The sequence below is a fragment of the Lithobates pipiens genome, unplaced genomic scaffold (assembly GCF_037356315.1).
Source record: "Lithobates pipiens isolate NorthernLeopardFrog02 unplaced genomic scaffold, aLitPip1_a1.2 Scaffold_8, whole genome shotgun sequence".
In the NCBI taxonomy this organism is placed as follows: domain Eukaryota; kingdom Metazoa; phylum Chordata; class Amphibia; order Anura; family Ranidae; genus Lithobates; species Lithobates pipiens.
The window spans coordinates 441,328,831-441,577,654 of NW_027507903.1; the positions used below are offsets into that span (position 1 = coordinate 441,328,831).

At 44.5% G+C, this 248,824-nt stretch overlaps 2 protein-coding genes across 2 annotated transcripts; one reads left to right on the forward strand and one right to left on the reverse strand.

Annotated features, from left to right (window-relative positions):
* The first annotated feature begins 82,475 nt into the window (after positions 1–82,475).
* CCDC69 (coiled-coil domain containing 69) lies at positions 82,476–171,501 on the forward strand. The gene is made up of 9 exons (XM_077468329.1): positions 82,476–82,700; positions 125,792–125,849; positions 126,283–126,431; positions 143,338–143,425; positions 144,737–144,810; positions 148,378–148,479; positions 163,682–163,801; positions 167,330–167,427; positions 169,356–171,501. The coding sequence occupies exons 1-9, from the start codon at positions 82,653–82,655 to the stop codon at positions 169,525–169,527; spliced, it is 909 nt and encodes a 302-aa protein (XP_077324455.1). The 5' UTR covers positions 82,476–82,652; the 3' UTR covers positions 169,528–171,501.
* A 14,832-nt stretch (positions 171,502–186,333) lies between these two features.
* LOC143960053 (platelet-derived growth factor receptor-like protein) lies at positions 186,334–223,931 on the reverse strand. The gene is made up of 6 exons (XM_077468330.1): positions 223,776–223,931; positions 214,674–214,983; positions 208,870–209,021; positions 204,568–204,861; positions 199,728–199,867; positions 186,334–186,772 (listed from the first exon to the last, which is right to left on the reverse strand). Exons 1-6 carry the CDS (start codon positions 223,822–223,824, stop codon positions 186,551–186,553), a joined length of 1,167 nt encoding a protein of 388 aa, XP_077324456.1. The 5' UTR covers positions 223,825–223,931; the 3' UTR covers positions 186,334–186,550.
* Positions 223,932–248,824: the final 24,893 nt, after the last annotated feature.

Sequence of the window (248,824 nt, forward strand, 5' to 3'; positions counted from 1 at the left end):
ATACAGTGCAAGTAAGTATAACGTCTTTTTATTTTTGGACCAAAAAAATGCTGCCTTTAACTACTTCCCATCCGGGCAATGTATATATACAGCTGGGTGGGAGCTCTCTCCTTCTGACTGGACGTTCAGGAACGTCCTTCAGAAGGAGGGGGATTGCGCATGCGTGCCCGCGCTGCGGCGAGACCCTGATGCGCTCCTGTCACCCAGACATGGCTCATCTCGGATTGGCAGGAGAGCTCTGTGATCGGCCCTCCTGATCACATGACGGCCGTGTCCAATCACAGCCATCATGTGATGTAAACAAACAGCCGCTTGCTATGCAATCGGCTCTCCTCTCCTCACACGGAAGTCGTTGCTGAGAAGAGGAGAGCGGATCGCTGCAGCCGGCTGGTGATCAGTGAGTATGAGCTGTTTTTTACAGCTTTTTACTCTCTGATCAGTAAACAGTAACTAGACTGACAGTCTAGTGTAAAACACACATGTAATCAAAACACACATGTCCCCAAATAATAAAAACACATGTCCCCCACATATGTCCGACTGAAATCACATGTCCCAATGATTATCTGCACACATATGTCCGTGATCACCTGCAGGTATCTGTACATGATCATTTGCGTACATATGTCCGTGATCACACAAACCAATTATTATACACTTAGAATTTTTTTACCAAAAACATGTAGCAGAATACATTTTGGCTTAAATGTATGACAAAATTCGATTTTATTGGATTTCTTTTAAAATAGAAGAAAATAAATAAATAATAAATAAAAAATGGAGTCATAAATAAATACCACCAAAATAAAGCTCTAATTGTGCAAACAAAATGATAAAAATTTAATTTGGGTATATCGTAGCATGACTGGCAATTGTCATTGAAAGTGCGAGAGCGCTGAAAGCTGAAAATTGGTCTGGGAAGGAAGGGGGCGAAAGTGCCCGGTATTGTAGTGGTTAATAACACTTTAATCTCTTCCATGTTGTTTAAGTAAATATTGAAATGATACTGGTCTTTGACAGAATTTGTCTTTTTCTTTATCATTTCTTTCATGCCAAAAAAAAAAAAAAAAGCTGGGTTTTAAGAGTGTCTTCTCCTAGGATCAACATTTCATATATAAAAACTGTACATGTAATGAAGATATAAAACCACGAGGAGGTTGATGCGATTTCTTTGAGAGTAGTGGCTGCCATTCCCCTATCCAAGCACAATAAGGAATGACACCTACAGTACAGTATATTTGGCAAACATCTTCTTTGTTGCTAATACTGGCTTAATTATGCAATACAACATAATTCTGCTGCCATCTAGTGCTCAGTTTGCAGAACACAACCCACTTCCACCATCTAATGCAGCATTTCTGAAACTCTTTAAAGAGGAAATCCAGTCTCCCCTGAAAAATTAAACGTCAGCAGCTACACATACTCTAGCAGTTGACCTTTAATATAAGGACACTTATCTGTCCAGGGGTCCAGCGCTGTCCTCACCTGAGCCAAATCTTAAAGCAGAAGTCCGCCGCCCAAAAAAAAAAAAAAAATGAAAAGGCAGAAGCTACACATACTGGCTTTTAATAATAGAACACTTACCTGCCCTGGAGTCCAGCGATGTTGGCACTGCAGCTGATGTTTCCATCAGCTGTCGGGTGCTTCCGCCGGCATTGCGGGTAAGGGAGCCCAGCAGTGTAGTCTTGCGGCTTCACGCCGGGTACCCTACTGCGCATGCGCGAGGCCCCACTCCTCTCTCCTACTGGTCCGGTGACAGGGAAAGGAGGAGGGAGGAAGAGGGAGCCCCGTGGTGACGTCATGGGCCATGGTTCGGACTCCTGGATGTGGGAACAGGATACCTGTGAAAGACAGGTATCCTGCCCCCCCCCCCCCCCCCAAAGGTGCCGATTGTGGCACCGAACTGGAAGAGCAGACAAATGAGCAGGAGTTATACTTTTGGGTGGAACTCTGCTTTAACTAAGGTACATTGGCAGTGTAGTCTTGAAGTGCCAAATGGTAAAGAGAAGGGGGGAGAAGGAAAACAAGTGGAACTTCCCCTTTTGGGTGAAGTTCTGCTTTAATATGAAGGAACCCTTGCTTTCCGGTCTTAGGGAACCCCTGCTAAAAGTTACTATACCGATAGCTCACATAACTTAAGTGTGATCAGTGGGAAGAATCCCCCTCTTACAGATAGTAAACATGATCACTGGTGGGAACTTTTCTCATGCTCAATTTGCAGAACACAGCATTAAACAGAAAAATAACGGGTATGGGTATGGTGTGGAGGTAATAATTAAATCAAAAAGCATTTTAACAACCCATGAATAGCACAGTAGGGCCTTCTTAGAGAAGTGGGCATTCACATGTCACATTCCATCACATATCCCAAAGTAAGAGGATACCTCATTGTAGGATAGTGGGCGAAACCATGCATATAACTAATTTATTCACCTATGTTCAACTGTATATTCAGAACTGCTGGTGTTCAGTGCATATAAAGAATACGGTCCATTTCACACAGGCACCTCCCTGGAACAGATTCCGCTTGCTCAGCGGGGCATCACTCTGCTGATCCCCAGGTGGATGACATGTCCTGTCTGCTCTGCTGTGCAGAATGGACACCGACACAGTCTATGTGCAAAATTGGGTGGAAACGGACCTCCTGTTAATTTTCATCCGATCCACCAAACGGTTGGAAAAAAGGACCACCATACTTCTGGATTTTGTGGGCAGGATCCAATCATATGGTGGCGGGTGTCAGCGGACATGTGTCCTCTGACATCCATGACTCCATAGAGGAGATTGCAAGGTCAGATCAGGTCCACCTGAAAAATTGACAGGCAGACCTGATTGGAAAGCCCCTGTGAAAGGACCTTTATATTATAGAGCCCTATTTTCCAAACTGCTTATTGCTGTTATAGACTTGTTGGTCAGTATCAGTGCAGTGCATGGAAACCAAGGGTTTTCTCGAGTAGGCTTGAAAATAATGGTGGCCACACAAAATATTGATACTTTGGGTCCAATTTGGACATTTTCACTTAGGGGTGTAATAATTTTTGTTGCCAGCGGTTTAGACATTAAGGATGCGCTTCCCGTCATGCCATTTCCGCATCCCAGCTTCCGGTTTCTCTCCTAGCCCGAGTGGAACACATGCCAGCTTGGACGTGAGCCCAGTGGTGAACAGCTCTTCTATCGTAATTCATGCAAACTATCCTCAGTGCCAGGCTAAGACACTATGGAATGTCTTCCTGTTTCCTTATGAGATCATTTGGAGGAGACGAGGACATAGGCTTCATCCATTAACTAAGGGTTCCAAATGCCGCGTACACACAAGCGAATTGTCCGGCGTACTTAGTCCGCCGAAACGCATTTTACCGGACAGTTCGATCGTGTGTGGGCTTCAGCGGACTTTTCCAGTGTAAAGTCCGGCAGACTTAGAAAGTATTTTTGCAGTCCAATCTTTCCGTCGGACTTGGGTTTCAGCGGACAATACGTTCGTCAGTGTGCTAGTCCAGCGGACTAAGAATGATGCATGCTCAGAAGCAAGTACGAAAAGGAAGCTATTGGCTACTGGCTAGTGAACTTCCTTTTTCTAGTCCCGTCGTACGTGCTATACGTCATCGCGCTAGCAAACGCCGGACTTTCTGTGTGTCCGTGTGTGGCCAAGTCCGTTCGGTAGAAAGTCCGCCAGACTATCCGCCAGATTGTTTGCCGGACTAAGTACGCTGGAGAATTCACTTGTGTGTACGCGGCATAACAGTATTTCCCTACAGCGCATTAGACCATCTTTTTAAGTAAAGAGGTTATAGCCACCCGGTGAGCAGCTTTCATATCTGAGCACTTCTGGTGTTGTTTTATGTTATACAGTGAAGGATTTCCTTCCTGCCATCAAGATTTTAGTCACCATTCATTTTCACTATGGACATTTTCACTGTTAGATTTTTTTTAACAAAAAATATATATATCTTTTTTTGCATATTTATTGTTGCACTTTATATTTTAATTGATTTATTCATATACGTTTATAGCATTTTTTCAGATAGGTATTAATTACCTTATTTGCACTTTTTTTGCACGTCACTTTATTCCATGTCATATGGTATTTGAGATAAGGGACATATTATTATTACACAGCGCCCCTTATCACCCATTTTTCAAATTGCACAGTGTTTTTTCATTGTTTTGGGGAGCAGTTATATATATATATATATTTTAGGATTGTTTCACAAATTATTGTTTGGCACAAGGTTCCTCTTTTTCATTATTAATGGCTGTGTTGAGTTATTTTGAGGGGACAGCAAATTTACACTGTTATACAAGCTGTACACTCATTACTTTACATTGTAGCAAAGTGTAATTTATTCAGTGTTGTCACATGAAAAGATATAATAAAATAGTTACAAAAATATGAGGGGTGTACTCACTTTTGTCAGATACTGTATAGCATATATATATATATATATATATATATATATATATATATATACGCACAGTGGATATTTGAAGGAATAAATAATAAATTATAGTCGAAAGGAGAACTCCAGGCAGGACAGATATCAGCTGTAGTTGAACATCTCTAGTCTATTGCGTTCATCTTTACATTTGAGCTTTAGAAGTTCTTGCAATTTATTTTCAGACTTTGCTCAGAGAAGCTATTTTGATTTGCAGTTGCTGATTTGCGGTGTGCTCCCTGTAGGTTCAGACTACACAACCGACACCGGCTAAGCTTGAATAAAGGCAAGCAAAAAGCTTTGTCTTTCAAGCAGGCCTTTCTCTTCTCTTTCTCTATCATACAGGTGTAGCATAAGGGTAAAAAATATAAGTAATTACATTTTGCGCACACCTTGAGTTGTTTGCTAAAGAAAAAAAAATGGAGGATACCAGTGCTGGCTTCTCCATTCTGAAAATGTTAGTTGCTTGGCTGCACTGTTGACCATTTTGCTTTATCACATTGGGTTGACTTGGAACAAGTGTGCTGATAAGGTTAGTGACAGTACACATCTAGGTCTAGGTCTAAGCCCCCGTTCACACCTATGCGAATTAGATGCGGCTTACAACGTATCCAATTCACAAGACATTTTAAACTAAGTTAATTTGAATGAGGCAAGTTCACATATGTGCGTTGCATTCGCACTGAGCATTGCACAAAAATCGTGTGCGTTTTTTGGTCATTGCTGTGCGAATTACAAGGCCATTATCTGCTATGGGCACACATCTGATTCGCAGCTGTGTTGCAGTGTGAACAGAAATTATCTCCCCTCCTCCTACACCCCCCCCCCCCCCCCTCTTCCAGTTCCTCCCCTGTCTGTTTTGTGGTGATGACCGGAGAGAAAGCATGGCAAAAAAAGGGGCGAAAAGTGGCATCAAAGGTCAAAGAATCTGTGGATTGTGAGGAGCTGATCAGACTTGTGAGGGAGAAACCAATGATTTATGACACCCGGCATCCTAAATATAAGGACAACGTTCTTAAAAAACATGCTTGGCTGGAAATTGCCAGAAACATCTTGCCAGAGTGGAGCATGTGCTCATCCCAAGTTCAGGCTGACAAATGTAAGTTGTTTTTGCCCTTTCACTACCTGTAGATGCTGTCCTGTTGTTTCTTTATGTTGTCCATTTTTATGAATTCTAGTATTATTTTACTAGACAATAGTGTGCGTTCACCTACAAATCCATACCAGGCCACATGCTCTCAACATTAGGCACGTAACGGCGTCATCCAGTGACGGAGGAGTCCCTAAATTAAGAATCTTAGATTCGCTTTAGTTTGCAAAATAATATACAACACAAATGTGAACAACATTATTTTTATTTGAAAAAATCAAAATGACCTAAAAAAACATTTTTTTACAGAACCCTTTAATTTTGTTAAGGCCCTGATAATATGATGCAAACAAATACACACTTTTTATGATTATATAGAATTCATCTGCCAAGGCACCTTCCCAGCTGGGGACATAAAGAATTTTTGGAATTCACCACGAATATGTGTACCAGTAGTGGTGCCCCTAGTAACATTGCACTGTGCCGCCTCCATGTTATGGCTCATGGAATCCTCAAATAGATATCCATCTCATTCACACACATAGCTGTGCAGTGCACAGGCTGCTTTAACAGCACTGATAGCATGGTCAATACTGAGGTTTATTAAAGTATGCAAGAATCTCCACTTATTGCATAGTATACCAAATGAACATTCTACTACTCGTCGTGCCCTGTGAAGCCTATAATTGAACACTCTTTTTTCTGTTGTCAGAGAGCGACTTGAAAAAAAGGCCTGAGCATGTGCTCTGAAAGTGCAAACGCTTCATCTCCTACAAATACATGTGGGAAGGAAGGCTCTGTTCCAGGCAGGGGAAAATGATTGGGCAAGTCTAGTGTATTCTCACGCAGCATGCAGCCAAATGAGGAATGTGAAACTACAATAGAATCCGAGCTGCTGCCATAAGAACTCACATCAATATAAATAAATTTATAATTGGCGTCTGCCACTGCCATTAATACCAACGAAAAAAAAATTCTTATAATTAAAATATTGGCTCCCACTAGCTGGAGGCTTGAGGATGCGGATGTGCTTCCCATCTATGGCTCCCAGACAGTTGGGGAAGTTGCAACGCTCCCAGAATAGCTCCACTATCTTCAACCATTCGTGTTTTTTTTTTTTGGCTTCTTCATAACCAAATCCTTCAGTTCTTCCCATATGAATAGGCAGGTTTCATTAACAATGCCACTAATGGTTGACTTCCCAACCTTAAGTTCATAGTGCAAACTTCCAAAAGAATTTCCTGTTGCTAGGTACCTAAAAGCAAACATAAATAAAACTATACATTTTTATGTTTTTCAGTGCACTACTTACAGACAAGGTGGTGTAGCATGTGTCATGCGTGATGCTTATCGAAAATATATACGTCCCCTCAAAGAAGCAAGGAGTGGCTCGGGAGCAGCCCCTAGGGTACCCTATATGTTTGCCATGGACTTAGATTTTCTGCAACCCATTGTGGAGATGAGGGAGTAAGTTTTCATCTATATCTATGTATCTGCTAACCTCTTAACTTTGATTATGCCTAGTTAAGTTCCACTCTTTATTTTTGAAAAACAGGACAGAAGGTGGTTGGGAGGAACAAGATGTTATGGAGGACCAACCAGAGGCTCAACCGGAGGACCAAGCCCAGATTGAATTTCAAGAAGGCACGGAGGATTTATCACAAATCCAAAGCTCTTCCAATCTTTTGGAAACAAATCCAGATGAACAATCTGCAGTGGCAGATGCTATCCCTGGGCCCTCCTCTGCTCCTGCAGACATTGTTCTGCCAGCCAAAGTGCCACGGAGGCGAGCATCTCAATCCCAACCTGACATAAGTGAGCGCCTACTTGAAATGTTGAAAACCATGTCTGAAAAGGTGGATTCTTTTTTATGTCTGGATACTATACTGGCGCTCAGTTTTGTCCCTCTAATTAAAAAGGTACCACCAGAGTGCTACTTTGAAATGCGAAACACTATTGAACAAGTGCTGCACTCCTTCTCACAGCCATATGTGCCACCACCAAGACCTCCCGTTAACTACCCCAGATACGTCCACTACCCTGAACAACAACACCAACCTTACCCCTATAATCCCCCATCCTATCCTTCTAGTTTTGAAAAGGCAATCTCCAGATATGAAGTGCCACACAGTAACATTCCCTATACCATCCCATCCCCAATTCCTTCAATCAGCCCCCCCCCCCCCCCAAATCCTGGTATGTATGTGTCAAGTCAACATGGTGAGGCTAGGCCTGCTCCCAGCACTGCCAGTGATGACCCAGCTTCCGCCAGTCACTACTCCAATGAGCCCCATTTCCACAAAACATATCACAATCTATGATTGTCAAGATATGAAGACATATGTAACACATATCTGTATATAACCCATGATTAATGATGTCTGTCCAAGGTTGAGGACCAAGAGGACACCTTTTTGGTTAACTATGTTGAAGAGGCCTACTTGAGTGACATTTTGTTTTTTCTTCTATGTTAATTTATGATGGCTACATGAGCAAATGTTATATATATATATATATATATATATATATATATATATATATATATATATATATATTGGATACTTGAATAAATCCTTATTTAACCTACTTACTTAACCCTAATGGTAACCCTATCATCACTGTCAATGGCATTCACATGGAAGAATGGGTGTAGATAATGCGGGACTGATGCTATCAGTCAGTGTTGTAGATTGGTGGGATGTGGGCAGAGGGAAAGAATTTGTTTCCAGAAGTCCATACCCAGTTAGGAAAAAAGTGGTGATGAGCCCTGTTATGGGCTTGGGCTGCTACCTCGGTGTGCGTCCTTGCGGTTGACTCCGCGTGTAATGTAGAAGAAATGAGGATAAAGGAGCACCTGGAGATCAAAGAGGTAATTCATTTGTATTTTATTTGAAGTTTCAGCAATAAAGAGGCCAACGCGTTTCAAGGGACTAGAGACTCCCCTTCATCAGGGCAGCTAGTAAAAATAGTTGTGGAATGATCCTGTCGGAGGGTGCCTTTGGCACATGGATCTGGACAGTTAGAAGTCCTCAGCACTGGCTGTGTGTTCAAAGTTTGCTGCCTCTGAAAACTTTTTTAAATAAACAGTATTGCGCAGAAAGAATGTCAGAAAGAATGGTAAAACTGCAGGCAGGGCACTGAACAAAGCACTAGGGACAAACTGAGGTCAAATGATTTGATACTAGTAATGTAATCCAATAAGATTACACTGTATTGTGTATGTGTTGTGTTTTATACTTTTTGAAATTGCCATCAGGTTCTGCCCCATGCATCGCAATGCTTGCAGGGAACGGAACCTGGGACACACAGCATCGGGCGGAGGATCACAGCGGGAGTACATCACGGGATCCTGGGGACAAGGTAAGTAACCTCTTCCTGGATCCTGCCATGCAATCCCAATGGCTCGGGGTTACTGCTAATGGTACTGAAATTTAACCCGAAGACACACTCTGGGCGGTTAACACACCCTTAAATATATATTTTTTTTTTTCTTATTGCAAGCAGGGTAAGTACTGGAATTTCATGTGATATTAGCTTCATTCAACATTCGTACCTGACCTCACAAATGCGCTTCTGGAAGAATGGTCAAACATTCCCATAGACACGCTCCTAAGCCTTATGGACAGCAGTCACAGAAGAGTTGAAGCTGTTATAGCTGCAAAGGGTGGGCCAACCCAATATTGAACCCTACAGACTAAGACTGGGATGCCATTAAAGTTCATGTGTGTGTAAAAGCAGGCGTCACAATACTTTTGACAAGATGGTGTATATTACAGCACCTAATTATATATATATATATATATATATTACATTTTCTCTTAGCCTCCCTGCAGAGTCTTACTAATACCCGTTGACCCTGCCAGTGAAGTCCACCTAATGCAGCTTCCTATAATGGTGTGGCAACAATGCTGCACTGCTCCTCAAAGCAGAGTTCCCACTCTCATGTAGGCTGTGCTTGCTTGGACTACAGTGGGATGAAAAAATGTTACAAGGGGTATTGCTATCAGCATTGTCATGGTTGATTCAGAAGCCTGCAGCTTGTCAATCAGCCGCTGGCCACACCTAGTACTGCCCACTGCTTTCTGGACTGACAGCACCGCCTCTGTTACTGTGTGCCACAGTAGCTGTAGTGGGGGGGGGGGGGGGGGGGGGTATGGGAGACACAAGTTTATGAGGATTTGGCGAAGACAAAGGAAGTTTTTATGTTCATTCGTAGTATCTGCATTTGGTAGTCGTTTAGACGGTCATACAGAAGTCTTTAGCACAAAGAATCTTATATTTACTTTGTAAACTACTGGTCCCATCAATCCACCATGTAATAAACAAAGACAGACATGATTAAAGTCTATTGGATATTGGTCGTTGGATTAAAGTGGTTGTACACCCTCACATATACCTAGTGAAATGACTGACCTCAGGTGATTCACAGAGATTAAACAAATCCTCCTATGTAAGTTGTACCTGTAATATTCTCTTCTCTACATTCATTCAAAGTCCTGAATTTATAAAACTTGTCTGAGTTGTCAGAAAAAAAGGAGCTGAAATTACACACTGCAGTGAGTAGAGCTTTGAGAACTGATTGGAGGGAACAGACACACCCCCTTCACACAGCACAGAAACAGAACTGGGGCTGTCAATCAGCTGGAGGTCCCTCCCCTGTTGTCTTTTTTCTCTTGGTGTCAGGAAAACGTGTCAGAAGTGGCTGATGCTCATAGCAAAGGAACGAAACAGCAGACAGAAATGACACTTATGCCACGTACACACGATCGGACTTTCCGGCAGACTTGTTCCGGCACACCGGAATCTATCGGACAATTCGATCGTGTGTGGGCTCCAGCGGACTTTTTTTTCCTAAAAGGGCGACGGACCTAGAAATAAAACATGTTTCAAATCTATCCGACGGACTAAAAATCAGGAAAACCGTTCGTCTGTATGCTAGTCCGACGGACCAAATACGACTCAAGGGCAGCTATTGGTTACTGGCTATTGAACTTCCATGTTTAGTTCCGTTTACGTCATAACATTCAAAACAAAGGGACTTTTGAACGGATTTAGTCCGGTCGTGTGTGGCTAAGTCCATCGGACCTCCGCCGAAAGTCCGTCGGGAGGACCGTCGGACCTAGTCCGTCAAAGTCTGGTCGTGTGTACGCGGCATTAGAGTTCCCGAGACAAGTGCACACTATAGAGGGTAGCTGCCGGCTACCCGCGATCACGTTCTCGAGTGCCAGCATGGGGATTTGTGTGTGTAAACACACAAATACCTGTTCTGTCAGGGGAGAAGAGACATACAACGGTATGACTCCTACACCAGTCAGTCCTATCCCCATACAGTTAGAAACACTAACGAGGGAACCCCTTAATCGCCCCCTAGTGTTAACCCCTTCCCTGCCAGTGACATTTTGTCACTCAGCTGTTGGCTAATTGCCAGCTTCTATTTCTCCAGTGACTCGGCTGTTGATATCCTGCTCGTCAGTCCTGCCTACTTAAGCCGTCCAGCCCAGATGATCTCTGCCTTTGCCTTGGTCAACATCACAGAGACTCCTGTGTTCCTGTTAAAGATTTGCTTGGCTGACATTCCTTCTGGCTCCAGATCCTGCTTGCTGTTCCACTATCTTGTTCCCTGGCTTCCTGACTTTCTGGCTTGTCTTACTATCCGTTCCGGTTACCGAAATTTGGCTATATTTTGACTACGTTTGTTCTATTTACTTTTATTATTAAACTAGTATGATTTAACTGTACTTCTGTTTCGGTCTGATTCATGGTTTCTGACACATTTACACAGTAATCAGTGCATTTTTATAGCTCTGATCATTGTATAAATGTCAATGGTCCCAAAAATGTGTCAAAAGTGTCCGATCTGTCCACCGCAATGTCGCAGTCCCAATTCAAATCGCAGATCGCCACCATTACTAGTAAAAAAAATAAAAATGCCATAAATCTAGCCCCTATTTTGTAGACGCTATAACTTTTGTGCAAACCAATCAATATATTATTATTGTGATTTTTTTATTAACAAAAATATGTAGAATAATACATATCTGCCTAAACTACATATCTGCCTAAACTGATGAATACGATTGTTTTTTGCTTTTTTAAATTGTGGCTATATATATTATAAAAAAATCTAAACCTTTTTTTTTTTTCAAAATTGTCACAATTTTTTTTGTTTATAACGCAAAAAATAAAAACCGCAGAGGTGATCAAATACCACCAAAAGAGAGCTCTATTTGTGGAAAAAAAAGGACTCAAATTTAGTTTGGGTACAGTATCAATGACTGCGCAATTGTCAGTTAAATCGACGCAGTGCCAAATTGTAAAAAGTGCTCTGGTCGGGAAGGGGGTAAATTCTTCCGGGGCTGAATCGGTTAATATAGAACAGTCCAACCTGTGTGACAACATGGCTGCCACCATTAAATAAAAGGAAAGACATGAAGCAAAGCATGGTAGATTGATGGGACTAGTAGTTTACAAAGTAAATATAAGATTCTTTGTAAACATGAAGCGTGTTATTCAAATGACGTTTGCGTTTTGGGGTGCCGTTAACAATATTTTGGTACCCGGGGAAACACAGATGGAACGTACCTTTCCTGCACCACATTCTTGTGTGACCCGCCACTAAAGGTGCCAATCTCCCAGGTCACCCACAATGCTCACTGGTACCTTCTGGAAGCAATATTGATGTGAAGGTGGGTGGAAGTAACCTGTGAGTGCTGCAGGGGACATAGGAGGTAGACAATTCAGTCTTCCTGCAGACTTCGGAGGACAAGCATCAGGATAATAGATATTTTCTCTACTTTTTTTTTTAGGTACCAACCTTATTTTTAACTTTATACTGGAGCTGTTTCAGGAAGGAAAGTGGTAGATCAATCAGCCGATTAATCCTAGCAATTGTCTTTACAGCAGAATAAAACTTTATTTTTTCTTATGGAAAAATAGTGTGATTGTGAAACAATAAAACCTCTATCCTAGGAAATCAGTCAAATTTCACAATTTGTTATGACAATTTGTTCTTCTGTGCTGTGATGATTTATTATTGTGTAAAGAGTCGTGGCTGGATTCAGAAAAGTTAATGTAACTAAAGAATTTGCAAATATGCCAAGCATGAGCTGGACCCAGGACCACAGTACTGCAAGGACAGCATGCAGCTGTAAATCATACTCTGTTTGGTAAAATTTATGTTGGCATTCACAATGTATTCATGCTGTTTTCCTCAAACCATCTGGCTGTCATGATCTTTCTTTAGTTTCACTTAAAGTGGTTCTGAAGCCTGGACATTTTTTACCTTAATGTATTCCGTGCATTAAAGTAAACATATTCCAGTGTTTGTTTTGCCCCCTTAGCCCCCCCCCCCCTTTATACTTACCTGTTCTCGATCCAACACTGTGCCGATCTGCAACAGCTTATCTCCACTCTGACTTCTCACAGGAGACTCGGCAGCAGAGGGAGCCATTGGCTTCTGCTGATGTCAGTCAAATCCTGTGAACGAAGAGCGGGAGGTGGGACTGAGCCGCACTGTGTGTGACCATAGACGCACATAGCCCAGCTCGGGAGCGAGCCCGCAGGTGCGTTCCCATAGGAAGCAGCTTCTTATGGTGGAGTACTGAGAACAGGAGTAGCCTAGTGCAGTGGTTCTCAACCTCAGTCATCGAGTACCCCCAACAGGCCATGTGTGCAGGTTTTCCTTTATCTTGCACAGGTGTTTTAAATCAGAGTCAATAGCTTGGTATTTTGGACAGCTATTTTATTTAAGAGAAATTCCCAAAGCATGGCCTGTTGGGGGTACTTGAGGGCTGAGGTTGAGAACCACTGGCCTACAGTGCCAGCAGGGGACCCTAGAAGAGGAGGTTTGGGACCACTCTGTGCAATATTATAATATCTGTGCCAGCCAAATGGGCCGGGGCTTAAGTAGTTAAAGAAGAATTATACAAAAAAAAGATTAGTTAAACCCTCAAGTGCTTTTTTTTTTTACCAATACTATTCCTTTATATTGTCTTTTAAAATTGCAAATGCAGCAATTTAGAAATTGGATGAAAGGTTTATCACCAGGAATCAGTTTTTGAAAGATAAAAAGTGCATTTTATATACAACTATATAGATCAGACCTAAATGGGGGCAAATGAGGAGGAAGGAGGGACAGAGGGACTTTGTTCCAAATCAGGGACAGTCCCTCCAAATTAGGGACAGTTGGGAGCTATGACAGTGCAAAGAATTATACACAGTAATGTACTCCTTTTCATCGGTTCCTATAAAGTGCAGTGCTGTAGCAATTCCAATGAACATAAAGTGCAATGTGCAAACCCGCATCAAACCGTGCTCTTAAAGGGCAATATGCAACAAAGCCCTCCCAATGCATATAAATATATGTGTAATCTTCTGTAAACTTTGCTTCAATTAATTTGTGCCACACTCTCCATTTCCAACTGTAAGTACTGTTTGCCCAGTAAATGATTCCAGCTACACCAACCACTCACCATTTATTACAGACCTCTTATAGGTTAGGTAGGTCAAAATTCACTATTGTTAGTCTCCTTATGAATTCTCCATGTTCCACAACATCAAGGAAGAGAAAGGACAAAACAGATCTCACAGCTTAATATAATTTATTAAAAACATTAAACACATCCATCATTTCACTCACTAGTTAAGGTGCTGTAGAAGATAGCGTGTGTTATGTTAGCCAGGAGCCACCGCTACACCAACATCACCCTGAGTATCAGCGTGTGTTTCAATAAGTGAAAGTGACATCAGCAAGGAACCCACCCAGCACGTTTCGTCATAAAAAAAAGGGATGCTGTTAGGAACGATGGTGGTCGTTCCATGCTAACACAACAAACACTATCTACAGATGCTAGCTGCAGCACATTATTAGTCTCACAAAGTATTTGCATTTTGGAAGGCATGCTCAAAGGATCTAAACAGCACAAAAACGTACAGTATATCTTATACAGAGATGCCAAGAAAAAGCAATTTTAGAGTTGTGTATACAGTATGCTGTCAGCTGATCAATGAATTGACACAAGTAAAAAAAAACGTTATTAAAAAAAAGACATATCTTTATTTTTGTGCACATCTCTCACTCCACACATCCTGGATCACTTCCACTCACATCGATCATTCCTTTCATCTGTAATTCATAGGGTTGTCCATTCACACACATATGGCCCACGAATTGTCTGCTGGTTGCTATCGCCCTTTTGGCGACCGCAGTGCCCAGAGATGAGACCTTTCGATGCTGCACTGCCGCTGCGCAGATGCAGATTTAGGTTCAATATGCAACCTGATATTTTCCATTGTTTATGCTTCTGATGAGCGGCTATAAGGCTGCGAAACGCGTCAAGCTTTACATTTTACTACCATTCTACCATGGACTAATTTATATTCTCTACAGTTTTATCCATGTCTATAATCATTCAGTATATAAATTATGCTTAATCCTTTTTATTTTTAATTTTCATGTATTTTCTTTTTGTCTTGTTTCCCCTCGTCTCATTTTTCTGTTATATTTAGTTTTGTTTTTAATTTACATATGTTTGTAATAAATGTATCCATTGCCTGTTCTACAACTGTTTCACTGATTGTGGACTACTATGTAACTTATGTTGTAAATGATCAAATGCTTTTGGAGGTTATATACTCATTTACTTGTATGTTAGATTATAAAACATGAATAAACAGTATTTACCAGTCACTTGACTTCCTTTTGTGCTGCTGTGTGCTTCATATAAAGTCCAACCACTTGCTCTCAATTTTAATCAATGATAGGGATGGAGGCAGTTACCCCTTTGGTTCCTGCTTCATTTAAAGTCCCACAATTCCTTTTCTTCTCGTTATATTTAAAGAGAGCGGTTCCTTGATGCCCTTTGCTTGCTTTTATCCAGCCCTTGGGGCCCGATTTCATCACCCACATCAACAATGGGGCAAAATTTCTCCCAATGACACCAATGATAGGGCACAATTCCTATCAATGACACCAACAAAGGGGCAAGCAGAAGCAAATTGAATGATGTTGGGTGGAAGACAAGTGACATCTAATGGAATAAAGTAAGCACTGTTGGGGACAGCTCTTGCAGAGCTGTTTATTTTTAAATTTCAACTTTACCTGGGACATTTTGGAAAATGTTGTGTTAAACTAGAGTTGGGCTTTAAACTAGTTCTAAACAGAAATTTAGTGGCTGATTGTGTCCTTGTTAAAGAGATCACCCCTTACTTTCTCTTTTGTGTGACACCAGCCACTTAGCCCTTGTACACGCGGTCAGAGATTCAGACGGAATGTGTCCGATCAGACCGTTTTGTCGGATATTCCGACTTGCGTGGTCTACATGAGACTGTTTCCGTCGGAATATCCGACGGACCAAGTTTTCCAACTTGTTGGTAAAATTTTAAGACAAAATGCTCCGATCGGACATACTCCGATCATGTGTAGAGAATTCCGATCGGACAAAGTGCCACGCATGCTCAGATCAAATTCCTACACCAAAGCTATTGGCTACTAGCATGAACGTAGTCCCGTCGTAACGAAATAACGTCATCACGTCGGATTTTCCAACAACTTTGTCCGACCGTGTGTATGCAACAGTTTCGGACAAAATCCGTCAGACAAAGTCCGACGGACAAAATCCGATGGATTTGGTTGTCGGAATCTCCGACCATGTGTACAAGGGCTAAGACACAAAGTAAATAGACATTTCCACGTTATGTATAAGGAGAGCAATACCATGCTGAAAGAGGTTCTAACCCTGGGCCATATTATGAAATTACTGTAAAATTGTACAGTATGTGTCACCAGCATAAAAGTTTTGAAATTTTACAGACTTTTTCTGTGAAGGCTCATAAGCTGGTGGCAATGTCAGGGCTATCTATGCACTATAGTACTTTGAAGTCCCTCTCCCACACACCAATGAGGTATGACAACTGTTTACTGTTATCAGTCTCCTCTTATGGATTAGAGAAGGGATAAAAATAACTTCTTTCCATAGAAATCGCTACTCAGACTCTGATCTTCTAATGTCCTTGGCAAATGTGAGCTCTGATGCCTAATACTAGTATACATACACAGTGTGTCTTTGGTCAGTTTGACATTGCTGTTATAAAACACAGTTTCCTGTAGGCTGATATCTGTCTGCTGTTCACAAAGTCCACAGAAAAACAATGCTGTACTAAAGAGAATCTCCCTCACCTAAATACATGGTAAAACTTCTGCTTAACAGAAAACTCCAGGCATTTTATAGTTCTTAGTTATAAGTATGGTATATGAGAATGTGTACAGTTCACATGACCTCCATTAAAAAAAAAAGTGTTTGTTACAGGTAGGTATAGGTACTTTGAAGCAGAGGTACCAAAGAAAGTACACAACAGAACCTATCCTTTAAAGTAAGCTTTTATCCAAAAAGAAATAAAAACTTAAAATACAATAGAACTCTAATGCCCCGCACACACAATCAGACATTGATCAGACATTCCATGGATTTTTTCCAACGGATGTTGGCTCAAACTTGTCTTGCATACACACGGTCACACACAGTTGGTTGGAAATTGCAACCGACAAGAACACGGTGACGTACAACACGTACGATCAGCTGAGAAAAATTAAGTTCAATAGCCAGAGCGGCTCTTCTGCTTGATTCCAAGCATGCGTGGAACTTTGTGCGTCAGAATTGTGTGCACACGATCAGAATTTCCAACAAGGGATTTTGTTGTCAGAAAATTTGAGAACCAGATTTCAAATTTTGTGCGACAGAAATTCCAATGGAAATTTTCCGAAGGAGCCTACACACGGTTGGAATTTCTGACAAAGAGCTCCAATCAAACATTTTCCGTCTGAAAATTCGACTGTGTGTACGGGGCATAAGGTTGTTCAAATCCACTCCAGTGGAGGTTCAAAGAGAATTTCTATAGCCTTAGGTATAAGAGACCACCAAGTTGCATTTACAGTACATAGGGTGGAGCTTACCGGCTTGGGACAGACAAGTTTAGGACTGGTTGGAGGGTTGTGTGTAGGTGGAAGTGGGGGTGTGATGAACTTATAGGATATAGAAGAAGGGAACAAAGAGAAAAAAAGAAGAGAGGCAAAAAAAAAGAGGAAGGGATGTAGGGTAAGGAGGAAGGGGGTGAGAGGGAAATGGAAGTAGTACACAGGGGGATCCATATTTTAGACGTCCGAGATTTACACATTTGGTCAAGAATGATCAAAGGTTGAGGGCAACTAGTGTGTTACTCAGGGCCAAATATCTTATGGAACTTAGGCAGTCCATTAGATAGTATTACAGTCAATTGTTCATAAAACAAACATTGACGCATATGAGATTTGAATTTACTGATGGGGATACTAAATGTTTTCTAAGCCTTGGCCAGGGCCTGCTTCACGGCCGTAAAGGCTTGATTTAAGTTGAAAATGGTAATTACCACATTAACTCTTACTGCTTCTTGTAGTGCTTGTGTGAGCACAAAGTGATCTTAAGAACCAGGAGAAATCAGGGGAAAGTAGGCACTGCCATCTTTTATAGAAAGGGGCAGCTTCCTTTACAAAGGTTTCCTTCCCATTTGGGGAAACATTGGAAAAGCTGGAGCATGTTGCTCACATTTGGAGAAAAAAAAATCAACTATATTTATTGGATGTAGATACAAGGTTAATTCTACTAGAAAGCGATTTTTGATTGTATAGTTACAACTAGGCAGGCTATCATTTTTTTATATGTCTTTGCTGTGGACAAGCTACCTAAATTATGCGGGAAATGCTGAAAATCCCCCACTTAAGGCTGGGAGACGGTGAAAGCTAGACTGCTGTCATTATACTGTGTATAGATGATAAAAATATACAGTATGTGGATGAAAGAGATAAATCTGCTCATTACAAACACAGACTCGCTTTTGTGCTTAGTGGAAATGTACAGCTGCTATGCTACTCTGCTTCTCTCTCAAGAGTATGTCTAGCCACAGAGAGAACACATTTTCTTCTGATCCAATGAAGATTCGTATCATGACAACACTCAAAAAGGAAACAATTGCTATTTGGAAATCAGGTTATATTCCTTGCATTTCTTTGGCATTCCAATTGTTCAAGCAATGTAGCTTAATGTCACAACTGTTGCACTGTCTACCATTATGTGCAATCATTTCTCTACAGTGGTGGTCTCCAAACTGCAACCCGTGAGCCAGATGCAGTCTTTCGTTTGCTCTAATCTGGCCCTTGAGCAATATTCCTCTCACTGATACACCTTTGCTTCCACCGCCCACACCAACAATAGGGCACTATTCCTTCTACTAACACTAACAATGTGGCATAATTCTACCCACTGCTATAAACAATTGGGATTATTCCTCCCACTTACACCAACGATGGGACACTATTCCTTCTACTGACACCAACGATGGGACACTATTCCCTCTACTGACACTAATGATGGTGCATAATTATTCCCTCTGATATAAACAATTAGGCACTATTCCACCCACTCACACCAACAATATGGCACTATTCCCTTTACTGGACACTTATGATGGGACAACATTTTTCCATCAGATATAAACAACTAGGCACTATTCCTCCCACTGACATCAACGATAGGGCACTATTGCCTCTACTGACACTAATGATGGGACATAATTCTTCCCACTGATATAAACACGTGGGCACTATTTCTCCAACTGACACCAACAATAGAGCACAATTCTCTCTACTGACACTAATGATGGGACATAATTCTTCCCACTGATATAAACACGTGGGCATTATTTCTCCAACTGACACCAACAATAGAGCACTATTCTCTCTACTGACACTAATGATGGGACAACATTTTTCCCTCAGTTATAAACAACTAGGCACTATTCCTCCCACTGACATCAACAATAGGGCACTATTGCCTCTACTGACACTAATGATGGGACATAATTCTTCACACTGATATAAACAATGGGGCTCTATTCCTCCCACTGACACCAATGATGGGGCACTATTCCTCCTCTTACTGACCACAGGCACTATGTCATTTTTTTCTACTTCCACTGACCACCAAGCCTGATACATTGTCTATTCCCATTGATGCTGGGGCATATTCTACTCCCTCTGCACATAGTCAGCCCCCCCCCCCCCCCCCTAACATCAACAGGTCTGTAAACTGGTCCTTTATTTAGAATGGTTGGAGGCCCCTGCTCTACATAAAAAGTACTTATTATTTTAAGAGTCCCACTGATTAATCTTCATCATAATTTGCAAAGAAACATTCTTAACATTCTGCCCATGACCATGCTTTGGGGCAGGTGTCATCTGATTAAAATAACAGGAAATATATTAGAACCTGAAGTCATATATGCACAGAAGTTGCCATTGACGACCATCAAACATTTTTCCTTGCTTGGCTGTTTCTGGCTTTAATAATTTTAGTCATTGGCATACAGCAAGCTGCAAGTAAAGGATCAGTGCAAGTATTTCACAGGCCATATCAGGCTCCACAATCGCATGCTAGCTCGGCTTGTCTCAACCAAAGACATTAATTGTACCAGCAACAGAAATGTCACACACCGATATGTAAAAAAAGATTTTTCCTTTATTAAAACAGCCAGCAGGAAGAAGTTCGATTCATGTTTTCCTTTCGACACAGTGCGTTTCACTTTGACAGAGTGATGTGCCTGCCACAAAGCATGTCAGAATAGACTGCTGGCTATTTTAATAAAGGAAGAATATCATTTTGCATCTCAGTTTGCAGTATTCTTATTGCTACAATTTTAGAAGAAGTACAGTTAGACTTTGCCAATTTGTTGGAAGCCAGTGACACAAGTATTCATTCCAGTGGGTCAGGATGACAGCCAGGCCATTGTCATTTTCAGAAGAAGTTAGACTCTGTGTTTCCTTTAAAGCTAAAGTATAGCCAAAAACATTTTTTTGTATATTTGCACAGTAAAAATTAGTCACCTTCAATGATGTGTGCCCCATGTGTGCTGGCTGCTGCAGCAATTTTTTAAAACGTTTACTTTTATTCAGCTTGTTGGATGTCAACATTTGTTACTAAGACTTACAGTTCTGGCTCTAGTACAGATATCACAGGAGGTCACTTGCTTAGCACCTCCTCCATTCATAAAAAATATTGCGTTCATTTCACTGAATGCAAAGAGTTCTCTGAATAGAGGAGGTGCGAAAGAATTCCACAAGCCCCCCTCGTTCAATCACAGGATGCCTTCTATTCAGATATAAGATTGCAAGACTTTTTATGAACAGAGGAGATGTCAAATGAGCAAACCTCCTATGGTATCTTTTCTTCAGCCGGAGCTACAACTCTCAGTGCTGGATGTTCTGTGCCATTTGAAGACTGCGGGTAAGAGTTTTAACAAGCAAAGCAGTAGCCAGGGATGGGGCACACGAGCTAGCAGGAAAAACTAATTCTCTTATTTTCTATGGGATTCACATTCAACTGTTGGTCATTACAGAATGGCACAATCATAAAACAAAGTAAATCAGCAAGTGAACAAATGAAATTACCCCTGTTCAAAAGTATGCATACTCTTAGGCCACGTACACACGCGGGGACTGTTCGCTCAACTTTGTCCGTCAAACAGTTTCAGCGGACAGTCCGCTCAAAATTAGCATGGACGGACTTGCCCACACACGACGAACGAACAGTCCGCTGAAACCGTGCGCGATGACGTGAACGGCACGTACGACGGGACGAAAAATACGACGTCCTATACACTGCAATGCAAACTTCGGCGTGTAAATCCTTTCTGAGCATGCGCGGAACTTAGTTTGACTAACAAGCCTACACACGAGGGGACTGTTCGCTGAAACAGAGTTTCAGCGGACAGTTTTTCGGAATTTCCGAAAAACTTTGTTCAGCAGACTGTCCGCTGAAACTGTCCGCTGAAAGCCCACACACGAGCGGACTGTCCGCCGAAACACTGTTCAGCGGACAAAGTTGAGCGAACAGTCCCCGCGTGTGTACGCGGCCTTAGTTCTTAAAGCCGAGTTCCACCCAAAAGTGGAACTTCTGCTTTAAGCACTCCTCCCCCCTGACATACCACATTTCGCATGTCATTTTTTTTTGGGGGGGGGGGGGGGGAATGGGTACTTAGTTTAGAGTGGGACTTCCTGTCAGACTTCCTTCTTCCTGCTCTTGGCCGCCTAGGCGACTCCTCTTCTCCCCTAGGCCCCTCCCTGCCAGCAATCTTCTGGGACACATGACAGGTCCCAGAATATTGCCTGGCCACTAGCAGAGCGCAGCGTGACTCTTGCATGCACAGTGTGTGCCCGGCCGTGAAGCCGAGAGTAGGGGGAGAGGAGCGAGGCTTCGGGTGGCCACATCACTGGACAGTGGTACAGGTGAGTGTCTGTTTATTAAAAGTCAGCAGCTAAATTTTTTGTAGTTGCTGACTTTTGATAAACTAAACAATGTGTGGAACTCCGCTTTAATACTGTGTATTGCCCCCTTTTAGCATCAGTGACAGCGTACAGTCTTTTGTAATAACTGTCTATGAGGCTCCAAATTCTTGCAGGTGGTGTGGCTGCCCATTCGTTTTGGCAAAATGCCTCCAGGTCATGCAATGTCTTTGGTCATTGTGCATGAACTGCACGTTTGAGTGGCTCAATGATATTAAGATCAAGAGACTGTGATGGCCACTCCAGAACCTTCACCTTTTTCTGCTGAAGGGTCAACTTGGCCTTGTGCTCAGGGACATTGTCATGCTGAAAAGTCCAAGAGCGCTGCATGCGGGAGAATGCAAATTGTCTGCCAGTATTTTCTGATAACATGCTGCATTTACATAGTTGCCAACATTGTAAAAAAAATATAGGGACACTTTTTTGTCTGTAGGCGGAGTCTTATTATAAATAGGAGTGGGGCATGCGTTTGCAGGCGTGGTATAGAAAAATGTGGCGTGCCGCTGCAAAAGTGGGCGTATTTTATGTGGAATAGTGGGTGTGGCTTAAATGGGCATGGCTCAAAGGCGGTGTGGTTAGAGTCTGAGATGAATGAGGGATGGAGGGAGAAAGAAAGGGGGAAAGAGAAAGAAAGGAGCTAAGGAGAGAGAAGGAAGGAAAGAAAGAAAGAGGGAGGGAAGGAGAGAGAAGGAAGGAAAGAGGAATGGAGGGACAGCAGCCCCAGATCCTACATCACAATAGAAATGTGTATTCCAGAGTTTAACAAATTAGCAGATATGGATACTCCAAACACCTGGTGTTAGCGCTTCAATAATAATCAGTGAGGCCCCTGAGCATGTCACCTGCCACCAGATGCCATCAGGTGCCCTCAGCAGAGTCCTTGCTTGCATCAGGTGCCCCCAGAAGAGTCTGTCTTTTCATCAGGTGCCCCCAGCAGAGTCCGTCCTTACATCAGGTGCCCCCAGCAGAGTCCGTCATTACATCAGGTGCCCCCAGCAGAGTCAATCCTTACATCAGATGAACCCAGCAGAGTCTATCCTTGCATTAGGTGCCCCCAGCAGAGTCCCTCCTTACATCAGGCACTCTCAGCGGAGTCCCTTCTTAAATCAGGTGTCCCCAGTGGAGTCCATCCTTAGATCAGGTGTCCCCAGCAGAGTCCCTCCTTACATCAGGCATTCCCAGCGGAGTATCTCCTTACATCAGGTGTCTCCAGTGGAGTCCTTCCTTACATAAAGCGTACCCAGCGGAGTCCCTCCTTACATCAGTTGTCCCACCATTGGAGCCCCATTGGAGGCCCCTTACATCAGGTGTCCCCCCATTGGAGCCCCCATTACATCAGGCATCCCCCCATTAGAGCCCACTTACATCAGGTGTCCCCCCATTGGAGCCCCCTTAATCAGGTGTCACCCTATTGGAGTCCCCCTTACATCAGTCGTCCCCCCATTGGAGCCCCCTTACATTAGGTATATCGGTGTCTCCACCACCATTACGGTTTCCCCGTTCCCCGAGGGGGAACGAAATAGAGGCAGAGCCTGCTGCATGGCTACAATAGAAATTAAGCTACGGCGACGCCCACCCCGTCCCTTTCCATAACAGGTCAGAGACGGACCAGCAGCTGGGCGAACTGGGGGGTGGATGGTGCCGCAGCTTAATATCTATTGTAGCCACCCGTTTTCTTCTTCTGGTCTTCTTAAAAATGGCAGCCGGCAGAGACATTGTCTCCGCTGGCCGCGGACCTCTAGCAGTGGTGGCAAAAAATCATGAAAAAACAGATTTCCCGGGACACAATAAAATCTGGAAAATTCGGGAAAGTTGGCAAGTATGCATTTATCTGCGAGTCTGTCACCTGAAGTATGCCATGCTATTCCCCACTCGTCTCCGTGTGGTCGGAGACGACCGCGTCCATTTTTTTGAGAACCCGGGAGCCGCTGTTGACTAGCTTGATCAAGTAAATCCTGCTAGAGCGGTAAGTATTGTACAGGCACCTGCTGTGAATTTCCCATACCTACCTTTATGGTGCTGCCCACGGCCCCTGTTTCTCAGTTTCTAGTTCACTGGGGGCACTGGATATGTGTTTTCTCTTCTCCTTTAGCCCCTGTTATGATGCATATGCTACTGTTTCGTTGCTCCAGTGCACCCCACATGTCAAAATTTTTGGCCAGCTAATTGATTGGGTTGCAAAGTTTTTCACATATGGAAATATATTTATTAATCGCTGGTGGACATGGAACAGCTCTGGGGTTAGACTTGCATCTCACTCGCCTACCACGGGTGATAGCCCCTCCAGGGCCTGACTGCACACAGTACTTTTAAGAGTATTTCTACTGGGACGCTCACTTTACAAGATTAATACCCCAGTCGGTGGCCCTGAAGCTGGCGCTTACCTTGGGATCTTATGTTTTTGGTTCTCAGTTTTGGGACTTATGCTTGCACAAGTTTGGGTATGTGTAGAGCTGGGAGGGTTTGGGTGTTATTTTTTTTATTTTTTGCTGGTGAACATTTTCCATAACTGTGTGTTATGTATAACAATACGTGTGCTGCTACTTGCTATTATGCTAAATACCTGGTGTATATTATTATGTACCTATTTGCCAATGCTTACTTTGGCGCCTTTGATCTACTTTAAGCTTGTACTATGGCTAGGTTGAAGTTTCTCACGTGGAATGTATGTGGCCTACGCGATAAACTGAAATGCACTGTTGCTCTGTCCTTTCTAAAGACACAACATGCAGACATTTTAGTTCTGCTCAAGACCCACATGGAGGGCTCCATGCAACACGTGCTGTGGCGGTCCTGGATTGGATGGGCATTTCATGCCACACACACATTCTACCCCAGGGGTGTCTCTGTGCTCGTTTCCAAATCAGTCAACTTTGGACAGTGGTGTCAGACCCCCAGGGAAGATATATTTTCTTACTTGCCAAGATAGCGGGTGATTTGTTACTAATAGGGATGAGCCGGACACCCCTGGTTCGGTTCGCATCAGAACTTTCGAACGGACCGCAAATTCGTACGAACGTTGGAACCCCATTGAAGTCTATGGGACGCGAATGTTCGAAATTAAAAGTGCTAATTTTAATGGCTAATATGCAAGATACTGTCCTAAAAAGGGTTTGGGGACCTGGCTCCTGCCTCAGGGGACATGGGTCAATGCCTAAAATGTTTTTAAAAATGGTCGTTTTGGCGGGAGCACTTATTTTAATGACGATTAAAGTGAAAAAAAAGTGAAATATTCCTTTAAATATTGTGCCTGGGGGGTGTCTATAGTATGCCTGTGAAATGCCACGTGTTTCCTGTGTTTAGAACAGCCCCTGCACAAAATGACATTTAACGGAAAAAAAGTCATTTAAAACTGCTTGCGTTTTTAATGTAATATCTGGTTCCGGCAATATAGATTAAAATCATTGAGAAAAATGGCATGGGTAGCCCTACCTGCCCATTACCAGCCCCTGTGGGTCTTGTATGGATATTAAGGGGAACCCCGTACCCATATTAAAAAAAGGAAATACGTGGGGCCCCCAGGCCCTATATACTCAGAACAGCAGTATACAGGCGGTGCAAACAAGACAGGGACTGTGTTGATTTGTTGTGTTAAGTAGAATCTGTGTGTAATTTTGAACTGGTACATTTTTAAAGTGTAGCTCCAGTCAAAAAATCTATTTTTAAGCTTTTTGGAAAACATAGGGAAGGGTTATCACCCCTGTATAATTTGTTTTGCCGTCCGTCTTTTTTCATCTCACTTCCTGTTGTCTCCTTCCGTTTGCAAGTAGGAGAAGTTTGTAAGTTGGATGTTTGAAAGTAGAGGCCTGCCCTATATGCTCTGCAGAAATGGCAGAACAAGGTGTTGGTGTTGCCACAACATTGTAAGCCCTCAAAGTGACTCTTGGTTTGGTGCTGGAGCGCCCTGCTGTGAATGATTATATCAAGAATTGTAATTACATGCCATTGTTGAACAGTGGTAGAAAAATTGGGCCTTTGGTGGTTCTGGTGCTGGTGCCACAACACTATATGTCCTCAAAGTTACTCTTGGTGGGCACAGGAACGGGCCCTGCTGTGAAATATTATATCAAGAATTGTAATTAGATGCCCCTGTTAAACAGGGGCTGAAAAATTAAGCCTTAGGCGCTGGTGCCATGACACTGCAATCTCTCCCATATACTCTAGTTGTGATGCAGGAATGAGCCCTGCTGCAAAGCATTGCATCAAAAATTGTAATTAAACGCCCCTGTTAAACAGGGGCTGAAAAATTGGGCCTTAGGCACTGGTGCTGGTGCCACGACACTGCAACCTCTCCCATATACTCTAGTTGTGGTGCAGGAATGAGCCCTGCTGCAAAGCATTGCATCAAAAATTGTAATTAAACGCCCCTGTTAAACAGGGGCTGAAAAATGGGGCCTTAGGCACTGGTGCTGGTGCCACGACACTGCAACCTCTCCCATATACTCTAGTTGTGGTGCAGGAATGAGCCCTGCTGCAAAGCATTGCATCAAAAATTGTAATTAAACGCCCCTGTTAAACAGGGGCTGAAAAATTGGGCCTTAGGCACTGGTGCTGGTGCCACAACACTGCAACCTCTCCCATATACTCTAGTTGTGGTGTAGGAATGAGCCCTGCTGCAAAGCATTGCATCAAATATTGTAATTAAACGCCCCTGTTAAACAGGGGCAGAAAAATTGGGCTGGTGGCATCACCCAGAACCAAAAATGTTCTTCCAAGATATCAGCGGAGGAGGAAGAGGATAAACAATCAACATAACAGGACAGTCACTCAGCATCAGCATAGGCAGTCTTGAAGGGATGTGATATTTCAAAAAAAATTATTCAGTTACATCAGCTTCAGGTGCTTGGTAGCTGTGGGTGATCCAAGACTGATTCATCTTGATGAAGGTCAGTCGATCAACTGAGTCGGTGTACAGGCGCACCCTGTGATCGGTAACAAAGCCACCAGCAGCACTGAAGGTGCGTTCCGAAAGAACGCTGGATGCAGGACAGGCCAGTAGCTCAATTGCATACTGTGCAAGCTCTGGCCAGTGATCCATCCTCAAGACCCAGTAAGCCAGAGGATTTTCGGTGGGAAAGGTGTCCAAGTCTGACCTTGCCCCTAGGTATTCCTGCACCATGTAAATCAGACGCTGGCGATGGTTGCTGGAACCGATCATACCTTGGGGTTGCGGACTAAAAAATTGTCTGAACGCATCAGTCAGACGGCCACCTTCTCCACCGCTCCTTATGACCGATGCCTCAGCAAACACGTTGTCCAGGACCAGGAGTTTTTAACCTCCCAGTCTCTGGGAACGCGTTGCACAGACCTTTCTGCAAGGCCTCCCGGAGATGTCTCATCCTCTGCTCCCTCTGCGACGGCAAGATAAGGTCGGCAACCTTACCTTTGTACCGTGGATCAAGGAGAGTAGCCAGCAAGTAATGGTCCCTCGAGGATCCTTCCGCAGGCTTTGCAGGATCAGGGAGGCCATGCAGCGTAGGTTAGCTGAGGCATTCGGTCCGGAGTCCTCTGGGTCACTAAGGACAACATGATCCGGCAGCAGCTACCTCCTCCCAGCCACATAAAAGTCCACAGGTTTCTTGGGACTGTAAATCATCCCTACAAGACTGCTGATGCTGAGTGTCAGCCTCCACCTCCATGCTGACACAATCATCTTCCTCCTCCTTCTCCTCCTCCTCCTCCTCCTCTCCCTGTGTGATGGGTGGGACAGCAGGAACACTGTCTGGATAAAGGGGGCCTTGAGAGGCAAGGAAGTCCTCCTCTTCCTGTCTCTGTTCTGCCTCAAGTGCCCTGTCCATTATTCCACGCAGAGTATGCTCCAACAGGTGGACAAGAGGTACAGTGTCACTGATGCATGCACTGTCACTGCTCACCATCCTTGTGGCCAGTGCATACATCCCTGATCATGCCCCACTGGCGTGGTGAGAGAAAACCGAGCTCCCCTGACCCTGTCCTGGTGCTGTAGTCGCACAGGTACTCATTGCTGGCCCTCTGCTGTGTGTGCAGCCGCTGCAGCATGGCCAACGTTGAGTTCCACTTGGTGGGCATGTCACATATAAGGCGGTTCTTGGGCAGGTTCAACTCCTTTTGGAGCTGAGCCAGCCGAGCACAGGCATTAAATGATCGGCGGAAATGCACACAGACTTTCCTGGCCTGCTTCAGGACATCTTGTAAGCCGGAGTACCTGCCTAAGAACCGCTGCACCACCAGGTTAAGGATGTGAGCCACACAGGGCACATGGGTCAGTTGTCCATGGCGGAGAGGAGGTTGGTGCCATTGTCGCAAACCACCATTCCTGGCTTAAGCTGGCGTGGTGTCAACCACCTCTCGGCCTGCCCCTGCAGAGCTGACAAAATATCTGCCCCAGTGTGGCTCCTGTCCCCCAAACAAACCAGCGCAAGCACAGCATGGCATCGTTTTGCCTGCGTACTTGCGTAGCCCCTGAAACGCCTACGGAGCACCGCTGGTTCTGAGGACAGAGCACTGGAAGAGGCCATGGAGGAAGAAGAAGAGGAGGGGGTGGAGGAGAGAGGTGTGTCACAACCAGTAGTAGCATTTTGGAAGCGTGGTGGCGGAACAACCTCCAACACTACTGCACCTTGTCCAGCATCCTTCCCAGCTGCCAGAAGAGTGACCCAATGGGCCGTGAAAGACAGGTAATGTCCCTGTCCATGCCTGCTGGACCATGAGTCAGCGGTAATATGCACCTTACCGCTGACCGCCCTGTCCAGCGAGGCAAGGACATTGCCTTCCACATGCCGGTAGAGAGCCGGAATCGCCTTCCGTGAGAAAAAGTGGCGTTTGGGGACCTGCCACTGAGGAACCGTACATTGTACAAACTCACGGAAGGGGGCCGAGTCTACCAACCGAAAAGGCAGCAGTTGAAGTGCTAGCAATTTAGCCAAGCTAGCATTCAACCGCTGGGCATGGGGATGGCTGGGAGTGAACTTCTTTCGACGGTCCAGCAGCTGGGGCAGGGAAATTTGCCTGCTATAATCGGACGTGGGTGTACTGCTAGCAGAGTGCCCGGAAGCACTTGGCTGTGACACACCTAATTCTACACCTTCATTCCTCTCAGAGCAGGTTTCAGAGAGGACTGAAGGTCTAGTGGGGTTGGAGATCCCAGCTGATGAGGAGCAAGGAGAGGTCCGCTTTGTTCTTTGGTGTGGGTCTTTGAGGTACGCTTGCCAACGAGCTGCATGGCAGGTCAACATATGTCTGATAAAGCATGTGGTGCCCAAGCGGCTGATGTTTTGGCCACGCGAGATACGCTTGAGACATATGTTGCAAATAGCAGCGGTGCGATCTAATGCACTCGTCTCAAAAAAGACCCACACCAAAGAACTTTTAGAATAACGCGCAGAGGCAGCGCCCTGCCCAGGTGGAGCTTTGCGGTGTGATTCAGTTGGTGTGCTGCCCCTAAGCTGGCCCCCGGAGGGCATCCTGCCTCGTTGGACATGTGCCTCCTCCTCTCTCCTACCAGGCACCCACATGGAGTCAGTGCCCCCATCATCCCCTCCCTCTTCATCGCTGGAGAAAACCTGGCAGTATGCTGCAGCTTGTGGAACATGACTGCCAGATTGCTGTCCTTCTTCAGCATCCCCTCTCTCTGCGCTCACGCTACTGCCTTCCTCTATCTGAGTATCATCATCAGAGCCTACAAGACACTGGGCATCCTCCTGGAGCATGTACCCAACACTGTGCTCAAAGAGTTCAGGGGACTCCTCAGGAGGACGTGGTGGGTCTAGGGAAGGAGTCACTGATGATGACATTGAGACGAGGGAAGACGATGCGTTGGCAGCTACTTTGCTAGTACCCTGAGCCTGGGTGAGAGAGGATGAGGAGGATGAAGAAGGCTTGGTCATCCACTCTACCAAGTCTTCGGCATGATGCGGCTCAACAGCTGCCGAAAAGGACAAGCGTGTCCCATGGCCACGTGCTGATGAGGACCATGCACCGCGTCCACGACCAGCACTGTTGTCTCTAGACACAGAGCCTGCTTGCCCTCTTTTATCAGTTCGCGCCTGTCTGCCTCTCCTTGTTGGCCTTCCAGACATGGTAATGGCCTGAAGGGAGATGGGAAAACCAGCAATTGGGTAGTGTATATTGTGCTGGAGGCACACAACACCCACTAACTCCTGCAGATGGCAGATGGCTCAATTAGAGAAAAGCTATATAGGTGGATATAATGGTGTATAGTGCGGTCAGGGCACGCAGACAACAGGCACAATCTCCTACAACTGACTGCAAGCTCTATTACAAAAGAGTAATATAGCTAGCTATATAGGTGGATATAACGGTGTATACTGCGGTCAGGGCAGGCAGACAATAGGCACAATCTCCTACAGCTGACTGCAAGCTCTATTACAAAAGAGCAATATAGCTAGCTATATAGGTGGATATAACGGTGTATACTGCGGTCAGGGCACGCAGACAACAGCCACAATCTCCTGCAGCTGACTGTGAGCTCTATTACAAAAGAGCAATATAGCTAGCTATATAGGTGGATGTAACGGTGTATACTGTGGTCAGGGCACGCAGACAACACCCACTGCAGACGAGCAAGAACGCAAAATCGGCCGATAACGAACGGTGTATACTGTGTTGAAGGTACACAGAGAACACCCACTAACTCCTACAGACGCCAACACACTACACAAGGCCGCAACGCTGGCCCCCAATACTATCAGACCACTCCCTGTTTTGGATAGAACTCTCCTCGTATACTGCCCCATCATCCTTGAATTGGAGATTGAATCCATTCTGGCTAACCATTCTCCCTAATAGTGACAGGTTGGCTTTGGAATGGACAATGGACAATTTTCTTCAATAACAACACAGATATGGCCTCTCCTTTAGTGATCTGGGATACCTTTAAGCAGTGGCGGCTGGTGCTCAACATTTTTGGGGGGGCGCAAACAAACTGAAAAATTCTGAAAAAAACCCCATCAATTGCAGCCTCAATGTGCCTATCAAAACAGCCACTGTGCCATCAAACACAGCCACTGTTCCATCAAACGCAGCCATTGTTCCATCAAACGCCACCACTATGCCCATCAAACGCTGCCAATGTGCCTTCAAATGCTGCCACTGTACCCATCAAATGCTGCCACTGTGCCAATTAAATGCTCCCACTGTGCCATCAAATGCTGCCACTGTGCCCATCAAATGCTGCCCCTGTGCCATAAAATGCTCCCACTGTGCCATCAAATGCTGCCACTGTGCCCATCAAATGCTGCCACTGTGCCAAATGCTGCAACTGTGCCCATCAAATGCTCCCACTGTGCCCATCGAATGCTGCCACTGCCCCCCCCCACCGTCTGCCCAGCACTTACCCTGTCTCTGTGGGGCAGCGGGTGATGGCGGCAGGCAGTGTCCTCCATGCTCCTCCATGCTCTCGATGTCTTCTCCCATCCTCTCCTATGATTGGACACCTGATAGGCGTCCAATCACAGCTCCTGTCATTTCAGCCATTCAGTGGACACGTAACAGTCCCAAGCACCTGATTGGCGGAGAGGTGGTTCAGTGTTAGGAAAGTGAATATTCATTCGTTTTTCTAACACAGCTGAGTGAACTGTGAGCGCCAAGCATGCTTGCTGTTTACTTTTTTTTGGCTCCTATTAGAGCCTATGGCTCTAATCAGGTTCTTCAAAAACACCCCCCGCCACTGTAATTGAGGCGCCCTGTGCAGAAAAGAGTCCAGGTGCCTGAATAGGGGGTGACAGTGGTGGCCATGGATAGATTCATGCAATGCATGAATCTATCTATTGGTGATAGAGGGGGTGGCTTGAGAGAGGGGGCGGCACACGTGTGCACTTATGGACGCACCCCCACTGCCTTTAAGAAACATGTTAGACTATTGCTTACTAAATCCATCTCTAGGTTCAAATTAAATTCTAAAGCTGATTATGTTCATGCCATGACTCAGTTGACGATGGACCATTACGCCTCCTTGCCGTCATCTGACTTCTTGGCACAATTGAAACTACAGACCAGGATAGTGGACCAGCTGTGTCGTGAATGGGCTAAACATAAGTTGTTTTTTAGCAAACAAAAGATCTTTGAGCAGGACGAGAGCCTGGGTAATTTACTGGCCTATCTGGCGCATCTGGACTCCAGACCCCCAGTGGTAATTACCTTACACTCAGACACGGCAGGGAACATCACAGACCCCACGGCTATCGCCAGGGAATTTGTGGACTTCTTCCAGGAAGTCTACACATCTAAAGTGCATTATCCCCCACAGGATCTCCTGAACCTTCTTGAGACACTGGATCTCCCCAAACTATCTACCGAACAGGTGGATTTGTTGGAGGCCTCGATCTCAGAAGATTACATTACCTTTGCTCTAGCTCAGTTTGCAAAGGTTAAAGCTCTTGGCTCCGACGGCCTGCCCATTGAATTCTATGTCCATTTTCTGATGTCCTGGTCCCTAGACTTCTGGCTCTCTATCGCTATCAAAGCCCCTTCCTGAATCTATGAGGGAAGCGATCATAGTCCTTATCCCTAAACTGGGTAAGGACCCCCATTGCGCAGAATCTTATAGGCCTATTTCCTTACTACAAACAGACATCAAACTTTTGGCCAAAATCATAGCTCTACGCTTAAACAAAGTTATTTTCTCATTGATACATTCAGATCAAATCGGCCTCCTGCCAGCAATAAACACAGCATTCAATACCAGTTGTCTCTTCATGAACCTTCAGGCCCCCCATAACCAAATCGGCTCTAGAGTGGTAGTTTCTCTTGATGCGGCCAAGGCATTTGACTCGGTTGAATGGCAGTACCTGTGGCAGTGTCTTTGCTGCTTTGGTTTCGACCCCAACTTTGTCAAATGGCTCACCATACTCTATGAATTGCCATTGGGAGTTATGGGCCACGTGGGACTAGTCAAAATTATACTTTTTGTGTATACTAAATTCTCTATGTACTATGGCACTCTCCGGTCTACATTCCACTTAGATACTTTTAAACTATGGACACTTTGCTACAATCTTTCATATGGGTGCCCAGTAGATCAGTTCCGGATTTTGGATCATATTACTTGGCTGCACAACTTTATCATATTGATAAGACTGACAAATGTAGATATCTGGCCTTGGCATGTCACTCAGCGGACTCACGAATTCCACATCCATTCTGCGATCTGCTGCGTGGCCTACATGGCTCATTGGTGCTCACAAACTGATCGGGCCTTATTTTTCAGCACAAGCAGATCTGGGATCTGGCAATGTCCGAGATGGTAACAACTAAGTTTCATATTAATACTCCCTTGTGGCACAACAAATTTCTCCCAGAACTCCTTCAGATACCCGATCCTACTATATGGATATCTAGGGGAGTTTACTTACTGACCCATGTTCTCATAAATGTAGCTGTTAGGTACCTGGTGGTGAGCCTGACTTGATGGAAGAAGACCTCTCTTACAGCTCTGGTTCAGGGACCACTGGAATGGAGACAGTGGACCCGTGAGCACAGCGGGGTAGGAGTGTCTGAGCTGGAAGCAGCGGCTGGATCCTCCGGAAACTGGAACTGCAGAGAAGATGATGGATCAGCAGTCAGTGGTCAGCAGACACAGGAGCAGCAGCGGCAGGACCAGGATGCAATACACTTGAAATGAGCAGAGGAATGGTCAGACAGACCGGGTCACAACAGATAAAGCAATTGGGTATGTCCAGCAGGCAAAAGCACACGCGCATTTGCCCATTTCATGCGGGCGAAACCCTGACAGTAGCACTCAAAACCTTTGATCAATTAACCACTTCAATACAGGGCACTTTCACCCCCTTCCTTCCCAGCCCAATTTTCAGCTTTCATCGCTCTAGCGCTTTCAGTGACAATTGCGCGGTCATGCTACACTGTACCCAAATGAAATTGTTATCATTTTGTTCGCACAAATAGAGCTTTATTTTGGTGTTATTTATTCACGACTCCGTTTTTTTTTTTTTTGCGATATACGTGCAAAAAAAGCGGAAATTTGGAAAAAAAACAATATTTTCTTTTTTCTATTTGAAAAGAAATCCAATAAAATCAAATTTTGTCATAAATTTAAGCCAAAATGTATTCTGCTACATGTTTTTGGTAAAAAAAATTCCGTTAAGTGTATAATAATTGGTTTGTGTGATCACGGACATATGTACGCAAATGATCATGTACATATGTGTGCAGGTGATCACGTACATATGTGTGCAGATAATCATTGGGACATGTGATTTTAGTGGGACATATGTGGGGGGACATGTTTTTATTATTAGGGACATGCGTTTTTATTATTTGGGGACATGTATGTTTTGGGGACATGTGTGTTTTGGGGACATATGTGGGGACTGTGTTTGTACTGTGTGGTGTGTTGTGTGTTTACACTACACTGATGATCAGTGAGTAAAAAGCTGTAAAAAGCAGCCCATACTCACTGATCATCAGCCGGCTGCAGCGTTCTGCTCTCCTCTCCTCAGCGGTGACTTCCGTGTGAGGAGAGGAGAGCCGATTGCCTAGCAATCGGCTGTTTGTTTACATCACATGACGGCCGTGATTGGACACGGCCGTCATGTGATCAGGAGGGCCAATCACAGAGCCCTCCTGCCGATCTGAGATGTGCCGTGTCCGGGTGACACGAGCACATCGGGATCGCGCCGCTGCGCGGGCACGCGCGCGCGCTATGCCGCTACTCCTGAAGGACGTTCCTGAACGTCCTATCAGGAGTAGACGGCTCCCACCCGGCCGTATATATGCATTGGCCGGGTGGGAAGTGGTTAAAGGCAGAATTTAACCTCCCCAACTATATGTTCTTCCATTTTCTCCAGGTACATCATGCCCTATATACCCAGTTCACGGGGCTCCTACCCCAACCTACCATCCCTGGATGCACTTGACATAATCTGTAGTAATGAACCACGTCAACTCATATCTATTTTTTACAACATGCTCATTACTTGAGCTGCCACTAAACTTGCCTAGACTATTAAGACTAAATGGGTTGATGATGTTGGGAAGTTGGATTATGAGGACTGGGGCGAGGCTCTGGAGACCTGCACTTTTGTATCCCCCAAAATGTCAGATTGGCTTACACAAGTCTACATAACACATAAGGCATACTTGACTCCACACTGGTTAGCCAATTTCTGTCCTTCACATAGTTCCATGTGCCCTAGATGTTTTATATCAATTGCCACCTTTGGCCATCTCTGGCATTGCCCCCGTCTTAGAGGATACTGGTCACAGATTCTCCAACTCTTACATGATCAGATGGGCTCACCGGTGTCCCTTGATCCTAAGCAATGCCTGTTGGGAATCTTTCCTGACACTGATATAGACAAACACACTCTCAGATTCCTCCATAAAACCTTGTTTGTAGCTAGAAAGATTATGGCTCAGAATTGGATCCAGGCTACGGCTCCTACAGTGGCTGCCTGGATTGCTGAAATTAATAATACCCTACCATACAAAAAGATTATTTACATCAATACAGGGTGTCTGGGCAAATATAATAAAATCTGGGACAGATGGCTCCAGTCCTCGTCAACCTGTGTCTCCTGAATCTGCAATATGCATTACTAGCTGATTGCAACTGGCCTTGTATAGTTTGTGTGCATTATATACATCATATGGGCTACACTGTAAATAGAAAACAATCATCGCCAGTATTGTTAACTTTTATTGGTTTATTTCTTTATGTATGCATATATTTGTTTTTCTTTATTGGGTTAAGTCTCTTTGATATGACTCGTAATGCTTGAATACCCTGTATACTTTTGCATGTTTTGCATGTTTTGTTTCCAAATCAAAAAAAAAGTATTGTTGTTTTGTGCTCCTTGAAACAACCACACCGTCTTTTTCCAGAGCAGCCTGTTTTTCTCCTGAGGTTACCTGTGGGTTTTTCTTTGTATACCAAACAATTCTTCTGGCAGTTGTGGCTGCAATCTTTAATGGACCGGCCGCCCCTGGTAAGATCCTTTTTACATGGAGCGGACTCTGTCAAGCAGAACCGCCTGCTCAATTGTGGATCTGTCTGCTGATCCCCGCTGAGCAGACGGATGACAGGTCCATGTCCGCTCCGCTGATGCAGAGTGGACACGTACACAGCTCGCTATTCTCTATGGGACTACCTGTCCAGTTCCATCGGATACCATCCAATCCGATCTGCCATCTGTTTTTAGCGTGCTGGATCGGATGCAGGCGGGTATAAATGGACACGTGCCCATTTACATCAGCCTCTCCATAGAGAACAATGGGTGGTCCGATTGGGCCCACTTGAAAAACAGACCTGTGTGAAAGGGGCCTAAGGCCTTGTTCACATAGCGCATACACAGGTGTTCCGTGCATCTCTGTGCAGTCAGTCCCATGATGTCATTTAGGATGTAGCACCTGCAGCAACAGAGCCGCTGCTCCCAATTTTACATCCATGTAGGTCCGCATGCATTTCCCTGAGCTCACACTGTCTGCGTTCGGGGTCATGCATGCACACTGACGTCAGATTGGGAACAGCAGCTATGCCTTGCACCCTATTGACATAAATGGGATTGCTTGTACGGGGATGCACGGAACACCTGTGCATCCCTGTGCAGGTAAACATGGCCCCCATGGGCGAACACTTTAGTATGCCACATGTGAACGATGCTTTAGTACTAATTTATCAGGAATTGTGTAAGTTACGTTGTGTTTATATGTGATATTAATGATTTCAGTGTATTTTTTATTCTACAGGTCATGTGCTTTTTGAAAATGTCTAGTTTGAGGGGTCTTTTCAAATTCTGAAAACTGTAAGTGAAAAATGGAAACCTCCGGATTTTTAGAGAAATTTTTGAGTATGTTCGATTTTCACTATTTTGCAAAAAGGTGCGATTTTTATATTGACAAATATTTATTTATTAACTCCATACAGATTAAGCTTTTATATTTAGTAGGGATTTAGCAGGAATTTTGTAAAATTAGCTGTGTTTTTTTCTGCTAATAATGATTTAAGCTATGAGTGAAAATAAAAAAACGAATTAAAAATTGCAAGGGCCTGGCAGCAAAACGGTTAATTGTCATTTTGTGTGTCACCTTGTGTGTCTGTACCAAGTCCAAACATTGTAAAGTTTTGATCAGGGCTATTTGGATGATTTCTGTTATCATTATGATTTAAAAAGGAGCCAAACAACTATGTGATAATAAAAGGGTAAATATACATTTCATGCCCCCCCCCCCCCCCCCATGCAATTTCACTCATTACAGCTCACTGATTAGTTGCTAGAGGTTACAGCAAATGATTTCTGCTCGTTAATTGGTTGTTAGAGATTACTGTACAGTAATACTGCTCACTGATTGGTTGCTAGAGGTTACAGCATATCATCTCCTCACTGCAGGGGGCATGATATACATATGAATGCCACCTTTATTTACATATCAATGCCGCTGGCCGCAGCTATTTACTTATGAATGTCGCCGCTATTCACATATGAATTCAGTTATTTACATGTAAACACAGGGTCTGCAGGTGAGTCATCTGTACACAACAATAGGGCAGAGCTGGGCAGCATTAGTACCAGCACTTCACCCTGAGAAATCATGACACAGCACAGGACTAAAACTTCAAAGGACAAGGGAATTTGAACTGGGATAGTTGGCAAGTATGAGGCAGCTGTTTTGGGCCCCACAACAATGACAGGGCCCAGGGCAGCTGCCTTTTTGCCCTGCCTATGCTTCAATTAAAGACAGTATTTTGGCTTGATCAGTCATATTTTCAATATCAATGCCAACATTTCACAATTTCTGCCAGAATGTGCAAACTTTTGAGCACAACTCAACAAGCCCTTGTACATACGGTCGGATATTCCGACGGAATGTGTCTGATCGGACCGTTTTGTCGGATACTCCGACTGTGTGTGATCTCCATCGGACTGTTTCCGTCGGAGTATCCGACGGACCAAGTTTTCCAACTTGTTGGTAAAATTTTCCAACAAAATGCTCCGATCGGACATACTCCGATCATGTGTAGAGAATTCCGATCGGACAAAGCGCCACGCATGCTCAGATCAAATTCCTACATCAAAGCTATTGGCTACTAGCCTGAACGTAGTCCCGTCGTAACGAAATAACGTCATCACGTCCTGAACGATCGGATTTCCCGACAACTTCGTCCGACCGTGTGTATACAACAGTTTCGGACAAAATCCGATGGATTTGGTTGTCGGAATGTCCGACCGTGTGTACAAGGGCTAAGAGGCCAGTGGATGATTCAGACCACCAACATTCACATATAACTCACCCATTTTTGGTGGACTGACCCATTAAGAAAAGGAGAAAAACAGGGTATGATTTTTTTAGCATACATACCATCAGCATTCTCTCCTTCCTACTTCGATTGCTAATTCCCTTCTACCGTGTGATTCAGCACTGTCCTCAACTTTAAAGTCTTTCTGTGCAGCCCATGCCTATGTTTCCTCTGTGATTGTGTTACAACAGGCTTAATTGACAAAACTTTAACCCAAGGATAACCATCCTTATTTTAGCCATGTGAGTGTAATTTTCAAATCTCATTGTACTAAAAATAATTCAAATAAAAAAATAAAAAAAAGGAGTCCTCTCCTATTGCAGTAGCTTTTTGGATTGAGCCATATGTATTTTATCAGTTTATATAACCCTGTCAAATTCGACAGCCCCTTACAGAGTACATAGGCCATTCCAGTAGTCTCTACCCTATAAAATATCCTAAAGATGAACATCCTATCGTAATTATAGTGCCCATTACATGGGCTTTTGCCTGTTAGAACTACTTTTCTATTCTAATCCAAAGGAATGCAAAGACGGATTGAAGCAGCTTAGTTCAGCTTAGAAGGAAGTCAATTGCAGGTCAAAAGGAGATCAGAAAGAACACTGAATTGACTCAAAAGCATTTCAAACACCAGCTAAATGCATCTGAATGCGTGCCCTGTTTGCCTACACAAGCCCATGGATGTAGGGCCAGTTTGGGTACAAAGATTTATTGTAATAGAATGTTCCTGAATTGGGAGAGGAAACCAAAGTAACTAGAACAAAATCCTTAAAAACAGGTAGAATATAGAAACTCCATGCATTTAAAAAAAAATAAAAATTAGTCCCCAAACAGTATTAAAAAATAAATAGGGAACTGTCCCCCACTGTTCTTCTTTTCCACCAAAAAATGACCTCAGTCTTCTGGGTTGAATGATGCCCAGCAAGACGTCATCACAAAGACTGGGTTTACTGAGAGTCTAGGGCAGTAATGGCAAACCTAGGCACCCCAGATGTTTTGGAACTACATTTCCCATGATGCTCAACTACACTGCAGAGTGCATGAGCATTATGGGAAAAATAGTTCCAAAACATCTGGGGTTCCAAAGTTCGCCATTACTGGTGTAGGGTATCATGGGCCCGCACCTTGAGGGCATATCTCCATGACACCCTGCCCTAACAGTGTATTGATCCAGAGAGCGGTGCTAAAGTCAGTGCTGACCTCGGCATCACCAAGGATCAATTAGCACTAGTTAGTGACAGACAACTGTGACGTGAACAAGTGTCCCCATTGTAAGATTTCCCTTCTATTCCAAGTGGCAAGCCAAAAATATAGCTTTATCCTCACTTTTATTCCTGATGAATTTGTGATTCGCACAGATAGGGAGATTGAATCTCCCTAGTGGGACAAGGCACAGGGGGTGATTTACTAAAGGCAAATACACTATGTACTTTGCAAAGTTGCAGTTGCTCCAGAGCTTAGTAAATGAGCGAAAGCTCTGCTGACTTCCTTGATCCAACCATGTGTAAGCAAAAAATATATTTTTTTTCATTTTCCTTGCACGTGATTGGGTACTTTTGCAAAGTGAAGCTTTACCCCATTTATTAAGCTCTGGCGCAACTTCACGCGCAGAGTCCAACTGCACTTTGCAAAGTGCCACAGTTTTTTTGCCCTTAGTAAATCAACCCTACAGTGTTTTCAAATCAGCCAAAAGTGCATGTTTGTGCTCAATACGGACAGAGTGAGGGTACTCAGTAGACAACCCCAGTGCTGGCCTAACATGATGAATTACCAATTACATGGGTGCACAGACCCCCACCTCCATGAAGAGGATGGTGTTGTGTGCCCAAGAAGTGCCCGGTGTTGTGTGCAGCCACGTGCAGCTAGCCTGTTAACAGCAGCAGCCTAAGAGACCCAGCAGCTGTATGGGTCTTCCCACACATGCCAGTGTTCACATCCCTACAGAGCCCAACGCACAGCTCTGAACGCATTATCCCTGCATACATTTTCTGGAGCTGACTTGGACTCTTGAAATACATAAAATACAATCAGTATAGGAGCCTTGCAAAATTGTTGCACTACGCAATAATACGGACATGGACAATCTATACTTACAACAGCTTCCCGCAGGCATGGTCACGGAGCTCGTGGCAGGCGTGCACCGCCGCCGGTGCGCAGTACGGTAGGAAATTCAAAGTAACGTATGGGTACGTTACTTTGCCCAGCCGCGCCATTCTGCCGACATATATGTGCTGACAGCGGTCGGCAAGTGGTTAAAGTAAGGTGTACATGGAAAGGGCATTCCACAGAACAATACATAGTTACATAGTTAGTTCAGCCAAAAAAAGATGAACACAATCCCATATACACAATCCGTCACCCACAGTTGATCCAGAGGAAGGTGAAAACCCCCAGAAAAGCATGCTCCAATTTGCTACAGCAGGGGAAAAAATTTCCTTCCATATCCCCCGAGAGGCAAACGGATTTTCCGTGGATCAACTTTACCTATAAATGTTAGTACCAAATTATATTATATACATTTAGGAAAGAATCTAGGCCTTTTTTAAAGCAATCTACTGAGCTTGCCAGAACCACCTCTGGAGGGAATGTATTCCACATTTTCACAGCTCTTACTGTGAAGAAACCTTTCCGTATTTGGAGATTAAATCTTTTTTCCTCTAGACGTTAAAGTGAATAACTCAACACCAAGTTCACTATATGGACCACTTATGCATTTGTACATTTTGATCATATCCCCCTTAATTGCCTCTTTTCAAGAGGGAATAGATTCAGTTCCTCTAATCTTTCCTCATAGCTTAGGTCCTCCATACCTCTTATCAGTTTGGTTGCCCTTATCCTTTTTTAGATAAATCCCCAACTCCTATTGCATCTAGTTCTCAATCTCGTAAGTTCCAACAACTTCTGCAACACTCTTTATTAGATACTTTAAATCAATCCTGCTAGAGGCCAATTTACTTTTTATTCTCATCCCCATAAATAATTTCCCCGTATTAATCACATTTTGATCTCAGTAGGCATGACCCCTGAAATTCTTTCTTCATCTATTATCCCTTTTACATGGACTGACCACTGTACTGTACTTTCAACTTTCACTTCTCTAATACCCAAAACAGAATATTCTACATGGTATATTAATGACTCAATCCTATCTCATCCATCACACTCTTCTGATCTAGAAATAGCCATAAAGATTACCTGGCCAATAATGAGACCCCTGATATATCCCCACTGACCCTATGGGAAGCTCATAAACCTGTTCTCCGTGGGGTTTGTATACACCAAGCCTCATTTCTTAAATAGATAAATGACAACTAAAACAAAAATTAGAAGCAGAATTTGATACATGCCACACAATCTTTTAATCCAGTCCTACCCCTTGACTAAATTACAGCTTGATAAAGCATGTTTAAACCTTGACCTTTTTTATCAGAATCTGTAGATAAAATGTTATGTAAATCTAAACATAAATATTATCTTAAAGCAAATAAACCACCAGACGGCACTCTTTTAGCACTTAAAAAACGAAATCGCCCTTTTAAGCCGATTCAACTGAAATTATCTCATGATACACTTACTAGTAATCCAGTAAAGATCCTCCACACCTTTCAAGAACATCTTACCCACTTATATAAAAAGGAAGGATCTTCTGATCCAAATTTAGCAGAATTATTTTTTTTCACAAATCAAACTTCCTACTACTCCCTTAGCCCAACACGATTGTCTTGAAAGCCCCATTACAGCTATAGAAAATAATTTAGCAATTACCGTATTTATCAGCGTATAACACGCACAGGCGTATAACATGCACATTCATTTTAAGAGGAAAGTTTCAGGAAAAAAAAAAAATTTTAAATAAGGAACTTTGAAGAAAAATAAGGGTCAGTGCCCATCTGCAGCCTCACTATTGCCATCAATGTAGCTTGACAAGAAATTTGTTGGTTCAAGAAATACTGAAATACTGACCCCACTAATGATTAGAAAATCTAACAAACTTTCTTAGAACAATCTTTTCCTAAGAATATTTATTTGAAATTCTACCCATCTATGGTGAGCTTAACTCTAGTCTAACAGAGCTCCCATCTTGGGACATATACAGTATATCAATGATTAAAATGAATAAGTTGTACCTGGAGGTAGCCCATTACTCAGTAAAGGGGCAGCGTTTCCATGTACAGACAAGAGTACAATGAGGGGAGTAGGAGAAGCCATGCTGCATCTGACGCCACTTACAGCAACCATTTACTTTGCTCCCATTACACAGGTGTTTCAGTTTCGATTTTGGGCTTCTATGGTGGCATAATATTATTCAGCGTTATTCATTGCTTTTATCGAAGAGTGTTTGCATTACATTGTGATCTGGGTCACTAACAGCATGGGACTCAAAGTAAACCTTTCCGGTGGCTGTGTTGGTACCTAGTAGGGCTGCAATAGAACTATTAGGAGCTGTCACATGACTGGTTGCCCTGAAAAATAAGGAGTTAGTTGAGGTGGACAGTCATATGACATGACATGGAAGGACTGGGTCATGAGCTTTGTTTCACCTATAATGATGACATTACAGTTAGGGTTGCACCGATACCAATACTAGTATCAGTATCGGCGCCAATACCGAGTATTTGCCCGAGTACTTGTAAGTCACTCACAGACGGCTGCAGCCATGTGCAGCCGTGTAGATCGGTGACCAGGCCATCAGAATCGTTAACAGAAGTGACAACCCGAGTCTCCGTCAGAGGCTGTACACGACAACGCCCATCTTGGTACACCCTGAACTCGGCCTCAGTAGCCTGCAGTCACAAGGTGGCAGTGGACAGCTTGTTACACCCAGCCCATATAGTTCACTAACTATATGGGCTGGGTGTAACAAGATGTCCGCTGCTGCATTCTGACTAGGCTTACTGAGGCTGAGTGCAGGCTGTATCAAGGTGGGCTCTTGTCATCACTTGTCGATTTTATTGTATCATGATCATTATGCCACCTATTAGTGCCCATAAGTGCCACCTATCAGTGCCGAATTCCCATAAGTGCCAGCCATCAGTACCACATATCAGTGCCCATCAGTAAGAGCCAGCAGTCAATGCCACCTATCAGTGCTGCAAATCAGTGCCACATACCAGTGCCACCTATCCATGCCCATAAGTGCCACCCATAAGTGCCAGCCATGAGTGCTGCATATCAGTGCCCATCAGTAAGTGCCAGCCATAATTACCGCATATGAGTATGCATCAGTCAGTGCCACCTGTCAGTGCTGCAAATCAGTGCCACATATCAGTGCCCATAAATGCCAGCCATGAGTGCCGCAAATCAGTGCCCATCAGTCAGTGCCATGCCACATATCCGTGCCACCTATCAGTGCCCATAAGTGCCAGCCATCAGTGCTCATCAGTCAGTGCCGCATATCGGTGCCACCTATCAGTGCCCATAAGTGCCGCCCATAAGTGCCAGCCATCAGTGCGGCATATCATTGCCCATCAGTAAGTGCCAACCATCATTGCTGCATATGAGTGTCCATCCATGAAAATTCTTTGAGTTTTTTACAAGTTTATGACAAGCAAATAAAACCGTTCTATTCTTTCATAATCTCTTGAGTTACAGTTCTTCATAATTATAAAGAAGATATCGTTAGTCTGTATTGTGCTTTGAAAACTGTCACTTGACATTAAAAAAGTATCGGTAATCGGCATCGACAAGTACTTTAAAAAAGTATCGATGACCGCCAGCCATCAGTGACCATCACCCGTCACAGTCCGTGGCCTGTCACGCCGTCATCACCTGCCACCCATCGCACAACCATCACCTGTCACACAGCAATCAGCGTCATGTCCAAAAGAGTATACACCAGTGAGGAGGCGTTCTAGATCCTCTCCATGACCAATGAGAGCAACGGGGAATTCTCATCAGGTTCCAATTCTGATTCTGATTCCAAATCAAATTCGGCATTTAACCCGAATAGTGAATCGGAAAATGATTCGGAGGAAGAATGGGTCCCTCCTAAAAGGGCAAGGCCCTCTGGAAACCAGGATTATATTCCCAGGCCCAGTACCAGAGCTTCTGCCAGCAATAGGCCCCAAGAACAAATTCCCAGGCCCAGTACCAGCGCTGCCGCCAGCGTTAGGCCCCGGGAACAAATGCCTAGTACCAGCTTTGCTTAAGGCGACGGGCCCCACCAACAAATGCCCAGACCCAGTACCAGTGCTGCCACATCACACCTGAGTATTAGCACAGGAAATTCCAATCCAACTACTGGAGTGTCACATCCCCCAAGAGCCTGGGCCTCTACATATATGGCAGATGGTCTTGCCAACCTACATGGCTGCCTTCCGACTGCCTTCCATCACCAATTATTCCCCCTTTCACAGCGTAGCCAGGTGTGCAGACCAACACCCAAAATTTCTCAGAGATCGATTTTGTTCATCTGTTTTTGCCCGACACATTTCTACAATTAGTTATGGACCGGACAAATTTATATGCCCAGCAGTATATTGCCAATAACCCCCAGTCATCATATGCCCGTCCCTTTGAGTGGAGAGATCTCAATTTGGAGGAGTTCAAAATTTTTATGGGCCTCACCCTGAACATGGGGATTACAAAAAAAATTAAGGACATGCCTATTGGTCCACCCACCCCATCCATCACATGCCCATTTATTCTGCTGAAATGTCCAGGTCCCGATACAAGAAGATAATGCGCTTTCTTGACTTCAGAGACAACACCCAGTGCCCTCCCCAGAATCATCCAAATTATGACAAGTTATATAAACTTTGCCCACTGATACATTTATTTTCCCAACAATTTGCAGAACTCTATGTCCCCAATCAAAATATATGTGTCGATGAGACCCTGGTACTCTTTTCAGGCCGGCTAGGAATAAAGCAATATATACCTAGCAAAAGGGCCAGATATGGAATAAAATTATACAAGCTGTGTGAGAGAGCCACAGGATATCTGTATGCGTTACGCATATATGAAGGAAGAGATTGTATGGAACCTGGCATACCCACTTCTGAACAAAGGATATCACATATACCTTGATAACTTTTTTACCAGCCTGCCCATTTTCAGACACTTATACCTTGCAAATACCCTGGCCTGCGGAACCTCCAAAAAAATAGGAAGGGCTTCCCACAATCACTAGCAAACAAAAAGCTGCGAAGGGGGGAAAGAGCATCACTGAGATGCAACGAAGTGCTGGCCTTGAGGTGGAAGGATAAAAGGGACGTGCACATGATGTCCACCATCCATGAGGACACTACAATTGAGGTTCAAAGAAGACGAGGTCTCATTGAAAAGCCAACGTGTGTCCAAGATTATAATCTCTACATGGGGGGGTGGATTTCAATGACAAATGATTCAGCCCTATTTGTCAATAAGGAGGTCCCGATTCTGGTACAAGAAAGTAGCAATCTATCTAATCCATTTGGCCATTTATAATTCCTACATAGTCTACACCAAATCCATGGAAAGCCCCGCTTCCTTCCTAAAATTCATCAAAGAAGTTGTCACTTCCCTCATCTATAACCAAAGACTCTCCCCCAGAAGACCTTCGCTCTGAGGCTGTTTTCCGACTTCGTGAGCGCAACTTCACCTTCAGCATTCCACCATCTGAAGCAGGACGAAGACGGCAAAAAAAATGTTGCATGTGCACCAAAAGAGGGTTTCGAAAAGATACCAGCTACCATTGTCCCCAGTGTCCCTCCCAACGTGGCCTTTGCATTGATGAATGCTTCCAACTTTATCATACATCCCGAAAAATATTAGCCCATATTTTTAACCATTTCCCCATTTTCATCATCTGTACTGACCATTTTTCATGCTTCCCCAAATAACCATGCCACTGCCTTCCACGTGAACTGACCCTGGCCTGTTTTTTGATTATACCTCTGCCTACTGTTTGGACTGCTTCTAAGTGAACTAACCCTGGCCTGTTTTGTGACTATGCCTTTGCCTACCGTTTGGATTGCTTCCACGTGAACTGACCCTGGCCTGTTTTATCAACTACGCTTATGCCTACCGCTTGGACTGCTTGCACGTCATCTGACCCTGGCCTGTTTTATGGACTATGCTTTTGCCTACCGCTTGGACTGACCTGTTGCCCTGCTACTGTAGTACACAGGGGTCTCACATATGTGAGGGGCTCCAGAATTGTTTTTCCGGATGGAGGAAACTATTTTTGTTTTCTCTGGTTTTCGGATTAGGGTCTGGAGTCTGGAGGCTTCATAGATATTTGGGTGGGTCGAAGCCTCTACCCCTGTGCCCCTGTGCACAGGTCTTACCTGATTGCAGCCCTCAGCCTGACGCTGACTTACTGCCACCATGCCTCTGCCTGCCGCATGAACGGACCACACCACTACCTGGACTATGCAAATAATTAGCTGTAGCAAGAGGCAGTATGTTTATGAAGGGCTGGAGAGTGGTACGATAATGAGTGTCTGCAGGTAACAGTGTACCAGGACCAATATTATGGCTGTGCTGGCTGTCTCTGCCTGGACAATTTCAATGGACTGCTGTGCTGACAATATCCTTGTGCTGACTATAGACAATATTCCTGCCGGCTGCCTGGATAATTACTATTGCTGTCGCTAAGCACATCCCTGCCTGCTGCCTGGACCAGTGCTCTCTGTGGATACTACTAAAAGCACAGGTAATGCTTTTTTTTTTACCCTTTCCACAATATAATTTATTTTGGATTGTAATTCCTGGTATGTACATGCTATGTGTTAGAAATCTGAAGGGCCTTCAAAAATGATAGATTGCCAGGAAACTATATGTCATTTATGCTCCTAGAACGTCTGATGTGCTACTTGGATGTTTGGCCTTTGTATGTGGCCAGGCTGTATAAAAGTTTCACACATGTGGTATTGCCATACTCAGGAGGAGTAGCAGAATGTATTTTGGGGTGTCATCTTTGCTATGTACATGCTATGTGTTGGAAATAACTGATAAATGGACAACTTTGTGTAAAAAAAAATGCGTTTTAATTTTTTTCCACATTTTCCAAAAACTTCTGGAAAAATGAACCGTTCAAAAAACTCATTATGCCTCATAGATCATACGTTGGGGTGTCTGCTTTCCAAAATGGGGTCATTTTGGGGGCAATTCCATTTTCCTGGTACTCCAGGGCCTTCAAAAGTGTAATATGTGGTTGAGAAATGAGATGTGTCATTTATGCTCGTAAAACGCCTCAAGATGCTTCTTCAATGTTGGGCCTTTGTATGTGGTCAGGCTGTGTAAAAGTCCCACACATGTGGTATCGCCATACTCGGGAAGAGTAGCAGAATGTATTTTGGGATGTAATTTGTTGTATGCATATGCTCTGTGAGAGAAATAACCTGTTAATATGACAATTTTGTAAAAAATTATGCTCCTAGAACGTCTGATGGTGCTACTTGGATGTTTGGCCTTTGTATGTGGCCAGGCTGTATAAAAGTTTCACACATGTGGTATTGCCATACTCAGGAGGAGTAGCAGAATGTATTTTGGGGTGTCATCTTTGCTATGTACATGCTATGTGTTGGAAAGAACTGATAAATGGACAACTTTGTGTAAAAAAAAAATGCGTTTTCATTTTTTCCCACATTTTCCAAAAACTTCTGGAAAAAAATTAACCGTTCAAAAGACTCATTATGCCTCACAGACTATACGTTGGGGTGTTTGCTTTCCAAAATTGGGTAATTTTGGGGGCAATTCCATTGCCTTGGTGCTCCAGGGCCTTCAAAATTGTAATAGGTGGTTGAGAAATTAGATGTGTCATTTATGCTCGTAGGACGCCTGAAGATGCTACTTCAATGTTGGGCCTTTGTATGTGGCCAGGCTGTAGAAAAGTCTCACACATGTGGTTTTGCCATACTCAGGAGGAGTAGCAGAATGTATTTTGGGGTGTCAACTTTGCTATGTACATGCTATATGTTGGAAATATCTGATAAATGGACAACTTTGTGTAAAAAGAAAAATGCGATTTAATTTTTTCCCACATTTTCCAAAAACTTCTGGAAAAAAAAGAACCATTCAAAAGACTCATTATGCCTCATAGATTATACGTTGGGGTGTCTTCTTTCCAAAATGGGGTCATTTTGGGGGCAATTCCATTGTCCTGGTGCTCCAGGGCCTTCAAAAGTGTAATAGGTGGTTGAGAAATGAGATGTGTCATTTATGCTCGTAGAATGCTTGAAGATGCTACTTCAGTGTTGGGCCTTTGTATGCGGCCAGGCTGTGTAAAAGTCTCACACATGTGGTATCGCCATACTCAGGAGGAGTAGCAGAATGTATTTTGGGGTGTCATCTTTGCTATGTATATAGTATAAATTATAGTGTTTTATTCCTGCACTACCACTGGTGATCTATCAAATGTCAGGGGCTGCTGCTACTACCGGAATGGATCACACCGCATCCACTTAATATGAAACTAAAGATATGTTGGTATTGCGCTGCCCCTATATTAAATAACCCTCCGAGGGTGATAAGTATAATGCCTAGTTACATAAATCAATAGTGTAATATAAAAATATCAATATAAATGTCTACTGAATAATATCAAAAAGTGCAAAGTGCTACATTAAATAAAATAAAATAAACACACCACAGAGGTGATAGAATCCAAATAAATGAAAATCAAGTGAACAAAGGTAAGTAACTAAAAACAGTCTCTTAAAAAATTACTATTTTGATAAAGTGCAAAGAAAATGCAAAAAAAAAAAGAAAAAAAAAAAAAAGTAAACGGAAATAAACTTTAGAATTAAACAAAAAAATATATATAGTAGTAAACGCACTACAGAGCCGGCTGTAACATATGTTATAACAGAATGAATCCGACCTCTATAGATTAAATATACATATTGCAATCCATCAAAAAGAAAAAAAAGAAAAAGATATATATATTCAAGTCCATAAATAAACAACAGTCTCCTTTAAGTGCAAGTGCTTTGTGCAAACTTGTGCAAATTCAACTGAGGTGTGGGTCTCCCAGTGCTTAATCCCGCTGTGATCACACTTTAGTGGGCAGTGGCCCCTTACCTATAGCAAGGAGGGATTCGCATAGAGGTATATAGATTTCTTTATATGTCTTCTCTCCTGGTAAATTCGGTCACCTTCTCCTTTAAATGTTATTCTTATTGCTCCATAGGACCCAATAGATTAATAGAGAGGGAATACCATAGTGTAGTATTTCACAAATAGCATTTATTAAAAATTTTCATACACAGGGTACTCACACATTAATAGATAGAAAAAAGCCTTTTTCTAGTAATCAGCAGAAAGTGCATCCACAGTCAGCTTCCTTCCCGTCCCTACGTGTGACATCACATCACGTGACTTCATCAGGCTGTGTAAAAGTCCCACACATATGGTATCGCCATACTCGGGAAGAGTAGCAGAATGTATTTTGGGATGTAATTTGTTGTATGCATATGCTCTGTGAGAGAAATAACCTGTTAATATGACAATTTTGTAAAAAAAATAAAAATAAAAATCTTATTTTTCAAAGAATTGTGGGGAAAAATTAAAACTTAAAAAAAATCATAATGCTACTTACTTAATACCTTGGAATGTCTACTTTCTAAAAAGGGGTCATTTGGGGGGTATTTGTACTTTCCTGACTTGTTAGTGTCTCAAGAAATGAGATACACCTGATATACTGAAGGCCTGATCAGATGTGATCAATTTTCAGTGATTGGCACCATAGTTTGTAGACTCTATAACTTTCAAAAAGACTAAATAATTGACATTAATTTAGGTTATTTTTACCAAAGATATGTAGCAGTATAAATTTTAGCCAAAATTTATGAAGAAAAATTACTAATTAGAATTTTTTTTTTGACGGACACAAAGAAAAAGGCATTTTTTTCACAAAATTTACGGCATTTTTTATTTATAGCAAAAAAAATTAAAAACCCACTAGTGATTAAATACCACCAAAAGAAAGCTCTATTTGTGTGAAATAAAGGATGCAAATTTCATGTTGGTATATTGTTGCATGGCTGAGTAATTGTCATTCAAAGTGTGAGAGCGCTGAAAGCTGAAAATTGGTCTGGTCAGGAAGGGGGTGTAAGTGCACTATATTGAGGTGGTTAAAGAGGAAGTAAACCCTGATGGGTTTACTTCCTCTTTGTCTCCCTGCAAAGGTAAAGCATAATGGGCTACTATGCATCGCATAGTAGCCCATTATGTGTCACTTACTTGACACAGGAGCCAGCCATGTCACCTCTGTCCCCTGTAGTCTGGAGCGTCCATCTTCCTTCCGGGTATCGCTGCTCCGGCCACTCACAGCGCCGCAGCAGCGCTGACGTCACTCCCGCACAAGCGCATGGGAGTTGCCACAAATGGCATATCGATGTTAGTAGCGGCATGCCGCTAATGGCGATAGTGAGCCTGCGCGCCGCTGTCTACGGCGCATGCGCCATAGACAGCTGTGACTGTCTTTTAGTAAATATCTCCTAAACCGTGTAGGTTTAGGAGATATTTCTTGGACCTACAGGTAAGCCTTAATATAGGCTTACCTGTAGGTCAAAGTGGTTTGTAAGGGTTTACAACCACTTTAAGGTAAGCATAGAGATGTCTATTGCAGACCAATACTTACACATGAGAACGGACATAGAGATGTAAATATACCCTAAAAAAACCCTTCAAATTTCCTTGCATATGTTGCTTCACTTCCAAAGCTGTTGTGCACTGAACTAGCTGACATTCATAATTAGATCATGCCAGCTCCTGCTTTTTTCACCCAGGCATATGATATGTGAAGTGCAAATGAGCAATTACATACACTAATGCCGCGTACACACAATTGAATTGTCCGGCGGACCAAGTCCGCTGGACCACATTACGCCAGACAATTCGATTGTGTGTGGGCTCCAGCGGACTTTTTCATCGTAAAGTCCGGCGGACTTAGAAAGTAGTTTTGACTCAAAATTTATCCGCCTTGGCTTTCAGCGGACAATCCGTTCATCAGTGTGCTAGCCCGGCTCAGAAGCAAGTACGAGAAGGAAGCTATTGGCTACTGGCTATTGAACTTCCTTTTTCTAGTCCCGTCGCACGTGCTGTACGTCATCGCGTTAGAAATTGCCGGACTTTCGGAGTGTCCGTGTGTGGCCAAGTCTGTTTGTTATAAAGTCCACCTGCCGGATTGTTTGCCGGACCAAATCCGCCGGACAATTCGATCCTGTGTACGCGGCATTATACTGTTCAGCCATACATTCCAAATATAGTTTTGTTGCCATTTATCATGTCAACTGACTTTCTAGTCCTGATACAATGAAGTGAACCAATGGTATTTCAGTTAACTTAACAATGACCTCAGAATTTAGAAAATCTAACCAAACATCAAAAAGTTATGTCAAAACAGAAAAAGGTAGCCTGACCGCCACACACCTCCACCCAGCCTGAGTGGTAAGTAAGTAAAAGCAGCCCCAGCTCGATCTATCCACACCACAACTCCAAGACCAAGGAGTTGTGGTCTGGATGAATCGAGCTTGGGCTGCTTTTACTTGCTTACTACTCAGGCTGGGTGAGGTGTGCGGCGGTCAGGCTACCTTTTTCTGTTTTGCATTATACTTTGGGTCTGGACAGATCTTTCCTCAGCCTGCACCTTCACTGGTCAGCAGCATTCAACTGACCGGACGTTGGAAGCCTGAGTGAGGACCCCCAAGCATTTATCAAATAGTTATTGCTACATGACTTAACTCTAGTACACAAGGGCCGAATTTCAGGTGGCAAATTTGACGCGTGTGTATTGCAGTTAGTCCGTTTGGTCCTGTTCGGTCAGCTTCTGTCGAAGGGGCATGACCGAAAGTGTTCTGGGGGGGGGGGGGTTCCCCTGTCAGAACACAATAGCACAGCTGGGGAGATCATTGTACTAACGTTGGATAGTTAGTACAGTGGCTCCTCCTGAGCTGTCAGTTCTTTTTCTTTCAGCCCTGCTGGGTTGAACAAAATAAAAATACTAGTGTGTACTAGGCTTTAGACCCCTTGCACTCCAATGCCTGCAGCTTGTCAAAGTCTATGGCAGGCTGGGGCTGGACAAGGCTGAACTTTGTAGCGGGTGGTATATGCATATAGGGTCTTATGCATTTAGGGACAAATGCTCAGAATGCAGAAGATATTCATTGTGTGCATTCATGCCCAATTGGGGAGATTTCCCCTTCACTCCCTGTCCCAAAAATGCAGAAGGAATTGAGAGGAAATGTCTGCAAGTTGTCATTGGAATATATTTGCCCATTGAAAGATTTACCTTCACCTCTTATTCTGGTGACCACTCAAAACATTTTTGGATCACCCATCTCGTTCTGTTTTATTGACTATGGTCACAAATAAAGAGGGTGGATCTCCGCAACAGGGACAAAGGCAGCCATAGCCATTAAAGTCTGAGAGGGATTCTACCTCTTCACTTCTCTATCCAAAAGAACAAAAGGGAAAAAATGTGGCTATATTTATGTAGCAGGTACATCCAAGGCTGATGTAATCCAAAGGGGAGAACTATTTGCAGCAGCAGCGTGGGCTTTTTCAACCCCCTTCTCCTCTCCTCCACACAGACACTCAACCCCTTTCACACCGAGGGCGTTTTGCAGGCGCTATAGAGCTAGAAATAGCTCCTGCAATCCACCCTCAAACTGCTGCTCCATTCACTCCAGTGAGCGGTGCGCTGGCAGGACGTCAGGAAAAGTCCTGCCAGCAGCTTCTTTGGAGCGGTGTGTTTACCGCTCCTCCACCGCTGCTCCCCATTGAAATCAATGGGGCAGCGCTGCATTACTGCCAGAAAAACACTGCCATTGCAGCGTATTGCGGACGGTTTTAACCCTTTCTTGGCCGCTAGCAGGGGGGAAAAAGCACCCCGCTAGCGGCCGAAGTGCAATGCAAATCCGATGGTATAACGCCGCTATTTTTTGCAGTGTTTTACTGTCGGATTTGCATCGCATTTCGGCCGCTGGGCGGCTTTGTGTGAAAGCCGTTTCAAAGCTGCTGTGTAAGAACCTCCCTATTGGGAAAGATTGAGCCAATCACCAGGGAGCAGCAAAGGACTGTGGAATAGAAAGTCCAGCACAATGCAGCCTGACTGACTGAAGTGTGTAACAGGACTACAAATCCCAGGCTGCATTGCGAGTGGCAGGAAGTTGGAAACAGAGGATAAGGTCACAGGAATTGGACCTGAAAGCTCTTGGTTCCTGGACTCCACGAGGGGAGGACCTCCTCAGCTGCCATGGAGGAGGATTGCGGCCTACCAAGGGACACACCATCTACAACTCCAGCCCAGAGGAACAGATTGGCCAAGCTGGAGAAAGACATCCTGCAGCCGTGCGGTAAGTCCTAGGAGAGGCCCTTGCAGCAGCTCAGAGACTGAACGCCACTGCAATACACCTGCATCACAGGAGAGATGATCGATTGCATGTCTGAGGACCGCTGACTGTATATAGGATTTGTTGAGAGGACTGTGCCCAGGAACCTTTATTGTTTTTCCTAAGACACCACATTTAAATAACGCGCACAGGCGCCTGTTAGCTGGATCACACAGAGCTCCTACATTGCTGGTGAAGATAATAAACGCAAAGCTTTGCTCATCGAACATTGTTGCTGTGGCTCTTAACCTCTTGAGATCCGCGCTATAGCCGAATGATGGCTACAGAGCGGACCTCCTTTGCCGGGACTACGTCTATTGACGTCGTCCCGTGCACGAGCGGCCTGCGTGCCCCCTGAGGGGCGCGCGCAGCGCGCTCTGTGATCGGCGAGTCAATGAGACTCGCCTGATCACCGATCCGAGCAAGGGGTCGATCCCGACCCCTTACCACGTGATCAGCTGTCAGCCAATGACAGCTGATCATGTGACAAAACAGAGCCGGTAATTGGCTATTTTTCCTCCTCGCGCTGACAGCACCAGGAGAGAAAAAAAAAGCCGATCACCGGTGGCCGTGATCGGGACATCAGTCCCGATCACGGCCAGTGTATCAGTGCCCACCTGCCCCCTGCCAGTAACCCCCAGAGAATTAAAAAAGTGCCACCCAGCAGTGCCACCCATCAGTGCCCATAATGCCACCCAGCAGTGCCATACATCAGTGCCCACAGTGCCATACATCAGTGCCCACAGTGCCACCTATCAGTGCCCACAGTGCCACCCATCAGTGCCCACAATCTGCCTCAACAACATTGCTGCACCTCAGTGCCACATATCCGTGCCCATCAGTGTCATCTACCAGTGCCCATCAGTGCCGCCCATCAGTGCCCAGCAGTGCCACCTATCAGAGCCACCTATCAGAGCCACCTATCAGTGCCCATCAGTCCCATCTATCAGTGGTACCTATAAGTGCCCCTTAGTGCCACCCATCCGTGCCACCTATCAGTGCCCATCAGTGCCGCCTTATCTGTGCCCATCAGTACTGCCTTATCTGTGCCTATCGGTGCCACCTTATCTGTGCCTATTAGTGTCGCCTTAACTGTGCCTATCAGTGCCCACCAGTGCCACCTATCAGTGCCCACCAGTGCCACCCATCAGTGCCCACCAGTGCCGCCTCATCAGCGCATTTCAATGAAGGAGAAAAATGACCTGTTTGCAAAATTTTATAACAAACTATTAAACATGAGTGGTTTTTTTTTTTTGCATCTTTTTTTGTTTGTTTAGCAAAATATAAAACTCCCAACTGTAATTAAATACCACCAAAAGAAAGCTCTATTTGTGGGAAAAAAATGATAAAAATTTCATTTGGGTACAGTGTTGTATGGCTGCGCAATTGTCATTCAAAGTGCATCAGCGCTGAAAGCTGAAAATTGGTCTGGGCAGGAGGGGGGTTTAAGTGCTCAGTAAGCAAGTGGTTAAAGGGGACACACCGCGGGTATTGAAATGACTTCATTGTGTGTAATAGAGACATCACAGGCCGGCCTGGGGTTCCCCTTTATTCATAGCATTTCACACATATGAAAAGCTGGTTTTACGAGCCTATGGAATCTGTGCATATTGTCATTTATTTTTTTGTTTATAGTTGCATAGTGTTACTGACTGTTTTCCTTTAACCACTTCAGCTCCGGACCAATAAACACCTTAAGGACCAGAGGTCTTTTTGCAATTTCGCACTGCGCTGCTTTAACTGGTAATTGCGCGGTCATGCAATATTGCACCCAAACGAAATTTGCGTCCTTTTCTTCCCACAAATAGAGCTTTCTTTTGATGGTATTTGATTGCCTCTGCGATTTTTTTTTTTTGCGATATAAATGGAAAAAGAGCGAAAATTTTGAAAAAAAAAGATATTTTCTTCTTTTTGTTATAAGAAAAATCGAATAAACTAAATTTTAGTCATACATTGAGGGCAAAATTTATTTAGCCACATGTCTTTAGTAAAAAAAATGTCAATAAGCGTATATTTTTTGGTTTGCGCAAAAGTTATAGCGTCTACAAACTAGAGTACATTTTCTGGAATTTACACAGCTTTTAATTTATGACTGCCGATCTCATTTCTTGAGGTGCTAAAATGGCAGGGCAGTACAAATCCCCCCCAAATGACCCCATTTTGGAAAGTAGACACCCCAAGGAAATTGCTGATGGGTATGTTGAGCTCATTGAATATTTATTTTTTTTGTCCTAAGGGATTGAATAATGACAAAAAAAAAAAAAAAAAATTTTTTTTACAAAAAGTTGTCACTAAATGATATATTGCTCACACATGCCATGGTTATATGTGGAATTGCACCCCAAAATATATTCCGCTACTTCTCCCGAGTATGGCGATACCACGTGTGTGGGACTTTTTGGGAGTCTAGTCGCGCACGGCACCCCGAAAACCAATCACCACCTTCAGGATTTCTAAGGGTGCAAATTTTTGATTTAACTCCTCACTACCTATCACAGTTTCGAAGGCCATAAAATGCCAAAATAGCACAAAACCCCCCAAAATGACCCCATTTTGGAAAGTAGACACCCCAAGCTATTTACTGAGAGGCATGTTGAGTCCATGGAATATTTTATATTTTGCCACAAGTTGCGGGAATATTACAAACTTTTTTTTTTTTTGCACCAAGTTGTCACTAAATGATATATTGCTCACACATGCTATGGGCATATGTGAAATGACACCCCAAAATACATTCTGCTGCTTCTCCCGAGTACGGGGATACCACATGTGTGGGACTTTTTGGGAGTCTAGTCGCGCACGGCACCCCGAAAACCAATCACCACCTTCAGGATTTCTAAGGGTGCAAATTTTTGATTTAACTCCTCACTACCTATCACAGTTTCGAAGGCCATAAAATGCCAAAATAGCACAAAACCCCCCCAAATGACCCCATTTTGGAAAGTAGACACCCCAAGCTATTTACTGAGAGGCATGTTGAGTCCATGGAATATTTTATATTTTGCCAAAAGTTGCGGGAATATTACAAACTTTTTTTTTTTTTGCAAAAAGTTGTCACTAAATGATATATTGCTCACACATGCTATGTGCAGAAGTCAAATTACACCCCAAAATAAATTCTGCTGCTTCTCCCGAGTACGGGGATACCACATGTGGGGGACTTTTTGGGAGCCTAGCCACGTACGGGACCCCGAAAACCAAGCACTGCCTTCCGGATTTGAATATAAAATGCTATAAAAAACAAACTAACCAGAGTCACCCGTAACACTTATACGGTGATCAGTGGTGAAAGGGTTAACTAGGGGCAATCAGGGGGTTCAAATTTTTATTAGGTAGTATATGGGGGTCCCTGGCGCTATATAAAAACCTGACGGGGAACCTAAATAACTAACTGGCTAACCAGCGTCACCAGTGACACTTATACTGTGATCGCTGGTGAAAGGGGGTGAAAGGGTTAACTAGCAGCAATCAGGGGGTTAAAACCATTATTGGGTAGTATATCGGGGTACCTAGCGCTATAAAAACCTGGCGGTGAACCTAAAAAAATAACTAGCTACCTAGCGACACTAGCGACACTGATGCAGCGTTCAGAAAAATTATCGCTTAGTGACACTGGCAAAAGGGGGTGAAAGGGTTAACTAGCGGAAATCAGGGGGTTAAAACCATTATTGGGTAGTATATCGGGGTACCTAGCGCTATAAAAACCTGGCGGTGAACCTAAAAAAATAACTAGCTACCTAGCGACTGTAGCGACACTAATGCAGCGATCAGAAAAACGATCGCTTAGTGACACTGGCAAAAGGGGGTGAAAGGGTTAACTAGCGGCAATCAGGGGGTTAAAACCATTATTGGGTAGTATATTGGGGTACCTAGCGATATAAAAACCTGGCGGTGAACCTAAAAAAATAACTAGCTACCTAGCGACACATGCAGCGATCAGAAAAATGATCGCTTAGTGACACTGGCAAAAGGGGGTGAAAGGGTTAACTAGCGGCAATCAGGGGGTTAAAAACATTATTGGGTAGTATATCGGGGTACCTAGCGCTATAAAAACCTGGCGGTGAACCTAAAAAAATAACTAGCTACCTAGCGACTGTAGCGACACTAATGCAGCGATCAGAAAAACGATCGCTTAGTGACACTGGCAAAAGGGGGTGAAAGGGTTAACTAGCGGCAATCAGGGGGTTAAAAACATTATTGGGTAGTATATCGGGGTACCTAGCGCTATAAAAACCTGGCGGTGAACCTAAAAAAATAACTAGCTACCTAGCGACACTAGCGACACATGCAGCGATCAGAAAAATGATCGCTTAGTGACACTGGCAAAAGGGGGTGAAAGGGTTAACTCTAGGGGCAATCAGGGGGTTAAATCTTTATTGGGGGGTGATAGGGGGCTACCCTGGACCTAACACTAACTGTCCTGACAGTTTTTACTGTCACAACTGACACTGAATGCATTGATCAGTAAAGAAATGATCAATGCAATCAGTGACACTGTGACTGGGGGGGGAGGGGGGGCGGGGGGGGGATCGGGGGGCGATCGGGGGGGGGATCGGGGGGGGGGGTTTGTGTGCCTGTGTGTACCTACATGTCAGTGTAGTGTTGGTGCACACTTACTTTTACTGTTCTCCTCGTAGTCCGGTCAAAAAGACCGCCCTGAGGAGAATGACATCACTTCCTCCTTCCTGTGTAAACAATACACAGGGGAGGAAGCTTCTCATTGGCCAGGAGCGATCCAGAGGGGGTGGCCGAAAACCAACGGCCATCCCCTCATCACGGAGCGCTCCTGGACCGAATCGGACCGCCGTAACCAGCGGGAGGGGGTCCGATCGGACCCCCCACCCGCTGGAAGGCAATCACGTAGATGTACGTGATTATGCCTGCCTGTGCCATTGTGCTGACGTACAATGGCAATACGGCGGTCCTCAAGTGGTTAAACTGTTTCAACCAAGACCTGGATACTTACTTATACAAGTCCTGGCTGACTGGTGTTAGTTTGAACTTTATAAATTTTCAAAGTAAACTTAAAAATACAGCACGGTGTTGTGTATTATTATCAGGTTATTCTATTTACCACAGAGCTAGGTGTGCCAGAGGGGCTGGGACAGTTCGCTGGGGTTGAGAGGCCGAACAACTAATTGAACCAATAATACCAAGCAGCTCCCTCGGGGGTCTACTACACTTACTTGTATATTTTCCAAACATAATACAAAATATAGCAAGTAAAATATAGAGAGTAATGTTCCCCTTTAAGACACCCCCACCACCATAACATTAGCGTCAGGATTAAATATCACAGAGCCAATAAAGAGAGCAACAGTAGGTTCTGGTTTCAGAATTAGTATCATTTCCCTTTAAAGGGGATTACAGAAGTTTTAAACTGAAAGGCAATTCATTATCTATTATTTGTCCTGGTCCTGTTATTTATTATATTGCAGCGGTTAAAAATCTCTCACTTCTGCCATAACAGACGGAATATAATACAAAAAAGATGTTATAAGTAGAGTGCTAAAACAGATACAGTTGTGATAGAATCAGTAACCACAACACTCGTTCCTGCCCCATTTACTCACATGGGAGGAAGCCTGTCCCAGCAATATACACACACTACTACCGTAATCCTAGAAGTACAACAGCCAGTCTGTGATTCTGAAGAAGGAAGTCATTTGAAATGCCTAACAATGCTAATCATTGCCAACTGCTAGCCATGCTAAAGTCTGTCCAAAGCCCCATTCTTTTTTTTCGATTTGGATGAACTGTAGAAGGGTTAGATGCTTTTTCAAGTTTCCAATGCTGTCTGTGTCCCTGCTTGGCAAAGTAATACTCTCTTTATATGTCTTGGTTGCTGTTGTCACCAAAGGATGGGAAATTTTAAAATGTTAGCCCCCATTCACACCTGAGCATTTTGTAGCAAAACGCTGGATGGGGAATAAATCAATTATTCTCTATAGAGATGGTTCACATCTCCACTCCAAAACGCCAGAAGCCAAACGCCTGAAGCTGAAAAAAGTTCTGGAGCTTTTTTGTAGCTCAATTTGGACAGATTTAGGAGGCAAAAACGCAGCAAAAATCACTGCAAAATCGCACAAATATCTGCCTGAAAACGCTACGCTCAGGTGTGAAAGCAGCTTTACTGTTGACACTGGCATGAACGATACACCTACTCAGTGACAACTAGAGGTGAGCTCAGGCATCCTCCGAACCCATCACTAACCCAAACTCTTGAACTTCAATTTTTTTTGTACTCCAATGAGCTACAGTCCAGGTCATTACTCATTGAAGCTGCGGGCGGGGAATGACTTGGCCTGCAGCTCATTGGAGTAGAAAGGAAGAGAAACAAACAAATGGCAACAACCCCAACCTATAACTGGCCTTTGCAGCAAGGAGCATATGGAAGGGCGACACATTTCAAAATCAACAAATAAAAATTACCAGCTCACTTACCAGCCAGCCTGCAACAACCTTAAAGGGGTTGTAAGCCCTGGTGTTTTTTCACCTTAATGCATCCTGACGCGAGGAGGAACCACAAGAGCACGAGGGACCCCAGAAGAGGATGATCAGGGCCACTCTGTGCAAAACGAACTGCACAGTGGAAGTAAGTATGACATGTTTGTTATTTAAAAGAAAAAAAAAACAGAAAGGTTTACAATCACTTTAATTGACTCTGTCTAACAGTTCACATCAAAACCAAACATACGTAAGCTGTAGCGACCACATCACGTCACCCCAGTGTACTGCAGTCCTAACTCTATATCTTTGAGAGTCTGGAGCATATATATAATAATTTATAGATTAAAGGCAGGTATGCCTGGAGGGGGCCTACTCATCCTTAAAGGTATAGGGACACACTGTTGATGAGGACAAGGACCTCTTCCCGACAACCCTGGCCTTTGGTTGTCAGGGTCTGCGGGCGGGGGGCTTATTAGAATCCGGGAGCCCCCTTTAATAAGGGGGCCCCCAGATTCCGGCCCCCTACCCTATCTGAGTGAGTATGGGGTGCTATCTTCTGCTCTTTTACTAGCGGAGGAGCCCGGCTTTCTACTTCGTTGCCGTCCGGCGGGTCTTCACGGCCGGAGAGAGCGAAGAAGAAGAAAAAAGAAGGAAGGAAGAAGAATGGGACAAGACCCCCAATATCACGGGCCTGGTACGGTTCAGGGGAGGGGGCACTTCCCTGACTGGCGGGGCTGCATGCTCGGATAAGGGTCTGCTATGGACTTTGGGGGGACCCCCACACCGTTTTTTAGCATAGGGGTTGCCCTTTAAATCCATACCAGGCAACGGGGCTTGCGAGGTGTCAATCACACCGATGGAGGCGGCAACATTCACTTCCTTCGCTAGTCCCGTCTATAGAATATTTTTTTAAAAAGTCAGTTACTTTGCTGAGTAACTAATTACTTTTCCAGTGCAGTAACTGAGTTACTAACGCAATTACTTTTTGGGAGAAGTAATTTGTAACTTAACTAATTACTTTTTTAAAGTAAGATGACTAACACTGCTTACCTGATCCTCTACACTGCTAGACCGGTCTGTGTCTTCTCTACAATCTTCCAGTGGTCTAAGGTCCTGATGTCATCAAGACCCATGCAGGGTCCATAGTAGGGTCCACCACTGGAGCATGAGGGATGCCATCTGCCAGGGGAGTGGATAGGGTAAGTAAAAGTGCTCTCTCTAGAACACATGAGCAATTTACCCTTGCAGTGTGGGAGCGCATCTGAGCCAGAGCTGAGCTTTATGCAAGTGCCATTAGCCAGAAAGTGACTGAAGGAGGGTGGAGGAAATCAGCAGCGATGAGATGCAATCAGTTGAAAATAATATTTTATGAACAGAAAAAGGGCAACGAGCACCAAATAAATGTTCAAGAGTCCAAAACTTTTAATGATAAAAAAATTCACAGCAGAACTCAAGGTAGCCAACAGATCTCTGGGGTAAAATTCTTCAAGGCTGTACAAAAAATCATATACAATAAAGAAAAATATATATATATTTATATATATATATATATATATATATATATATTCATCACATTCGTCTAAGGATTACCAGTTCCTAAATGTCTTGCTGGGCAATTTTATGGTCCAGATGGTAGATGCACCAACTAGAAATAAAGCGTTACTGGATTTACTGATTACCAACAATACAGACCTGATCACGGATGTGGAAATACAGGGCAACTTAGGTAACAGCGATCACAGGTCAATTGGCTTCAGTATAAATCACACAAATAGGAAACATAAGAGGAATACAAAGACACTGAATTTCAAAAGAGCCAACTTCCCTAAACTACTAACCTTGCTAGAATGCATGAATTGGAATAAAATCTTAGGAACAAAGAACAAGGAGGAGAGATGGGTTTGCTTTAAGAGCATATTAAATAAGGGCATTATCCAATGAATCCCATTGGGTAATACATTTAAAAGAGCAAACAAAAGTCTTGGATGGCTTAACTCCAATGTAAAAATGCATATAAAAGCAAAGGAGAAGGCCTTCAAAAAATACAAGGTGGAGGGATCATCATCAACATTCAGACATTATAAAGAATGCAACAAGAAATATAAGGGTGCAATTAGGTTGGCTAAGATAGAATACGAAAGACACATAGCGGGGGAGAGCAAACAAAATCCCAAGAAAGTACGTAAACAGTAAAAAAAGGGAGGACAGGCCATATTGACCCCATAAAGAATGAGGAGGGACATCTGGTTACAAAGTATGGGGAGGTGGCGAAGGTATTGATTTTATTCTTCTCCTCAGTCTTCACGAGGAAATTGAGGGGCTTCAGTAACCAAAACTGCTGTAACCAAAACATCATCATGACACATCACAGGAAGCACTTCCATGATTAACAGAGGACAGAATTAAAATTAGACTTGGGAAAATTAACATTAATAAATCACCAGGACCAGATGGCTTGCATGTGAGGTTACTTAGGGAACTCAGTCAAGTAATTGCCAGACCATTGTTCCTAATTTTTACTGACGGTCTACTGAGTGGAATGGCACCAGCTGATTGGATAAAATGTAGCACCAATATTTAAAAAGGGCCCAAAATACATCCCTGGGAATTAGAGACCAGTTAGCCTAACATCAATAGTATGCAAGCTCTTGGGGGGAAGATAATGGTCTATTTTAGTAATGAGAACAGTATCATTAGCAGTAATCAGCATGGATTCATGAACAATCGTTCTTGCCAAACCAATCTATTAACCTTCTATGAGGAGGGGAGTTGCCATCTAGATAAAGGAAGGCCCGTAGACATGGTCTATCTGGATTTTTCAAAAGCATTTGACACAGTTCCCCATTTACTGTACAAAATAAGGTCCGTTGGTATGGACCACAGGGTGAGTACATGGATTGAAAACTGGCTACAAGGGCAACTACAGAGGGTGATGATAAACGGAGAACACGGAATGGTCAGGGCTAGGTAGTAGGGTTCCCCAGTGATCTGTGCTGGGTCCAATCCTATTTAATTTGTTCGTAAATGACCTGGAGGATGGGGTAAACAGTTCAATCTCTGTATTTGCGGATGAAGCTAAGATAAGCAGGGCAATAACTTCTTTGTAAGGTGTGGAAACATTGCAAAAAGATCTAAACAAATTAATGGGGCGTGCAACTACATGGCAAATGAGGTTTAATGTAGAAAAATGTAAAATAATGCATTTGGGTGGCAAAAATATTAATGCAAGCTATACACGGGGGGGGGGACCTCTGGGTCCATCTAAAGCTAGGATGAAAAAGGACCTGGGGGTCCTAATAGATGATAGGCTCAGCAATGGCATGCTGCTAGCAAAGCAAACAGAATATTGGCATTCATTAAAAAGGGGATCAACTCCAGATCCCCTATTTTAATATTATCATATCCTCCACAAAGTCCAGCTCCAATCTGCCCTAAGGCCCCACAGCCATGCTCCAATACTGGGCTTCCACTGTGCCTTCAACAGTCCACACCCCTCTGTTATCATTGCCTGGGGAGAAGCTGTGAGCCTTTTCCTGAATGGAGAGGAGCATGTGGTGAGAACTGGGAGGTGACCTTCCCCCAACACCTGCCAACACTGACAAAGAAACCTTCAGAAATTGCTAAAACAAATCCCTTAACATCTCCTAGGGGGGCCCTGAGGGACCGCAGGCTCTAGATTTTGTGTCACATGGCTTTGCCCCCCCAGATCAAAGTTGCACCTTCCAAAGCTCCCTGACCACCCCCTCCACCCTGGATGCTATGCCTGGCTGCTGAGCTCCTTTGCCATGACAGCACTCTATACTGCTCCTCCTTCGCACGGCTGAAATCACATTCCTTTACAACACAGCCAGTTAGCCATGATCTTCACAGGGTGTATCTGTCTACTGCAAGGTGAGGTGACCTTCCCCCAACACCTGCCAACACTGACAAAGAAACCTTCAGAAATTGCTAAAACAAATCCCTTAACACCTCCTAGGGGGGCCCTGAGGGACCGCAGGTTCTAGATTTTGGTCACATGGCTTTGCCCCCCCAGATCAAAGTTGCACCTTCCAAAGCTCCCTGACCACCCCCTCCACCCTGGATGCTATGCCCGGCTGCTGAGCTCCTTTGCCATGACAGCACTCTATACTGCTCCTCCTCCGCACGGCTGAAATCACATTCCTTTACAACACAGCCAGTTAGCCATGATCTTCACAGGGTGTATCTGTCTACTGCAACTAAACTGTCGTTCCGACCAGAGGATTTCACAGGTCAGAAAGGCAACATAAAAGCCAGATACACCCTGTGAAGGCTGACAGACTGTGTGTAAAGGAATGTGATTCCAGCCCTGTGTAGTGTGGGTGGGAGGAGCTGTATACAGTGCTGGGATGGGAAAGGAGCTCTGCGAAGTGACCTGCTAGGGGTCCCTGTCCTCTGATTCTCCAGCGGTGATTCCTATCCTCTGATGTAAGGAGGAACTCAAAACTTTTAAGCCACTTTGAGTATCTTGGCATGCGGTGGGTGTATCTGCACGCACGGTGGAGGTGGTAGTGGGGGGGGGGGGGCTATGTCAACTTTTGCATCGGGGCCCACAAGCTTCAAGCTACGCCTCTGACAGAAACAAAGAAAAACTTTTTTTTATATTTTGTTATTTTTTGTTTATTTAGGCAAGTGGTTAATATTTGTGTAGCACCCTCTAGTGTGTTAGAAGTGTAAATATTTTTTTTTTGTAGAGTAGGTAAATTGTCAGGCTTCGCTGGCAGCCAAGCCTGTGTTGTTTTATCTGGGCCAGGGAAGTGACTCAGGGAGGCTGGTATGACTCACAGGAAGCATCTCTAAGACCTCCCCCTACTTCTAGAAACTGGTCGAAGATTCTCGAAGAATGGGAGTGGAGGAGAGGAGGAGCTGCCTGGAGTATTCATGAGGGCCCTGACCAATCCCCAACAGATGGGTTGGCAGGGGGCAGGGCCCCTCAAATACTCTGGGTCAGCCCAGCTGGAACAGTGGAGTTCGGGTGGAAGATGGAGATGGTGTGTTAGGCCGCGTACACACGAGAGGATTGTCCGCTCGTGTGTGGGCTTCAGCTGACTTTTTCAGCGGACAGTCTGGCGGACTAAGTCTTTCGGAATTTCCGTAATATTGTCCGTCCAACTTTGGTTTCAGTGGACAGTCCGCTCGTGAGTAGGCTAGTTGGACGGACTAAGTATGGCGCATGCTCAGAAAGGATTTACACGGCCGAAGGTTGCATTGCAGTGTATTGGACGTCGTATTTCTAGTCCCGTCGTACGTGCTGTACACGTCATCGCGCAAGCTTTCAGCGGACTGTCTGTTCATCGTGTGTGGTCAACTCCGTTCATTCAAAAGTAGGACGGACTGTCTGTCGGATTGTCTGACGGACTTAGTTGGACGGACAATCCTCTCGTGTGTACGCGGCCTTAGGCTGTGGCTCTTGAGGGAGCCCCTAGTCTGGGGGGTAACCTCGGTCCTGGGTTCGGGAGCAGAAGGGACCCTCTTTATGACACACAGAGGTGTGCTGACCAGGAGGCACGGGAGCAAGGTTAAGGACAGCAGGAGAACACTGCTGTGCAAATCTTGAGGAAGGAAAACAGCCAAGAGTGTTGGCGAGTGTTGAAGTCAGAGTACTGAGAGGCATGTCAGAAGGGACTGGATGCAAGCAGTCTGGAATGGATGCAGGGTCAGTCTGGGAGGACTGTGGAGTCTTAACCAGAAGGGCTGCAAGTGCCTGAAGAGGTGGTGCTGGGATCAATAGCCACAGGAGTAGGACAGCTGAGCACTGGGACTTCTTTATTGCTAGACTACCAAAGGGGCCTGCGGTCCCTGCCTGAAAAGGTAATTTGATATCGTCTGATTGTGCTCTTGTCACACCATCCTTACAGTGCCAGCTGAGTTGTTCTACAAGCACGATTGTGCTGGAGGTAGAAGTGTATAAACTTTGTGTGCCTGAAGAGTTCTGAGTTTGATCAAGCGGATATCCCATACTATCCTAAACCCCATCCAAGTTCAATTCCCCTAATAAAACATAAAACAAAGCTGCAAGAACTGATTCTTGTCTCCAGCGTGTGGTGTAAAATTCTGTGTGTCTGGCTGTACAGGGTAGTTGATACCAGCTATCACCAGCGGCTCCTGCAGGGGTAGCGCTACATTTGTAACTAAAAACATTTTGTGTTTTATATATATTGTTTGCACTCTCTTTGGTGACACAATTAAAGTCCCATTTTATTCCTCTCTTCCCTCCAATCTGGCGGAGTCGTGGGTTGGAGATTTTTGGTAGATACCCAACATGTCAACCCCTGAAATTGTGCCTGCCTTTGAAACAAAGGCAAACTTTGATACACAAAATTTACCATAGGTAACGCTCTGACAGAGCAGTGCTGGAGGGGCTTGTTTTGACAGCTAGTCTGTCATATCATGCTAATATGCCGTGCACACTACTCAGGGCTGGCCCAAGACATTTATCAGGGAAGTAATTTGTATCAAACTCACCATCTCCCTGCGCAAAGACGCACACAAATTTGCCATGGATCGGCGCTCCGGCGCACACACATTCGCAGCCCTACTGAGAGGCGTGCGCGAGTGCGCTCAAGCACACGCATAACATGAATTCCCTGACCAGCCTATAAAAGGATCCTTAGCACACAGACAAGTTGCTGGTTTGTCTCAGCTCACCTGTGTTTCCCTGCTTCCTGTTCCTGTTTGCCACTTCCTGTTTTGACCCGGATTGCCTGAAGACTATGCTGATTCTCTCCTGACCTGACCCCTGGCTTGTTTAAACGGACTTCCTGCTCCCTCAGACCCTGTATCGATTATAGGGAACTCAATAAAATAACTGTCAAAAACCGATACCCACTCCCGCTCATCCCAGAACTATTTCAGCGCTTTCGGACTGCCAAGATCTTCTCCAAACTTGACCTACGAGGCGCTTATAACCTTGTCCGGATTCGTACCAATGACGAATGGAAAACAGCCTTCAGGTCCAGGTTTGGGCATTTTGAGTATTTAGTGATGCCCTTCGGTCTGTGCAATGCCCCGGCCACCTTTCAACACCTGGTGAATTACATTTTCAGAGACTACCTTGACGACTTTGTAGTCGTATATTTAGACGACATTCTCATTTTTTCTGCCACCATCGAACTACACCGAGACCATGTACTCGTCCTTACCATTCTTAGGAAACATAAACTATACCTTAAGGCAGAAAAATGCGAATTCGAGAAGACCGTTGTCCAATTTCTTGGATTCATCATTTCCACTCAGGGGATCACCATGGACCCCCAAAAGGTCAAGGCGATTCTTGATTGGCCCGCTCCAGGGGACAAAAAAGCTGTGCAAAGATTCATAGGCTTTGCTAACTTCTATCGAAGATTCATTGCCGGCTTCTCATCCATTGTTTCTCCGATTACGCAGCTGACCCGTCAACATGGATGCTTCCAGTGGTCCCAGGAAGCTCAGGAAGCCTTCATTAAACTGAAATCTTTGTTCACTTCAGCACCCATTCTACAGCATCCAGACCCACTTTTGCCATTTGTGTTGGAAGTTGACGCTTCTGAAACCGCCACTGGAGCCATTCTTTCACAAAGACGGGGCGCCAAGGCCCTTTCGCATCCAGTAGCTTTTGCCTCCCGAAAGCTAAATCCTCCGGAAAAGAATTATGATGTCGGTGACTGAGAGCTATTGGCCATTAAGTTTGCCTTAGAAGAATGGAGGTATCTCTTAGAGGGTGCAACTCATCCTATTACAATTTTTACGGACCACAAGAACCTGGAATACCTCAGAACAGCCAAGCACTTAAGACCACGACAAGCCCGTTGGGCACTTTTTTTTTCTAGGTTCAACTTCCACATTTCCTACCGTCCCGGGTCCAAAAATGGCAAAGCGGATGCACTCTCCCGGATGTTCCCTGAATCCCCCCAGTTTACTGAGCCCAGCACCATTCTGTCACCGCAAAATTTTCTCCTGCTTACACAATCCGACCTGGTAACCGCCATTAAAACAGCCTCAAGCCACTGTACCGATCCCGTAGTGTCTTCCTTGAAGAAACGCAATGATCTACTTTGGGCACATGATAAGATCTTTGTCCCTCAGGAAGTAAGGCCAGCAATCTTAAAGACTTTTCATGACCACAAGTTGACCGGCCACTTCGGAATACGGAAGACGTCAGAATTGATTTCCCGTTCCTTCTGGTGGCCTGGTTGGAGGCGGGACTGTCAGAAATTTGTCTCCTCATGTATTCCGTGCCAACGCAATAAAGGATTTAAAGCCAAACCTTGGGGATTACTGAGACCCCTACCTATCCCTGAACGGCCATGGGCAGACATTTCTATGGACTTTATTGTGGACCTGCCACCCTCAGAAGGGTTTACCACCATCCTGGTCGTGGTACTCCCTCTGCCTTGGACGCTGCCAATACTTTTATTAAGGAAATAGTCAGACTCCATGGAGTACCTAACAGTATCGTCTCAGATAGGGGCGCTCAGTTTACTTCTAAATTCTGGAAAGAACTCTGTAAGGCCTTGGAAATCAAGGTCTGTCTCTCATCCGCATACCATCCTCAGAGCAACGGTCAGACAGAAAGGACAAATCAATCTTTAGAACAATATCTCCGCTGTTTCTGTTGCGGCTCCCAGGATGACTGGTCTTCCCTTCTGTCTTATGCAGAATTTGCATACAACAATTCTGTACACACGGCTACTAACCAAACACCGTTTTGGTCGAATTTTGGATTCCATCCCCCCTTCCTCCCTAACTCCATCCCTGAAACGTCAGTCCCTGCTGTTCAGGATCGGATAGTCTCTATCCAATCAAATTTTCAAAAGATTCGAGAAACCATGCAAAGAGCTCAAGACGACTACAGGAAGTACTACGACAAAGGGAGAAAGGAGAATCCAGCTTTTGGAATTGGCGAGAAGGTCTGGCTAGCCTCTACTCATCTCAAACTACCCTGCCCTTCATGCAAGTTAGGTCCTAGGTTCATAGGCCCATTCACAATCAAGAGAATGGTGAATCCTGTGGCCTTCGAGTTAGACTTACCCAGATCATACAGAATACATCTGTTTTTTCATGTATCTCTCTTAAAACCAGTGGTTCCTAGTCCATTTCCCGGAAGAGAGGAGCCTCCCCCACCTCCAGTTGTAATAGATGGGGAGGACGAATTTGAAGTGGAAGCAATACTTAGCTGCATAAAGTCGGGCAGACAACTTCAGTACCTAGTAAAATGGAAAGGGTACCCATCAGAAGACAACTCCTGGGAACCTTCTGGTTATCTTCATGCTCCAAGGTTGATTAGAGCTTTTCATCAGGAACATTCGGAGTTGATGGCCAGCTTGGGCGTCCGGAGGCCGCCCCTTGGGGGGGGGGGGGCACTATCAGGGAAGTAATTTGTATCAAACTCACCATCTCCCTGCGCAAAGACACACACAAATTTGCCATGGATCGGCGCTCCGGCGCACGCACATTCGCAGCCCTACTGAGAGGCGTGCGCGAGTGCGCTCAAGCATATGCATAACGTGAATTCCCTGACCAGCCTATAAAAGGATCCTTAGCACACAGACAAGTTGCTGGTTTGTCTCAGCTCACCTGTGTTTCCCTGTTTCCTGTTCCTGTTTGCCACTTCCTGTTTTGACCCGGATTGCCTGAAGACTATGCTGATTCTCTCCTGACCTGACCCCTGGCTTGTTTAAACGGACTTCCTGCTCTTAGCCTTGCTGCGCACTGGACTGATACTTGTGTTTGACCCTCGGCCTGCCTCTGGATTATTCTCTGTCTGCTGCACTTAGCCTTTCTGGCTCCAGGACTGATCACATGTGTTTGACCCTCGGCCTGCCTCTGGATTATTCTCTGTCTGCTGCACTTAGCCTTGCTGGCTCCAGGACTGATCACCTGTGTTTGACCCTCGCCCTGTTTCTGCACTTTCTTTACTTGTTTTACAGACCTGCTGGCTGCTTACCTTCTGGTCCGGTCCATCCTGCACAAGCCTTCTTCCAGACCTTCACACAAGTCAGGTATCCCGCTGGAGGCTTGTGCCTCTTGGTGCAACCCATTCCCTGTATCACCTCCAGGGGTGGTGTGCGCTGAGTCGCAACAGCCACCGCTCTCTGCATCTTGGCCTCGGTGAGTACCTCTTTGCTGATAACATTGTGCTGCCTGAGTCCAAGAATGAAAGAATGAAATGCCCCCACATCCATTATTTTATATCATGATAACTAAAACTAAAATTAAATTTATCAGGAAATCAGATTTACATGTAACAGCACCTTGATTATATGGCATACTATTATGTTCAATTCTAAGGGGCGGGCTAGGGCAGTATATGGACAGGCTAGGGCAGTATAGTGGCAGGCTAGGGCAGTATAGGGGTAGGCTAGGGCAGTATAGAGGCAGGTGGAGCGGCTTGTGTGGGCAGTTGTCGTCACAACCGCCGGAAAAAAAATCTTGGTCATCAATTTATTGGGTAAATAGAAGAGGAGAGGCGACAATGGTTCAATTTGCTGCCCTTCTCAAAGTGCTGCCTGGGTCCAATGGACCCACTGGGACCCATGGTAGAGGTCCCTGCCTCTGCCTGGGGGCATGTTTGTAACTGTCAGAATTACAATGCCTCATGGGACTTCAATACAGCTGGAGGGCCGCCAGTTTGAGACCACTACCCTGGAATCTTTGCCCTCATTCTGATGTGTGTGATGATATTTAGTGGGGTTGCTTTAGCAGTCCCACTATTGTTATTTGTTTTTTTATTTATTAATCATCATCTTTTTTATTCTTATTCCGTACGTTTTTTGGCTCTGCGTAACTTCTGCATACTTTCAGCTATTAAAGCTATTCAATATAACAAAAAGTGCAGCGCTAAATACACCTATACGTAGAAATAAGTGTATGTAAAATTACAGTGATATGTGACTCCCATATGGGATTAATCATAAAGAATCTCGTTGGTGATAAACAAATTCATCTATAATGAATTCTATAACCCAAAGATCGAGATAAATGCTAGGGTATGCTTAAGTGTATAAAACAAACAAAAGTGAAGACAATCAAAATATGTGAATGACAGTAGAAAAAAAAGTCTCTAGTTCAAAAAATATATAAAATGTCCACTGATGTCAGTTGAACACAGGTGGTTTAGATATTCTGGTAATCCAGACCACAGCAAAACTTGTAATCATTTACAGGATATTCACTGAAAGAGGTAGGTACTCTTACCGGAGAGGATGGACACAAATACCATATAGCAATGTGTCATAAAGGCTCAAAGGGGCTCTGATGGCCCAAGAAGGCAGATTCCCAGCCAGATGATGAATCTCCTCAGGGTTGACCATCACTCTCCTTGGTCTCCAATTTTGATAGATCGGCTATCCAGAATGTAGACCTCCACGGACCTCCACAAACCTCCACAGAGCTTAATCCGGAATGACTCCCTAAAGGCTCACCATAGGGGGGAAAGCGCAACAGAAGCAATTCTCACACGGAAGTTCAACCACTGAAGGTTTATTCATAAAAAAATGTACATAAAAAAAGCACAAATATGCATAGAATCACGTGATACAAAAAATAAATGAATTTAAAAGAAAAGCAATATGGGGAACAGGAAACGCTAGCCCAATCCAACTTTTAAAATGTTTAGCTCTTTCAGCTTTTTTCTACTATTTATACTTTTTAAAATATTAAGCTTTTTAATACTTTTTTTAACATTGAAGTCAATGAGAGCATGTTTAAAATCCTTAAAATCTTCTTCCACTCCCAAAAGTTTTAGCTCCTTCATACTTTCACCTACAGTTGCCAAACAAATTTTTAAATGTTCACAAAATATTTAGCTATCTGGCTATATCTTTTCAGTTTGACATCTTTTACAGTTTTTGTGAATAAGCTGTTTAAGTTTAGTGATCATTTCAGAAAATGTCATTAAATTTAGGACTTCCAGGCTTTTGTTTCCATGGTTACCAAAGCTTCTTATACACAGTGATGGGTGGTGGGGGAGAGCACAGACACACCATATACTGATTTATAATAGAGGAATATGATGGGCAGTTTTGATGGGAGCAATATGATGGGGCAGTTTTGATGCTATTCAGCATTCCCATGCATTTTCTCCAGGAAATGCATTTTCTAGTTAACATGTTTAGTGCAATTGATATTTTAGTACATGGGCGCCTCTGATATGTGCATTTACATTTACGTAAGTGCGTTTATGCATGGGGGGCCTCAACATTGTTTTTGGGGGCGGGGGAAGGTTTTAAGGGTTTATGATATGTTTAATTTTATAATTTTTTTAAATGCAAGTTTGGAGTTTGGCTGAAGATGAGGATGTTCAAGCTCATCTTTACTCCACAACCTAACCACTCTTCTCCTTGTGAAAAAAACAGAGGTGATGTTTGGTAAACCACGTGAAACAGGTCTTAACTGTATAGCCAATTTGACCCACCTTTGTCATTTTACAGCATCTCTAAGCCCATGTGAAAGAGGCCATAAAGCCGGTCATGTCTGTTGTTTAAAGGCCTGTTATGCCCCGTACACACGAGAGGGATTAAGTCTGACAGACCTCCAAAGGAGTTCCGCCGGAGTTCCGCCGGAGTTCCGACGGAGTTCTGGCGGACTTTTCGACCGAACGGACTTGACCACACACCATCACACCAAACTCCGACGGAGTCGAACGTGATGACGTACGACTGGATTCGACGTAGGAAGTTCCTAGACAGTAGCCAATAGCTGCCCTAGCGTCGGTTTTAGTCCGTCGGAGTAGCACACACACGAGCGGATTTTTCAAAGGGGACCGGGTCCGGCGGAGTTCCGTCGGGAAAATTTAAAGCATGCTTCATTTCTAAAGTCCGTCAGACTTTAGCTTCGCTAAAGTCCGTTGCAGCCCACACACGATCGGATAGTCCGCCGGACTCAGTCCGTCGGAGTTTGGATGTCGAAAAGTCCGCTCGTGTGTACGGGGCATTAGACACTTATGGGATTAGAAACTGTAGCCTGGTTAGTTGCAGTTGTTAGTACAGTGGTCTATAATTTAAATTTAGAATGCTATTCATTTGCATCTAATCTCAAATATCCAACCTAGCAACCTGCTAATGTTTAAAGCTGTATCATTATTGTGTGTTTTTGCAAACTGTTACCTAAAGCTGCTTCTTCCTAGATAATTACACCTTAAACCTTTTAATGATGCTTTTGTTTCTCAGGCCTCTTTATAAAGGGTGTTGGTAGTACAGAACTTTTCACATTTACATTTACTTGCTGTTTGTATACCTGATAGCAAGATCCATTCTATTTTTTCTGGTTATTATTATCACAGAGACTGAAAATGAGGCAAGATTTAAAAAAAAAAAAAAAAAAAATTAAGTTGCTACCAGGACAGGAATTGAGAGAAATCTTTTAAATGGGAAGGCAAAAAAATGGGGGGGGGTTTGAAGTTTTCACTTTATACAGTGCCTTGCGAAAGTATTCGGCCCCCTTGAACTTTTCAATCTTTTGCCACATTTCAGGCTTCAAACATAAAGATATAAAATTTTTATTTTTTGTGAAGAATCACCAACAAGTGGGACACAATTGTGAAGTGGAACGAAATCTATTGGATTTTTGAAACTTTTTTAACTAATAACAAAATGAAAAGTGGGGAGTGCAAAATTATTCGGCCCCCTTGCGTTAATACTTTGTAGAGCCACCTTTTGCTGCGATTACAGCTGCAAATCGCTTGGGGTATGTCTCTATCAGTTTTGCACATCGAGAGACTGAAATTCTTGCCCATTCTTCCTTGCAAAACAGCCCGAGCTCAGTGAGGTTGGATGGAGAGCGTTTGTGAACAGCAGTTTTCAGCTCTTTCCACAGATTCTCGATTGGATTCAGGTCTGGACTTTGACTTGGCCATTCTAACCCCTGGATACGTTTATTTGTGAACCATTTCTTTGTAGATTTTGCTGTATGTTTGGGATCATTGTCTTGTTGGAAGATAAATCTCCGTCCCAGTTTCAGGTCTTTTGCAGACTCCAACAGGTTTTCATCCAGAATGGTCCTGTATTTGGCTGCATCCATCTTCCCCTCAATTTTAACCATCTTCCCTGTCCCTGCTGAAGAAAAGCAGGCCCAAACCATGATGCTGCAACCACCATGTTTGACAGTGGGGATGGTGGGTTGAGGGCGATGAGCTGTGTTGCTTTTACTCCAAACATATCGTTTTGCATTGTGGGCAAAAAGTTTGATTTTGGTTTCATCTGACCAGAGCACCTTCTTCCACATGTTTGGTGTGTCTCCCAGGTCGCTTGTGGCAAACGTTAGACGAGACTTTTTATGGATATCTTTGAGAAATGGCTTTCTTCTTGCCACTCTTCCATAAAGGCCAGATTTGTGCAGTGTACGACTGATTGTTGTCCTATGGACAGACTCTCCCACCTCAGCTGTAGTTCTCTGCAGTTCATCCAGAGTGATCATGGGCCTCTTGGCTGCATCTCTGATCAGTCTTCTCCTTGTCTGAGCTGAAAGTTTAGAGGGACGGCCAGGTCTTGGTAGATTTGCAGTGGTCTGATACTCCTTCCATTTCAAAATGATCGCTTGCACAGTGCTCCTTGGGATGTTTAAAGCTTGGGAAATCTTTTTGTATCCAAATCCGGCTTTAAACTTCTCCACAACAGTATTACGAACCTGCCTGGTGTGTTCCTTGGTCTTCATGATGCTCTCTGCACTTTCAACAGAACCCTGAGACTATCACAGAGCAGGTGCATTTATACAGAGACTTGATTACACACAGGTGGATTCTATTTATCACCATCAGTCATTTAGGACAACATTGGATCATTCAGAGATCCTCGCTGAACTTCTGGAGTGAGTTTGCTGCACTGAAAGTAAAGGGGCTGAATAATATTTGCACGCACCACTTTTCAGTTTTTTATTTGCTAAAAAAGTTTAAAATATCCAATAGATTTCGTTCCACTTTTTGTGGGACACAATTGTGTCCCACTTGTTGGTGATTCTTCACAAAAAATAAAAATTTTATATCTTTATGTTTGAAGCCTGAAATGTGGCAAAAGGTTGAAAAGTTCAAGGGGGCCGAATACTTTCGCAAGGCACTGTATATACATCAAAGTGGTTGTAAACCTCAGACATGAAATATGAACATATATTCCTGTATAGCGTGTGCTTGTCTCAATCCAGAACACTAAGCCCCCATTCGGTGCAATTTGACATATGATTTGACAGGCCAAATCCGAACCTATTGCTGGCAATAGGAGCATCCCAATCGGCGCAACACATTGATTTTTTATAAGTAGTTCCTGCACTACTTTTGGTGACTTGGGAGATTATTTCAATAGATATCTGTGCATGAACCCACACAGATGGCTTTCAAGTCGCCACCAAATTCAGACTGAATTGCGGCTTTGAAATTGTGCGAGTTCAGGCTGGGTTCACACTATTGCGAATCGGATGAGGTTTCCCCACATACAATTTGCATAGCAGGAGATTGTGACCAGCTCTCTATGGAGCCGGTTCACACATCTCCACAGCGGCTCCTGTGCAAATTGCACAGGAGTCCTGTGTGTCTTTTGGTCTGTTTCAGGTCCGAATTCAGCCAAAAATTCGGGCTGAAATCAGACCTGAAATGGTGAATGCTGTGAGCCGGAGCGTGCTGCAGTGTGAACCTGTCCTTATGCCACGTACACACAGTTGGAATTTCCAACAACAAATGTTCGATGGGAGCTTGTTGTTGGAAATTACAACCGCGTGTAGGCTAAATCGGACATTTTCCATCTGAATCGCCGACAAACAAAATTTGAGATCTGGATCTCAAATTTTCTGACAACAAAATCCATTGTCGGAAATTCTGATCGTGTGTACACAATTCCGATACACAAAATTGCATGCATGCTTGGACTCAAGCAGAAGAGCCGCACTGGCTATTGAACTTCAATTTCCTCGGCTCATTGTACGTCAGCGCGTTCTTGACGTTTGGAATTCCCGACAACATTTGTGTGACCGTGTTTATGCAAGACAAGTTTGAGCCAACATTCGTCGGAAATGTGCAATTGTGTGTACACGTCATTAGAGTCATTTCTGTCTGATGCCTCATTCCTCTCCATGGGTCACTTTTAACAAGTTTTCCTGACACCAAGTGAAAAATGGTGACGGGGGGAGGGGGGGGGGGGCACAGCCTGTGATTAACAGCCTCGACTCTGTTCCTGTGTGCAGTGTGAAGGGGGGTGTGTCCCTTCCCTCCAATCAGCTCTCAGCGCTCTCCTCGCTGATTTAACTTAGAGGGTAGCTCCACTTTCGTGGGGAAAAAAAAAATTGCAAATAAGGAAAAAATAATATAAGGTATACAATTGAGACACAAGTCATATTGTAATTGAATGTTATTAAAAAATACCTTTCCTTTTCAATCTGCAGCCACTGTAATTTTCCGAAAATGCAATGTAATATGGCTACCTAGAGATGTTCTGTGTACAGAATGCCCCCAGAAACACCATTTCCTGCTTGTGTGATTGGCTCACTGATTTTCTAAGAAATCTGCACTTGGATGCAAGTCAGATTTCAGGCATCCACTGCAACACAAATGTCATTTTTGGTGAGATGCTCCCAATAGGAACACGTCTAAAGGGATGCAGGCCCAGCAGGTTTCCTCATTGGTGCCCTGCAGGTGCACAGCTGATTTATAATTATGAAACCACTCCCATTAGACTCACTCGGCACATGTGGCACAGAGGAACAAACAGTGATTACTTCAGAATACCAAACGGTAGGAATCTGCAACAAAGTTTGTTATAATCCTTGTAATGTAAATAGATCACCCAGAGGGGAATGTTTTTTTCTCAACAAAAGTGGAGTTACGCTTAAAGCTTTCCGCCCCCTGTTTTTCAGATCTGAGAGATCCTGTGTAAATTCTACACTTTGAATGGATGTAGGGAAAAGACAACTTATGTCGGAGGATTTGTTTCATCTCTGTGTATCACCTGAGGCCAGTCACTTCACTGGGTATAGGTAAGAGTTTATATCCTCTCCTCCCACGGAATTTGTCGCTGAGGAGAGGAGAGCGGATCGCTGCAGCCGGCTGGTGATCGGTGAGTATGAGCTGTTTTTACAGATTTTTACTCACTGATCACCAGTCTAGTGTAAACACACATGTCCCCACACAATGTCCCCAAAACACACATGTCCCCAAATAATAAAAACATATGTCCCTCACATATGTCCCACTAAAATCACATGTCCCAATGATTATCTGCACACATATATCCGTGATCCCCTGTAAACATCTGTACATGATCATTTGCATACATATGTCCATGATCACACAAACCAATTATTATACACTTTCGATTTTATTGGAATTCTTTTAAAATAGAAAGAAGAAAATATTGTTTTTTTTCCAAATTTCCGCTCTTTGTTCACTTATATTGCAAAAAATAAAAAACGAAGTCGTGAATAAATACCACCAAAATAAAGCTCTATTTTTGCAAACAAAATGATAAAAATTTCATTTGGGTACAGCGTAGCATGACCACGCAATTGTCATTGAAATTTACATTTCAAATATTTTGTTTTTTTTACATTTCTTCAGTTGCTTCCTGTTTTCTGGCCTAGGCAAATTATGTCATACATCCCAGAAGTCTACATGGGCCTTTTTTCTTTTATCTGGAGAGGAGGAGCTTTTTTCAGCTAAACACACCCTCCTGTCTACATGCTTGATCTAGCGAAACATACCTGTGAGTATATACATTTTTATTTGGGACATTTGTAAACATATATAATGATTTGAAATGTTATAATTCATACTGTGTGTTTACCTTCATTTTGATCAATTCAGATTACCGTACTTGCATCCAGGGGCAGCTTGGATTCTCTGAACATGTGTAATTGTAAGTATATCTAGTGCTCATGCACACAGGCATATGAAAACACAGCAACTATTATGCAGGATTTTGCTGGGATTCTGTTTCTAGGGTGCAGACAGCTATTGCCATCCAGCATCCTCAGACACTAGGATGCAGACGGCTTTCTTGAGAATTCTTTCCATTGCTAGGACACAGCTGGGTTGTCAAGGAAGCTGCCTAGGACTTACATTGCTAGGATGCAGTTTCTCAGGAGAGGTGCCTAACAGCCTCAGTTGCTAGGTCACAGACAGCTTCTCAAGCAAGCTCCCTAACATCCTCAGTTGCTAGGACACAGGTGGCTTCCAAGAAAGCTGCCTATTAGGGATGAGCCAAACTCCCCCCCCGGTTCGGTTCACACCAGAACCTTCGAACGGACCAAAAATTCGTACGAACTTTAGAACCCTATTAAAGTCTATGGGACTCGAACGTTCAAAATTAAAAGTGCTAATTTTAAAGGCTAATATGCAAGATATGAAACAGACAACACCAGCAATAAGGATTATCTTCAGGTGTATACTGTGCTGGAGGCACACAACACCCACTTTAACTCCTGCAGATGCCTGTATTAGAGAACACCAGCAATAAAGGATTATCTTCAGGTGTATACTGTGCTGTGCTGGAGGCACACAACACCCACTAACTCCTGCAGATGCCTATATTAGAGAACACCAGCAATAAAGGGTAGATACAGGTGTATATTGTGCTGGAGGCACACAACACCCACTAACTCCTGCAGATGCCTTTATCATAGAACACCAGCAATAAAGGGTAGATACAGGTGTATACTGTGCTGGAGGCACACAACACCACTTTAACGTTAAGATGCCTGAGAAAAGAACACACTGTCCCTGCCTATCTAGCTTTTTCCCAGCACGCCGGAACACACTACACAAGGCCGCTGCGCTGGCGGCCTTATATAGTGTGGGGCGTGTGCTAAACCCCCTGAGCTATAATTGGCCACAGGCATCCCAATTATGGCTCTCCTCGCTGCCGGCGCTGTGATTGGCCAAGCATGCGGGGTCACAGTGCATGCTTGGCCAATCATGAGCCAGCAATGCACTGCGATGGCGTAGTGCATTGTGGGCCGTTCGTGCCACATGAATTTGGTGCGAACGGTCCACAAAGTTCTGAATTTTCCGAACAGATGAACGGCCGATGTTCGAGTCGAACATGCGGTTGAGTCGAACACTGAGATCATCCCATACAAGAAAGCTGCATTCTTCCATTGCTAGGATGCAGGTGGCTCCTTGGGCCTAGCACCTTTTTGTTTCGAGGATGCAGGCAGCTCCTTACACCTAGCCTAATTTTGTTGTTAGGATGCAGGAGGCTTCTTATGACTAGCATCATTGTGTTGCTAGAATGCAGACGGTAGCTTATGCCTGTATGGATGTAGGCAGCTCTTGTACTCAAATTGAGTGTATTTGTGCTGTATACTGTACAAATGTAAATGTTGGCACAAAGTTTACATGCGTACAGTGTAAAGTACAATCTAAATGCAGGACCACAGATTTTTTTATTTTTCTTTGTTTTTTTTACGGATTTGAATGTAGCACATGTAGGGCTGCAGTTAAGCATTATTTTCATAGTCAATTAGTTGGCTGATTATTGTTTAGATTAACCACTTGCTTACTGGGCACTTAAAACCCCCTCCTATCCAGACCAATTTTCAGCTTTCAGCGCTGATGCACTTACTGAGCTTACTTTTGGTGGTATTTGATCACCTCTGCGATTTTATTTTTTGTTAAAAAAAGTAAAAAGACAGAATTTTTTTGATTTTGTTATAAAATTTTAAAACAGGTAATTTTTGTCCGTCATTGATGTATGCTGATGAGGCAACACTGATGGGCACCAAAAGGTGGCAGTGATGGGCACTGATGGGTGGCAGTGATGGGCTCTAATTGGTTAAACTGATAGGCAGCACTTCTACGTGGCATTGATTGGCACCACTGGTGGGCATTGATAGGTGGCACTTGTGGGCACTGTCAGGTGGCAATAGCAGATGGCAAAGATGAGGCATAATTGCCTCTTCCTCTTTGGGACTGATGTCCCTTTCAGATGAGCCGGTGATCGGCTTTTTTTTCTCCTCCGCTGTCAGCATGAGGAGAAAAAATATGATCACCGAGCTTTTGTTTTGATCATGTGATCAGCTGTCATTGACAGCTGATCACATGGTAAGGAGTCGGGACCAGCCCCTTACACGGATCGGTGATCACCCAAGTCTCATTGACTCTGTGATCACAGCACGCTCTGCGCCCGCCGCGTAGGGCGTGCGCAGGGAGCGTGCACAGGGGAGGCCGTCATATGGAGGCCTCCCGGGAATTCAGGTCCGTGCTGTGGTCGTCATGCGGCTATAGCGCGGATATCAAGAGGTTAATCAAGTAATTAGATAAAAAACTAAAAAAAGTGTGGTATATAATTTAGTTAATATGTAAAGTTTAAAAAAAGACAATTTATTCTTGAATATCTACAGTATATGCAGTGGTAAATATAAATAACCAGCTATATGATTAGGTAACAAAATATCGAATCCACTTTGAGAATAACAGACAGAAGAGATGCATAAACTATTAATGGTTGAATCTGGTTCATATTATTGGACTCTGGGCCGGTTCACACTAGATGTGGTGCAAATTCACAGCGAATTCGCTACAAATCTGCACTGCATCAAAAACACAACTTGTTCATGCAAACTGATTGCGAAGTGTATGTTAAGTTAACGACACCCAGCAATCAGTTTGCAAAACACAGCGCAATCTGCTGAATCAGATCGCATGGGTGTGAACAGCATTTTTTGAGCTTCAGCGTCTAGGAGCAGAAAATAAATTGTTTTTGTAGAGTTTCTTGGAGCGTTTTTCCAGCAGAAACGCTTATAAACTGCTAAACTGTCCTAAATGCATTTTTTTAACTTTCTTTTTTTTCATTGTACTGCAAAAACGCAAATAAAACGCTGACCCTTCTAAAACACTACTACAAACAGCAATTACAAGTGTTTTTTTTTTTTTAAATCTCTTTTAGCTCTTTTTTTAGCTTAAAGAGGAAGTAAACCCCACCAAAAAAATTCTATTTTTACAATATTTCTATGTTTATTAACATATCCAAGCAAAAGATATATTAATAACTCCAAAACGAGCGCTGGAAGTACCTTTTTTTTGTAGTTTTATTTTTTGTATCTTCCGGGTATCGTCTGCGCCATTCTTTGTGCTGTTTTCAGAAGCCGATACGGACGTCATTTCCGCCCTTAGTTCGTATCCCTGCCGAAATCTCGCGCATGCGCTGTAGCATCGTAACCAAGCCTCGTTCTCAATTGCCGTTACTACAGCAACAGAGCATTGTTCAGTCACAAGGGGGAATATCAGGAAGACCAGAATAATTACTGCATCGCGAGACTTCTCCTCTGTGCCATTCAGAGGAGAATCTCACGCACAGTAAAATCAAGGCAAGCAGGAAAGACAGAATTGGCATTATATACATGCCGCCTTTGAAAGTGCATACTGCGCAATCGCGCATGACGTCACGAACATTAAAAAGACGATTTATATCATATTTACACAAGTAAGTGCACTTTCACAGGCAGCGATCAGCTGCCTGTGTTATGTAGTATCTGATAAGCTTAACTTGTATCTGAGGGTTTACTTCCTCTTTAAAAAGGAATCACTGGTGCCTAAAAGTGCCTTACGATTGCCAATTAAATACAGCCTTACCAGTGCCAATTAAATACAGCCTGATCAGTGCCAATTAAATGCAGCCTGATCAGTGCCAATTAAATGCAGCTACACCAGTGCCAATTAAATGCAGCCTGATCAGTGCCAATTACAGCCTTACCAGTGCCCATGAAATACAGCCTGATCACACAGGGCTCCGAAATGGATTTTAAATATCCCAGCGGCAACTGTAACAAATTCCTGCCTCCTATGATAAACGTCACACTGATTTAATGCATCATTGGATCTGTGTTCCGTCTATCTAGGAGGCGGGACTTTGTTACAGTCCTCCACCTCACACAGACGGGGATGTCATCACATCCGCCTGTCACTCAGCCACAGACGGAAGGCCTGAGCGGCCGCCGCGGCCGTACTCCATTCGGTTGCTCTGGCTGCTCTGTCTGTGGTTAAGTGACAGGCCCAGCCAGGAGATCGGCAAGGGCGCACAGGTGTCCGTGAGCCTGCAGCTAAATGCGGGAGACTGCCGGGATCCGCTGGAGACTCCCATGACCCGCGGGAGTCTTGGGATGTCTGACACTGTATTTCCTGATGTGTAAACAAATAATGCATTCTGTATGCAGGCCAACTAATCAGCTGACCAACTAATTGATTATGAAAATATTTGACAACTATTTTCATAATTCATTATCATCGATTATGCTGATTCGTTGTTTCAGTCCTAAGGACATGTTTTCTGATCTTTATGCATTTGCCCATAGAAAACAATACACTTGCATTCAGACCTATAAAAAAAAGAAAGTTTTACTGATACAAACTCTGTGTGCATGAGCCTGTAAACGCAGAAGAAAACGATCTAGAAAGTATAAAGTTTGTATGATCAGTTATGATCAATTAAAAAAAAACAAAAAAAAATGACTATAGGATTGATCAGATGGTCCTCACCACTTTCATCAAGCTGGGCACTCAACTTTGTCCTATGAGCTGTCTCCTGCCCCCTCCCATCTTTCCACTACCAGCATGCGCTTCTATTCTGATACTTACGGCCACAATAGTTTTCTGTTGCCTAAACTTTAGTGAGCAGCAGCAGGTTTAGTTAGTATGTGAGAGTGAGAGAGAGGGGTGTGTGTAGGAGACCCAGGCAGCCAGCCAAAGTATAGAGGAGAGAGAAGGGGGGCGAGATGTGACCCACACTCCACCGGTGGCTGCAAAGCTCTAAAACGGGGTGCAGCCATGGGCTGCAAGGCCAGCAAAATGTGTTGCCCCAGATCCAGGAACAAGGTAAGCGTATTATAGTGTACTGTTACTTCTGTTTGCAGTTAGAGGAGGTAATGGGCAGATTTGAACCTTTCAACTCTCTGAGTTTTGTATTTAGGGCTCATTCAGACCACAAAAATGCGCACGAAATGCATATGCATGTTGGCATGCGTTTTTTAATGCATTGCACTGTGCAATATTGTCCGTTGAGTTGTGTCTTTTAAAATATTTTTTTTCTTTACTGGGTAAAAATTTTATTTTTGTTAATCGTATGACTGGCATGCGATCTTGAGCTTTAAAACGCATACATACTTCATTTTATGCAAGGCACCTGTAAAGCAATTGTTTCTGTCTGTCCTTGCGTTAAATGCAGGCTCAATAGATGTGGTCTGAATGATGCTTGCTTGCCAATAGTGTTGATTTATTAGGCAGTTCTGGGTTTTCAATCTATACTTGGAAATGTCTTATTATAATAATAATATAATGATTATTATTCAGGATTTATATAGTGCCAACCATTTGTGCAGCGCTTTACAACGTGGGAACAGACAGTACAGTTACAATACAATTCGATACAGGAGGAATTCGAGAGTCCTGCTCGTTAGAGATTACAATCTAAAAAAGTGATTATCGGGATTTAAGGCACGGTTGCCACTCCTGCGATGCAGGAACACTGCAAATCCACTGCGCGTTCCCGCATCGCATGTCTCCTGGCTGCAGTTCACACTGGCCTATGCGAACTGCTGGGAGTGTCAATGAAAAGTTAATGACACCCCCCAAATTGGTTCGCAGTGCAAACTGTGGAATTGGATCGCATGGGTCTAAATAAACATGCGATCCGATTCTAGTGCGGACCAAAAAAAAAAAAAGGGTACTGCATCATTTTGGTGTGAATGTAATGCAATTTCAGACATACAAACTGTATGGCTGAATTTGCATCGCACAGGCAGTGTGGTGCGAATCACATGCGATATCTGGGATTGCATAAGTAAACCCAGCTTTAAAGTGCCAACCTAAAATATGTCATATACTAGCTTTAGGTAGGTATACAACATGTGATGTTGTCTGATAGACTTTAAGCTCTGGTTCCCACCAGTGTGGATTTGAAATCGTGCTACTTTAGCACCGTTTCAAAGCCGCAGATCAGTGCAATTTGGACCTCCGATTTCGTTGCGTCTTGCAACTTCTTTTAACAGAAGTCAATGTAAGTCGCAAAAAAATCGCAAAAAAGTCATGCTGGAACTTTTTTCAAAGTCGCTGCGACTTGAGTCACAAAGATTTAAAGTGGAGGGCCACCCTAAAAAAAAAAAGACATCGAACTTCCTAAAAAATATGAAAAAAAATACACAGTTCCCAGCACACAGCACGCCCCATTCACAAAGCGCGGCTTGTGCATGCGCAGTAGGAAACGGGCAGTAAAGCTGCAAGGCTTCACTGCCTGTTTCCCTTAGTTAGGATGTCGGTGCCGGGACCCTAGAGCAGAGGGACGGGTTGGCCTCAGGCGGCCGACATCGTGGGCACCCTGGACAGGTAAGTGTGCTTATTAAAAGTCAGCAGCTACAGTGTTTGTAGCTGCTGACTTCCACTGCCAACAATGGGGTGTGACTTATGCGTTTTTTGAATCGTCAAATCGCACTAGCGTGAACCAGGGCTTAGCCACAGTTGAGGATTTTTAGGACCCATTTACACCAGGTGTGGTAGGACAGCATTGGGTATCTATTGCAGCATAGTCACACCGCAGACTATGTAATTACTTTCCGAACTATAGTGTATACATTTTAAGTTATTTTTGTACTTAAAAATACAATGTGATGTGACTGCATTGTTTTACTTCCTTCCTGCCATATTTTTGTGTTCACGATTGTAAAAACTCCCTCAATTGGTTTTCTGTGTATTAGGCAGTGTAACCCTGATGAACAACTTTAGCTTAATAAAATGGACTGAACTGTAATTCACCCCTGTTCTAGATTTTCCACTATTCTACTATGCTACTGCGTAGCAGTTGTGTTGATTGTGTCACTGAAATTGTAGAAAATTTGTTTTGTTCAACTGTTCATCTGCGCCATGCAGCATTTCCAGATGACCAGGGTGTTGAAGATGGATTGGGAAGGGTCACACCGTCTTAATTGCTACAACCCATGTAATACCTATACAGGTAACCAGTGCTGGGACAAGGTCATCCAGTGCTCAGGGCAAAGATGCCAAACTGCACCCCCCATTCTCCTGTCAGCCTTGTAACAGAAGCAAGTGGCACAGGGGGCCCCCTTCTCTGTAATATACCATTGATCCCAGGGCCCCCCTGCCAACCCCTTGTCCCAGGCCTGCGCATGACAATACATGTTGAATGCAGTGGCATTTGTTGTAAATGGCACCCCAATGTACCTGCACAAGACAAGAGCTACAATGCGATATGCACGGCAACACAGGCTGTCTACCAAAAAAAAAAAATGCTGTATCCTTTAGTGCCCATTCACACCATGTTGTTGCAGTAATGTGGGGCAACTCGCATTATTTGCATTGTTGCGATTCTGATTGGCCCCCCAATGCACCTTATGATGGATATGTATTGCTATGCAGCGAACAAAAGGTGTGTTGGGTTACTCTGCCAAAAAATAGTGCATGCGCTATTTTTTTATTTTTTTTGGTGCCACGCCACAATCCGCATTTGTTTCTTCCATTGTGGTGCATTGTCAGTCCATTCAAAATGAATGGGCTGCCTTAATGCACTGCACGCCATAACATGCAATAATGTACCACAATGGAACACTTAAAGTGTTTGTTAACCTAATTATTATTTTTTTTTTTTAAGATCCTGTTCCCTTAAAGTGGTTGTAAACCCTTACAAACCACTTTGACCTACAGGTAAGCCTAGATTAAGGCTTACCTGTAGGTCCAAGAAATATATCTCCTAAACCATGTAGGTTTAGAAGATATTTACTAAAAGACAGTCACCTTTGTCTATGGCGCATGCGCATAGACAGCGGCGCACTATCGCCGTTAGCAGCATGCCGCTGCTAACGGCGATATGCCGTTAGCGGCGGCTCCCGTGCGCATGCGCGGGAGTGACATAATCGCTGCTCTGGCGCTGTGAGTGGCTGGAGCAGCAAAACCCAGAAGAAGATGGACGCTCTGCACTACGGGGGACAGCAGTGACATCGCTGGCTCCTGTGTCAGGTAAGTGACATATAATGGGCTACTATGCGATGCATAGTAGCCCATTATGCTTTACCTTTGCAGGGAGACAAAGAAGAAGTAAACCCATCAGGGTTTCAGGGTTTACTTCCTCTTTAAACGGCACACTGTTTGTGCTATCTAACCTGCCCTCTCTAAACTGTAAAAAACCTAGCTGATCCTTCCACTTCCCATGTCCCCCTCTCTGTGCTGATCACAATAATCATGGCTGCTGTGCCCTGACTACAGTAGTTGGTGTACGTCCCTCCGTCATCTGCAGCTCTCCTCGCTAATCTCCCCTCACCCCCTCCTCCCTGCCTGTCAGCTCTGTGCCTATGTCTCCGACCCCCCCCCCCCCCCCCCCCCCACCACCACTATCATTAGAAAAAAAATATTATAAATGGTCACTGACAGCCCCTCTATTATAGCAAGGCATACCGCACTGTATATGTGTTTTAAAACGAGGCATGTAAATACCGTGTTAGAGCTATCTTCAGGCCGGTCACGTGACTCGCGGCCGCTCTACACCTTCAATCCAGGGCTACTGCAGGAGGGGCTGAGTGGCCAGGTGACCTCCCCAGCTGATGTCAAAGGGAGATCTCGGCCCTTCCTGCAGTAGACCTGGATTGGAGGAGTAGAGCGACCACGAGCCACGTGACCAGCTTGAAGATCGCTCTAAAACTGTATTTTTGTTTTTTTAATAAAACACATATACAGTGTGGTATGACCAACTATAATAGAGGGGCTGTCAGTGATTTAAAAGTTTGGGTTATCAACCACTTTGGCTGGGTTCACACTGGAGAATGCAGAGGCTCACAGCAGGAGTCTGTTGTGTCTCCATTCACCATATCCGATCCGATTTCAGGACGAATTTTGGGCTGAATTCGGACCTGAAACAGACCAAAAAACGCACAGGACCCCTATGCAATTTGCACCGGAGCCACTGCGCAGATGTGTGAACCGACTCCATAGAGAGCCGGTCACAATCTCCTGCTATGCGAATTGGATGGGAGGAACCCCGCAATAGTGTGAATGGGTCCGTGCAGTTTTTTTTTTTCCTTTAAAAACCAGCCACAGCCTGACAGCAAGCTACAAAGTGGGACCCTTGCCGTCTGTGTGATGATCAGGGTCAAAGGAGATGTATAAAATAGATGGGGAGCACTCGATGAGGGAATAAGTAGGAATAAATAAAAATAAAAATGTCTTTAAAGAAAACCTCTGATGAGAAAAACATGAGGTAAGCAGCATTCTCAGGAGGAGCCACCTCATTACCCTTGTGACCAGTTTACTTTAAGGAGTTGTTGGAAGCTATTTTTAACTTGGTTGATATAAAGGTATGTCCTTGAACCAGAGGATGGCTGGTGGAAATGAAGTATTGCTCCATACAGTACATGCATTGTAATTTGTCAAATGTCTGGGAACATTGCACAGAATTGCAAGATGAAATGGTACTCCACACAAAACTTTGACTTTTGGGTTGTTGCTAGAAACGGGTTGGTTTAAATTGCTGTATGTGTTCCTATTGGGCATACCTCCCCTACTTCCTGTCCTTTGGTAAATGCTTCCCCCAGATCCAGGAAGTGACGAGAAATCTTCCAAACAAGGCTGCAGACAGCTATAAACCCCAAAAGCAGAATCCCTACCCTGCTCAGACTAAAACTAAAGAAACAGATTGTAGTTACACTTCATTTTTGTGTGTACTACTGATAGTAGAAGTTGGGAGGTTATTTTAGTGAGCTGAATGAGTGACATAATTACGTTCTGAAAGTGACCGAGGTCAGCCTGCTTGACCTAGCTTAAAAGGCTTGGGTGGTGGTCGCTTGACCTCAAATGTCAGGTGCGTTTAGCTGAACCAGTAAAAGCAGAGAGCATTGACATACATGTTGACATCCAAAATATGAATGCTTTGAAAAAAAATTACTATATATATATATATATATAATTTTTATTTATTTTTTTCCAGAGAAGTTTGTACATAAAATGATAATGGTCTTGTTTGTTTTTTTTCTAAAATGAAAAACATTTTATTGGGGATGAACCAATGGCATTTATTTTTAATATATATATATATATATATATATATATATATATATATATATATATATATATATATATATATATATATATATATATATATATATATATATATATATATATTACTCGCCGATACCAATTACCGATACCTACCGCAACTGTTTTTTGTTTTGACTTCAGCTGTCCGCAATGGTACAAAGCATTGAAAAGTTACAAATGAAATAGATTTTTTTTTTTTTTTTTTTTTATTTAGCGCTTTTCGATGTGAAATGTGTAAATATTATATAATTACTAACAAAGCAAACAAAAAAAAGTTTTAATTGTTTATATAATAGATATGAACAAAAGAAAAAACAGCAGGAAAATAATAAATGGAGTATAGGGAGTTAATTAAGGCTGATTAGAGTAAATGAAGGGTTATAAAGGGGTCAAACATAGGAACATTTCTTCATGCCTTTGATCTACAGATGAAGAAACACAAATATACAAAAAGAAACAATGTTTCTTTTTATTTTAGTGTTTCAGGGCTCAGCAATGTTGTCAATAAACATTGCCGGCTGCTTTTTTTTAATTATTATTATTTGACAGCTCCAATGGACTTCTTTAAAGTGATTGTAAACCCTTACAACACACTTTTTTAAACTCACGGTTTAGGAGATATTTGCCAAAAGACAGGCATCGCTGTCTGCGGCACCGGCAACGGTGATTATGCCGCGAGTGTCGGCTCCCGTGCGCATGCGCGGGAGTGATGTCATTGCGGCTTCGCCGAATGACAGCGGCGAAGCTGCGAGACCCACTGAGAAGATGGAGGCACCGGACTACATGGGACAGCGGTGACTTTGCTGGCTCCTGTGTCAGGTAAGTGACACATAATGGACTACTATGCGATGCATAGTAGTCCATTATGCTTTACCTTTGCAAGGAATCAAAGAGGAAGTAAACTCATCAGGGTTTACTTCCTCTTTAACACTGGGGAGACCCACTTATAGCTCAACGAACCAAGCCTGAAAGTATTGGTTTCAGGCATCGGTGCATTTGCACGAGTACCGATACTTGTGCAAATACTCGGTATCAGCATATACTAGTGTTTGTGCAACCCTACATGTTATACCTGCCTGCTCTGTGCAATAGTATTGCACAGATCAATCTTTTACCCCCTCTTCTGGGGTCCCCCTGCCAGGGCTGTCCTTTTTTTTTTTTTTTTTTTTTTTTTTTTGAGTGCCCCCTTAGCAAACTGTTTGCTATGGGGGTACCTGTGTGGGCATGCTTCCAAGTCAGTCTGTGTCCATAGACACACACAGCGTGGCTCAGAGACGGGAGTGGGGCTACAGATGGACACAGCACTGGATCACTAACAGACTCAAGTATTTGGGGAGGGAGAGGAGAGGCTAGGGGCAGTTTTTTATTTTATTTTTTTGTTTAGTTTAATACAGCGAACGCATTAAGATATATAAAAAAAAAAAAACGTTTTGACTGACAATGTATGGTCACAGCATACACTTTCATTTTGTAACAACAACACAAACAATAGTTATATTTGACAATCCAATATAAGAGAAGTTGCAATTTCTCCTTTCATGTTGTGAGTTCTGCCTGTCTGCTGGCCATCTCTTTCCACAACTTTCTAGATTCCCTGTATACTTTGCAGATTCTCCTCCTATTGACTTTACATTTCTAAGGACTACATATGCCATGGTAACCTGCTGCCTGTAAGCACTGATTCCTATACCGACTCCTCCTCCTGAAAGGCCTCCTTTTATCACCTCTGTAGTTTAGCAGATAGGCTCTGTGAATGTGAGACACAATAGTGCCTACTCACAGGGCAAAGTGAATGAAAAAGGAAATAAATGTGTGGGGATCGCCACAAATTAAAGAAGAACTGCAGTCTGCTCACATAATTTGTAATAAAAACCTCTTTGCCATTCTGAAGCTTCCCTCCAACCACTTTGCATATTATTTTATATATACTGTGATTCTGTACTTGCCAAATATGCTGCAGAAATCTCCCTCTACTAAGTCTGACTGCAGCCATTTTAACTGTGGGCAGCTGTTCACTTCCTGGATTTACACACACACACACACACGCACACCTCCAGCTCTGCAGCTTTCATTGGCCCTCTTATGACTCCCCTCCCTTCCTCGCAAACTCTCACAAGAGTGAGAGAGAGAGTGCTGTTCGTGATGTCATAAGCCTAGGCTAATGACCAGACAAGAAACAGGAAGTGGGCTGTATAAGGGATTTACCGGCACAAAAAAAAAGTTTTACTATCCAAAGTTAAAACAACAAGGATAGAAGATTTAATAGATGGAAAGTTGAAAAAAATTACTAAAGGTCCGCTTTTAAGGTTACAGACTTCAAGATCTTTCAGATTCATAGGCATATCCTGCCCCCCATTGTGTTTTAGCTGGTTAGTGGGCATCGAGGAGGAGGGAGGGCTGTCATTTACCACTGTGTATGTGCCCACATGTGTGACTCTATAGTCCCATGGGCTGCTCAGATGTGATAGGTCGCAAATGCTCAGCATAGAAACACACTGAAAACTGAGCATGTGCAGGGTTGCCACCACAGCTGCAGAATCCTTAGCTGAATTGAGAGCATGGACAGAAGGTGGCGATAGAGAGCAACAGGATGAGCAAGGTTCATTACAGAAAACGAATCTCATAGCGACTGAGTATGAACAGCATGTAATACACCATTTATTGATCGTTTTTATGATGTGGGTTTAGTGACACTTTAAGTTAAATAATCTTTGCAATATTTCATTCTCACCACAAATGTGGAAGAATTTTCCAGTTGTTGAAAGTGGGAAAACCCTTTTCATTGCATTGTGCAAAGAGCGCTGGAATGAAGGAACCTAGACCAATTGATGATAGACTAGCTATGATTTAGTCTGTCTACACTAAAAGCTCATTTCTGATTGGGTGTTGTGGTTTACAGCATGTCTTTGCACTGCGTTTAAATACGCCTTATAATGTGGCACCTTAAAATTGCTATTTTACTCTTCCCAACAGCTGGCTCTTGGTCTTCTAGTCGCTTTGCTCATTGTATCTCCCTTCTCAGTCGTGTTGATATGCAGGAATGTGCATTGGCTGTTTTAAGCGCTTCAGTCATAGCAGCACTGACCTGCGCTGCTCCCTCACATTCTGACACATATATATACACACTGCTAAGATGATGCTTACTCCTCTGCTAGCACACCCACACATGCTGTCATTCCCAGTGAGGAGCAAGCAAAGGTGCTGGGAGATTTATATTTATCTTCCATGATGTATCATGTGCTAGGGCGGGCATTGTCCTTGGTGGAGTTGAGAACTGCAATTAGCTAGTAACCCAAGAGTAAAGCTGGCCATACATATACGCCGAACAAAAAAAATCTACAAGATTCCTCCATCCACACTAAACAGCACAGATGGGGAAATCTCCCCTGACAACTATTTGTTTTCTAACAGCCAGCACCAGTGACTGTCAGAATACCCCAACAGTGGCTGCTTCTGGAAGGATACGGCTGCTGTTCATTTAGCCCCTTCAGATTGAAGGATGTCAGGCAGGAGGGTGCTGATAGGGCCGTCGGATGAGCAGATTTAGTCTGGTTTAGAGTATTTGTAGCTGCTGACTTTTAATTTTTGAGGGGAGGCCTGGAACTCCCCTTTAAGGGCTAGTTTACGCTTGCTTCCAAACAAGGCTCCAGACACGCTTTTCTTACAGCTTTTTGAATGCCAGTCAAAGCCTCTTTTGCAAAATAAAATGGTTAATTTATTTATATACCATATTTATCTGCATATAACACGCATCGGCGTATAACACGCACCCCAAGTTTAGGAGGGAATTTTAAGGAAAAAACTTTTAGGAGGGAAGTTAAAGGAAAAAAAATCTTACATTTAAATGCCCATCATTGCACCCTCGTCGGTGTCCATCTGCAGCCTTGTCCATCATTGCACCCTCGTCGGTGTCCATCTGCAGCCTTGTCCATCCATTGCACCCTCGTCGGTGTCCATCTGCAGCCTTGTCCATCCATTGCACCCTCGTCGGTGTCCATCTGCAGCCTTGTCCATCCATTGCACCCTCGTCGGTGTCCATCTGCAGCCTTGTCCATCCATTGCACCCTCGTCGGTGTCCATCTGCAGCCTTGTCCATCCATTGCACCCTCGTCGGTGTCCATCTGCAGCCTTGTCCATCCATTGCACCCTCGTCGGTGTCCATCTGCAGCCTTGTCCATCCATTGCACCCTCGTCGGTGTCCACCTGCAGCCTTGTCATGCAGCCTTCTCAGTGTCATTTGCAGTGTCATTTGCAGCCTTGTTGTTTAAAAATGACGCAGCCGAGATACAGACCCGGATGTCCTGTGTATCTCGGCGGCGCTCAGTAGCTTTTGGCCGCTCTTGCGGGACTGCGAGAGAGGCCGAAAGCTGCCGAGATTCTCACAATCGGCGGGGGTCGGCGTATAACACGCACCCACGATTTCCCCCCTGATTTTAAGGGGGAAAAAGGTGTATGTATATGTAATATATAAATAATATAGACACATAGATAGAGAGATATATAAATTACACACACACGCCCCCTCACATTTTTGTAAATATTTTATTATATCTTTTCACGTGACAACACTGAAGAAATGACACTTTGTGAAAATGTCCAAAAAGTGCCAATATTTTGTGTGCCCACCATTATTTTCCCGCACTGCCTTAACTCTCTTGGGCATGGAGTTCACCAGAGCTTCACAGGTTGCCACTGGAGTCCTCTTCCCTTCCTCCATGATGACATCACGGAGCTGGTGGCTGTTAGAGACCTTGTGCTCTCCAGCTTCTATTTGAGGATGCCCCACAGATGCTCAATAGGGTTTAGGTCTGGAGACATGCTTGGCCAGTACACCTGCCCAGTCCCCGAAGGGAGGGGATCATGCTCTGCTTCTGTATGTCACAGTGCAACCACCTGGTTGCCACCACACATGCTTGACACCATCTGAACCAAATACGTTTATCTTGGTCTCATCAGACCACAGGACATGGTTCCAGTAATCAATGTCCTTAATCTGCTTGTCCTCAGCAAACTGTTTGTGGGCTTTCTTGTGCATCATCTTTAGAAGAGGCTTCCTTCTGGGATGACAGCCATGCCAACAAATTTGATGCAGTGTGCAGCATATGGTTTGAGCACTGAGAGGCTAACCCCCGCCCCTTCAACCTCTGCAGCAATGCTGGCAGCACTCATACGTATATTTCCCAAAGACAACCTCTGGATATGTCGTTGAGCACATACACTCAACTTTGACCATGGCGAGGCCTGTTCTGAGTGGAACCTGTTCTGTTAAACAGCTGTATGGTCTTGGTCACTGTGCTGCAGCTCAGTTTCAGGGTCTTGGCAATCTTCTTGTAGCCTAGGCCATCTTTATGTAGAGCAACAATTTTTTTCAGATCCTCAGAGTTCTATGCCATGAGGTACCATGTTGATCTTCCAGTGACCAGTATGAAAGAGTGAGAGCGACAACACCAAATTGAACACACCTACCCTCCCCCCCCCATTTACACCTGAGACCTTGTAACACTAATGCCACGTACACACGACTGGACTTTCCGGCAGAAAAGGCCCGACAGTCTCCCCGACGGACTTTCGATTGAGTTACGATGGACTTCCGAACGAACGGACTAAATTTCGTTAGTTTCTAACGTGATGACGTACAATGGGACTAGAAAAGGAAGTTCTGTAGCCAATAGCTGCCCTTGCATTGTATTTGGCCCGTCGGACCAGCATACAGATGAACGGTTTCCTGATAGGAATTGAGTGCATCAGATAGAACATGTTTCTAACTTTTGTGAGATTGTGTGTGTGTGTGTGTGTGTGTGTGTGTGTGTGTGTGTGTGTGTGTGTGTGTTTTTCTATACACACACACACACACACACACACTTGCCAAAAAGTATTGGGACACCTGCCTTTACACACACATGGACTTTAATGGTGTCGTAGTCTGTAGGTTTCAATATAGCTGCAAAGGGTGGGCCAACACAATAACAGCTTAAATTCTTCTGGGAAGACTGTCCACGAGGTTTAGGAGTGTGTCTATGGGAATGTTTTGACCATTCTTCCACAAGCACATTTGTGAGGTCATGCACTGATGTTGGACGAAAAGGCCTGGCTCGCAGTCTACGCTTTAATTCATCATTTTGGGTTGAGTGTGTAGGCCAGTCAAGTTCCTCCACCCCAAACTCACTCATTTATGTCTTTTATGGACCTTGCTTTGTGCACTGGTCCAAATAATTTTGGTGGAGGGGTAATATGGTGTGGGGTTTGTTTTTCAGGGGTTTTGTTACTTCGTTCCAGTAAAGGGAACGCTTAGGGCGTCAGCATACAAAGACGTTTTGGACGATTTCGTGCTCCCAACTAGGAATGAGCTTGGTGTTCGAGTCAAACGTACGTTCAACTCGAACGTACGTTCGACTCGAACATCGGTTGTTCACACGTTCGGCGAATACCGAACGTTATGGGCCGTTCGTGCCAAATTCGCTTGGCACTCACGGCCCACAATGCACTGCGCCATCGCAGTGCATTGCTGGCTCATGATTGGCCAAGCATGCACTGTGACCCCCCCATGCTTGGCCAATCACAGCGCTGGCAGCGAGGAGAGCCATGATTGGCCACAGGCAGGATGCCTGTGGCCAATCATAGTTCAGGCTGTGTAGTTTCCCCCCCCGCACTATTTAAGGCCTTGTGTAGTGTGTTGGCGTCTGTAGGAGTTAGTGGGTGTTTTCTGTGTACCTTCAACGCAGTTTACACCGTCCGTTATCCACCGATTTAGCAGTCTTGCTCTTCTGTAATTGAGCTTTCAGCAATCTGCAGGAGTTTGTGGGTGTTGTCTATGTGCCCTGAGCACAGTATACATCATTATCCACCAATTTAGCATTCTTGTTCTTCTGTAATTGAGCTTTCAGCCAGCTGCAGGAGTTTGTGGGTGTTGTCTGTGTGACCTGAGTGCAGTATACACCATTATCCACCTATTTTGCTCTTCTCTAATTGAGCCATCTGCCATCTGCAGGAGTTAGTGGGTGTTGTGTGCCTCCAGCACAATATACACTACCCAATTGCTGATTTTCCCATCTCCCTTCAGACCATTACCTTGTCTGGAAGCCCAACAAGGAGAGGCAAACAGGCACAAGCCGATAAAAGAGGACAAGCAGGCTCTGTGTCTAGAGACAACAGTGCGGGTTGTGGACGCGGTACATCGTCATCAGCACGTGGCCATGGGACACGCTTGTCCTTATTTTCGGCAGCTGGACATGTTGAGCCGCATCATGCCGAAGAGTTGGAAGAGTGGATGACCAAGCCCTCTTCATCCTCCTCATCCTCTCTCAACCAGGCTCAGGGTACTAGCAAAGCAGCTGCCAACGCATCGTCTTCCCTCGTCTCAATGTCATCATCAGTGACTCCTTCCCTAGACCCACCACGTCCTCCTGAGGATTCCCCTGAACTCTTTGAGCACAGTGTTGGGTACATGCTCCAGGAGGATGTCCAGTGTTTTGTAGGCTCTGATGATGATACTCAGCTAGAGGAAAGCAGTAGCGTGAGCGCAGAGAGAGGGGATGCTCAAGGAGGACAGCAATCTGGCAGTCATGTTCCACAAGCTGCAGCATACTGCCAGGTTTGCTCCAGCGATGAAGAGGGAGGGGATGATGAGGGCACTGACTTCACGTGAGTGCCTGGTAGGAGAGAGGAGGAGGAGGAGGCACATCTCCAATGAGGCAGGATGCCCTCCAGGGGCCAGCTTAGGGGCAGCACAATGACTGAATCACACCGCAGAGCTCCGCCTGTGCAGGGCGCTGCCTCTGCGCGTTATTCTAAAAGTTCTTTGGTGTGGGCCTTTTTTGAGACGAGTGCATTAGATCACACCGCTGCGATTTGCAACATATGTCTCAAGCGTATCTCGTGTGGCCAAAACATCATCCACTTGGGCACCACATGCTTGACCAGACATATGTTGACCTGCCATGCAGCTCGTTGGCAAGCATACCTCAAAGACCCACACCAAAGAACAAAGCGGACCTCTCCTTGCTCCTCATCAGCTGGGATCTCCAACCCCACTAGACCTTCAGTCCTCTCTGAAACCTGCGCTGAGAGGAATGAAGGTGTAGAATTAGGTGTGTCACAGCCAAGTGCTTGCGGGCACTCTGCTAGCATTACACCCACGTCCGATTATAGAAGGCAAATTTCCCTGCCCCAGCTGCTGGACCGGCGAAAGAGGTTCACTCCCAGCCATCCACATGCCCAGCGGTTGAATGCTAGCTTGGCTAAATTGCTAGCACTTCAACTGCTGCCTTTTCAGTTGGTACACTCGGCCCCCTTCCGTGAGTTTGTGCAATGTCCGGTTCCTCAGTGGCAGATCCCCAAACGGCACTTTTTCTCACGGAAGGCGATTCCGGCTCTCTACCGGCATGTGGAAGGCAATGTCCTTGCCTCGCTAGACAGGGCGGTAAGGTGCATATTACCGCTGACTCATGGTCCAGCAGGCATGGACAGGGACGTTACCTGTCTTTTACGGCCCATTGGGTTACTCTTCTGGCAGCTGGGAAGGATGCAGGACAAGGTGCAGTAGTGTTGGAGGTTGTTCCGCCTCCACACCTCCAAAATGCTACTACTGGTTGTGACACACCTCTCTCCTCCACCCCCTCCTCTTCTTCCTCCATGGCCTCTTCCAGTGCTCTGTCCTCAGAACCAGCGTTGCTCCATAGGCGTTCAAGGGGCTACGCAAGTACGCAGGCAAAACTACGCCATGCCGTGCTTGCGCTGGTTTGTTTGGGGGACAGGAGCCACACTAGGGCAAATATTTTGTCAGCTCTGCAGGGGCAGGCCGAGAGGTGGTTGACGCCACGCCAGCTTAAGCCAGGATTGGGGGTTTGCGACAATGGCACCAACCTCCTCTCTGCCCTCCGACAGGGACAACTGACCCATGTGCCCTGTGTGGCTCACGTCCTTAACCTGGTGGTGCAGCGGTTCTTGGGCAGGTACCCAGGATTACAGGATGTCCTGAAGCAGGCCAGGAAAGTGTGCATTTCCGTCGATCATTTAATGCCTGTGCTCGGCTGGCTGAGCTCCAAAAGGAGTTTAACCTGCCCAAGAACCGCCTTATATGTGGCATGCCCACCAGGTGGAACTCAACGTTGGCCATGCTGCAGCGGCTGCACACGCAGCAGAGGGCCATCAATGAGTACTTGTGCGACTACAGCACCAGGACAAGGTCAGGGGAGCTCGGTTTTTTCTCTCCACGCCAGTGGGGAATGATTAGGGATGCATGCACTGTCCTGTCACCGTTTGAGGAAGCCACAAGGATGGTGAGCAGTGACAGTGCATGCATCAGTGACACTGTACCTCTTGTCCACCTCTTGGAGCATATGCTGCGTGGAATAATGGACAGGGCACTTGAGGCAGAACAGAGGCAGGAAGAGGAGGACTTCCTTGCCTCTCAAGGCCCCCTTTATCCAGATAGTGTTCCTGCTGTCCCACCCATCACACAGGAAGAGGAGGAGGAGGAGGATGAGGATGATTGTGTCAGCATGGAGGTGGAGGCTGGCACTCAGCATCAGCAGCAGCAGTCTTGTAGGGATGATTTACAGTTCCAAGAAACCCGTGGACTTGTACGTGGCTGGGAGGAGGTAGCTGCAAATCGGGTTGTCCTTGGTGACCCAGAGGACTCCGGACAGAATGCCTCAGCTAACCTACGCTGCATGGCCTCCCTGATCCTGCAAAGCCTGCGGAAGGATCCTTGTATTCTTCGGATCAAGGAGAGGGACCATTACTGGCTGGCCACTCTCCTTGATCCACGGTACAAGGGTAAGGTTGCCGACCTTATCTTGCCGTCGCAGAGGGAGCAGAGGATGAGACATCTCCGGCAGGCCTTGCAGAAAGGTCTGTGCAACGCGTTCCCAGAGACTGGGAGGTTACAAACTCCTGGTCCCGGACAACGTGTTGCTGAGGCATCGGTCAGAAGGAGCGGTGGAGAAGGTAGCCGTCGGACCGATGCGTTCAGACAATCAGTCTGCAGCCCCAAGGTATGATCGGTTCCAGCAACCATCGCCAGCGTCTGATTTACATGGTGCAGGAATACCTAGGGGCAAGGTCAGACTTGGACACCCTTCCCACCGAAAATCCTCTTGCTTACTGGGTCTTGAGGATGGATCACTGGCCAGAGCTTGCACAGTATGCAATTGAGCTACTGGTCTGTCCTGCATCCAGCATTCTTCAGTGCTGCTGGTGGCTTTGTTACCGATCACAGGGTACGCCTGTCCACCGACTCGGTTGATCGACTGACCTTCATCAAGATTAATCAGTCTTGGATCACCCACAGCTACCAAGCACCTGAAGCTGATGTAACCGAATAATTTTTTTGGAAATATCGCCTCCCTTCAAGACTGCCTATGCTGATGCTGAGTGACTGTCCTGTTATGTTGACTGTCTATCCTCTTCCTCCTCCGCTGATATCTTGGAAGAACATTTTTGGTTCTGGGTGATGCCACCAGCCCAATTTCTCTGCCCCTGTTTAACAGGGGCATTTAATTTAAATTTTTGATGCAATGCTTTGCAGCAGGGCTCATTCCTGCACTACAACTAGAGTATATGGGAGAGGTTGCAGTGACGTGGCACCAGTGCCTAAGGCCCAATTTTTCAGCCCCTGTTTAACAGGGGCATGTAATTACAATTCTTGATATAATATTTCACAGCAGGGCCCGTCCCTGTGCCCACCGAGAGTAACTGTGAGGACTTATAGTGTTGTGGCACCAACACCACCACCACAACCACCAAAGGCCCAATTTTTCTACCACTCTTCAACAATGGCATGTAATTACAATTCTTGATATAATCGTTCACAGCAGTGCACTCCAGCGCCCACCAAGAGTCACTTTGAGGGCTTACAATGTTGTGGCAACACCAAAACCTTGTTCCGCCATTTCTGCAGAGCATATACTTTCCCCTACTTTCAAACATCCAACTTACAAACATCTCCTACTTGCAAACGGAAGGAGACAACAGGAAGTGAGATGAAAAGACGGACGGCAAAACAAATTTTTTCAGGGGTGATAACCCTTCCCTATGTTTTCCAAAAATCTTAAAAATAGATTTTTTGACTGGAGCTACACTTTAAAAATGTACCAGTTCAAAATTACAAACAGATTCTACTTAACATAACAAACCTACACAGTCCCTGTCTTGTTTGCACCGCCTGTATACTGCTGTTCTGAATATATAGGGCCTGGGGGCACCACGCCTTTCCTTTTTTTTTTTATATGGGTACGGGGTTCCCCTTAATATCCGTACAAGACCCAAAGGGACTGGTAATGAACAGGGGTGGCTACCCATTCCATTTTTCTCAATGATTTTCATCCATATTGCCGGAAGCAGATAATACATTAAAACCGCAAGCAGTTTTAAATGACTTTTTTTCAGTTAAATGTCATTTTGTGCAGGGACTGTTCTAAACACGGGAAACATGTGGCACTTCACAGGCATACTATAGACACCCCCAGGCACGATATTTAAAGGAATATTTCACTTTTTCTTTTTCACTTTAATCGTCATTAGAATCGGTGCTCCCGAAAAAACTGCAGTTTTAAAAAACATTTTAGGCATTGAGCCAGGTCCCCAAACCCTTTTTAGGACAACATCTTGCATATTGGCCATTAAAATTAGCACTTTTTATTTAGAACGTTCGAGTCCCATAGACTTCAATGGGATTCTAAAGTTTGCACGAATTTGCTGTCCGTTCGAAAGTTCTGGTGCGAACCAAACTGGGGGGTGTTCGGCTCATCCCTACTCCCAACTTTGTAGCTATAGTTTGGGGATTATCCCTTCCTGTTCCAATGCGACTGTGCACCAGTGCACAAAGCAAGGTCCGACAATGACTTAACAAGGGTGGTGGAAAATGTACTTCAAGTGCAAACATTCACATTATTATAGTAACTAAAACATATAGAATTAAGTGTAACAATCTAAAAAATAGAAATTCCAAAGTGTTATAATGGTGTGAAATCACACATCACTGGAATTATTGCACTTGAAGTTAATCTGCATGGCAAATATCCTGTAGAAGGGGTTTCCACCATCCCTGCTAAGTTTCATTTTTTTAGTGTCTTGTTTTCAGTTTGTGTATTATATGTGGCGGTACATATCACATAGACTGATATTGTGCTAATATTGAAGTTTATTGAGTTTTCCATTCATTAGAGCATTCCACCATTATTAAGTTATTGATCAGTAAGTTGGCACTGCGCTTTTTTTTTTTTTTTTTTTTTTTTTTTTTTTTTTTTTTTTTGTGGTGTGGGAACACAACTGTGCTTAGAAGCAAGCCTTTTACTGACACTTTTTATTTTTTATTTTACATCCAGTAGTGTGGTGATTACCTAATTATACTCAAGATTGGCATATGGAATTAATAAACCTCAACAGATTTCAGTTGTGCCCCACCAGGCCGCCCCCCCATGGACAATGTGCCTGGCTGCTGAGTTCATCTCCTCCATCCCTGCAGTGCACTGGTTGGTGGCACTAGTTGGCATTAATAGAAAGCACTGGTTGGCAGCACTGGGGACTGGTTGGCAACACTGGTGGTCGACACTGATGGCCATTGGTTGTCGGCACTGGTGGGCAGCACTGATTGGCGGCACTGATAGGCAATGCTTGGTGGCACTAGTTGTCATTAATAAAGCACTGATTGGCAGCACTGCTTGGTGGCACTAATTTAAATAAAAAAAAAAACAATCAGCGTTCACATGTAGAATACAAAACAAACTAATTGCAAGCTGAACACCTAAAGGAGCAATACAAAAAAAACCTTAACACATCAATTAATATAAATGGTGTAGCGCAACATACAAAAGTCCACACGTATTGGTCATGTATGACAACAGAAGAGCATGTAGAGTGGGAACACCACGTGGAAAGACCGCTAATTGCTTGTATGTGACACTCCTTCCACCAGTAGGAATAAACTCTTACCAGGTCTGATGGACCTCTGAATTCTCAGATGGTCAAATGCACGTGTTCACACTCTCGGTGTGCGGGAGCTTTTATTTCCACATGCGAATAGAGCAGTTGTCCGAATCGTTTAATCACATGCAGCCAACTCCAGAAAAAACCCCAATGGATTCACTCCAGATGTAAGTAGGTAGGTATATATGAACAGAAAAGTCCAGGAACAATTGTAAGGAGGCACCGATAAACACGGGGACTTGTGATGAGCCGAGCTCAGTTTACTAGGAAAAACCAAAGAATCTAGAGCACAGCTGGAAAAAAAAAGGACGGGAACGTGAGGAGGGAATGTTTATCGGTGCCTCCTTACAATTGTTCCTGGACTTTTCTGTTCATATATACCTACCTTCTTACATCTGGAGTGAATCCATTGGGGTTTTTTCTGGAGTCGGCTGCATGTGATTAAACGATTCGGACAACTGCTCCCAACGGCCAGGGTTGTCGGGAAGAGGCCCTTGTCCTCATCGACATGGGGACAAGGTGCTTTGGGGTGGGGGGGCCGCGCGCCCCCCCTTCCCCAAGGCACACCCCCATGTTAAGGGCACGTGGCCTGGTACGGCTCAGGAGGGGGGGGGGGTGCTCGCTTGTCCCCACCCCCTTTCCTGGCCGGCCGGGTAGCGTGCTCGGATAAGGGTCTGGTATTGACTTAGGGAGGTACCCCCACGCTGATTTTTCGGTGTAGGGATTCCCCTTTTTATGTCCATACCAGGTGACGCGGCCAGCAACGCCTCCTTCGCTGGTCCCGGCTACCTGGAGAACGCGCTCAAAACAGACTTTCCTCTGCTTGTGTGGGCGAGTCCGTTCATTTCAAAAGTACGGCAGATAGTCCGGCGGACTTAGTACGCCGTATTAGTCCGCTGCGAAAGTACCGTGTGTGGGCAAGTAGCTTGTTCGGAAAGTCCGCCAGACTAAGTCCGCCGGATAGTCTGCTACGTGTGTACGCGGCATTGCAGTGCTAAACCTCTCATCCAATTTCTAATTGCTGCATTTGTAAATATAAAATATAAAAGTGGGTGGGGGTGCGTCATATGCTTACTTTTGGTGTCCCTCATTCCGATTTCAGAAAGTTGTAAGGTATGAAAGTGGCGTAAGAAGTCTTCATTTTTGGTCACTTTTTTGGGTATCCTGAGGATCCTAATCTTCCTGTGTTTATGGTCCTAAAATAAACTGTTAAACTTCATAAAGCAACTTGTGCTCAGTTTCTTCCACCCCACAAGTGAGTTAAGAATTCCTCACAGAGATGAAATGCTAGCTACAGTACTTGAGGGCTCTCCACCAGTGCTTAGAGCAGGGGTGTCCAAACTACGGCCCTCCAGCTGTTGCAGAACTACACATCCCATGAGGCATTGTAAAACTCTGACATTCAAAGACATGACTAGGCATGATGGGGATTGTAGTTCCTGAACAACTGGAGGGCCGTAGTTTGGACACCCCTGGCTTAGAGGGAAGTCCGTGCTACACTGGATTTAATTACAAATTTTGATTGATGGCCATAAAAAGGGAAACAAAATTAGGTAAAAGTCATCACAATTTTATATATATATATATATAATTTTTTTTTTTTTTTAAAGTTGGTGCTGCTCTCCTTACCTGGCTGCCCTAGAAACTGACCTGTGAGTGCTATTGTGTTATATACGGCCCCGCTGGTATATTCTTATTTTGGGTACAACTGGCCTGTTGGATCTTACATTTGATTATTGCTAGCAACTATATCAGCCACTAGCAATTAGTCACTGTCTTCTCCCAGCGGGGGCGACTTACCCCAACCCCTAGACCCCCCCCCCCCTCCTCCTTCCGGGAGAATACAATGGCTTAGCAGGAGGAATTCCCCTGTAAACACTCTCTGTGGTTGCAGAAAATAAATTTGCTCCCTGTATGGCCAGCCTAAGGCCGCGTACACACGGGCGGACTGTTCGCCCAACTTTGTTCGTCAAACAGTACGACAAACAGTCCGCTCAAAATTTGCATGAACGGACTTGACCACACACAATGAACGAACAGTCCGCTGAAAGCGTGCGCGGTGACATGAACGGCACGTACGACGGGACGAAAAATACGACGTCCAATACACTGCAATGCAACCTTCGCCGTGTAAATCCTTTCTGAGCATGTGCGAAACTTAGTTTGTCGAACAAGCCTACACACGAGCGGACTGTCCGCTCAAACCAAGTTTCAGCGGACTGTCTTACGGGAATTCCGAAAAACTTTGTTCGTCAGACTGTCCGCTGAAACTGTCCGCTGAAGCCCACACACGAGCGGACTGTCCGCTGAAACACTGTTCAGCGGACAAAGTTGGGCGAACAGTCCGCCCGTGTGTACGCGGCCTAACTCTCCTGATCCAGCAAATGGCTTCAAGATTCTTACCTGGAGCCCTGATGAAGGGGGAGTTCTTTCTGACCTGATAAATTAGTTTGGACTCTTATCCATTTGGTCTGGAGCTTCTTCCATTAGTGCATGGTTTATGCCGGTGTTCCTGTGGCAGGTAATCAGCACTGTAAAGACCTTTTTATGTTTAACTGTGAACGTTCAAAAATTACTTTTACAAAAGGCAATATGCAGTTACTATTTGGTGACCATAAAAATGAAACAGCCAATCTTGTGGTATTGTGAAAAAGGTTACGTCACAAGTGCACAACTGCAATAGCCCCTAGATGGCCCTGACAAGCACACTCCTTTAGCCCATTTAAAGTCAAATTTATCCCTGATACCTCTGACAAAAGGCCACTAAGATTCTCTCTTGCATTCTGCTGGACCAATTCTTTTGACAGAATTTTACTATCCAGCTTTCTTTACACAATATTTTTGTTTTTTTATTTTCATTTTTTGCGACACGCCCCTTCGTTATTTTAACTGACAATTGCATGGGCGTGTGACGCTGTACCCAAATAAAACGTATGTCCTTTCTTTTTTTTTTTTCACAAATAAAGCTTTCTTTTGCCGGTATTTTGAGCACTTCTTGCGTGATTTTTTTTATTTATTTTTTTTAATTTTATTTTTGCGCTATAAACTAAAAAAAATGACCGTCAATTAAAAAAAAAAACAAAAAAAAAAATATTTTTTACTTTAATTGTTAATTAACACATATATTGCCTGCTAGCAAACTACTGTGGGAATGTGTGTTTATATTTGTAATAATGTGTACTGTACTTTGTGAGCTCGATGCCGGAAAGTCTGACCTGGAATGAGACCTGAGTGTCCAGGTGGCTAATTGATTAATTAACTTAAGTTTTATAGTCTTAATTATCTTTCTGTATGCAGTTGCGTTTGCATTTGATTGGTGATCAGCTTCACCTGAGAGTGTGGTGTATAAAAAGCCTGTATTCTTGTTCTGCAAAACAGATCCAGTTTTGCGTCTAAACTAGTCCTGCCTAGTTCTTGGCTGTAATACGGCTATAATATATATGTTAAGACTGGAGGAAGCGGTATACTGACGGAAGCACTCAAGTGCAGTGTGGGATGGTTCCGTCTCGGATATCCTGGTCCTCATCTGTGCTTTGTGGTTCTGCCCACCAACCCCTACATCATTACAGGACATAGAAGCAAAGTAGGGGCCAGCAGATGACACTATTGGTAACAATGGGAGACCAGAAATCTGCTACTCTTGGAAGATTTCAGAAGATTCTTTAGTAGGTGATTTCTCCTTATTGCTGCATCAATCAGCAGTGCAGGCAGCAGGAGAGGTGAGTATCTAAGTACTACTTTACAGGAAGCGCTTTAATTTAGGTTTTAGTTCTACCAACAGGGACACCTTTATTAAATTATCCCTTTTTGATAAAGTCTCTAGGTTTACAAAATCAGTTTTCAGACCATGTTTCATTGTTCCAGAAGTGGCGTAAATTACAGCATAGAGCATTTGGTACAATGTTGGCTTGTGCTCTGCCATCGTCAGCTTGCCGTGGATGTATGCAAACTCCCTGCACCACTTTTATTAGCAGACAGCACAAATCTCGTAAACACTTCTTGACATTACAAATGCAGTTGGCATGAGACGGGAATCTGTTTCTCAGTGCAGCAGACTGTACATTCCTTCTAGGGATCTGTCCGTATGGAGCTTGGTGTGGGGAGGGCTCTCTGTACTCCTGCTGCAACAAGGACAAGTTCAGGGAGAGGAGAGGGTCCTTACTATCACAGTAATTGACATCCACCCTGTAAGAAAAGAAACGCAAGTCTTTATTTTTACAAATGAACAAACTCCCAAATTTTAAGAACTCCCATGTAAGAAAAATACTGCTTTTGCTGCTGAGATCTTGAAATACAACCCATAAAGCTATATTGGTCTTCAAAGCTGGGAGGAATGGTCAGTGCTTATTGAAATAGCACAGAAACAGTTTACAACCAACCCGTTGGGAAGGCTGCCCAACCGAGTACACTCACGGTTTCCAGTAACGCAAAGAGAGCGGAATGCAGCCAGACTGATAACGGCTATTAAGAGAGCAGAATGTGGTCTGGCTGTCTTGTGCGAAAATGGGATGGAGTACAAAGGAGATTCGTCCTTGCGCTTTGTCTCATCAGGAACCTTTCCCATGCTGCTAGTAATGTCCCTAACGGGAGGGGTACATGACCCTACACTACCAACTCACAAAAAGCATGCCAAGCCTGAGAGCCAGGGCCTTTAAAAAGGCTCTGCCTGACCAAAGATGGCTGCTAGGGTGACATGGGGTGACAGCGTCCAATAGAATAGCTTCCCCAGGAAACCATAGAGGTACCCTGTACCTCTTGACTTCGTCTCCAACAACAGTGCTGCTGCAGAAGAGCATTGTCTGCAGTGGACAATGTAGACTCCACCTGCCTACATACATGTCCATGAATTTTAACCACTTCAATACAGGGCACTTGTACACCTTCCTGCCCAGACCAATTTTCAGCTTTCAGCGCTGTCGCACTTTGACAATTGTGTGGTCATACAACACTGTACTCAAACTAAATTTTTATCATTTTTGTTATAGAGCTTTCTTTTGGTGGTATTTGATCACCTCTGGGATTTTTATTTTCTGCTAAACAAATAAAAAAAAAGACTGAAAATTAAAGTTTTTTTGTTACATTCACTGACGGGCAATAATAAGGCAGCACTGATGGGCACTAATATGGGGCACTGATAGGTGGCACTGATATGCAGCACTGAGGGGTACACACAGGTGGCACTGATGGGTGGCACGGATGGTCACTGATAGGTGTCACTGATGTACACTAATTGTATGGATGAATGCCAATCATGTGTGCCAAATAATGCCTGCCAATCAGTGATCCCCATTGTGGGCTCTGGCATCCCTGGTGGTCCAGGGTTACATACCTGGTGGTGACATCCCTGGTGGTCCAGTGTGGGCATCCTCAATCAGCACAGACCCCCCCCCCCATCAGAGGAGCAGCCGATTTGGCTCTCCTCGCGCCTGACAGACGCGGGTGAGGAAAAGCCGATGAATGGCTCTTCCTGTCCACACTGTGATCAGCTGTGATTGGACACGGCTGATCATGTGGTAAAGAGTCTCCATCAGAGATTCTTTACCTAGATCAGTGTTACGGTGTGTCAGACTGACACACCACAACGATCTCTGCTATGCGCGCCCCTGGGGGCACACAGCGGCTTGATATCCTGCTGGACGTCATATGACGTCCAGTAAGGATATTGACCGGATATTGAAATCATTTTGCTATATGGCGGGCTGCAAGTGGTTAATGAGCTGAAATCTCATTGCCACAAGGCCTTAGGCTGGCCATACACTATCCAATTTTTAACTATGTAAAAATGCCTGTCTGACTGTATACACATTGAATGTGTTTTAGGTTATATGGTTTTGGTAAATCCTAAAGAAAAATTGAATAAGAACATTGTATAATGTATGGCCAGCCATAGTTTTCCTTTACATCTGTGGAGCACCAACGTTGTCGCCCTAGGATTTTGAATTTCATATTTTTTTTTTTTTCCATGAGCTGTGCTCTTGGTCTAACCGATATCTAGTTTAGAGTCCTAATGAAGGAAGGGACATGTTGAGCCCCCAAAACCTATTGGCTGTCGGTGTTTCTTTCCTGTTCTCTAATGAATAAAATACTACGTTGGACTCAATGAACCTTTTTGTTGACCTCTTTTTGTTTGGAAAGCATGTCAAGGGTTATAATCCTTCCCTGCTCTATCCAAAACTGATGAAAAAAGTTGGGCCTATACATGCACTTAAAGTGAGCCCCTGCTCTTCGAATGCGTGGTTTGGGCTCCGCAGAAGGTGTGTGTGTATGTGTGGTAAATATGTAACTTCTAGTAATTGTACTTTTTTGAGTGAATGTTTAGCAATGACTGCGTACTCTTCTTCAGGAGGGAGAAGGCTGCCAGCAGGGTCACTGTCATGATACACTGAGTAAGGGGAATGTGTAATGTTGGGACAGGATTCTTGTTATTTATTCTCTAGCTGGTTTGATGTTCCTGCATCTTCAAAAGCACAGCACAATCAATACCTTTTAGACCCATATATACAAAGATGTGTTATTCTGAAAGAAATCCTTTTCAGGAGACGTGATAAAGGTTCATGAATGACATGCATTAACCATTAAAGCAACTATGCTTTTCGTTGCAAAGCTCTAAAATTGTACTATACATAGCAACTGAAGAGAGAGAGAGAGCATCGTGTATTAGAAGTATTAACATCATACATTTTGCCTAAAGCAGGCAGTATAACTTTAAAGCTGAAATTTCAGTTGTGGGTGGCCCTGACAGCATTGCCCGGCTTGACAAGCTTCGACTGAGAAATAAGAGTCGGGTGGTAAATTGTCAGCTGAGCCATAAATACAAGCTATCACATGTAGTTACTGTTCAGTAATTCAGACAGCCGCGGGTGTTGACTGTCTGAATACAATAGCAGGCAAGGGAAAAAATTTTCATCCATGCTATTTACCATGCGTGGGTGAATCGGGTGAAAGCCAAACATATATGGCTAGCCTTACTACAGATGTTAGTAGATCAACAGGTAATGAGCATACCATGTGGGGGGGGGGGGGGTAGTAGTAGGCGGGTGCTACCTACTTCCTGCTCCCCTCCTCGTTGGGCGAGGGTCACATGAAAGGCCTACTTCAAGACTGATTCTTCTGGGCTATGCTAGACACCTATAACAGGATCACTTGACTACACATGGGGTAATCCTTGCCATTTCCATTAATGCATAGGGGAATGCTCAACCTTAAGGCGGGCCTCCACTCTTAGAGATAAACCTGCACCATGTACACTTGCACCATAATTGTTCTCCAGTTAACTCTTGGGTTCCCATGACAATGTACACCTTCTCGATTAACTTGCATCTTGGAGGGACAAGCTGAGCCTCGTCCACATCTTTCTGTCCAGCGTTTTTCACTACCATTCCCAGTAGCGGAGTGGGCCCCATCATGCACTCTGGGGGGGGCTCCACACATGCACTTAACTCTTGAACTTCCTTACCTCTGTACCGTAAGGGAATCTCTGGAGTGCAAATCCTTTCCCATTGCTATGGGAGACAGACCGCTGGTGGAAGGAGTGCCAACAACATCTACCTAGCTGCTAGAGGTCATTCCACCTGAAACGGGCACATGCTACTGACAGGCTGCTTGTTAAATTTATGTTACCCAAAGTAACCACTTGTGTCTTCACAATGCATTAAAGGGGAAGTCCACCCAAAAAAAAATATATATTAAAAGCCAGCAGCTACAAATACTACAGCTTCTGACTTTTAGTAAAATGGACACTTACCTTTCCTGGAGTCCAGCGATGTCGGCAGCTGAGGCCGATCAATCACTAGGCTCTCGGGAGCTGCCGCCGTCATTCTCGGTGAGGGAATCAGGAAGCATTGCAGCTTCACTTCCCGGTTCCCTACTGCACATGCGCGAGTCGAGCAGCGCAACGAGAATGCCCCGTGCTGTCTCTAGGACCCGTGTGTGTCCCAGCAGACAGCGCGGCAGGACAGGAAGAGGCATAGAATCCCGTGGGAGTCTATGCCCGGAAGTGGGTGCAAATACCGTCTTATATAGGTATCTGTACTCCCCTCCCCCTTGAAAGGTGCCAACTGTGGCACCGAAGGGAGGGGGAGGGTTCCGATGAGCGGAAGTTCCACACATTCTCCATGGGGAGGCGGCTGTGAAGCCACAACTGTGGGAAGGCAGTTGTGGCTTCACAGCCGCTTCCCCATGGAGAATGTGTGAGACATGCTGCGCTCTGTGACCTTCTGGGACCTGTGACATGTCCCAGGAGGTTGAAGGAGGGGAAGCCAGCCTCCGATCCGAGCGGAAATGGAAACAGGTACCTGTCAAAACTAAGTGCCCACTCCCACAAAATAAACGTCCAATACGTGCAGTGAAGGGGAGGGGAAACAATCAGCGAAACTTTCTGTATTAAGTGAAGTTCTGCTTTAACTCCTAAACGTAAGCTTCCCCAAAATGTCACCAAATACTGAGAGGTCCATTTTAAAAATCAGCTGCTTTAGGCCGGGTTCACACTGGTACGACAAACGCTGTGTATCATGTGTCATCAATCTTGTTTTTTTTTTCCACCAAACCTTCCTGTTTTCATGGCCCACATTAAAAATATCTCCTCTATCAAACCTGACACGGGAATGCTGGCGTAAGGAAGAAAATATGTCATCTGCGGGAGACACCCTGATCATTTTCATACTTGTGATGCTTTCACACTTCCAGAAAAAAGAGAAGGTATACTGGCAGGCAATTACCCAAATATGTCCGGTGAAAGTGGAAACCAGAACAAAGCGTTAAGCTGCTTCAGGCAAATCGTGAACTGCTATATCTCTACTAAACACAGAGAGAGTTTTACAATTTTTTACATTTTTATCTTTTTTTTTTTTTTTTTCTGAATTCTCCATAATATTTTGCATGCCCTGATTTCTTCTCCCCCTCATCAACATGGGTGGCATTTTCATTATATGCCTAATTCTATACTACATGACATCATCCATGGATCCCTGTGCTTCTCTATGCAATGTAGGCATATCATGGCTGGCTGCCCTCAAACCTGATGCAAGCAGGGGGCTGGCTCTTGGGAGGAATTATGCAAATATCAAAATGCTTTGATGGGTGGAAGTCGCGCTGCATTTACATGCATACTACCCAGGGTAATACCCCCCCCCCCCTGTGTTGCTGAGCCTCCATGATTTAAAGAACTGATATTCAATGAATAAAAGGGATGGGTTAGGAACAAGAAGGCTGGTGAGAAAATGAGGGAAGCACTAGATCAGGGGTGTTAAACTCAATTTCATCGTGAACTGCATCAGCATTATGGTTGCTCTCTAAGGGCCGGTAGTACTGTAACTGTAAGACTAGATATCCAGAGCAACCGACTTCCCCTTACATCAGATGTCAAGAGCTGCCAGTCAAGAGTTCCCCACAACCCCTTAAATCACAGTGCACCCTCCTTATCTTGTGCTGCTCAGAGAAGAGCTGGGTAGCAGAAGGTGCAGGGTCTGGAGAAGGACCAGAGAGAGGTTGCATTCAGCTGCTGAAGTCTGCTAAATGCTTAGACCAGGGGAGGCGGAGACGAGGGGGTTCTACGGCTGCATGTAGACGCGTGTGATCTGGTGGAGGAATTCTGACATCCTCTCTGCTGTTGACTGCTAAGACTTGGCAGGGGCAGAGATGAGGGGGGTGCAACAGCTGCAGAAGAGGTGCAAGGGACACATGAAATGGCCTGGTGGGCTGAATTTAGCCAACGGGCCTTGTATTTGACATGTGCACTAAATGATGCTAGAGGTTCTGCAGTCAGAAAATGAGGCACACTGACTTGTTGCATCTTTTAATGAACACTGAGAGGCTCCCACAGTGTGTATTGAAATAAGAGTTTGCTTTTTCAGTACTGTAGAGGAGCCTGTGTCCAACGTGTTTTAGCATCCACACATTTCACCCTGCTGGTCAGACATCCATTTTGGCACACTTTCCCAGAAAATGAACAAACTCATATGCTGCGTACACACGGTCAGACTCCGTGTGTGGACAAGTCCATTAATTTCAAAAGTCTGGCGGACTAGCACACAGACGGGGCGGATTGTCCGTCGGACTGCCGAGTCCGGCGGACAATTTTGAGTCAAGACTAATTTCTAAGTCCTCCGGACTTTTGGGAAGAAAAAGTCCACCGGAGCCCACAAACGGGCAAATTGTCCACCGGATAGTCCGATCGTGTGTACGTGGCATTACTTGTTTTTATTAGAGGATTAAACTTGGATGGGGAAAAGGGACATGGGATGCCCAGATAATGAATATTTCTCAATGAAATCAATGTTGGTTGAGTCTAAATTTGACAGTCTCTTTCTCTGCACATCCCCTCCAGCACAATACTTGAGATCACTTGCTTCACTTAAATGTCCAAATCTAGGTTCCTGTTACCATTAGCACATGGCTAGGCCTCACTCTGAATAAGTCCTAATGTTTTCCTAGTAACCCATTACAGGGAGAGGTCTGCAGTCCCCTTTGTGATAGCAACTGTTTTAGTAGATAAGAATAAATGTGCTAACTGACACTTGGTGGACTACTGATCCCAACAAGTCCAATGTAAATCGTGGCTGCAACGACTTCACATCAAAACAACACCACAGTCTCTCCCTCTGGCTCCACATCCTGGCATGTCTATCCCAGAGCTTCACCCTGTGTTTCTCACTCACCGACCCCGGCATGGATCCCTCCTGAATGACTTTCCTGGCAGTGCTCCCAACTGTTTTCTTCCTGCTCCTGTTCCAGAACACCTCTCAATGACCGTGTAGCGAGAGGATCCCTCCCAGCTCCAGGCCTGAGGTCAACCCCTCCAGAAAGGGGGTTCCCTCAGACCACGACAGTCTAACACTCCATTTAGTTCCTCCCACAGCAGGCTGACCATGGATATATATAGGAGGGCTGACCCCTGCCAATCCTATTATATATAAAAGCAGGTGAAAAAATGAAAAAGTTTTGCACTATTTTGGACTTCACTGGTATATGGACAATTTGTTGATGTTGGTTGCCCCTCTTGTATACATATATATTGCGGAGAAGCTTGACGACAGAGGAGCACCTTTATCGTAACCGTGCACTTATTATGTATTAAGTGTTACCATCTACTCTTCTCAAACCTTTTTCATATTTTTTTTTTTTTATACCAACTTCACTATTTCATCTCGATATTTTGTGATAGCCCATACACAATACCATGCCGTAGCATGCATGTATAGTATAGTGTGTGTAATTCCAGCCTATATATTGTGTATATTGCATTTGTTATTTATATTAAGCATATTAGCGCAATACACAAATTTTTAAAAAACTAAGTCTAGGGAGGGCACTTGGTGCACGTCCTTTGCATTTCTGATAAATATACGAGAAATTGGATATCTTTGGGTGTTTTTGTTTTCCCCCCTACCCAGTGGGCCTCTCTCCTTGTTGGTTGAGAGGGTCTCGGAGAACAGCCGTCTCTGGAGGAAATCCTTCTACTATTTGATATAGTTTACATAATTTGAGGTAGTGCCTTGGACCCTATTCTTTTATATATAATTTGTACATCATCAGCCTTTCAGGGGGCTGCAGATTTTTAGGGCGGCAGCAACCGGTTTTAAACCTAAGCGCGGCCTTTTATAAAAAAAAATTTTCCCTGCCAATCCTAGTTGGGGATTGGTAAGGGCTCCTACATGCACCCCATGTCACTCCAGCTCTCTGCCCTGCCTCTTTTCCAGAACCTTCTGAAAACCAGAGGAGGCGCCCAAGCTGAAGCACATGTCAGACACCTGCTGCTACACTAAATCACTCCCCTGCCCCTAGATCAAAACAAACAGGCCTAGCTCACAGCATAGTCATGCCTAAATTTACCTGTGCTGACAGTACAAAACAAACCCACTACTCTAGCACCTACCTACCTAAGGTAGAGGGTGCTACATGTGCAAGACTGAAGGTAAGGCTAGAGTTCAGCTTCAAAGTGGTAGTAAACCTCAGTGTGTGTTTATTTTTATTTTTTTCCACCTGCAAGGTAAAGTCATAATGTGCTCATTATGTGAAACCTTTAGAACAAAGCCCTCCAGTGCTGCGCTGTCACTGCTGAGACAGCTTCCATCCTCACCCGGTCTTCCTTCCAGGTTCACGGACTCTGTGTCAGAAACCATGAAACAGACTGAGACAGAAGTACAATTAAATCACACTTGTTTATTAATAAAAATGTAAATAGAAAAAAAGCGTAGTCAAGCATAGCCAGAGTCCAGTAGCCAGATCGGGTAGTCAGCCAGTCCAAAGTTCATAAGCCAGATCGGGTAATCGGCCAGGCCAGAAGTCAGGGATCCAAGGAGAGCAACTGCAAGCAGGATAAGAAGCCAGGAGCAATGTCAGCAAGCCAGTCTTGAAACAAACAGCAGAAGATGGTTCCTTGTGATGTGACCAACGTGAAAGGCAAAGGAAAGAGTGAGCTGGAAGGCTTTAAATAGGCAGGTCAGACGAGCATCATCGGGAACAGCTGGTAACTGTGGAAAGAGAAGAGAGCTGTCTGGCCAGCCCAGAGGAGGAAGGGCTAAGCCAGCCCTGACACTCTGGCTGTGTGAGTGGCCGTTCCTTCAGAGCGCATGCGACGGTGACATGACCTGCTGCATGTACAGTAAATATCTCCTAAAAAAATTTGCATTTAGGAGATATTTGCAGTACCTATAGTTAAGCCTTATTATAAGCTTACCTATAAGTACATGCTGGGAGTTTACTTCCACTTTAAAGGTAAACTCTTGTCAGAATTTAAAATAAAGCCTTGGGATGCATGCAGGGAGCATATCTGATCTGTTAAGTAATCCAGTTTTACATCTAGGCATTGCTATAAAGCCCCAGTCCACCCTGACTTATCCATTGGCCACCTGGGGATACCATTTTGCTTACCTGTTTGTCAGACTGGAGAGAAAATCCCAAACACACTTCAACCTGGTTGCTTGCTGTCTGTCACATAAACTTGTCTTCTGTATCAGAATTCTTAATACCAAAAAACCTTTCACAGGCACCAATATATCTTTATACTGGCAATACACTGTATGACTTTCCCTCAGTGGGTGGCGCCGTCAACTATGTTACCACCCAACGGGTCTCGATGTAGAAAAATGTCTGCCAAAAGCTGGCTGCATCCAATCGGATGCAGCATCTGTATGGGTATTCTGACTGTTGATGCATCTGGCTGACAAAGCGAGCTGCATTGCTGGGGCTTTGAAAAACGGACCCAATCGCACCCTATGTGAGAGGTTATGGAAAATCCTATTTTAGACAGTTGCACGGAACTAATCTAAAGGAAGATGAGTAGAATCAACTTTCTGACTTTGGAACAGTTGCACTGTTTCTGTAAGACCCCTTTCACACTGAGGCAGTTTTAAGGTATTTTAGCGCTAGAAAAAGCGCCTGAAAACTGCCTCCCATTCTCTGCAATGGGTTCTTTCGCACCCGGGCTGTGCGCTTGTGGGATGTTCAGAAAAGTCCTGCAATCAGTATCTTTTGGGCGGTTTGGGAGCGCTGTATACAGCGCTCCCAAAACGCCCCTGTCCATTGCAAGGAATAGGCAGCTCTTTCAAAGCTCCTGAAAAGAACTTCGGAAGCACCGCAACATAAACATTTTTAACCTTTGCAAAAGTGCCACTAAAACGATCAGCGCTTTACCGTCACCAACACCAGCCTTGTCTAAGGAGTTTACAGTAGCGCTCATGAAAACGTCTAGTCAGCAGTTCTCTACACAATTGATCAGTTTGCGGTGTCTACCGCCAGAGGCGTAGCTTGAAGCTTGTGGGCCCAAGTACAAAAGTTTACCTGGGTGCCCCCCTACTACTTCCAACATGCGTGCAGATACATCCACCGCACGCCAAGATACTCAAAGTGGCTTAAGAGTTTTGAGTTCCCAGAGTTCCTCTTAACATCAGAGGACAGGGATTGCTGCTGGAGAATCAGAGGATAGGGACCCCTGGAAGGTCACTTAGCAGAGCTCCTTTCTCATCCCAGCACTGTATTCAGGTTACTGGACCGTGACTGTGGGGCCCTAGGGCAGATCGGAGCTGGATTTTATGGAGGATGTGATAATGACAGGGAGGCTGCAGGGGCCCCCTGGAGCTAGGGGAGGGGTTGCGATTTGTGACCCCCTGCAAACCCTTATGCTACGCCCATGTCTATTGCTACCAATGGATGTCACCAGATGCAACTCACTCTGATCAACCAGTTCGGATGCTATTGGGTACATTACAACTTTTTTTTTTTGGACAGAGTGGAGATGGATTAGTACACCTATTCCGGTTTTTATTGCTGTCTGTGCCCCCTATTAGGCAGATTCACCCTCTCTCTGACATGTTTACCATTATCATTGCAAGTATAAGAAAATAAGTAATTGGACATCTTTTAATGGAAACCCTAGTTCAGGTGACCTGGGGGCCCCAAGGGATCCCCTTTACTTTGCAGAGTAAAGAGGGAACTCTCACTTCCTGTTTTGACTATTGACAGGGATTATAAACCCTCCCATGTATACTTCTACTTTAGGGCCCCATTTACAACTGAGTGTAGTGGGAATGTGTGTTTCCAATTACTTCTTTTTTTTTTTTTTCTTTTTTTTTTACACAGTTGTCACACCTGGGGCATCCCATTCACTTGAATAGGCTGCTTTACGCACGACAAAAGCCCAGAATATTTTTGGTTGCGGAGCGTTTTTTTCAGCGTGTGTGTGTGTGTTCTGCCGCACTGCAAAATGCATGTCTACTAACTGTGCTTGGGTTGTCATTAACAATTAATGGCACTGCAAGCCCGAATTGTGATTGCAGGGTGTTTTCTCACGTGTTTAGAACATGCACATTTGTGAATGCAGCCTAATAGAGGACCTTCAATTTACCATAGAACACAGGCCTTTATTTACTCAGCACTTTACATCCACATCAGTCTCTGCTCTCAAGGAGCTTACAATCTAAGGTCCCTTTGTCATATACTAGGCTAGGATCAGTTTAGACAGGAGAACATAACCTACCAGTGTGTCTTTAGAGTGTGGGAGAAACGCACGCAAGCACAGGGAGAACATGCAAACTCCAAGCAATAGTGTCCTAGTTAGGAGTTGAATCAAGGACCCCAGTACCGCAAGGCAGATGTGCTAACCACTGAACCACTGTGCTGCCTGTGTCATTTACAAATGCTGATATCCAAATGCCATAGCACGTCTCCTGCATCACACAATGCATAAAGGTGAGCTCTTTGTATGTTGAAATGACTGGGCATGCCCAAGTACTTGACTTTGTGTTTTAATATGTCTCACACTTGCTTTGGTGTGACAGGTTCCTTTTTTTTTTTCCCCATATGCGTGGGTTTATATAAGCTTGTTTTGCAGTACTTTGCAAAATGTGTGTTGTGTTGTTTGTTTATGTCTGCATTTTTCCCTTTTAATGAAAGGCTTGCTAGGCTACAAATAATTTGATAACAGACTCTAGGGATTTTGTTATGGTCTCCGACATTTGGTGAATGTCTGTAATTAGGAAATGTGTGATCTTTCCCACAACACATAACCGTTCTTAAAGTGATCCCGTCAACCTTTTAAAAAGCAGACACATCTGCTATTACCTTTTTTCTTTTTTTTTTTTTTTATACTAAAACCCCCTTCTTTGCACCACCTTTAACCCCTTATTGCCAGCTCCTACCAGCCCTTTAAAGAGGAGCTCCGGCCAGTGAATAAAATTTTTTTTTTTAGCAGCTACAAACACTGTAGCTGCAGACTTCTAATATAAAGACACTTACCAGCCCAGGGATCCAGTGCTTTCATCGCCTGGGCTGGTTCTTCGCAGGTCTTTGAGCCCCTGCCACCACCGTCTTGCTTGTGCAAAACCAGCTGTGACTTCTTGGTGTTTTGCATCCAGCTTTGCATGGGCGTGATGTGTCATGCTCTCTCGATGGTCCTGCAGTCTCTTGGGACATGTGATGTGCCCCAGGATGTTGCAGGGAACCTCCACTCTGCTGGCATAGGCGTGGGAGCGGGTATCTGCCAGAAATGGTACCTGCCCCCCCAACAAAAAAAAATCACAATGATTAAAGCGGAGGGGTGGCGAAAGAGAGGATGAACGAAACACTAGAAGCTAGTAGGTGGGCTCCCAATGAAGTGATCACTGTGATTGGCTTACAATTGTAAATGGTGAGTGGGAACGGTCACAAATACTCATTTCTGCTCCATCACTGGCCTCAACGTTGTCCCCTCAATGTCTTCTGGGTCTTCAGCTGTCTTGATTAGCCAAAGCAGGGGCATGTACCTCCCATGCATGTGCAAAAGAGTTATTCATCCTGCTGGGATGTTTGCAGGTTCTATCATTTTGATTAAATGACACATCGATAGGGATTTTGGACATTTTAAATAGTTTGTATTAAAAAGGGGGGGAAGAGGGCTCTTTGTGATTGTGTGAGGCACTGAATACCACACTGCTTCTTACTGCAGTTGGGAACAGAAAACTGCCGGAAAGTTAGAACACTCCAGCCGCTATCCAGTCTAGTGTGAATGCCCTTACATGACCACAGTTAAGCAGGAATTCACTTTCACAAAGACCTTCAGCCAAAATGACCACAGTAGTTTTATGTTTTGTAATGTAAGTGGGATCGAAGGAATGCATCCAAACCCCAAAACTTCCTAAGCGGTCGGTGTTCCATATAAAGAGCCTAATTGGTACGTTACGAACAGGGTTTAAAGTGGTCTTAGCCCTTGTACACACGGTCGGAGATTCCGACGGAATGTGTCCGATCGGACCGTTTTGTAGGATATTCCGACTGTGTGTGGCCTCCATCGGACTGTTTCCGTCGGATACTTGTTGGTAAAATTTTCTGACAAAATGCTCCGATCGGACATACTCCGATCATGTGTAGAGAATTCCGATCGGACAAAGTGCCACGCATGCTCAGATCAAATTCCTACATCAAAGCTATTGGCTACTAGCCTGAACGTAGTCCCGTCGTAACGAAATAACGTCATCACGTTCTGAACGATCGGATTTTCCGACAACTTAGTCCGACCGTGTGTATACAACAGTTTCGGGCAAAATCCGACGGACAAAATCCGACGGATTTGGTTGTCGGAATATCCGACCGTGTGTACAAGGGCTTAAAGGCAAGCATGTTATTTACCTTCATGCATTCTCTTCGCAAGAGAACCAGAAAGACATATCATTGCATGTCATTCGATATAAGGACAGGTTGCAATTTACAAAATTTCATAGCAAAGGGAGTTTCAACCAGACCCAATAATCAATACCTTGGCTCGAGAGGGATTAAGATCGGTGTTGTAGGTTAAAATTTTTAGCACACCTTACCAATATGACTATAGTGGGGCAAGTCCAAAAAATATGAAAAAATTCACCGGGCTGATGTGTGCACCACCAACAAGCTGGAGAAGTTAAAAAGACTTATCTTGTGGAGCCTTTAAGGGGTAAAATAGGCCCTGTGCAGGATTTTGACTTGGTTTGACTTGTCCCTGACAGACACTAAAGAAGAGCAAGGAGAACTCACAAATCTCAGACCAATCTTCTTCATCCAACCCAGGGATATATCAGACCTCAATTTCTGTTTTTATGAAAACGGCCACAAGAAGTTATAGCTCAGAAGTGGGTTTCCCTAGGTCACGAAGGATAGCCTTCAGCTCCGAGTAAGGGGGAGAATACTGTATGTGATTACCTGGGAAACGTGTAAATATCAGTAATAATAAAACAAGGGCAAAATCGAATTTAGAACAAAGAATATGAAAGGGAAGAAGGCACTGATTCCCAACAATATTTTCTAACACTTTTATTTTATATTTAGCCTATGCCTGGGTGTCAGTGATTGTAGTGAATAGTGAAAGGAAGGGGTTTAGCCATAGGGTAATATGGGGGGGGGGGGGGGGCGTTGTACGGGCTCCATGTGACCTGTTTTCCAAGTCCAAAGGGTGGTAAGCACAAAGGGGGATAGATTATGAGGGGATTTCTGCTCTCTAAACAGTAAAAACTGTTAGAGGAGAGGAGAGTAGAGGAGTTAGGTCAGGCAACCACCAATAAGCTGTAACTGGCTGGGAAACTGAATAATGCTTAAACCAATCAGGCATAGCCTATTCTCTCCTATTAAGTGGTCTGGTAAGAGTAATGAATTTATACCTGGGGGTACCCCAAAGGAAGGAAAGAAACATTTGTTGGAGTTTAGTAACAAAGGTTTTAGGAAGCTATTATAGAGAATTACGAAAGAGGCAGGTAAATTTGGGGAGGACCTTCATTTTAAGGAGGTTGATGTGACTAAGAAAAGAAAGCCGGAGGTTGCTCCATTCCTTCAGTTTAAGCTTGACCTCAGATAACACAGGATGAAGATTTTGTGCAATATAATCGGAGACCTGAAGAGGAAACAAAAATACCCAGATAAGTGAAATTTTCCACCCACTGTAGAGGGAGGGACCCAAGGGTGGAAGTTCACGCCCTGTTATGTGACTTATGCCAGGTAACCATCAGACCTGTGAATTGAGAGAATGCATACATAGTCGCATCATTGAGTAACAACAGTAAGTCATCAGCCTAGAGAGCTACCCTCTCCTCCAGCCACCCCACCTGTAGGCCACGGATCTCAAGAAAAACCCCATGTGCTCCCGCAATAGGTTCCATGGCAAGGGCAAAGCAGGCTGGAGAGAGAGGGCAGCCCTGGCTAGTACCCCTTTAAAATTAGCAGGGGATAGAGAGAAGGCCTCCCAACCATATACTAGCCAGAGGGTTAGAATATATATCACTTTCAGACCGGACCAATTTGCTGGTCAAAGACCAGACCACTTTTTGCGATTCGGCACTGCGTCGCTTTAACTGACAATTGCGCAGTCGTGCGACGTGGCTCCCAAACAAAATTGACGTCCTTTTTTTCCCACAAATAGAGCTTTCTTTTGGTGGTATTTGATCACCCCTGCGGTTTTTATTTTTTGCGCTATAAACAAAAATAGAGCATTATTTTTTACTTTTTGTTATAATAAATATCCCCCAAAAATATATAAAAAAACATTTTTTTTTCCCTCAGTTTAGGCCGATACGTATTCTTCTACATATTTTTGGTAAAAAAAATCGCAATAAGCAATTATTGATTGGTTTGCGCAAAAGTTATAGCGTTTACAAAATAGGGATAGTTTTATAGCATTTTTATTAATAATTTTTTTTTTTTTTTACTAGTAATGGCGGCGATCTGCGATTTTTATTGTGAATGCGACATTGTAGGGGACCCATCGGCCATTTTTGACACATTTTTGGGACCATTGTCATTTATACAGTAATCACTGCTATATAAATGCAGTGATTCCTGTGTAAATGACACTGGCAGTGAAAGGGTTAACCAGTGGGTGGCAGTGTAGGGGTTAAGTGTTCCTAGGGGAGTGTTACTAACTGTGGGGGGGTTGGGCTTTCATTTAGTGTACACTGATCTCTGCTCCAATCACATGGAGCAGAGATCAGCGTCACTAGTTGCTAGGCAGAATAGACAAATGTTGTTTACACAGCATTTGCTCTATTCGGCCGCTCCGTGAGACGATTGCGGGGATGCCCGCAGCGATCGAGTCCGCGGGTCCCGCGACCGGACTCACGGGAGTCCCGACCAATATGTACGCCAATATGCCTGCCCGTGCCATTCTGTCGACGTACATCGTCGTGCGCTGGTCGGGAAGTGGTTAAGGCCAGTCAATAAAGCAAAGCGGGAGTCCCATCCTCCACAACACCTCCCATGAATATAACCATTCTACAGTATCAAATTTTTATGTCAAGTGTTGCTATAGTCCTGGACCCTTTATTTAGGTAAGGAGCATGTATATTTGAGAATAAGCAACGGGCATTAATATCTGTTGATCTGCCGGACATAAAGCCAGTTTGATCAGAGTCCTATGAGAGAGGTTATGACCCTGCTCGTTCGACAATTTAGAGTTCGCTAACACTTTTAAAAATTCCATGCCATCAACAAGCTTTCTGATGTTACTGCTCTAGGGAGGAGGAAGTGGTATCTGCTATATCAACAATGACATACACAATGGCAGTCTCTATATTATGGCAGTCACTCTGATAACGTGCAGTGTTCTCAGCTAATAAAAATGATCGTCAGTCTTTGACAAGACACAGGCACGGTAGTTTACACTGAGATTTTGTAGTGTTTGTCTAAACAGTGAGTAATCCACGTACACCTTTGGGCGAAGTCTTTGTTTTTAATGCTTAGTTCCAGCCAATTTTTTTGATTTGGATAGGGATGGGGATAAGGAGTAAGTCACAGCATTGAGATAACACAGGAAGTATGTAGAGGACACAGCACTGAGTTTCTGACCAGGACAACAGGTTGATTTGGCATTTATCAAACTGATATAAAAAGATGCTTCCAACAGTATATTTAAAGCTGATTGTATAAAACACAAATTAATGCAGCTGTGTAATCATTAATACATCATAAATGTATTGTTAAATGCAAACCGTGTATGTATGCAATTTAGCCTCTTGCAGTCGCTGCAGTGTCAGAGGAAGAAGCAGCGCAAGGAGCCAATCAATTCATGTGCTGACCAGAAGCTTGCTGATAGGAGGAAAAAGCAAAATGCCAGAGATGAGCTCATCACTGTGCTTTTTCTCTTTTCACTGTCTAGTCACAAGCTAGTAAAAGATACTGGCCATCAGACTGAAGGCAGGATAAAATAATGCAGGGGAAATCCCTGGGTTAAAGATGAATATTGCAGAAATAGCTATATTTGTTTTTTATCTGTTAAAGGGCTATTAATTTTTATCATATTTCTGGCTAGCATTGTGTTTTAGGCCGGGTTCACACTATAGCGATGTGGGAACGCCGCAAATCCGCGGCGTTTACCCGCATCGCACACCTCCCGCCGGCAGTTCACACTGCCCTATGCGGACGGCTGGGAGTGTCAATGTTATGTTAATGACACCCCCAGATCCGTCGGCATATCGCAGTGCGATCTGCCGACTCGCACAGGAATCGGATCGCATGGTGTGAACCCCCATGCGATCCGATTCTGTTGCGGACCCAAAAAAGGGTCCCGTGCGAGTTTGCTGCGGGAGCGCTGCGAATTCAGCCATACTATCTGTATGTCCAAAAAGCTGTCGGTGACAATCAACACTGCGCTATCCCCAAGAAATTATATACAAAAAGAAGCTGCTAACACGATCACAAGGATAAAATAGTGAACAAAATACCAAATATTAAATTATAGTGTAGCGCTATAGAAAAAAGAAGGAAAATAGTCTATTTAAACTACTTAGTGATATAACGATATTATATAAGTGTCAAAATTAAATAACATTCAGTGATGCTTCTCAGACTGCACCACACTTGCATAAAATCGTGAAAAAATTTTGAACTGAAGAAATCAAATAATGTGAAAAAGTCCAAAATATACAAAAAAATAGTCTATTGTTTAATTTAAATTAAATCCAATCCACACGTGAGAGGGAAAGAACCATCCACCTTCTTCTTATAAGGACCACATGCAGGCACCCTGTGGCATTTCCATCACCAAATAGGATGTAAGCTTACCAAATTGAATGGATCCAAGCGAATATATATTCGAAGGATCAATTAGGCTTCTAAATACTCTTTTATATAGAGCTCTCCACCATAAATGACTCTCCAGGGAATTTTCAACCAAGTACTCAAACGATGGGAAAATCTTCCGCTTTAAACTCCAACGCACATTATGGAACTCATACAGGGAGAAAATGAGGGCCACAATAGTGTAAATCCGTTTAAAATTTTTTAATAAAATAAGTAATGAACTTACATGTATCCAATGAATTAAGCGCTTATATCATATAAAAAATAGAGCTGCAGTAGGAGTCCCGACGCGTTTCGTCCTCAAAAGACGTCATCTGGGGTACTACTCCACTGCAGACCACTTACTTTTATACTAGACATACCAATCTGGGCGAAAATTCGATCTGCCTGTGTCACCGCATGTTACTTCCGGTTTGACCTGGCATCCGGCGTGCGTTCCACGCCTCATTGCCGTGTTATTATATAAACGACCCCATAATCATATGTCACGAGATACTAAAAATAAAGCCTTCCATAATAAATATCATAGCCGGCCTTACGAATGTTCCATAACGCAGAAAAGTGAATATTCAAAAACCGTGACGCTATACACAGCACGTCACTTCCGGGTCATGGGTAACAGTGAACTCATCAGCCAATCAGGAAAACACAGCACGTCACTTCCGGGTCATGGGTAGCAGTGAACTCATCAGCCAATCAGGAAAACAACGCAAAAACTATTCTGACATCACTTCCGGTCTTCGCTGGGCTACGACCAGACAGAGGCTGAGACGCACCGCACCTACAGAGCTCCCACGTGGGGATGCGTCAGATCCCGGAAGTGATGTCGATAGAAACGCCCCAATGCCAGTTAATGATGGAACGCAAATAGACGTGCGCCGGAGCGCACATCTTGTAAACTAAAACTTTATTGTAGGAATAAATAACATCAGATAATGACGCTCAACTACCAGTTGCTAATGGAACGCAAATGAACGTGCGCGGAAGCGCACACATTCCATCAGGACCCATAATAATTTACTATCCACAATAATTCCGGGTCTCAGAAACTAGTAAAGGGAAAAAGAAAAGAAAAAGAAAAGGCGAAAAATAAACTTATTTAAAAATAAATACACTACCCTCATATCAGGAAGGCAAAAAAAACAAGTAAAAAATATATTATAAAAAACGTAACAGATGTATTCCATAACAGATTCAAATTTGGCAAAAAATATTACATGCCAGATTGTGCTTGTCAAAAATGTCAAATTGTACAAAATAAACGGATTTTTACCGCAAACTCAGTACAATGGAACCTCAATCCCAGAAATTACCAGGAATAAATAAACATGGTAATACACATCTATTTTTTATATGATATAAGCGCTTAATTCATTGGATACATGTAAGTTCATTACTTATTTTATTAAAAAATTTTAAACGGATTTACACTATTGTGGCCCTCATTTTCTCCCTGTATGAGTTCCATAATGTGCGTTGGAGTTTAAAGCGGAAGATTTTCCCATCGTTTGAGTACTTGGTTGAAAATTCCCTGGAGAGTCATTTATGGTGGAGAGCTCTATATAAGAGTATTTAGAAGCCTAATTGATCCTTCGAATATATATTCGCTTGGATCCATTCAATTTGGTAAGCTTACATCCTATTTGGTGATGGAAATGCCACAGGGTGCCTGCATGTGGTCCTTATAAGAAGAAGGTGGATGGTTCTTTCCCTCTCACGTGTGGATTGGATTTAATTTAAATTAAACAATAGACAATTTTTTTGTATATTTTGGACTTTTTCACATTATTTGATTTCTTCAGTTCAAAATTTTTTCACGATTTTATGCAAGTGTGGTGCAGTCTGAGAAGCATCACTGAATGTTATTTAATTTTGACACTTATATAATATCGTTATATCACTAAGTAGTTTAAATAGACTATTTTCCTTCTTTTTTCTATAGCGCTACACTATAATTTAATACTATCTGTATGGCTGAACTTGCATCGCTACGGAGATCGGATGTGATTTGCTGTGCGACTCACATCTGGATCTCCCCCCGCAGCGGTGTGAACCGGGCCTTAAAAGACCAAAAGGGAGCAAATAAGAAGAGTTTTCAGGGTTTACATACATTATAGGAACGTATTTCTGTATGTGACCCTTTCTAGGAGAGTATTGTCTCACTTCTTTCCCTATGACAGGTGCATGTAATAAGGGCAGATAGTTGTCACTGGCGCAGGAAGACACAAAGTGCAATAAAAATGTTGTCAGCAGCTCTAGCCCCTACCTTCGCTACCAAAATATGTTTTTGCTTTTCTTTATGTCCCTGTAGGAGAGATTTCGCACCCATTTCTGTCCTATTTGCGGTGAGGGCACTGACATTAATAAAAGCCTATACAATAAAAGTAAATGTTTTGGCTTTATTAACGTTATTTAGTTAGTGCCACTGGTACCATTTCTTCCTCATCTCTCTATAGACCTAAACTGGCAGAAACAGATGCTAGAAGATAGTCAATACATGCCTGCGTATGTATAATTACTGCGCTGTCCTATAGCTAAAGTGATATCCGATATGCGATTGAATACAAGAACAGTAATAAACTTAAACAGCTGCGACTTTGCTGCAAGATACACGCACACACAAACAATTTTACAATAATAAGCTGCGCTATAAACAAGGCAAGTGATGAATATAGTATTGTGACTGGGTGCAAATTGATACAAAAAAGTGATTGATCAAATAATAAAGGATTAAGAGTCCATTCAGATTAATAATCCAATATCCTCGGTGCAATTATCACACACAACACCCAAGAGTAGTGATACAGGAAAGGGTCGGTCTTCCACCTTCACACAGACTGCCGCTTACCAGCTTGTATGGATCTCTTAATTATAGGAGATCGTATGCACCAATGGCTTAATACCCAGCCTGGATCTTTAGTTGCTCTCAGTCAGGATCAAAGCGCCTTTTCAGGGGTTGGTGGCTCAATCAGGAGGTAAGTGGCAGATATTTCCCAGGAAAAAATCATAAAGAGAATGCTTCCATGGCGTAAAAACCATATGGAATGTATTTTATAAAAAGATAAAAAATATTACACTTACATTTAAGTGATAACATATTTGCAAAGTACATGCCGTAGTGCCCCAGGACGATGTGTGGTGTGACAAAACGCATAGGGAGGAGCGACATGCTGATGTCACTGCTATACACGGAAGTCCCGGAGCCACGGGCCGTTACAGAGAGCCAGGCCAGCTTCATTCTTTTTGCCTTACATAATGTTATCACTTAGATGTACGTGCAATATTCTTTATCTTTTTATAAGAGATCCATACGAGCTGGTAAGCAGCAGTCTGTGTGAAGGTGGAAGACATGCCTGCATATCTGACCACCCTTTGGCTGCCTGAAGCTTTATCAAATAATACCATGTCAAAAACAAGTCCTCTTTTTCTTACAGAGTCGTCAGAAAACAAAAGAGAACCAGCAGACCTCTCAAGAGCTGAACAACATAGCTGGTAAGACGGCTGTCTTTGATCTTCTATCTTACAAGCTATAGCAAGGCCAGAGACCAATGTGATCACAAGGATAAAAGAAGTTGTCACTCACAAGAGGGTACCCTGAATGCAATAAAAACTTGACCAGTATTCTGTTCCATACTGTTATCAAAGAAAAAAATTAAACCTTGGGTTTACCCACACGTTACCACTTCCAGTTCTCTTCAAAACTTTTGTCCACAAGAGAATCTGTCAATTGTTAGCCGTTGGCAACCCACTGACTATCCTTTCCCTCCCTTTGTTGTATACATTAATTCCAGGTCATCTAATTGTCATTAATAGCAATTCAGAGTAGATATAAATTCTATTATGTATTTCTTTGGCCAAAAAGTGGTTTTGTAGACATGGATTTTGACTGGACATTCGTTTTCTCTTTATTCTGGTCCTTACACAGGAAATGGTTCAAGCGAATGTTTGCAGAAAATCAAAGACTATGAGCAAGAAATCAGAAAACTCATTCAGTCCCACCATGAGGAAAAGATGTCCATGGAGGAGGGCAACAAGAAGAAGATGGAGGAGCAGGAACAGGAGCTGAGGGAAAAGGTCAGTTGTAAAATTGGGTGACGTATTATTCCTCTACAGGAGCAATAGTACTGGGTAAATGCTGCAGTAACACTGTAGTGAGAAACTTTAATGTGGCTGAGAATATATGAACTGCAATGTTCCTTAATATGGATAAGGAACCTGGCAAATGTAGCCTGTAGCCTTTTCACTAGCTCTATTAAATTCAGTTGTAATATGCTTGGTTGCTTTGGGCTTCGGCACTACCAGAATTTGTGCACATTATCTAAGGCCTGGTTCACACCTATGCATTTTTTAGTGCATTTTCAGTTTTACAGAAATGCACTACAGTTCATTTAACATGGTTTTGTTATGGGTCACGTTCACATCTGTGTATTTTATGGAAAAGGCCAGGGACTTTGTTTTTTGGTTCCATAGACTTTAATGGATCAAAGTTGTGTATTGAAAAAAAGCAAAATGCACCTGGAATATGCAAACTGCAACCTGCATGGGTGTGAACCAGGCCTAAATGTCCAAAAAATGTTATGGTGCCTTGCTGGACATCCCATTCCAAAACCTTAACCAATTAAAATACAGTTTGATGCACTGACCCCCACCCCTTTCACACACACGTCACCCCCTGCAACAGCCTCCATACGATTTTGGAGTTTATCTGTATGAATTTGTGCCCAATCAGCCAAAAAAGCATTTGAGCATTTGTGAGGTTAGATACTGATGTTGGATTAGAGGACCTGGCTCGCAATATGTGTTCTACATAATTTCAAAGTTGTTTAGTAGGGTTGAGGTCAAGGAACTGTGCATGTCAATTGAGTTCCTTCACAAGAGGACTTGGCTTTGGCATAGGAACAAAGTTATGCTAGAACAGAAAAGGTCGGTCCTCTCTTCCTCAAATTTGTTACCACAAGGCTGAAAGAGTGCAGTAGTCCAAAATGTCTTTGCATGCTGTAGCATTAAAAGTACCCTTCACCGGAAACCCCTGAACCTAAAAAAGTGGGTGTCTATTTACCTTGGGTCCTATAATGTACATGTAGTGCTCACTGTAGGTTTAAATTATTGTTATTTCCCAAGTTATAGCAAAGCACCCAGGCAGACAGCAGCAGTCCATTAATTATGGCTCAATAAACAGTCTAAGGGTGCTTTTATTTTGGTAAATGTATTGCTAGTAGAACTTGCTTGAAGTGAAAAGTAGAACTTAGGAAGGGTTCTGTGAGTAATGCAGGATACTTTAAAAATGAAATCGGTAGCTAACTGAGGACAATTTGCTATTGTAGTAGTAGCAATAGTAGTAAGTAGCAGTGGCAAGCTAGAACAGTGTCAGAAATAAGGATGAGCTTCGTGTTCGAGTCGAACATTGGCTGTTCACCCGTTCGGCGAATTCCGAACGTTATGGGCCGTTCGCGCCAAATTCGTGTGGCGCTCACGGCCCACAATGCACTGCGTCATCGCAGTGCATTGCTGGCTCATGATTGGCCAAGCATGCACTGTGACCCTGCATGCTTGGCCAATCACAGCGCCAGCAGCGAGGAGAGCCATGATTGGCCACAGGCAGGATGCCTGTGGCCAATCATGGCTCAGGCTGTGTAGTACACGCCCAACACCCAACACTGTGTAGTACACGCCCAACACCCAACACTATATAAGGCCGCCAGCGCGGCGGCCTAGTGTAGTGTGTTGGCGTCTGAAGCAGTTAGTGGGTGTTCTGTGTACCTTCAACACAGTACACACCGATCGTTATCAGCCGATTTTCGATCTTGCTCTTCTGTAGTGGTTGTTGTCTGTGTGCCCTGACCGCAGTATACACTGCTATATTCACCTCACCTATATAGCTAGTGATCTATCTTTTATAATAGAGCTTGCAGTCAGTAGTGTTAGGAGCTTGTGCGTGCTGTCTGTACCCAGTACACACCGCTATATCCACTTACATAGCTCTTCTCTATTTGAGCCCACTTGCTATCTGCAGGAGTTATTGGAAGTTGTGTGTGCCTCCAGCACAGCACAGTATACATCTGTATATACCCCTTTATCTCTGGTGTTCTATAATAAAGGCATCTGCAGGAGTTAGTGGGTGTTGTGTGACTCCAGCACAATATACACCTGTATCTACCGTTTATTGCTGTTCTCTAATAGAGCCATCTGCAGGGCTTAGTGGGTGTTGTGTGACTCCATTACAGTATACCCATTTATCTCTGGTGTTCTATAATAAAGGCATCTGCAGGAGTTAGTGGGTGTTGTGTGCCTCCAGCACAATATACACTACCCAACTGCTGTTTTACCCAACTCCCTTCAGGCCATTACCATGTCTGGAAGGCCAGCAAGGAGAGGCAGACAGGCGCGAGCCGATAAGAGGGCAAGCAGGCTCTGTGTCTAGAGACAACAGTGCTGGTCGTGGATGCAGTGCATTGTCATAAGCACGTGGCCATGGGACACGCTTGTCCTTCTTTTTGGCAGCTGGACATGTTGAACCGCAACATGCCAACGACTTGGTAGAGTGGATGACCAAGCCCTGTTCATCCTCCTCAATCTTTCTCACCCAGTCTCAGGGTACTAGCAAAGCAGCTGCCAACGCATCGTCTTCCCTCCTCTCAATGTCATCATCAGTGACTCCTTCCCTAGACCCACCATGTCCTCCTGAGGAGTCTCCTGAACTCTTTGAGCACAGTGTTGGGTACATGCTCCAGGAGGATGCCCAGTGTTTTGTGGGCTCTGATGATGACACTCGGCTAGAGGAAGGCAGTAGCGTGAGCGCAGAGAGAGGGGATGCTCAAGAAGGACAGCAATCTGGCAGTCATGTTCCACAAGCTGCAGCATACTGCCAGGTTTGCTACAGCGATGAAGAGGGAGGGGATGATGAGGGCACTGACTCCACGTGGGTGCCTGGTAGGAGAGAGGAGGAGGAGGCGGCACATGTCCAACGAGGCAGGATGCCCTCCAGGGGCCAGCTTAGGGGCAGCACACCGACTGAATCACACCGCAGAGCTCCGCCTGTGCAGGGCGCTGCCTCTGCGCGTTATTCTAAAATTTCTTTGGTGTGGGCCTTTTTTGAGACGAGTGCATCAGATCGCACCGCTGCTATTTGCAACATATGTCTCAAGCGTATCTCACGTGGCCAAAACATCAGCCGCTTGGGCACCACATGCTTGACCAGACATATGTTGACCTGCCATGCAGCTCGTTGGCAAGCGTACCTCAAAGACCCACACCAAAGAATAAAGCGGACCTCTCCTTGCTCCTCAACAGCTGGCATCTCCAACCCCACTAGACCTTCAGTCCTCTCTGAAACCTGCTCTGAGAGGAATGAAGGTGTAGAATTAGGTGTGTCACAGCCAAGTGCTTCCGGGCACTCTGTTAGCAGTACACCCACGTCCGATTATAGCAGGCAAATTTCCCTGCCCCAGCTGCTGGACCGGCGAAAGAAGTTCACTCCCAGCCCTCCACATGCCCAGCGGTTGAATGCTAGCTTGGCTAAATTGCTAGCACTTCAACTGCTGCCTTTTCAGTTGGTAGACTCGGCCCCCTTCCGTGAGTTTGTACAATGTGCGGTTCCTCGGTGGCAGGTCCCCAAACGCCACTTTTTCTCACGGAAGGCGATTCCGGCTCTCTACCGGCTTGTGGAAGGCAATGTCCTTGCCTCGCTGGACAGGGCGGTCAGCGGTAAGGTGCATATTACCGCTGACTCATGGTCCAGCAGGCATGGACAGGGACGTTACCTGTCTTTCACGGCCCATTGGGTCACTCTTCTGGCAGCTGGGAAGGATGCAGGACAAGGTGCAGTAGTGTTGGAGGTTGTTCCGCCACCACGCCTACAAAATGCTACTATTGGTTGTGACACACCTCTCTCCTCCACCCCCTCCTCTTCTTCTTCCTCCATGGCCTCTTCCAGTGCTCTGTCCTCAGAACCAGCGGTGCTCCGTAGGCGTTCCAGGGGCTACGCAAGTACGCAGGCAAAACGATGCCATGCCGTGCTTGCGCTGGTTTGTTTGGGGGACAGGAGCCACACTGGGGCGGATGTTTTGTCAGCTCTGCAGGGGCAGGCCGAGAGGTGGTTGACGCCACGCCAGCTTAAGCCAGGAATGGTGGTTTGTGACAATGGCATCAACCTCCTCTCCGCCCTCCGACAGGGACAAATGACCCGTGTGCCCTGTGTAGCTCACGTCCTTAACCTGGTGGTGCAGCGGTTCTTGGGCAGGTAACCCGGCTTACAGGATGTCCTGAAGCAGGCCAGGAAAGTCTGTGTGCATTTCCGCCGATCGTTTAATGCCTGTGCTCGGCTGGCTGAGCTCCAAAAGGAGTTGAACCTGCCCAAGAACCGCCTTAGATGTGACATGCCCACCAGGTGGAACTCAACGTTGGCCATGCTGCAGCGGCTGCACACGCAGCAGAGGGCCGTCAATGAGTACCTGTGCGACTACGGCACCAGGACAGGGTCATGGGAGCTCGGTTTTTTTCTCACCACGCCAGTGGGGCATGATCAGGGATGCATGCACTGTCCTGTCACCGTTTGAGGAGGCCACAAGGATGGTGAGCAGTGACAGTGCATGCATCAGTGACACTGTACCTCTTGTCCACCTCTTGGAGCATACGCTGCGTGGAATAATGGACAGGGCACTTGAGGCAGAACAGAGGCAGGAAGAGGAGGACTTCCTTGCCTCTCAAGGCCCCCTTTATCCAGACAGTGTTCCTGCTGTGCCACCCATCACACAGGAAGAGGATGAGGAGGAGGAAGAGGAGGAGGAGGATGATTGTGTCAGCATGGAGGTGGAGGCTGGCACTCAGCATCAGCAGCAGCAGTCTTGTAGTGATGATTTACAGTCCCAAGAAACACGTGGACTTGTACATGGCTGGGAGGAGGTAGCTGCGGATCATGTTGTCCTTAGTGACCCAGAGGACTCCGGACCGAATGCCTCAGCTAACCTACGCTGCATTGCCTCCCTGATCCTGCAAAGCCTGCGGAAGGATCCTCGTATTCTTCGGATCAAGGAGAGGGACCATTACTGGCTGGCCACTCTCCTTGATCCACGGTACAAGGGTAAGGTTGCCGACCTTATCTTGCCATCGCAGAGGGAGCAGAGGATGAGACATCTCCGGGAGGCCTTGCAGAAAGGTCTGTGCGACGCGTTCCCAGAGACTGGGAGGTTACAAACTCCTGGTCCTGGACAACGTGTTGCTGAGGCATCGGTCAGAAGGAGCGGTGGAGAAGGTGGCCGTCTGACTGATGCTTTCAGACAATTTTTTAGTCCGCAGCCCCAAGGTATGATCGGTTCCAGCAACCATCGCCAGCGTCTGATTTACATGGTGCAGGAATACCTAGGGGCAAGGTCAGACTTGGACACCTTTCCCACCGAAAATCCTCTGGCTCACTGGGTCTTGAGGATGGATCACTGGCCAGAGCTTGCACAGTATGCAATTGAGCTACTGGCCTGTCCTGCATCCAGCGTTCTTTTGGAACGCACCTTCAGTGCTGCTGGTGGCTTTGTTACCGATCACAGGGTGCGCCTGTCCACCGAATCAGTTAATTCATCAAGATGAATCAGTCTTGGATCACCCACAGCTACCAAGCACCTGAAGCTGATGTAACCGAATATTTTTTTTTGAAATATCACATCCCTTCAAGACTGCCTATGCTGAGTGACTGTCCTGTTATGTTGATTGTCTATCCTCTTCCGCCTCCGCTGATAGGTTGGAAGAACATTTCTGGCTCTGGGTGATGCCATCAGCCCAATTTTTCTGCCCCTGTTTAACAGGGGCGTTTAATTACAATTTTTGATGCAATGCTTTGCAGCAGGGCTAATTCCTGCAATCAAACAAGAGTATATGGGAGAGGTTGCAGTGTCGTGGCACCAGCACCAGTGCCTAAGGCCCAATTTTTCTGCCCCTGTTTAACAGGGACTAGTAATTACAATTCTTGATATAATATTTCACAGGAGGGCCCGTTCCTGTGCCCACCCAGAGTAACTGTGAGGACTTATAGTGTTGTGGCACCAGCACCACAACCACCAAAGGTCATTTTTTCTACCACTGTTCAACAATGGCATGTAATTACAATTCTTGATATAATCGTTCACAGCAGGGCGCTCCAGCGCTCACCAAGAGTCACTTTGAGGGCTTACAATGTTGTGGCAAAACCAACACCTTGTTCCGCCATTTCTGCAGAGCATATAGGGCAGGCCCCTACTTTCAAACATCCAACTTACAAACATCTCCTACTTGCAAACGGAATGAGACAACAGCAAGTGAGATAAAAAAAGATGGAAGACAAAACAAATTATACAGGGGTGATAACCTTTCCCTATGTTTTCCAAAAAGCTTAAAAATAGTTTTTCCCCAATCGTCTTTCAGGACAGCCACCTTAGAGAGACACCGGCTCCTCCCCTCTGAGGAAACACCGCCTTCAATTTCATAATTTAAGCCTCCTCCTCCCTTCGTTCCTCAGTTATGGTGTTTCCTCCGGCGGGGAGACATCGCCAAGGAACCTTAGGCTAAATTCGGTTGGTGAAACTGAAGCCACCCGAGCGGAGCCCTGGCCCCGTTCGGCTATCCGACCGTTCATCGGTCGGTCCAGGACAGTCCTATCAGCGGGGAGCTGTAGTGTTCGTACTGTCCATATACCCTAAACTCCGCTTGGGGAAAGCGGGAAGTTTATGGGGTCGTCCGTTCGTTCACCCGCGGGGGTTTCAACGGAACAAACAGTCCAGTCGGCTGGGGAAGCTGAATACTCGACTGACCTTTACACGCACTCCAATCTTCGCTTGGGGAAAGCAGGAAGTCTTTGGAGAGGTTCATCCTTGCGTTTCGCCCAGTGGGGTGCTGAACGAAGGCGTCCAGGGCCCCCCTGTGTACGCAGCCGGCTGGGAGCTGGAAGCCGGACCGGTAGGCGGGCGACGTCAGTTCCGGTGGGGGCGGACCCCTTCATTCGATCCGCGTCTTCCGGTTCCGGACGCGGCACGTGAAAGGGAACCTAGCGTTCGGCTGGTGCAGCCTCTCTTTTCACAGTTGCACAGGTAGCTGTTAGAGGCGCATTCGTACCACGCTTCCTCAACGGGAGAATGTCCGAGGCAGAGGCTTCAAAAACTCCTGGAGATAATAGCACCAGCCACTCGAAGGTAAGAGGAAACCTGGGGAGGTGTTCCCTTACTTGTATCCAGTAGCTCCACTGGTGTTCCTCCTTGGTGGTCGGGGGGAAGGGTAGTGTGTCTGGGATCCTGGTGATGGTTGATCCTAGGGGGGGCACTCCCGGTGGTCCTCTATGTAGCGCTGGTGTTGCAGTTTTTTAGGCTCATGCTGCCCCTTCCTGTATTTTGTGTCTTTCAGAAAGCCACGAGCAAGTCCCCCCATGGTTCTAAGAAGAAGTGCCCTTCGTGTAGAACGTCTATGGGAGACTCTTGGTCTAAAGCTATTTGCAAACAATGTGTTGAGGATTTACTTAAGGAACAGGCAGTAGAGCAGGGTGCAGATCTGGTAGCTTCTATGAAGGAACTCTCTGGTACCTTTCAGTCCTTCCAAAACTTTTTTTCCAGTTTTCAGTGGCCCCAGCCTCCGAGTACTCCTACACCAGCGCAGCAGAGTGTACCATCCAGCCCTGTGGATGTTCCTCCTGCAAGGGGAGAGAATTCAGAGGGTCCCAGGGAGGAAGCTGAGGAGGAAATTGACAGTGTCGTTTCAGACTCCCAGGGGGAGTCTGACGCAGAGATGCTGGATGGGGAATCCAGCAGAATCTCGCGGTATAAGCTTTCCCTGGAGGAGGTGGATGAGCTCTTGGGAGCGATTCATACCACTTTAGGTATTCAAGAAGAAACTAAGACATTGTCACTCCATGATCGGATGTACAAGGGCATGGGGGAACAAAAGAAGCGGGTGTTCCCAGTGCATGACGTCTTGATCGATACCATCAAGAAGGAATGGCGGGATCCCGAAAGGAAACCTTTCTTTTCTGGGGCATTAAGACGTAGGTTTCCTTTTTCGGAGGAAGAGACTCTTGTCTGGAATAAATCTCCCAGACTAGACGCTGCTTTTTCCCAGGTGTCCAGACACACTGATCTATCTTTTGAGGATATGGGGGTACTGTCTAACCCTATGGATCGAAGGATGGATTACCTTCTTAAGAAGGCCTGGGATTCGTCACAGGGAAATCTTAAGCCAGCCATGGCAACCACGGTGGTGGCCCGCAACATGGAGTATTGGCTCACCCAGATTAGCGCACACATTGAAGCAGGGACAGCAAAGGAGACTATTCTATCCTCCTTTCCCATGCTTCTTAAAGGGATAGCCTACATAGCGGACGCCTCGGCGGAATCCGTGAGGATGTCGGCAAGGTCCTTGGCCCTGACCAACTCTGCCAGGAGAGCCTTATGGTTGAAGACCTGGCCTGGAGACAATGCATCCAAACTTAAACTTTGTGGAATCCCCTTTACAGGAGATCTACTGTTTGGACCAGGCCTTGAAGCGGTGCTAGATCGCACAGCAGACAAAAGAAAGGCCTTTCCTGTTAAAAGGAAAATTGGGGAACAAGCCAAAAGAAAGACTCGTCCCCAAAAAAGGGTTGTACCACCCCGTACGGTTCAGCAGAAGAAAAGTTGGGGACCCAAAAGCAAGGGCCCCGGGGGAGCAATTTTTCGCCCTCCTGAACAGCCCAAAAAATCTCAGTGACAGGGTCACGGTGGGAGGAAGATTGGGGGCCTTCCTCCCACAGTGGGAAATGATTTCCTCCAATCAGTTTGTCTTGGGGATCGTCAGAGGAGGTTACCATTTGGAGTTTTCGGAACTCCCTCCTCTGAGGTTCCTTGTCACCGAGCTGCCAAAATGTGCAGAAAAATCATCTGCCCTTCTTTCCTCTCTTCAGGAGTTGGAAGAACAGGAGGTGGTAGTACGGGTTCCAGTAGGAGAGACAAGCAGAGGCTTCTACTCTCACGTCTTCGTGATTCGCAAGCCTTCGGGAAAGTTCAGGCTCATCCTGAACCTGAAGCCCCTGAATGTCTCAGTTACCTACAGAAGGTTTCGGATGGATTCGGTTTACTCAGTAAAAGCACTCCTACCTCCGAACTGCTTCATGGCATCAATAGATCTGAAAGATGCATACCTGCATATTCCAATCGCAGAGTCCCACCAGCGTTTTCTCAGACTGGCAGTGAGAACTCCAATGGAAGTACTACACCTTCAGTTCAGAGCGCTTCCTTTCGGACTATCCTCTTCCCCCCGAATCTTCACCAAAGTGATGGCAGAAGTTCTGGCATTTCTGCGTCTCAGGGGAATCTCGGTGATCGCATATCTCGACGATCTCCTTCTGTTTGCCCCTTCCCCAGCACAATTAATTCAGGATTTACAGGTCACAAGAAACCTGTTAGTAAGCCTGGGTTGGCTCCTGAACCTGGAGAAATCCAACTTAATCCCTTCCCAGAGGGTCACTTTCCTAGGGTACGAGTTGGACTCAACAGTACAAAGGGTCTTTCTTCCTTTGGAAAAAATTCAAAAGATAGACAGGGTTCTGTTGTGTCTTCAGGGCAACCACCAGATCTCCATAAGGAAGATCATGTCAGCGCTAGGGTTGCTGACATCCGCTCTTCCAGCGGTTCAGTGGGCAGGGTTACATTACCGCCCTCTACAATTATTTGTGCTGAAGGTTTGGGATCACAGCCAGGAATCTTTGGATTCTCTGGTTTCGATTCCAGATCAGGTAAAGAGGTCCCTCTGGTGGTGGAGGAAGGGAGCAAATTTGTCCCAAGGTCTAGAGTGGGTCATGCCAACCTCCAGGGTGGTCACGACCGATGCAAGCAGCTCAGGTTGGGGGGCACACCTAGACTCCCAATTAATACAGGGTATTTGGGAAAAGAGGGACTCGAGGAGATCCTCGAATTGGAGGGAGCTGAGGGCAGTAGATCTAGCTCTCAGAGCCTTTCAGAAGGAGCTCCGGGGGAAGCACGTAAGGGTAAGGTCGGACAACTCCTCGGTGGTAGCTTACATCAACAGACAGGGGGGCACCAGGAGCAAGTCCTTATGGGCCCTAGCGGAAGCCATCCTCAGATGGGCCGAAGCAAATATCCTGTCCCTTTCAGCAATCCACTTGAAGGGAGAACAAAATCAGGTGGCAGATTTTCTCAGCAGGAGAACTCTGAGAGAAGGCAATTGGGTTCTCAAGCAGGAAATATTCGAAATGATCACCCGGAGATGGGGGATTCCTGCAATAGATCTCTTTGCCGCAAGGGAAAATGCGAAGGTAGCAACGTTCTTCTCCATAAACAGGGGGGACGGGACATTGGCGGTGGACGCACTAGCACAGAGTTGGGGTTTCTCCAGGTGCTATGCTTTCCCCCCTCCAGTGCTCATTCCAGCAGTATTAAGGAAATTTCAAGCGGAGAATACTACCCTCATTCTAATTGCACCTCACTGGCCCAGGAGGCCGTGGTTCTCGATCTTGAAGGGCCTGTCTGTAGAACCCCCCTGGATTCTCCCAGTGCAGGAGGATCTTCTGTCTCAAGGTCCGGTGTTCTGCCCTCAGGTAGGACGATGGAACCTGGCAGCGTGGCTTCTGAGGAAGAATTGCTAAAAGCCAAGGGCTTCTCAGACCGGTTGGTAGCCACTCTTCTAAACTGTAGGAAAAAGGAAACCCAGTCCATTTACTTAAAGGTATGGAAACGGTTTAACAGCTGGTGTTCAGAGGGTTCCTTCAACGTGCATAGCCCTATAGCCGTTCTAGAGTTCCTGCAGGCAGGGGCGGATAAGGGGTTAGCGCTTGGAACACTAAAAGCTCAGGTTTCCGCTTTGAGCGTGTTTTTAGAGAAACATCTAGCGTCAGATCCTTGGGTCGTAAGGTTCTTCAGGGCCCTAGGTAGGCAAAGACCAGCTTCAAGCTCCCCCTTCCCGGTTTGGGATCTTTCTTTAGTTTTACAGGTTCTCACAGGGGAACCTTTTGAGCCGTTAGAATCTTGCTCATTAAAGCTGATCACTCTCAAAACGGTGTTTTTGGTGGCGATCACTACAGCAAGAAGAGTAAGTGAACTCGAAGCCCTTTCTGTCAGGGCTCCCTTTTTTCAGGCTTTTCCGGATCGTCTGGTTTTGAAGATAGATCCGGCCTTTTTGCCTAAGGTAGCTTCTAGTTTCCACAGGATGCAGGAGATTGTGCTACCTACATTTTGTTCAAATCCAGTTAGAGAACAGGAACACATGTTTCACAGACTAGATGTTAGAAGATGTGTTCTTTATTATTTAGACTGCACAAGTCAGTTCAGAAAGACAGATTCACTTTTTGTTTTGTTTTCAGGGGCCAGGAAGGGTTCCAAAGCCTCTAGACGTACCATAGCTAGATGGTTAAGGTTAGCCATTGGGCAGGCATACGTGGCAGGGGGATTAGATCCTCCAGCGGGCATTAGAGCACACTCAACCAGGGCCGTGGCAACTTCTCAGGCAGAGTGGGCTGGTGCGTCTCCGGAACAGATCTGTAGAGCTGCAACGTGGTCCAGTTTTTCTACGTTTGTGAGACACTATAGACTGGATCTTCTGTCAGCCAAAGACCAAGCCTTTGGTCGAAAGGTGCTACAGGCAGTAGTCCCACCCTAAGGTAATATACTCGCTTATCCTCTCTAAGGTGGCTGTCCTGAAAGACGATTGGGGAAAAATGGAATTACGTACCGGTAATGTCCTTTTCCAGGAGTCTTTCAGGACAGCACCGGTTCCCACCCAAATTGTTGCAGATCATCGGGAACTCATTGCATGAGATCGTCAGGTAAGACTTAAAAAGTTTATTTGTTTGACGTGTTCTTGTGTCTCCCCAGTTTGGCCGGAGGTACTCTGGAAGAACTGAGGAACGAAGGGAGGAGGAGGCTTAAATTATGAAATTGAAGGCGGTGTTTCCTCAGAGGGGAGGAGCCGGTGTCTCTCTAAGGTGGCTGTCCTGAAAGACTCCTGGAAAAGGACATTACCGGTACGTAATTCCATTTTTTTGACTGGAGCTACACTTTAAAAATGTACCAGTTGAAAATTACAAACAGATTCAACTTAACACAACAAACCTACACAGTCCCTGTCTTGTTTGCACCACCTGTATACTGATGTTCTGAGTATATAGGGCCTGGGGGCCACACGCATTTCCTTTTTTTAATATGGGTACAGGGTTCCCCTTAATATGCGTACAAGACCCAAATAGGCTGGTAATGGGCAGGGAGGGCTACCCATGCCATTTTTCTCAATGATTTTCAACCATATTGCAGGAACCAGATATAACAACATTAAAACCGCAAGCAGTTTTAAATGGTGTTATTTCCGTTTAATGTCATTTTGTGCAGGGACTGTTCTAAACACGGGAAACACGTGGCACTCCACAGGCATACTACAGACATCCCCCAGGAACCATATTTAAAGGAATATTTCACTTTTTTTTTCACTTTAATCGTCATTAAAATCAGTGCTACCGCCAAAACGGCCATTTTTAAAAACATTTTAGGCATTGACCCATGTCCCCTGGGGCAGGAGCCAGGTCCCCAAACCCTTTTTAGGACAGTATCTTGCATATTAGCCGTTAAAATTAGCACTTTTAATTTCGAACGTTCGAGTCCCATAGACTTCAATGGGGTTCTAACGTTCGTACGAATTTGGGGTCCATTCTAAAGTTCTGGTGCGAACCGAACCGGGGGGTGTTCGGCTCATCCCTAGTCAGAAACCATGAATCAGTCCAAGACAGAAGTACAGTTAAATCACACTTGTTTAATAATAAAAGTAAATAGAACAAATGTAGTCGAAACATAGCCAAAGTTCAGTAACCAGAACGGATAGTCAGACAAGCCAGGAATCAGTGTAGTGGAACAGCAAGCAGGATCTGGAGCCAGAAGGAATGTCAGCCAAGCAAGTCTTTAACAAGAGCGCAGGAGAAAGTCTCTGTGATGTTGACCAAGGCAAAGGCATAGATCATCTGGGCTGGACAGCTTAAGTAAGCAGAACTGACGAGCAGGATATCAACGGGTGAGTTACTGTGGAGAGATAGGAGCTGACACCTGAGCAGCCAGCTCAGAGAAGGAAGGGCTGAGCCCAGCTCTGACAAACAGTCTATATGTGCACAGCTGGAGACCATGCAGAAAAGTGTAGAGCAAGTAATAGGAAATTGCAGTAGTCCATATTTCACGGCTGGGGATCATGAAAACTTCAGTACAAGGGAAGAGGCTCTACTCACAGGGTCCTAGAACATACACAGTCCAGTGTCCTGCCCAGGAGTGCCCCAGGGCAAGGAGAACCTCAGGAACCCATTCACCATCTGGGCACACCTCCCTAGGGATTGGATATGCCCTACTAAATATTCAGGCTGAGGATTTGAATCCTTCCTCCTTAATCTCTAGAGGAGTGTCACAGTTCAGCTGCGGCGCTGATCTGTGTCTTACCTTTACTGCTGTAGGTCGGCTGTCACCTGTTGTTCAACTAGCTTGTGTTCAGCTCTGCTGCACTCTGCAGCTGAGTGTCGCCAGCTTCAACTGTTGCTTAATTGTCATTCCTTCCTGCTACTTCCTGTACAGCCCCCATGTGCTTCTCTATTTAAATTCCTCTCAGACCAGCTTCTGGTTGCTTGAGCAACGCTCGTTTCTGACCTCCCTTCGTGTGACCTACTTTAACCTGACCTCTTGTGTACCGACTCGGCTAGTCCTCCTGATTTCCTTGTCTGCAGCTCGCCCTGACCTTGGCTTGCTATCCGGCTCTCCTTTGCTTCATTCATTCATCCATCCATCCTTGTCTGACAGTGTCTTCTGGTACTCCCCTAGCGAGCAGGGTGAATCCTGGGGTTGTGACCTGGGGTCAGCATGCAGCTAAGCCCAAACCCTCATGAGGGGGTCCCTGGCAGAATACTGGCTGGCCCTTAAACGTCACGCCCTGGGGGATCCTGTGTCACCTGCTCGCCTGAGGACTTACTGTAGTAGTACCCTGACAAGCAGTCTCTTGGAGTCGGAGGGAAGTAATAAAACTCCCAGCCTATGGATCCTCAAGCAGACCAAAGTAAAAAGTTTCAGCTACTATAGCTCCAGCAGAAGCCCAAACTAAATTTACCTATTAGCCTGTGTAGTCACTTTCTACTAACCCTTACCCACTGTGCCCAAAACTTGGACTATACATATGCTTAAAAGCAAATCTGTTTCTTTTCTCTGTTTATTTGTTTAAAGGACTTGATGACACAAACACCAAGTCAAGGCCAATAGCCTCCTGAACACCTATTTTCTAGCAGATGCTAGAAAAGGGTTCAGTGAATACTGGTGCTCTGTCCCATTTCACTTTAACCTTTAACACAGAAGAACTAAATAATTACATCAGATTATTGACCATAGGTGTTCTGTGTGCTTATTTTGACTTTATCGAGAAATGCATAGAACAAGACCAGCATGTTCTTTAATGTTACATGCCAGTATGAAGCTTTTGTTCTGCTTGGGAAAGAAACGAAACCACAAAATGTTTTGTGAGCAACTGCGTTGTACAAGTAAACCAATTGCATTGTTACATTAATCTGAACTTTGAGTCCAGTGAGAATGGCTTATACAGGTACAATCTATATAAATTGAGCTGTCAGAGAGACAGTGACAATAGAGGCCGACATTGAAAGGAGTGCTCATTTCATCTAAAATTGTTAGGCTTTTGAAAGTGTATTTAGCTTTAAATCATATAGCAAGGCCTTTAAATCTGATCTGACTGTATTGTCCTTAACCTTATGTATGTAAAGCAGTAATGTGTGTTTTTTTTTTTTTTCCCCTAGTTTTGGATTAAATGTATTACTGTTTGTGTCCCCACTGGGGAGATTCACTCTTTGTCCTGGTGGCCATTCTCTCTTCTAGTGACAACTCGGAGGGGCTATCCCCTCACTTTTACTTTATGCTCTGTCTCTGGAACAGGAAGTAAAAGGTTCCCCCCCCCCCCCCCCCGACAGGACAGACTGCAAAAAAAAAAGACAAAGACTTAAAAACGTACACCATCTTTCTGCCCATGTTTCATGTTGCACCCACATTAAGGGTGTATCACCCCCCCCCAATCTTCAAACTATTTTTGCAAAAGGTGGACTATGCTTTTAACCATTAGCCTTTATTTAAATTGTATTTATTTTTTCAATAAAAATCATGTTATTCTTACCTTCTCTGCAGTGGTTTTGCAAAGAGCAACCCTGATCTTCCTCTTCTCGGGTTACCGATCAGCGCTGCTGGCTCTCCCCCTCCCCATCGAGTGCCCCATAGCAAGCCACCGCATGCAGAAGGTTTTTTTATTTTAATGTAGAGAATGCAATAAAGTCTAAAGGCAAAACTTTATTTATTTTAAATTTTGGACAGAGCAGAGAGGCATTAAAACACCTGTCAATTTTTATTGCTGTCTGTTCCCCCGGAGATTCATCCTCTCCATTTGTCTTGTTTACCATGATCACCGTAAGTGAAAGTAAAAAAATCTCCAGAAAAGTAATAGAGGGAAAATCTTCCAATGGGCACACTAGTTCTAGTGGCCTGGAGGTTCCCAAGGGATTCCCTTATTTTGTAGGTATTTCCTCTTGCTTCCCGTTTAGCTATGGGACAGGAAATGAAGGTAAATCTCCCCAATGGGGTGCAAAAAAGAAACCAATGGGGGTTATAACATAGTTATGCTTTTAAGGTATAAAAAAAACACTTTAACCAGTTAAGGACCGCCTCACGCCGATATGCGTCAGCAGAATGGCACAGCTGCACACAAGCACGTACAGGTACAGGTCACAGAGCTTAAGAACGGGGAGAGGTAAGTGTAAACAAACCTCGCCCCCTGCTTCTAGTTGCCTGTCACTGATCGTCTGTTCCCTGTCATAGGGAACGACGATCAGTGATGTCACGCCAAGCCACCCCCCCCTACAGTAAGAAACGCACATTAGGTCACGCTTAACCCCTTCACTGCCCCCTGTTAACCCCTTCACTGCCAGTGACATTTTTACAGTACTCAATGCATTTTTAATCGCACTGATTTCTTCATTAATGTCAATGGTCCCAAAAATATGTCAAAATTGTCCGACGTGTTCGCCATAATGTCGCAGTCATAATAAAAATCGCTGATCGCCGCTATTACTAGTAAAAAAAAAATAATAAAAATGCCATAAAACTATCCCCTATTTTGTAGACGCTATAACTTTTGCGCAAACCAATCAATACCGCTTAAAAATATGTAGAAGAATACAGATCGGCCCGAAACTGAGGAAAGAAATTTATTATATGTTTTTTGGGGATATTTATTATAGCAAAAAGTAAAAAATATTGCATTTTTTTTAACTGTCGCTCTATTTTTGTTTATAGCGCAAAAAATTAAAACCACAGAGGTGATCAAATACCACCAAAAGAAAGCTCTATTTGTGGGGAAAAAAGGACAGCAATTTTGTTTGGGAGCCACGTCGCACGACCGCGCAATTGTCAGTTAAAGTGACGCAGTGCCCAATCGCAAAAAGGGGCCTGGTCCTTTAGCTGCAAAATGGTCTGGGGCTTAAGTGGTTAAAGAAATCTATGGTCACAGTATGCAATTTCATTTTGATAACATCAGCATTGTAATAACAAATAAAAAAAAATGTCCTGTCATGTGTGAGTTTGCCTGTCTGCTGGCTATCTCTATCCACAACTTCTTGAACTCCCTGCATGCTTTGCAGCTTCTCCTCTGCAGTTTACTTTCAATTTATGTGGACTACGTATCCCATGGTACCTTGCTGCCTGCAAGCAGTGATTTTGCCTCCTAAAACTCCCTCTCAGCATACCTGTAGTTCAGAAGGCAGGCTCTGTGAAATGTGTGGCACAGCAGTACCTACTCACAGGGCATAGTGAAAGCATGAAACAGAGTTCAAGGAAATGTGTGGAGATCTTAACAAGGTATTTTTACAAACTTGAAGATTTTCCAGCCAGGACAGACATTATTTTGGGCAAAACATTGGAAATGGACTTTATTTACTCATTCGTTAATAGATTTTGTTCCTTTACAGGCTAAACGAGATGCGGAAGCAGACTTGGAAAAACATCTCGCAGAGCAGGCTTCATATCTGAAAGCTGAACTGGATAAAAAGTGTGAAGGTAAAACAGAAGATGCTGGGGGTGTCATGGTGGTCTGAAGGCCATCCTTTGTTACTGCTTCTGATGGACAACCCAGATCACTTTTACAGTACATACAGAGAAAAAAATGTATATTTCAATCTGGCAAACAAAAAGAGGAAAAAACTTTTTTTGACTTTTTTTTATTTCTACTCAAATGTGCATTTTTTTCCCCTGATCAATGTATAGTTAACTGGTCACAAACTTGGACAATTCATACTGAGCTATAATGTACAAGCAATGCTTAACTTTTATGAAATATGCTTTAACTCAAAGAAGTATTATGGGCAATCTCACTAACCAAGAAGTGGAGATTTGCCAATAATTTTAGCTGCCTATACCTTTTGGATCCATTGATCATTTTGACTTCTAGTGTTCATTGCAGGTAATATCTTTTTATGTATTTTTTTCATCTTTTTTCCATTTAATTACGTTTTGGCAGGTTTAGTGGCACATATGATTAGCTGATGTTTAAACTGCTACTAAACATACAATTATTAAAGTAAAACAATCCCATACCAGTGAGAATGGGATTTTAAATGTGTTTTTTTATTTATTTTTTTAGGGGAAGCTTTACCACCACGGGGCAATTTTTTTTACCTGATTTGTTGGGTTATTCTCTAGTAACATACTCCCGAATAAAGCATTGTCCTGCTGTGATCTGCTGACGTACACTGGGTCACGCACCACCATCTTCTTTCCTTAGGCCATCAGGACCTGGCTGTCAAATCTAGTATTTTGAAGCCATGCCCCTGATGATGTACTGATGGGTCCACTCTCCCCCCCCAGCCACCAACTGATAGGAGAGCGCCATCATATGACCTAAATGGTTCATTTGATGGGATTTCTCCCACGACATTTTTTATTTTTTTTTGCTTGCTTCACAGTCCTAAAGCAAGAGAAGACATTTGTAAAGTACACATCATTGCTTTTTGAATGTTCCAGAGATGCTTTCATTATAAAAACATCAGTATGGTTGTGGTTGGGTCATATATCGGCTTTATAAATAGGTTCTTTTGGAAATGAGTTATAGAATTCTATTTATGTGAATGTGCCTAGGGTTAGCTAGGAAAACCCTTGTTTTGTGTACTAAGAAACATGATTTCAGAGTTCTTGGGAGCATAATCATGTAGCAGCTGCAATGTGGTGCTTTTATATGCATCAGGGTGTAGTGTGGTTCTAGCATCCCTTTATAAAGGAAGTGAAACCTTTTGAACCTATGGTTTGTACATATGTTTGCACAGTGTTACTTTGAAAGGAAATGACTGTACTCTACCATATTCTTTCCCACAGAGCTGCAGAATCACTATGATGAGGAAAAGGCATCTCTCAAAGAAACGTACGAAAAGTTAACCACTTCCCTTAAGGTCTGCTGTTTCATCGGTTTTGCAGCATAATTAAAAGATTTATCAATTTGCAATGAAGTAGTGCATAACCAAAGATGACTAGAAGATGGATGTAGTATCCAAATTGGTCAATATAGCGTTCTCAGATTGTAATGCCCATAAAAAAAAAAATCTGTCTTTTTGTGATAAAGAGTGTTTCGCAGGTACTTGTGTAAAAAAAATTATTTTTACCAGATGCTTGTGGAAAGACTTTAAAGTGAAACTTCACCTAAAATGTGAGCTTCCGCTCATCCTCCTTTCTCATTATAGTGAACAGTTTTTTTGTTTGTTTTGTTTTTTCTGAAAGTGCGTGCCCACTCCCACATCCACTCTGATCACCTACAGTAGGTGATCAGAGTGGAAGTTTGCCCTGCCTCCTTTCCTGCCCCCACCCTCCTGATAGGTCACAGGTCTCAGGATACTGCGGGACCACTCTGCAAGTGCAGCGGGTCTTGTGCATGCACAGTGGGGAGACAGCTGTGAAACGCCAGGAAGTTACAGCCAGCTTTCCACATCAAACATGATGTGCCAGGGATGTGAAGGCCAGCAAAGAACTGGCCCGGGTGAGGACAGTGCTGGACCCCTGAACTGATAAGTGTATGTTTGTTAAGTCAGCTCCCACCTATAACTGGCCTTCACAGCAAGGAGCACATGGAAGGACAATCCATGTCGAACAAAACCAAAGAAAATTCCCAGCTCAACTCACCAACCAGCCTGCAAACAACCAAATCATTCTGTCTTGATAGCTTGGGATAAAAACTGGTATAGTTTGCACATGTTTGCAAATACGTGTGTAAGCTGCAGAGCCACTTCATGGCACCCCAGTATTATCTGCAGTCCTGAATCTTTACATTTTTGAGATCCTCCATTGTAGAAGCACATGCATTATAATGGAAAAATATAGTGTAGCGCTCTAAAAATGCATATCGTAACACGTGTATCAGGTAATGCATAATAAGTCCAAAACTAATGCATGAAAAGGAATAACCAGTGAAAAATAATGTGACTAATGGTGAATTTAAAACTTTTTTTTGTGACACTTGTGCAAAATATGATGCAAAACTTCATGTGAACGTCCAAACGGTGAGCTTGGATGTATAACTTGAAGTGAGAGGTACCACCACCATAATTTAGGAGGCTTACCGGAACGTTTGAACCCACAAGAACATATGTTCTGAGGGTCAAACAAGCTTATATCTTTGGAACCCTCGAGCTACTGCAACAGGAAAACCCGAATATCCTCAGAAATCCCTTGGGATGTATCTGAGGGACGATGTTCAGATGCCCATGAAAATAGTAGGGGTAATAAGAGGGGGAGAACCGAAAGGGACAATAGCGTAATTCCAGTTAAATGTGAATGAATTTTAATGAAGTTAGAAAACTTACATTTGGCAGATAAAAACAGCGCTTTTAAAAATCAACTGGAGGCCTTTCAGATGCGTTTTGTCTCAAAGGACATCGTCTGGGGTCACCAGAAACGCATCGGGAAGGACTCCACTGCCGCCAGTTGATTTTAAAAAGCACTGTTTTTTTTTCTGCCAAGTGTAAGTTTTCTAACTTCATTAAAATTCATTCACATTTAAATGGAATTACGCTATTGTCCCTTTCGGTTCTCCCCCTCTTATTACCCCTACTATTTTCATGGACATCTGAACATCGTCCCTCTTTGAGATGCATCCCAAGGGATTTCTGAGGATATTCGGGTGTTCCTGTTGCAGTAGCTCGAGGGTTCCAGTGTCCATTTCCATTTGTCACTACCAAAGATAAAAGCTTGTTTGACCCTCAGAACATATGTTCTTGTGGGTTCAAACGTTCCGGTATGCCTCCTAAATTATGGTGGTGGTACCTCTCACTTCAAGTTATACATCCCAGCTTTGGACGTTCACATGAGTTTTGCATTATATTTTGTACAAGTGTCACTAAAAAAAGTTTTTTTTTTTGTACATTCACCATTAGTCACATTATTTTTCACTGGTTATTCCTTTTCTTGCATTAGTTGAATTGGACTTATTATGTGTTACTAGATACACGTGTTATGATATGTATTTTTAGAGAGCTACACTATATCTTTCCTTTGTATTGCCATTTATTTAATTTGCTGTGTTAGCTGCTGCACACTAATGGCAGTGCGGTATTTATTTGTTACACATGCATTATAATGGATAAATAGAGGGCAGGTAAGCCTCAAGGGTGCCTACGCCTCCTTAAAGGCATAAGGGCACACAGGACACCCAGCATATAACAAAATGGCAGCAAAGGTGTCCAGTGTGTCCCCTCCCCATCATTCCAACAGTACAAACAAATGGCTACTTCTCCCACCTATAACGGACCTTCACAGCAAGGAACATATGGAAGGCCAACACATGTAAAAAAAAAAAAAAAAATCAGCTCAACTCACCAACCAGACTGCAAATAACCTAAAGTATCCTGTCTAACAGTTGCCTACGCAGCATGGATTTATTTCAATTTCCAGAGCCTTTATTAAAGCGATCACGTGTACGTACAATTCAGTAGGGCCCTTACGTAGGGCATGTGATAATCACATGCTTTATGAAAACACTGGATTTCTAAATGGATCCATGGTGTGCTGGCAACATATGCTTCTCATGTCGTTTTAAAGACCTGCGTTTCAATGTCTCAGGATGTCATCCATTGGGATGAAAATACAGTAGCTGGCTTGCTTTTGAAGATGCAAGTTCACAGTGTCATTCTTACCCTGGTCTCACTGCTCAGTGATTCACTGTCCCAGAACAAGAACAAGAATACAGCCAGTGTAGTTAGGACAGCTGACTTAACTATTTGTTCAGGTCAGAGTCTAACTATTGAAGCAAAAATAGCGATGACAGACCCAGAGTGTACAGCTTTGAAAACAACTCCGCATTGACAGCTCCTATATGACAGTTTCCCTTTTAATCTCCAGTTGCTAGGAAAGAAAGCAATTTAGATAAAGATTCAACTGGATTATACAATCTCTAGGTTTTATTTGATTCGTACAAAATGTTACGGATGAAGTCACATAGGTACATGCCGCTAATAAATAATGGGTGAAGTTGTATGCAGTGATTAGATACCTGGAAACAGCTGATCTGTTAAGATAAAATCAGACTATTAAATACCGTTGACATGATCTTATCGGTGCTTTATTCTGTAAGGCAGGGCAAAGAGCAGTGATGATGTACTCAGTGACGTTCTGAATGGAAAGCGCATTTACAAGTGCAGAGGCCCCATATTTACATTACTGACTTGGTCCAAAGCTCGGGATTAAAAAGCCTGCATAAAAACTAAAAGTTATTTATTCTGAATAGCACCCCAACACACGCATACAGTAAGCCTTAACCCACCTGAGCTTTGGCGCAATGTAACGCACAGATATGAATGTTCTGTGCCTTGTGGTGTGTTGTATGGTTAAAAATCATGCAGGTGCATTTTTCTATGCATTAACATGAATAGACTTGAACCGTTCCTGTGGTTACTGTACTTTGCATATTACCATTGTTCTTTATATTGCCCTATCAAACAAGCATAGTAAATTAATTCATGATTTTGCAGGAAACTGTTGCTGAGTTAAATGGGCAGTTGGCATCCTTCCAAGAGAAAATGAAACGGGTTGAAGAGTCCATCCTAAATCAAGACTACAAAATACACATTCAGGTATTATATTGATACACATCATGTATAATTGGTGCCTATAGCAAAACATGAAATGCCACATTTTATAAACCCGGAACAGTAACCATTTTTTTAAAATGTTCTTATACAGGATTTATTACACCAACAATTTGCATAGTACTTTACAACGTGGGGACAGACAGTACAGTAACAATACTATTTAATGCATGACAAATCAGAGGGCCCTGCTCAGTAGCCAGAAATGTTGACATTTTACATAATCTTGTGGAAAATTTCTTGCTTATGCTGTGCCCCTGAAAAGTTCCGTGCTTTGCCCCTACTTTAAAATAATACTTAAGGCTTATTTTTTATTAATTTTTTGTCTAAATAACAAGCATGTTATACTTACCTGCTCTGTGTAGTGGTTCTGCACAGAGCTACCCGATCCCGTGCTCCTGGCCCCTCCATCCTGATGAGTACACGAGCCACTGCTCTGTGTGTCCATTCAGCAACTGAGCCGTGGCACCCCCCCCCCCATTCACTGACTATGGTGGACAGCAGCGGGAGCCAATGGCACCCACTGCTGTGTCTCAGCCAATCACAGGGGAGAGTTCTTGGCAGCCCAGGTTCTTGTGCAACATCGCTGGCTGGAGATGGGCCTCGGGTAAGTATTAGGGGGGCTGTTGCACACAGAAGGTTTTTTTTTTCTTAAGATGCCTTAAGATAAAAAAAAACTTCTGCCTTTAGAACCACTTTAAGATTTGAACAGTTTACATGTATGTATTTCTTCTTTTTTTTTTTTTTTTTGAAAAACACTTTGTGAGGCTATTTGTCTTTGCATAGCTGCCAGCAGGTTGGATCACAGGCTGCCATTTTGTATCTCTGAGACTCCAGTATTAAGATATGACCCACAGATTACCTTTTGGAGCATGTTACACATTACACTCATATTTTGGGTGTGACATGTACCTTGCACCAGCATCTCTCCCTTTACCCTGCAATTCCACCTCCCTGTAACAAGGCTCTTCTCCCCGCACCTGCTTCACCTATACAGCCACATAAATCAATCACAGGAATCTGTGAATGAGAAAACTACAAGTCCTGTCTTCCACCGCTGCAGATGGCTTGTAGTTCTCAATGAACTTCAAAGGGGGGTGATGAGCATGCTCATAGTTAATTCAGTGCCCCACAGCTTTCAAACTGACAGCAGTACGGGCAGACGGCTGAAGGACATGTATGCAGGAGCCTGACATTGCACCCACAATCCACTGATCGGCAGTGCAATGCTCTGCAGGCTACTGTGCAAGAAATAATAAATGCATGTTTTGTTTCCTGTAAAAATATGTACATTTGTTATTTTTATACAGAAAGTTGAAGTTGGCCTTTAAAAAAGCCTGTAGATATTCGGAATGCTGGACCGTTCTGACAGAGAATATTTCATCACTTCCCCATAATGCCAAAGCTTGCCTGCACCTTCTTATCTCCTGCAAATTTCTTCCTAAGGGCCAACAGGTCTCTGTGGTGCCAGAAGGTAGCCATAAGCTCCAACACTACCTGGAAGTGCCAGAACTTTGCCTGTTAGAACAGTCAGCATTCAGCCTATTGCCTATCTTTAATAAATCTGCAAGATTTTTTTTTTTTTTTTTTTAGTACAGGCAGTCTCCGATGAAAAATTCCCTTGCAACTGACCATATTATTTAAAGACGACATGCCATAAAATGGCTAACCTGCTTTAAACCCCACCAACTTTGCTGCGACATAACCTAAATTACTAAAAGATGAGGTATAATACTTGGCTATGCTGAAGTACCCAATGCCATGACAATGGACCAGTATCACTGGACACCAAGTCCCTACTTAAAGTGTCCCAGTAGCCAAGTGGAAGAATGTAAAGAGTCAGGTCATAAAGAAATACAAAAATAAAATGCTGTGTGGCTATGAAGTAATTTAGAACTTACTGGCCTGCTGCACTTGCTGTATTCATGAGATACTGTTGGCTAAATAATCTTCAACACACGTCCAGTAGTGTTGGATGTCTGGTCTCCAGCTGTGCAACTGTGGCTCCCTCTACCAGCTTCTACATTACTACTGTGTTTGACAGTGATGTAGGGGTTGAAGGTGAAACCGAAGCGAGGGGGGGGGAGCACATTATCTGACACACCTGGGAGTGATGGATAGTATAGATGCACAGATCTCTTTAAAGAAAAGCAGACTTTCCATGACGAAGGGTCCATCAACCCCCCCGCCTCCCAAAAAAAAAAAAAAAGAAGTATAGATAGATACCATGCCTAACCACTGCCTCCTGTAATAGCTGGGACCTCGACATACCACAAGAATGTATCCCAGCTCACCAAATGAGTGCATTCTCATTGGATTTGGAGTGGCCAGCAGGCAGAATGAGAGGCGGTGATGTCACTCGCATCTACCCAAAACCAGGGCCCGGCTTAGTCGTTTTTTAAAATATTTCTTGTAAAATTTTTATTGTTAAAGTTTTATTTACAGCTTATTTGTTTGGGGCGGTGGTGGTGGTGGCAGAGAAGTAGATCTTCCTTTGGCATTCAAGGTCTACTTCAAGGCAACTAAGAGCTAACTTATTGTTCTGAAAGGTTTGTTTTTCTTTTAACAGGGGCTTTTGGTTACATTTTTTGACCCCAGTGACAGGTTGCCTGAAGGGAAGGATACGTTTTTTAAAGTGGTATTAAACCCAAAACCAAAAATGTAATATATCGCAGCTTGAGAATCATTAGATGTAGTGGTTTTAACACACCTCCTGTATTATATTGCCCCCACTTTTACCTTTTTTAGACAGCAGCATTGCCAGCGTGGGGGGGGGGAGGGAGCGTTAGATGGACTAGCAAATATAGATACAATAACAAATTGAAGCCAAACTCCAGCTAATACAGTATACCAAGTTAAATCAAACAGTTGTTCTTCCTTTTGAAATAATGGTTTTGCATAAATAAAAACTGATCATAGTAAGGGCCCCTGTCGGTGATAAAAGGCTTGTTTCATCCTGAATACAATTTTCAAGAGAGCTTGTTCTTGTGAAAACAGACTTGCTGGCCAGATCATCAGATGAAAATAAGAAAGCCTAAAAATGAAAACAAATGCAAACCATCACATCTAAAAATTGGTCAAGCTGTACATGTTTGCTTTTGAGGTTTAATATTGATTTCAGTACTGGTGCTGAATAGCCACCTTTTTACATGAATGCTATCCTGTGGTAGACATCACTTACCAAATTCCTGCATGGGCAAAGTACAGATTGACTTCACCCTAGTAAATCCATATTTAGATTGCTATAGGTATCTAGCCATCCTGCAGCACAGTCACTGCTCCAAAAAACAATCTGTGCCAAGATACTGACAACAAAACAAACTGTTTAATTTGGTTTTAGTTGGATCCAAGGTCATTCCATTATAAGGGAGTTTTGATTCTCCATTGTTTCATTTTTATTTTGCATTAGGGCTTCATGATGCCCAATTAATAAGGGCAGATTGTGGAGATTCAAGGAGACCTTGTCACTGAAGTCCCCCAAGAGATATTCAGCCTACTATTTTCCTACTGTGGCAAAAACTATGGATTTCTCTGATCGGTAGGGCCAATATGGTTAAAATATTACTCATGCCTTAGTTTTTGTGTTTTCTACAGAACACCCCAATGGTTTTGCCTCCTAAAATATTTTGTACACTGAATTCAATTTTCTAAACTTTGCTGTGGAAAATAAGCCTGCCCAGGGTCTGACCTGAGCAATTACAATACCCAAAGAATAATGAGGGTATTGCCTTTCTGAACTCATGGATATATTGCATGGTTGTGCAACTTCAATACTTGGTTACTGGAATGGCTCAGGATTGTACAAACCTGGTGAAAGGCCCATGACTCTACCATGTAAATCATTCTGTATTTTACCAACTCACTTTCACTTCTGAAAGGTTTAGAATCAACATTTTGCCAAACCGAATAGGTCGTTTCCCACCTATTGTCTCATGCATAAGGTCTGGATGAAAGCTAAACAGTTGCAAGGGGTTCCTGGCTATACATGTTATAGCCCTATTTGGTAAACTCTTTCTGGCCATACTCAATATGAATGGCAATCCCAAATGGCAAGCATATGGGATTACATACATTCAAAATATTTTTCTATTGAGGCATGTTGTTACCGTTTATTACTTTACAATCTCAAATGACCTGCCCCCCCCCCCCCCCCCCCCCCCAGCACATGTACTTCTATTATTTGCAGCTACAGCACGCGGTGTCAGCACAAAATCTTCCTGATGAATTCTGTCTCACCTACCCTTATTTTCTGTATGATGCAACAAATGGCCAATAAAAAAGGTTTCAATTTGCTAGGCAAATTACGTAGAGCAGTGGTCATCAACCCTGTCCTCAGGGCCCACTAACAGGCCAGGTTTTATTTATTACCTTGGGGAGATGCAGACTAGAATAGTGCAATCACTGAGCAGCAAATGATATCACCTGTGATGTATTTCAGTTATCTTGCAAACCTGGCCTTTTAGTGGGTCCTCAGGACAGGGTTGATGACCACTGGGGTAGGGGATCACGCCGCTTGACATGAAACCAAGAGCTAGGCAAGACAGAAAGCTGAGCTGGCATCTCCAGCGGATATTTAGTATCAGGTAACCAACCAAGTTTTAATTACTTGGCTGATTATGAAAACTTTAGCACCCAAACCAAATGTATCCACGTTTCCTGTTGGAACAGAAGTGGAGAGAATATTGAAACAATGCAACAATGCAGCTTTTCTGTAAAACTATGAAGGACTAGAGCAGCGATGGTGAACCTATCGCAGGCGTGCTACAGCTGGCACGCAGAGCCCTCTCTCTGGGCACACAAGCTAAGTCGCTCGATCGCTATCTCCTGGCAGCCGAACCTCGGAATTTGTTTATATGCCTCTGTATCTCTGCACATAAATGTGCTCCTCCTTATATATCAGTGCATAATGTCACACAATTTTCCCCTAGACAGGGCTGTGGTTACTTTGCCTTTGGTGGCTGGTTACCTGGGGATTGGGGAGTGTCTCCGCAGTGGGGCTGGATTGTCTCCACCCGGCGTACCCGGAGGTCCCCCATCTGGGGGATTCTGCCCCTGGATTGGCATGTGCTGGTGGGATTAGAACCCATGGTGCAAGCTGTTGGGGCATCACCAGATGGAAGCCAAGGGAAGAGAAGATATAGAAGGGACAGGGGAAAGGATAAAAGATAAGAGTATGAGAGGATAGAGGGAGGCCCGGGAACGAGAAGGAGGGGGAAGGAAGGGGAAGGGAGGGGGGGGAAAAAGGGGGAAAAAGATTAGAGGAATAGAGAGAGGAGGAGGAAAGATGGAGAAGAGAGAGAGGGGGACTACGATAGTAAATTATGGGATTTACCCCCAATATGGAAATAAAATGTGTTGTGTAGTTGAAGAAAGTAAAGGTTGAGAAAGGGGGAGACTGGAGGGAGGGTATAGTAGAGCAGAGTAGAGCACTCTAGCCGATTCAAGCCAACCCCCTAAATAGGTCTGCACCCACGCGAACCATATAATTGGAGGTTCAGAGCGGGGTGCCTCTCTTAGGGGTTGATAGGATAGGAGGGGTGTTAGATTTAGATTAGAAAAGATTGGGGTGTTTTTTTTTTTTTTTTTTTTTTTTCTCTTCTTCTCTCTTTTTTTTCTGCCCACTACTGCCTTTTTATAGCCCTCTGAAAGATGGAGGGGATAAGGGTAACCTCCATAAATGCAAAAGGATTGAATATACCGGAGAAACGGAAAATACTCCTTAATGAATTAAAACGTTCCAGTACGGACGTGGCGTTCATACAAGAAACACACTTTAAAAAGAGCGACCTTCCGTATCTCCAGAATAGATTCTTCCCCTGTGCATACCATGTACACAATCAAATATCGAAGTCTAAGGGAGTTTCCATCTTAATTTCGAACCGGGTACCCTGGGCTCTCCTGGATATGTGGAAAGATGTAGATGGACGCTTCCTTTTTATAAAGGGACAAATAGGGGGGGCAAAAGTTACGTTAGCCACTGTATATGCGCCAAATGTACATCAAGATAATTTTTTAAGTAAAACTCTGACTAAATTAATGGAATTTGCAGAAGGGAAAATGATCTTAGGTGGAGATTTTAATATACCACTAAACCCTAAGGAAGATACGTCATCGGGAGTCTCATCAGTTCCTAAGGGTGTCAGAGGGAAGATAGTGCGGAAGTTGCAAGAGATGCATTTGGTGGATGTATGGAGGTTGTTACATGAAGGAGAGAGAGATTATACATTTTTTTCAAACCCGCATCAACTTTACTCCCACATTGATCTCTTTTTGATACCCCATTACTTACTGCCGTCAGTACAGAAAGTAGAGATAGGAAATATAACTTGGTCAGATCATGCACCAGTGACACTACAGATATCCATGTCGGGCCCGGCTCTATCCAAGGGGCGTCAATGGCGGCTAAATGAAAGTTTGTTGCAGATTCCCGAAATACGGGAAGATGTAGGGAAAGAAATGGAAGCGTACTTCCAGATAAACGACACCCCGGGGATCGACCCGGGCATGATATGGGAGGCACATAAGGCGGTAATGAGAGGAGTGCTGATTAAACATGGCTCTCGATTAAAAAAAATACGAGAAGAACAGATGGTAAAATTAGTAGACGAAATTCAGAAGTTGGAGACTCTTCACAAGAATATACAAATTACATCTATAGGAAATGAGTTGGCACATCTGAGGAGACAGCTGACCGATCTCCTCCGATGTAAAGCGAAGGCGGCAATCCAGTTCGGCAGGAAAATAACGTATGAACTAGGGGATAAGTGTAGTAAAGCATTAGCAGGGAAACTTAAAGAAAAGGGGAAGATGGTTTATGTCCCTCATATTAAAGGGGAAAATGGACGTCTGATTTCCTGACCCAGTGAGATAGCTAAGAGATTTGGAGAATACTACTCTTCGTTATACAACTTGTCACTACCCCGAGTACCCCAGGCTAAAATGAAGGAGTATTTATCAGCAGCAGGCCTATGTAGGCTCTCTTCCACGGAACGTAGTAGACTGGAAGCCCCTATAACGATAGAGGAATTAAATGTAGTAATGAAAACAGTTAAGCAGGGGAAAGCACCGGGGCCGGATGGATTTTCAATCCAGTATTATAAGAGTTTCCTCCCAACCTTAGGTACGCATATGTTAAAGGCCTTTAATGCGATCGGCCAAGCGGCGGCCCTCCCCCAGGATGCACTTAGAGCGCACATCTCTGTAATTCCAAAGGAAGGGAAGGACCCCGCGGACTGTGGGAGTTACCGGCCTATCTCATTGCTAAACTGTGACTTGAAGCTCTTTACCAAACTGTTGTCTTCTCGCCTCCAACCATTATTAAACCAACTGGTACATCGAGACCAAGTAGGGTTTATCCCTACTAGGGAGGCGAGAGACAACACGGTTAAGGTACTCAACCTGGTCCACTATGCCAATCAAACTAGAATACCCTCTATTTTTTTAAGTACAGATGCAGAAAAAGCATTTGATAGGGTGAACTGGGGGTTTATGTTTGAAGTACTGAGGCATATGGGACTAGGTGAGCATATGATAAGGTGGATATCTGGAATATACTCCTCCCCGCAAGCTTTGGTTAAAGTCAATGGGGTACTTTCAGAGCCGATTAAAATCTCAAACGGAACATGACAAGGGTGCCCACTTTCTCCTATGCTGTTTGCCCATAGAACCATTACTGAATAAAATTAGGCTAAATCCAGATATTAGAGGTCTACAAGTTGGAGATGGGAGCTATAAAATCTCGGCTTATGCAGATGATCTGCTGTTTTCACTGGTTAGTCCACATATCTCACTGCCAAATTTAATGAAGGAAATAGAAGAGTATGGAGCATTAGCAAATTTTAAAATCAATTATTCAAAGTCAGAAGCAATGGGGGTAGCTCTTCCCTGGGAAAAACAACAAGTGTTACAATCCAATTTTAAATTTAAATGGGTAGGGACGGCCCTAAAATACCTGGGCACACAGATCCCAGTAAAGATAGAGGAGATATTTAAGATGAACTTTCCTCCGCTCCTTAAGGCAGTTAGAACATTGTTAGAGAAATGGCAACAGGGACGGCATTCATGGTTTGGTCGCTTGCAAATCCATTAAAATGAGTATTTTGCCAAAATTTCTTTATTTACTACAGGCCCTACCGATAGAAATTCCACCTGCTTTCTTTCGTAAAATAGACACGGTGTTTACAAAATTTATTTGGGCAGGTAAGCGACCAAGGATCAGTAGAAGCCGGATGACCATGCTAAAAAGAGACGGAGGCTTAGCAGTACCAGACTTACTTAAATATTATAAGGCAGTTCATATTGGGAGGATTATCGATTGGTGCCGACATACAGAACTTAAGATATGGATAGAATTAGAGCAAGAAATGTGTATAGTACCTCTTCGAAGAGCGATCTGGTGCTATACAAAACTACCAGAATCCATGAAAAAACATCCTCTTATAGGCCCAACATTGCAAATAGGGTTTAGAACTAGTCAGAACCCTAAATTTTCGTCAGCACACTCCCCACTAGTGCCGGTACTAGGTAACCCCAGTTTTAAACCAGGAATGGAGAGAAGGGACTTTAAGAGCTTGCGGGAAAAGGGTTATATGCAGGTATCACATTTTCTGCAATCTAATTCGTGGCCAACAGTGACCATATTGACTCAACAGGGGGGCCAATTTGAAGTGAAGGTTTGGCAGGCAATGCAGCTTCGGCACTTTTTTGAGTCACTAGGTCCAGCAATAAACTATAAACGAGATCTAACTAGATTTGAAATATACTGTGAAGAGAAGGAACCTCTGTCTCGAACGATATCAAAGATATACACAATGCTCATAGCCCCCCCAGATAATTATGAGAGGCCATGCTTTGTAAAGTGGGAAAGGGACCTGGACAGGACATTCTCATTAGATCAACGTCAGAGGATGATATACCTCTCGTTAAACTCATCAATCTTCACTGGAATTCAGGAATTAAACTACAAGTTGTTGACGAGGTGGTACTATACTCCATCGAAGCTCCAGAGGTTCTTCCCTGGAGCTTCAGATCAATGTTGGAGGTGCAACGGGGGACGGGGGACTTTATTACATATTTTCTGGACCTGTCCCAGGATCAAACAGTATTGGAGAGACGTGCAAAAAATTATGCAAAAATTTACAGAATATCGAATACTGGACGACCCAGCTTTTTTTCTGTTGCACCTCTCACATATTCCAATAAGAAAATATAAGAGCTCGGTACTGTGTCACATGGTTAATAAGGCCAAGGGATGTATTGCCCGTGCTTGGAAAGATTCTAAACCACCAACAATAGCAATGTGGTTAAATAAAGTGAGGAAGGTGGGGGCTGTGGAAGATTTAATATACTCGGCCCAGGACAGAAGTGAGCAGTATACCAGGATATGGGCGGTATGGAACGCTTTCCTTTCTTCAGAGGAGGGAAAGAAATTGCTGGGGAACAGGGAAAGATAAGGAAACCACCATGTAGGGGGATTGAGTAAATTGTATGCGCGGGGGGCAGGATGGGCGTTTTTTTTATTTTATTTTTTTTTATTTGTTTACTGGTGGGGGGGAGGGTAGGGGGAAAAAATTTAAATAAAAGGAGGGAAAGTGGAATACTTAATAACAGCAGAGATAAATAAGAAAGGGTTCTCAGTTATTTAATCTAGGGAAATAGTACTTTTTTGGTAGAGAATAAGATGGGCTGAGAACCAATGAATGCTTGTATGTAACTATGAAGATGTGTGTAATTTGACTCTGAGACCTCCTTGAAGTATAAATAAAGAATATATAAAAAAAAAAAAAAAAAAAAGTCCTAGAAAGGTTTTTATTTGCAGGGGTAACATCCAACAAACACAGTCTCGTATGGGAACAGAGGGCAAGGGTGAAGAAACTCGGGCACCTTGAACTGCTAATCACCAGAAAGTCTCTAATACAACCCAGAGAATAGCCACTCGCAGCTGGGCGCTTCAAGGCTGAACAAATCTCTGGCCAGAGATTATGGCAGTCAGCACTTTGATCCAAACTTGCAAAGTCTTTGACCTTAAATAAAACTTGCAACCGAAAATGAACAGGAGCCTTTCCTCAGTACCTGGAACATTCTTTGTCTCCTTGGCAGTACTGGAAAAGCATGGATTCGTTAGTGTCTTTGACAACCCAGCAACCAGGCACTTCTTGGGATGCTAGCTTGTCCTCCCCCGATCGCTTACACGGGCTGCGGTGCCTCTCCAAGTTGAGAGCACACCCGGACGCCTTGAATCCTCCAGTTACTGCGCCTCGGACCAGCCAGTTCCGAGTTCCAAGACTCGGGAACAGATGGATCCTTACCCCAGACCATATGGGTCTAATGGGGCTAATCAAACCGACCATATTGCAGGGCAGGATACGCTCCCGTGACCGGGACCCCTCGCGGGGCTACCCCGGTCCAGATCCAGGAATAGTCAGCTATGGCCTCACGAACGAGCCTTGAACACATGACTTCAACATCTTAAGTACCCTTCCCCAGACTCCTCAGCGGGGCCAGACGCACCCAATGATTGGTTCCAGGGAACGCTGATACCTAAAGCATCCAACCAGGCCTGGTTCTGGGCCTGCCATGTGCACCTAACTGTACACATGACCAGGCAGAACTCTAACACAGCCCAGCCAAACTGATGCCCCAGTTAAACCTACATAATCAGCCCTCAGAACCCCTTTACTGTTCTGAGGAAAAAAATAATAAATTTTGTACATAACAGACACCTTGTCCAAAGTGTTGCCGCTATATAAGGGTTTACAACCACTTTAAATTACATAAAATGGGATTGATACTTGACCTGATTGGTCCATATGCTCTGGTGCTGCCCCAAGTTACAGAGGTATTAGGAGACAGCTATAAACAGCAGGGCCCTCTGATTCCCCTGGTCTTGAACTGTATCGTATTGTACTGTCTACCCCAATGTTGTAAAGCGCTGCGTAAACGGTCGGCGCTATATAAATCCTGTATAATAATAATAAACATGATTAATCAAGCATTTCAAACTACCCTTGTAACTGATGTGTTGGCTATACTAGATGTAGTGCCACTAGGGAAGCTGTGTCCAAAATGCTGTCTCAAGCATGCAAAATTCTACCAGCACTGGAAGAGTACCTCTTCTCCTTCCCCCCCAAGGAATGGATAGACCACATGGGGGTTACTTTCCATTATAAATGTGTCACAAACCAGCATCAGCATGTCCTGCTAAGTTTGACAAGGTTTGGGGTGGGAATGGTTGGGCATCCGTGGACTAGCACCAGTGGAACTTGTTTTGAATAGACTGCTGGTATGATCTTGGAGTTATCGTGTTATTTTTCTATTACAAAAGGATAGCCAAAGTCATATGGGTGACTGCATGTATTTGTATAAGTACAGGAATATAGCGTTTTGATAGGATGTCATGCTTCTTTGAATCAGGATTGGGCCTAAAAATACCTTGTGCTATCTCTTCTGTTATTCTCAACTATGATGTGGTACTGCTGTAAATGTAAATGTCAACATAAATGCTCTGGAACGTGTTTAGCCTGCTTAAATAATTTTATTTCAGATTTTAAAAAATCCCTAGTGGGGACATAGACCGCAATAGAAATCTGACAGATGTTTTAACCTTTCCACACACTATATAAAAAAAAAAAAAATCAGGCAATTTTATTATGGTTTGGATTTTATTAAAACAAACTATTGTCTACGTGCATAATGAAATGATCTTTCTTGGCTTTGAAGTTGTACTCGGGGTAGGTCCTGTTTATTTCATTGAAGTGTGCTTTATCCAATGTGCTTCGCACACAAACAGTTATTTCAGGGCACAGTACAGTAATCCTTTCCCTTTGGTAATCTGTCCACACTTAGGTGCGCTGCCACATTCCAGGCCTCCCTGTAATCGCTCAGGAAGGAATTTTTAAAGGCGCCGACTTGTGTTTTCAGCAGAAAATGCCTGGCAGTGCAGGAGGTGCCTTTTTTTAATAGGTTCAAAAGTTTAAACCGGATACTTACATATTTCAGTATGTAATACCGGTTTATGGAATGTGTGATTGAATTCATTGTATTGTGCTGGGACACAGATGTCAGATTTGCCAGTGTGGGGTGATGTTTCAGCAAGGGTAATGATGGCACACTGACCAAAAGGTCATCACTTTTGCTTTGCTGCTGTGGTATGTGGGTTTCAGTGCCCACCAGGAAAGGGCAAGACGACGAGTTTAAAAATGATCTAATCTCCATCTATTTGAAATTAGGTAATTGTGCAGGAGTGCCATCCCACAAGATTTGGGATCCTCAGCATTAGGCCTGAGTTGAGCACTTTGGGCTCATGTCAAAGGGCAAATAAGGCTTGCATTCAGGTCCATTCTGCTTGCAATCTAACATCCCATTTAAGATGTTTGAGATCATTCAGAATTGATTGACAAGTGCATTTGACCTCTTTCTAACCTGCATTTGATCCTCTAACCTGAATCAACCTGATATGTGCTACTGTTGAGATCATATTAAATGTATTTTGCCAACATATTCATCCCAGTCCCCAGGACACTTATCACCTCAATTCATGGCACACCTTTCTTTTGGGTGGTCCTGTCCAGATCATGCCCACTTTCCAAGTGGCGCTGCACCTAATTGTGTTGGAACCACCTATTGACGGTTGTGATCCCTTCAGTTAATAATGTGTATGTGGAGAAAAGCAGTTGTGATAAGATTAAAACCTGGTAAAAAGGATGAAAAAAGGAATAGATATAAACTTTTTGACCTATAATGTAATAGGGCTTATTACCCCAAGTAAAAGGCATAATATCATGAGAGATCTAAAAAGGATGAGGGCAGACGTGGTGTATTTACAGGAGACGCATCTATCCCATACATCAAAAGTGAAACTGTATTCAACCCATTATCCTATAAGGTTTTATGGAGATACAATATCGAAAAGGGCAAGAGGAGTAGCAATAGGGTTTGGAAAAAATATACAGTTTAAATTAGAGGAAAGACAGGTTGACTCAGAAGGGAGATATCTTTTTCTAAGAGGGAACTTAAATGGTATGGAATGTATGCTAGCAAATATATATGCTCCGAATAAAAGTCAGATGACATTTTTTTGAGGGAATTCTAGAGAAACTAGCGGGATTTAAAAGGGGACAGGTCATATTAATGGGAGACTTAAATTTTTGTTTTGACCCAAGGGTAGACAGTTCGCCTTGTGTGCGGGGGATTAGTAGTAGCCAACTAAAAAGGATTAAGAAATGAATGCATGTATGCCAGTTGGTAGATGCCTGGAGGACCCAGCACCCCAGAGTGCAAGACTACACATTTTATTCCCCCGTACACGAGACTTACTCGAGAATAGATTATATATTAGTGGACCATAATATGCTGGGAAAAAATCATAGAAACCAAGATAGAAACCACTACATTTTCGGACCATGCCCCTTTAAGAATGAAAGTACTGGTACAGGGGATACCAAAACATAGGGGGAGTTGGCTATTAAATGAAGAACTACTACGAGATGAAGTAGATTGTAAAATAATAGCAGAAGAACTGGAACAGTACTTTCTATTGAATAACTCAGGGGGTGTGTCCGAATCAATTTTGTGGGAGACCCACAAAGCCTATATACGGGAGATCCTTATAGCTTTGGGTTCAAGGAAAAAAAAAGAGAGACTCGAGAAAATTAAAAAAACTAGTGGAGGATATCAGTAGAGCTGAACTAAAACACAAATTTTCCCAAAACTTAAATAGAGAAACCTATCAAAAAATTGTTCAAAAAAGAGAAGAACTTAAAACACTGATGGAGCAGGAAACAAAAAGAACTTTTAATCAAATATCTAAAGAAAGATATTTATGGGGAAATAAGCCCAGTAAACATTTAGCAAGAATGTTGTAGAAAAAGAGGTCGTTAAATTATTTAGAAAAAATTCAAACAAAACAGGGGGTTATACTATATAGGACAGGGGATATAGCTGAGACATTTGCGAACTACTATAAAGAGTTGTACGATGTGGAGACGACAGGGGGTACATTAGCTTCAAAGGAAGATAAAACCAAACATTTCTGAGGAAGGTGGAGCTAGCCAAAATCACTGAAGGTGAAAGATGTTGGGAAGGACCTTTCACAGAAGGGGAGATTAGAGAGGCATTGAGAGACCCGCCCCTGGGCAAAAGCCCGGGCCCGGATGGATTTACAGCTCTTTATTATAGAAAGTTTAATGAGATCTTAATTCCGAGGATGTGTAAGTACATGAACGGACTAGGAAAAGACTACGAGATGACAAAGAAGCATCGGAAGCCATAATAACAGTTATCCCGAAGGAAGGAAAAGATAAATCGCAAAAAACAAACAAAAACCTGTCCACCAAAAAAAGTCCACTAAGTGCAGCACACTCCGTCATCATGATTGAGTACCCACCACCATTTCCTCCTTCATACCTCCCAACATTTTGAGATGGGAATGAGGGACACCTACTAGCAAACGTATGTAGGCATAGGTAAGAGGGGGGAAAAAATAGGACACGCCTCCTGCCACACCTCAAAGGAGAATTAACCCCAAAAAAAGGTTAAATAAATCCACAAAGGCTTTTTTTTTTTACCTCTGCTATTCCTTTTGGCTTTTAAAACTTACAATTATAGCAATTTAGATTTTGGATGAAACGTTTAGCTCTGGGAAACCCTTTTTGAAAGATAAAAAGTGCATTTTATATATAACTATATAGTTCAGACCAAAATGAGGGGGAAAGAGGGACGGAGGGACATTGCTCCAAATCGAGGACAATCCCTTGAAATCGGGGACAGTTGGGAGCTATGTCAACCACCAGGTTCACTTCAGGCATATGTATAGCTGAAAAAATAAATAAAAATACTATAGTTGCATAATGGAAAAATCAGAACTCCGTGAAATGACTGAAGTTGTCAAGGAAGATGATCACTGAGAGAATTTCAGCCTTGTGGATCTCCAGAACTACCAATCATTTAGATTTTCATTGCAGGTAACCTGTGTTATTATGCATGTATTCATTATTGTGCTCAGTTAGAATTGTCCAGATTTTAGATTTAATGTATACAATCTTACCAAAGTGGATTCATTAATAATAATAAAAAAAAGCGTCCACCACTAATGGGGTAGAGAGGGTGGGGTGTTCTGAATTGGGGTAAAGCACATCAGGCGGCAGTGATTGGAAGTATTTATCAGTGATTTCCAACGCTGTATTCACAGGACCATGGTAGCCCTGGTGAATTCTGGGAGCACGAGCTGCAAAGTCTGCATTTTGTGATTGAAATGAAAAGTGAGCGGATCAAGGAACAAGAGAAAAGACTCCAGGCCCAGCAAACTACAGTAAGGTTCAGGATGTACAATATAAAAGCTGATTATGGTGGTAATTTTGGAAATGTTTCAGCTTTTATTATTTTTTGTTTTATTCTAAGTTGCTGAAAGGAGTAGCTCTGCAATTTTCCTGAAAAACAGATAATTTTAAAGGATCTGTCCATTCTAAACTGTCAATGTTCCAATTACCTACTGGCTTTGCACATTATGCAGGGTTTTTGTCAAACTGATCGACCCTTCTCTATTGTGGAGTTTCAGAAAGAGACTGTTTGCCCTTATTTGATTTAGCAGTGGCGGGCACTCCATTAGGGCCAATGCCCCTCAATCCATGCGCCGGGCTCCTAATCTACATGCAGTGCACCAGATGCATGGATTTTAATGGTTTTTTTTTTTAAGAACATGATTAGAGACTGAGGCTCTAATTGGCTTTAAAAAAGGGTGGGCTGAACACTGCGCCCTGAGCCCACCCAGATGTGTGACATTAGCAAATTAATATTTGCTAATGTCTTCCTGCTTCTCCTCCTGGCCAGTCAGAAAGTGGGTCCTGAGACCCAATTGGCCAGGGAGTCTTAGGACTCTCAGCCAATCAGGTCTCAGGACCCACTTCCTGTTCGGCTAGGAGGAGAAGCAATGCCGGTTCGACCGTGAGGAGAAGCAACGGCACCTCGCCAAGCTGGAGTGAGGAGCAGCATCGGCAAACTGGAGCGAGGAGCAGCATTGACCTCCTAAGGTAAGGCCACTGATCGCCACCTTCCCGTCAGCCTCCCGGGGGGGGGGGGGTTGGGGGTGGGGGTTGGGGGTGGGGGGAGGCGCACATGGTGGCATTCGTGCGAGTGAGGGGAGCACAAATGCTGCTGCTATATTGCAAAATACACAAGACATTTTAGTCGACTAAATACGACTAAAACAATTGCAGAAGACCAAAATGGGACTAAAACTAAAATGCCATTTTAGTCCTAAGGCTAAAACTAAATTAAAATTTGTTGCCAAAATAATTAAAACTGGTTGACAAACCAAGATTGGGGGTTTCCAACCCGACATTCCCGAGCATCAGTGTGAAGAACGGAGCCATCGCTAGAGAAACCAGAGCTAAAGCTTCCTGTATAGCACAGACTCCTGTCATAGGTGGGGCATTACCAAATGTGCTCCTTTCTGTGACAGTTCCCGGCATGATACAGGAAGCATGAGCTCTACTCTCTACTGCAGCCGCATACTCCTGTCATACTGATGCTTGGGGATGGCGGGTCGGGAACCGTGATCTGGGACAGCAGCCACCAGGGATTCCCCCAGTAGTATCCACTGGCAGTACCTACCAGCAGTTCCCACCAGTAGTACCCACTAGCAGGGCCGCTGATAGGGCAGTACAACCAGCCCTGTTGTACTGGGCCTGGCCAGCAGGGGGGGGCCCAAGCAGCTTTTAACTTCTAGCTAAAAAAAAAAGCTAAATAACTATATTAACCCACATCCACTTGATTGCTAAGGTATATAAGCAATATAAATTCATTTCATGGGCCCCATCAGGTTACCAGAGGGGCCCAGGAGGTGAAAGCAGAAGAGGGACTTTTTTTCCATTTTCGGGTGCAGGGATACAATTCTGTGCAGCATGCTGCTCTCAGTATACCTTCACAAACTAAAGTACTTCCTTCTCACTGTATGCCTCTCCGGCGGATGGATATTACTGTTATATGGCTCCCTTCAGTCAGTAAGTGCTGCAGCTTGAGGGACTTATCACTGAGTTCTGAGACAGACAGAACAGCAGGAGTAATCTGTACAACGGCAGTGGTCCACAGGCAAGCAGTCCCCTGCACATACACACACACTGATAGGTCACACTATTGTAGAATGTGCAGTCCCCAGACTCTGTGTGCTCATGGTCATTATCATTATGATGATCAGGGCACAGCAGGTGCTGTATGGCTCTGTCAGTGTAACATGGCTGTTGGGTGCTGACTTTCCTGATATTTGGCTGGACTGTGTGTTACAGACTATATCTCAGCACAGCCATAACAAAGTCAGCACCACACAGTCATGTTACACTGACAGAGCCATACATCACCTGCTGTGCTCTGATCGTCATAATGATAATGACAATGAGCACATAGTGAGATGCTACTTTTATACATGTGATGGGGGAAGGGACAGTAAAAACACACAACCAAGCTGCATTTTTTACCACCCTCAAACCACTCCCCTTTCATAACCTTTCACCCAAACTTGCAATTAGGTCCTTTTTCATGCAGACCTGATTGAAAGCTCCATGTAGGTTTACAGGTATGAACTGACTTGTGTGCATTTATATCCACCTTCCTCCGTGTCCATTCAGGTGGGAAAAAAAAATTGGAAAAGAATATCCTTTCATATTTTTCCAGACCTAAATGTGACAGATCAGAGGTAGCCTGATGTAAATGGACACAAGTCGGTGTTGTATGAAGGAACAAACTGAATGGGCACAGATGTCAAAACACTGACATCTCTCCCATCCAGATGCAGTTATGATTGGTGGGGCGCTGTAAATGTTACATGTTCCAGCTCCTGGCTCCAGACACCCCCCACCCTGACAGTGTGGAGGCAGGGGCGGGATGAGGGGCGGGGATTGTGGGCAGAGCCATGGTGGGTTGTGGGCGGGGTCAAGGGGGCCCCGTCAAGTAGGCTGTATGGGGCCCCATGATTTCTAACAGCGGCCCTGCCCACTAGCAGTACCTGCCCTGGAGGACAGCAAGCAGAAGCCGCCAGCCATACCCACCTGGAGAACAGCAGCAGCTGGCGATACCTGCAAAAATCCTGAGGAAGAAGTGAACATTGAGGTCAGTTAAGATGCAGGTAGCGCAGTGCATCAGTGTGAAAGCAGCCTTTAGGCTTTAGGCTTTCACATGATCGGGTCCGCATGTCCGTTCTTCATACGGACCCAAACTGTCTCTCCATTTACCTCTATAGAGTGACAGATGTAAATGGACTTGTATTGGTTTACAACCCCCCCCCCCCCCCCCCCAGCTCCAATCCGATCTGCTTAAAAAAAAAAAACAGAAGGGGATCCGTCCCCTTCTGTCTGGTCAGATTGGACTGGAGGGCCCATAGAGTAAAGCGGGCTGTGCCCGTGTCTGTTCTGCATTTGCAGAGTGGACACAGACCTGTTATCCACCCGCTCCACTCAGCTTAGATGAGGGAGGTTAAAATAAGTGTTATAATAAAGCGTACATTTACTTCAATAGTAAAGTTATGCAACACAATCTGTGCACATTCTTAGTGGTCAGAGGCCACAGCATTAGCCAAGCTCTTTCATATTGGCCATTTACAAAAACAAAGTAAAGGGCATTAGTATTTTTGCTTGTATGATTTTCATCTCCTTTTTAACTTTCTGATTTGCATGAGGAAGGTTGCTGGAGATATATGGTGAGATTTGTAGTTCCACAGCAGCTGGCAAGTTAAAGCTTACCTTGGTTTCATATCATTGCTTTTTCTGAATATTTATACTGATGTATGGCTTTTATCACCCTGGACTTTACTTTTACTGATGATGATTTCTTTCTGTTTTTATGGTAGATGGACAGAAATGTCATATTGGAGGAGAAAGTACAGAGTCTGCAGCAGGAGATTGAAGCCTTACGAGCCCAGGCCCAGAACCAGACGGCAATGACGATGTAAGCTACACATTAGTCATTAGGTGGAACTGTGTGCAGAAGCATTTAATTATAAATGTATCTGTGTTTTACTTACCATTTTCTTTCAAACTCCTGCAAGGTCCCACAAATGCCTGTTGATCCTGCCAGGGAAGTCCACTTCAGCTTCCTGTGATGGTGTGGTAACAATTCTGCACTGCTCCCAAATTCAGAGCAGAGTTGCCACTCATGTAGGCTGTGTCCGCTTGTACTACAGCGGTATGAATAAATGTTGCAGAGGACATGACAATCAGTGATGTCACTTTTAATTCACAAGCCTGTAGCTTGTCAAAAAGCACCTGGTCACACCTAGTCCTGCCCACTGCTTTTTGGATTGACAGCATTGCTTCTATTGCTGAAACCCTCCTACTGCGATCTGCCAGTCAGCCAGTATATTGGTTATTTTTCCACCCATTTTAACAGGTCAGTCTGTCCAGCAAAAAATTGTTACTGGGGCTGGAACAAACCGTATAAAACCGATAGAGGTGCTTTCAATTGTTAACTTTATTCATGTGGTTTTAATATTAAATATTTGTCACTGTAATATGGGAAGTGGAAAGATAACCGATCTGCTGGCAGGATCAAATAGATAATAAAATTGTTTCACAGACGCAAAATTAATGTGTTAATGTAGTGACAGACTGCATCATTCATGCAATTGTTTTGTTTTACCCATTGTTCTACTTTAAATTCGCTGATGGATGGTTGAAAAATGCCCAAACCCTTGGAATAACTACACTAGTAGAATTGCCTTTGTGATTGCATAAAATTTTAAATATTATTTCAGTTGTTTTATGTCCACTTTGAAACTGGGACTATTATGCTTTTCAAAAAAAAAAAAAAACGTATTAACCCCTATTATACAACCATCGAACACATGTGTGGCGGCAAAAGGGTAGACGTTAATGCCCACTCGTTGCACCTATGTATCACTGGGCGACTGATGTTTATGTGCTGAGAGCGTTATCAGTATGCACTCTCAGCACAAAGACCGAGCAGCCAACAGCTCCTGGTCCATGGTAAAGATTGGTAGTTTACAGGACTAACTACCGATCATGTGACCACTAGGGATGAGCCGAACACCCCCCGGTTCGGCTCGCACCAGAACCTTCAAATGGACCGAAAATTTGTACGAACTTTAGAACCCTATTAAAGTCTATGGGACTCGAATGTTCGAAATCAAAAGTGCTAATTTTAAAGGCTAATATGCAAGATAGACAACACCAGCAATAAAGGGTAGATACAGGTGTATACTGTGCTGGAGGCACACAACACCCACTTTAACTCCGGCAGATGCCTGAGAAAAGAACACAATGTCCCTGTCTATCTTGCTCTTTCCCTGCACGCCGGAACACACTACACAAGGCTGCCGCGCTGGCGGCCTTATATAGTGTGGGGCATGTACTAAACCCTCTGAGCTATAATTGGCCACAGGCATCCTGCCTGTGGCCAATTATGGCTCTCCTCGCTGCCGGCGATGTGATTGGCCAAGCATGCGGGGTCACAGTGCATGCTTGGCCAATCATGAGCCAGCAATGCACTGCCATGGCGTAGTGCATTGTGGGCCGTTCGTGCCACACAAATTTGGTGCGAACGGTCCACAACGTTCTGAATTAAAGAGACATCAGAGCAGGTGGGAAGGGGTTAAGGCTCTGTTCACACTAGTGTGATTTTGAAAAGGTTCCTGCACTACTTTGATGCAACTTGAGTGCCAGAAAGCGTAAAGTTAGATCAAAGTTGCACTTGAAATTGGGCGACTTTAAATTTACACTAGTGTGAACGGAACCTAAAGGTAACTTCCTACAGAAAGTATGTGTGACCTCCAAAAGCTTTATACTTTTTTTATGTGGCATTCCCTACATACTCGTGTGAGCATCATTGTTTCATTCTCTGCTTCTGATTTATTGCAGCCGTTTGACAGAGGAGCTGCTGAATGCTCAGGTGTCCCTAGAAAAGGAGAAACAGCTTCATGAACAGCTACAGCGTGACAAAGAACAGCACTTTTACCGAACGGTGAACGGGGATGGCCCGTCCCCTTTCTCTGTGCCAATAACAACACAGGACTCCATCAAAGTGACCTAGGAGAAAGAAGTCTTCAAGTCATGGACAAAGGGTCAAAATCCTTGTTTTATGTAGAAGACCAAGGCAATACTGATAGCCTAAAACCTGCAAGAAGCTTCCTCTCATGGAAACAATTCATATTTATTTTATTGTTTTAATTATTGAAACTGTATATACATGTTTATGGTATCCATGACTGACAACAGGACACTTCCTCTATGCAAAATCCTTGTTTTAAAACTGAAATCATATGTCCCACCAAAACATTTTGTTTTGATAGGGTGGGATAGGTTTGGGACCCTGGTCAGGTTGTTAATACTTTCTGGGGCTCTGTTAGAAATTACCCCTTACTTCCTGTCCCGGTGACAATGGTTTTGCCAGGGGTAGATGAGGCTAAATCTTTAACCGCAATTGGAAAGAATAACGTTGCTTATTTTTCCATTGGGGGGTGCTGAAACCCCTACCAGCAGGATCCCAGTCATTGATTTGCCATCCATCTGGTAAAACTGTTATCCCCAGGACAGAAAGTGACTTCTCTCTAACTGAGCCCCAATCTTTAGTAAAATACAACAGCAATTCTTAACCCCCTTCCCCCGCGCTATCTACAATTAAGAAAAAATTTATTTCTTTGGAAATTTGGTTGATTTACTAAAACTGGAGATTGCAAAATCTTGTGTGTTTCTGCGTACTGGCCAATCCGCTTCTAACTTCAGCTTTGACAATAAAACATGGAAGCACCAGATTTTGCACTCTCCCGTTTTAGGCTCAATTCACGTCTATGCATGTTGCGTTTGAGCGTTTTTGCAGTGCTTTTTGCGGTGCTTGTCGTGTTTTTGGACACGCGTTTTTTACAGCGATTTTGCCACTTATTTTTACACTGTAGTTGCTTAGCAACCAGCTATATACAGTGAAAAAAATGAAGAAAAAAAGCCGCAAATCGCAGTAAAAAACGCGGTACTTGCGTTTTTGATGCAGGTCCATTGACTTCTATTATATACAAAACACTGCATTTCGCGTGAAAAAAAGTCCCTGACCCTTTCCAAAAACGCAGAGGCACAAAAATGCATTGATGTGAACATGTTCCATAGGAACCCATGTTAAAAAATTTCCCTGCATTTCTGCAAAATGCATCAAAAAACTCATTAGTGTGAATCAAGCCTTAGTAAATCAGCCCCACTTTGTCCACCCAACAATGAACATTTAAATTGGACTCCTGCAGGTTTGATCTCCTTCTAGGTTGGCCATATCAAGATCCCAACCCTTTCCTAAAATTTCAATTGTAACCCCCCCCATATAATGTGTAGGCCCTGACCAATGCTAGATTCTCTATATAGTATTAGGTGATGATAACCATCAGCATAAGATATGCCCGAGTAGAGCATTGAAATGAGAATCTTGAGGAAGACGGAATTTTATTAGGATTAATGGGTTATCAAATCTATTGGAGTACCTACAAATGTGCAATTTGATTAGGTGGACTAACCCTTAAATTTCACTTTTTACATCACCAGTCCTGAAAAGTCACAGGTGTATATATTTTTGTACTTATAGTTTTAGCCATGCTTGTGTGTTGTGAGCACTTTTATTTTTTTTATTTTTATTTTTTTGTATGAGTAGCATTCTATTTTATTTCTGTTTCTGTCAAGAGACAGTCTATGGATTTTATTAAAGCCACACTCCCAGCATGCTCAAGCATGCTTGAATATATAGTTGATGGCTCATAATCTTGCGGGTGTTTTTTTTTTTTTTTTTTTTTTCCCAATTGGATTATATCTTTAAACAGTGTAATATAAGAGTTTAAAGACTAGGGATTTCTCTTGACCATCCATATATATTCATTTATAACTCCTTGAGGGGCAGCCAGAATGCCAACCAATGAGCTTCTATCATCCATCTTCAAAGTTTAATTTGGTCGTAAACTCTTTTTATAAAACTACAGATACAACTTATGTAGGTGGCTGTGTCACGTCACTGGTGTGTGTGTATATATATATACACACACATATACACATCTTCAAAATTTAATTTGGTTGTAAACTAATATATATATATATATATATATTTACAACCAAATTAAATTTTGAAGATGTGTATATGTGTGTGTATATATACACACCCACCCAGTGACGTGACACAGCCACCTACATAAGTTGTATCTGTAGTTTTGTCTTCTCTACATAAAGTTCAAAGTCCTGAATTTATAAAACTCATGTGAATTGTGAGGGAAAAAAATAGCAGAGAGCTGAAGTAACTCAGCAGAGCTCAGTGAGGAGAGCTCTGAGAGCTGATTGGAGGGAAGGAACACACCCCCCTTCACACAGCACACAGGAACAGAGCTGAGGCTGGCAATCAGCTGGAGCTCATTCCTCTGTCACACTTTTTCTCTTGGTGTCAGGAAAACTTGTCAGCAGTGATTCATGCTGATAGCAGAGGAATGAAGCAGCAGATAGAAATGACACTTAGTGCTCTTAATTGAGATAAGTACACACTATAGAGGGATATGCTTTGTTCATGTTTCATGTCTGAGGTTTGCACCCACTAATTGAACAAACTGAAGATGGAAGCTGATTGGTTGCCACACAAAGCTGCTCCAGTTTTGATAAATTTCCTTTCTTCTCTTAGATCTGTGTGAATCAAGTTGAATCACTTATATCAGCTCACCATACACTTGCTTCCAGTGTAATTGTCTAAGGGCTCATTCACACTAGCGTTTGGGGGAGGCGGTAAAATCCTGTGGCCGAGCTGCACTTTAGCTGCAGAGGCAGCAGCCAAGGGTGTACGCATGCTGTGGGTGAGATACGTCCGCAGCAGGAATTGTACCCGCTGTTGCTTTCAGAAGGCAAAGCGCACACGGAACGTGACCTATTCAACTGAATGGGGCTGCTCTAGAAGCACCCCACAACTGCATGCAATGCGCACTGTTGCGACATGCAAGTTCCGATGATCCAAGTGTTTAATAGCTGGAGGCGATGCAATCCCGCCTCACCATCTGTCCAATGCTTTCTGTAGAGCAATTCAAAATTCAAATGCGGAATGCTCTCTAGAGACCAAAGCTTTTGTGAAAGAGCCCTAACTGTAAAAAAATCGTCATGTTTGACTGTATATATAGTCCTAGGTAATCTTAATGTTCCAGTGGTCCATGTATGCAAACTTGTAGACTTGAATTTGTTATACTTTTGCACACTAGAGCAATCCGTAAAGTTATTATTCAAAGCATAAGCACCCCTATCAAAAGCTTTAGTTTGGTACAGTTGGGGCAGTCAAGCAAAGTGTGCAAATATGGATGTACAGTAGGAGGTCAGCGATGGTCCTGCCATTTCAGATTTCCTACACAGGATTCTTTTATAGGGATAGTATCAGTGGTGACTGATGCTCAATATTTGGTGGGTGGGGGGCGGCAAACCAATGGCAAGAGTCCTGGCCGGGGTGACACTCTGATCTCCCCTCCTCCTCGCTCCACTGTCCAAGCCGGGGAGTGCTGGATATGGCTGTGGGTGAGCCATCCCTGAAGACCTCACACTGGGGCCGTTGCTTCTCCTCCCGGCTGAACAGTAAGTGAGTCCTGACACCCCTGGCCAATCGGGTCTCATGACGCACTTCCTAATTAGGCCAGGAGGAGGATCAGGAAGACAATAGCGAATATTGATTCACTATTGTCACACAACTGGGTGGGCTCATGGCGCAGTGCTCTTCTCCCCGAGCCCACCTTTTTTTTTTTTTTTTTTTTTAAGCTAATTGGAGCTTCAGGCTCTAATCATTTGCGTAAAAAACAAACAAACATTGAAATCCATGCATCTGGCACCCTGCATGTAGATTGGGGGCCAGGCACATGGATTAAGGGGGCAACGCCCCTGTGTCCCCTATGAACAGGCCGCCACTGACTAGTATCAAAAGAGGCCTCCCTGATCACACTTAAGATACAGTATGAATACTCACTAGCTCGTGATCGGCTGGTAGTAAACATGCACATCTAAAAGGATGGATTTCTTATTCCCTATAACCCTAGAAAGCTTGTCCTGACCCTATTGCCTCAGCACATCCGAATTTCTCCACTTCATTGAATACATATGCAGTATAGAAACTGTGCTAAGGCTCTTGCCACTGAATTAACCAGGACGAGCGAATTGTTTGCTTTTATCACAAAGGTACACTTAGCCTTCAAACCCCAAATAGATATTTTTGCATGTATGTACAATACAAGGTAGCTGTAGATACTGTTACCAGGTAAACTGATAACACTGATATAAACTGACAAATGTTATAGTGGAAATGTCACTTCAATCATCATACTATCAATGCCTCTCCTTTTCAGTTAATGAATCCCAGTGCCTTATTATAGCTCTCTGGGCATACTGTATTCTGTTTTTCATTCTCTAGAAGTTCTAAAGCATATAAATGTTCTTTACAGCAACCCAACACCATCCTCCTATTCAGTCACATTGAGCACCCTGTACAGTATGGTTTCCATTGAATGCGGTAGGTGGTGTAAAACCCAGATGGAGCACTTTAAGAGCACTTTATGTCAATGGCGACTCGTAGCAAGCACGTTATGTAATAAAGACTGTCACTTTTTATGGGATATTGCACCACCGCAGTGTGAAATGTTTGCTGTGCTAATGATTTGTTTAGTTGCACCATGGAAACGGCTGTCATTGAGTGATGCATGAAACCATATCTACGCATTAGGTAGTGTAAATAAGAAAGATTTCCAATAATAAAAGCTGTTATAGTATACCTAAAATGTAATTTGTTGCAGCTTACCGTTCCTTAGATGTAAAAATTAAAGGCAACAGAACAAACACCTCTAATATACAAAACGATGGTTTACCTTTTTTGCATAATAAAGGTGTTTTGTGCTGTTCCCTTTGGTGTTTGCATCCACTACACCAAGCCACAACAGGTTTTGTACAGCAGCATCTATCTCCAGTGTTGTCATATGGTTCAGAATTGTGCCGCTGGAATTTACTTTTCTTTGTTTGTTCCTTAAATGTGATGGCTACATTCTTGTCCCTAGTGTGACAACGTTTACTACACTGTATCTATGGAGTCCCACAGAATTCTCGCCCGAGGCTACGTTTCTGATTTTCAGGCTACACACACCTCCCTGTCTTCATCTTAAATTCATAGGGTAGAGGTGTTCTGTAATTCACAAAGACAGTTGGGAAAGCTAATAACATTGTTTGAAATATCAGTTTAGTGCACAGGAACTGCACCTGAGGCTGTATGGAAGTTGCCATTGCGGATCCTCCACTCTAAAAATCCAATTTTCCTGGTGACAACACTAATGCATAGGCATCTGAGTCACTAACCTGGAAATAGTATGCAGATTAAGAGTTCTGATTTCACTCTGACTTTCTCATCTGCATGCTTGTTCTATGGCGAGGTCTAAGAAAATACTGAGGCCAGACACCAGCAATTACCTTTTTCAGAAGGGGATCAGCATTAGCAATGGTAGCTTTAAATCTCTTGGTATGTGTCTCCTATTTAGTCCATTTCACTTGTAGGACTTAGACCCCATACACACTATTATGTTATCTGAAGAATTTTGTCTTCAGATTTATCAAAAACATATAATATGAGGTCAAACCTTAAGAGTTTCAATTTGTATGCAATCAGGCAGGCCCTTGCACTACATTGTTTTGGTAAATCTGAAGACAAAAATCTGCAGAAAATCTAATAGTGTGTATGGGGCTTTAGCATTACTATTAGTATACATGGTGAAGCACTGTTCTTTGTGAACCATACTTGTGTTTTCATTTTCAATAGTAACATTTAAAGGATATTTCAGAGGCAGGAAACTCTCGTCTTGATTGAAATTGTTCTGTATACATTTCATAATGACATTTCCACTTCAGCTGATGTACTGTATGTACAATTTCCATTTCCCAAATGCCTTTTAATAAATGTTATCCTTGTGAATACTGGTCCTTATCAATTTACTATCCAAATATAATATGCAACCTGGATGTAACGTGTTACAAAAGGTGGACTTATCCTTTAAAGGTCCTACATGATGACAATCACAAGCCACCGTTTATGGTATATCTATTCACATTAAAGTGGACCTGAACTCAAAAAGTAGATTTGCTGTTTTTTTTTTTTAGGGAACACCTAGACCTGTCCATTTTGCTTAAGCAGTACACTGTATTATTTAAATTTTTCTTTAAACTCCTTCTAAAAAATGGCAGAGCATTGTCTGTGCCTTGGCACTCATATTCTGTAGTTTCATAACCTCATGCAGCTGAGCGAGATTATCTAAAAACACTCTGCTAGTCTTGCCAGATTTGGTGATCTCACTACTGCGCTGCTCACAGTTCTGTACCCGAGTATGTACTGTGCAATAAACCAGCGTTCCTAAATTTTTTAGTCATGGCACCCTTTGAAATGTATGCACAATCTTGGTGTGCACAATGCTAATGCCTATGGTAGTACACGCGTTGAGAAAATTGGACGAAAACTACCACTTTCTAAGCAATCGTACGATAATCTGAGCATTGGCACACAGCTTTCCAGAGCTGATCATAACAGTTCATGCAAAGTTGTCCAAAGGGACAAGCACAAAACTTTCTCGTACAATACCAGAATGAACGATTTTCATTTAATCAGTACAGTATTCGTCTGAAAACAAATGGTTATCAAGACCGTGCATGCTCGAACAAAAGAATACATTACAACACGTTACATCACTTCCAAAGTTGTATTCTGCTGTACAAGAATTATTGTAGCTTTAGTAACCTCTTTATTTTCGATATGAGACTAGCATGCAAAAAAATCTGGATGATCATTTGTCTGATATTCTCTGTGTGTGTACAAGGATTAAGGCCTGATTTACACCTATGCAGTTTTAGTGCATTTTGCACTACAGTCCATTTAACATGGTTTCCTATGGAACATGTCCTACAGTGCAAATCTGCAAAATGCAAAAGGCACTAAAAATGCATAGGTGTGAATCCAGCCTAAGGGTCCATTCACATGTTCACTCACCCCCCATGTTGAGGGCATGTGGCCTGGTATGGTCCAAGAGGGGGGGGGGGTGCTTGCTCGCCCCCCCCCCTTTTCTTACCTGCCTCGGATAAGGGCCCGGTATGGATCTTGGGGGGGGGGGCCCCCATGCCATATTTTTTTTTTTTTTTCGGCATGGGGTTTCCCTCAAGAGTCATACCAAACTCAAAGGGCCTGGTATGGTCGGATCCTGTTAACTGAGGTTCCATGGAAGTCAGAAATTAAGTCACAGGGCAAAGTCGGATCGGAAGTTGTACAACTTTTGTGTTGGATCAGTGTGTAAACCTAAAGAGAAACTGTGCTCCCATTAGCCCCCCATTATAGTGTGAAGATAGTGATCAGCTTCAATAATTAGTACAAGTTGTGCTTTTGGGAGTTGATTGCTTTTCCTCATAGTTGTGTGATAGAAGAGAGGTCCCTATTCAATATCACTTTCTGTATAATTTCCTCAGCATGGACCAAAAAAAAAAACAGGATATTTTAAGAAAAATCACGACATCAGAAATTCTAGGCTAAACTCACCCTTACATTTTGTGGGCTAATAATACATTGAAAAACACATTACCCAATAATAATTACTTGGCTGGTTAACACCACTGTATGTTGAAATATTTGCTGTGCTTGTGATTTTACCATCTGTTATGTGTATGACACAAGTGGGGAGGGGAGGGAAGTCCTAATAAGCAAGTTAGCTGATATCTTAAGCTGAACATTCAGAATACTTATTTGCCTGTGCTTGCCTAGATTTAAAGCAAACCTGTAGCTGAACAACACAAACTTGAATGCGTAGAAATCAAAACAGGCACCAGCAAAAGGCCTCTGTTTTTAAGTGCCCTTTTGCTCTATGACCCCAGCAGGCCCACAAACCTACTGAGCTCAAAGCTGTCTTATGATTTAGACATGCCCCTATTCTACTGTAATGGTACTCCCATAGGAGCTGCAGGATTACTGTCCAGGCCTTCCCCATAGGCTTTGCCCTCACAGGCTCATTTACATGTTTCGTCAGTCTAGAGCAGGGGTGTCCAAACTTTTTTCAAAGAGGGCCGGATTTGATGAAGTGAACATGCGCGAGGGCCGACCATTTTGCCTGACATTCTTTGAATCGTTAAAATTCGGTCTAAGTGTGTTCGTTAGAGCTCTAATACATTGCCCAACAAGAATTCTCTTGCCTTTGTGGCTGTGTGTGGGAAGAAATGAGCTTGGGCGTATTTGTACATACTGTATTAATTGGCGTATAACACACACCTTCACTTTAAGAGGGAAGTTTCAGGAAAAAAAAATGTTTAAATAAAGAACTGTGAAGCAAAATAATGGTCAGTGCCCACCAATGCAGCCTAATCAGTGCACATCTGCAGACCCACCACAGCCAGGAATGCCCCCACCATAGCCAGGAATGCCCCCCCCCATAGCCAGGAATGCCCCCCACCATAGCCAGGAATGCCCCCCACCATAGCCAGGAATGCCCCCACCATAGCCAGGAATTCCCCCACCATTGGCAGGGACGCAGCACCATTGCCAGAAATGCCTCCCCAAATGCCTCACCATTGCCAGGAATGACTCACCATTGCCAGGGACGCAGCACCATTGCCAGGGACGCAGCACCATTGCCAGGAATGCCTCCCCAAATGCCTCACCATTGCCAGGAATGCAGCAACATTGCCAGGAACGCAGCACCATTGCCAGGAACGCAGCACCATTGCCAGGAACACAGCACCATTGCCAGGAATGCACTGACGAGCGCCAAAGGAGAATCTCCTGTTTACATGGCGGCTTCTTTAATAGAAAGTCCCGCCTCCTTTGATGGACAGAAAAGTCGTCCAATGGCAGTGCAGGAGAAGGACTTCCTATTACAGAGGCCGCCCGTAAACAGGAAATTCTCCTGTGTACGGCGCTCGGTCCTGTCCTCCCTGTACCTTCCGAAGCATATATATCAGGGGTAATGAATTAAAATTAAAGGAGGTCCGGTCGCCAAAATTTTCTTTGGGCCGAGGTCCGAATCTCAAGTCTGTGCTACGACTCAGAAATATTGTAGTAACTGTATATCTATCAAAAACATGAGAAATGTACAATTTCCTTAGCATTTCAACAATATTTATTGTCAAGTTAAATCTGGTGTCCCCATCACAGTGCCCCTTTACATCAGGTGTCCCCATCACAGTGCCCCTTTACATCAGGTGTCCCCATCACAGTGCCCCTTTACATCAGGTGTCCCCATCACAGTGCCCCTTTACATCAAGTGTCCCCATCACAGTGTCCCTTTACATCAGGTGTCCCCATCACAGTGCCCCTTTACATCAGGTGTCCCCATCACAGTGCCCCTTAACATAAAATGTGCACATCAGGATTTCCCTTAACATAAAATAAGTGTCATGCTGATGGGCACATTTTATATTAAGGGGCACTCTGATGGACACAACAAAACATGCCCCTTAACTTAAAATTTGCCCATCAAAGTGCCCCTTTTAATATAAAATGTACCTATCAGTGTTGCTCTTAAAATAAAATCTGCCCATCAGCGTGCCCCTTAACATGAAATAAGGGTCACACTGATGGGCACCTATTATGTTAGGAGGCATTCTGATGGACAATTTTTATTTTAAGGGGCATGCTGATGAGTATATTTTTAATGTGCACATCGATGGGCATATTTTGTAGGGCACATTTTGTTGTACCCATCAGCGTGCCCCTTAACAAAATATGCCCATCGATGTGCACATTAAAAATATACCCATCAGCCTGCCCCGTAAAATAAAATTTGTCCATCAGATTACCCCTTAACATAAAAGGTGCCCATCAGCGTGACCCTTATTTTATGTTAAGGGGCACGTTGATGGGAAAATTTTATGTTAAAGGACACTCTGATGGGCACATTTTATTTTAAGGGACACGCTGATGGGTATATTTTTAATGTGCACATCAATGGGCATATTTTGTTAAGGGGCACCTTAACAAAACATGCCCATCAGTGTGCACATAAAAAATATATCCATCAGCGTGCCCCTTAAAATAAAGTGTGCCCATCAGAGTGTCCTTTAACATAAAATTTTCCCATCAGCGTGCCCTTTACAAAAAAAAGCCCTTAAAATATGCCCAACAGTGTGCACAACACTGATCACTAATAGATAACTAATGTGCCCACATACCTTAACTGCAGCAGGAGTGTGGGCACAACTGAAGCTGCCTCGCGATGAGATCCAGGACCCGGGAACCGCGGGCAGCAGGGGGGCGGGGCGCGCACGTGACGTCACACCCCTACTGCCCGTGTCTCTTCAGCTCCGAGAGACGCGGCCAGGAGCAGGGGGCGGGCGCATGCGCGCAGCGTCACTGGTTGCTGGGGAAACCCGCGGTCCCAGCAAACCAGTGATTGCTGTCGCTTGCTACACTGGCGGCATGGCGGTCCGGGCAGAAGCGCTGCTCGGTCCGGACTCGGACCGCCATTTTAGTGACGGCTGATATATATCTTTTGTGGCCCCCGGCGCTGGGAGATCGTCGGGGGCCACAAAAGATATGTATGTCCAAATAACCAGGCGGGCCGTTCAAAACCGGGCCGCGGGCCGCAATTGGCCCGCGGGCCGGACTTTGGACATGCCTGGTCTAGAGGATGATGTTTTTTTTTTTTTTTTTTGAGAACTTGGATAGGGTAGTGGTGGGATACTCCAAACACAAGAAATATGTACAAATTAGCGTATTCTTCAGGATAAGATATATTGAAGTCCACGCTCGAAACAAACAGACTTCAGCTTAGTAGTAGTAATTAGAGCCATGAGTCCTGAGTCCCTTTATGTAGAAGATAAGGTAGACAAAGCTCTTCAGGACACCAGCCAGTGTTCTCTTTAAATAGAGCCACGGCTGACTATGTAGTACCAGAGGGTGTAACTAAAGCACAAAGGTCCCCAAGATCTCTCAGCTTCTGTACTCACAAGGCCCGAGGACAGCTGGTAGCCTCCATCCAATTTCCAAGTGAAACTCATGATGCTAGACAGATCTGAAGCAAATAGTTCCCCCTAGTCATCTCCTTTTAGCTCCTCGGTCCCAGCATTCTAGCCCCTCTGGTCACCCACCAACATCAGTTTCCGCTTGGGAGGGCATTGTGCCCCCTCCCCAGGCTGGACTAATCCACTGAGGGAAAAGACCCAGAACTTAGTGTGCTCACTGAATATATGCAGTTACCCAGCATACCATCAGAGCCTGCCTCTCTGGGATAGGGCTGTATCATTATTCATGCTGCGTTTTGCATAGCTTCATACCTATTAACCAGAAACTTCTTACGTTTCCTGGATACAGAGAAAGCTATACGCCAGAGTGTCAGCAGCTGAGCTGAACTTACTGGCAGAATACAGCTTTACCTGATTAAGTAGAATTTGTTTTTGCCTACCAAATAAATGAAGCCACACTGACTACAGTGTGACAGCTAAATTTACCTAATTTACCAAAAACACGAGTAATACTAACTTATCTAATCCTATTACCTACCTATGAGGGTGCTACACTACATCACATGGTGCAATGATCAGTGTCTGAGCAACCAATCGCCAGGTTCAATAATTATCATATGGTGTCCACCTAGGCACCTTTGTAGGGATGTGTTTTATTGGGCAAGACACCTGTAATCAAAGAAACATACAAGCTGCTGTGCTCTTCTGAGCTTGTTTTCTGGTTGCTATACTTTGAATCACAGACCCACAACAAGAAGGCAATTCAGTACGTTGTACTTTTCTCTAACTTACAGTACCAGGTTTGCACACTTTTTCGACTTTAGGTACTCTATCGGTATTAAAACCAGAGTATCAGCATAAGTCAGTCAGTATGTCCTTTCTATTTCTTATGTCCTATCACATGTACACTTTAAGATCATAAATAAGAAGTGGAAGTCATGCATTGTCTGTGCCCATGCAGAAGATAAGAAAGAGCACTCCAGCTTTGACAGTTTAGACAAGCTAAGTAGAAGGGAAGGCTCCAAACGCTTGAAATTTTTGCAGATTTTCAGGCACATATGCACCACATGTATCATGTTTTAAAAAAATGCCAGTTACCTTGCCAGAAAACACTGTATTAAAAAAAAAAATCTCATATTTGGGGTTTAGGAGCATTAGGATGTTTACAACAAAACCTGCGTTGACACTCGACAAACACACCATCGAAGCTCAAGTATCAATTTTTTACACTGAGCCAAACAATGACATCACTGCTCCTTTTAGAAAGTAATATCTTAGTTTGCAAAGGCATCTGGTGCACACAAAGTTGATTTGTATGTTTTGTAGCTGTTGAGAAATATATTTCAATGAAAGTATTTATGCCTGGAGTTCAGCTCTACAAAAAAAAATAATAATTGTTAAAGTATGTAGCGCCGGTACTCCTGAAGAGTATGCGCTATGTTTGTAAATTTATTTTTTTCCTAACTTGGGGTTAATTCCACTAAATTGTGATTCTGGCATCAGTTTGGCTGGACTGTACTGTTCTGCCTGGTCATAGGTGCATGTATCATCTTTGACAGGCATTGGAACGCAGTCTGGTTGCACGCATTGGGTACCAATCTCTCTCTCGGAGCCAATCGGTGGGTGCGTTGTCTCGCTGTGTATTCCGGGAGAGGGTACTTAAGGTGCTGAGGTCTTGTGGTTCAGAAGTATGTTCTGACTCCATGGTCCTGGTCCTCCTGACCAGCCCCCAGGGGCCCTCATGGCCTGGGGTGCGGATCCAAGTCTCGAGACTGGCTAGTCCGAGGCACAGTAACTTGGAGGATATCAAGGTGGTCCGGTGCCATCTCAGATTTGGAGAGGCCCAGCAACTCAAAACGCAACCAGGGGAGGACTCTTCAGAAGAGGGCCATGCATGAGGCTGGCTGCTTGGTAAGAGCCTGGAAGCTGAGCTGAAAGGACACCAAGTAAATCCGCATTCTTATGGTATTGCCGGACCGGCTGCAAGATTCTGGTTCTGTAAGAAAGTTCCAAATTTCATCCTTCGGTTACAACTAAGTTCCTGTGAGAGACTTTGGTAAATTTGAATCACTTGTCGGCTGCTAAATCCATAAACCAGTATTTATCCGACAGCTGAAGTATCCAGTTGCGAATGGCTATTCCCTGGATCATCTAGAGAGAGACATCTTTATGTGTCAGCAGTAGGGATGAGCTTCGTGTTCGAGTCGAACGTACGTTCGACTCGAACATTGGCTGTTCGGCGAATTCCGAACGTTTTGGCCGTTCGCGTCAAAATTCGAGTGACGCGCGCGCGGACCACAATGCACTGCGTTGGCGCAGTGCATTGCTGCCCGATGATTGGCCAAGCATGCACTGTGACCCCGCATGCTTGGCCAATCGCAGCGCCGGCAGCGAGGAGAGCCATGATTGGCCACAGGCATCCTGCCTGTGGCCAATCATAGCTCAGGCTGTGTAGTGCACGCCCCACACTATATAAGGCCGCCTTTAAGGCGGCCTCCTGTAGTGTGTTACTTTGCATCTGAAGCAGTGGGTGTTCTGTGTACCTTCAACACAGTACACACCAATAGTTTTTGGCTGATTTCCTATCTTGCTGCTGTGTAGTGGTTGTTGTCTGTGCCCTGACTGCAGTATACACCACTATATTCACCTCACCTATATAGCTAGTGATCTAGCTTTAACCACTTAACAACTGCCCATTGCCGATTAACGGCTTCAGGGCGGTTGTTTAACTCAGAGAGGCCGTTAATTAACGGCCTCCCAGAATTCTGCTCTCGCGTGCCCCGAGGTGTGCGCACTCGAGAGCATCCGTGACCGCCGGGTCCATAGGACCCGGCGCATCACGGTAAACGGCCGCTCATAGCGGCCGTTTACCACGTGATTGCTCCGTCAAATGACGGAGTGATCACTTGGAAACAAACCGGCGTCATGTTATGACGCCTGTTCCTCCCTCCCCTTTCTGTACCGATCGGTACAGCGGAGGGGAAAGAGATCGGTGTCAGCAGCGATGTGGGCTGCATCTGCAGTGCCCACATCGCTGCTCACCGAATTTAACCCCTCAATTCCCTGCCAATACTCTGCAATACCAGTGCATACTCTGCAGTACCCTGCCATTACTCTGCAGTACCCCGCCATTACTCTGCAGTACCCCGCCATTACTCTGCAGTGCAGTACCCTGCCATTACTCTGCAGTGCAGTACCCTGCCATTACTCTGCAGTACCCCGCCATTACTCTGCAGTACCCCGCCATTACTCTGCAGTGCAGTACCCCGCCATTACTCTGCAGTGCAGTACCCTGCCATTACTCTGCAGTACCCCCCATTACTCTGCAGTAACCCCCATTACTCTGCAGTACCCCCCAATACTCTGCAGTACCCGCCATTACTCTGCAGTACCCCCAATACTCTGCAGTACCCTGCTATTACTCTGTAGTACCCCGCCAATACCCCGCCAATACTCTGTAATACCCTGCCATAAATTGCCATACCCAGCCATACTCAGAGATACCCAGCCATACTCGGTGATACCCTGAAATACCCAGCCATAGACGCCCCCCACCCCTCATCGCCCTCCGGTGCTTCTACCAACTCGCCAGTACGATCAAAGCCAGAATCTTTTTTTTATTTTTTATTTCAGGCTTCCCAGCCTAGAGGTGAGATGTGGGGTCATATTGACCCCCCAGATTTCACTGTAAAGAGGACCTGTCACCCCATATTCCTATTACAAGGGATGTTTACATTTCTTGTAATAGGAATAAAAGTGATCAAAAATATATTTTTGGGAAAAAAAATGTCAAACTAAAATAAATAAAGTAAAATGAACAATAAAAAAATAAAATAAAAATTAAAGCGCCCATGTCCCCATGTGCTCGCATGTGCCACACATGTGAGGTATCGCCGAGAATGTTAGAGCGAGAGCAATAATTCTAGTCCTAGACCTCCTCTGCAACTCAAAACATGTAACCAGTAAAAAAATATTTAAAGCGTCGCCTATGGGGATTTTTTAAGTAGCGACGTTTGGCGCCATTCCACGGGCATGTGCAATTTTGAAGAGTGACATGTTTGATATCTATTTACTCAGCATAACTTCATCTTTCACTTTATGCAAACATTGGGCTAACAAGTGGTTAATAATAGAGCTTGCAGTCAGTAGTGTTAGGAGATAGTGCGTGCTGTCTGCGTGCTCTGTACCCAGTACATACCGCTATAATATAGGGCAGGCCCCTACTTTCAAACATCCAACTTACAAACATCTCCTACTTGCAAACGCAAGGAGACAGCAGCAAGTGAGATGAAAAAAGATGGACGACAAAACAAATTATACAGGGGTGATAACCCTTCCCTATGTTTTCCAAAAAGCTTAAAGATAGTTTTTTTGACTGGAGCTACACTTTAAAAATGTACCGGTTGAAAATGACAAACAGATTCAACTTAACACAACAAACCTACACAGTCCCTGTCTTGTTTGCACCGCCTGTATACTGCTGTTCTGAGTATATAGGGCCTGGGGGCCACACGCATTTCCTTTTTTTAATATGGGTACGGGGTTCCCCTTAATATGCGTACAAGACCCAAATAGGCTGGTAATGGGCAGGGAGGGCTACCCATGCCATGTTTCTCAATGATTTTCAACCATATTGCAGGAACCAGACATAACATTAAAACCGCAAGCAGTTTGAAATGGTGTTATTTCCGTTTAATGTAATTTTGTGCAGGGACTGTTCTAAACACGGGAAACACGTGGCACTTCACAGGCATACTACAGACACCCCGCAGGCACCATATTTAAAGGAATATTTCACTTTTTTTTTTCACTTTAATCGTCATTAAAATCAGTGCTCCCGCCAAAACGGTAGTTTTTAAAACTTTTTTTTGCAGTGACCCATGTCCCCTGAGGCAGGAGGCAGGTCGCCAAACCCTTTTTAGGACACTATCTTGCATATTAGCCGTTAAAATGAGCACTTTCCAATTCGAACGTTCGAGTCCCATAGACTTCAATGGGGTTCTAACGTTCGTACCGAACGCGGGGGTCGTTCGCAAGTTCTGGTGCGAACCGAACCGGGGGGTGTTCGGCTCATCCCTAGTCAGCAGTTTCCAAAGTACCTGAGTTTTCCTATCCATACCCTCTATTCCCAACTGAGAGACTGTGTTTTGTTCAACGTTTTATGCAAATAAAAATTCCTCAAAAAGGGATTCAAGTGTCGGTCTCTGCAGTTATTGGGCCATCAACCTCAGGAACCCCTAGACAAGAACAACGAGGTGAAGAAGGTAAACAGTAAGCCCAACAAAATCAGCCGCTCCTTCGGGGGTCAGTGATACAAGTATATTTGCATGTCAACCAGGCCTCTGTTTTTCACAAATGGATGGACCAATTTAGGGGCAGATGATGCTTATTAAAGTTCTTCTTTAAGCCCCTTGCCACTGCCACCACCTGGCAGCTCTTTATGGGGCCCTGAATGTTGTGAGGTTAGCCTCCTGATCATGTGATTGGCTGTCATAGCAGTCACACGATTGGAAGCGCCTGATTGTAAACAGTGACAGGGAGCTATATGTGACAGCTTGATCACTATGCTGGGAGCGCGCAATGAGCATATACTGCACTTTGCTCTTGTAATGCAAATTGGATTTGCCTTTCGTAAATAACCCCCAATGTAATGCAGTTGATGCTGAAGAGAGTGCTGCAGAACTGAGCTGCAAAATAGGATGAAAGATGGGAGAAATCCATGGGATTTGTTTATGATACACAGTACTTTAACAAACTAAATGTGATCCAGTTAGTTTCCATGTATTCTAAGCAGTGGTTTTTGCTCGGGAGAGGATTCTAGTGATATGTCATTGAAAACGGAATGATTTGCATACTTGTACTTTGAATCATAGATCAGAAAAGCTGTAACTTAATATGGGATGTACACTTTAATACACTTACTGTATGTAACTAATACAAGGCCATGTCTTTAGGGACTGATATACTATAAGGCTGAAAAACCAGTCTTTTCAACACCGCACAAAGGATTATTTTTGATTTTGTAGTCACATGGTTGTGGTGTCCACAAAGTTCCATGAGCTCATTAGTCTACTGACTTACACCTTTGTAAAACAAGACCTGTGGTATTATCCTTGGTTTCTGGCTCTGGCCGAGGCAGCAGCAGAGAGGGCAGAAACACTTGTGCTCACTGAGGTGCTCCCCTGAAGGTTCTGAGCAGTGCAGGTATAGGTGCCATCATCCCCTGTTCGAGATTCATCAATACTCAAGACACTCTGGGACTCTTGCAGCAACTGGCCACCTCTTCTGGTCTGGGAAGTGCTCTCTCGGACATAAGGAGGTCTGCCAATCTGTAGAAGAGGGTACAACAACTTTATTATTGCTGAATGTAAAAAGTATAGTATATATAGTATATGTATAGCCAAAACATTTGTAATACTTTGGATAGAGTGAGGTAGGTTTAAAACTCTGCCAGGTTATTTTTTGCTTTCTGTGTACCTTTGGGGAAATTCCCCTTCACTTCCTTTCCCAGACATGCAGCAGGAAGTTTAACAATTGTCCCCAGAACAGGTGTCCCTTTACTTCTTATTCTGGGGACACCTCTAACATTTTTGGGTTTCCCTCACTTTGTTTCATAGTGATAATGATCAGCAGTACAAAAAAAAGGCAAATCTTCCCAATGGTGCAAGTAACAGCAATAAAAACCAAAAGGTCTAAAACCTCATACACACGATAGGACTTTGTACAAACTTTCCCTTGGATTGTTGTACAAAGGGCGTCGGCCCTGAACTTGTATTGCATACACACAGCAGGACTTTTTCAGCCAACTTTCACCAAATCACGTGGTTTTTCTGCTCTTTACCGCCACCTTTGGTCAACTTCTGTATTGTTGTCTGATCTTTTGCCTTGGTTCTGAGCATGCCTGTTTGTACTTTGTACAAAAGTCTTATGGTTTTCTGTACACACGCTCAGACTTTGCTCCATCTGACTTTTGTTGCCAGAAAGTTTGTCCGTTCGCACAGCCAACAAAAGTCAGATGAAAACCAAAAAAGTTTGTCCGATGGAGCATACACATGGTCGGATGTTGCTCCAAAACAGCTAATTTGCATGTTTGTTGTCAAAAAGTCTGATCGTGTATATGGGCCTTAACTCTCCCCCATTCTGTCTCAAAACAAAAAAAAAAAAATGCTGAGTCTGTGTGAGGAAAGGAAAACAGTGATGATTACCATCAGGGCTGTCGGCAGTGGCGGCTGGTGAAGTTTTTGGATGGGGGGGGCACCAGACCCCGCCCATCATTTTGGCCCCTCCCACTTCTCGTAAAACACGCCCCTTATGTAATCTGAAAAAAAAATTGGCGTGGGTTCCCCCCTCCGAGGGCATACCAGGCCCTTAGGTCTGGTATGGATTCCAAGGGGAACCCCCTACGCCGAAAAAACGGCGTGGGGGTCCCCCCAGATCCACACCAGACCCTTATCCGAGCACGCTACCCGGCCGGCCAGGAAAGGGGATGGGGGTGGGTGCCTTGGGGAAGGGGGGCCGCGCAGCCCCCCACCCCAAAGTACCTTGTCCCCATGTTGATGAAGACCAGGGCCTCTTCCCAACAACCCTGGCCTGTGCTTAAAAAAAATTTTTTGGAGAAAAATTTTTTTTTTTACTTACCTATAATGCCTGTTGCTAGGGGGTCCCTCGTAGTCTGCCTCCTTAGGCATCTGGGCTCCTGACATCACTTCCCTCAGCGCCGGAAGGGAGATCGCCTCTCTCCCCTCCCTCTTGTCAATCATCTGGGACACTTGACAGGTCCCAGATGATTGCGCAGCCAGTCATGGCATGTGGCGCAGCTCACGCATGCGCAGTGGGTGCCCGGCTGTGGCTTCACAGTTAAAATGCCGGAGGGGGAGATGAGCGGGGCTTCGATCCCCTGCATCGCTGGACCCTTGGATAGGTAAGTGTCCGATTATTAAATTATTGCCCTTATCCGAGCACGCTACCGGGCCGGCCAGGAAAGGGGGTGGGGACGAGCGGGCCCCCCCCCCCCTCCTGAGCCGTACCAGGCCGCGTGCCCTCAACATGGGGGGTGCCTTGGGGGAGGGGGGCGTGCGGCCCCCCCACCCCAAAGCACCTTGTCCCCATGTTGATGAGGACAAGGGACTCTTCCCGACAACCCTGGCCGTTGGTTGTGGGGGTCTGCGGGCGGGGGGCTTATCGGAATCCGGGAGCACCCTTTAATAAGGGGGCCCCGGATACCGGCCCCCCACCCTATGTGAATGAGTATGGGGTACAATGTACCCCTACCCATTCACCTGTGAAAAAAAGTACAAAAAAAAACACAACACAGGGTTAAAATATTTTATTGCACAGCTCCGGGGGTCTTCCGTCTTCGGGGGTCTTCTCGCCGGACTCCTCCGCTATCTTCTTGTAGCTCTTTTGCTAGCGGAGGAGCCCGGCTTTCTTCCTCGCCGCCGGCCTCTTCTCCCGACTTCGGGGGTCTTGTCCCCCTCTTCGGTTCTTCTGCCGGGCCACCGCGCCTTCTCATAGCTCTTTTACAGGCGGTGGCCCGGTCTTCTGTCGCCGCCGCCGCCGCCCGTTCTTCTTCTTCTTCTTCTTCTTCTCCTTCTTCTCCAGGAGATGTTGCCTCGACGATCTCCCTGGCCGGAATGCCAGGGACGCGCTGCGCTGCCACTTATATAGGGACAATGGGGCGATGTCACATGGGTTGATGTCACATGGGTTGGTCACATGGGTTGATGTCATATGGCGACTGTGACATCAACCCATGTGACCAACCCATGTGACATCAACCCATGTGACACCGCCCCATTGTCCCTATATAAGTGGCAGCGCAGCGCGTCCCTGGCATTCCGGCCAGGGAGATCGTCAAGGCAACATCTCCTGGAGAAGAAGGAGAAGAAGAAGAAGAACGGGCGGCGGCGGCGGCGATAGAAGACCGGGCCACCGCCTGTAAAAGAGCTATAAGAAGGCGCGGTGGCCCGGCAGAAGAACCGAAGAGGGGGACAAGACCCCCGAAGTCGGAAGAAGAGGCCGGCGGCGAGGAAGAAAGCCGGGCTCCTCCGCTAGCAAAAGAGCTACAAGAAGATAGCGGAGGAGTCCGGCGAGAAGACCCCCCAAGACGGAAGACCCCCGGAGCTGTGCAATAAAATATTTTAACCCTGTGTTGTGTTTTTTTTTGTACTTTTTTCACAGGTGAATGGGTAGGGGTACATTGTACCCCATACTCATTCACATAGGGTGGGGGGGCCGGTATCCGGGGCCCCCTTATTAAAGGGGGCTCCCGGATTCCGATAAGCCCCCCGCCCGCAGACCCCGACAACCAACTGCCAGGGTTGCTCTCAGAGGGGGAACCCACGTCAAATTTTTTTTCAGAAATTTGGCGTGGAGTTCTCCCTTCAGAGCTCATTCTCTGATTGGCCACGGCAAAAGTCGCCTGGCCTGGGGAAACCTTTCTGGCTGTGAAAGCTTTTTGCATTCATTCAGCTAAATGCATGAACATTCTCAACAAAGTAGAAACTAGAAAGCCTTTATGCGGTGACTCACCTGTCTCACTGTCTGGCAGCTCCGCTCGGGCTAAGGAACGGAGCTGCCGACGTCACTTCCGGGTTTTGTGAAGCAGCCGAAAGCCGGAAGTGACTGCCTGTCTAAGAATGACAGTGCTCCCGCCCGTAGAATCACAGTGATTTTACGGGCGGAAGCTAGTCGGCGTCCTGCAGTGCGCCGCAAGGCGGGTTTTTAACCCGCAAATGAAGCGCCATGGATGCAATCTTGTGATTGCATCGACGTGGCGCTTCTCATAGTGCACTGTGACCGGCGCCACAGTACACTATGTCAAATTGTTAAATGACATTATTTTTTTTTTTTTTTAAATGTCTTAAAGGGCCCGTTTTTTTTTTTTGTTTTTTTTTTTAACTTTTTTTTTGTTTTTTACACCTAGGGAGAGGGGGGGCGGCGCCCGGGCGCCCCCTATGGGCGGGCCGCCACTGGCTGTCAGCACGCTGCTTACACTGATAATCAGGGCACTGATAATCAGTGCAGCTCTATCAGTGCCCATTAGTGCTGCCTCATCAGCCCCTATCAGTGCAGCCCTATCAGTGCCCATTCGTTCTGCCTCATCAGTGCCCATCAGCCCCTATCAGTGCTGCCCTATAAGTGCCCATTAGTGCTGCCTCATCAGTGACCATCAGCCCCTATCCATGCAGCTCTATCAGTGCCCATTAGTGCTGCCTCATCAGCCCCTATCAGTGCAGACCTATAAGTGCCCATTAGTGCTACCTCATCAGTGCCCATCAGCCCCTATCAATGCAGCTCTATCAGTGCCCATTAGTTCTGCCTCATCAGTGCCCATCAGCCCCTATGAGTGCAGCCCTATAAGTGCCCATTAGTGCTGCCTCCTCAGTGCCCATCAGCCCCTATCAATGCCTATTAGTGCTGCCTCATGAGTGCCATGCAGCCTCATCAGCGCACCTCAGTGAAGAACAAAAATTACTTATTTGCTAAATTTTATAACAGAAACTAAGAAAAACTTTTTTTTTCAAACGTTTTGTTTGTTTAGCAAAAAAATAAACAGTGTCTTTTCAATACCATCAAAGAAAGCTCTATCTGTCTTAAATAAAAAATACAATTTCATATGGGTACAGTGTTGCATGACAGCACAATTGTCATTCAAAATCCGACAGCATTGAAAGCTGAAAATTGGCCTGGCAGGAAGGGGGTGAAAGTGCCCAGTGATGAGTGTTTAACCACTTAATAACCGGCCTATAGCCAAATGACGGCTACAGGTCGGTTTGTTATCTCTGGGAGGCCGTCATATGATGTCCTCCCGGAGAATCGTTCGTGCGCGCCCCCCTCGGGCGCGCACACCGGAACATCCGTGCTCGCCGGGTTCACGGGACCCGCCGCAACACGTATCGCGGTAAAGGGCCAATAGCAGCGGTCCTTTACCACGTGATCGCTCCGTCCAATGACGGAGCGATCACAAAATGTAAACAACAACGTCATGGGGTCATGAAAAGTTCATCTCTCTCCTCTCCTCACACCGATGCAGCGTGAGAGGAGAGGAGAGCTACAGAGTGAACCGTGAGTGTTAAAAACAGTGCCCAGCAGTGCCCCAGCAGTGCCCAGCAGTGCTACAACAGTGCCCAGCAGTGCCACAACAGTGATCAGCAGTGCCACAACAGTGCCATCTGTCACCTCTGTGCCATCTGTCACCTCTGTGCCACCTGTGCCACACCTGTGCCACCCCTGTGCCACCAGTTCCACACCAGATCCACACCAGTGCTACTACAGTGCACACCAGTGCCACACCAGTGCCACCTGTGCCCATCAGTGCCACCTGTGCCCATCAGTGCCACATCAGTGCCGCCTGTGCCCCACCAGTGCCCCACCAGTGCCGCCTGTGCCCCACCAGTGCCGCCTGTGCCCCACCAGTGCTGCCTGTGCCCGCCAGTGCCACCTGTGCCCGCCAGTGCCCGCCAGTGCCATCTGTGTGCTAGTCAGTGCCACCAGAGCCACACCAGTGCAACCAAAGCCACTATAGTGACATCAGTGCCGCCTGTGCCCACCAGTGCCATCTGTGTGCCCACCAGTGCCATCTGTGTGCCCACCAGTGCCATCTGTGTGCTAATCAGTGCCACCAGAGCCACACCAGTGCAACCAAAGCCACTATAGTGCCCAGTGCCGCCTGTGTCCACCAGTGCCGCCTGTGTCCACCAGTGCCACCAGTGCCACCTGTGCCCACCAGTGCAGCCTCACCAGCCACCAGTATGGCAAAAAAATATTTTACTAGCGAGGAGGCCTACCAGCTTCTAAGTATAACCGATGAGAGCAGCGCGGAGCTCTCTGATTCTCTGTCCGATTCGGATTCTGCCTATGAACCCGTTACAAGCAGCAGGTCTGATACTGAATCAGAAGAGGAATATGTGCCCGTGAAAAGAATGCGTTCTGGCGTGGAGCAGCAGCCTACTACCAGCAGCGCAGTGCCGTCCACCCCGAGAGCAGTGCCGTCCACCCCGAGAGCAGTGCCGTCCACCCCGAGAGCAGTGCCGTCCACCTCGAGAGCAGTCCCGAGAGCAGTGCCGTCCACCTCGAATAGGGGCCATGCCAGCCTTCCCTATGCCCTTCAACACCCCAAAGCAAGATTTTTTTCATTTGGCTTTCACCGAAGACTTACTATCGTCCATTGTGGCCCAGTGCAACCTCTACGCACAGCAGCACATAGTAAGCAACCCTGGCTCTAGTTATGCCCGTCCCTTTCAGTGGAGAGAACTAACTGTAGAGGAATTCAAAATTTTCTTAGGCCTAACTTTTTCTATGGGACTTTCAAAAAAAAAACAATTGTACTCCTATTGGTCTACCAAACCTGTCCACTACATGCCACTCTTCTCATCCCTTATGCCAAGATCACGATACGTAATGATTATGCGGTTCCTCCACTACAATGACAACACCCAGTGCCTTCCCCGAAATGACCCAGCTTTTGACAAACTATTTAAAATTCGGCCACTCCTAAATTATTTCTCTGAAAAATTTCCCCAATTATATACCCCGAACAGAATATTTCCGTGGATGAGTCCCTTGTAAAATTCTCAGGCAGGCTTGGCATCAAACAGTTTATCCCCAGCAAAAGGGCCCGATATGGGGTTAAAATGTACAAACTTTGTGACCGAGCCACGGGATACATCTACTCCTTCCTTGTGTACGAAGGGAAGGACTCCCAACTGCACCCCCCTGAATGCTCAGAGTACATTGGAGCCAGCGGAAGAGTGGTCTGGCATCTTGTCTATCCACTCCTTGGAAAGGGATAACATCTTTATGTGGATAATTTTTATATGAGCTTGCCCCTCTTCCGCAATCTTCACCGGAGAGACACCCCAGCATGTGGTACAGTGAGAGCCAATAGAAAGGGCTTCCCGCAAAAACTCGTCAATGAAAGGCTACAACGAGGGGAGACGGCATCTTTGCGGAACCAGGAGCTATTGGCTGTCAAGTGGAGGGACAAACGAAACGTCCACATGCTGACGACAATACATAATGACACCTACATAGAAGTCTCCAGAAGAAACGGCCCAATCCAGAAACCAGCCTGCATCTATGATTACAATTTGTTTATGGGAGGAGTGGACTTTAATGATCAGATGATTAAACCATACCTTCCCACAAGAAAATCCCGCCACTGGTATAAAAAAGTGTCCATTTATCTTTTCAGTTTGGCCATGTATAACACTTATGTTCTTTACCAAAAATCTACAGAGAACCCCGTATCCTATTTGTACTACCAAGAAGAAGTTATTTCCGCCCTTTTGTACCCTGAAGGCCCACCAGAAACTATTCGCTCTGATTGTGTGAGCAGACTCCACGAGCGCCACTTTCCTGACAAAATCCCCCCCGTGAAACAGGCTGCAGACGTCAGAAAAAATGCCGGGTGTGCTCCAGAGGAGGAATTAGAAGAGACACCACGTTTTATTGTCCCGATTGTCCTTCCCAACCAGGCCTCTGTATAGGTGAATGCTTCCGCCGTTACCATACTTCTCTACATTATTAGGGAAGTATGGTAAACGTAATTCTCATTTCTTGTCATTTTCCTCCACACCCCTTATGCCACTGCACTGAACTGTACATACCTCTGCCTTCTCCGACACCGACCCTGGCCTGTTATACGACCAAGCTTTTGCCTAACGCTAAACATACCTCTACCTTCTCTGGAACTGACCCTGGCCTGTTATACGACCAAGCTTTTGCCTAACGCTAAACATACCTCTGCCTTCTCCGGAACTGACCCTGGCCTGTTATACGACCAAGCTTTTGCCTAACGCTAAACATACCTCTGCCTTCTCCGGAACTGACCCTGGCCTGTTATACGACCACGCTTCTGCCTAACGCTAAACTGTACCTGCCTCTGCCTTCTCTGGAACTGACCATGGACTGTTTGACCAAGTTTTTTGCCTGCCTCTTGGATTGATCTTTTACCCTGCTATGCTAGTGGGAACAAAAGGGGTCTCACATTTGTGAGGGGCTCCAGAATAGTTTTTCTGGATGAAGAAAACAAATTTTTTAGTTTTCTTATTCCCGAATTAGGGACTGGAGACTCAGAGGCTTCAAAGAGATTTGGGCGGGAGAAGCCTCTACCCCTTTCCCCATTATTTCATAGCCTGCTACTTGGACCATGTTCCTGCTTACTACCAGGATGGACAATATTCCTGCCTGCTGCCTGGACAATTCCATTCACTGTCGCTAACCACGTCCCTGCCTGCTGCCTGGATCAGGGCTCTCCTGCGGACAATTGGACTACTAAAACCACAGGTAATTTTTTGTTTACCCCTTACTTGGTATGTACGTGCTATGTTAGAAATATGAAGGGCCTTCAAAAATGTGATAGATTGTAAGGAAATTGGATGCGCAAGTTATGTTCCTAGAACACCTGATGATGCTTCTAAGATGTTGGGCCTCTATGTGGTCAGGCTGTGTAAAAGTCTCACACATGTGGTATCGCCATACTCAGGAGGAGTAGCAGAATATATTTTGGGGTGTCATTTTTGCTATGTACATGCTATGTGTTGGAAATATCTTATAAATGGACAACTTTTTGTAAAAAAAATGCATTTTCATTTTTTTTCCACATTTTCCAAAAACTTTGGGAAAAAAATGAACCATTCAAAGGACTCATTATGCCTCATAGATTATACGTTGGGGTGTTTGCTTTCCAAAATGGGGTCACTTTGTGGGCGTTTCCATTGTCCTGGTGCTCCAGGGCCTTCAAAAGTGTAATAAGTGGTTGAGAGATTAGATGGGTAATTTATGCTCCTAGAACGCCTGAAGTTGCTACTTCAATGTTGGGCCTGTGTATGTGGCCAGGCTGTGTAAAAGTCTCACACATGTGGTATCGCCATACTCAGGAGGAGTAGCAGAATATATTTTGGGGTGTCATTTTTGCTATGTACATGCTATGTGTTGGAAATATCTTATAAATGGACAACTTTTTGTAAAAAAAATGCATTTTGAATGTACATGCTGTGTGAGAGAAATAACCTGTTATAATGACAATTTGGTGTGAAAAAAAATTAAATTTAAAAAAAAATCTTCATTTTGCAAAGAATTGTGGGAAAAAATGACAAGTTCAAAAAACTAACTGTGCCATGTACTAAATACCTTGGAATGTCTACTTTCCAAAATGGGGTCATTTGGGGGGTTTTTGTACTTTACTGGCTTGTTAGGGTCTCAAGAAATGAGATAGGCTGTCAGTACATCAGGTGTGATCAAATTGATACATTTTCAGCGATTGGCACCATAGCTTGTACACCCTATAACTTTCACAGAGAATAAAACATTTCCACTAATTTGGGTTATTTTTACTAAAGATATTTAGCAGTATACATTTTTGGCCAAAATTATGAAGAAAAATTACTTATTTACAAAAAAATTAATAGAAATTAAGAAAAAAGCATTTTTTTACAAAATTTTCGGTATTTTTTCATTTATAGCACAAAAAAAAAAAAAAAAAAAAAATAGAAAATTTCATATGGGTACAGTGTTGCATGACTGAGTAACTGTCATTCAAATTGTGAGAGCACTGAAAGCTGAAAATTTGTCTTGTTATTAAGGGTGTTTAAGTGCCCAGTTGTCAAGTGGTTAAATGCATGTAAATGCAACTCAGTAAGAAAGACCATAACTAATACCTAAAGAAAATGCACTGAAAACGTGACAAATTAGTTATTTGAAGATAATTTAGAAGGAAGTTAGGGCAGTGGTCATCAACCCTGTCCTCAGGGCCCACTAACAGGCCAGGTTTTATGTATTACCTTGGAGAGATGCAGACTAGAATACTGCAATCACTGAGCAGCAAATTATATCACCTGTGATGTATTTCACTTATCTTGCAAACCTGGCCTGTTAGTGGGTCCTGAGGACAGGGTTGATGACCACTGGGGTAGGGGACCACGCCGCTTGACATGAAACCAAGAGCTAGGCAAGACAGAAAGCTGAGCTGGCATCTCCAGCGGATGTTTAGTATCAGGTAACCAACCGTTTTAATTGCTAATTTTCTGCGTTTTAATTACTTGGCTGATTATGAAAACCTTAGAACCCAAACCAAATGTATCCACGTTTCCTGTTGAAACAGAAGTGGAGAGAATATTGAAACAATGCAACAATGCAGCTTTTCTGTAAAACGATGAAGGACTAGAGCAGTGATGGTGAACCTATCGCAGGCGTGCTACAGCTGGCACGCAGAGCCATTTCTCTGGGCACACAAGCCAAGTCGCTGGAGCGCTACCTCCTGGCAGCCGAACCTCGGAATTTGTTTATATGCCTCTGTATCTCTGCACATCAATGTGTTCCTCCTTATATATCAGTGCATAATGTCACACGATTTTCCAATAGACAGGGCTGTGGTTACTTTGCCTTTGGTGGCTGGTCACCTGGGGATTGGGGAGTGTCTACACTGTGGGGCTGGATTGTCTCCACCCGGCGCACCCGGAGGTCCCCCATCTGGGGGATTCTGCCCCTGGATTGGTGTGCGCTGGTGGGCATCACCATGTGCTCCAGGCTCGGTTGGTCCCGAAGCTACCTCTGCATGTGCGCAGCAATCCCCTGAGTTGAGTGTGGGCATCCGGTGCTATATTTAGTTCCCCGGGCAGGCTGTATCCACAGCGATCAAAAAAAAGCAAAATCAAAAAACAATAATACAGTGCATACAGTCCAAAATGAATATTAGTGACGGACAATGAAAAAATACATAAAAAACGAATAGTCCGAAATCTTATATAATGTGCGCGGCACTCCAAAATCGTCAAAACAGTGCTGAAGTGCTTCAAGTAAACAAGCCATGCAGTGTGCCTCACTCCCCTCTAGTATCCCAACTCACCAGAGAAAATAGACCCTCAGTTTTTCAGTCTGAGGGTCAAGCTTGCTTATGCCTGGTGTTGGGAGTACCAGGTCTCTTAGTGCTTCTTTAGTAAGGTCTCCAAAGTGCTGCTATTTTGGGCAGCAGAAATATCCACCGGGCTCAATGAAAAAATCCACAGTGATTGGCCTTGAAGGACACCATTGGGACACCAGTAGAAGCCACTTCTATTCATCAACAGGTAATTACCATTTCCATCTTGGATGTAGGTTGCCATGGTCATATATAGTATATTGATTGCGTAATTCATGAAACCCACCAATGCTCATGAAGAAGAACCCAATTACTGTCAATGGCCTTGCCCACACGCCTTGCCCAACCCTTCCATCATTTGAAATAGCACAAAAAAAAAATCTTTGGGCAGAATCATAGGTTTTGGTCCCTTAGGGCTCATTCAGAGGGTTGATCAGTCCCATCGTCTGTACAGAGCTGCTGGCAGGTTTAATTCAGTGTGGCACTTTTAAATAAATTAAGTTGGTTTTGTGTTGAAGTTTGGGCACTCTGGCTCAAAAAGGTTTGCCATCACTGGACTACAGCCTCTGAGGTGACTACTTCTGTGTTTGTCTTCCTGTCCCAGCGAAAACTCTTCCCCTAATTTCTTCATAGGTCACAGAGGCAGAAAGTGAGGTGAAACTCCCCAACAGTGTCACAGACAGCTATACAAAGCTTGACTTACTCTTTAATAGCCTAGTCTTATAAAAAGAGATTTTTATTCAATTCCACCAAAAATGTAAAAGATTTAGGTAAAATGATTTGCTTGTAAGAAAAACAAGTCCAAGTTGACTCAAGCACATTACACTGTTAGCCCTTGTACACACGGTCTGACATTCCGATGGACAATGTCCGATAGGACCGTGTTGTCGGATAATCCGACAGTGTGTGGGGTATCCGACGGACCAAATTTTCCAGCTGTGCTATAAAATTTTCCGACAACATGATCCGATCGGACTTTGTCCGATCATGTGTAGAAAATTCCGATCGCACAAAGTGCCACGCATGCTCAGATCAAATTCTTAGACCAAAGCTATTGGCTACTAGCCTGAACATAGTCTCGTCCTAACGAAATAATGTCATCATGTTAAGTACGATTGGATTTTCTGACAACTTTGTCCGACTGTGTGTATGCAACAGTTTCGGACAAAATCCGTCGGACAAAATCCGTCAGATTTGGTTGTCGGAATGTCCGACCGTGTGTACAAGGGCTAAGCCTGATTTTAATTTTAAAGTATATACAAAGGAAAATCTTTTTTATGCTTTGGATAGACTGGGGAAGAATTAGACCCTTATCCTAAATTGGAAGGAAGCCTCCCCAGCAGGACATGGGCAACAAAAATTAAACCTAATAGGAGTTTAAACCCTTCTTTGTGCTATCCAAAACAAACAAAAACATTAATTATTGAAGTTCCAGCACCTCTTGAATTATTTTTTTTTTTTTATTGCTGTCTATTGACCTTTGTTGCCTAATTTCTCGTCTTTTTGTCATATAGCCAAAATGTGAGGGGAAAGCTCACAATGGAGTCACATATTGCAATAAAAGTCTTGCAAAAGTTTGGTTTCTAATTCAGCCTCAAATGAAATTAGGGATTTATACTAACATGAGATTTACAATGGATGAATAGATTGGTGGACAGTATAAATAATAATTCAGGTAGTACTGATTAGATAGATAGAGAGATAGATAGATAGATATATAGATAGATATATAGATAGATAGATAGATAGATAGATAGATAGATAGATAGATAGATAGATAGATAGATAGATAGATAGATAGATAGATAGATAGATAGATAACGCAATGTATAATATTAAAACATGTAACAAAAGCATACAAAGCCAACCACAACTAGCCCTCAGCTGCATCACCAACCCTATCCCAAAATACTGTCCTCTTTGCTCCTCCCAAGAGCTCCTGCTCTCTAGCCCATTTGCAGGCCCCCAATGTTTCTCTCCAGGACTTCTCCAGAACTTCTCCCTACCTCTACTCCAACCCACTTAGCTATGCCCTACTCTATCCACTTGCAGGCGATCCTTAAAAATGTATCTCCTCAGGGAGGCCTATACACCCACCATCTAACAACTGAACTATTACTTTTTCCACCAGGCCTTCCCTCACAAAATAATGCTTTTGTATCACTTTCCCTTTAGATTGTATGCTCTCAGGAGCAGGGCCCTCCTAACCCTCCTGTATTGAATTGTATTGTAACTGTATTGTCTTCCCTATGTAATGCACTGCACAACTGCTGGCGTTATATAAATCATGTAAATGAATAATAATCATATTAATATAAAAAATAGAAGTGTTGGTAAATTATCTATTTAAATAAGGATAGAAGTAAACAATAGAACATTTATAAGATTGCACAAGAACAATGATTCCAGGAACTGCCTCTTACCTTCTGCCCGGGATAAGCCCAGGTGAAATCTACGCCAATCTCCAGATCACCCAGAACAGTGCAAGTGACAACAAAATTCTCTCCAGCTCGAAATGACTTCACCGATGCTTCAATTGTAGGTTTAGGTGGAGCTGATGGATCTGAAACAGTATGCAAATACATATTAGGAACATGCTGAATTGTGGAGAATTCTCCTCTGCAATGTGCTTCAGGATTTTGGATCAGCCGGCTGAAACTCCCTATAGTCTCTGATATTTTATTTATTATTGGACTTGGGTTTGACCTTGTAAAAATGCATGCCAAATGTTTCTAGATACCAAAGGGTGCCTCAGTAGTTCAGACAGTGAACTTGTACTTTAGGCCTCATGCAGACTGGGTGTTTAAAACTGGTGCTTGAGACTCTGGCGTTATAGTGTGGGTGGAAGACGCATGCGCACCATCAACCCCCGCTGTCAGCAACTTGTTAAACTCTATTAGAGGCTGACATTTGCTGCAGCTGGATGAACTGGACTGTAAACTGGGCAGTACTAAAGGTAAGGGCAAGCAGTATACATTCTAGCCCCCTCCAGCTGCAGCAGCTTTCAGCCTGTCAAAGAGCTTTACAGGCTACCAGCAAGAAGGCTGGATGGCGCATCTGTGGTTTCCACCCACACCTAAATGCTAGCACAGTGGTTTGGCCCTTTGCTTGTCTTTTTATCTGGCCCTTGGGGCGTTATGCCTTCCTCTGATATGAGGTACTATTCCTTCCACTGACACCAAAGATGAAGCACTGTTTCCATTGACACCAACAATGGGACACTATTCCTCCCACTGACACCAATGATGGGGCATTATGCCTCCCATTAATACCAATGATGGGGCACTATTCCTCTTCCTACGAACCACAGGACCTATGAAATTTATTTACTCCAACAGACCACCAAGCTTGAGACTACCACTGATGTTGGGGCATTTTCACTCCCACTGGCCCTTTGTTTAGAAAGTTTGGAGATGCCAACGCTAGAGTCTCATGCAATGGAGCTCAAAACTCTTCAGTACCAGGGTTACCAGGGTTGCAATTTTGAAAATACTCTCAGCCCAGAAATAAAACAACAATTTTACAAATAATTTGGTACATTTAATCTTTGTAATAATTAGTGCCCCCCCCCCTGTACATCAGTGTCCCCATCATAGTCCCCCTCTTACATCAAGGTTCCCATTAGAGCCCCCCCCCCCATGCATCAGTGTTCCCATCAAAGTTCCTCTTACATCAGGGTACCCATCAGAGTACCCCCTTATATCAGTGTCCCCATCATAGTCCCCCTTTACATCAGTTTTACCCTCAGAATTACCACTTACATCAGTGTCACCATCAGTGTCTCCCCTACACCAGTGTCGCTGTCAGATTCCCCCCCTTATATCAGTGTCCCCAGCAGTGCTCCCCCATACATTTGTGTCTCCATCAGAGTCCACATGTTCATTAGTGTCCCCATCAGAGTCCTCTTTTCCTGTTTTATTTAGTTCACTGCGTGGCTGAATAAAAATGTTTGACACCAGGGTGGGAGGTGGTGTAGGTTTGGACGGAGGAAATTTTGTCCTCCTGTGAATGCAGAGGCAAGCAAGCCATTGGTTTCTGTGACGCCAGCCGCCCTAGCCCATCTGGGTGCTAGCTGTGGGTTTGAGTGAACGTGTGCAAGGGGAGGGGGGCGCCTTGTTTGACATCACAGCCTGTGCTACAGGGAATCTAGGAAGATAGGACATGCATGTACTTTGTCCTATTGGGAATTGAATACTGTAAAAAAAAGTGATACTTCTTTAAAGAGGATGAGATGTTTTCTGATTGCAATTTTTTCATGCCATCTATCCAATAATTGTCCAGCTTGATTATTAATATAAAGGGTGCAGTGTATAAAAAAAAAGTTCCATAAATTGTGTATGCTTACAGTACAAGACTGGTAAAAGGCCAAATGCTACCCAGGTTATTCTTGTTTTTCAAATGTGGATTGACACTGAGCAGGCAATAGAGTGTATTTCAACGTGGCACATAATATGACAATATTTTTTCAGATGGAAAAAAGGGACATCTTTCTGCAGAACAAATTTAGTTGGCCCTGTCACTGCCCCAATTACACAAACCATGAAAAATATAATTTACAATTTTTTTTTTTTATCCTTCCCTTACCTCCTTCTACGGAGTCCCCAACTGGCACTCTCCCCTCTATCTTCCCTCAGAAAGCCATGCTTTCTGTGCGGGTGCCACTCCTGAGTAGGACTATGTCCATCCCTGCTTTAAGGGCTAGTTTACACTTGCTTCAAAACAAGGCTTCGGATAGGCTTTGTTAAAGCTCTATGAACACTAGTCAAAGCTCTTGTCACTAAATAAAATGGTTAGCTTACAGTCCTGTTTACACCTTGCTTTTGCTTGATGCTTCGATGAGGCTTCAGTGGGGCTTCGATGAGCCTTTGGTGGGAATTCAGTGAGGCTTTGAAGCCTCACTAAAGCGACAATGGGTATAATTTTTGAAGCAAAGCCAAAGTAAAGTAAAAACAAACGCAAGGAGTAAACAGGACTGTAAGCTAACCATTTTATATAGTGACAGGAGCTTTGATTATTATTCAGAGAGCTTTAACAAAACCTATCCTAGCCGTTAATGTGTGTTGAAGCTGAAGCAAGTGTAAATGAGCCCTTAAACTTTAAAAAGTTTTGCATCTAATCAAAAAGAGGGACAACTGGGGAGGAAAGAGGTATAAAGGGAATGGAATCCAAAAGAGAAAATGTCAGTTGGCCAATATGGTGCCGGTTTATTGCTACTTAAAGCAGCTTCTATACAGCAGGTCATTTGATGTAAATGATGGAAATACACCAGGGGTCTCCAAACTGCAGCCCGCAAGCCACATATGGACCATTGCTTGCCTTTATCTGACCCTTGGGGCACTATTACTTCCACTGATACAAGGCACTATTCCATCCACTGACACCAAAGATGGGGCACCATTTCTTCCACTGACACCAATGATGGGGCACTATTCCTCCCACTGATACCAACAATGAGGCAATATTCCTCCCACTGACACCAATGATGGAACACTATTTCTCCCAGTGACACCAATTATGTATTTGTTTTATTCCCATGGACCACCAAGCCTATGGCATTGTTTACTCCCAACAACACCAGGGCATTTTCTACTTTCACTAGCTACAGTGTGAACGGCAGTAAAAGTTTGGAGACCCCTGATAAAAACAATCATTTCTAAAACTAAGAACTGCGGTTCTTCTAGAAAGGAACTAAGATACAAGCCTGACCATCCTACAGGAGAAAAAACTGCTGAACCAATACAGGAACCAACCAATGTATTCATTCTTAAAAAAATAAAATAAAATCCACACTATACAGAACCCTTTATGATAAATAGCTATGAACAGGGCCAGGCTATGTCTTTTTTTGTGAAAAGGGAGCCATCTGGTGGAGCTAGTGAGGACTATGCCATGTAGATAAATCATAAGCAGATGCTGCAATTCTATTTGTTTTAGCACGGTAGATGCAATGGTATTAAAGACTTTAGAAGTAACAATGGCAACATTTTGAGGTCTGCATGAGATAACAATTGTGGTTTGTATATATTGTTTTTCCGTCACTGAGACTGACACCCTATGCCAGTGATTGTACCCCAGATGTTTTGGAACTACATTTCCCATGATGCTCAACTACACTGCAGAGTGCATGAGTATCATGGAAAATGTAGTTCCAAAACATCTGGGGTGCCAAGGTTCGCTATCACTGCCCTAGGCGCTGGAGGGACATCTCTTATGCTTTAACCAAACCTAAAGCCAAACTTTTTTAATTGGACAGAGTGGGAAATGGTTAGACTAACTTCCTTTTCCATCTCTGGGAATTCCTGTCTAAATTCCTTTTCCATCTCTGGGAATTCCTGTCTAACTTCCTTTTCCATCTCTGGGAATTCCTGTCTAAATTCCTTTTCCATCTCTGGGAATTCCTGTCTAACTTCCTTTTCCATCTCTGGGAATTCCTGTCTAAATTCCTTTTCCATCTCTGGGAATTCCTGTCTAACTTCCTTTTGCAACTCTGGGACAGGAAATCATACAAACACAGCAAAAAAATTACATTGTAAGGGTTTTAACCCTTTCCTAGTCTATCCAAAACAAATAAAAATTGGGCTATACATACACTTTGGGCTATATTTATAATAATATTGCATAGGTATCCGTCCAGTTAAACTGTTGGTACGTTTGTTCTGTGCAAATTGGGTAAAATTTAATGTCCTCCATTTTCTCTATAGGTCAAATGTCATTCATTCATAAAATATAGAGTGGTTTGGAAAATATGGTATAAAGGCTCACTAGATGGAGTGGAAGATCACAAATTATTTCCCAACCTCTTCAGATACATATAGCAGACATAGTGAAATATTTTCCTGAACCACTCTATTTTTTCAATTTCGATACATTTTTATTAGAAAGTATAATACATATATAGATACATACATACAAGGCAAACCACTCTATTTTTTAATAAATAAATAACATTTGACCTGTAGCGGAATGGGATGAAGAACATTTGATTTTGCACTACTATCAGTTTCACTGGATAATTATATAAGTACACCCCGTAAGTTAGATAGGGACCTTAGATTGTACGTTTCTTGAGGGCAGGGACTAATGTGAATGTACAATATATATATATATGTAAAGCACTGCGTAAGTTGATGGCGCTATATAAGTATCTATACAAAATAAATTCCTTCTTTTTTAACTTGAAAACCCTAAAAGTTTTTTCAAAATCTTTTCTCTTACAATATTTTTTTTCAGCAGAACACTGAGAGCTTCATTAAGAGCACTTACAGTGTACGTAGATCAACATATACTTGGTGGACATCTGGCGAAGGTTACCAAACTCTGCGATACAATACAGAGAACCGGCAAGAGAAAGCTGTGGTTGATATATGACGAATCCCTTCTTCTGGTCAAAGGAGATCTTTACCCCATCCACCGGGATCTGCTCTGGTGGGAACTCTCGATGTAAAGTCACTTTAGCCAATGGGTTGGTGACCTGGCAGGGCAGCAGAGCTGGTTGTCTTGTGCGCATCTGGACAACCACATAATAATCTTCAGTTGGGACAAAGAGCTCTTGTGGATCTACAAAAGAACAGAACAAAAGCATCATAGCTGATCATTCCAAAGATGAATGCAATGCTTACAGAAAAACCATATCATCATGAAATAAAAATTACATTCCGGCATGCCAAAAATACAAAAAATTCAGTTCTACACACTCAGGAGTCTTTGTCATTGAGGGGTGAACAGACAAGGTGGCCTTTGCACCTAATTTACCAATATTTCCCCCAGAAACACCAAGTCACATCCCAGAGCAAAAATTAGTGTGAAATCAGTTTTTATAAAAATAGGACACAGTCCATCCTCACATGCCATAAAAATATTTGCTTGCCATGTTGCTATATAATGAAATAATCCCTATTTTTATTTTATTATTGAGGTATGGCAATTTTTCACATAGTTTCATTGGTCCAGCTAGGTAAGTTCCTATGGGATCCTCATGGAAGCCAGAAATCACTGCAAGGCCTCATGCACACTGGACGTTAAAATAATGTTATAAAAACGGCAGTAGCTTTGCAGTGAGTTTTTCAACGTTTTTGCAATAGCGTTTTTTAGCGTTTATTAGCAATTTTCCGTATTAACTTTTTTTTTATTTTTCATCTTTTTATTTTTTTTCAATAGATCAAAAAGATTAGAAAATGCTGGTGAGCCACATTTTTGAGCGTTTATGAGCGTTTATCAGCTTTTTTTTTACGTTAGAGTGTTTTTACGGCTGAAGACAGCTGAAAGACTCCTCTCAGAACCCACTAGTTTTGGGGGTTTTTTTTTACAGCCAAAAACAGTTGATAACAGCCTATGCGTGCATGGACACATAGGATAACATGATGGGGAGTTTGTTGACTAGAAAAAAACAGCAGCTGTAAAAACGTCCAAAAACATCCAGTGTGAAAGAAAAGAGAATGATCCCAGATGAAATCTGCATTACACCTCAAAAATATAATGAACATATACAGTGGCGGCCTGTGCATTGTGGGCGCTGGCCCCCTATCCATGCACCCGGCCCCCTTTCAGGACGCCGGCCGAATGGATTCCTATGGCGGTGGTGTTTTTTTTTAAGCACGTGATTAGAGCCAGAGGCTTTAATAGGCTTCAAAAAAGGGTGGGCTCGGGGGGCACTCTCCCAATTGTGTGTCCATAGTTATTTTCACTCTACAGTGCCTCCCCGCCAATCAGGAGGCAGGACATGAGACCTGTTTCCCAATTGGCCAAAGTGCCGGGCGATCCTATTAGATGCCCAGCACTTTGGAAGAGGAGAAACACGCTGGAGCCGGAGCTGCCGCTGCCTGCGTGACCGCACACTAGAGGAGAAGAGGAGAGCAGAGCACATCACAGCAGCTCGTCTGAGGCGGGGGGGGGGGGGGGTGCATCCACGCCCACCAGCTGCCACTGTTAGGGGGACATCTAAAAGCCTAGGATCCAGTAGTCCTGGAGGAGGAATTTAGAAGCTAGGGAGCTTCCCATCCCTACTAAAGGAGGCATCTAGTAACTAGAGACTCAACAGTCCCCACTGGAGAAGGAATATAGAAGCTTGGAATCCACATCTAGAATCAAGGGGTTTACCAGTCCCTGTTGAAGGACACCTAGAAGCTAGGGATCTATCAGACCTGCTAGAAGAGGAACGTAGGAGCTAGGGAATCCACCAATCCGTACTCATAGCTCCCAACTGTCCCGAAGGCTGCAATCGGAGGAAGTCGTAACAACAAAACTAGATAGGGTGTGGAAGAAGACATACCAGGATGCAAACGGTGGATGCCGCTTCCATTAGAGTTTGAGTCGTTTCTTCTTATGCTGCGTACACACAATCAGATTATCCGGCGGACTAGAGTCCACCGGACAATCCGCCCGTGTGTGGTCTCCGGCGGACTTAAACAGAAGTTTTGACTCAAAATTGTCCGGCGGACAATCCGCCCGTCTGTGTGTTAGTCCACCGGACTTTTGAAATGAACAAACTTGCCCACACACGGAGAAAAGTCCATTCATTTTGAACATGGCTCCAGGTAGACAGGACTAGAGAAGGAAGTCAATGTCGCCGCCTCCATCGGTGAGATTGATACCTCGCTAGCCCGGTCACCTGGTATGGATTTAAAGGGGAAGCCCTATGCCAAAAAAATGGCATGGGGGTCCCCCCAAAGTCCATAGCAGACCCTTATCCGAGCACACAGCCCCGGCCGATCAGGAAAGGGGGCAGGAACGAGCAAGCGGCCCCCCTCTTGAGCCATACCAGGCCATGTGCCCTCAACATGGGGGGGTGCTTTGGGGAAGGAGGCCCCTGCAGCCCCCCCACCCCAAAGCACCTTGTCCCCATGTTGATGAGGACAAGGGCCTCTTCCCGACAACCCTGGCCTGGCATCCTACGGATTGTGACATCATAAGGGGTGGGGTCACCACATGACATCACCAGGTGACCCCGCCCCTTGTCCCTATATAAGTCGCCGCACAACGCGTTCCTGCCATTACGGCCAGAGAGAGCGCCGTGTCAACATCGGTAGGAAGAAGAAGAAGAAGCAGCAGAAGGCGGCAGCGGCGACAGAAGACCGGGCCAACACTAGTTAGCTGGAAGAAGGAAGCGGAGGCCCGGCAAGAAGAACCAAAGAGCGGGACAAGACCCCTGAAGAGCGGGACAAGACCCCCGAAGTCGGAAGAAGACCCCTGGATGGCGTCGGCGACGAAGGAGAAACCCAGTCCGGCGAGAAGACCCCCGAAGACGGAAGAAGAGAAGACCCCCGGAGCTGTCTAATAAAGTATTTTAAAAACCTGTGTTGTGTTTTTTTTTAATGTACACTTTTTTTCCACAGGTGAATGGATAGGGGTATATGGAACCCCATACTCATTCACATAGGGTAGGGGGCCGGAATCTGGGGGCCCACTTATTAAAGGGGGTTCCCGGATTCTGATAAGCCCCCCACCCACAGACCCCGACAACCAATGGCCAGGGTTGTTGGGAAGAGGCCCTTGTCCTCATCAACATGGGGACAAGGTGCTTTGGGGTGTTGAGGGCACGTGGCCTGGTACGGCTCAGGAGAGGGGGCGCTTGTTCGTCCCCACCCCCTTTCCTGACCGGCCGGGCTGCGTGCTCGGATAAAGGTCTGCTATTGAATTTGGGGGGGCCCCACGCCGTTTTTTCGGCATAGGGCTTCCTCTTTAAATCCATACCAGGTGACGGGGCTAATGAGGTGTCAATCTCGCCAATGGAGGCGGCGATATTGAATTCCTTCACTAGTTCCGTCTACCTGGAGCCACATTCAAAATGAACGGACTTTACACTGTGTGGCCAAGTCCGTTCATTTCAAAAGTCCGGCAAACACCCGCCATAGTCCAGTGGATTGTCCGCCGGAAAAGTCTGGGTGTGTGTGGGCAGGTCCGCTCGTTCGGAAAGTCAGACAGACCTCCACTGCAAAGTCTGGCCGGTTGTCCGCCGGATAGTCTGATCGTGTGTACGCGGCATTAGTGTTATGAGGAATGCCCGTCTATGAGCTTATGAAGTGCCTTTATGTTATTGACTGATGATGATCTATGGAAAAACGTATATAATAAAGCAAAGAGAGAAAACAGATTTACACTATTTGGAGCCTTTCTTTCTGCCCTGAGAACCGGTGGATATGCCAAGCACCTGCTTTGCTGCCAAGGAGATCTGTGGTTTATCAATCCATGTCTGATACATTCAACCCTCTGGTGAGGGTTGAACACAGACTGTGGTGTGGGGTGTTTAAAGTTACAACATAGCAAAACTTTGCATATGGTTTCTGGGACTTTTTTCACATCATCTGTCAACTATTACTACTTGTGTGCACCATATACACATGAAAGCTGAACATGAACTCTATGACAGTAGCGCTGCTATAATAATTATAGGCACCAGGTTTAGACTTGTGTAATTTTTATTATTACTATTTTTGAGGCAATTAAGCACAGCACATCCCCACTGAAAGGGATCATTTTCAAGTTTCTCAGAGTTGGGCATTAAATATTTACATTCTACTAATCATATTTAAATGTTTAGTGCATGATGGGGAACATAAAATAGATTACCTGTGACAAACACAAAAGTCTTGCCAGTCCTCTCCTCCCCGTCATGGCAGCCATCTCCAGTACACTGATACCCACCACAGCTGAATTCACCAGTATCTGCTGCTGTGGTGTTTAACACAATGAGCTGACTGTATCGGCCAAAGTGTTTAACTCTGTCAAGGAAACATTGATCAGGTTAGAAGGCGCCTTTGCAATAATCTTACATTGAATGAGACTGGTCTGCAATGAAAGCACTGAGTGATTGGGAGACCAGCCTGTGTTGGATCTCAGTCACATTTCTTTTTGCAGGCAAAAATGATGTGCTGCACAGCGTTCCCCTTCTTAGGCGGGCCATAGACAGTGCAAATTTCAACCATGGCTTGCAGGAAAGAAATGTACACAATTCACCCATCAGCACAGACAGTGCTGACAAGGGAATCCCTCCTGCTGGGCAATTGTCTGCTCCCGGCGGGGTGGGGGTGGGGTAAAGTCGTCGCCGCCACCAGGAGAAGACAGTGATTATCGCTAGTGGCTATAGCCATTGGTTGTACCCAAGCTAATCAATCGATCAACTTGGTACATTAAGCCTGCCCATTAACGGTTTGAATCTGTGCTGGTTCCTGCTGATCCCATACTCTGAGGTACACCGCTAGATGGCACTAGGTACTCATTTCAAATAGACACTTTTGGGTTGATTTACTAAAGGCAAATAGACTGTGCACATTGCAAAGTGCAGTTGCTCCAAAGCTTAGTAAATGAGGTAAAGCTTCAAGGGGTTGTAAACCCTTGAGGTTTTTCACCTTAATGCATTCTATGCATTAAGGTGAAAAACCTCCTTTAGTGTAGCAGTCCCCCAGTGCCTCTTGTTTTACTTAACTGTACCCTGTCCTTCCTGCGCCAAGAACGAGCACACTAGCTCCAGCCGGTGTCTCGTGTCCTTATTGGATAAATTGATCACAGCGAAGCCATTGGCTCCCACTGCTGTCAATCAAATCCAATGATGCAGGAGCCAGGGGCGGGCCAAGTCTTGCTTTCTGTGTCAATAGATGCAACAGCAGGACACGGGAGCATGCCCACGCGGGAGCGCGCCCATGCGGGAGCGTGCCCGCACGAGGGACTCAATGAAGAGGAGGAGCCAGGAGCGCAGCTGAGGGACCTCAGAAGAAGAGGATCAGAGCCACTCTGTGCAAAATCAACTGCACAGAGGAGGTAAGTATACCATGTTTTTTTTATTTACCTTTAGATATCCTTTCACTTGGCAAAGAATACCCAAACATATGCCAGGAAAATAAAAACGTTCATGCACAGGCGTACAAATACAGAAAATACAGGCGTACAAAAAAAGAAAATACAGGCGTACAAATGTGAACCTAAAGTGTTTTGGAGCTGTTGTATGAATTTAGTCACAGCTGCGAACTATGCAACAATGAACATTTTGTTGTAATCACACAGGTGGAGTCAGGCAAAGGGGTTGATTGACTAAAGGCAAATAGACTGTGTACTTTGCAAGTGCTGTTGTTCCAAAGTTTAGTAAATTAGGGGAAGCTCTGCTGCACATCATCACAAAGTGCAGCTGCTCCAGATCTTAGTAAATTAGCAGAAGCTCTGCTGACTTTCAATCAGGTGCAAGCAAAAATTTGTTTTTTTTAATTTTCCTTGCATGGGTATTTTCACTTACTAAGCTCTGCAGCACATGTTCATTAGGGTAAAGGCAAATAGACTGTGGACTTTGCAAAGTGCAGTTGCGCCAGAGCTCAATAAATGAGGTAATGTTTCACTTTGCAAAGAATACCCAATCACGTGCAAGGAAAGAAAACAGCATTTTTGCTTGCGCATTATTGGATGATGGAAGTCAGTGGAGTTTCTGCATATTTACTAAGACCTGGAACAACTGTACTTGCAGAGTGCAACTGCATTTTACAAAGTGCACAGTCTATTTGCCTTTAGTAAATCAACCCCGTTCTGTTTGCCTTCACTAAATCATCCCCTTGGTCCCTTCTGCAATAAAAACCTGCCTGCTCATAGTTTTTTTTTTTTTTTTTTAACAAGGTAAGTCCTTACACTGACGCATGAACCGAGAAGTGTGACATGTGAAGAAATCTCCCTAAAGTGAGAAGATATTCCACCTTTGGCAGTTGTCACCAGAATGGGTGACCCCATTTGAAGTTAACGCCTCTACTCCTGTTCTACTGACAGCTATCAAATGTTAGAATTCCCTTTCTATCCTGGGGCAGAAGGAACCAGAATAAAAAGTAACGCTAAATCTTTAGCGGCAGCAGTGGCGGCCCATCCATTAAGGGCACATGGGCATTTTTTTATTAAGTACGTGAATAGAGCCAGAGGCTCTAATAGGCTTAAAAAAAGGGTGGGCTTGCAACGCAGAGCACCACTCTCCGAGCCCATCCAGTTGTGTGAGAATAGTGAATGAATATTCGCTATTCTGAAACCGATTCTCCTATCAGCCAATCAGGAAGTGGGTCATGCCACCCGTTTCCCGACTGGCCGAAAGGAGAAGCAATCTTTTTGTCCAAGGGGGAGAAGGGAGGAGACACACGGCCGGAGGAGATGCATGGCCGGGGGAGAAGCAGGGGAAGACCAACCGACCCACCAGCTGCCACAGTCAGACTCCAGGGATGGCTCACCATCCAGCATCCGGCTCAGCCATCCAGCACTCCCTGGCTTGGACAGGTGAGAGAGTAGGAGAGGAGATCGGAGTAATCCCGGGCAGGACATTTCCCTCCTACAGTAAGGAGGCTGTCCATCTCCCGGTTTCAGCTGTTTTCGGTGTTCCACTTGTGATTTATGTCCATCTCCTGGGAGGGGGGGGGGGTGTTTATTGGTGTGCAGACCCCCCCCCCGAATTATCGAGCACCAGCCACAATACTATTTAACCTCTTCAGCTCCAGATATGGTACTGCTTTATTTTAACCTCCCTGGCGGTATGATTCATTCTGGTTTTAGGTGCTGAAAGTGGTACAATTATTTTGCATGGAAATTTGGCATTTTATATTGTAGTCCTGTAATTCTTAGGAATAACTCTCTTAAATCTGTTCAAACCAGAGTCGAGCAGACATCCTGGGTATGATAAAGTTTATAATATAATAAAGAATATTAAAAATTATTCAATAATGTAATCAAATCCTAAAACACTGAAAAAAGGACACTTTTTGGTTGCTATGGACAATCTCTAAATTTCAGGCAGAAAAAACTGTATTTATAATATAAAAGTGCATGCAGGGCACTGCACAGACCACTAGGGACGAAGGGGGTGTGTAATTTTTGAATACAGCACTGTAATCTGTAAGATTACAGTGCTGTGTGTGTTTTGTGTCTTTTTACTTTTTTGAATTTGGCGCCGATCTCCGCTCCTGTGCGCCGGAACGTCGCAGGGAATGGAGATCGGTGGCATTCAGCACTGTGAATCGAGCGGAGGACGGCTCGATCACACAGCGCGGCAGACATCGCTGGATCCAGGGAACAAGGTAACTCTCCCTGTGTCCTCCCTGCATCCAGCGATGCGATCCCGAGTCTGGCTCAGGGTTACCGCTTGTGTTAGTAAAATCCCAACCCGAGCCAGACTTGGGATTACCGCTAGGAAGGTTAACTGACAATTGCACGATTGTGTGATGCTGTACCCAAATAAAATCAATGTCCTTTTCTTCCCACAAATAGAGCGTTCTTTTGGTGGTATTTGATCATCTCTACGATTTTTATTTTTTGCACTATAAACAAAAAAATAGCGATAATTTTGAAAAAAAAACAATATTTTTTACTTTCTGCTAATAAACATATCCAATAAAAATATGTAAAAATCTAATTTCTTCATCAATTTAGGCCAATATGTATTCTGCTACATATTTTTGGTAAAAAAAAATCCAATAACCGTATATTGATTGGTTTGCACAAAAGTTATAGAGTCTACAAACTATGGGATAGATTTATGCCATTTTTTTACTGGTAATGGCGGTGATCAACGATTTTCCGTGGGACTGCCGCATTGCAGCAGTCAAATCGGAAACCTAACTGACACTTTTTTGGGAACCAGTGACATTATTACAGTGATCAGTGCTAAAAATATGCACTGTTACTGTACTAATGACACTGACAGGGAAGGGGTTAACATTAGGGGTAATCAAAGGGTTAAGTGTGTCCCAAGGAGGTGCTTGCTAACTATGTGGGGGATGGTCTGACTGGATGAAGACAAAGATTGGTGTTCCTGCTTAGCAGGAACGCAAGATCTCTATCTTCTTCCTTGTCAGAAGGGCAATCTGCCTTGTTTACATAGACAGATCGCCGTTCTGCCTCTCTGGGGAGCGATCGCGGGTGGCTGGTGGACATTGGGTCCGCTGGACCTGCTTAATTGCTCCCCCCTGCCCAATCGGCACGTGCCCCCAGTGTCTTTTGCACAAAATGAAGTATAGGCACATAGTTTCATGCAATAGAGATGACCTGCCTTAGTGTACCTGCGGTAGGCGGTCTTTAAGTGGTTAATCTAGAGACAGCCAGGTAAGTAGCATTGTCAGAAAGTAAGCTTTCGGCAGCCCCCCATTTCTCTTGGTAGATTTCCCTAACAGAGCTGTTATAATATTACTAATATTATTATTTAATAAATCTGTAAAACAGAGATCAGCCTATTAGTTATGAGGACATTATCAGTCAAACTATGACTTGCAGTGTTTTCCATTCATATTTTTCCCACTTGCAATATGTCTTTAGATTTGCTAGTAAATTTGACTTCTTTAGAAAGAGTCAGTTCCTTAGCACAGCCCCCTCCCTCCTGCCATGCAATAGCCCTCTCCTTTTCTGGGAGTGTCTAAATTCTGTCTGTGCTGGTCCAGCTCCTTTCCCATTACATCCCTAAAAAAAAAATTTAGCTGGCTGGGGTGAGTAAAGGGGAATACCACAGAGTTTGACTTGCGTGACAGCTCATCATCTGCTGGGGTTGCTAACATTACATCCAAGATGGTGGCACCCAGCAACATTCTCAGGACTTTTAGATGCCTACATAATAAGGGAGGCTTTTACAATAAATAGCATGCATAAAAGATGCTATAGGCACAAACAGTGGCGTAACTAGAACCTTCAGGGCCTCGATGCAAGAAACCATGAAGGGCCCCCCTGAACCCCAGCCAAGGCCCTTCCCTCCGAGTCCGGTGGTGGAACTCCAGGGTGTGGTCACAGGTATGACCTTTGTGAGCCCTGTAGTTCCACCACTGGTATCAGTAGTTTTTTTTTTTTTTCACATTTTTAGGTGCCCCATTGGGGGACTGTCCCTAGGCAGGATGGGGTCCCCGTCCCCAGAATAGATGAGGTCCTTTTCTCCAGGGCAGATGAAGTTACTGCCCCTAGGTGAGAAGGGGTCCTTGTTCCCAGGAGAGGGTGGGGTCCCGGTCCCCACGTGAGATGGGGACCCGTCCCCAAAAGAGATGAGGTCTGGCTGGGGAGAACAGACATCGGACTAAGTGGCAATGCATGGAGCAGGAGAGGGGTACTCTGAGGAGCCGGCCGAGGACACAGGTCATGCGGGAATGCACAACTAAAAAGCAGCCAGTGCGATAGTCGAGCATGGAGCTCTGCTAGTCACCCTCCACATCCAGCCACCCGTGTACATGGTGCACTGGTACCTCTAGCTGCCTATGCTGCTGCCGGCCATATATAGAGGGGGCTGCATGGGCCCCCTGCATCACAGGGCCCAGTTGCAGTCGCGACTGCTGCACCCCCTATAGTTAGGCCCCTGCACATAATATATTATTGTAAGATTGGTGTTGAAATAAAAGGTTTGCAACAGGGTCTCTTCAACACAGACTTATATTAGTTTAATTTACTTGAGTCTTCCCTCGTCATCCTCATGTAGGTAGTGGGGGTAGTTCCATCGGACTGAGGTCCCCTTGCAGCGAAGATCCAAGGTTTGGCCAGCCTTCACAGTAATTGTGTCACCAACCTGTTGGAACTTCCCTCTCTGCACGACTTGGGAGAGGATGGACCCTCCTGCCTGGTTCTGGGCTGGAGATGCTGGGGGTTTGACCTTTGGTGGACGTTTTATGGCATCCTGTTTAGGCTTCTTAGTTGTAGATTTGGTAGATACCAATTTCTTCTCGGCAGTTCTATCTGGTTTAGTCTTGATTTCACATTTAGCTGTAAAGCAAAATTTAGTTTAATTTAATTAATTTGTAAATTATACTGGATCTTCATGCAACAACATTAAGTAAGCTGTTAATCTGTGGGAGGTTTGGAACAACTTGGGTTTTGTTAGCATACTGTTTATGCAGAAATAGGTGAAACAACCATTCTTATATATTAAACTGTAATTAGTATTTATGCCACTAGGTGGTAGTGTTTAATGCTTGCATAGTGTAATGTTATTTTTGGTGGAACTTACACATTATACATGGTTATGAAGTCATTTCCTTTTGCTTTCCAATGAACAAGAAGGATTTAGCTATCTATCCAGCAACACCTTGACTGGTAAAAGACATAATTGCAGGAGCTTTCCCCCACTAATAGTGACATTTAGACCCCCTGCATTGGTGGTCAGTAGCAGTGAAATTTTCACCACATTTTGCAATGGTGCTCAGTAGCAGTGAAAGTTAATCCCCCAATGCTCCCCTGCATTGATGGCCATGGCAGCAAACCCCCCTCCTCCCCCTTACGTTGGTGGTCAGTGGCAGTAAGAGGTAACCCTCTGCATTGCTAGTCACTGGCAGTGAAATGTAACTCCTCCCTCCTGCATTGGAGGTCATGGAAGTAAAATGTAACCTCCCCCCCCCTCTACATTGATGGGAAGTGGAAGTGGAAGTTAGCCCCCATTCCTCCTTGCATTGGTGGTCATGACATTGAATGTTATCCCACATCCCTTCATTGGTGATCACTTTCCCGTCACACGCTCGCATGCCGCTCTCTCCCTCTCCCCAAACAGGGATATTAATTGTACTGTTGCAGGTGCTCTTCTCCCTCCTGGTCTCTCTTCACCCTGCTCCGTCACCTCCAGTCCAGGACTTCCCATGACAAGAGGCTCAAGGGGCAGCCGCTTTGGGCCCCTCAACAATGATTGGGCCCTGGGCAGCTGCCCATTTTGCCCCTCGTTAAAGATGGCCCTGACTGTGGGCATCTTAGGGAAGGGTAAAAGTAGGGGAGGAGGTGTTGGGTGCTCATCCCCTAGAAAAGGGGTGAACTTCGGTTCCTATGCACTTAACTTCTTCACACCTATAACCAACAGACACCAGTGTTTCAATCTCACCTTCTCATGATGATTAACTGTTTTAGGTTGTGGATTTACAATATATTGTAAATACATGTCACATAATTTTTTTTTTCTAAATATATTGTAAATGTGGGTATCCCTTTAAATCTTAAACAGATTGTGAACCCATTTGTCTATTCTATGACAGACCCTCTATTAGAGCCTGGCATAGAACACTGTGTAAAGCATTTTAAAAATGAGCAGTGTGAATACCGATTTTCAGCTGTCTTCAGGCTGGTCGTGTGACTTTCCAGCTCCAATGGTTTGCTTCTGCGGGAGGGGCCGTGATCTCCCTCTGACATCAGCCGGGGAGATGATGTGGCAGCTTGGCTCCACCCGCAGAAGCCCTGTCTCATAGCTGTAATGCGGCTGTGCGTCACGTGACTGGCCTGAAGACAGCTGAAAATCGGTATTTACACTGCTCGTTTTTAAAAATGCTTTACACGGTGTGGTATGCCAGGCTCTAATAGAGGGGCTGGCAGTGACAATTGTAGTTTTTTTTGTTTTGTTTTTTTCAATAATAGCAGCGGGGGGCAGGGCTGAGTGGTGACAGATAGAGATATGGAGCTGAGAAGCAGGAAGGAGGGGGTGAGAGGAGAGCTGAGAGCAGGCAGCGTATGACGGAGGGACGTACTCTGACCACGATGGTCAGGGCTCAGCAGCCAGGATTTTCGTGGTCAGTATAGAGAGGGCATACAGGAAGCGGCAGGTTCCGGGAGGTTATTTTTACAGTTTAGAGGGAGGCAGATTACACAGCACAAGCACTGTGCTGTGTAATCTGCTTTAAGGGGCTAGGATATGATTTTTTTTTTTTTTTTGCGTTAACAAACGCTTTAAGTTTAGGCATGATCATTTATTGCATAGTTACATTGGTCCAGCTTGGACCAACGTAAGTGTATATCCCATTCCTGAGTGATCCTTGTGGACACTGCAAATTACTGTAGTAATAGTTGCCACTACTGCAGTAATGCAGCAGTTGTCCGGGTCCAGTGCCGTGCAGCTGCACTTCTGCATACTAACTACTGGGGTCTCTTGTTTGGCATTGCCACATTTACAAAACGCCTTGTATTTTTTTCAATGAATACAAGGCATTCTATGATTGGACAAGGTGGAGATTGTGACATCACTACCCCACCTCTCCACCTTGTCAAATTAGAGAATGACTAATTTAAAAGAATACAAGGCTTTCTGTGAATGGTGGGAGTGCCAAGGGAGTGACCCCCCTGTGGTTACTATGCAGAAGGGCAACCACTTAGCACTAGACCAGGAAGACTGTTGTTGTTCATGTAGTAGTAGCAACTACTATGGGGATTTGCAGTTTCCACAGGGGTTGCATGGGATATGCATACCTAAATTAGTACAAGCTTGACCAATGTAACATTGAAATCCATACTTAAAGAATAACACCACTTTCGTGGGGAAAACATAGAAAAAATAAAAAAAATAATATAATGTATACGATTGCTACACAAGTCATATTGTAATTAAATAGGATAGTTATACACGTAAAGCCGCGCCTATGGAATAGGTCTTGATCAGCAGGAATATGTATAGGTATTGATTTATACCTGTGCCCTTGTGTTATATATAGTTTTTTATTGGTTTACAGTTCTTTTGTCTAATTTTTGTCTTATTAAAAGATTAAGTATGAACTTTCTTTATTTTATGAGGTTGCTGCCACCCTAATATGCAAAGGCTGCACAAAACAACCTGCATAAATGGAATAATTCTTGATTAAAGGTTATTGGCGCTACCTCCACCCAGTTAGTTCCAATAGCACTCTTTGCTTACTCAAACCTTTTATGTCTATCTATCACCTTAACGTGTCCCCAGGGACTATGTGCATTAAACCCGTGTTCCGTATTTTATCTCAACAACACCCCATATATCCAACACCTAAAACTCAAGGCAAAAACTAATTGCACCCCACTTTATATCACCTAAGTGAAATAGTGCTACTATAGTTTCATCAGAAAGATATACATACAAGAAAAAAATAAAATAAAATAAATTAAAATAAAAAGTGATTGGTAGAGGCCTCAGCCGTGGAAAAACCTAACTTCAAACAAAAAGCCAAAAAATACAGAAAAAAACACAGAAAAAGACCCAGAAAAAAAGGGGGAGAAAAGAACCCCCAACAGTTTTAGTGTTTACCAGTGCCAAACCTCTTCCTAATTGTGGAAGAGAACTATCATATACATTCTTTGTGCTAGTTATTACATATTAAATTCACCAGATCTCCTTATATTAATAAGTGTAAAAGGAGGAAGCACAAGGTTTCCTCATGCAATAATATCCAAAAAAAAAATATTATTTTTTTATGCAGTAAACAAAAAATCAAAAAAGACAAAATATGTGAAAAAGTCCAATTATATCCAGTGGTCTATACACCAATCCACAAGCATGTGAGAGTGTAAAAGGGTCAAGTGCGCCCAATATATGTCAAAAATAAGCAGTATAAATATCAGTCCACATTGAGTCTTCTATCACCGTATCAATGCAATTACTCCTCTTCAGAATACAGGAAAGGTGACTTTCGTGAGATTGCCTGCGCTTTATTAGTGACTTTCGTGCTCGTTCCCCCTCAAGGATCCCCACTCACCAGATCCATTCACCCCCTAGGGGGTTAAACGCCTGTAATCTGTATCCTGTTTGTCCGAAGATTCCACCGTCCAGTTATATCTCCAATAGATCCTTCTCAAGGTCTTTTAAAGAGATGCAGGTAAGTCCTTGTATCCAATAATAATTTCCTCAAATAGAAGAGAATACCCTCATGGTGTAGTATTTTTGATTATAATTGGGAAAGAAGGGAGAACAATCTGATATTCTTCTTTAAAAAGCAGGTATTTTTAGTTATGTAGAAATTTTAGGAGGCTAATTTCCACAAAAATATTTTATTACAAAAATATTTTATTACAAAAAACTTTATACAACACTCTGTGCAGAAAAAAAGGGGTTTTTTTATGCAAGATGCAATCTAACAATCCATACATCAGCATACACCGTATATAACTTGTGTTATACGGCTCAAAAAGATGTAATATAACAACCCTTTTTTCAGCAAAAACAAGGAGCCAATATAAAATATAAAAAAATATAAAAAATAATAAAAAGTAAAACAGAACAGATGCAATATAAAGCACTGATTCCGGAATGCAAAAAAAGAATTTACTTTATATATGTACTAAAAGTTCACCAATTATGAAAAAAATATAGAAATAAAAATCAAAAATGAAAAACAGAATCTCCTACGGTCCTTTGCATAAGTCTGCAGAGTATCTGCACTTATTCCCAAAAAACCCTATTCCCCCAGTGCTACAGTCCCCTTACTACCGTGGGGTTAAATGATGGTCTCCTCTGGGGGCCGTATACCAGGCTTAGTTTGGGTTAGGAATGGAGCTCCGTATGTTAGAAAACCAAAAACGAAAAAACGTTAATGTTAAAAGAAATTTTCAGAACGTTTATCGGGCTTGTTCCCACTAACTACAGCCCAGATATTTAACTCGCCGGTCCGTCGTAGAGACAATTCCCCTGAACGCGCGGCGTGCGTTCCAGGCTGCGTTCCAGCGGATCCAGGCGCACCGGAAGTGACGTGTGTGCGTAATGACGCTGTCATTACGCACACACGTCACTTCCGGTGCGCCTGGATCCGCTGGAACGCAGCCTGGAACGCACGCCGCGCGTTCAGGGGAATTGTCTCTACGACGGACCGGCGAGTTAAATATCTGGGCTGTAGTTAGTGGGAACAAGCCCGATAAACGTTCTGAAAATTTCTTTTAACATTAACGTTTTTTCGTTTTTGGTTTTCTAACATACGGAGCTCCATTCCTAACCCAAACTAAGCCTGGTATACGGCCCCCAGAGGAGACCATCATTTAACCCCACGGTAGTAAGGGGACTGTAGCACTGGGGGAATAGGGTTTTTTGGGAATAAGTGCAGATACTCTGCAGACTTATGCAAAGGACCGTAGGAGATTCTGTTTTTCATTTTTGATTTTTATTTCTATATTTTTTTCATAATTGGTGAACTTTTAGTACATATATAAAGTAAATTCTTTTTTTGCATTCCGGAATCAGTGCTTTATATTGCATCTGTTCTGTTTTACTTTTTATTATTTTTTATATTTTTTTATATTTTATATTGGCTCCTTGTTTTTGCTGAAAAAAGGGTTGTTATATTACATCTTTTTGAGCCGTATAACACAAGTTATATACGGTGTATGCTGATGTATGGATTGTTAGATTGCATCTTGCATAAAAAAACCCCTTTTTTTCTGCACAGAGTGTTGTATAAAGTTTTTTGTAATAAAATATTTTTGTAATAAAATATTTTTGTGGAAATTAGCCTCCTAAAATTTCTACATAACTAAAAATACCTGCTTTTTAAAGAAGAATATCAGATTGTTCTCCCTTCTTTCCCAATTATAATCAAAAATACTACACCATGAGGGTATTCTCTTCTATTTGAGGAAATTATTATTGGATACAAGGACTTACCTGCATCTCTTTAAAAGACCTTGAGAAGGATCTATTGGAGATATAACTGGACGGTGGAATCTTCGGACAAACAGGATACAGATTACAGGCGTTTAACCCCCTAGGGGGTGAATGGATCTGGTGAGTGGGGATCCTTGAGGGGGAACGAGCACGAAAGTCACTAATAAAGCGCAGGCAATCTCACGAAAGTCACCTTTCCTGTATTCTGAAGAGGAGTAATTGCATTGATACGGTGATAGAAGACTCAATGTGGACTGATATTTATACTGCTTATTTTTGACATATATTGGGCGCACTTGACCCTTTTACACTCTCACATGCTTGTGGATTGGTGTATAGACCACTGGATATAATTGGACTTTTTCACATATTTTGTCTTTTTTGATTTTTTGTTTACTGCATAAAAAAATAATATTTTTTTTGGATATTATTGCATGAGGAAACCTTGTGCTTCCTCCTTTTACACTTATTAATATAAGGAGATCTGGTGAATTTAATATGTAATAACTAGCACAAAGAATGTATATGATAGTTCTCTTCCACAATTAGGAAGAGGTTTGGCACTGGTAAACACTAAAACTGTTGGGGGTTCTTTTCTCCCCCTTTTTTTCTGGGTCTTTTTCTGTGTTTTTTTCTGTATTTTTTGGCTTTTTGTTTGAAGTTAGGTTTTTCCACGGCTGAGGCCTCTACCAATCACTTTTTATTTTAATTTATTTTATTTTATTTTTTTCTTGTATGTATATCTTTCTGATGAAACTATAGTAGCACTATTTCACTTAGGTGATATAAAGTGGGGTGCAATTAGTTTTTGCCTTGAGTTTTAGGTGTTGGATATATGGGGTGTTGTTGAGATAAAATACGGAACACGGGTTTAATGCACATAGTCCCTGGGGACACGTTAAGGTGATAGATAGACATAAAAGGTTTGAGTAAGCAAAGAGTGCTATTGGAACTAACTGGGTGGAGGTAGCGCCAATAACCTTTAATCAAGAATATTGTAATTAAATGTTATTAAAGTGGTTGTAAACCTAGTTACACCATTTGTACACCACAGGTAAGCCTATAATAAGGTACTGCAAGTATCTCCTATACCTGCACAGTTTAGGAGATATTTACCTTACAGTGTGCCAATGACATCATCGATGAATGCGCTGTGAAGAAACGGCCCTCCGAGGCGTTTCTTCACTAGCAAGTGCCTTGACTGACGGCTCCCACGTGCATATGCAGGAGTGATGTCAGGTGACTCCGGCCAGTCACAGAGGTGGAGTCCACAGCCCTGGAAGGAAAAGGGGCGAAGATGGATGCGGCCACTAGTGGAGACATTGTGGGCTTCGTTTTCAGGTAAGTGCCACATAATGGGCTAGTATGCGATGTATACTAGCCCTTTATGCTTTTACTTTCCTCTTTAAAAATGCCCTTTCCTTTTCCATTTGTAGAGCTGCAATTTTTTGTAAAATGCAATGAGATATGGCAACATGGAGGCATTTTGTACACATATAGTGTACAGTATGCCCCCCCAGAAATGTCACTTCCTGCTTGTGTGATTGACTTATTGATTTTCCCAAAAGTCTGTAATAAAGCCCCATCTACACAGGTCCAATATCGGGCAGTATCAGCTGATTCAATAGAAACCAGCCGAAATTCGGCCTGTGCGTACTGCAACCAGTCCGATGGAAGCTGGCCGGACATCCGCCTTCTGTTGAAGGGGCATAACCGAAAAAAGGTCTGCCGATCGGAAACTGATCAGTGCTCTCAGCCAATGGCTGAGAGCGCTGACCGGTGTGTTCTTGTGGGGGGGTCAGAACACAATAGCTCAGCAGGGTGATTTCTGTACTAACATTGCATAGTTAGTACAGCGGCTCCTCTTGAGCTCTTCAGTTTTTTTTTATCCTGCTGGGTTGAATGAATATAAACTGCTAATGTGTACCAGGCTTAAAGAGGAACTGCAGCCTGCTCACATAATTTGTAATAAAAACCTGTTTGCCATTCTGAAGCTTCCCTCCAACCACTTTGCATATTATTTTATATATACTGTGATTCTGTACTTGCCAAACATGCTGCAGAAATCTCCCTCCACTAAGTCTGGCTGCAACCATTTTAACTTTAGGCAGCTGAAGCTGCTGCCTGTTCACTTCCTGGATTTACACAGACACACAGAGGCACACCTCCAGCTCTGCAGCTCTCATTGGCTCCCTTATGACTCATCCCTTGCCCCTTTCTGGCAAACTCTCACCAGAGTAAGAAAGAGAGAGCTGTGCATGATGTCATAAGCCTAGGCTAATGACCAGACAAAAACAGGAAGTGGGCAGTATAAGGTATTTACTGTCAGAAGAAAAAATGTTTTACTATTCAAAGTTAAAACAAAAAGGCATAAGATTTAATAAATGGAAAGATGAAAAAAAAAAAAAAAATGACTGAAGTTCCGGTTTAAGATACAAGTCAGATTTTGGGCACCCCCTGTAACAAACGTCATTCTTGGAGAGATACTCCCAAAAAGAAATCATGACTAAAGGGAGACAGACCCTTCCACTTTTCTCATTAGAACCCTGCAAGTGCAGTGCCTGATTGACAATTATAAAGATAATCCTATTCACATTCACTGTGCACTGGACACAAACAAACTGTTATTTCTTTGAAATAACAAAATGTAGGAATCTGCAACAAAGTTTGCGAACATCTTTGCACTGTACATAGACCCCCCATAGGGGAATGTTTTCTGTGCTTGTCACAGTTACCATTAGGTCACTACTTGGTGAGTTACAGATCTGGGAAAGGTATGTACATATTAGTCATCCCAAGTCTTCACTGGCTGCATGCTTTCTTTGGTTGATTGGTGTCACGCTGCTAAATTGTGGTCCCTATATTTAAAGCCTCTGCTTACTAACTTTTAAAGAGGAATTTATAAAGGATCAACTAAAGACTATGACCCCATACACATGGGCCTCAAAATGGGGCTTTTGTCACTAGCTAAATCCATGCTCATCCTCCTTATTCTGTGTTATATAAGCTTTAGACGTCCTTTAAATAATTCTGCTTGAGTGAGATGAGTGTTGTGTGCACACTTCCTACAATAGCCCCTCTGTTATATGATGTATAGGAATGTAGAGAGCACACAGCACAGATCCTGCACTCAGGTACAACTAGAAGCTATGCTGGAGACACAGATGACTGACCGACAGACTGGACTTACCTAGCAGAACAAGGGTTGGCAGCAAAATCATCAGAACCTTGTAATCCATTGCTGAAGAAGTGAGAAGGCTGGAAATTCCACAGTGCAGTGTGAGAGTTGTGTGTCCTACCAGTGGTGGGTGATCAGTGGATTCCACACTGCCAGGGAGGAGGGGAGCCACACCGAGGGGACATGGCGGGGAGGGGGTGAGAGGGAATGAAGGGGCAGGATTGTATTCCCTGCAAATGTTTACTTTAGATTTATTTCCAAAAATTGTCGCTAGTCACCGACTTCTAGAAACTACACATGATGTCCCTGGAAATATTCATCCATGGTGTCAAGCATGACCTAATAGTATATTTGGAGTATAAAATGTTCATTTCCTTACAACTGATATTTATTTTAAGTACATATTTCTGAAAGGTAGGACATATTGAGATTGGTAGCGCTAGATAGATAGATAGATAGATAGATAGATAGATAGATAGATAGATAGATAGATAGATAGATAGATAGATAGATAGATAGATAGATAGATAGATAGATAGATAGATATTTAGATAGATAGATAGATAGATAGATAGATAGATAGATATTTAGATAAATAGATAGAGTAGATAGATAGAGAGAGAGAGATGGATAGATAGATAAAATATACAGAAGATAGAAAGAGATAGATATTTAGATAAATAGACAGAGTAGATAGGTAGAGAAAATATACAAAAGACAGAATGAGATAGCTAGATAGATAGATAGATAGATAGATAGATAGATAGATAGATAGATAGATAGATAGAATATACAAAAGATAGAAGATAGAATATACAAAAGATAGAAAAAATAGATAGATATTTAGATAGATAGATAAAATATACAGAAGATAGAAAGAGATAGATAGATAGATAGATAGATAGATAGATAGATAGATAGATAGATAGATAGAGTAGATAGATAGAGAAAATATACAAAAGACAGAAAGAGATAGATAGATAGATAGATAGATAGATAGATAGATAGATAGATAGATAGAATATACAAAAGATAGAAAGAAATAGATAGATATTTAGATAGATAGATAAAATATACAAAAGATAGAAAGCGATAGATACAAAGATAGATAGATAGATAGATAGATAGATAGATAGATAGATAGATAGATAGATAGATAGATAGATAGATAGTACATAGATAAATAGATATAGGTATAGATATTTACATATATATTTAAAAAGTTAGATAAAATATACAAAAGATAGAAAGAGATAGACAGATAGATAGATAGATAGATAGATAGATAGATAGATAGATAGATAGAAATTAATAAAACTTTAGAGCATTTTTAGTATAGCACAAGGACAATGATTTTAGGACTGCCTCTAAAGCTGACCATACATTATACAATTTTCTTATCCAATTTCCTTTAGATTTACCTTCAACTATGTAGTGGAAGGGCCTTCCTGATTGCATACAAATTGAAAGTGTTTAGATTTGACCTCATATTCTATGGTTTTGGTTAATCTAAAGGAAAATTGTACCATATAATTGTATAATGTATGGCCAGCTTTACCCTCTACAAAATTCTCTCCAGCTTGAACGAAAGAAAGAGAGAAAGAAAGAAAGAAGCACATAGACAGTGTGAACTGTGTGCTGTGGTGCGTGGCATTGGCAGGTACATTTATTTCATACATTGTGATGCTTTGGCAGCCCATTGAAACAAACTAAAGTGTGACTAAACTTACCTGTGCTCCGGTGATGCCAAGTCCAGGAATTTCCTTGCCAGTGCCGATATCTTCTGTCCAGTTTCTTCCAGGTTCCCCATCTTCAGCCTGACCGAGATGTTGTAACACCCGCACATGGGCACTGGAGTTCATTCATGCCAGTGTCACGTCACGTCTCGGCTACCCATCACATTGTCAAACCTCTACTCAAAAAACCAAACCTGGACCCTCAGGACCCAAACAACCGTAGGCCAATTACAAGCCTCAACACCATTTCCAAGATCATGGAGAAAGCTGTAGTACATCAGCTACAACTCCACCTGGATACTAACAAACTCCTGGACCCGCTGCAATCAGGCTTCCGCCCGGGTCATGGAGCAGAAACAGCACTCCTGAAGATCTGGGATGACGCCCTCGAAGCAGCAGATGACGGAGAGCCGTGTCTCCTCGTACTGCTAGACCTAAGTGCAGCGTTTGATACAGTAGATCACAATACTCTACTTGTCCGCCTCAGAGAAGTAGCCGAAGTCCAAGACATAGATCTCCAATGGTTCGTGTCCTTCCTAGGAAATCGTCACAGACAGTGAAACTAGGAAAATTCCTCTCCGAAACTCGGGCAGTCACCTGCGGAGTCCCTCAAGGCTCTCCTTTGTCACCCGTTCTCTTCAACATTTACATCCGCCCATTCCTTCAAATCATCAGATGCTCAGATCTCTGCTTCCACTCTTACGCTGACGACACGCAACTTTATTTCCGGATCAATGGAAAAAAAGATCACCAACAACAACTTGAAAACTGCCTCAAATCAATAGAGGACTGGATGACCACCAACTCCCTCCAGCTGAACCAATCAAAGACAGAGCTTCTTATCTTACACCCAAATCATAAGCCCGCAACCAAAACCTCCTGGTCTCCACCAACCGTCTTTGGGCAGACTATCTCCCCAAAGACCAAAGCGAAGAGTCTCGGGGTTATTTTAGACACACAAATGTCAATGGATGCGCAAATAGGATCTGTAGTCAGTCGATCTCACCATCTGCTGCGCATGCTTCGCAGACTCATCCCTTTTATCCCAAAGAATGACAAAGCAGTGGTAGTTGGAACAATCATTAATTTACGACTGGACTACGCAAACTCGCTTTACATAGGATTACCACAATATCAACTTGCGCGATTACAACTGATCCAAAACACGGCGGCAAGGCTGATAACAGGAAAAAACCCTGGGAATCCATCTCTCCTTCACTGAGGAGCTTACATTGGCTAACTGTAAAAAATCGGATAACGTTCAAAACCCTTTGCCTCACCCACAAATGCGTGCATAGAGAAGCTCCGCAATACCTAATGGAGAAAATAAATCATTACACACCAAACCGCAGTCTTCGATCAGCCAACAAAAACCTCCTCCTCGTGCCCAAAGCCCGGTATAAATCCAAGGGGGATCGGAGATTCGCTGTCCAAGGGCCTCGGCTATGGAATGCTCTACCAATCAACATCCGTCTGGAAGAAAATCACCTGGCTTTCAGGAAAAAACTTAAGACCTTCCTCTTTTAGCTGATGATCAAGCTCGCCACAGCGCCTAGAGGCGATTCAGTTCGCATTGTGCGCTATACAAGTATTTCATTCATTCATCACATTTTGCTACCCGCTGGAGTGCGCATGCATGACGCCGCCATATGCGTTCCAACACAGGGCCCCTCACAGGCTCGCTTCGGGCACAGCGTCGCTTCGCTTGGCATAAATATATTCAAACTCTATGTCCACTTGGATGGTGGGGCTTGAACCTGGCCTCAGGGGTGGAACGCATATGGCAACGTCACGCAAGCGCAGTCCAGCGGGTAGCCAAATGTGATGGATCGTCATATGTAACAAAACACCAGCACCCGGCACATCCCAGGATTGTGCACTAGGCTGCACATGCACACAAAAGAAGAATGCACACAGGAGGGTAAGAAGCCGTTATTGCAGAGGATACAAAATATATCCCTTCTGCAATATAAAACCTTCCTGCTCCCAATTTATTCAAAACAGCTACAATATCACTTAACACACTGGAGCGGAATGCTTAGTGTGAATCAGTCCTTTATCCCTGTAGTAAACTGGGGAAGCAGCCCTTCATTACCCACACACTGTAAACGGCATTCCAGTCAACATTCTGCAGTACAAAGGGGAGCAAACATTCTCAGGTTTAGCATGATGGAGGACTATGGCATTGAAGTTTACATCTGGAAAAAATATTTAAAAAAACATGTAGTACATCTCTGCCGCCATACATGCACATTCCCCATGTGTTATACATTTAACCACTTCAGCCCCGGAAGGATTTGCCCCCTTCCCGACCAGGCTATTTTTTGCAATGCGGCACTGCGCTGCTTTAACTGACAATTGCGCAGTCATGTGGCATTGTACCCAAACAAAATGTATGTCCCTTTTACAAATAGAGCTTTATGTTGGTGGTATTTGATCACCTCTGCGTTTTTAATTTTCTTCGCTATAATCAAAAAAGTAGCGACAATTTTGAAAAGAAAAAACACAATATTTTGTACTTTTTGCTATAATAAATACCCCCAAAAATAAAAAAATAAATGAATTTCTTCATTAGTTTAGGGCGATATGTATTCTTCTACATATTTTTGGTAAAAAAATTGTAATAAGCGTATATTGATTGGTTTACGCAAAATGTATAGCTTCTACAAAATAGGGGATAGATTTATGGCATTTTTATTATTATTTTTTTCTTTTACTAGTAATGACAGTGATCTGCAATTTTTATTGGGACTGCAACATTGCGACAGACACATCGGACACTTTTGACACTTTTTTGGGACCAGTGACATTTATACAGCGATCAGAGCTAAAAATAGCCACTGATTACTGTATAAATGCCACTGTCAGGGAAGGGGTTAACACTAGGGGCGATCAAGGGGTTAACTGTGTTCCCTATGTGTGTTTCTAACTGTGGGGGGAATGTGGCTGACTAGAGGAGGAGACAGGGGAATAAGTAGGAACACACAATCTGTCTCCTCTCCCCTGACAAAACCAGAATTTGTGTGTTTACACACACTGATCTCGGTTCTCGCTCTCTGTCACAAGCGATTGCAGGTGCCCGCCGGTAATCACGCCCGCCCGGGCACGAGCATGGGCTCCAGGGACACGCTGTGGGCTCGCGCGCCTGCCGCCTGCCAGCCGTCATATGACGTCCTTGAATTTGTGCAGGTATATATGAATGATGCCTGCAGCTACAGGCTTCATTCAGATATTGTCTTTTTCAGCCAGCGATTTCCTTACACCATAAGAATGATCGTAGTGGCTGTTCCACCGCTTGATCATTCCTACAGGTGGCCAGAGGGGACGTCCTTACCTTCCCGCCGCCCTCCGGTGCTTCTACCAACTCACCGCTTCCATCGGTGAGTCGGAGACAGGATCCGTCAGCCCTGGATGTTTACCATAGAGATTTAAGGCGGACCAGATGGTCTCTATGATCGTTCGGAGGCCAGGCATCTGTTATGACGTCATGCCTGGCCTCTGCATTAAAATAAAAGGGGCCCCCTCGGCTGGGAAGCCGAGATCGTTTTTCTTTTATTTTTTTTATTTCAGGCTTCCCAGCCTAGAGGTGAGATGTGAGGTCTTATTGACCCCATATCTCACTGTAAAGAGGACCGATCAAGCTATATTCCTATTACAAGGGATGTTTAAATTTTTTTTTTTTTAAAGTGTCAAACTAAAAAGAAAAAACAAGTAAAATTAACAATTAAAAAACTAAAAACTAAAATTTAAAGCGCCCCATCCCCGTGTGCTCGCACGCAGAAGCAAAAGCATCCGTCCCACCCACATATAAAAATGGTGTTCAAACCACACATGTGGGGTGTCTCCATGAACGTTAGAGTGAGAGCATTATTCTAGCCCTAGATCTCCTCTGTAACAGAAAACGTGTGCACACATCTCCTTTCCCAGTTGAAGCCTTATACGAAGAAACGCATCGGGTGGAGCTAAGGACCAGACGTACGGTGCAGCTAGCAGTAGCAGCTGCAAAATTTATATCGATACACCGCTTTTTTAAAATATAAAGGACAACAAGATGAAGGGATCAAACTGAAGGATACCACATCCCAGATGCTAACCTGGGAAGCTTGTTTGTTTTCTCTGTGAAGCCATATTACTAAGCATTTCTGCACTATGCTATATATATTTTTCAGATTCACTATGTTGAGTGTCCCTTTCTGCAAGCAATAATAATAGGCTTCCTAGCGCCTTTAGGCTGTCTTCAATTTATACAAATTTCCTTTATGCATTTTTTATTTCTATATTTATTCCTACGTTTGGAATTCAGGCATATGTGGTGAGGCCCATTTCCTATTTTTGATCATTTGTTTCTATGTCCCTGTAATATTGACATTGCATGTATTTATGGTTGTATCAATAATTGCTTGGTTGCTAATGGATTTTCCAAGCCGATAGTTTTTTCCAGTGCTATTGCATCTATGTCTTATGTACTTAAAAGGATGTTTCTTCTTTATCTCGTTATTTCAGCATACAAAAGAGCTATACCATCAATCTCCTGAAGAAACTCAATGAGTGAAACATGTCGAGAGTGGTAGCGCTATACATATACTTGTCTGAGTAAAATATATATCTGTTTATATGGATGTATTATTGTCTTCCTTTCTTATGTTTTAATGATTTTGTAATAAAATTAACTTTTTACATTTCTATTGTTTGGTGATTTGACCCATACATTTTATACAGTTTAAAAGTCCTGAGGTTTGTTACCTCTTAGTCCCCTCCTGTTTCGCTTTTTTAAAATATTTGGTTGCCTTTTTTATATACCCTTGTTTGAATGTCAACCAAATGTGGACTTTTCTCCAATTTTTAATAAAGAAATTTCTTAGTGGAAAGCAATATTGCACTATATTTTTTCTTTTCCCTACACGGTGGACGGAGAGGGACTGCAGCGTGCTCACAGTCACTGAAGCGGAGGAAGTGCTGTGTGCGGTGTGTTAACCGGCACTGAGCGGGGGAGAGATCGCTGCACACCTGAGGAGTGGACAATCTTCACTGAGGAATCGGAAGGAAATATCGCCCAGTGTGGTGGTTCTACCCTTAGAGCCGGTTCACACAGGAGCGACTCAGATCCGACTTCAGTTCGCCCCTAGTCACCTCAAGTCGCGCTACATGTAAAAATCAATGTAAGTGAATGAGAGCCGTCTTAATGTACACTACTGAAGTCCCTCCAACTTCAGAAAAGGTTCCTGTACTACTTCAATCCGACTTGTAGGCGACTGGTACCCATTGATTTCAATGGAAGTGCCTACAAGTCGGATCTCCGTCTATATGGAGGCGACTCTCACAGAATTATCAGCTCTCGAGAGGGAACTCCACGCCAAATTTACAAAAAAAAATTGGTGTGGGTTCCCCCGCCGAGAGCATACCAGGCCCTTAGGTCTGGTGTGGATTTTAAGGGGAACCCCCTACGCTGAAAAAACGGTGTGGGGGTCCCCCCCAGATCCATACCAGACCCTTATCCGAGCACGCTACCCGGCCGGCCAGGAAAGGGGGTAGGGATGAGCGAGTGAGCGCCCCCACCCCTCCTGAGCCATACCAGGCCGCGTGCCCTCAACATGGGGGGGTGCCTTGCCGCGCGGCCCCCCCACCCCAAAGCACCTTGTCCCCATGTTGATGAGGACAAGGGCCTGTTCCCGACAATCCTGGCCTGTGCTTAAAAAAAAAAACATTTGGAAAATTATTTTTTTTACTTACCTATAAATGCCTGTTGCCAGGGGGTCCCTCGTAGTCTGCCTCCTTAGGCGTCTGGGCTCCTGACATCACTTCCCTCAGCGCCAGAAGGGAGATCGCCTCTCTCCCCTCCCTCTTGTCAATCATCTGGGACACTTGACAGGTCCCAGATGATTGCGCAGCCAGTCACGGCACGTGGCGCAGCTCACGCATGCACAGTGGGTGCACGGCTGTGGCTTCACAGTTAAAATGCCGGAGGGGGAGATGAGCGGGGCTTCGATCCTCTGCATCGCTGGACCCTGAGATAGGTAAGTGTCCGATTATTAAAGGTCAGCAGCTGCAGTATTTGTAGCTGCTGACTTTTAATATTTTTTTTTTTTTTTAAGTGGAACACCGCTTTAAGTGAATAAATTGTAAGCATCCCTGCACCATTCTTGAATTAAACATTTATTGTCCTTTGCTCACCTAACCTATATAGATCTAAAGTTAAGAAAAGTGTGAGGCTTTAGTGCTACTTTAAAGCCTCCATTCCAGTGATGCTGTGTCCACAGAAGAGACATTGGGGTTGATTTACTAAAAGTGGAGAGTGCAAAACCTGGTGCAGCTGTGCATGGTAACCAATCAGCTTCTAACTTCAGCTTCTACAATTAAGCTGACAATAAAAATCTGGAAGCTGATTGGCAGAGGCGGCTCTAGGCTTTGTGAGGCCTTAGGCCGCGTACACACGCGCGGACTGTTCGCCCAACCTTGTTCGTCAAACAGTTTCGGCAAACAGTCCGCTCAAAATTTGCATGAGCGGACTTGCCCACACACGAGCGGACTGTTTCAGCGAACTGTTTGCCAAACAGTTCGCTCAACTTTTGAAATGAACGGACTCGCCCACGTAAGGCGGAGCCAAGTCCGCCCATTTCGAGCGCGTGTACAGGTAGGCGGGGCCCGCGAAGGAGACGTCGCGGGCTCCGCCGCCTGGAATGGGCTTAAAGGGGAACCCCAACGCCGAAAAAAATCGGCGTGGGGGTCCCCCCAAAGTCCACACCAGACCCTTGTCCGAGCACGCTACCCGGCCGGCCAGGAAAGGGGGGCGAGCGAGCGCGCCCCCCCTCCTGAGCCGTACCAGGCCGCGTGCCCTCAACATGGGGGGTGCCTTGGGGAAGGGGGGGCCGCGCGGCCCCCCCACCCCAAAGCACCTTGTCCCCATGTTGATGAGGACAAGGGCCTCTTCCCGACAACCCTGGCCGTTGGTTGTCGGGGTCTGCGGGCGGGGGGCTTATCGGAATCCGGGAGCCCCCTTTAAGAAGGGGGCCCCCGGATACCGGCCCCCCACCCTATGTGAATGAGTATGGGGTACAATGTACCCCTACCCATTCACCTGTGAAATAAAGTACAAAAAAAAAACACAACACAGGGAAAAAATATTTTATTGCACAGCTCCGGGGGTCTTCCGTCTTCGGGGGTCTTGTCCCCCTCTTCGGTTCTTCTGCCGGGCCACCGCGCCTTCTTATAGCTCTTTTACAGGCGGTGGCCCAGTCTTCTGTCGCCGCTGCCTTCCGTTCTTCTGTCGCCGCCTTCGGTTCTTCTGCCGGGCCACCGCGCCTTCTTGTAGCTCTTTTACAGGCGGTGGCCCGGTCTTCTGTCGCCGCTGTCGCCGCCGCCGCCTTCCGTTCTTGTTCTTCTTGTTCTTCTTCTTCTTCTTCTTCTCCTGGAGATGTTGACTCGACGAGCTCTCCGGCCAGAATGCCAGGGACACGCTCCGCTGCCACTTATATAGTGACAATGGGGCGGTGTCACATGGTATATGTCACATGGGTTGGTCACATGGGTTGATGTCACATGGGGACTATGACATCGTAAGGGGGCGGGGTCACCATGTGACCAACCCATGTGACATATACCATGTGACACCGCCCCATTGTCACTATATAAGTGGCAGTGGAGCGTGTCCCTGGCATTCCGGCCGGAGAGCTCGTCGAGTCAACATCTCCAGGAGAAGAAGAAGAAGAAGAACGGAAGGCGGCGGCGGCGACAGCGGCGACAGAAGACCGGGCCACCGCCTGTAAAAGAGCTACAAGAAGGCGCGGTGGCCCGGCAGAAGAACCGAAGGCGGCGACAGAAGAACGGAAGGCAGCGGCGACAGAAGACCGGGCCACCGCCTGTAAAAGAGCTATAAGAAGGCGCGGTGGCCCGGCAGAAGAACCGAAGAGGGGGACAAGACCCCCGAAGACGGAAGACCCCCGGAGCTGTGCAATAAAATATTTTTTCCCTGTGTTGTGTTTTTTTTTTTGTACTTTATTTCACAGGTGAATGGGTAGGGGTACATTGTACCCCATACTCATTCACATAGGGTGGGGGGCCGGTATCCGGGGGCCCCCTTCTTAAAGGGGGCTCCCGGATTCCGATAAGCCCCCCGCCCGCAGACCCCGACAACCAACGGCCAGGGTTGTCGGGAAGAGGCCCTTGTCCTCATCAACATGGGGACAAGGTGCTTTGGGGTGGGGGGGCCGCGCGGCCCCCCCTTCCCCAAGGCACCCCCCATGTTGAGGGCACGCGGCCTGGTACGGCTCAGGAGGGAGGGCGCGCTCGCTCGCCCCCCTTTCCTGGCCGGCCGGGTAGCGTGCTCGGACAAGGGTCTGGTGTGGACTTTGGGGGGACCCCCACGCCGATTTTTTTCGGCGTTGGGGTTCCCCTTTAAGCCCATTCCAGGCGGCGGAGCCCGCGACGTCTCCTTCGCGGGCCCCGCCTACCTGTACACGCGCTCGAAATGGGCGGACTTTCCGAGCGGGAACAGTTTGCTCATTTCGAAAGTGGCCTACACACGGGCGGACTGTTCGCTCAAACACAGTTTCAGCGGACAGTTTTTCGGAATTTCCGAAAGACTTTGTCCGTCCAACTGTCCGCTGAAACTGTCCGCTGAAAGCCCACACACGGGCGGACTGTCCGCCCAAACACTGTTCAGCGGACAAGGTTGGGCGAACAGTCCGCCCGTGTGTACGCGGCCTTAGGCATAACCTAGACATGAGGCCCCACTCACGACTATAATGGGGAAAAAAACGCAAAAGCAATAAAAATGAATTGCATATATTAAGAGTACTGGTGTCAGTGTGCTCTATCACACCAGTGCTGAGATAGAGCACACTGACACCAGCGCTGAGATAGAGCACACTGACACCAGGGCTCTTAATATATGCAATTCATTTTAATTAATACTTAGTACTGTATGCTGGTGTGCACTCAACTCCCAGTCGCATGTACCACTCCCCCAGTCGTATGTACCACCCCCCAGTTGCATGCACCCCCCTAGTCACATATACCACCCCCAAGCCCATGTACCTCACACATAGCAAGGCTCTGTCCCCTGACAGCTCAGTCAGTCGGCTGCACACAGACAGGCTACAGCGTACTGAAATTGGATCCGCCTCCACCACGGAAGCCCCGCCCTGGAAGGAGGGTGAACTATGCAATCCTGTGCTGAGGTGCTAGCTGTGTCCTTGCACAAAATATCGGCTGAAAGGATGGACAGGATTTGCTGGCAGGGCAGCAGGGCAGTTGACGGTCTGTGTGTCTGCCAGTGTTCTGTCAGGAGTTTTTTTGACAAGAGTGGAGACTGGGCAGTGCCCTGGTGGGGCAGCGTGTTACAGAACAGAGAGGAGGCAGACTGACTGGACTGTACTCTGAACGAGGCAGCAGGAACCTCCGCTGATTGTACCTTGGACTGATGTATAGGATAGCCAAAGGTGGCTCTTTTGGCAGAGTAGGCGGCCGCAAGGCCCTTGGGAGTGCGAGGCCTTAGGCCACCGTCTACTTTGCCTAATTAGAGAGCTGTCTCTGCTGATTGGTTTCTCTGCAGAGATGCACCAAATTTTTCACTCTCCAGTCTCCACTCTTTTCTGCATTAAAAAGCCTGCCTGTTCACAAATGCATTTTTTTTAGATAAAGTTCCACTTTAACAGAACAAAATGTAGCAAAAAGCTGCTGGACTGAGGAAACATGGACATGGAGAAGGAGACATTGTCCTTTTTACAGTCAGTTTTACTTTCACTTTCCACTGCTATGCTGAATGTTGTGTTGCACTATCCTCTCCAGTCAGCAGGGGGAGAGCTATCGTTAGGAAATCTCATGGACTTCTTTACAGAACATGGAAGATCATGCGAACTGGAGTCCAGGACATCAACCATAGAATGGGACACACATGGACCCAAACACTACAGTTCCAATAGAACACTGAGGAGGAAGAAGAGCGGTGGAATAGCTTTTAACAGACTGCACTCTTGACAGTGGGAGTCCATGCGAGCACATCAGCCCACATCTCTGTGGGAGACCAGACAGACGGGGCACCGGAGCTTGGGGCCTGAGAGCGGTGACAACGGGGCAGCGATGCATGGACTACGGTAATCCCATCCATCTCACCCCTTCACTTCTGATCACTGGAACCATCTGCAAGGGGCCTCACTCCTATTGCGGGAGCCTACAGCTGCACCGCAGGGACTGATAAGAGAGCTTACTACCCACCTTACTGCCCACCTTCACACATTTGTGGATGGGGCTACTCTCCCTGCATGTAGAGGTACCTTTAGCGCTCATCAATGCCCAGGACCATGCAGGGACTGTGTTCATGTGAAAATCAAACATTATGGGATAAGCCTTGTACAGTGTGCAGTAATGAATTACACAGAGTCACTCTGTAAAAGTATTGTCCTGTGTCACTATATAATTTAGCTTGATGTATATTGCATTTAGGAGGGACACCGCTGAGCCCAAGCCCTCTCCACCAGTCCAGCGTAACTCTGCCACCTCACTCCCAGTAACAGAATGGTGCCCTGACATGCACCTAGTGCAGACCTCATGCACGCACTAGTTAACTCCTTCACTTCTGTACCGTGTGTCCAGGCTATGGGTCTCTGTAATGCGGGTTTGGTCCTGGTTGCTGTGGGAAACGGACTGCTGGTAAGGGAGCCAGATCACGGACCCCTCGCTAATGAAGGACCTGTCACCTATACCAGGTACCACACTTCAGGACTGGCTGTAATGTACTTTGCCATATTTCTTGGTTATCTATAGCAACTGCGCAACTGCTTTTCTCGCTGAGTAAACCTCCAGTAGTGGCTTTGCTTCATACCCCACGTGTGCTTTACTGACCCTAGTTCTTTTATACACCAGCAACCATCATGCACCCCTTTAAATTACTTCAGCCCAGGCTTAGAACTGTTGAGTCAACTATACTTAATTATATTTTAAGGTACAGTTCAACGTGAACAACTTAGTTGAAACATTCCCTGACTAACGTGACTAGGCTGCCCAGGTATACCTAAACAAGGTAGTAGTCCATGATTGGTGTTTCCCCAACACTGGCAAATCTCCAGCTTCCTGGTGTCCTCTGGCAGACTGCTGGACGCAGCAGTCCTTCTTAGTGCCCCATGACAGTTACAGCCTCCTCTTGTGCGGGCACCTGAACCCGGCCTTCCCCCTAATTTATATAATAGAGCTCATAGGCAGGGTCCAAAAAGCCAGGAAACAAGGCGCAGGCTATTAACCCCTTCCCCAGCCTTGGTTAGCCACTGCCTAACTAATAAACTGTAGGCAACCTGCCTACACAGTCATAGCAGGAATTTAGTTACTAGAGGCAGGATACTTATTACATAGGACCTAAACTGCATGCTAATTCACCAAGACCGTTAATAGGTGCACCAACACTGCTTATGGACCCAACTATAGCCAGCAGAAGAACACAATAAAGGACTGCCCCCCCCCCCCCCACACACACACACACAAAACTATTCTACTAACCCCTATTTATTATTAATTTAACCACTTCAGCCCCAAAAGGATTTACCCCCTTCCTGACCAGAGCACTTTTTGCGATTCGGCACTGCGATGCTTTAACTGACAATTGTGCAGTCGTGCGATATTGTACCCAAACAAAATTGACGCCCTTTTTTTCCCACAAATAGAGCTTTCTTTTGGTGGTATTTGATCACCTCTGAGTTTTTTTTTTTTTTGCGCTATAAACAAACAAAAGCGACTAATTTTTTAAAAAAAACATTTTTACTTTTTGCTCTAATAAATATCCCCAAAAAATATATAAAAAAAATGTTTTCCTCAGTTAAGGCCGATACGTATTCTTTAACATATTTTTGTTTAAAAAAAAAAAATCGCAATAAGCGTTTATTGATTGGTTTGCGCAAAAGTTATAGGTTCTACAAAATAGAGGACAGATTTATGGCATTTTTATTAATATTTTTTTTTACTAGTAATGGCGGCGATCAGCGATTTTTATCGTGACTGTGACATTATGGCAGACACATTGGACAATTTTGACAAATTTTTGGGACCATTGGCATTAATACAGCGATCAATGCCATAAAATTGCATTGATCGCTGTAAAAAGGTCACTGTCAGTAAAGGGGTTAACCACTGGGGCCGGGAGGGGTTAAGTGTGTCCTGGGGCATGTTTCTAACTGTCTGGGGGATGGGCTAGCAGTGACATAACACTGATCGCTGGTCCCGATGACTGGGAGCAGACGATCAGTGTCCTGTCACTAGGCAGAACGGGGAGATGCTGTGTTTACATCGGCATCTCCCCGTTCTTCAGCTCCGTGACATGATCGTGGGTATCCCCACGGACATCGAGTCTGCGGGTCCCGCGAGCACGGTCATGGAGCTCACGGCAAATGGTGCGCACGGCGGGAAATTCAAACTAACCTACGGCTACATTACTTTGCCCAGCCGTGCCATTCTGCCGACGTATATCTACAGGAACCGGTCGGCATGTGGTTAAAGAATAAAGAATTTACCTCCGCCCAGTTAGCCTGGGCCTAGCATAGTCACCATTAATGCAGTTTGGCAATATAGGGGTTGATTTATTAAAGGCAAAAATAATATGCACTTTTGCAAATGCAGTTGCGCTCTGCAAGTGTAGGTGTTCCAGAGCTTACCATAGTAAATTAGGGAGAGCTCTGCTGACTTCCATCATCCAATCATGTGCAAGCAAAAATGCAGATTTGTTTTATTTTTTTTCCCCTGCATGTGATTTGGTATTCTTTGTAAAGTGAAGCAGTACCTCATTTACTAAGCTCTGGAGCAAATGAAATAAGTACATTCACTGACTTGACAAATGTCACATGAAAGCACTTAAAAAAATCACTGCAAGCACGTATAGACTCATAAATGCCTTTTACCTAGGTGTGGATTAGTGCCAGATAATTAGACACTAACACCCATTTAGCGGTGGCACTATCTATTGATACAAATTTAGAATATATTGCCGTAGAGCATACATGAGCACACAGCCTGTAAATCTGAACACAGTCTGCTAGACAGAGAAATAACCAAGCCAAAGTGACTAAGATCAGGTTCTACCGGTATGCCACTAAATGAAATCAGTACTTGAATCAACAAATCAGCAATAACCACTGTAAATAAATGTTAAATGCAGTATAAGTGGCACTGATACTACATGGTTTAAAGGGCACTCTAAGGGATTAGCTGGGGTATGGTGCAGCGTCTCCTAAGGCCGCGTACACACGAGCGGACTTTTCGACATCCAAAGTCCGACGGACTGAGTCCGTCAGACTATCCGATCGTGTGTGGGCTGCAACGGACTTTAGCTTCACTAAAGTCTGACGGACTTTAGAAATGAAGCATGCTTCAAATTTTCCCGACGGAACTCCGCCGGACCCGGTCCCCTTCGAAAAATCCGCTCGTGTGTATGCTATTCCGACGGACTAAAACCGACGCTAGGGCAGCTATTGGCTACTGGCTATGAACTTCCTTATTCGAATCCAGTCGTACGTCATCATGTTCGACTCCGTCGGAGTTTGGTGTGATGGTGTGTGTCCAAGTCCGTTCGGTCGAAAAGTCCGCCAGAACTCCGTCGGAACTCCGTCGGAACTCCGGCGGAACTCCTTTGGAGGTCTGTCGGACATAAGTCCTCTCGTGTGTACGGGGCATAAGAGGTACCCTTTCAACTGAAGGTCCACAAAGGTCCTTTTAAGGACTGGTATAGGTGTACAGTATATAGGGTTGTACACGTATAATATACTTTCTTTCAAATATAGAAAGCCTATTATACTTGACTGCTGAACTGAGTGCTGACCAATACTGCAGCTGTCTTTTATCAATGTAGGGACTGAGGGACAGTCTGCAAATCACTAGCTACTAGGTCCACAAAGGTCCTTTTAAGGACTGGTATAGGTGTACAATATATAGGGTTGTACACGTATAATATACTTTCTTTCAAATATAGAAAGCCTATTATACTTGACTGCTGAGCTGAGTGCTGACTGATTCTGCAGCTGTCTTTTATCAGTGTAGGGACTGAGGGACAGTCTGCAAATCACTAGCTACTAGGTCCACAAAGGTCCTTTTAAGGACTGGTATAGGTGTACAGTATATAGGGTTCTGGTGCACTGCTGCTGACTGCTGTGCTGATGATTGCTGAGTGCACTGCTGACCGATTCTGCAGCTGTCTTTTGTCAGTGTAGGGACAGGACGCTGTGTGGTGCAGGGACAGTCAGTTTAATCACTAGCTATTACTATTAGGTCCACAAAGGTCCTTTTAAGGACTGGTATAGGTGTACTATTCGGTGTGCAGTATATAGGGGTGTAATACACGTATAAATTACTTGCACATATAGAAAGCATAGTATAGTGCATTTCCACTGTGCAGCATTGTGACTGCTGAGCAGTTCTGCAGTGATAATACAAAGAGTGACAAACGCAATTAAAAAAAAAGTATTATAACTGGTGTGATAGACCAGTGGCCCCCAAAAACGACAGATTGAAGCGGGGTGTTATATACCTTCTTCCACATACATACTGTACTTCTCTAGAGACTTTTGTCACAGGGTCATTTAAAAAATTACAGGCAGAGGAAGAGGCAGGCCCTTCCACAGGGGTGGTAGGGGTAGGGCAGGAGCAACAGACTTGAGCCAAAGTGGCAAATTGCAGAAGGTGCGTGCAATTACATCAAAGGACGCACCAGACTTGGTTGAGTGGCTCACTCAGCCTTACTCTTCTGCACCTTCTCATCCTCTCAATCTGCACCCTCTTCTTCACTCTCTGCTATGTGCACCTCCAAAGACACTACCACCAACACCACCACCACCATATACCTTCCACTTGAGTCATAGGAATTATTTTCCGATCCATCACAAGACATTTCCGATTCGCAGCCACTCTTGGCATTGGATCAGGAAGAGGAGGTAGCAACAACTGCCACTCAGCAGTCTGACGACAGTACCAAGATCAGCCCAAGGAGGTTGGGCCTGCTGTTGCTGCCTACTGCGAGATCTCTAATTATAGCGGTGGGGAAGATGACGTAGATGATGACGTGTCTAGTGATGTCACGTGGGTGCCCACAAGAGAGGAAGAGGAGGGGAGTTCAGAGGGAGATATGGACCAGCAGATAGGGAGGAGAAGCAGGCGGAACTTAGATTGCACAGGAGGGACAAAGCAGACTGCTAATATATCAGGAGCGAGGCATCAACCATGTATGGTCACATCTGGCGCTCCCAGGATGCCAGTACATGGCTCTGCAGTGTGGGCTTTTTTTAACGTGTCCGCTGCTGACAATAGTGTTGCCATCTGCAATCTTTGCAGTCAACGCCTTAAGAAGGCACATGAGCTGCCATCACCAAGCCCAGTGGGAGCAACGGAACCCACAAAGCCACACTCCAGGCTCTCTCCTTCTCCTCTCTCCTCACAATTGTCCTCCACTCCACCTTCCATCATGCCGTCCTCATGTTTTTCTGCAAAAAGGCAGGCTTCCGTGGGCCAAATGTTCGAGCGTAAAAAAATGATGACGCCGGATAACCCTTTTGCCCAACGGTTGATGGCTGGCTTGTCAAAACTGATAGCCCGCCAACTACTGCCATATAAACTGGTGGACTCGGAGGCCTTTCGAAAATTTGTGGCCATTGGAACACCACAATGGAAGGTCCCAGGAAGGAAGTATTTCTCACAGAAGGGCATCCCAGAGATATATGGCCATGTTCAGCGGCAAGTGAATGTATCTCTGGCACACAGTGTCTTTGCCAAGATACATCTGACCACAGACACGTGGTCTAGCAAACACGGGCAGGGAAGGTATATCACTTTTACTGCCCACTGGGTGAACCTTCTGACGGCCGTCAAGCATGTAACCCGTGGCACCCATGTAGATTTGGTTTTACCGCCACGGATTGCAAGCAGGCCTGCCTCTTCTTCTCCTCCTCCTACTCCATCCTCCTCCCTCTCCTCCTCAGCTGACTCCTCCTTTTCCACTGCTAGTGTCTCTTCCGCTGCGCCGCCCAAGATACCCAGAACCTATTCCACATGCCAGGTGAGACGTTGCCATGTTGTGCTGCATCTGTTGTGCCTGGAAGCCAAGAGCCACACTGGCCCTGCACTCCTTTCAGCTTTGCGTTCACAGGCAGATCAGTGGGTAACACTGCTCAATTTGACAGTTGGTAAAGTGGTGTGTGACAACGGTGCCAATCTGCTTAGTGCATTGAAACAGGGAAAAATTACACATGTGCCATGCATGGCACATGTCTTAAACTTGGTCGTGCAGCGATTCGTTGTCCAATACCCTGGGGTCCAGGACATCTTGCGGCAGGCAAGGAAAATCTCGGCCCATTTCAGAAGATCTTACACGGCCATGGCTCGCCTTGCTGACATTCCGCGGCGACACAATCTGCCAGTCAGATGTTTTATTTGCAATTGCCCGACGTGATGGAATTCAACCTTCTATATGCTTGATAGGCTGCTCCAGCAGAAACATGCAGTTAACAACTACCTGTACGAACTCTGCGGCAGAACAGGTTCTGGGAGGTTTTTTTTTTTTCACCGCGCCAGTGGCTACTCATGCGTGACACATGCAGACTTCTGCGGCCATTTGATGAGATCACCAAACTAGTCAGTCGCAGCCATGGCGCCATCAGTGACATCGTACCTTATGCCTTCTATATGGAGCGTGCATTGCGTCATGTCATTGATCAAGCTGTGGAGGAGCAGGAAGATGAGGAAGTCGCAATGCTGGATGAATTCCCAGGGGGGGCTACTCTATCTGAGACAAGTCAATAACAGGAGTCTGAAGAGGAGTCAGAGGAGGATGGTGCCAGGGTGGATGAGGAGGAGCAAGAAGAGCATGCTTTAAATGTTTCTGGGATCCCTGTTGTTGTGCGTGGAGGGGGGAGAGGAGAACGAGGAGGATGACCTTATCCTGGATGATGAGCAGGAGCCAGGCCACCACACCGCTTCCAGTTTAGTGCAAATGGGGGCCTTCATGCTCCAGTGTTTTAACAGGGACCCCGTTTAAAAAGCATAAAGGTCAAGGACCAGTACTGGGTGGCAACGTACTGAGACCATCACAGAGGGCTGTCAGAATGGAGCACTTCCAGGCCTTGCTTCGAGAAATGCTGCATTCTGCTTTTGCGTGCGCTGGCAGAGGAGCAATTCCCACTCCCAGAGAAAGAGTTGCGGGTACCAATCCAACAGCGCCTGCAAGAAGAGGGCGGTTTGAAGATGTGTTGGTGACTTCTGATATGAGGTCATTCTTTCAGCTGACCCATCGACAGGTGTCATCCGGATCCAGCATCAGGGAATGCCTAGACCGACAGGTGTCTGACTACATTGGGTTAACGGCCGATTTGGATGCTCTGAGGAGTGATGAACCCCTGGACTACTGGGTGGGCAGGCTTGACCTCTGGCCAGAGCTTGCTCAATTTGCAATGGAACTGTTGGCTTGCCCCTCGTCCAGTGTCCTATCCGAAAGGACGTTCAGAGCAGCAGGGGGGATCGTGACCGATAAGCGCACTCGCCTAGCTCACGACAGTGTTGACTACCTCACATTTATAAAAATGAATGAGGCATGGATCTCGGAGGAATTCAACACATGTGACCAGTAGACCGTGTATATGCATAACTCTATAAACGATTTATTTAATCGAGCACACAGACCTTTTTTCTACCTTTGGCTCACTTCCGTGTACAAAAAAAGCACACCGTACTATATGCCCATACCCTCCTGTTTGAGGAGGTTGAGCAGTGTCATATTTTTGGGTCCCGCAGCGAGTTGCTGGTATCAGTGCTGCTGTCAGTGCTCTCTATCTTGGTGCTGGTGTCAGTGCTCTCTCTCTATCTCAGTGCTGGTGTGGTGTCAGTGCTCTCTATCTCGGTGCTGGTGTGGTCTCAGTGCTCTCTATCTCGGTGCTGGTGTGGTCTCAGTGCTCTCTATCTTGGTGCTGGTGTGGTCTCAGTGCTCTCTATCTCGGTGCTGGTGTGGTCTCAGTGCTCTCTATCATGGTGCTGGTGTCAGTGCTCTCTATCACGGTGCTGGTGTGGTGTCAGTGCTCTCTATCTCGCTGCTGGTGTCAGTGCTCTCTCTCTATCTCGGTGCTGGTGTCAGTGCTCTCTATCTCGGTGCTGGTGTCAGTGCTCTCTATGACGGTGCTGGTGTCAGTGCTCAGTCTCTATCGCAGTGCTGGTTTCAGACAGTGAGGCAGGACTCAAGTCCTGCGGGAACGCATGGGAACGGAGTTCCTGTACTTTTTCCACAACAGGAACTCAGTTCCCATTAGCAGCCTTGTCCTACAAGACTTTGAAGTATGTGAGCTGTGTGGCAGGTGCTACACCAGCAGCCACCGACACAGCTCGCAATAGTAAGTGCCACACACCTTACCATTCAGGCATTGCCAGAAGGGGGCCCCATGACAGCTTCCGCTTGGATCTACCTGTCAATCACAGCTAGCTGACGGGTAGATCAGGTCTAGGTCTAGCTGACGGGTAGATCAACTATTCTGCTCACAGGACATGCAGGGAGAGAGGTGAGCTGAGGGAGGAACATCAGTTTGGGGTGGTAAGCTGAGTACAATACCTGGCAAAGTTTAATGTCAGGAGGGAAGTTTATGTGGAAATATGTGAAGGGTTGGAATAGCAGCGAGTGTGTGTTGGAGCCCTGCAGAGTATGCAGCCACCCAAGCTAACATACATCTCCTAAGCAGGAACACATCACTATCTCCCCAAGCATTCTGTCCAGATAATGTGCAGTTAATTTATGGCCTTTCCGTTTAACCCTGTGTTATCCAAACTCTGTTCAATGAAAAGTGTAAACTCACCACAAACACACTATATACAAAATAAAATTCCCCAATAAAGATCAAAACATGATGTTCACATTTGCATGGAAGCACAATTGAATGAATGCTGATTATTCAGAGAATTAGAGTATTTATGTTTATTGAGGATTGTTTTTTTTTTATGTACTAACAGTTAAGCTTCATGCACACAATATGAAAATTGGATGAAAAATACCACTTTTGAAGCGTTTGTGCATTTGAGTGTATCATTTTATTTATTTTCTGGTGGGGGAGTGGATCTTGGGTGGGAGTTCCCACACTTTTTTCCCCAGGACTTGACCCCTGCAGTGAGGGAGATAGCAGCCAATCAGCAGGCAGTGCCAGCACCATGGCTGAGGATCAGCACTGGACTGGCACCTCCGGACCACCACAGTGGAGCCCTGCATAGGTGGGGGTAAGAGCCGGGCAGAGGGAGGGGCTCAAGCACAGGTTGGCACACTGGGACACTGGCACAGGACTGCGCTGCCCTGACTGTGGCACTGATCATCTCCTGCATCCCCTTCATAGCCTGACCTGACCTTGCCTCTCCTCCATGGCCTTCATGCGCTCCTGAATTGTCAAAATTTCACAGATAAAAAAAGAATGCTTGTCGTTGTCGATCCCAGATTCACTTAATACTTTTGTTATGTCAGTGTCCATGTTGTGGGACTATGTGTGCACAGCTAGTAAGTATTTTGTGGCTGAAAATATGACCTGTAGATTTTTAAGGTTCGCCTGCCATTAAAGTCAATGGGGCCCACCGCAAACTTTGCGGTTCACAAACTTTTGGCCGCGTTCGCGGTTTGTGTTCACGAAACGTCCCATCGGAAGTTCGTCCATCATTAGTCATCGGTGACAGCACCCTGCTGGATGGCTTCACTTTACAGGTAAGTCTGTCATAATGTGCTAGTATGTGGTGCATACTAGCACATTCTGAAATTAGCTAGCAGGGGGACAACTTTTTTTATTAATCAAAAGAGTTTACTACCACATTATGAACTGATCGGGGCAGGTTTTATTCTGTGGCAGTGCTACTTAAAGCAGAGCTCCATCCAAAAGTGGAAGCTCCACTTGTTTGCTTCCTCCCCTCCTCCGGTGTCATATTTGACACCTTTCGGGGGGAAGCATGTACCTCTTTTACAGGTTCCCATCCCTCCTTCTGGGAGACCTCGTCTCGGTAAGATCCTGCAGAAGTTCACCCCCCCTTTTCCTTCCGCTGCCACCGGGCCAGTTAGAAAGCGCAGCGCACTTAGTGTATGCGCAGTAGGGAACCGGCTGTGAAGCAGAAAGGCTTCACTGCCGGTTTCCCTTACCACAAATGGTAGCGTCAACACCCGAGAATGGAAAATCTTCTGGGGTGCTGACATCGCAGGATCCCTTGACAGGTAAGTGTCCAAATATTAAAAGTAAGCAGCTACAGTAGAGGGCGGAACTCCTCTCTAGGAGTCAGTTTACACCACATGCAGTCCAGTGAGTTTTGTTTCTGTATCAAAAACACATGGGTAGTAGGATATATGGTTTTCAGTGGCATAGTTCACACCAGTGCCGTCAGTTCCATTGTGTTCCAGTTCCACAAAAAAGTAGAACATGTTGCATCTTTTATACTCTGAACTGTAATGGAACCCGGAAAACGCAGCGGAGCGCACCAAAAATGCACTGGAACACACATGTCCTTATTCATGGTAAAGAAAAAAGAGAGGTAAAAAATGCACCAGAACGCATCAAAAACGCACATGCAAAAAAGCATCTGGAATGCATTCAGACTGCAGTTCTATGGTGTGAACTGGCCCTTAGAACAGCTGATGGAGAAATGCATAAATCAAGATTTATTTTATTTATTATAATAAATCTGTCTTAGAATGTCTTGTCATGCTATGTGACAGAATTGATACATATCTATCTTTGTTTATTATATTTTGGGTTACATATCTGGGGCCAGATAAATTATGGAAATGCTTTTTTTTGCCTTGTTTTCTCATTGCTGCTAATGCTCATGAAAAGAACAGTACTATGAAACAAAGCTTTGTGGCTCAGTCAAAGAAAGAGCACTTACAGTATTTTCAGAGGCAGCGTTTATAGAACCAGTCATACACAAACCTTAAGAAAGCCTTGTTCACATCGCATTTTTCCTCACTGGATAAACGCAGGCCACCACCAGGGACAAGTTAAGGTGCCTTTTTAATACTTGTCCAAACTTGCCTGACCTTAGCCTGCCAGTAAACTGTCACTACGGCCACTTATGATTGGTGGTCCACAGTGACAGCATCCTGGCAGAATAGGTCACGTGGTTTGAACGAATTTGAGCTCATCCCTAGTCAACATTAGGGCACATGTGCCCAGTTCACACCTCAATGCTGGGGTGATGTCTAGTGTGGAAAAATGCAGTGTGTCAGTAATTTTATGCAGCACACTAGATACCACCTAGGGTTGACACCTTTTCTTCAAGCCAAACCCAAACACTTTACTGGCGCACAGCAGATTTGTTTTTTTGTAGTATACACTATAGACAGGGGCGTAACTATAGGGGGTGCAGCAGTCACGACCGCAACTGGGCCCTGTGCTGCAGGGGGCCCATGCAGCCCCCTCTACATATGGCTGGCAGCAGCATAGGCAGCCAGCTAGGGGTACCAGTGCACCATGCACACGGGTGGCTGAAGGTAGAGGGTGACTAGCAGAGCTCCATGCTCGACTATCGCACTGGCTGCTCTTTAGTTGTGCATTCCCCACATGACCTGTGTCCTCGGCCGGCTCCTCAGAGTGCCCCTCTCCTGCTCCATGCATTGCCGCTCAGTCCGATGTCTGTTCTCCCCAGCCAGAGTCCGGCCAACACTGCACTGCATACTTCTCCCGGGTAAACAAACTTTAAGCACACAGATGCAGTGTAGCCCTATGAGAGACGGCTCCCCGGAGGACACTGCAGGCTTGTCTGCCAGCCCCCCTCCTCCCCCGTCATACACAGATGATGAAAGGTCTTTTTAGGAGATATGCTGATCGCCTGTCCAGCACACTGGATGGAGCCCAGGCCAACATGGATGAGTGCGCGGCCTACAGCTTGGTCATGGTGAGTGAGAGGACCCCATCCCCCACACACCATTACATACCCCGTCCATCTCTCCCTGGGGACAGGGACCCCTTCTCACGTGGGGACCGGGACCCCACCCTCTCCTGGGAACAAGGACCCCTTCTCACCTAGGGGCAGTAACTTCATCTGCCCTGGAGAAAAGGACCTCATCTATTCTGGGGACGGGGACCCCATCCTGCCTAGGGACAGTCCCCCAATGGGGCACCTAAAAATAAAAAAAAAGAATAAAAAAAAACTACTGATGCCAGTGGTGGAACTACAGGGCTCACAAAGGTCATACCTGTGACCACGCCCCGGAGTTCCACCGCTGGACTCAGAGGGCCCTGGCTGGGGTTTAGGGGGGCCCTTCATGGTTTCTTGCATCGGGGCCCTGAAGGTTCTAGTTACGCCACTGACTATAGACCAGCCTTTCTCAACCTTTTCAACACAGAGGAACCCTTGAAATAGTTCTCCAGTCTCAGGGAACCCCTGCTAAAAATTAGAAATCTTCAACTCATGATACATTGGTGTGATGGTCAGTGGGAAGAATGGTCCTTACACTTGTGGTCATTGGGAAGAATTACCTCCTTACAGATAGTTAAAAAGATTAATGGTGTCAGTGGGAACTTATCTGAGAGGTAGAAATTGCCCAATGCTGAAGGAACCCCTAGCAACCTCTGGAGGAACCCTAGGGTTCCACGGAACCCTGGGTGAGAATCACTGCTATAGACAATAGGATTGTAAAAGGCCTTGGACACTTTGACATGCGGCAGGGAACAGTGGCTGTGGCCAAATTGCATTAACAGTGGGAGGGGCCTAAAGTAGCCCACCCTACCTACAGCACCCCTTACTATATACTGCACCCCAAAGAAGCCCAACCTTCCACCAACAGTCCAAAGTAGCCCACCCTACCTAGAGCAACTCACACTATCCACGCCACACCATAGTGGCCCATTCTATCTACAACACCCCAAATCAGTCCATCCTATCCAAGGCACCCCAAAGCGGAAAATCCTAACCACAGCACCCCAAAGAACACTTCAGCAATGAGATGGCTTGGGTCAGCAGGGTTGACTAGGGGGCAGCAGGGATGGACAGGGAGGCAGCGGGATGGACAGGGAGGCAGCAGAATGGACAGGGGGGCAGCAGGGTGGACAGGTGGGCAGCAGGGTATTGACAGGCAGGCAGTAGGATGGACAGGCGGGCAGCAGGGTGGACAGAGGGGCAGTGGGATGGACAGACGGGCAGCAAGGTGGACAGAGGGGCAGTGGGATGGACAGGGGAACAGATCAGTGAGGGGAACAGAAGCCAGCAGTAGTAAACTAAGTGCGGACAATGTGTGGTCACTGGAGTCTGGACTGGGGGCAGACAGAGATGAGGGGAAGACACATTGGTGGCAGGCACTAGGGACGACTGGCAGGTATGCTGTCTGAATAATGTGTCTAGAAGTCTGGCAATCGGAAACCC

What these genes read in the sequence shown, in the direction of transcription:
- CCDC69 (XM_077468329.1), top strand. Translation starts at nt 82,653, where the DNA reads ATGGGCTGCAAGGCCAGCAAAATGTGTTGCCCCAGATCCAGGAACAAG. An exon ending in TCCAGGCCCAGCAAACTACA is followed by an intron (nt 163,802 to 167,329) that starts GTAAGGTTCAGG and finishes TTTTTATGGTAG; the next exon opens with ATGGACAGAAATGTCATATT. An exon ending in AACCAGACGGCAATGACGAT is followed by an intron (nt 167,428 to 169,355) that starts GTAAGCTACACA and finishes GATTTATTGCAG; the next exon opens with CCGTTTGACAGAGGAGCTGC.
- LOC143960053 (XM_077468330.1), bottom strand. Translation starts at nt 223,824, where the DNA reads ATGGATTACAAGGTTCTGATGATTTTGCTGCCAACCCTTGTTCTGCTA. An exon ending in GCCAACCCTTGTTCTGCTAG is followed by an intron (nt 214,984 to 223,775) that starts GTAAGTCCAGTC and finishes TTTGCTTTACAG; the next exon opens with CTAAATGTGAAATCAAGACT. An exon ending in GATGACGAGGGAAGACTCAA is followed by an intron (nt 209,022 to 214,673) that starts GTAAATTAAACT and finishes TTTCCTTGACAG; the next exon opens with AGTTAAACACTTTGGCCGAT.